This window comes from Vitis riparia, chromosome 5, assembly GCF_004353265.1.
Source record: "Vitis riparia cultivar Riparia Gloire de Montpellier isolate 1030 chromosome 5, EGFV_Vit.rip_1.0, whole genome shotgun sequence".
NCBI lineage: Eukaryota > Viridiplantae > Streptophyta > Magnoliopsida > Vitales > Vitaceae > Vitis > Vitis riparia.
The window spans coordinates 2108044-2329804 of NC_048435.1; the positions used below are offsets into that span (position 1 = coordinate 2108044).

The window sequence follows — 221761 nt, forward strand, 5'->3', positions numbered from 1 at the left end:
TACCATATTCTTCTTGAATCATCTTTTGTGTCAAATATAGAGGCTAATTTCAATTTTTTTAGGTCAATGATAGAAAGTGAAAAGGTAAATTGTTTTCATTGTTATTTGATAAAATTATAACGGATGTTTTCATCTCACATGGTTCCTCCTTCAATCCTTTTCAAAATATAATAAGCTTCACATTTTCCTCACCCATTCCATAATCACCATTTTACCAACTCCAATAGCATGCCTTGATGGCATGCAAATATAAAAACATCATAAAGTATACTTTTGACATTACCTTGTATGTCCTATACTACATCACATGCCCTAACTCTACTTCTAATTTCCAAATTAGGGTTCATGCTCCAACCATATTACCATCATTTTTTCTTGCAATTGGCATAACTTTTCTGCAATTTTTTTATGTGGGGTTAAATATGAAAGTGCAAATTAGGTGAAATTTAGCTCAAATTTCAGTGGGGACAAAATAGTAGAACATGAGAGTGGGTGCTCAAAAGTTTATGGCTAAACCCCCCTTTGTGTCTCTGCTATTCTTTTGTAAATAACCGCTCAAATTTCCATTGACATCTCTCACATGCATCACATGCAATTATGTTAGTGGTTTGTAAATATTAAATCCCACTACTTTATTATCAAATCTCTTATTCTATGAGCTAAATTCAAGCAAAAAAAACTAGTCATGTGTGGAGATTTAATAGTTAAGAAAGGCTCTGGAAGTAATTGACTTTGCCCAACTTGCTCCTGGTTCCATATGAAAAGCAGTTAAATATGTTGGAAAATTCCCTGTACTCTGTTAGGAAAATTCCCTCTACTCCTGTTTGGAAAATGTTGGGGGGAAAAAAAATTTTCCAAAATGGCCAAACACCTTGTCGGTGGGCTTCCAAAGTCCAATCAGTGGATTGCAGGATTAGGGTAGTCAAAGTTTTGTATTTTTAAAAGGTGCCATTAATAATTAGTTGGGACTTAAGAGATTAGCTGGTTGAGATGTTTCTGATTTTTGTCTCTATTAATACAAAAATTAAAATAGAAATAATTACTTGATTTTATGTCTGAAATTAAAAGGGAAAGATAATCTTCATAAGTTGTATTTTTCTTTTATTTTTTATAATATAAATTAATTATTATTTTAAAGTCTTTGAAATTAGTTGAAACCCATTTTATTCTTATTAATTTGGAAAATGTTGAAGCCTGACCATACCTTAAATTTGAGCCATGTCAAATGTGGATTATTAAATAAAAGTATAAAATAAATAAAATTTTAGTATAAAAAAAGGACTCAGATTAAAATATAAACAAATTTTGAATATGATTGATGGTGATTTTTTTAACCTAAAAAGTATTTTTTTTTTTTTTAAGTAGGTGTTTAGTAAAATTTAGAAAATAAATTTAAAATTTTGAAAAATTATTTTTAACATTAACAAATTATTTGATACGTAATTATCTTAAAAACATTTTAATAAGTTTTCTGTAAATATTCAATTATAAGAACCAAATAAACCCTACATTAGCTCTTATACCATTTTGTGACGACTTACGCCTAATCTTATAGATATTATCCATTTTGGGCTCAAAAGATCCTCATAGCTTTAAACACGTCTATATGATTAATGACTCATACTTTTATATAGTATTAGAAACTTTTTCTTATATCCGAAATGAGACATCATACTTTCACTAAAAATACTGTCAAACATATTTCAAATAATTGGTATTCTACCGCTATTTCTAGCCCAAACACTTTCAAAGAAAATATTTTCACTAAAACCTCCAATAAAAACACAGTAAAACCCAAAACACTATTATTTTGCCACCGTTTATAATCCAGCACCATTTTTTTTTTTTTTTTGGGGGGGATATACAAGGACTTCATTAATTTTTACCTTATTATTATTTTTAATTTTCACGTTGACCATGGTTGTCTTTATTTGTGAGGTACTTTTTACTGGGCTGGGCCAGGTCACTCAGTGCTTTGAGCAATCATTTCATCCATTAGAGAAAACCCAGAGAGGGCCCAGCCAAAGAAGAAATAGAAAAGAAAGGGAGGAAAATGGAACAAGACAAGAGAGCTTTAATGGAGATTACCTGTCTATTAACCATACTTTAAAGATTAAAAAAAGTGGAGATTTGCTATCTAAGTAAGGTGGATAGCATCGAATCCGATGGAGTTTTAAGCAAAAACTTGAGGAAATGTCCATGAATTTAATATTGAAAGATGGGTCCTAAAGAAGCAAACAGTTAAAAAAAATCCTCTTCCTTTAAGGGCATGTATCTCATCAGCCTAGTTTTCCAAAATGTGATGGATAGATAGATGGTGGGTTTGGATTATGCTTTATTAAGTGCTTAACAAGCAAGGAATTATTGTAGAAAAGTATCTCAATGTCTTGCTTTGTATTTAATAGAAAAGCTAATAGCATAATCCCTTTTTCATGAAGAAGAAGCACTTTCTTTTTTGGGGTTGATGCTTTCATGGGATTTATTTGGAGTATAAGAAGATTGTATAAACACTTGCCGAATATTTTATATAAGTCTGGATTTTAATTATTTTTTAAAACATTTTTTAATTTAAAAATAAATAAAAACTATTTTTTTAAAAAAAAATAAAAAGGTATTTAAAGAACTTTTTTTTTTAGTTATTATTGATTGTTTTTATTTGTTTTGGCTAATTTTAAAAATAATTATATAAATATGGTGAATAATAAAAAATAAACCGTTACTTGTAAAAAATATTTTTATAAATTATTTTAAAATATAAAAAATAGATTATGAATATTTTAGAGAGTGTTTGAGAAATGTTTTTTGTTATCCAGAACAAAAAACATAGAAAATATGTTTAATAATAAATAAAAAATTATTTTTTATTTTTTATTATTAAAAACATAAAATATGGTGTTTTTAGAAAATATTTTTTAATTGTTTTATATTATTTTTACTTATTTTTTTAGAATTACTTTAAGATATAGTTATAAAAACATGTAAAATAATTAAAAATAAAAAACTAGATGTAAAAATTATTTTTAAAACATATTTAAGAATATTAAAAATATGTTAAAAACAATTTAAGTTTTCAAATAGACCTTTATTTTATAAAAATTATAAAACAATTTTAAAAAATTATTCTTAAAAACTATTTTTCAGAATTATTTTTTAAAACAGTTGTCAAACAAGCTCTTAAGTTTTTAAAAGTAATTTTTTTTTCAAAAAATTTATCTTCTATGAATTCAATATCATAAAAATAAATTTTCATGTCAATCACCCCAATCTACCTAATCGATTTTGAACAACTCCTTCAAACCATTAAATCATCATCTACTACGCATTGTTAGTATTATTTAAACAATGTCAAAGACAATATATATTCCTTATTAATAATTTATTTTTTTAAAAAAATTATTATATTTTCAGAATGTTTGAAGCTTTCTAACTAATGTATCATTAAACTAATGGCTTTAGGTAACCAAACCAAAAGCAACTTACAAACTTCTCAAATGTGGCACGTTTTTCAAACTTGAAGCCTCGGGGGGTTGTTGTTGTTTTGTTTTCTCAAGATTGGATAAATCTTCACTTATTTTGTAAATTTAAAACTCTTTTCACACACGTAATCTCTTAGAGACCATGCACCGACACAAGAAGTCCAATGCTTATGCTTAAAGAAAATTGTTCACGTTTCTCCCAAAAAGCAACTCTTCTTGACTTGGATGTAAATCTTTTCTCATTGCATTAAGGGTCGGTTTGGAAGTCATTCTAAAGTGTTGAATGCGCTTTTATTAGTAATGCACTTTGATTAAAAATTTGAACGGGGCTTATTATCTGACTCTCAACTAAAAATAATTTATCGATGTTAAGTTATATTGGTTGATATCAAGATGATAATTTTAACTGAATTAAAAAAAATTAAAATTTTGATTTTTTCTATTCAATCAACTACAAATACCACCTTAGTTAAATATCTTTTATCAAAAAGCGTTATGGTTAAAATTTCTTTCGAAATTATTCTCGGGTTTTAAATCGTTTTCAATTTTGGTTTATGAATCAAGTTATTTTGAATATCATCGACTTGACAACAATTATGCAACCACCTTTTTTTTTCAATCTCTAAACAAACATTGAAGAAGTATAAGGGAAAGAAAAAATGAATAAATGAAAGCGATTTATATATATGCAATACATTTATCAACAACTTGATTTCCTTGTCCTCGATAAAAAATTTTATAGCCTTTTCTTATCTTTTTATTTTTCTCTAAAAAGGTGAAAAATTAGGGTTGACCATATTTTTGAAACTTGTTTTTAAAAATTGTTTTTAAGTTAAAAAATAAAAAATAATTTTTAGAAACATGTTTTAGAAAACATGATTAAACAGATTCATGTTTTCTTTTTGTGTTTTAAAAACAGAAAAAAATAATTCTTATTTATTATCTAAAAATTGTTTTATATTTCACTTTGTTTTTTGATAATAACGGTTAAATAATGTTAAGAATTTTAAAAGACGGTTTCCTATTTTTAAAAACAAAAAATTATTTTTATATCATACTACCAAACAAACTCTTAGTTTTGAATCGAAAAAACAATTAAAATGATTTTGAAACAAACTATTGGTCATCTAAAAAACCATCCAATAATTTAGCATAACTTGCTATTAAAGATTGAAAAACAAGACAAGGTAATACTAATACCCACAAAAATTGAAAAAGCCACAAGATAATAGTGAATAAAGGGTTACATACTATTTGTATGCAAAGAAGTAACAGTTATAGTTTTGTGATTCTTAAAGAGATGGGTGCAATAATACAAAGGAAAAAGTCATCTTAAAAGTCATATAAAGCTAAGCAGTACTGTGTTGTCTTCAAGCAGCTGAAAGGAAATTTCAACTTACAATTAAGAAAGGGCCATATCATGATGCTCACATCCCTTTTATTCACTCTCCCCACAAATTGTTCAATGACATGAGCCTCTGTTGAGATTCTTAGATCATGAATCATAGCTGACTCCTACCAAGAACACTTAAACAAAGTCATTTAGAGTCGGTTTGGGAATGATTTTGGTTAATTTTTGGAAGAATTACCTATTGAATAATCGGATTATTTAGAACCCATTGAAAAAAAAAAGGAAGCAAGAGATTCTCTGGATTTTGTTTTTTTGTAAAAAGGCTTTGTCAAACACTAAAAGCATTTTTAGTTGCTTTTAAAATCACTCCAAACGGCTTTTAGATTCCCAGCCCACCTTTCATGGCTTCACCCTCTGCAAGGGGGCCTCAATGTTGTGTGTCTGTAGGACAAAGACATAAAAGGGCCCTGGGTTTTCAATTATGAAGGACTCCAGGAACTAATATTATAGGGAACATGATGAGAAATCTGTATAGTATGCATTAATCAAAGGCAGAAGAATACAAAATTGGAAGTGGATGTCATGCAACTGGAATAGATTTTCTTTCACATTATATTATCAGCCAACTGTTAATAATTGAAGTCAGATGCCAGGGTTACTGAACAGGAATCTCCATTGTTGGAAGTTAGGCATAGGGGAAGCTCTGGCAGAGAAGCCATTGGTCTCCTTCTGAACCCAATTCTATCCTCTTGGTTTGAAGCTTCTTGGGAGATACCATGAGGAATGTTTTTATGGCTGTGTACAATGTCTGGGCAGTCCAGCCAGTTGAAGAGGTATCCTGTAGTTAATTTTAGGGGTGGTTGGACTGTAGCATCAGGTCATCAGGTTGTCTCATTGAGATGACTTATGTGGCAATAAGGTCTTGATACAGGTGTTTAAGGCATTTAATTGTGTGGTTTGGTCTCCTTTCTCAAGTGATAATGGAACCATTTTTTTTTGGGGGGGTTACAAAGATTTTGTACCTAACCCTGATTGCAAATCAATTGCACAACAGATTAGATCCAGACAAGGTATAAATTATAGTGTACCACTTGTTTCAATTCTTTTTCTAATTACCAAAGGTTTAGTCTAAGCCAAGCTGTTGGTATGTCTCCTGGGAACTGAACATAGCATCCATGGCTTCTATACCCTTTATTCTATTCTTTTTCCTATGAGGTTATGTTTGGTTCTAGAAAATTTGAGAAAAAATATTATGAAAAGAAAAAAATAAATTTAAACACGATAAATTATTTTTCATCAAACTCATTTTACTTATTTTTTGCAACCACGTAAAAATTAAATAATTTTAAAATATATAAATTTTAATTATAATCGATTTTCTTTGATATTTTTCATGGTCTTTCCGAGATCAACTAACAATTTTTCTAAAGACCTCTCATATATCAAGTTTATTCCTATAAAATACCTTACACCATTCATTTTTATGGTTTGTCCATCATAAAGATCATGTCCATTAAATTTTATGGGGCATCCATGTTAAAATTTGTATAACAAAAAACCCGTACTTTATACATACATTTTAAGGTTGTGGAAACATGTTTTAAAGTCGTAAAAACCCATTAAATCAAAATCAAAGCAGACAAATATCTAAGCAATGGGTCATTACGAATCGATCCAGTGAATCTATGTAATTTGTGATCGAATTTAATATAAGAACACTGAAAATTAGTGGTTAGTCAAGGAGTCCTCATGGTCTAAATCAATGGACTAAGGCTGCACCTAGATGGAAAGCCCAGAAGCCAGCCAGGGACTCCAGCCCAGAAGCCCAGAAGGCCTCCATTCACTGTGGGAAAAAAAAAGTAGATATAGACCCAACTCAGAAAAGCTGAATTCAGTACAGGGGTCGCTGGCAAACGGAAAACAACAAGACAGATAAGATATCCAGACTCGAACTGGTACAAATTGTGAGACATGAGGCTGTGCATTTCTTCACGTGTATGAAGCCGGTGAGAAGATAGCGTTAAATCGATGGGCCTATCCTTGTGAAAATCCTTGATTTTCACACAAGACGGTGTCCTTGTAGAAAATGTATGCAGCCAATGCACTGGACTTACATTCTTCTTCTGAAGATCATGATCTACCGTTATGATATCCCACATCGGTTTCCAATGGGGCAGTGAAATGTGAGTGATAATAATTGCATGTTGAGTGTAAGTTTGACCAAGTGTGGACCCATATTTTAAAAACGTTACGAGAAAATGTCGGATGGTCATTACTTTGCATTTTTGATATGATAAAAGAAAAATGATGATTTTTTTTTTTTTTATCATATAAATTCTAGATTATTTTTATAACTATGCTCTTATTTGGTAACTGTTTTTTAAAATATTTTTTTATATTTTACAAAATTAAAATTTGTACTGAAACTTGAAGAACTTGTTTAGTAATAATTTTAGAAAACGCTTTCGTATTTATTTTTAATACTTAAAAAATTTTATTATTCAAATGTTAAAAACGCTAAAAACATTTTATAGAATCACTCCTAAAGCACTTAATGTTTTTAACCTATATTTTTTAAAAATAAATTTTATGCGTGCAATTTTATTTTTAATTATTATATGTGTTTGTATAATTATTTTTTAAAACAAATCTAAAATAATTAATAAAAATATTATTTGAAAATGTTTTATTTTTTTAAAGCAATTTTTGGTTATCAAAACTGTTTTATAATATTTTTTTATTTTAAAAAATACAAAACTGTTCTCGAAAATAATTGTCAAACAAATCTTACATATTTTTTCTTTCTAACAAATACATAGAAATAAAAAATATAAATTCCCAACTTCAAAGGGAAGTAATAAAACTTGAAAATGTAGATTGCCCTGTCTCAGTAATGCTAGGGAGCAGTAAATGAAAGTAACTCCCAATAAAGAAAAGAAAAGAAAAAAACAACCTTTTTCACGTGAGATTCAGTTACGAACTTATGGTAAACGAAAAAAAGGAATAATTAGATCGACCGACAAAAAACAAAATACATAAATCCAAAATCTTGGCCAATATTCCTCATTGAGGTGATAATGATAGCGAGATTAGAGTTGTTAATGGTCCATGGCCCATGTGTGTAAACCAGAAAACGTGCTTTGCTTATTGAGAAGCTGCCGAGCTGACTACGGCGAGGGTCTCGCCTCTGTTTTCTATCGATTTGATTTCTTCTTCAATTCAGGAAAATTCTCACGTTTTCCGCTAATTTATTTTTATGTCTCTCCAAACGCACCACGCTTTATTTTATTTTTTTTCAAGATTCGGCTGAGTCCACTCCACTACGGTTGAGTTGAGAATTGAGGTAATTTTTTTTGAGGTCTTTTGCTCTTATCGTATCACAGATCTGATCGGGATCCAATTCTAATGTTAGGTTAACTTCGTTTCTTGCTGCTACTATATGCATATGTCTTTCTGTTAGATTTTTTTGGAATTTGATGTGATTTCGGATGTTATTTTGGGTAATCGATTGACAATGAGTGATTTCTCATGAGATTTGTTGGTATTAGGGGTTTGGAGTGATGAGTTTGTTGTGTAAATGGATAATGGTTTGCAGAGTGATGTTTAGGGTTCAGAATTGCTTGTGAACTGAGGAATCGAGCATGGTTAAGTGAATGACGGTTTGATGTGGATGATGGAAGTAGGAACTACTTACTTTTTGTGGATCGGTATCGATGCTGTTAGTTGGATTTCTAGTTTCGGAGGGATTCTCAAGCTTTTTTGATAGCTGCTGCTTTCTTGTACTCACTTCCATAATAATGCCTCATGTTTATTGGTTTAATGGAACTTTTTTTTGGTTTGATGCTGGGGTTGTGTTTCTTTTGGCCGTAAACAAACATAAGGCTTCATTTCAACAAGTGGAGATTTGTTATTAGCAGGCATCTCTACTTCAAACTGATCATTCAGCATGTCCTGGATTCTTATCTAAATACGATTCAGTAATGTGATATTCTTTTCTTTTGGAGTTATTTTGCCCAAAATGCATCCTTCTTTATTCAGCAATGCAAAATTCATACATGCGAAGTCCTGTGATTTTCACTTGATTCCCTTAGCAAATATTTACTTTTGTGCAGCGGAGTTCCAAATTTCATCATGCTCATAATAATGACATCTAGGTAATCACACAATAGGAATTTGGTTTTGGGGGCACGGATTGGGAAGTTTATTTCAATGGGCAAAAAACAAACAAAAGGCACTCATTTTTTTTTTTTTTTTCTTTTTTGATAAGCATATAAAGCAAATATATTAAAAAGTGCCAAAAGATTACGCATCAAAGTGCATGGGATGTATGCTTTTAGAATGGAACAAGGGCGAGGTGGAGGGGGGCACAGGCGGGGGCAGGGGTGGGCCGTAAGTACCCTTCACGGGCCTTGAGCAGCTCTACCCCTGCACCTAGGTGATTTTCAAGCATACTGTTTTCATGTGTTTCTTAAAATTTGTTAGACACTAATACCTTTGGTAGTGGGATTTGTTGACATCTCCTTCAAGGGCATGAGTCTGACTTGAAGGCAGTTTTTTGGCTGGTTCTTTCTGTCTTTTGATGTCATTCTCAGATTCAGTTGTAGCTTCACTTCAAAGCCTATTTGCTACTTGCTACTTTCTCTTTATTTTTGTATTGTTATTTACTGCACTTTACTAGGTCCATATATAAGATGGTTTTGCTCACATTCTCTTCACTTTCAGGTTTTAATCACTGTGGATAACTGAACAACAGCAGTAGTTGCATGATTGATTTATTTACATTGTTGATGGTTATGGAGATCAGTTTCCCCACTTGATTTAGACAATTGCTCCAGATTTATACATAGACGTACCAGGAACGATCCAATTCATTGATTTGGGTTTAAGGGTCATTCTTTTAGATGGTCTGCAGGCCAGAAAGTGATGTAGTTTCATTTTCTTCAAGAAAATAGCAGACATGATGATCAACAAACCACTTGTATTGACCTACCTTTACCTACTGATATACATTGTGCTTTCATCGGGGGTCATATTGTACAACAAGGTAAGGCATCTTCATGTTCGACTTGTACATTGTTTTAACATCTTTTACTGACTAATCTGCATATAAAAATATTTTTCTATCTAGTTAATTAATATTTTTCATTTTTTAACCTTGAAGTGGATGATTTCTTATTGTGGGCCTTGGTGTTCTTTGGTTTTGGAATTCTATGCATATACTTGTTGATATATGCATATTTATTATGCTAATGCATGTCTTCATATAAATTTTCTTGTAAATTGATGTCTGGTTAACCATTGTAGATATAAAGATAACTCTATAGTTGTTGACTCTTTTTTTTTTGGTCTTAATATGTTTATGTTGTACTCAAGATATCTGACATATTTAGGATCAAACAAGGAAGGAATTATAAGGATGGAGGTGTTAAATTCAAGTATTAAGATTATATACTACAAAAAGAAAAAGAAAATAACGAGGGAGTTTTTGTTGGACAGGAAAAACATATGATAGGATTCCTAAGGAGATAGTTCGGTGGGTTTTGGGGAAAATGGATATTAATCATCAGGCCTTTCCTTTTGTGTCGGTTATGAAATAACTTATTAGGTACATTTAGGTCTTCGTCTTGCAGTGCATGTTGTCTGCTGATGATATTCTTTTAATTGATGAAACTAGTGAGTGATTAAATCTAAATAAGAAATATTGAGAAATATTTCAAATCTGAAAGTAATAAGTATGAATAAGATAAAACTCAGAATGTCATTCTGTAAAATTGGGAGTGGAAATGAGAGCGTAGTGGATTTGGATGGCTAGGAGACCAGGCATCAGCACAATTCCTGATCTCTTAGGGGATAGCGTGATCAAGGATCATTTGGCTACTCCACTGACAAGGCCCAAGAAAGTGCCTAATTTCCTAGACTATAATCTTTAACATTTTTTTTTTTCTAATAGGTAATAAGGAGTGTATTAAACAGAAAAGGAGTATAGACAACATATACAAAGTGAACAAAAGATAAAAAAAAAAAGGCGTGAAGACACAAAAACCAACAACTACACCCTACAAAGAGCCTAATTAATCCACAAAGTCTAACAATGACAAAGAGCCATCCCCAATATACAATCTAACCTCAGTTTTTTTTATTAGCTAGGTGCTAGTTGAGGGCTGGTGATTTTTTGTATCCCCTCTTCTTTTGTTTGTGCCTTTTGGCGCCTCTTGTATACCCTGTATGCTTTTGGGTCAGCCTCAAGGTGCCCTTTTCTAATATATTTCTTTCTATGTGTTTGCCTATCAAAAAAAATATACAATCTAACCTAGTCCCAAAGAATTTTTAATTATTTGGTCTATGCTTTTACAATTATCAAAAGCTTTCTTATTTCTTTCCTTTTCTAAGGTCCAAAACAAACACAGTGGAGCAACCACAAGCCTTTTTTTATCTCTTCTTACCAACAAAGGGCCCGTGAAAACCCTTCTAATCGAAGAGTGCATCTCCCACTAGACATCAAAAAGTGCAAAAATCAATTTCCACAAAATGTGAGCTTTTGAACAATGAATGAGAATATGATTGCTCATTTCTTCTTCTTCCTTACACAAGTAGCATCTATTAGAAATCCTCCAACCCCTTCTTTTGAGTTGATTTAGAGTCAAAATCTAGGCTCAAGTTGCTTCCCAAACAAAGAAGCTAATTTTCGATAGCACCCAAGAATTCTATACTATGTCGTAAGGGAATGACTCCACTCTCCTATTTGCTAGAGAGGAATAGAAAGGCTTAACTAAAAAAGCACCATTCTTTGTAGGCAACCATACCATAGGTCCAAAACATCACCGGTCTTTGAAGTAATGGGGTGTGTATACAATCTCCTAAAAAAGGCTTGTACCTCCTCTAGTTTCCAATCATGCAACTACCTTGTAAATTGAGGAATCCAACTACCATCATCCCAAAGGTCACCCAACCAAGCATTTTTTGAAGTAGCTATAGAATAGAGCTCTGAAAACAATTCCCTTAAGGACATGTCCCATACCACTTATCATTCCAAAACTTCACTTTGTTCCCAAACTTAGCCTTAAAACTTGTTTTATTCTTGAAAATCTCTCAACTGCCTTTGATTGCCTTCCACACCACCATACCAAACACTTTTCTTATTTCTTTAGTGCACCACTCCTCTTCATCTTACCTATAATTTCCTATAATTACCCGTTTCCATAGAAGATTCCTTTCATTTACAAATCTCCACCCAAAAGAGCCTTATTAAAGATGGATAAATTTTTGATACCTAAGCTCCCTTCTTATTTCTCTAAGCAAACAATATGTCAATTCACCAAATATGACTTTTGTTCCAAAGCCCCCCTCCCCACAAAAAGTCCCTTTGAATTTTTTCCAATCTAATGGCTACACTCTTTGGGATGATAAACAAAGAAATGAAATAAATTGGCAAACTAGAGAAAGTGCTTTTCACTAAAGTAAACTTTCCACCTTTTAAAAGATATTGTTTCTTTCACAAAGTTAGCCTTTTTTGGAATCTTTCTTCCACTCCTTCCCAAACTTTAGAGGACTTATAAAGGGATCCCAATGCAAGCCTTAAAGAACTGGTTGGGAGAGCACCCACCTTGCAACCTAAAACCCTAAAAAAATCCTCTAGATTTAAGACCTCCTCGATAGAGATCAACTCACTTTTGTCCTAGTTGATCTTTAACCCTAATAAAGCCTCAAACCACATAAAAACCCAATTCAAGTACTCAAGGTTCTCCTTCCTAGCCTAAAAAAATGAGGGTATCATCCACAAATAACAAATGAGAAACCTTCATCCCCTCTCCATCTCTTCCACTTACCAGAAAGTCATCAATAAGCCTTCCTTCGTTTGACCTTATAAGAATGCAAGAGAGTCTCCATTGCCAAGATAAACAAATAAGGGGACTAAGGATCTCCTTGTCTTAAACCCCTGAGCTTTGAAAGAAACATAAAGGAGACCCATTGACCAAGACAAAGAAAGGAATTGTAGAGATGTACCATCTAATCCAACTAATCCACTTAGTGTCAAAACCTATTTTTGCCATAACTACAAGAACCAAACTCCAATTTTCATGGTCACAAGCCTTTTCAATATCAAGCTTACAAAAGATCCCTCTTGAGTTGCCCTTAAGTCTAGAATCAATGACCTCATTTGCTATCAAAACAACATCCAAAATTTATCTCTCTCCCACAAAAGCATGCTGAAAATCTGAGACTAAGTTACCCACCACTTTCTTACGTCGGCTGGCTAGGACCTTTGCTAGAAGCTTGTATAAGTCTTATACCAAGCTAATTGGTCTAAAGTCCTTAAGGTCTTTTGCCCCCTTTACTATGGAACCAAGACTATAAATGTGGCATTTAAACTCCTTTGAAAGGTCCCAAAATCATGGAATTCCGCAAAAAAAAAACCTATCACCTCCTTTTTCACAACAACCCAACAAAACTGCCAAAGGCCATGGAGAAGCCATTCGGACCGGGAGTTTCATCCCCGCTTAAGCTTGATAAAGTAGCAAGGATCTCCTCCTCAGAGAAGGGGATCTCCATAGCTTTTGAATCAACTAACGTATGGCCTTATGATAATTATGGCAAGAGGCTTCAATAATTCTGCTAGAACATAGACATTGTAGTATGTCTTGTTTGAAGCTAGGGGAAATATTCAATCAATGTCTATAATAGGCCTTGTCGATTGGCTGTAGTTGAAGTAAGGAGAGGAAGGTTATTTTTTGTTTTCTCTTTCCTTGTTTGGCCTTTTGGCACATATTGTATACATTGTGTACTTTGTTATGACCTTTCCAAGGCTTTGTCTAATATATTCTCTTTTATTGCCTATCAAATAAGAAAGCTAGGACCTTGCTGACTCCAAAATGTGTTGAACCTTACATTCTTCTTGCTGTCAGCCCATGTGCTTGTTGGTGCACCCCATGCTTGGCCCCTTGCATGTCTTGTGTATGACATTGTTTTGGTACTAAATGTTGTGTCTCTTTTAGGAGTGTGTCTCATATTGTTGTTCAATTTCTTGTATGGTTAAACTGAAATCTATGCCACACTGTCTAGTATGTTTTCTGAATAAAGTATTTATTTAAGTATGACTTTGAATTTTGTTGCAGTGGGTTCTCTCTCCAAAATACTTCAATTTTCCCTTTCCTATAACACTTACCATGATTCATATGGGATTTTCTGGAGCAGTAGCATTTTTTCTTGTTCGAGTTCTAAAGGTATGCTTCCTTTGGGATTTCAACACCCTCACTCCTGACATGCTTTTTCTGTTCCATGATCACTGACTCAACTGCTAATAGATATTTCTGTGAAATTAGTTGTACACCTACAACAGGCTAGCTACTAATAACTAACTCTTTCTTATGCTCATTTACCAAGTAATATGCTATATTAATTAAATAAAATATCTGGTTAGTGTCCAAAACTTGCTATTACTTAGGGTAAATAAGTCAATTAGAGCATGTTTGTTAACTATTCTCCAAAACAGTTTTCTAGAAAGCAGAAAATAGTTTTATGCTTTTAAAAACAAAAAATTCAAACTTAAAAACATAATAATATATATATATATATAACTCTACTGTGTTCTTGCTACTTCTTTCTTTGGATTCTTTCACTTTCATGTTAACATCTTGGGATCACATTGAATTAGCTAAACATGGTGGAAGATTTCTCCTCACAACCAACTTTTGGTTGCCAAGAAAGTAAAATAGAAAAGAATGGAAATGAAAGGAAGAGAAAAACTAAATTTTTATTAAAGAATTCAAGAAGAAGAGTTCAATCTCTCCCCATGACACCTTCTAATTGGCCACTTATTTAAAAAATGATATAAAATATCTTAAAATAATTATAAAAAAAATGATGATTTTTGAATGATCCAGGCCTATCTTGGGTTGTGGAGTGCCAAATATGTCGAATTCAAAGTAGAGGAGGTTTGGGCTTGAATTGGTTGTGGATGAATTCGAAATGGAATGCAAATTTGAATTGGATTCAAATTAGAGGTTGGTTTCTTCCCTTGGGCAGTGGATGAATTCAACAAAATTCGAATTGGAAAATATGGTGTTTTTTGGAAACATATTTTAGTTGTTTTCACTTCTTTACTAAAGGTTGTGTCAAAAGCTAATGAAGCAAATATGAAGAATAATTAACTACATTATAAAATTATTTTTTAAAAAATATTTGAAAACATAGAAAATAAATTGAAAATATTTCGAGTTTCCAAATAAACTTTTGCTCTAGAAAACATTAGAGAACTGTTTTTGAAAATTGTTCTCAAAAACTATTTTTTGACTTTGAGAATAGTTTTAAAAAAGGTTAGAAACAAACCCTTTGATTTCTCTTCTTGTAAGGTAGTTAGCTATTGCATATCATAGTCTCAGCATTCATATTGCATATTCATGTTGAGAGTGAATTTCAATGATAAACTATACTTAGAGAGAAGGTGAATAGGTGTTTTTAAACAAATTCAAGAGATCCTCCAACACATATATTATCTTTCCTTAGTCTTTAGTTGATTTTATTGATTGGTTGGGGTCGAATTGAGGAAGGGAGTATTTTCGTTTTCCCTATCCTTTTTGGCGCTATTTAGCGGCCATTGTATACACCGTGTGTACTTTGGTGCACTTTTTTTGGTGTTTTAATACTATTTGCATTTACCTATAAAAAAAAATATTATCTTTCTTTAGGATTTCTCATAGCTTATTCTTTTCTTCCAACAACTTTTCTACAAAGATGAAAAATCATATGCAACAACACTCTTCCAAAAATTTATATATTCAAGTCGCATGCAAATGTTTTAACAATCCCCAACACAAATTTTTAATAACAAATTCTTCCTCAACACATTTCCAATTACTACTTCATATCTTCTTTTTTTTTTCTTTTTTTTTATAGGTTACTGCTTGATATCTTTATCAAATTGAATAGAAAATCATTCAAGATATCCAAAGGATAATTTCACCTATTTCAATTTTTTTTTCATTCATCCAACAGATAAGCTCAAGTAACAAATGATCTCAATAATTGGAAATAACCAAAAGAGTAGAATAAGAAAGAAAGAGACGATGAAACTAGTTTTTTACATGAAAAGACTCCAAAGAGATAAAAAACCATGAGCTTACAAGTGATCGAAAACATCCACTAAAACAAACAAAAACTGAATACAAGGTTTTACCTAACTCAAATCTACCAATTCTATTCAGACCACTTGACTAGCACCTTTCGACTTTCAGTTTCACACCTTCTTTCGGAGCACAATTAGAGTTCACACCAAGCTCAATCTTGGCCTCTTCTTGAGTTCTCATAAAAAGAAAATGGGTTTTCACCCAAACTTAAACAAGTGAGAAAACAAGAGATGAATAAAATAGAAGAATCAACCAATTTTTTTTAAAAAAATTCCAATGGAAAAGTGATTTGGAAATCAAGGTGAAAGAGGATTTTCTTGGCAACCAAACACTCCTAATTTGGTATGAAAAGAGAGAACTCAAGAAAGAAAAAAATGGTTGCTAGTGTCTCCCCTAATCTAAACTTGAAGCATTTTGGTATAAAAAGAAAGGGAACCCGTGATCCAATGGCTAAGAAAAGATCTAACAAAAGATGGATCAATCTTATCTAAATCTAGATCAATCATGGAACAAGGCACATAAAGACTTAGTTAAAAAACTATTGCCCTGACTTCCTTAACTCTTTTTTTAAAAAAAAAACTAGTTCAAGAAAAATACCAATTTGAAAAAAACTGGTTGATTCAATTTCTCATCCATTGACAACCTCAACTACATACCTTAGCCTCTGACCAACTTTTACATCTTGCTCTTCGTTAGGTAAGTAGTTTGAGAAAGGATTTGGAAAATCAAGTTACGCGACATTTAGGAATTTTTGTCCGGAATTGTCAAATATTCACACATGTTCACTTTCATTCTTTTATAGTGCTTCTTTTAAAAGTGGGAGCAGTCTTTTTAAGTTTTCCACAAGATGTATAATCACAAACCGATCAAGTTTTTAAAGTTGCAAATGCCTGATTTTTTCCTTAGCATTTCAAATGAGAAGCAGTAGGCAGCATAAGTATCTAATCTAATATTAAGTGAGATGTCTGTCTCATGTTTCATTGTAACCAGGTAGTGTATGAGCATGCCTCAACAATGATATATATGAGGTGGATTGGAAATGTTTATATGATATTTTCCAATATCTTTGTGTTTCTATGTCTCCTTTTGTTTTAATTTTCAATAATGAACTCCCTGAACCATAGAATAAGCATAACTGAAATATTCATAGCAAGTTTTAGAAGCTGGGAGCCAAGAACCACCAACCTATAAAGGGCAGAATCACCATGCTTAACTGAAAAGTTTACCAAGTGATGGAAATAACTGCTACTAATGTTGAGATAGATTATAGCAAGACTTTATGAAATGAATCGTTTGTTTCCGATCAGGAAAAGAAAAAAGAAAAAGACAGGTGTTTTAGCAAGCCAATAAAGGATTGAATCTTAGGAAGTTAGTATTAATATCCATTGTTGTAGTTAAGGCTACAAAAGGTTGAAATAGTTTTTCATGTTCAACAAACACTAGGGACATAGTGAGTGAGCAAATATGGTAAAAATAAAAATTAGTCAGTTGAGGATTCTAAAAGCTTAAAATGACAATTACCAAAAAGGACATGGGCTAAGGTACTTACACTGAGCAAAAATATGATAGACTATGATTAATTTGAAAACATGGCCCTGGATAGAGCATAATGGTGAAAAAAGAATTGTTAAGCCACCTCCAAATGGTTAAGATAAACAATTTTGAAGCGAAGTTCTCTAAACTAATTTTCTGAGAGTCAATTTTTTCTTTTATGTCATACATGCCAGTTTTATTGACTTGCAAACCACAAAACTTGTTATGATGTCTCTTTGTCTATATGGAGTTTTCAATAGTGAGGGAGGTTGACCACATTGGTTGTGAGGTGTGCAAGCTTGAAGGAAGAGTGGAGCAGACTTGGGGTTGGTGGGTGATGAGTCTATGGTAATAGCCCCATAAAGGATCTTCAAGGTGGGGATTTCTTGTAGAATTTCGAGTGTGCTTCAGAATCTTAAGTTCTTAATTGATTCAAAGTCCTTTTAATTGAGACCCTCCCTGCAAATTTATAGGGGTTTTTGGAATGTAAGTCAGCTAGGTTACAAATCCATGAGCCAACAAGGCTTGCCCTGCGTTGGTGATCAATTAGATGGTGGTCTCTTCTTCCTTTCACTTCATTTGTGATGAGGTTGCCAATCTTAGAACTACCCTTGTCTTAGCAGGTCTCAACGCTAACCATCAAATTAAGATCTTTGAAACATCTAGTATACTCGATGGAAGGGTGGGTTGAACCCACCATCGAGGTGCATCAACCTATGTTAGGCTTCCTAATCCTTGCTCTTAGCTTGATTGATGTCGAGTGTCAGGTTACTGTGCTACTATTTACTTTAAGGGCAAGCATCCTCAAGTGAGCCCTCTCTTGGAGTTGGTCATGAGAGTAAGTACACCCTCTTGATAGGGTTAGAAGGGTTTAAGTTGAGCTAATATGTAAAGGTGGAGAACTAAACATCTGTCATAGTAAGTGAAGCATGACTAGGTTGGCCTTTTCATTCATGTTATGAGGTGACTTCTCCAATTCTAAGGTAAATAGGAGAATTTCCTTCAGCATCTACTATTAGTGGGCATCCTCATTTTGTGTACATCCAAGGAGGTTAGGTATTTGACCATGGGGCAGGCTCCCATTCTAGGTTGGAGAGCTTACCTTCTATAAATGTATTAATTTCTGTATGCATGAATAGAATATGATACTGATACTTTCCTTTTTATATATATACTTTTGTTGTCAACTATTGTTATAAATGTAAATACGGTGAGACAGTTTGATTTTTTGTTTTTTATTGTTTTTCTTTTCGACATGCAGGTTGCATCTCCTGTCAAAATGACAATTGAGATGTACGTGAGAGTTTGACTGTTCAACTATTCATGCTTTTTTTTTTTTCTTCATTTGCCAATTTCTTTTTATTTTATCTCATTCTATCTTTTTTGGGGTAATGGCAGATATTCGACATGTGTGATTCCCATAAGTGCATTCTTTGCCTCAAGTCTCTGGTAAGAGCCCAAATATAGCAGAATTGATTTGCTGTTTTTGTTTAGTGGAATTTCCTTAATTGTGGAGGTGTTAGTTGTTACATATTACATCTCTATGTGTTTCTATATTTTGTTCAATCATAAATGAACAGTGAATGAAAGTCGTGAGGATTTCATTTGTAGATATGAACCATTGATCACAACTAGCAAGAATATCAGGTTCATTTGAATTTGTTGAGCACTAATTTGTAATCATTTTGTGGTCAAAATTGGGATATCTCCTTGGACCCCTGTAGACCATGGGGATTTCAGCAGAATCTCATCAGTTATAGGTGTTAATTGGAGCTGTTTGGACTGTAGAATGTTACAACTTTCTCTTTGTGAAATTCTTGGGCAGTTGCTTTTTCTCATTTAACTTTTTTTTCTTTTCCAACTAGGTTGTAGCATATGTGTCTGTTTTCCCTTTGGCCTTAAAGCAGTTTTGGAATGTAAACTTTTACCACTTGTTTAGATTTGTACGAATCGTGACTGTAGGACAGATTTTGTGTCTGAGCCACTTAATATTGATGCTTGTTTCCATTATATTTTGTCTATCTGCTAAATTGCTAAGGTTTCAGAGGTGTAAGTGGGTTCTTTTTAGTGTTGATCCATTAAGGTTCAAAGTGATCAGGAATCTGACAGAATCTGAATTGGTCTACAGATGTCTTACATGGATTTAGGGATGAAAGCTATCCAAACAAAGTTGATTATTAGGTTTTCAAGCTCAGCTTGGTTATACTTGTGTCATGCTCTAACTAAGGTCAAGATTCGTAGAACCAAGCTGACATGCCTTGTTTAAGTTTGGTTTATGAAGGCTTAGGTGATTTACTTCACATCTGATTTTAAAACTGAGGTTGGTTTATAAAGGCTTTGGATATTCTGGCACAACTATCATTGGACTTCGATTTTTCTTATTAGAATGGTTTCATCAATATTTCTGCTGTACAGTAAACTGCTTGAAAATATTAAGGATATGTACTGTTGTATAAATACTTCATAAGTTTAGCAAGACATAGTTACTTCCATCCTTCAGACCCTTTCTTTCAACTTTTTGCATATGATGCTGCTATGTTTTTTGAGGGATGACATCTGTGGTCTTTTTGTTGTTGTTACAGGTTTGGTAACACTGCTTACTTGCACATATCTGTGGCCTTCATCCAGATGCTCAAAGCTCTAAGTATGTGGAAATAAAGTGCAGATCATTTTTCTTAATTTTATGCTGCTCCTTAACTCTACTGAATGGATACTTTCTTTCTTTCTTTTTTTAATTCCTGTTTTTTGAATATTGCAGTGCCAGTGGCAACATTTCTGATGGCTGTCATCTGTGGCACTGACAAATTAAGGTGTGACGTGTTCTTGAACATGCTGCTGGTCAGTGTTGGAGTTGTAATTTCCTCGTACGGGGAAATTCATTTTAATGTAATTGGTACAGTTTACCAGGTTACTGGCATCTTTGCAGAAGCTCTTAGGCTGGTCTTAACTCAAGTTCTTCTCCAAAAGAAGGGCTTGACTCTAAATCCTATCACCAGCCTATATTACATTGCTCCATGCAGGTACCAAATCTGATGCTTTATTAACCCTATTTTTTAAGTAAGTCTCCCCGCTCAATTTATGGCTAGCTTTGTAAAAGTAGAAAAAATCAACTGTTCTTGAGGTGATTGAAACCCTTTGATATCGATAAATCTTTGATTTTGGACATTGGAACTTGATTTTTCGTGGATACTGGTGCAAGAATGAAGCTTCTATCTTTGCTGAGCATGTGAAATTTATTACTGAATAGTTGTCTAACTTCTTACTAGATAGCCCTATCTTCATGACTTCCATGTGTCTGTTCTTATCCTGAGAGTTTGCTTTCCTTTTTATCCTTTCCACGGATGTTCACATTGCACTCACACTTCTCTACCTTGCTGCTGTGATGCTTATTTTGGTTGTTGGGGAGTTACGGGTAATGCTATTATCAAAATTGGTTACATTTTTTCATACTTTGTCATGTGCAGTTTTGTCTTTCTATTTGTACCCTGGTATTTTTTGGAGAAGCCACAGATGGAAATTTCACAGATTCAGTTCAATTTCTGGATCTTTTTCTCTAATGCTCTTTGTGCATTAGCCTTGAACTTCTCAATTTTCTTGGTAATTGGTCGAACTGGAGCAGTTACCATCCGGGTTGCTGGTGTTCTGAAGGACTGGATACTTATAGCCCTTTCAACTGTTATATTTCCAGAGTCTACAATTACTGGGCTGAATATTATCGGCTATGCAATTGGTATGTTTCCATTCACATGAAGTGCAGAAGTTCTCAATCATAGCCACATCTTTTTTCTCTCAAACTTTTAACGGTCATCTAAATTGTATGGTTTTCTTATAATGCAGCATTATGTGGTGTTGTGATGTACAACTACTTGAAAGTTAAGGATGTCCGTGCAGCCCAACTCTCTTCCGAAAGTCTTCCAGAAAGAATTGTAAAGGTCAATCTTATCAATAATTGTTGATTTGGTTAGGATGATTGATGGATAAATATTCTAGGTTTGTTTTTAACAAACTTTGCAGAGGTATCACCCAATGGTGTTCACTTTTTTGGCTTGAAGGAGGCGTGGATGTCGGTTTTGAGAGGATGATTTCCATTTTTTCCATTTTGTTTAGCGTGTGATCAAAATGATTTGCTGTCTATATAGGGCCTATAAATATTTGTTCTAACAATGCGTCGTCATTTTGGGAAATGCAGGATTGGAAGTTGGAGAAGAAGTCATCTGATATTTTCGTACCCGACAGTAGCAATGACAACAACATTCGAGGTAGCGGCGGAGGAAATAGCCCGGCCTCGGATTTGAATGTGGCTGAAGCCACACCTCTACTTCCATCGGCTAGACTCTCTCATATCGGACGTTCACAGCTTACCATTCATACGGCATGATTCATGAGAACCCAGATATAGATCAGTGTCAGAAAGCCTATCTATCCAAGTGTGACGTAACAAGAAAAACGAAAATCATTCTTTTTTAGCCTTGTTACACTGAAGGCTAAGGGCAATCATTGATGGAGATCTATAGATCATGTCTTTGTATTTATATTCATGGTCTTTCAGTGTTCAAGCGGTCCTTGCTATAATTGAGGCTCTTGATTTGGACACCCCATTATTTTCCTTCTGCAAACGACATGATTTTGATTGATGTTGAGTGTCCGATTAATGATGAGAACCAGGAATTTCCACGGCAGTGGCATATAATCGATTGTAGATGTCAAAATGATTCTCCTCTTATATAGAAATTTTATTGATTACTATTTTCATTTCATTTTTTCATAGCTTAGCCGTGTAAAAACTATATAATAGTATGGCCATGAATTTAGCGGCAACATGAAATCTCGCCACTGGCTTCAGATCAGTAAAGAAAACTCTCCAAAAAGAACGGATTGATGCCTAAGACATGTAGAAACATGGGATTCATAGCAGAATTGATCGAGTATTATTTCTGTCCTAGCTCTACAACAATTTCAGAATGTATACAGAAGAACCGTAAGGTTCAAAACAAAGCAAGAAGGGCAAAGGTAAAATAGCCACCTCAGATATGATTTACACATAGAATCACAAACATGATATACACATCTCAGGCAAGAATAGATATAGACCGAAACGATTAAAAGGGGAAAAAAACAGAAGGCGCACAATCCTCACCTCTCTGTGTTCCACCCACACATCGAACCATATAATAATCAAAAGGAAACCACTCACAATCTGGACACAAATGGGACCTACTCCAAATAATCCGAAGCCTTCAGATACAACAACCTCCTTGAAGGGGCTGGAGGTGCCAATCCAGGGACGTCTCTGATGCTCTTGTTGTTGGGGTTCACAATCTAAAATTTTAGAAAATATAAGTTAGAATGGAGAAACGCACACAATCAATGCAGCCAAAGGCTAGTATGATGAAAATTGTTAGGTAATGCTGCAAGACAGAATAGAAACACTAGGGTGAGATCCTATCAACTTGGTGTAACTAATAAGCATAGGTTTGCAGTCCAGGCTATGAAGATGGATACTGCTAGACCCCATGCTCTAGCTCCACCAAGCTACACAGACAATGGCCCTTCTGAACCTAAAATTCTGGAGTATTTTGCCTATTAAATTTCTAGCATCTTGGCATTCACATTTCACATTTTATGGTTTCCATGGGCTTTGTATTGTCTACCAATGGAAGTTCTACCACTAAAACCAAATACAACAGAGCTTTTCAATTTTCCTGTAAAATTTTCCTATGCCAAAACTCCAATGATGCAGCTTAAGAAGACACTATGTGCTTGGTGGGACTGCAGATTCAGATCCATTTCTTTTTTTTTGGATTTTTTTATCTATAGCCCAAAATCTATCCCAATAGCTAGGCATTTGTCCCAACTGCAGGCGAAGCAAAACCTGGTGGACCAGTAGCTCTACCCTTACCACTTAAATACAAGGGAGGATCCAACTCAAGACCTCTAGTAAAGAGCACCTACCGCTGAGCTACACCTCAGGGGGCAGGTTTGGGGTTCATTTCACCTTTAAGTTCAATTAAAGCAGGTGAGTTAAGCACGTTGCAAAAGTTCAAGGTCATAAATGATAAATGCGAGAGAATACATACCTTCACAATGATAATGGCTATTACACCACAGACAATAAGAAATAGGAAAAGCATTATGCATTTATCTGTAGCCACCTGGAAAATGTTTGGGGTTTAGTTATAAACGAGAAATAAATGGAATGTAAATTGAGCATGGAATCAGATAAAATACACACCTGCCTACCAATCTCCTTCACCAGCTGAGAGGCCTTCTTGATTGAGAATTGAATTGTATCCAGCTCATTAACAATGCGGCCCATTTGGTCAGTCTGCAGAATATTAAGATCAGGAATAAAGGTACCAAACCTTAAGAACAGCAACAAGAAGAATAAGTAGATGATCAGCAATGTTTACTTACTTGGCCTTTTAAGGTAACAGCGGTTCCTGTTCCCACTTCAATTGTTTGTGCAACAACCTGAAGTTAATCTTAAAGTTCAGAACACAAGTGAAAGCAACATTTGCAAAGAAAATTACAACTGTTCACCTGTTTAGAGCGTTCAATGGTCTGATCAGTCTCATCCATCGTCTTGTTCCCAGCTTGTATAAGCTCTTGATTGGACATTGCTACACGGCAAACCATGTCAATAAGACAATGAGGCTAACTAGATCTATTTTTATATTCAGGTGTGAAATAAGAACAAATAAATAAATGAATTGAAATAAAAATTAGAAATAGTTTTGTCCTCAATATTGAGAGGAAAGGGAATCAGTGCTCCTCCCACTGTGTCATACTTAGAGATTGTTAGTTAACCATAATAAGTAGTTACAATTAAAAACACCATAATAAGAGGTTAAAATTTTATTTCATAAAAATTTTAAAAAAAAGAAAAAAAAGAAAAAGGACCCATAGTAAGTGGTTAAAATAAAAAGAAGCAAGTTCTAGTCCTGCAATTTTAAAGTTCAACTAGATGTTTAATATGAAAATTTTCCAACTAGATGTTTAATATGAATCTCCTGCCTAGGAATTCTGGATGCAATTGGACAAAGAAAAAAAGAAGTTCAACCTAGGAATGAGAATAATAAGATTCTAAATCTGAATAGGAGTTGAACAATAGGCATAATTATAGTAACTAAGTGGAAGAAGAACAAATAGTAAAAAGGGATATGCATGTCTTCTTTAAAATTACAAAATACGTATCATTCTTTTTTATCAAAGGTCCAAGTCTATGCAAGATTCCACCATCCGTATAGGAATTGAACAAACAGTATAGTCAATATGCAGAAGATGAACTAATAGTAAAAAAGGAATATGCCAATTCTAACGGAAGGCATCAGTCTGCAAAATTTGGCAAACCAAATCAGGAGTTGGACAGTGTTCATAATTATGGTAATGTTTTTCTCTCTCTTTGGGGTGCATAAGGTGCTGCCAGCCACAGTTAAAGCAGCACTTTTGGGCTGGGACGGGTCCCTTGTGAGAAAAAAGAGAAAGGAAGTTTGGAGAGCCCCTTATGTATTTTTTGAACGGTTTGGAAGGCAAGGAACAAAATTGTGTTTGAAGATGATGTACTGTCCATCCAAAGACTTAAGAGTTCTTTTGTTTTCTTTTGGTTGAAAGATGGTCTTTCAACTTTAGTTGGTTCATTGATTGGGTAGGTTCTCGTTGAGGGTGGGGTTTTTCTTGCTCCTCCGTGTTTGACAGATGTTTGTTCCAACTGGGGAAGGGGGAGGTGTTTCTACTTTGTATACTTTGAGTCGCTGTTTTGGCGACTCTTTTCAATACAATTTTATCTCTTTTATTTATAAAAAAAAATGGTAAATAGTATTCAGAAGATGAGCTTATGGTAAAGGGTACATGTAAATTTCTTTTAGAAAAAACAAAAGGTGTGCATCTGTGAATGTGTCTTTAAAATAAATGATGCTCAAGGAGTTCACAGAGCCTGAGGGCAAAGGCAAGAAATTAATAGCAGGAATAAGTTCATCATCTTAACCTACATACATACACATATAAAATAGTAGAGCAACATGTAGCTATAAAGAAAGATCAGATCTCACATGATGCCACTTGAACATTGTCATCTGCTGTAGGGTCACTAGCTCCTGCTCCCATGTCAAAGAGTTCAAGTCTCTTATTACCAAGGCTACTCATAAACCTGCCATGACACCAAAAAGAGCAACATGTTTATTTAGAGAGAAACCATAGGATGGAGCAAAAGGATTTAACGAACCATGAAAAGCACATTAGTCATAGCTTCATAGATGTGATGCGTCTCTTTATGGTTTATTCATGAGAAGAAAAAGAAATGAAGAATTGCTAGGTTGACTCATTTAAGGATATTCATGTAATTTTGCATTATTGGGTTGTTTTAGTGGGTTGCAAGGTTAGTAGTAATTGGATATGTTAGTAATATTCAGAATATGAAAAGACACTTTGTCAGAATTTTCTTATTTTAACAAGAAATGACTCATTATAAAAAGTTTTTATGCCATCAAAGTTTTTGTTTTGAATTTTTTTTATTAGAGTCCTATAGAAATTTTGGGAAGTTTGTCAGAATTTTCTTATTTATAACTAAGTCCCTATGATTTTGAACTTTCTTTTAGTATTTTTTTTTTTTTATTTAGTAATTTGATCATTAGAATTTATATTTATGTTTTAATTTCATCACTTGAAATGTTTAGGATTCTAAGGAAAAGATTTAGAAACAAATTTAGGTTTTAGTTTATGATTTTGCTGTGTTTTTAGGAGTTCTAGAACCCATAAATATGACTAATTTCCATTTTAGTCATATTTATATCTCGTGTTTATTTATCAAAAAATAAAATAAATATGACTAATTTCCATAAAACGAAATCACACTCTACAACTGTTTCCAAAGACTTTTAGAAGGCTTCCTTCTTCTTGATTTCATTTTCTTCATTGTTTGGCTATAGGTACATTTTTTTTTTTTTTTTGATAACTGTGGATGTCCTGGTCAGCTTACGCACACCTCGACTAATCCCACAGGGCCTTGAAGTTAATGACCGAATAAACCTCCAGTGGCCCTGAGGGGACTCGAATTGGTGACCATTGGGGAGCAAACCCAAGGCCGGACCAACTGAACTACCCCTCAAGGTTAAGTTTGGTTGTAGGTACATTAGAATTTTCATTTTCTTCATTGTTTGGCTGCAGTACATTAGAATTGTGTCTACTAAAGTGTGTTTCTTTGCTTGGGAAGCTTTTTGGGGTAAAGTCCTAACTTTGGATCAACTCAAAAAGAGGGGTCGGTGTTTAGCTAACAGATGCTTTCTTTGCTGTGAGGAAAAAGAGTCTATTGATCATATTCTTATTCAGCGCTCCAAGGCAAGAGTGTTATGGGAATTACTGTTTGCTCTTTTTGGTGTTACTTGGGTCCTGCCTTATTCGGTTAGAGATACCCTTAGTGGGTGGAGTGGCTTTAATATGGGCAAGAAGCGCAGAAAGGTGTGGAAGGCAGCCCCTTCGTGTATCTTTTAGGGAAGGAAAGATATAGGATTACTTTTGATAATGAGGAGCTATCGATGAATAGGTTGAAAAATTCTTTTGTTTGTAATCTTTGGGTGTGGTCTAAATCGGTTGTAAATGAAGGTCCTCTCTCTTTACTCGGTTTTTTTTATTGGTTAGGTGCTAGGTGAGGGCTGGTATTGTATTTCTGCTTATTTTTGTGCCCTTGGGCGTCTCTTGTATACTCTCTGTATGCTTTTGGGCCTGCTTTATGGGGCTCCTTTCTAATATATGCTTATTGTGTGTTTGCCAATCAAAAAAAAAAAGTACATTAGAATTGTGCTACATCACTCACGCCTACTGCAAAACCATTTTTTTATAACCAAATTTTTGTCTCCACTGGGACTTGAACCTAAAACCTCCCACAAACCCTCCCCAACCCTTTGCTACTTGAGCCAACCCTCAAGGGCTTAAACCTCAACCACTACATGGGGTACTCAAGGAAACAACCACTGTCTGGTCCTTGTATGCATCCTGTGTACATGTGGTGCACCTCCTTTTTGGTGGTTATTGTATAAAATTTTACTTATCAAGAGAAATAAGAAAAAAAATGCTTTGTCTAACTAGCTCTATATCTTAATTCTTGTACCTTTTCTGTCTCTCCTTTTTTTTTTCTTTTTCTTTTTTTGACAGGTGTACCTTTTCTGTCTTTATTATTATTACTATTATTATTATTTAATTTTTGGGGGGAAAGAGGGGAAGGAGGAGTTGGTAATGGCATCTTGTGTTAGTAGCCTCACTTATTTAACAGACTATTTTTAATAACAAAATATTCTGACCTTTATTCCCATAAATCACAGATGACAAAGTGGAATACACAAAATTCCCACACATAACCCCTTAAGTAATAAAAAAAACACATAACAGAAACAATAAATCAATTTGCAGTACTTTCACATACTGGATCCACTTATCCAAAAAATATAAGGGCTGCTTTATGAAGAAAGACCTAATTTGTTCCTAAGTCTTCATGTAACAACCCATAGCATCATTTAAAAAACATAAGAACAATAAAATCCAATAGACTCCAGATAGCAAAAACTTTGAACCTGGAATATCTAAGAAGTGAATAAAACAGTGCAGCTTACGTTTTTCTCAAAGCCACATATGAATTCAGCTCCTTGACCTGTGAAAATATAGTTCAATGGAAGAAATAAGTTATATGAACAAAAAATATGTGAATTTTTTTAGAGAAGCATTTTCTGTTTCTGGGAATTTTTGTTTGTAGGGATCATTAGCCACTGCTCCCATGCAGTGGCAAAGAAGGAAAAGTAGATATCTGGAAGAGAATTATAAACATAATTAATTTCCTAGAAACCATTTTTTTTTTTTTTTGATAGATTAATTTCCTTGAAACCATAATAGACACCTCATAATGAAAAGATAGCAGTGTGTGTATCAGAAACGCATAATTCACCAAAACTTCTAATTCAATCTAATCAAAACTAGCAACATATCCTAGTTTTGACTCAAAAAGCACTTAAATAATCTTAAAACAATCCACTATATGTCTAACCTTCAAGGCAGGAACATCCTTCTAATAATATAGGGATCATAAGAGCAATCTAAAATACGTATCATATGAACAAACTGCATTGAACTAGATATCATTAGAAAAAGATCAGAGTCAAATATTTGAAGTATGATCGAAGTGCATATGCTCCACTCCATTAAGGTCTACTCCAACATTCCACTAGTCCAAATTATTCATAAAACAAGGTGGATATTTCATGGTTCCATATGAGCAGCAAAATAAGTTCTACATTGAAATTCCAGCATTAATCCTAGAGTTGTTTTAAGATAATGCAGAAGGTATTTCTGCATTTTTTTTAATACATGTTTTTCCCATTTGCCTATCACCAAAAAAAAAATGCAAAAATACCTTTCGCATTATCTTAAAACAACTCTAGGAATCTATACAGAAAATAGATGAAAAAATTAGCTGTAAATACAGATTTATAGCAGTTTGTGTATGTATATCTTTATTTTGCATCTGACCTATCCAAAAAAAAAAAAAGTAAATCTTTATTTTGCATCTGTGCACAGCACCATATAACTTAAAAGGTCGAGCATTCGAAAGAACTAACCATAGATTGTTTTTCATCATTGAGCTGCTTATTAACCTCAGGAGGATTTCCACGCTCCTCATCTTTCATTTCACGATCAAACTCCTTGATTAATCTGAAACATATGATTTTCACATGAGCTTTAATAGTGTATGGATCCTCAAAATGCACTAAAACCATAAATCTCACAGCTGTCATCCCTTTTTTTCTTTTTTTTTTTGATCAATAAGCAAAAAAATGTATTGCAAAGAGGCGCTAAAATAGCGACCCTCATAATTACAGTATAGAGACACTCACCCCCTTACAAAAGGGCCCAAAACAAGGAAAAAACAAAAAAAAACTTCTCCCTCATCGTGAACCCACCCAAACTACAAAATCTATTAAGGTCGAAGGACCATCTTTTATCCACAATTTGGTTTCTGACCAAAGTAAAGAAGCTTTCAGCCTTTGGAATAATTTTCAGGCAAATAACTAGCAGTCCCAAACTGACATCTTTCAGTGCAAAGATTTACCCATGACAAGCAAGATCCATCTATTTTACATGGTCAAAGGTGTCATTAGTTTATTGTACCAATTCCTAAAATCTCAATTTTGATGGACGTCTGATTCCCAAAGTGACAAAGCTGATGACATTGCATAGTGGGATTCATTATGGATTCTAAATAATTTAGACTTTGATGTGTCATTTTCCTGCATCTCTGTATTTTCATTCTCTTACACTCAACCAGCATTTGTTGCTAACAGAACAGTTCCATGCAACTATAAATGAAAAGAGAGAAATAATAAAATAAAAGAGCAGTGTATGGCACCTTTTACACTCCCTCATTCTCCCTGTAAGTTCCTCCAGCTGTTTACTTTGTCTATTGGGATCTTTAATCTTATCCAGCTTCTGGAAGCCATTTCTGAACACAGATAAAAGTCATCATAAATATAACACAATAATCCTTGCAGTATATCTGGCTAATTTAACATAAATATATAAATATACATATAAGGCTAATTGAAAACACGCATACACACACACACACTAATATTAAAGAATGAAATGCTCAAAAGAATGGAAGAAAAAGAATAAAGAATGAGACAACCTTTTGACATTAAGAAACTGAAACAGGATAGATTCCAGTGCAAATAAAAGAACACCAGGCAACCAGAATGTGGAAGTAGAACCAGAACATTTATGTCATAAAAGAAAAAAAAAGAAGGAAAACACGATTGTCTGTCATTGCAAAGATAAATGAAGCACCATAGCATCTATTATATTCATATTTTCCACAAAAATATCATATTTGCAATTGCTTGTTCAACATCAAGAAAGATCATACTACATTGCGATTTGTATGGGTGGGAGTCATTTTGCAAGACAAAGGAAAAGCATGCTAAAACAAACTTTATGCTTTGACAGATGCCAAAAACAGAAAAGATACTAAACTGCACCTTACATTTTGGTAAAAGGACAGCAGCCCCAGTGTGTCATATGACGTGATCAGCATTATTGAATTCTCTAATACTTTCATGCTATTTCCATTTTTCCTTTTTATGAATTCAATTTATGAAATCTTTTTTTTTCCCCATTAGTTTATGATATACTAGTACCTGACCCAGTATAGTTAAATTAAGGTTTGATTGAGTTGAATTGTAGGGTTCTGATTGGAACCTCAGAGGTATGCCCTATAGAAGAATATTAGGTCCTTAACAAAAAATGCCCCATATGAATGTAAATTCAAAACATGTGAAATTAGATCCTCTTAACCCATATTTTCCTTTCCATAATTATTGGATTATTATCCATTTCTCCAATATTAAGACACACAGATTGGGATGGACCCTTTAAGGTTTACTCATTAAAGAAAGAGAAGTTAATCAAGGAAATTGTAACTCTTAAGCTACTCCATCAAGAGTATTTGGGTAATTTTCTAGAGCTAGATTGTCAGGGAGTCAATTTAATGGTAGTTATTTGTTGAAGTCTTGTACAAAACTTAAAGTGCTCTTTGTTTTAATTACTTATTTTAATAATTTTATGGTTTTAAACTTTTCAAATCTTCTATTTTCAAAATGCATTTATTTTTCAGAAGGTTTCTATTTCTTTTAATTCAATTATTTGGAATTTAAGAGTTCAATAGAAGAATTTGGAACTCCAATGAATTACTACATAGATCAGGTTTCATATTTGATAGGTTGATAAGGTTTTTGTGTGTGTGTGTGGTGGGGGGTTTGTTTCTAAAGCCTATAACAAAGTTATTCGATGTTAAGGACAATAAATGATGAATGATAATAATTTTTTAAACCATTGCACCCTTTAACAGTGAGCAGCAACCTAAGTATGAAAAATCCTCACACGATTTGGTATCAGGTGGGTGGTGCACCTCACGCCATGCTGTTGCACAAGATAATTGGAATACTTTGACATTAACTCCATGAGATTTTTTTTTCTTCGTTTTTTAATTTCCCCCCTTTGTTGGGTGACAAAACTGGCATGCGGCACATGTTTTGTGGCTTCAGACCCTCCATTGGATGAATCCCACTCAACATAGTGATGATGCTAAAAATAATCATGATCTCACTAGGGAATATAAAGATTGAAATCTATCGCAGTCAAATCTGCATTTTGATTACGCCCAACAATCATACAAAATTAATCTCTCACTTGGCATGAACCAAAGGTACACCTCCACTAGTCAATCATAATACTGCCAAGCCTCAAAACCTGCTAACACTCTTTTTCTTCCTTCACATGGAGGCTGTAGCATTTTCCCCTCCTATGAAATAATCAATAAACAATAAATTGAGTTTATCCTAGTAAGAAAATGCTCTACTGGATAGTTTTAATTTAGCCTTTCAAATTCTAAGAACCAAAAGTACTTTTGGAGTTTCAATTCTCTAAATTTTGAAACTCAGTTATGTGTTATCTACATAAATAAGTGGCCATTATCTAATACAATCATTAGTAGTCTATTTCAAGTAATGTCAAAACCTTCTCCAAAACACACACCATAAGTTTCACAGTCGGAAGCCACATATCCCACTAAATTGAAAGATTAATGGAAATAATAAAGTCCCTACTGCATGTAAACCAAATTGTCACCATTCTTTTTCTTTAGAATTCGTAAATCTCAATCAGAGTCATGCACCCTTCAGTGATTATCAGCACTAGTTTGCCATGATGAAATGAGAGCTCCCAATTCTGATTATTAACAACCAATAGCTAAACATTGTAGGAGTATAGTAATGACTGAACTGTGGTAAAGTGCTCTTAATCCACATTTTTGAGTATAATTATATCCAGAATAGCACAACACACAGGGCACCAGTTGGAAAACCATTTTAGTCTCACAAGCCGTAAGGAGGTAAACTTTGTGAAAGACAAACCTAAAATTACATAATCACTGAAAGTGTATTTCTCTATTTCCCCTTGGCTAAGCCTGTATACAAAAACCAAAAGTTTTTCTACACCGGCCTCTAAAGAAAGCTACTAACCACCCCCACCCCCCCAAACGCCAGAGAGAGGAGCTTATGAGTTCTATAAAGTATATAAACAAACCAAAATTAGTACTACTCATCTATTCTTTTGATAGGTGAGTAAAAAATTTATTTCTGCAAGATTTATAGTGTGAATATAGCATTCCTGGTTCTCAGTTGTCAGAACTAAGAATTTCATCAGCAGAAGTAATGCCCTGGGTTAAATGGCAATGAACGAAACAAAACCTACTGGAAAAATCAGGGGAACACAGTATCCACGTTCCAAATCCAATCATCGAAACATACGGCATGATTCGAGATCGCCAGATTCACAAATTACAATAATCGACAAAGTCGATAAACAACAACAACCAAATCAAAGAAAGTGTAGAACAGAAACATTACAGTTGATAAACAAAACGAAAAGAAAAGGCAAAAGAAGGAAATGGAGAGAGAGAAAAGAGGAGAAACATACGCGAGAGCGCGAAAATTATCGCGAATTTCACCATGGATCTGCTCCAACTGAGGCGTCATCTGCAAGTCGGTGGCCATTTTCAGAGCCGGAACGACTACTCTTCACGCCACCTACTTCACAGCATTACAATCGATGCAGTTGCCGCAGAAGCCCTAACCGCACCTCCGATTTCAAAATCAAAAACACAATTGAAAAAATCGAAAAAGAAAATCAAAAAGGTAAAGAGTTGGTTGTGAAAAAGAAAGAATTTCAGATTTGTAAGGATGACAAAAAAAGCCTGGATTGATGCGATTCGAGGAGAGAGAATCGCTGTCTCCTAACAGACTGTTTTTCCAAACCTCGCCTTATGTTTATTTTTTCTCATATATTCTTTATGATTAAGTTATTTAACTAATAGATATTATAATATTGCTAAATATGGAAGAAAAATTCTCCGCGCAGTATAACGCACCAGATTCTAACGTGAGCCGGCCCCGATCTCGCGATAAATAGCAAATGTTTTGAAGAGTGGCGAGCAAACAGTTGAAACTGTACCACGTAATACATCTGTCATTCAGTACACGTGGCGAGCAAATGACGAGGTGGAGAGGGATTGGATACCAGTCGAGTTGTTGAAAATAGGGAGGGGAGACGGCGTATGTTAGCAAGAGATATAAAAATAATTGGAAAATTTTTTATTATTTTTTTGAATTAGGAACGGGGAGGTGGAATGCGCTGTCTAACGGCCAATGTGGGTGCGGTGGGGTGGTGGCCCACCTACCATTTTCATTGGGGGCAGAGCTATCCTGTGGGCGTTCCTTGTGTCCACCAGTATCAACAATAAGAAGACCAATCATGTCATCACACGTGGTGGAGCCCTCATTGAACCTCGGCCACTTCACCCACTTCGGCATAGGCTGTCTGATTTAAAAATTTAAATATATGGTACTTTTGTTTTCATGATACCAATTTTATAATTTTTATTTTCATTCTAGTTTTGTCATTTCATTTTTTTTAAATGTTATATATTGAACTATTTATTTTATTTTATAACATGGTACATATATTAGGAGTAGAAAATTAATCTAATATTGTATATTAGAATTGAAGGTTAGTGTCACAATTGAGAATATAGATATTTTGTTAAAAAGACCTTGAATGATTTTGAAATGGAAATAATAACCTCTCATTTATTCTTTTAAAAAATGATATACTTTGGACAATATTGCCCTTTTTATTTTCTCAAAAATAACAATTTCCGACCATTTTCCTCTCATTTATAAGACTAGTTCTCTTCATGCTTTCTTCCTTTTTAGGAAAACTCATAACAAAGATCAATAGATCAAATCAATCATAATTTTCTCATCTTTCTTTCTATTCATCTTTTTTTTTTTTTTTTTTTGTTAGAGTTTTTGTGGTTGTTTTTTACAATGAATTTTTTTTTGGAATTTTTGTAATTTTTTTGTTGAGATTCTTGTGGTTGTTTTTTTGTTGTTGTTTTCTATTGTGATTTTTCTTATATGTTTTTTTGTAGAGATTTTGGTTGAGGGGTGTTTTTTTTTTTTTTTTTGTGGTGGGATTTTGGTTAGTGTTTTTTTTTTTTTTTTTTGTCATTATTTTTTGTAGGGTTTTTTTGTAAATGTTTTATGATGAGATTTTGGTTGAGATATTTTTGTGGCAATATTTTGGTCGAAGTTTTTTTGTGGTTAAAGTTTTTTTTGTGGCTACTATTGCAGGTTTTTTTTTTTTTTGGATTTTTTGTTGTTATTTAAACTTTTAAAACGTGAAGATGATTATGGAGTCATGCGATCTAGTATTTAAGTTCATACCGAACATTTTAATTAAGAATGTAATCAAGTTTATAGGTTTCCAACCTAAAACACCAAAAAATGCACTAGTAGGCCTTTCTTGATCAATCAATTGACTAATCATTCAGTATTTAATGTTTGACATATTACCATTAGGGATTTGACAAGACATCGACTTAGAAGAGGTACCTCTCTACTAGAAAATGATTTCTTTTAATAGAACAAACATCAAAAGAGAGGGTTTTGTGCACCCTCAATTAGGAAAGGGTAGCCGATCAACCAATTCCTGAATCAATTGGACCCTCCCAATCCATCATCCCTTGATAGATTAGACAAGTTTGGCTCAAAAACCATTTTTTATTTTTTTTCATCCAATCTTTTCTAACACTTCGGTAATGTCTTTGGGCACTCATATAAAACACATTTGATTATTTTATACCATGGTACATATATTAGGAGTAGAAAATTAATCCAACATTGTAGATTATAGAATTAAAGATTGGTGTCATAATTGAGAATATAGATATTTGATTAAAAGACCTTGAATGGTTTTAAAATATAAATAATAACCTCTCTCCTTTATTCTTTTAAAAAAGGACATACTTTGGACATTATTGCCCTTTCTATTTTCTCAAAAATAACAAATTTCGACCATTTTCCTCTCATTTATAAAACTAGTTCTCTTCATGCTCTCTTTCTTTTTAGGAAAACTTGATCAATCCACAAATCAGTCATAATTTTCTCATCTTTCTTTCTATTCATCTTGTTTTTCATTTTTTTATTTTTTGTTAGAGTTTTTGTGGTTGTTTTTTGCAATGAATATTTTGTTGGAATTTTTGTAATTTTTTTGTTGAGATTCTTGTGGTTGTTTTTTTGTTGTTTTCTAATGTGATTTTTCTTATATGTTTTTTTGTAGAGATTTTGGTTGGGGTTTTTGGTAGTGAGATTTTGGTTGAGGGGTTTTTTTTTTTTTTGGTGGTGGGATTTTGGTTAGTGTTTTTTTACGGTTGTTTTTAATTGGGTTTTTTGTCATTATTTTTTTGTAGGGTTTTTTTGTAAATGTTTTATGATGGGATTTTGGTTGAGATTTTGTGGCAATATTTTGGTCGAAGTTTTTTTGTGGTTGTTATTGCGGGTTTTTTTTTTTTTTGGATTTTTTTGTTGTTATTTAAACTTCTAAAACATGAAGATGGTTGTGGATTCGTGCAATCTAATATTTAAGTTCATAACGAACATTTTAATTAAGAATGTAATCTTAATCAAGTTTATAGGTTTCCAACCTAAAACACCAAAAAATGCACTAGTAGGCATTTCTTGATCGATCAGTTGACTAATCATTCAGCATTTAATGTTTGACATATTACTATTATGGATTTGATAAGACATCGACTTAGAAAAGATACCTCTCTACCAAAAAATGATTTATTTTGACAGAACAAACATCCTTTATAGAAGAAAGAGAGAGTTTTATGCACCCCTCAATTAGGAAAGGTTAACCGATCGACCAATTCCTTAATCAGTTGGACCCTCCCAGTCCATGCTCCCTTGATAGATTGGACAATTTTGGCTCAAAAACTATATATATATTTTTTTCATCCAATATTTTCTAATACTTCGGCATTGTCTTTGGGCACTCATATAAAACACATTTGATTAGTTTTGGCTAAGGTATTGGATTAAGACTCAACCTTATAAAGATATGATCTTTTAAAGTTTAAAACAAGTATGAAAAAAAAATGTATTAATAAGTTAAAAATCCTAAGTACACCCAAATATTATCTTACAATAAATTTCTACGCTCACATGGTTTTCAAACCCTCTTAATGTTGTACTTTTTAAATCAACTTCTTAGATCATTTAATGATGGACTTGATTCCTCATTTGATTTTTTCGATAAAACCTAAAGTTTCTCTTGGTTTTAAAAACGTTAGTACACTAACCATGATTTATTATCATCAAAATGTTATTAGGACAACCTTAAGAAGAATAATAGTATATATTAGAGAAATATAAAAAGAAAAAATTTAGAAAAATATATCAATCAAAGAATAAGTAAATAAATAAAATTTATACTTTTTATAAAACATAAATAATAAAGAAATATGAAAAAAAAAACCTATGGAATATAATAGTAATTTTTAGTAAATACATTACTTATTTTTTAATAAAAGGTATGAAAATATATATTAAAGAACAAAAAATATAGAAAAACAAAACGTGAAAAATAAATTATTTATTTTAAAAAAAAATAAAGATATGGAAAAATAATAGAAATTTTAGTAAATAACTTTTTTCACAAAAAAAGAATAATATATATTAAAAATAAAGAAATAAGGAAAAAGGATACATGGAATATAATCGAAATCTTTAGTAAATAAATTATTTAAATATAGTAAGGAATAAAGAATTATGGGAAAAAAAGGTTTAGTAAATAAATTATAGAAATGAAGAAATTGGAGATTCAGAGAAATATGGAAATAGAAGAATAAGTAAATGAATAAATTATTTTTAATTTATGGAAGGGTATTTTAGATAATTTTTTTACAAACATCGATAATTTTCTTCATATTTTTATAAAAAAATTGCTTGTTTTTAAATTCATTTTAATTATTTTTGTTAACAATTATTCATTTTTAAATATTATTATTCAATAAAGATTTTTTAATGAAATTTATATTTTAAATCATGCAACAAGGTATTTCATGTTTAATAGAATCACAAATGGATTGAAGAGCATTTGGATGTTGGTTTTAGAAAATAATTTATTGTGGATGTGAGTGTAATATTTTTTAATAAAAATATATATTTAATTAAATTTAAATAAAAAATAATTTTATATTTAATAAAAAAATTTACACCTAAGTATTATTCATTTTGAAACTAAAATGTGAGTTTTGAAAATAAACATTTCATGACATTTTAAATTTATTTTGAAAATAAACACTACAATTTTCAATGCACGAAAAATATCTACAATAACTGATCTCAAATATTTGATTCATAAATAGTAAAATTAAAACATAAAAAAATGTATTTTAATAACATTTTTATTAAAAATAAGAAATATACATATTTTAGTTTCTAAAATTTTAATTAAATATATATATTTAACATTTTTAAGAAAATATATGAGTATTTTAATTTTTTTAAATATCAATAAATCACGTTAAAAAATGTGAAACTCGTATTTGGGAGTTATATTTAAATACTTAAAAGGAAATTTGAAATTTGAAGAAACTGAGGTAAGGAGGGGTGAGCGTCACTACTTGGGCTTTGGATTCAGTGGGCTCTGCCTGGGAGATTGGGCCTGGCCCAAACGAGAAAATCGAAATGGTGTCCCCGAAGTATACGATTCAAACTCATTCAATCACCACATCTTCAGGACAAGTGTCAACAGTACAGCCTATAAATTTACAGAAGCCTCTAAACCAGGGTACCAAAAAGATTAGAAGCGGGTTGTCTTTTTCACCGCCATCTCTGGTTAAAACTAACCAGAGTTTACGCCTTTCAGAGGCGTCCTCCACTTGTCTGTCTCCCTCTTCTTCTCTCTCCGTTTTGAGTGTCAGTTCTGGCTTTGTAGACTCCGCTTGCATGTTGGGTCTTTGCTCTCTTGTCCATACTCGCTTCTGGGCGGTGTTGTTCAGCCATGGCGGTTAAGAAACTGTGCGAGTCCTACTCAAAGAGTTTCAGAGGGGAGGTACAGAGATGGGGTTGTATGAAGCAGACTGGTGTGAGTTTGAGGTACATGATGGAGTTTGGGTCCAGACCCACTGAGAAAAACCTGCTCATCTCTGCTCAATTTCTTCACAAAGAACTCCCCATAAGAATCGCCAGGAGAGCCATTGAGCTCGAGAGCCTACCCTATGGCTTATCTGAAAAGCCTGCTGTTTTGGAGGTACTAGTCTCATTCCTTGCCATTGATTCTGGGTTTTGGATTTTAGATTTGGTTTTTTAATTTTATTTATTTAATTTTTAGGGATAGGGAGTGAGATGATGGGTATGGGATTCTGTTCCGCGAGCGTTTTGTGGGGATTGCCGATGCGGATATGACTTGAATTTCCTTTAGATTGTTGATAGAACAGGATCTTTTAAGTATGGGAAGAGAGGAATCAAGAAAAGTTATTTGACACTTTGGATTACTTTGTTTTAAAAGCGATTCTGTACTGTGTTCATTTATTTTATATTATAATATGAACTAAGATTCCTGCTTGGTGGGTCTTAACTTTTTTAGACAACCCTGTTAGAAGGTCTCAATTGATTGTCAATGTCAGTATATGTGGATTCATCTGCTTCAATCAGATGGAGATTTCATTTTCTTTAGTGAAGATCTTTGGAATTATGCTGAAATCTTTGTGTAGTGGCAAACATTATTTATCTGTTTTGTAACATGGGTTTTATTTGTCTTCCTTTACTTGTTGAAAATTTAGTTATAATCTTTGAATTTAGCTTGTATGCTAATTTGCTCGTGTTTAATGGGAAATGATCCTGTGGATAAGCTGGTTTAGGGACTATTTAGTCTGTTATGGGGAAAGCTATGGTTGTCTTAGATTGATAATTGCTGTGTTAAATAGTAATTTTTGGGTTAAGTTTCAAGTCTTCTGGAACAGGTGCTTATTTCATATTGTTTATAGGTGAGGGACTGGTATTTGGACTCTTTCCGTGACCTTCGGGCCTTTCCGGAGATCAAGGATAAAAATGATGAATTGGAATTCACGCAAATGATTAAGATGATTAAAGTGAGGCACAACAATGTGGTTCCCACAATGGCTTTGGGTGTTCAACAGTTGAAGAAAGGCATGAATGCGAAGATTGTTTATGAGGATCTGGATGAGATTCATCAATTTTTAGATCGTTTTTACATGTCAAGGATTGGGATTCGCATGCTTATTGGTTAGTCCTATTTTCCACTTGCCTGTTTATCATACTTCTGCCATTTTTCTCTTCATGATTTTGCTATCCTTGTCGAAAAGGGGTTCTCATTCTATGTGCTTTTGATTGTGGTGATACACAGGGCAGCACGTAGAGCTGCATAATCCAAACCCAGCTCCTGATTGTGTGGGTTATATACACACAAAAATGTCTCCTGTGGAGGTAGCACGAAGTGCCAGTGAGGATGCCCGCTCTATTTGCTTACGAGAGTATGGCAGTGCACCGGATATTAGTATATATGGGGATCCCAATTTTACATTCCCGTAAGTTATTTTTTTGAGCATTTGATTGGATTAGTTTCCTGAAAAATTTCTGTTTTCTTCTCTTTCCAGTTATCCCCTCTTCCTTTTTCTGGTAACATTTCCATATCTGAGCTTCTTGTTCCTTAAACTAAGTGTATGCCTTCTCTTTCCGGTTATCCCCTCTTCCTTTTTCTGGTAACATACGATTTTGTCCTGTATTCATTTTCTATAATTAGCAACATGATTGGTATTAAGCAGATACAACATTATGTTTTATTTTCAAGTCATGAATTATTTTATTTTATGAAAGAGCTATTGTATATATGTTGTTTTCTTTAAAGATTGTTTGCCTTTGTTACAGTTATGTTCCAACACACTTGCATCTCATGGTATTTGAGTTGGTTAAAAACTCCTTGCGTGCTGTCCAAGAGCGGTCTATGGACTCTGACAAAGTTGCACTTCCTGTTCGAATAATAGTTGCTGATGGAATAGAGGATGTTACTATTAAGGTACAGTATTGTAATTCCGATCAATAGAGGTCTTAGTTCTTGGTTGCATGAAGCTTTTTGATCTCCATGGTGATTAACGGATTGTTCTTTTTGGCATAGGTCTCAGACGAAGGGGGTGGAATTCCAAGAAGCGGCCTCTCCAAAATCTTTACATATCTTTATAGTACTGCAAAGAACCCTCTGGATGAGCAGTCAGATATTGGGTCATCTGGTGGGTTAACAATGGCTGGATATGGATATGGGCTTCCAATCAGTCGCTTATATGCGCGATATTTTGGCGGGGATCTGCAAATTATCTCCATGGAGGGATATGGTGAGTTGATTTTCTGACCTGTATCTCATTGAGAATCAATTGATTGATACCAAGTTTTATAAATCACAACTGTACTGATAAATTTCCCTGATTACTAGGAGTGTTTTTTAAAGAATATAAAATAGAGGGATAATTAGAAGAAAGAGAAGATACCAACCATATAAGAGCTTATATGATGGATGCATCATAACAGCAAATTTGACCTTAGTAGGAGCTATATTGAATCTTCAGTGTCCAGACAGTAGTTCTACTGTAAATCATACAATATTCATAATCTTAAATCTCATCTACAGCCATCTTGAGCCAACTCTCTGGTGTACCCTCACTGGGCTCTATTGCGATAGCTAAGGGTCAGAAGATGCCCGATGCTATTCTCTGTTTTTTTTTTTTTGTGTATACTTCTTGTATACATAGGGTGCACCCCCTTTCATTGGTGCTCTTTCAATAGATTCTATGTTTGCTTATCAAAAAACAAATCCCTGTGGCCTTTCATGTGAAAGCAACCCATTCTAAATTCTCCTTTTTTTAACCTTGGGGGTATGCCCATTGCTAACCTTGAAGGAAGTCCTCTTTTTGCAATAGAAACTTGTATTTTTGTAATCAAGGCACTGATTCTTGGATACTCAAACTTAAAAAGCTTTAATTCCTGACTCTTGGGTGTTGGCTAAACTTCTTGGTTAACCTTTTATAATTCAATCTCATGGTTATATTTTGTTCATCCATCAAAAATCTTCCCCAAACGTGTTGATTTCTGTTGTGTTTATTCACAGGGACTGACGCATATCTGCATCTGTCTCGATTGGGGGATTCACAAGAACCCCTCCCATGAACTAGGTTGTAGCATCAAGCTTAACATGCTGAAGTTCATTCAAGAAGGGATTTGACATGGGAAAGTTCTACAGATTCATTGTCAAAGAAACACATTGCTCCCCCCCAAATTTCTCATATATTCCATGGAATTGTTGTTCATGTATATTCTTCAGCTGGTATAAGAATCTAAGATGATAATTAAAGGTTGCAGGTTTTTACTTGGAACCGTTTAATGTTCTGTTTTCCATCTTCATTTAGTTCTTCATTTACTTGCTCTTTGAAATTTTGTGGCTCCTTAGAAATCAGGTTCATGTATGCGTGTCTTGTGTGGCTTCTTGTGAATGTTAATAACAGCATCAGTCGACATCTATCTCTTGCTTTCTGGAGGAACAGCTAGGGGATAGAGGATGTGAGCCCATCTATGGAGGGTTACTCAAAGGTGTCCAAATTCAGGGTTTCAGGTAAGCCATTTGCTGAGAGCCATACTCATATCAGAAATGAAATGAAAAACATGAGGGGGCCGTATCTAAAGTCAAAGGTGAGCTAAGATCCTTGTACTTATGATTGACTTGTAAGAAAGGCACTAGTTGTAATGATCTTAAACCCTTTTAAATTACCCACTAAACAATGAAGAATGAATCATCTCTTAAATTCCTTAAAATTTAACAAAAAAAAAAAACAGGAGTTGGGTTTGCAGTCGATGAAGAAAAATTAGGCAGTGGATGCATTTGATGACAGGTACCTTACCCCAAACCTAATTGGTTTCTCCTTCACATGAATGGCTTATTTACCCAATAGTGATCTTGAAAATCTTAAAGTGGAAATATAGCAATATAAGGGAAATAAAAAGAAAAAGAATTCTGGACTTTGATGTGCTGCATTTTGTGGGCAAATCTGAAAAAGAATGATGGATTCGTGAATGCCTTCTCTCCTCCATTTGGTCCATTTTGTTCTTCAATCTCTCGAACCTTGCGCTTCCTGCAAAAGAAGGGAGTCACAAATGATAAACGCAACAATCATTTGGGCCACCAGAAAGGAAAATGCACTACACAGAAGGTGAAAACTGAAAAACACTATTGATGTAGTTAAGAATAACAGCTTTGCTCTTCACATGGGAAAAAAGAAGAAAAATAAGTGCCACACATACTTAGCACTAGAGTATCCCTCTGGAATACTTAGTAGACTATAAAATTGAAATGCAGCATATGCTTATATGCTTAAAATAGTTCTTAATTTTGTATTTCCATTCTCATCTTAAAAATCAGTATAAATGTCTTATTGTATTGGAACTTTTTCCTCTATGCAGACACATTCAATAAAACTAGGCAACAAACAGCATCGGTCAATATCAATACCAACCAAATACCTGGATGAAAAGATTTAGTTTTGGACAAGATAGATTAGTAATGTTTCTTCTTATCTCATCTGTAGTCTGCAAGTGAACAATTAGAAAGCAACTCATCAGCGAGAGTAGGTAGGTTGTTGTGTCTGAAGGCTTCGAATTACTTCGCATAGGTCCCATATGTCCAGATTGTGAAGAAGCTGAGGATTATGCTTTGGTTTTTTTTTTTTCCTTTAATCTTTCCGGTCTATACCTATTATTGCCAGAGATGTGTATATCATGTTTGTGATTCTATGTGAATCATATCTGCGGCGGTTTCTTACCCTTGCCCTTTCTGCTTTGCTTTAAACCCCACGGCTCTTCTCTATACATTCTGAAATTGTTGTAGAGCTAGGACGGAAATAATATATGTCGCAGGCACCAATCCTTTCTTCTTGGAGAGTTTTTCTCTACTGATCCGAAGCCAGAGGCAAAATTTTGTTTGATAGTTTTATTTACCCCATTAGTGATCTTGAAATTGTAAACACATAATCATATTAATAATAGCAATTTACTTCTCATCAACTATGATGTTTAACACTCAAGAGCTATTTACTTCTACAGAACCAATGTCATTACGAGCTTGAAACTCACATACCACCCCTGCTCCCACCCCACAAAAGAAATAAGAAAAAAAAAAAGGAATACAAAACAAAATTCTGGACTTTGATGTGCTGCATGTTGTTAGCAAATCTGAATAAAAGTGACGGAATCATCAATGCCTTCTCTGCTTTTTACGTTTCCATGATTGGCGGCCCTTTATCTTCCATTTGTCAACCCCAGCTGGTCGATTTTGTTCTTCAATCTCTCGAACCTTGCGCTTCCTGCAAAACGAGAGAATCACAAATGATAAGTCATTTGGACCACCAAGAAGGAAAATGCACTCGACAGAAAAATTGAAAGGTGAAAAACACTATGATGTAGTTAAGAATAACAGCTTTGCTCTTCACATGGGAGAAAAAAAAAGAGACACCACACTCTGCACTAGAGTATCCCTCTGGAATACTTGGTAGACCACAAAATTGAAATGCAGCATATTCTTAGAGTGCATTTGATAGTGATTCTAGGAAGTGTTTCTAACCTCTGGAACACTTGAAAATTTTCATCCTTCAAGTATTAAAAATGTTAGAAACATTTCCCATAATCGTTGCCAAATGCACTCTTAAATGTTTAAAATAGTTCTTAATTTCGTATTTTGATTTTTATCTTAATATTGTATTGGTTTTTTTTTCTTCCTTGCGGACATATTCAATAAAACTAGACAACAAACAGCATTGGTCAAAACATCACTACCAGCCAAGTACTCGAATGAAAAGATTTAATTTTGGACAAAATAGATTAATAGTGTTTCTTCCTATCTCACCTGTAGTCTGCAAAGGAACTATTAGAAAGCAGCTCATCAGCCAGGGATGCCTTCCTCTCCTTCTTTGTGAGTCTACCAGAGAAGAAGTCTGATGCGGACTCTATCACTGTGCCCACCTGATTATTGGTCACGAACGAAAATGTTCTACTGATTAAAACAGAACTAATATATGTAGGCAATACAAAGGATATGAATATAATGAAATGTGCTTATATCCTTCCAAATGAAATCATGGATACAAGTACTTTCGCATAAGACGTAGACTTGCCTGAAAATATTTGGGCAATGTCTTCGATTTTGAATCACTCTTCTTGTAGTGCCTCTTTGGATCAATTGCACTTCTCAGCTGTAACCATCAAGACATTTCAAATGCAAATAGTCAAGATCCCTCTTAGAAAAATGAAAAGGTAAAGGGACATCCTAGGAATAAAATTCTAACCAATCCAAATAAATGGATGAACGATACAAACACAACTATAATCCAGATAAGTCCATTAACCAGTGAATTGCATGCCTATCAATCATTGTGCTCAAATTTCTTTCATGCATATATCACCACTCTTAACTTTATCAATGTGTTTTCATACTTGGTAGAAACAAAAAGGAGTTGCTTAAAATCTATAAGGAACCCATCTAACCTTTGAATGGTTGGAAAAATAATTGCCTCCACAAAACTAGATCCCTCAAACTACGGTTGAAACTTCAGCTAGTTGGGCCCAACCAAATGCAATGATAAGCAAACTTGGTTTGACAATTCCCAAACTAATCTAATATCGGGTTGGGCTCAGGTTGAGGCCCCAATAACCCAAAAATCAACTTTTAATACACACATGTTATCATTTTATATGTCCTATGTCATATTGCTATGTCATACTGCTATGCTTTAAGAATTCTGATGCCAAAGTTTTATACCCACACAATAAAAAATATGTTTGACATCTTTGAAAATAGTGGTCTATATTATCTTTGTGCCACATTCAACACATGGAAAACAGGAGCTAAAGATAATTTTGATAAAATCGAGAATCCTTTTCATTAGTCATAGACTCATAAACATGATAAGCATTATTATCATAAAAAATCAAATTGCATATACAAGATCAGAAAACACGTTAAAAATTAAGCTGCATATATAAGATGAAAAAACACTGCACCTTCAGTAACTGGAGATCTTTTTTCAACTCTGGAGTGATAGTTGGTGCAGGCATGTCAAACCTGTTCATATTCCATAACAAATAAACATCATCTATTCGAAAAGCCTTCATTAAGCAGCCAAGACAGAATATGACAAAAGACAAACTCATTTTTTTTTTTCAATGTTTTGTAAACCAAAAATAAATAAGTCTTTAGGAATTCCTACTATTTCTCTTAATGACTTATTTCCAATCTGAGTCACTTGATTGACATATACACCTAGCGATGCGTAAGATGTGTTTTCTTCAGGGTTTTTCCCACAAATTTTGAAAAACAGCTGTAAACCCATAAACAAAATTCAATGATTTTGTTTCATGAATTATTTTGATTATTTTTTATAGTTGTGAATTCTTTTGATTATAATAACTATGGCATTAAAAATCCTTTATTTTTCATCTAACAAAGTGCTAATGTGCTCTAAAGTTATATAGACCTAATTGCCTACCAAAAAAAGAAGTTATATAGGCTTAATCATCATTAAATTCTGTATTTCTTAACAAGATTCATCTTTACCAAAATACTTCAAATCCCAAGTTATGACTTAATCAATCATCATCAAATTCTGGCTTTCTTAAAATCAAGATTCATCTTTACCAAAATACTCCAAATCCCAACCCATAAGTTAAACGAGAAAGAGAAGGAAATGGAAAGAAAAATACTTCCAAGGGAATGCACATACCACTTGGTGCCGGTTGTGTCTTTAACTTGTTTTCTGAGCAGTTTGTTCAACTTCCTAGGGTTGTTAGGAGGAACAAACAGTCCATCAACAAGCTCGCTATCAGGTTTCCATAGGCCTGCACCCCTGTTTTCAGCCACATTTTGAGATTTGTCAGACCCATTTTTGGGTGCTGATGAGAGGAGAGACAGCTTTGGCTCCCATGAGAGACCAATCACTGCCTTGCTTTCAGACATTCTGATTGATTTGATTCTGATAACGAATCAAATTAAAATAAATAAATAAAAATTGGGATTAGGGCTTCTAGTTATGAAAAGAAACATGGTGGAAACAATAACATCAAAACTCCAATCTGTTCAAATCACCAAAACATACTCAAAACAAAATCCACCAAAGTTAGAAAAAAAAAAAAAACCAAAAACTCTCCATGTCCTCTGACGCCACGTCACCGGAATTCTCCCTCCCAGCCAGAACCACTGCTCTTCCATCCGCCAAAACCATTTTCAGTGGGCCCCACTCTGGATCGCCAGGAGAAAAACCTCCCCCCAGATTCAGCCGCCACAGCCTTCCCCTCAAAGGTCTCAGAATCCACCCCATTCCCATAAGAAGAAGGAGAAGAAGAAGCCCTTGACCCCACAGAAAAAGCGAGAGAACAAGTACCTGGGAGTCTTGACGCTTCGGCTAGGATAGCTTCACTCGCGTCTTCTAAGAGCATAGAAAATGCTATTTCTATTATATTATTAATTATATATCTGGAAAATTATTTATGCTTCTAAGTTTTTAGTTAAATAAAAATTTTCTCAGCATCCAAACGATTGTATTTAACCTATAAGTATCTTCTCAGCAACCAAACGATTGCATCTAACCTATAACTCGATTCATTGAACAGGGAACAGAGATTGAACCAGTACCTTGAACCCAAAAATCGATCGAAACGAAGACTTTGAAGAAGAAATTGAAGGCTATTGTGTACATAGACACCGGACTTCTGGTACTGCAACCAAACCCTAGAACGGTGTTCAACGGGAATTTAGTAGGTCAGGTGGTAATGGCTGATCTAGTGCCGGCCCATTTTGGAATTAATGGGCTGATTCTGTGCCAGCCCATTTTTTGGAACTAATGAGCTGATCCTGTGGCGGCCCATTTTTCAACTAATGGGCTGAATATGTGGGCTGATTTCTAATACGAGGCTTAAACCCAATCTCACTTTTAAGGAAAATTCCATGGTGCCTCCTTCGTACCGTACCGAAAAGTTTTTAAGCCATTGGATGCCCAAGATTACATCTTGGCCATCCATTTTAAATCTGAAATAAAAATTCCACTTAACGGCCGTCCACTCTCGTCTCCTTTAATTTATTCCTCCATTCTCAATAATTTTGGGTTTAAATAAAATAAATATTAGATAAAAATGGAATTGAAAAAAAAATGAAATTGATATAAAATTTGAAACCATATTTATTAACAAAAAAAATCATCATACATCATAATTACATTATTTTATTTTTAACAAATTATTAAATATTTAAATTGGAGGTAAAAATGAATATAGTAATATTTTAATATAAAAAAAGTATTTGCATTAAAATTCAACATTTTGATAATTATATGTAAAACTTAGATAATTAGATCATCCTAATTTTATTTGTACTCTCCAAATTTTATATTTTTTGAATTTAAGATTTTTAAATTAAAATTATAATAAAGTAAATTACTAATACTTTTTTTGAATTACTAATGATAGCATTTTTGAAAATAAATTTATAATTTCAAAAAATTTAAAACTAAAAATCGAAATGAAAAATATGATGAAGATATCAAACATGTATTTATCGCAATTTTCCTACCGTTCTCATTTTTTTTTGGTACCCTTCCACAAATTTTTAACATGTATTTAAGAAAGGCACTTTTGGGTACCATAGAATGACCATCAAATCAATTTTGTCTTTCACAAATTTTTGTGTAGCTTAAGTTAATTAATATATCAATCTTATTTTGATATTTAATCATTTTATTTTCTGGAATCATACGTTTATTCACCTAAAAATGTCATGAACCTGTCAAATAGTTACTTATAAATTAATCAAAATGGGTAATAATTTACAGACTTGAGATGACACCCAAAATTACTCAGAAGCACTTGAGCAGATTTTCATTCAACCCAGCATACTTGTGGACATTTCCAGATTAACTACCAGGTCCCGTGTCACTTGAATCATGTAACCAAGACTAGTCACTCAAATCATCACCAAGAAAATTGAGATCGGTGTCATCATCAGTAGCAACACCAGCAGAGGCAGGATTGACGATATCCAAAGGCTCTACACTGGACAGAGTCACCATCTCCAGCGACGCCTTTCTACCATCTGCGGTTCCGTCTTCATACTCCATCAAATCGTTCTCGTATGCATCAGTGTGATCCATTTCATTATAAGGTATCTCCTGCAAAAGACCCACCAGGACTTCCAGTCAAAATTCACCATCAGTAAGCATAAAGATTTAGAGGAGAGTTGGACTCATGTCTGGGGTACACCTCCCAGACTATGAAAATGAAACTAGCAGTCATCGACAAGAGAGAACAGTACAAAGGTATGGTAATGTTGAAGTGCTATCAACACTATCATGAACTTTAGAAGGGAATTCAATTATATAAACAAATGAAAACTGGTTATAGGGTTCTGAAATGGAAAGCCGCTGGATAAGAAACAATTCAAGTTGAAAAAAGGAACTGCATATTCCCGAGTGAGAGAGTTTTTTTCCCCTCTTCATCATGAATTCTGGGAGGGTGTTGAAGAAGACTTGCCCATTTCCCAGAAACCTTGTTCACTAGATTTACAACACCTTTCTAATTAGAGAGACTAGATATGCTAAGTAATGCAGAGTATATATGTGCATGACATCCTTCAGTTAGCCAACTCAACTACCTCGTCCAGCTATCGACTGATTAAACTCTTAACTGTTGAATTAAACATTGTCCTATCACTAGGACTTCAAAGACTTTTGCCGGTAACGGGAAAGTAAGCTTGAAAGATACCTCGTCCTCTTGCACGGTGGGGTTCTCTGCCTCTACAATCCAGTCATCTAATAAACTTTCAAGCAGAATACTGTCAAGGGACATCACGTCATTAGACCTTTTGCTCAATTGACGTTCTCTTAGTCTCAAGTTGTAGTGCACATAGATGAGGTCGTTTAATCTTTTCTGAGCCAGACGATTGTGACTTTCACGGTGGATCTGATCATATGTACTCCAGTTGTGCTCACAACCGAAGGATGAGCATGTCTGACTCAATATGCGTACAGCTATTCGTTGCAGTTCTAAGCAATTTATCCCATGTTGTTGCCACCATGCAGCTAGGAAGGATGAAAAAGCACTCATCAAATTCAAATTTATAACTGGTAAACAGTGAAGGTTGAGTTTGTTCAACATTCTATCGCCATCACCTGGATCCAGCTCTGTTCTTGTACTAATTGCCAATTCCGTTCCAAAATCAGCTTTTGCAGAATTAAAATCAGAAATCTGAAACAGTATAAAGTGGCATTGGAGAAAAAAAAAGAGATTATTCCTATTGGAGTGAAACATTTATGCCACTGATAATCTCATAAGGAAAGCTTTACCTGCATGGATGCAGAAATCCTTCGCATATTGTCAGGCTCCAGTCGAACAATGCACTCATTCAGTCCTCGCACCACCTCTGGATGCTACAATTACAAAAATTAAAATATATATCCATTAGGATTGTACAATATAAAATTCCAATCCACATATCATCACTGTTTCTCCTACCACTAAGAAATCGGAACGATATCGGTATGATGGATTCAAGAAGTAGGCAGCCATATATAGAGGGTGGTGGAACAATGAGCTCCAATGATTGTCTATCACGGCCCAGAAAGGTCCATATTTACGAGCATCATCACCATGAGTGGATCTGATAGCAAGCTTCGCCCTGTACATGTCGTTATATATAGATGGCATTGATAGACTTTCAACACTATCTACTTTTTGAAGCACTTGCACTAATGGGTCCACTGATTTCCTAACATACTGCACCTTCTTCCAAAATGTGGCATTTAATACAATTTTTTCCACCTCTTTACCTTTGTCAGACTTCGAGAACCGAGATGAAAGCCATTTATTTGACTGGAACAGCCTTTTAAGGCCTATCCTGTGGTCCAGCAAGCTTTGCAAAGTAGCAAAGCTAGAGGCACATCGACTAATGGCTGGCCTCAGAAGTTCCTGTCCCTGGGTAAATTCCTTTTTCATAAGATTCAACAACCAAATTCGGTTGTAAATGAACTTAGTGATTTTTTGGCCTTTCTCCATGCATTCTCCTACCAATTTTATCCCGATGAAATCTTCAAGCATCTGGTCAATACAATAGGCTGCGCAAGGGGTCCAGAATAAACTCCGCCTCTTCTCTTCAAGCATCTTTCCAGCAGCCTTATAACTGGGAGTGTTCTCAGTGATTACCTACAACAGAAAGTTGGGGAAGAACATGTTATTCAGAAGGCATTAAGTCATATTTAAGAATTAGAAACAAGTTGAAATTTAAGACAACACAAAATAGTTAAGTACCTGAACTACATTTTCCTCGCCCATCTCTTCCACCACTTTGTCCAGCAACTTGAATAAATTTGCAGCATCATCTACTATATCTGTGGCATCAACTGAAGAAACAAAATATATACCATGTGGACAGGAAACCAAAATATTGATCAGTGTCCTACCCTGTGCATCTCTCCAACTATCTGCCTTAATAGAGCAACCAGTAATTGCCCAGGATGCCTTATACTCGGCTAGATAGTTCTTAATGGTCGCAATTTCTTCCTGTAGAAAACGACCAGATATGAGTTGGGTTGGAGGGCCTACCAAACCCTGTCCATACTGACCAACCAACTCCAGCATTTTATGGAAGTATGGGGAATTTGCTGCATGTAGAGGAACTCCAGCATGATAGAAAAACTTGCAAATGGCAGAAATAACTTCCTTGCGGGTTTTCTTACTGGATCCTGTTTTTACTTTTACTTGCTTGTAAGAAAGTGCCTTCTGACTCTTTGGTGTCTTTGGCACAACAGAATCCAATCTTGATCTTCTTAGTGATGGTTCAGAACCACTACCGGGGGAAATACCCCTAAAAGTCTTCCTCAGGTCTTTGCTCAATCTTTTCTCACCAATTATCAGATTTTCTTTGTTCATGCGATGTAGGGCATCTTCATCTTGCTCATCCTCTTCATCGTCATTATCTGAATTCATATAAAAAGCTGATATCTCCTTAGCATCAGGTCGCCTGTGCCTCCTCCCAGTACGATGCCATTTCATATTCTCTTTTATTTTAAGATACACTTCCTCAGGAGCATTTTTACAAGGTGCTACTTCACCAGGTATTCTAGCTAGATGTTGCTTAAACCGATTAATGCCTCCACTGACTATTTTCTCACAATAATTGCATTTTACCTTTTTCTTCCTCTCATCCTGGGCAACACCATGTTCCCAACCGGGGTCAACATATCCTAATGACCGAAGAGGGGCCAAATTTATAACCAAATTCCTGTCACTCATCAATTGCTTTCCCTTGCTTCTGTAGCCAGCATGCTCTTCCTCCTCCTCCTCATCATCATTTTGGTGGAAATTCAAATATGTATGTCCATCATCTTCAGATTGCCTTGGTTTCTTATTGGAACGGCATCCTTCCAGATTTTCTCTCATTTTCAGAAACACTTCCTCTGGAGCCTTGTCACAATATGTAACTTCTCCAGAAACCCGAGCCAAGTGTTGCTTTAATCTGTATATCCCACCACTAACTATCTTCCCACAATAATTGCATTTGACCTTCTTCTTCCTCTCATCTTGTGCAATGCCGTGCTCCCATCCAGGGTCAGAATATCCAGGGGAGCGAAGTGAGGTCATCTCTTCAACCATGCAGCAACTTGTACTATATTGGTTCAACCCTTAGCTGATCCAGCTGCTGGGCAACAGGCACAGGGAATATAATGCATAAGATGATATAACAACTGCTCTAATATTTATAGCAGCTTAAAGAACTTCACATTTCTGGAATGCATGGAATTCAGAAGAAAATAAAGGTTAAATAAATTCAGTAGATTACAAATATTTTTTATTGATATGACCTCATAAACCGAATTGCCTCTTCAGCTTTGATGAAAACCAACACGAGCAACCAACTGGAGTGCTCTTCTGGAATTTCACTTAGCTCATCAAGACCGTGTGATGGAATCCAGTTTCAATATTCACTACACGCCATGATCTCTCCTCAGCTCTATCATTCAATTCACTGCTAGTGAACTCAAAACACCTCTCAAATACCACAAAATTAAGCCAACTTTGAGAAACAAGCTTATCTGCAGGCGCACTATACACTGCAAGTAAGCATCCAGAAGCTCATTCCTCAATCAATTCAAGATCTCCAGATTCTACATCTTGAATTAATCTCGAACTCACGACTCCACTCTCCCAATTCCCAAATATAACGAAAACATAAACCTACTAATAAAGAATACAGTATAATGCCCAAAATAAACTGCAATAAAATTAGTAGAATTTACAATCGATTTTCTTCAGAAGATGATATTTTTATGATCGAAATGAAATCCAACTGCGGAAAAAAAGAAGGAAAATTCACAACCAAAATTTGAAATTGAATACAAGAGATTAGCAGACCTGAAAGGTTGCGGCTAAGCGATTGCATCCGCCACGGTGGTCGCTGTGAAATCTCTGAATTTCGTACCAATCAGTCTCCAGCATTTGATTTTGAGCATCATTCTTCTATGTATTTGAAATGAAATTCAATAACTGAATTGATATTGCGATGTTGTCAGAGCAAAGCCTGATGAAGAGACATTCAGAAATCGCCTCAGAGAAGAAGAACGGGTTGAGATCGTTGGAATCGCGAGTCGCGAGTGGAAAAGCTGGTGGGTTCACAACTCGACTCGCCGTGTTTTAGGGTTTCTGTACACAGCGTAACTTTTCGGATTTATTATTTTATTTTTATTTTTTACCGCATTAAAAAAAATAAAAATTAGGCTTACGGCTTACCAACCCCTTTCCTCAGCGTCGCGCGTGGTGAAATGTAATCAATCGTCATAATTTCTTACGTATATTCTTCATTATTTTTTTTATAGAAAATTTGTCTTTATTCGAGAATTTTTAAAATATATATTTAAAACAGAAAAAAAATATTTTCACTTAAAAAATCATTTTCAAATAAATTCTATTTTTTAATTGAATAAAGTCTTCTATATCTATTTAAATAAAAATGAATTATTTTATTTTAATAAAAAGGATTCATTGCCTATATCTTTGGCTGGATCGGGGCCGTCAATTCACGTGAGAGTCACAGTATGATCTGCTCCACAGAGCGTGCATACCTGAAAATTCAAAATTGTTAATTTGTTAACCCAGTGAATTGACTCGGTGAGTTTTGAAGCAAAAGCAACCGGCACCTCTGGGCTGTGTTGGGTTGGGTGTTGGCCATGACGGATGATACAGTTGGTTGTTGGGCTTGCCCTTTGCTCGACTTGGCTTACTTGTAATGGGCTCACTACTTAGCTTTGGGCCCTATAATAGTGGACGCAACTTGGACTTACGTGGTACTCAGTGATATTTGAATAGAACTTTTAAATATGAATTTCATGCTTTCGAATATAATTTACTTATATTTTGAAAAAGTTGGTAGAAAATCAAGCTTATTCCAAACAAACCCTTATGTTATATATATTTACGTTATTGACCTATTACCTAAAAAGTTGAACTTGAAATCAAATACTACATTATGATAATGTATACAGAAATCAGGTCAACTGTGATCAAAGGCAAATACCAAGTGGTTGACCCTTAGAAATGGAAATGAGTTGATTTCGGAGAATCAGTGGAAAGGATATAGAGAAGCAACTGCATCTCTAACGACCATTTTAACCACCTCTAATCCTACAACAGTTCCCAACCTCTGTTGGGGGGTATGGATGCCCTAAACTTGAGGTCCATTTCCTCGAGCACAAGTCTCAAGCTACCCAAATATGGAACACCCTTGTGTGTTTATATACGTTGGCCTAGCTTCTCCAGCTTCAAACTAGAGAAAAAAAAGAAAGAAGGTGAAAATCAGGATGCAAGGAGGCAAGGTTGCTGTAGGAGGGATATCCATTATCCTTGTGGTGGGTGTGGCCATTGGCCTTATTGCTGGTTTACACGGCAGAGGTGGCCACAAGTCAACTGATGGGGACGACGAGAAGGTCCTCTCCACCACTACTAAGGCAGTGGCCGCAATCTGCTCGCCCACGGATTACAAGCAGCAATGTATTAGTAGTTTTCAGACGCTGGCCAATAACCATAGCGCCACCCCGAAGGATTTCCTCATGGCGGCCATTGATATCACCATGAAAGAGGTGAAAGAAGCCATTGGAAAGTCGGAATCAATCGGGCTGGCTGGGAACAGTTCTGGTAGGCAGAAGATGGCTACAGAAGATTGCCAGGATTTGTTGCAATTAGCCATTGGTGAGCTTCAAGCCTCCTTTTCAATGGTGGGTGATGCAGCAATGCATACCATCAATGACAGAGCGCAAGATCTCAAGAACTGGTTGAGTGCTGTTATTTCATATCAGCAGTCATGCATTGACGGGTTCGATGAGACACCGGAGGTGAAAAGCGCAATTCAGAACGGGCTTCTGAATGCCACTCAGCTCACCAGCAATGCCCTGGCCATTGTTTCTGAGATTTCTGCAATCCTCACCTCATTCAACATCCCCTTGAACTTCACTTCAAGCTTCAGGCGACTCCAGGAAGCCACTGAGGAAAGTGATCAGTACCCGTCATGGTTTTCGGCTGCAGACAGGAAACTATTGGGGCGTGTTGACAACGGCAAAGTGACGCCTAATGCAGTGGTGGCATTGGATGGGAGTGGACAATATAAATCCATTGGTGCAGCTCTTGCTGCCTATCCTAAGAACCTCAATGGGAGATATGTGATATACGTGAAGGCCGGGATTTACGACGAGTATATAACTATTGAGAAGAACCTGGTCAATATTTTCATGTATGGAGATGGACCCAGAAAGACCATGGTGACAGGGAAAAAGAGCTTCCTCGATGGCATAACCACCTACAAGACTTCCAGCTTCTGTGAGTTTCAGTCTCTTTTTCTAACTAGCTAATAACTCAGTAACCTAATCGAATCTGTTTTGGATGGACTGTGGATGTTGCAGCGGTCATTGGAAACGGGTTTATATGCAAGTCCATGGGATTCCGGAACACGGCAGGGCCAGAGGGGCACCAGGCGGTGGCTCTGCGAGTGCAGTCGGACTATTCAGCCTTCTTCAACTGCAGAATGGATGGGTACCAGGACACCTTGTACGTGCAGGCGCATCGCCAGTTCTACCGCAACTGTGTCATCTCCGGGACTGTGGACTTCATCTTTGGCGATTCTACTACACTCATCCAGAACTCGTTGATCATAGTGAGGAAGCCGCTGGACAACCAGCAGAACACAATCACTGCACATGGAAGAGCAGAGAAGCGTGAGACCACAGGGCTGGTGATCCAGAACTGCAGAATTGTCCCAGAAGAGAAACTTTTTCCTACAAGATTTAAAACCCCATCATACCTGGGCCGCCCGTGGAAGGCATACTCAAGGACTGTGGTCATGGAATCCACCATTGGAGACTTCATCCACCCAGCAGGATGGCTACCATGGATGGGCAACTTTGCACTTGACACATTGTATTATGCCGAGTATGCTAACAAAGGACCCGGTGCCAACACGGCTCAGAGGGTTAAATGGAAGGGTTATAAGGTGATCACCAACAGAAATGAGGCTCTTCAATTCACTGCCGGCCCTTTTATCCAAGGTAACGAGTGGTTGAGACTCACCGGTGCACCTTACTTCCTCGGTTTCAGGACCATGTAGAATGAACACCCATTTCTGTAAGGAAGAATTGTAGGATGAGAGGATGGATGCTGCACATTCCCATTCCCATTCCCATCTATTCTTATATCTAGTACTGTTAAGCTGTGAATCACTTCACACTTTTCTTTACCTTTTTGTCATTACTCGATTACCAATTTGTTGTAAGCGTCCTCTTTTTTCTCAAATAAAGTTGTTATTATATGAAAGAGTAGTACTTTGATATGCATTCTGACCTCACTATCTGGCTGTAAAACCAGTCTGCCTTATGCATGCATGTCTTCTTATGCTGGTTTATGCTTTTACCGGTTTCTCCCCCATTGCACCTTTCTTTCAAGTGCTTCATGGAGGAATTGCATGCATGGCCATCACTCCCTTTCTCTTAATTGCATCAAATGTAACACTGATCCAAGCATGCATCAAAAAATGATTTAGGGTTTTCAAGGAGTGTATGGTGGAGATGAACCAAACCCTAAACTGCAGTCAATATTGTAGTGATAATCCACAGCACTGTAGTAAGCATTCCCCTGTTGATAACTAGTCACATCCTATAATACCAAGCACTACAAATAAAAGGGGACTTTATAAAGAAAGGGACCAACACACTGCTTACATTAAGGTTTGCTTTGTACATTCATTAATTCATATCCGAACCTTAGTCAAGCCAAGATTCAAAGGGCTTAACAGCAAAAAGAAACGAAAAGAAAAGAAAAAACACATTTGGGAAGGTTCGGTCAAATGACAAGCACCTAGGCAACAGAAGTTCCCGACATCATGCATCTTGGATGTTGCCGGATATCTATGAGGCGATGGACTCAATATCAACTATATATAACAAAAAGGTTTACCAAAAATGTCCAATTTACAAATTTGAAAATTTGTCAATAAAAGAATTAGGAAGTTATTGCACAAGTGAAAAACTAAGAAATTCACTAATTCATACGAATAAAATTCTAAAAAGAAGAAACATGAATCCACTAGTGCCAAGTAATTGTTGTTTTTCATTGAACTGCAAGCATGCCATTCACCAAAGAGCTTGCAAAAATTACCAACAAAAAAAAATGAAGAGAGAAGGCTAACAGAATAAATGTTGCTCATTAAACTTCAGATCTTAAAAAGTTACAAACATAAAAGAAATATTAGTCTTACTATGCATGTTTGTTAATGAAAACTTTGAGCAGCCCAACAAATTGCATTTACGCACTTCCGTCAAAACAAATCAAGCAGGATGCAGAACCAATTATGACTTCCTAACAAGCATTCCTCTCCAACAATGCATCTTCAAACAGAAAATCAAACTTTCAATCTTGAAGTTGGACATTAGAGCATTGTCCTTTGAGCTATAAGCTAAAAAATCCTCATGAAGTACCTGCCATGTGACCTCATGATTTAGAAAAAAATGAAGTTTGGTATACTGTGAATTGAGATTCCAACATATCTTCCTATTCAAATTACTCACAATTATGGATGATAAAGCTTTTAATATCAACATATTTTTTGCAGCCCCTATCACTACATGTAATTCATGACTAAGCAGGGAATTTTTCAAGAACGAATTTAAATTAAGTAGATGAGTGAATGTTACAGAGAAATTAAGATATATGGTCATCCAAGAACAGCACCCATCAAAATAATAGGAAAAACAATCAGGAGGTTCCTGATAATTTATGAGTCATCAAGCAATACACAACTCACAAAGCCTTATCCTAGCCAATTGGATACAGCTACACTAATCCATTTTGCTCTAGCTACTGCTTCAAAGTAAATTGCTTATAGCCAGATAAGCTGATACAAATGCAGACTAACAAAGATATTAAAGAAAACTCAAAAGATTAAGAGATGCAAACAGACACAGAAGCAAGCACATAAGCAGCCATCCAATCATCAAAAACCAAAACCTAACCGATCCTTTGTTTGGTACATGCCTAAGTTAGTCACAAGATTTCACATCTCGATCAACAACTGCATGACACGATAAAAGTAAATGATAATGGATAACCAAATTCAAGCATGGGGTTTTCTGATTTATTGAAAAGAAATTCAATAGAATTGGAAAATTATTAAATGATCACCAACAAAATTAAGCTACATTTGGGAAACTTCTGAATAGCATAAAATGTTAGATTCACAAATGCAGCACTAGATTAATATCTTCTTAGATGTAATGGTTCTAAGAGCTTATACAGAACAATAATTGGATTTCCATTTGGAGATCGTTAATAATCTGAAGTGATTCTCCTGGTTTTGAACGTTTTCCAAGCTGATGAAGTAAGTTTGGGAGCAAGGAGTAGCAAGGAGGAAAGCAAGTTCCTTATTGGCAAAAAGGCCAATATTTAGAGAAAATGGAGATGATGGAAACCAGGACATACAGAGCACAGTAAAAGAAATCAGCTTCTTCATAACGTACAAAATGGGGCCAGAGAATAACATTGAATATGGCCGAGATAAAATTGAGAAGTTGAGTACAGAACAACCTATTCTAAATAATTTCTACAAGATTCTTCAGGGCATCCACCAAAATGAAGGGTAACAACTCAGAAAATTCACAGCAGCTAGTTGGCCTTACCCAATAAATCCCCCAATTCCAATATTCCCCCCTTGCTAGCCTTCATTGCCATTGTTGCTTTGTGGATGTTGCAACTGTTTTGAAACAGGGCGAACCGAAAATACCCCATTGCTCCCAAAATTCTCCTCTTTTAATCGTTTTTGGGAAGAAACAGCAGCAGAAGCATCAGGTATGGATTTTATCCTGTGATCTGCTGCCACAGAAGCAGCAACTCCTTTAGAATCCTTGTCCTTGGAGACGAGATAAGCCAGCCGCTCCAACGCCTCTCTGGCTCGCTTCCTGGCGAGCGAAGCCTCTTTCACTCTCCTCTCGGCTTCGACTCTAGCCACAGCAGCAGCTTTTTTCATGGAGGCGGAAGCAATCCGAGAAGCAGCAACAAGGGCGAGAGCAGTGTCGCGGTTGATGGCTGAATTGGAATTGGAGTGGGCATTGGAAAAGAAAGAGAAGTTAGGGCTGGAACAGGGAGGACATTGGTAGCGAGCACCGGGGTAGGCATTGGCGGGGCCTCCGGCGCAGGCCAAGTGAGAAATGGAAGGACACTTGAAGCACGTGAGGAGCTGGTGAGAGGGAGGCGGAGAGTCGGAGTAAACCTCGAAGCAGACTGGGCAAAAGGAACCCGGATGATTCTTGAGGACGCAGGAAGGGCAGAGACGACGGTAGGTGCCGCGGTGGCGGACGTTGCAGAGGAAGAATGGGTGCTGGGAGCCGCAGCCACCGCATTCGGAGAGATGGTCTCGCTTCATCGGAGGTGGAGGAAGAAGAGCATCGGAATTTGTAAACTTTTAGGGTTTGTCAGTTGGAATTAGGGATTTAAATAGCAGGTTTGAAGGGAGAAGATATTGAACGGGTCATTACTCGTATCATATAGACACAAAGCTAGATACAGTATTCACAAGAGAAAAAAAGAGCAGAACAGAGAGAAATGAGGAACAGGCAAACAGGCAGCAGGGTGAGGTCAACTTCCCAATGCCCAAAACTCTGAGAGAACACTGCTCTTCTCTGCTATCATGCTATTCTCTCTTTTCTCTCTCTCTCTCTCTGTCTGCAATTTAATTCAAGTGGTTTGTCATTATTATTATTATTATCAATGATAACCTCATTTCCCAAATTTTCTCCCTCCATTTTTTGTATTTCATTGTCTATTTCACATGAGAGATATTTATGTTTTCATCTTTTTGTAAATTGTTATAGCATACCTAGAATTCAATTGAAAAGAATGAAGAATGAACTCTAGCGTAAGTTCAAAAACCCTGATGAGATCTGCTTCAGTGGGCAGGCTATGGTGTCTCTCATTGAACACTCACCTGCATTCATCTCCTTGTAAGCCCCATTACACAATTCTCCATTTTAACAATTTCCTGATGAAAAATTCCAGACTCTGCATCTCAACATCAAATGCAAGGCTTCAATCAGTAGCAATGTATTCTATGATATCCCACAATCTGGAATCATCCGAAACAGTCACATTGGCAACAATTCTGAAACTCTTTTAACATTACCCACATACCAACAGACCAAAATTCCATGTTTTACAGATTTATTTGAAAACCCTAGGGTAGGATGGTTAGCCTGTTTCCAATTTGGAGATTGAATCAACTCAATATTTGGAATTACAGTCTTCTAATAAAATTGATAGAAAAAGAGGAGACATAAATCAAATTCTAACAGCCTCAGCTGGTTCTCAAATCACTAACTGCCGTTTTCTGTATTGGTCCAAAGTACAAAAAAGAATCGCTGAAATGCAGGATGACCCAGCTTCTCTAGGGATTTGAAACTTAGCCACTGATTAATCTGCCACCATAAATGGATCTATATCTCCAAGATCAGCAACAATAGGTTCCAATACTGTTGGATCCTCATCTTCTGCAGGAAAATATGTTGGGAATGGAAGTATTGAAGCATCAGGTTTCTTGTAAACAGCATCTTTTATAAACACAAAGTTCCCTTCAGCACCTGGGACCTGTAAAATATAGGACTTCAATGAAGATATACAAATTAAAGGAACTAAAGGGGTAAGAAATTTGAATGTAAAAATGTCTTATGTCCCCATGACAAGCTCCTCTCCCATCACCAACTTGCCTCCCAGGAATTTGGCTTAATTCATCAACGGTTGACGTTAAGTTGGGAAATAACATTAGAAACCTTTGATGGACCATACTTCTGAATGGTCTGGCTGAGACTAGTTGGTTTTCATCCATCCATCTAAAGACATATTCCTCTACCAATCACTAAGCAAACCAACATGGAGTTACCCTAAACCACCAGATACAAGTGTTTCACATGGGCGAAGGACAGCCTTGGGCCCTTTCATTCAAATTCAGATAGATAAAGAAGAAAATCATACCTGGCCTCTAACCCACATCAAGTTCCTTGTAGGATCTATTTTGTAGACCCATACGTTTTTAACTGTTCGCTGCTTCCCTCCCATACGACCAGGCATCTTTTTGCCTTTAAACACCTGTTCAGGAAAAAAACAGAAATGTTAAAACTGCAACCCAGTGGCAGTCCCAACATTGCAAAAAAAATTTGTTAACTAGTTAGAGAACCGTATTGAGAGCATAGCTAGAGCAACCCTAAACTAAAAGATCTCCCTACTTCCTTGCTCCAACAATTTGTGCTACATTATTAACAAACAGTTCATAGGCGCACACATGCACACAGAGTATTAAAAAGATGGTAACACCAATACGATTCAAACCTTCGAGCACATTCCAGAAAATCCAATGAGCTACAATCCTGCAATTAAGTTTGCCAACTGCAATTCCTTCCAGACAATAAAATATGTTGACATAAGGAGGAATGTATTTGCTAGTTTTCTCAATCAACATAAAAACTCATATCTTTCAAGAGTTCGTAAAAAATATAATAATATCTATATAAATACATCATAAAAACAATAATACATTGTTAGCACATTACCTAATAAGTTAAACTTTTAGGTCAAATTTATAACTTTACATTGAATTTGATTTAAAGGAGGTTATGAGTTAAAACCTAACTGATGTTTTATTTCCTCCACCTATTAAACTCATGTGCAAACCCAAAGAAGGTTGACCATGAGACATTGAAGCAGTGTGCTAGGGCTTTAGCCCAAGTCAGCTTAATATACCTTGTTACCCATTGCCTACCAGTTTACACTTTTTAGGTCAAATTGGTAGCTTTGTAATAAACAACCTAAATTTTACCTATTAAGAAATGAAAAAATGGAAATTTAATTTATATGTCTAAAATAAGAAAGCTCAAATTTTGAGAAAAAAATGACAGGCTTGAAAAACTACTAAGAAAATAAGTTTGCAATGTTTGCATGCCCAATCAATGACCATAAATTACACAAATTCTCAAATCATTTGACCTACTCAAGCTATGAAAAACAAATATGATGCATGTCTTAATTTGAAATCATTAGTCTTATGATAGAGTGCTGTCTAACATAGTTTATTAATCTAACTTTTTATTGTGGAATTTTTTTGCATTGAACAGCTCATTACATAAACAATCCATTACAATCAAGTTCTCTTCAAGGAAAAAATGAGCGTTAAATTCGAAGCAACAGTTCAAACATCAACCACTACTTTCAAGTATCATAAATGAGTTCTAAGGTTCAGCAAGCTAAGGAGTCATACAGACCTTCCCAGGAGCATCCCTCTGACCAGTAGAACCAATACTCCGATGTGATAACGATGCACCATGAGATGCTGGCATTCCTTTAAATCCCCATCTTTTCATCCCACCCTGGTGGCAGAAAACAGAAACAAGTTGTATAATGGATGATATCACAAATGGACGCAACTTTTTCTCACTGAATTAATGAGGATTTGAAACAGCAAAGTTCATAAAATTCCTTGATTATTCTCACACATGCCAGGTTTCGGCAAACATTATCAAGCAGCATGATGGTGTGGACACAACAATATTACCCTATGTTTGATGCATTTGCAATTCAAAATTATTGTGAAGTATAAAAATAGGATAGCAACCAATAAATAGCAAGGAAGAAAAGAAAACAGATAATATGACAAACAATTTGTTCTGAAAATGACTAAGCCACTTAGCTAACCATAAATCAAATTGATTTCTCTGCTACAAATACAACTTGAAGCAAAATATCCACTACGGAAATAACAATAAAAAGAAGATCACCTTATTTTTAACCACAAGAATTAGGATGTCTATCCACTGTACTCAAAATAGGAGTTGTGAGTGATCTGATATTAGATCTACATAGAAGTGATCCCTATTGATAAATGGCACATTTACATTGATTACCAAATCCAGGTAAAATTGGAGAACTTCCTGAGATGCTTATTAAAATGATACTCAAATGTTTGAAAATTTGTATGCACGGTATGGGATACTTTTTAGCAAAGAGGAAAGGAAAACAATAACAAGTAACAATAGCAGGAAGATAATTGAGTCTCAAGAGCAATTAGTCACCTGAAAACCTTTCCCTCTTGTGATTCCTGTTACATCAACATATTGGCCCGGAACAAAATGGCGTACACCAATTGTTGTACCAACTGGGAGGAGTGCATCCTCGGTTACCGGAAACTCCCTTAATTTTCTCTTCAGGGGAACACCTTGAGCTCTAAAATGTCCCACTTCGGGTTTTGTCAAATGCTTGGCCTTTTTCTGCCCGCAACCAACCTAGCTACCACCAAGATAGAACACAACTATACAGTTTAGTTCTTGCCCATCAAAATTTCCAAGAAAAATCCCTGAAATCCCCTTTTGAATGTGAAAATTTTAATGAAGAAATGAAGCAGAATCTTCTCAAGCAGCATTCTTTCTTCGTCTTTGTTTTATTCCAACGTTGCAGACATATAAGATTCAAAATACGGCTTTCATTTATTTTTCTTCGTTTTCTCATCAACCAAATCGGATTTAATATTCTCGAAATAAACAGCAGGCAGCTCAAAACTGACATTGATCGAAACAGAGGTATAAAGTGATCGATCATACCTGTAACGCATTGAGTCCCTCTTTCTCAAAGGTCTTGACTTGAGAAACGATATTATCATCCAGCCAAAGCACAGTGATGGGAACCCTAGCACCCCATTTGTCCCAGAGAGCACTCATCCCACACTTGACAGCGATAGCCCCAGTCCTCTTGGAATTGGGAGACATCACTCCAGGCTTAGGTACGATTATCCGAGGCTCTTCATCGATCAGAGACTCAGACCCGAATCTCCTGAACTGATACGAAGCTACTATTGCGGATGTTCTCGGACCAATAGAGAGAAATCTGAAACCAGAAATGAGGCCTCTGGATGCGGCCGACATGTTGGATAATCAAATCAACGGGGTTTCGGATCGAAGCATAACGCTGATGGGTTTGAAGAGAAGTTGCAGAGAGAAGCCGGAGAAGGGGCTTTAGTGTAGGGTTTTAGGACAGGAAATGATGCAGTGTGCCGTGGTCTAGATTGTTTCTGTGCAGACCTATCTCGTCGCTGACACGTGTGATTCGTCCAACAAAATTATAACTAATTTTTCCACAGTGGCATGTACCCACAAAGTCGGGTCGAACCGTTAGCATATAAAAAATATATATTTTTATTAAAATACTTCGAATAAAAATATTATTAAACATAATTGATGTTACGAAACACAATCAATGTTACGGGAAAAAATAATGGAAACAAGGGTTGGAATAAAAAAATGACAAGTGATTTTTTGAAAGCATTGTGTTTTTAGAAACATTTATTATGAGTGTTAATGTTACTTTTATCTTTACAATGACATTTTTCAAAAGCAAAAGTATTTTTTAAATTTTATAAAATATTAAATTTAATTTTTAAAAATATTTTTTAATAATAAAAATATTTCATAAAATTACAATCAAACTAACTTTTAATTATGAAATAAGAAGTTAGGAGAAAACTCTCAGGGATTCTCAAAGTTTAGAATCTATTGAAAATCTATATTGTTTTAATCAAATATGACATATTTGAAATAACTCTAATTATCTCGACTCAAAAAAAAAAAAACTCTAATTTAATTTGCCTTTCTTCGCAAAAGAAAAAAGAAAAAAATATCTTTAAACTTTTTTTACTTTTTATAAAAATATATGAAAAAATCAACAAAATATTACTAATATTTCAATGATAAGTTGTTTTTGCGGTGAAAATATCAAGAATGTTTCAGGCGGGGGAGGCCAAGCATTAAAAATCTTCTATTTTGGACAATTTTTTAACCACTTAAAAAAAAAATCATTTTTAATATATTTATCTTGTTTTTATTTTTAAATAATTTTGTTTCAAATTTATCTTTTATTTTAAATTTATATTACCATTTTATTTTATATTATCCTTTTATTATTAACTACTTTTCATATTTATCTCATTAATCCTATTTTTAAAAATTACAATCATTTCAATTTTTAAATTTTGTTATATTTATCTTTTTATTTTATTTTAAATATTTTATTTTAAAATATTAAAATATAATTTTATTTAAAAATTGCTAAAATATAAAAAATTAAAGAAATTCTAATATTTTATAAATTAAAATTAATTTGATAAGATACATTTTTAATAATTTTAATTATTTAAATAAATTAAGTTGATAGGAAAAAAACTATCATCACAGATTTATAATAAAATTTTAAAAATTAAATCTCAAGTAAAATATTTTATATAAATTGATTTATATTTTATTTAAAATATAATAAAATATATTTTAATAAAAATAGTTTTTAATTTTTAAAATAAATGAATATAAATATATCAAAGAAATTTAAATTATTTTTTAAAAAATTAATAAATATTACCTTTAATCATATTTATATAAATTATATTTATAAAACAATTTTAATATATGTATTATTATTTTTAAAAATTAAAAATTATTAATAATTTTATGAATTTTATCAATAAAATTTAAATACCAATATACCTATAAAGTATAGCGTGTAACAGAAGATTATAACTTAAAAAGGAGTGAATGGGATAAAATATTGACAAAGGAATAGATTGATGACACGTGGTCTACAAATAAACCAATAAAATGAAAGAAATATTTTTGAAAAAAAGGGAAAAACTAAAAGACAAGAGGCATCACTCGCAGTCCCACCCATTATCAACTGGGCAAAAATCGAAAATCGTAAGAATTGGTGAATGGAATCCTGATACTGTGATTTAATTCATGGAGCTCAATATCCCAACCATCGATTTTCCTCTCCATTCCTTTTCCAAGATTAGGGTTTCCACGCTCCCCAAGTTTCCTTCCAATCTTATTTTCCTCCAGCGACACCGTTCCTGGAATGCATTCTCCACCCTCCGTCTGTCGGCCACGGCGGCAGTGGGCGCGGCGGCGCTGGAACAACCAGGAGGGAAGATGGTGGTGGAATTGGTCGGAGCATTCAACGAGCTAACGGAGAGAATGAAGGTGGTGTCGAGCAGTTCTAGTAGTATACTGTTCAAGTGTCTCAAGCTTTCCATCCCTCTTCTTCAGGCCTTGCCTCTTTGCCCCGATGGCGATCGCCCCTCTCCAAGGCCTTGTCCGTTGCTCTTATTCTCGCCGATCTTCAGGTACTCATCGCTCTTAGAAAGAAACGGTTTTGGTTTTTCTTTTGATTCAGTTTGCGTTTGGAAACTACTCTTTCGCTTGTGCTCATGGGTGGAGATTTTGCTGTCTAGGGCCTAGGGAATGCATTTAAATTACTAATCCAACTCTATGTATACATATGACATTACTCTGTGAAGGTATGTGGAAAAAAGAGGAGACTTTTCGATTACTTTCCAGTCAAACTAATGTTTTGCATGTTGTTGACATGGAGAATTTGATTCTCATCTGCATAATCTATTTTTTTTGTGCAGTGAAGGTCAAAATATTTTGAAAAAGGTTCAATCTTTGAAATATGTTAGAATTGAGACGAAATTGTCAATGTTTTACATATTATATTGAATTTTTCTAAGCCCTAATTATACTCATTCACATGGATACGGAAGTCCGAGGATAAAATTGCAATTGGGTGTATGCGTAATTCCCAGACGAGTTGTCTAAGCCCTAATTATACTCATTCACATGGTTATGGAAGTCCCAATGTAAAATTGTAATTGGGAGCATGTCTAATTTTGGGACAAGTTGTAGGAGGGTTATCTCTTATTCCGAGATTCGTTCCCAAAGAGTGAAAGAAGCACCTCTCAGTGCCAGAGGTTAATGAGAAAATTTGCAATGTTATTGTTATGTTGACAGCAATATCTTCTAGTTCCTTGATATTGACATTTGCAGTCTCTCATTTGAGATAATTATTGTTGTTAATAATAATTATAATAATAATCCATTGTCTTCACTCTTCACTACTGCATTGGGGAATGTTTTCTTAGTTGTTTACCCTTGTATCTGAAGTATTTATAATTAATGCAATCACAGATGGATGCAGAAGTTATTTCAGCTGGTATATTGAGAGAAGTTTTGGAGGCGGGTGCTGTTACCATATATGAAGTTAGAGATCGAATTGGAACTGGTACTGCTCATCTATTGCATGAAAGCTTGCGAGTGAAGCAAATTCCTTCAAAAGTGGAAGTCTTGGATGATGATAGTACTGCCGCATTAAGGAAATTCTGCTTGACTTATTATGATGTCAGAGCTGTGATTCTAGATCTTGCTATTAGACTTGATATGATGAAACATCTAGATTACCTGCCAAGATATCAACAACAAATGCTTTCCCTCGAGGTTATGAAGATACATGTTCCCTTAGCTCATGCTGTAGGAACCAACTTCCTATCACTGGAGCTGGAGGATCTCTCCTTCCGATACTTGTTTCCCTATTCATACCTTTATGTTGATACATGGTTAAGAAGCCATGAGACAGGAAGTAAACCTCTAATAGATGTGTACAGGGAACATCTGCTTCAATCCTTGAAAGCTGACCATTTGTTAGCAGAGATGGTGGATGATATCTCAGTCAAAGGTCGCTATAAAAGTCGCTATAGCACCATGAAGAAGCTTTTAAAAGATGGCCGAAAACCGGAAGAAATAAATGATATTTTAGGATTGCGAGTCATATTGAAGCCTAGATCTGGAGTAAATACGTCAAAATTAGGTGAGAAGGCTTGCTATAGAACACGTGAAATTATCCAATCTTTATGGAAAGAAATGCCACACAGGACAAAAGATTACATTGCCAAGCCCAAAGCAAATGGATATAAGAGTTTACATATGGCAGTTGATGTGAGTGAAGGAGGCAGGACTAAACCACCAATGGAAATACAAATACGGACTACAGAGATGGACATGATGGCATCTGGTGGAACAGCATCCCATTCATTGTACAAGGGTGGTGTTACTGATCCAGAAGAGGTAAGGACTTCTATTTGATTCATTCTTCATGTTGGTAAGAGTTATGCATAAACTATTTGTTAATCAATAATTATGCTTTGACTTGTATAGGATAGGTTTGCCTGAACGAGTCTATGACACAGTCCAAATATTTATTTATTTTGCTCTAGAAAACCATGTTTTTTCCTAAAATTTAGGGGGTATAATTTACTTGTTCAATTCATAGTTTCTTCAATCAAGTTCATGGTTTATTGCTCATCACATTAGGGTGCCTAGGGCACAAGGGGCAGAGTTGTTTAATGATTATTTATGACTTTATCTCTGCAAATTATGGCAAATGGCACATGAATGAAGCTTGTAACTGAACATTATATTTGGTAAAGCCTTCTAGATACAAGAATGTGTTTTAGAACTAGATTAAAAAAATTTCATTGTTTGTCAATGCTCAGGCCAAACAGCTTAAGGCAATTATGATGGCTGCAGCTGAATTAGCTGCACTGCGTCTCAAAGACCTTCCTTCCACAAATCCTAAAGGTACTGAGATTAACCAGAGAGATCAAGCATTTTGCCTTCTTGACAAGAATGGAGATGGTAGGATCAGCATTGAAGAACTCATGGAAGTAATGGAAGAACTTGGTGCCCAGGGGGAAGATGCTCGGGAGATGATGCAGCTTCTTGATTCAAACAGTGATGGTTCTCTGAGTTCTGATGAATTTGATTTGTTTCAAAAGCAGGTAAATATCATGTCTGTTACAATAGGTATAATAATGAAACCTAAGGTCAGAAATAAAGTTGATTTTCTTGTCATGAAGTAGATCAGGTCTTTGATGTGTTTCATGCATGTGAATTCTATAAGTTTGTTAGTATTTTGATCCAGCAATGCCATAGCCAGCCAGATTACGCATTAAATATAAGTGAGGATAACATGTGTCATCACGCTTTGATGACCTCAAGGTTCTTCTATAGATGTGGTGGATTTGTTTGGTGTTTTGGTGATTGTGTTGTATGCATGTTTGTGTGTCTATGTGCATATGTGTGAAGTAAGGGAAATTAAATGCATGCTCATGAATTTCCTGGATTATCTTGTTGATAGCATGCAATCGCCTGTAAAAGGTACTGAACTAGGCTTAAATAGTTACATTTGATCTTCTGAAAATGCTTATAATTTTTGTCCTTTTTCTGTTCAAAGTTTTGTTGTTTTGATAAGACTAGAAATATCAGTTGCTTTTTGGTTTTGAAACCAATGTCTAGAAGCTTGTTTGAATTTTTCATAATATATTGCTAAATGGTTAGTCTACTTTTAATTTTCTGATTAAAAAGATTGGAGCCTATGCCACCATCAAGTCTGTAGTTTAATTAATGGTTCACTTTTTAAATGCATGCTCATGAATTACATGGATTATCTTGTTGATAGCATGCAAATGCAGGTAAAAGGTACTGAACTAGGCTTAAATATCTACATTTGATCTTCTGAAAATGCTTATAATTTTTATCCTTTTTCTGTTCGAAGTTTTGTTGTTTTGGTAAGAATAGAAATATCAGTTGCTTTTTCGTTTTGAAACCAATGTCTACAAGATTGTTTGAATTTTTCATAATATATTGCTAAATGGTTAGTCTACTTTTAATTTACTCATTAAAAAGATTGGAGCCTATGCCACTATCAAGTCTGTAGTTTAATTAATGGTTCACTCTTGTATTATGTGAATTTATGATGTCTTTGTTTTATGTAGGTTGAAATTATGCGTAATTTAGAGGATAGAGATGACCAATACAGAACCATGTTGAATGAAAAGCTACACATGGCAGAAAGTAATGGCCAGATCCAGGTATACAGGAAAGAGATTGATGACAGGCTTGCAGTAAGTTAGTAAGTTCAGTGGAAATATGCTCTTTAGAGGGTTATTTTATTACCCTTTTTCATCATGTATAGAATTTACCTGTAATATATATAGTTAACCTGAACTAAAGATAGAGCAGACTGATTTCATCGAACTTGTGTAAGTTCATCAGCAGCTAGCTTGTAAATGAGAACTCCTCTTTCTTCCCTGAAAATATTGTATAGTTATCATCAATAAACTTAAGAGGACATTTTTTGTTTGGAAATTTTCACTTAGAATCAATAGAATTCATTTGATTCTCAAGTAGGGCGGCTGATGATCTTTATCTGGAAACTGAAACTGATCAAATTTTGAAATGAAAAATGGCATTGTGTCTCAGGTGCCATCTGGCAATGAAATGCTTGGGGACGGAAGCGATACAGCTTTTTAGGGAAGTTCTATTTAAAACATTAGCAATATCTTTTTGGTGGCATGCTAGTAAACAACTCATTACTTATGAACTACTTACTTAGCATGAGTTGCATGAATCAGACTTCAATTTGTTGTCCTGAAACAGTTGGATGATTTTTATGGTTTATTTGTGAGACTGAATTGCTAAAGCACGTTGCAATAGCTCTGCAACATGAGCTAAGGTATTTACTTTTATTTTGAATATGGGCTAGTGCTTCTACTACTTGATTCTGACTATTTGACTAACAGTAATAAACTAATAATTACATATTGTATGATATGGATTTGCTTTCTCGTTTTGATCTCTGTGGCTTGCTTGTATCCTATAGTCAAACTTTCAATAGCTCTTGGCTGGTAGGAACACCCAGATCACTTGATAGCTTTTTACACAACTGCACATACAATGGAACTAGAATTAGCCCTAGTTGTAGGAAGAGGGAAGATGGAGAAGAGTGATAGAGATATGAGTGAGTCGATACCTGTCTATAAACAGAAGAATCCCCATAAGATTTTCTCAACTCGACTACATACAAGGATGGGCTTATTTCAAACACCTCTGCTGCCATAGCCAAAAGAGAAAGATAAGCTAAAAAGAAACTTCCTAAGATTACTGAATGGTGAAAATGCAGGAACAAACTGCCAAAAACTTAAAAACTGCTTACCTCTGCTGCCAGGGAAAGACTCCCAAAGCTTTTCTGACACTTATGTTCTTGCATCACTTTAAGCTACAAAGATGAATGCATATATACAAAAATTCAGTAAAATTGCTAGAACTGTACATGAGTTTCATGATCATAATAGGTGATGATTCAAAGAGGCAGTCAAATGATAGTACTAACCCTTCCATTTTTCTTCTCTACTCGAAATCCCATCTCTGTGACAATATCCTCAATCTTCTCAAGTAAATCTTTTGGGCAATGATTTGAGGTAAATCTGATTTTCCTCTCTGACACATCCTACAGTCACTCAAAACAATATTTGCATATTTAGCAATCAGAATTCCCAGAAAAACTGTGAACTTCAAAGATAAATAGTTCTAGTCTGTAATGCTGCTGGTTTGGTTCTTTAGATGTTTACCTCTTTCTCAAAGAAACCAGAGAGATCAAGGCATGAGGACATTCCAATCAGCTGGAAGGCATTGATGAGGTTGGGTGAGCCTGGACTCTTCTTTGCTTCCATTGGCTACATCAGAGAAATCCTCAGTTTAGCACAGAATTACTTGCTGTCATATCTAAAAAGAACACAAATCTAATGACATTCAAGCTCAAACCACCTCATGTATTGAGAAAGCTTCATCATCCACATGAATATCTTCTTCTTCCTCTTCGGGATAAGCTGGTGTATACTGTTGCTTGAACCATTCATCAGCTTTGATCCCTGCCATTGTTATTCGGGTTTCAGGTTTGGGGTCAAGAATTCTCTTTATAATGTTCTTGGCACCTGGTGACAGCCATTTGGGCATCTGAGCATCCCCCTTGAAAATCTGAAATCCATTAAAAAGAAGTATGAAACTTAGAGGTGCCAAAGCTTAGGTAGAAGGCCACCTGGCGGAGAAAAAAGACAGCAAAATGAAAGGCAACTCTTCTATACCTTCTGATAGAGAACAGCAAGATTTCTATCATCAAAAGGGAGATACCCTGTAAGAATCACGTATAAGATGACACCACATGACCAAACGTCAGAAGTTGAACCGTCGTACCCTCTATTTGCAAGAATCTCCGGTGCAACGTAGTTTGGACTTCCACAGGTTGTATGCAACAACCCATCATCCTGATTTGTGTTGAACAAATAAATAAGTTAAGCAATGGAACAAAAATGTATTCCATGAAGAAATCTTTTATGTTTTATAGGGATGGAAATGTACCCTAAAATGCTGTGGTAAGGCACTGAGGCCAAAATCAGAGATCTTTATGTTTCCTTTTGAATCAACAAGAACATTCTCTAGCTGTCAATCGAAACACACAATATTCATATAAGAACAACGAAATTCCTGAGGGGATGCCTTTCAGAAGATCTTTCATAAGAAGCAAGAAATAAGTAACCTTGAGATCCCTATGGAAAACACCTTTGTTGTGGCAATAGTTCACAGCATCAATCAACTGTTGGAAGAGTTTCCTGCCTTCAGCTTCTGAAAGTTTCCCATTGGATGCCTGTGTGTTATGCATGCAAATCACAGCTCAGTTCAGTTATGTAAAATTGAGAAATAGCATGAGAGGAGATGGAATAGGCCATCAATTTGCTTACAATTCTGTCAAACAATTCGCCGCCAGTCACATACTCAAGGACCATGTAAATCTTGGTTTTGCTTGCCAAGACCTGCAGGGTTCATTAACAAAAAGTCCTCAGACTCATTCCAAAACCATTTATTAATATATATATATAGCCTAAATTCAGAATCTGAGACATGATTCGTGAGAGAGGGATTCCTTAGGCTATTTTGGTCTTGTTTGAATGTCAATGCTTTTTTCTTTTTAAATTTAATGAAAGCTTTTATGTCTGTTTAACTAATTTTATTTAAAGAGCTATGGTTTAAAAAAGAACTTAATATAGAAGCCTAAAAAATATTTCTTATTAAAGCTTTATTTTGACTTATGTAAGAAGTTCTTTCACGTGCTAATAGAATTCCTATAATATCATTATTGTTTTTTAAAAAATTGCGATTTTGGCTTCGGGCTAAAACCAAAAATAAAAAACCATCCCAAATGAGGTCTTCATGGGGTGGGAACATTACAATAGGTTCTCTTGTTGCTTTTTGGTGTTCTCAACAGGGTTGGCCCATTTATCTCTTGCTGTTTTGGCATTGATCAGGATGGTTCTGGTGGTGGGCGTGGGAGTGGCATTGCCGGAAGGGGAACTTGTCATTCCCAGCAGTCAATGTCTTTTACAGAAGACGACAAATCAAGGACCCCCATTCAAAAGTAAGGGTTATCGTTTTTGGCCTTTTCTATGGTATGGTTCCTACCAACCATGACCCATCTCCAAAACAACCAAACCAACTTGGGGTCCAATAATTTATTGCCCTTCTTACACTTGCCCTCCTAAGATTGGCCAGCCGGTCATTATCTATGTATATGATCCATGGCATAAAGAGAATAGAGACCCTGGTGGTTTGCCTTCCTTAAATACTGATTCATTTTTTTATGATGCCGTATCTTTCTGGCGTTCATTTTCACATGGCATGGGCCCTGTGACACCTCCACCTCTATCATTTTTCACTTTCTTAACTAATCTTATTTGGTGAAATAGAATAGTAACTGACCCATGAATTAGATTGAAGCTTTGGGAATGGGTCAACGGTCCTGATCAATGACAATGACTCATTTCTCATTCCTCCGTGTCCACCCAATAATAGCAATAGTTCACAAGGACTCCTGCTGCTTCTACTCTATGGCCCATTTTTTCAAACCAGCCATATATTCTAGTCCCAATTCACTATTTACCTGAGTCTTAGTCACATGGTGGGTAAGATAGGCCCCCACCTGTCAGTTGGTTTTTATCATTTTTTTTCAAAATTAAGGAAAACGATGAGCAGTAAAGGGAGCAAGCATATGGAGCATGATTAATGATCCATTTATTCAAAAGATGATGAGTGTGTCTAATTCAATTACTACGACCCTGACCCCTGACCCCTGGTCCCTGACCCCGACCCCTGACCCCTGACCCCTGAGCAGTAAAGGGGGCAAGCATATGGAGCATGATTAATGATCCATTTATTCAAAAGATGACGAGTGTGTCTAATTCAATTACTACGACCCTGACCCCTGATCCCTGACCCTGACCCCTAATCCCCCAGATGGTTAGTTTGGCAAGATGGCAGAAATTTTGAGATTAAGGACGAAATAATTCTGAACCAAATTGAATTTTTCAAAGTAAGAAAAAATATGATGATGGGCATACCTCATGTAATCTGACCACGTTTGGATGTTTGAGGAGTTTCAAGGTGGCAATCTCCCTCTTTATCTGCAATTTCGTTCAAACTTCAAATTCAAATTTGAATAGGGAAGCATAGAATCTTGGGAAGTGGTTAAAAAGAAAAACAAGACCGTTCCAGATCATCAGAATCAACAAAATGGCTGTTCAACGTTCATCCCTAACCCCAGAAAGGTTTCAGAAATAGGCGGCCATTAAAGGAAGCATATACACATACAGAGATACAGAGATGAAACAGAGGGAGATATGAATATAAGTTGATTAAACAGAAGTTGCACATAAACAAAGCGAGGATATACTGGGGGAGAAAGAAAGAGGGCTGCGCAGGAAAATTGCAAGGAGTCTAATACCCCATGCATGGAGGAAATGGAAAAATCAGAAATGAAAAAGGGAGGGGGGAGCGGAGATAATCACCTGGTCTGCGATCTTGAGATCAAGAATCCTCTTCTTCTCTAAGATCTTAACAGCAAAACCCTGCCCAGATTCAATATCCTTGGCGTACTTAACCTTTCCGAAATTGCCTTCTCCAAGAGTCCTTCCCAACTCGTACTTTCCCAGTTGCATTCCCTTCTTCTTCCTCTTCTCCTCCTTTCTCCACATGTACTGCCTTTTCCCGCCACCCAAACACCCCCACCACCCCACCCCCTCTTTCTCTCCCTATCCCTCTCAAAAACCCGTTGCGGCTGTAACAACAAATAACACAGAAAACCAGCAAAAACCCAGACTCTTTGTTATATTCCTTCTCAAGCCTCTCTCTCTCTTCCTCGTTGGCTTTCTCCTTTATTTTCGTCCTCTTATAATAAGCCCACAAGGAAGAATCCGTGAAGGCCAACGTGGCAACATTGACTTACCCATTATCCATTCATTTCCCTAATATATACCTTTTCACCATTTGAATATCACCCCACCACCCTCCCCCCCTTCATTGTATAATCTCTCCATTTCTCTCCCACTTATCACGTGTACGTTTCCTTCCCATTTCCCCCTTTTTAATTTAGCAATTTGCATCATATTTGGAAGGAGCTGAGGCAGGCTCTAGTGTCGCGTTTCCTATGGCCGGTGTTACTCCACCGTCCTTTCAATATTTTTTCACTCAATCGTATCATAAATGTCAAGTTCTTATTCAAGGGTGAACCATGATTTTTAAAATATTTCAAAAAAGGTATTTTATTTATTTATTTTTGTAAAAATGTGAGTATGAAGACATGACATACTCTCTTTTTTTGTTGTTTATGTGGCAATTCAATGTCCAATCCATTGCCCAAATGACTTCCATGAAAGGGGCTATGGCCATTTCCTTTTCAGAATTGACCTCATTTAGATGGGTTCAAGATTTTTTTCTAAGGCTTCAGCCGGACGGTATGGCTCTTGAGGCTTATAATTCACAGCTCCAAGTAGATGAAAGCGAGACAAGACAAAGACATGGGGGTCTTTCCGGTCTTGCACTACCAAAATTGTGTTAATGCCTTCGTCCAACACCCTGATCCACCTGCATCATGTCCTGTCCTCTGATTGTTACGCCATTCTTATCCCACAATCCTAAATCCCATCCACCTCAATTTTTTTTTTACATGTATAAATTTGGTATTGTAGCAAGACCATATCTTGTAACACCCGTGATTGAAACTCTAGGAAAATTGATGACACCCTTAACCCACCACCACCACCACACTTGCAAACTAAGCTGATGAGCTCATCCTCGTTTGTCGTTGTTCCTTTTCATATACACATCATGTGCCGTGTGTGGTGGGTTGTCTCTTCTATTAAACGTGTAAAATGGCATCTTTTTGTATGGTTTGTTCACTCTTTCTAACCTTTAGATTTGGTCATTGGGATAAGTGGATAACCATTGTCTAACCCAAAAAAATCCATGCCTTGGAATGCCTATATAAATATAATAAAATGGTCACAAAAAAAAAAAACCCCCAAAACCCAAAACTCATTTGTACCAATTTTGAATAATTCATTGATGTTATTCAATGGATTGAAGGTGTCAAAATTATTTGGCTTGTGCCCATATTTGAAACTTCTTGACTCAATCTCCCTCTGGCTTTGCCTAATCGTACAAGGCAAATGGGTTGTTTAATGCTTAGTTTATAGGTTGTGCCATGTGTGTAGAACATGATCCAAATGATGAAAGCATCCACACCCCTTTGAGAATCAAAGGTCAATGCCTTTTGTATATACACACAGCATCATATTTGACCATATCCCCTGCTTTTACTCTCTGATCCCAAAGTGGGACATCCTGATAAAGAAAGTTCTGATAATCTACCTGGAGATCCACTAGCCCTTATACCCATCTGAAAATACACACAACCCATAAACAAATAGTTCAGAAAAGAAGAGAAAAAATGGTGGTAGGCAATAAAGAATACTTACTCGGATTAGAAATGTCAAAAATTTGGTTTGAAGACGTTTGGAAAATTTCCTTTGGTAGATGGAGAAGTGGCTTCTAGGAAGATGACAGGTCTCCCAATTAATGGTCTTTCTACAAGAAATTCATAAATTATGTTGTCTATGTCAAATTTTTTGGTCCAATTAGTTGCACTAAATGCTCATTGGTTTTGAAAAGGAAAAAAAGAATTGCTTGAAGAAGAAGATATAGAATGATATAAGGTCATTTTCTTGCTATTCTTTATTTTATAGATGTTCAATAAAGATTGATAAGAGTATATTCCTTATGATACCTAAACCTGCTATTCAAAATATGTATGATGATTTGATTGCCTAAAAGACACTATTTAAAAAGACATGATGATATTAAAATGGAATTAGAAGATAAGATGGAATCAAAGCCCTTATTCTTCTATTTAAATTGACTTAGAAGTCGTCATAAAAGTTATTATGTATATTTAGTTAATTTTATTTCGGATGTGACCAAATATTTTTATTATTTCATTTGAATTTGGGTTTTAAGTTTTTTTAATCTAAACTTAATTTAGATTGAGTTGAGATAAAAATTGGAATAATTTGTATCTAATCTGAACTTGATTTAATATTTTTATAATATGTATAATTTTTTTTTTATAATCTTGTGTAATAATATTCTTTTTCTTTTTATGTTTTAAAGAAAAAAAAATCAAAGTATAATTATATCATTTACTTTTCTATTTTTAGAAATATAAATAAGTTTATTTTTATAATTTTATTATTATTATTTTGAAATTTTGTTTTATTTATTAATTAAATTTGGATATAGATATATTGAAAAATAAATTTTTTTAAAACCATTATAGATAGATTTTGAATCATGCAATCCAATTAAGACAAGTCTAACCCTGATTAACTCGACTTTAACTTGATTAATCCGAATTTAATTTAACGAATCTGAATTTGACCCGAGTTTAGAAAAATGAGGTTGAGTTGAATTTAGTTTAAATATCTTGGGTTAAAGGTCGGGTTGTGTTGAGGTTGGATTAATTATTTCTTAATTTAGGTTGAGCTGAATTTGGATTGATTGTTTCTTAATTTATATTGGATTTGAGTTAGCCATTAACCTGTCTAACTTGCAACACTAATTTTATTTAATAAACTTATAATTTAAAATATATATATTTTTTAAAATAATATTGGTTAAATAAACTCTAATATGGTTTATGTAATGATTTTTTCATAACTAATAAAAAAATTTAATACCAATATTCCTTCCTAAAAATTGTAACTTTAATTTCAAGTTCAGCTTTCAATTAAAATTGAAAAAAAAAAAAAGGTAAGTTAAGCCAAACAAGCCCTGATTCTTAACCGGCTCCAAGGGAATAATGTTAACAATTGTTAAATCAAAACGCAGCCGTTTTGGAGAGCCCCAACCGACACATGGCTTACAAGTCTAAAAAGCTAAAAGCTAAAAACAATGGTAGAGGAATGGAAGGTGGAGTGAATGATTATGAGTATCTGACCTACTACTTATGGGGCTGCCTGCCAACCATTCCCTGATTCCAACTTTCCTTGTCGCCATGCCCCTACAAATCTCGTGTGTCTCGTGGTCCTCGGTTTGGAAGATTTTTGTATTTTATATTTTATTTTTTTAATGTTATTTTAAAATATATAATTATTTAAAAAGTAAATATAAAAATACAAAATTTTTCATTACTTTTTTTTTTTTGTTTTTATACTATTTTACTCATCTTTTGAAAAATAAATTTATTTTTTATAATGAATTCATTTTCTTAAAGATGATTTCCTGTTTTTACTTTAATTTTTTTTATATTAAACATGCCCTTTTAGAGGGCGAATTTAATATTCATTATTTGGGTTCTACTTAATATTTAAAAATAACGATAATTTTATTATTATTTTTTATGTTACCATTTTAAAAAATACATTAATCAGGTTAGGCTTAGGTTGAATACCTCATATTAGAGTTCAAGTTGGGTTGTGATTGGATTGATTATTTCTTAATTCGGGTTGGATTCGGGTTAATCATCACTGATTGCCTAAGTTACAACCCTAGGAAAAATATAACTAAAACCATATTTGAATCAATTTCGAAAAAGTCAAATAATAATAATAAAAAAAGCACTCAATCAAGAGTTTATTTAATTAATTTCCTTGAAGGAAATTATAATTTGAAAAAATAATCTGTGGTGTTTGTTTTTTGTCTAAATAGAAAAAACCAAAATATTTTGTTTTTTCTTTTCGGTTAAAAATAACTTATTGACATCATGCAATATAAATAAAGTGAACTTGTTATCAATAGGTTCAATTTAGTTATGTTAAATGATGTTGATAAAACAAAGACTATGAATAATTAAGGAAAATACCCAAAAGGGGAGGGTGAATTGGGTTTTTCAAAATCTTTTTCCACACACTAATATATGCACAAAATAAATAAAGGAAAGAGATAAAGTTAGAAAATTCAAACTCGGGTTTATAGTGGTTCGGCCCTTCCTTGCCTACGTCCACTCTCCTCAATCTCCTAATCGAGTGAGGGTTCCACTAACTTGAAGCTTCAATCAAGCTTTCAATCAAGCTTTCAATCGTCTTACACTTGGATTCCGGCTCCAATGGGCTCTCACACAATCTCTTCAAGATTTGAACCACTTGAAGGCTTTCACACTCAGTTTACACAAGGATGAAACTCTCAACCTAGCTTAAGGATGGCTCAAGTACAAGAGAAAGCTAGGATGAATTGTAAGAGTGCACTAAGAATATGCAAGTGATGGTTTGATGCACTTAGAAAGAAGATGAGAGCTTTTTGATCAAGAACAGGTAAGTGGGCTTTGAATGCAATTGTTTTCTTGCTCATAAATGAAGAGGAGCTCTTTATTTATAGGTTTCTAAGCTCGGGAGACAAAAACAGTAGAAAAGTAGCCTCGACCGGACAAGCAAAGGGTCGACCGGATCACTAGCCGTTGGTGCATTTAATGCATGGCAGGTTACCGTTGTCTCGACCGGACAAGGGTGAGGCTCGACCGGGAAGAGAAAGCTACTGGGAGAGAGAGAAAATTTTGTGTCTCCCTCGATCGGACCTCGACCGGACAAGGGCAACCGGTCGACCGGTTCCCCAACCGGTTGAGCCGGTTGGCCATAGCCACGACCGGTTGAGCCTTTTGGCCCCGAAAACCTATTCTTTTTTATTTCTTTCTTTTCCAATACTTAGGCAAAGTCTTTAGGTGAGTTAATATGTCAATTTTGAATCAATTTGCCTAAGGTATATTTGATAAAACTCGGGTTTTTAAAGAAAATCAAGTTTTAGAGAATTAACCGAGTTTTCTAAGATGCATGAAAATGTATGAACATCCTAAGTGCACTCATGCTATCATCTTACATTCATTTCCTATGATCACAAGTCTTCCAAATGATCTCGATCCCGTATTCGTTTGGTCCTTGATGAATTTTTGAGATTAAGCCTAAGATTCTTAATAGTTTAAAACAATTAATCACTTAACCATGGTTTGTTATCATCAAAACTTGATTAGGAGAACCCTTGGGCTAACAGATATCAACAAGTTATTTTTAACTTAATAAAAAAACCAAATTTTTTGACTTTTTTTATTTAGCCAAAAAATAAACACCATCTTAATATAAAAATTAGAAAAATATTTTTTTAATATATAAAATATTAGTAATGTCTTTTCGATGCTTATTAAAAAAAAGTACACTTTGTAGATAGACCTTAAAATAAAAAAATGGCCAGATTCTAAGTGAAATCATTTGTCATATAGTTTTAAATATGTTTTTATTTTATTTTATTTTTTCTTTATATTTTTCCTTAAAATCTTCCGAACCAAACATAACCTAGGGTTTTATAATATTTTGATAATTAATATCTTAATAATACAATGCTTTAAAGTAAACCTCATTCACTCATTTTCCCACTATAATTCATTAAAAGAACTTTGTCAACTTCTAGGAGACAAAATCAAAAACCAAATTTAAGAAGAAATAAATGTTAAATTTATACCATCCCCTTTAAATTTTATTATGAATTTAAGGTTTTATTTTAAAATTATTTTATAAGATTTTTTTTTTAATTTAATTATCATCTTTAAATATTATCATAAATCATGTTTAATATATTGTATCATTTAATTTTTCATTACTTTTTTAATGTTTAACAATTAAATATTATAGATCATGAAAAATGGCTAATTTGGTTAAATAAATCACCCAAGATGGGGTGATTCGAGTGTTAAATTTTTTTTCAAAAACAATAAATTAATAGCAAGATGAGAAAACAAGAAGTTAGGCAAATGAGATTGAGAAAAGAAATTTACAAAATTTTTTATAGTGGTTCAACAATTCGCTTATGTCATCTTTTTCATGTTCTTAGCCAAATGAAAGTTCCATTATCTAAATTAATAGTAAGATAAGAAAATGAGAAGTTAGACAACCATAAATTAAAGAGATTGAGAAAAGAAATATGCAAAATCTTTTATGGTGGTTCAACAATTCACATATGTCCGCTTTTCTTATGTTTCTAATCGAGTGAAGTTCCACTGTTGAGACTTCAAATCCAAATCTTCAAGTTTTATGATTAGATTTATAAGTTTCAATGAACACTCACGATTCCTTCAAAATCTCCACCTACTTAGAAGTTTTTTCTCTCACAATTACTAGATAAGAAAGATTTTAATAATAGAAAGGGAAATTATGATGAATTTGAAAGATGTACAATTGTTTTTAAAATTAAAAAATAGTATTCATTTCTATACAAGATATAAGAATTTTTATAAAATTACATAAAAATAATAATGATTTAAAAAAATTGATTATTTCAAAATTTTGAAGATGATTTATAAAGTTAAAAAACAAATTTATATTTATATACAAAATATTATACTTTTGTGATATACCATATTGGATAGGAGAAGAAAGTTTCTTACATTATATAAATAGATGTGTTCAAAAATTGTAAGGGTTGTATTGGATTTAAAGTAGACAATATTTACATGATTGAGTGCAGACAATTACAAAATGGTATTAGAACCGATCTCTGATTTGATGTGAGAGTTTGTTTAGTCTCATAAGAAATATTTGTCTCTAACCTTGTAAACAACTCGAAGTGATAATTGTTAGTTTTTTTCCTATAATGTGTGACCATATATAATTATATTTATATGAATATTATTTAAGGGTATCAATTGATAAGTAGGTGAATCAATTGATTGGGCATCCAAGAGTCTTATGTATGGAAGACTCAAATTACAAATGGGGAGTTAGAAAAATTAACTCATATGAATGTGGTGTTACAATTTTTGTAACCTCATCTTTGTGAAATTTATTTGTACATTATGTTTACGAGTAATGGAAGAAAATGGAAAGGTATAACCTATGCAATTATATAGATGCATTCAAGTTCATAACTCACCATTACCCATTAATTTGTACATAATGGGTTTAAATAATGAGTATAACTCTCATATAGTATTTGATAGGAAGACTAAGAGATATACAACTTATTATAAATTGAGGTCCCGAGTCACACTCTCATTCTTATGTCTTTTTTCTTTCTTGTTGTTTATTTTTTAACAACATACACCACACAAGTGACTCATCCACTATATGAGAGTAGTGAATTGAAAACCTTGACAATACAATTCACAAGATGACTCAATCTCACTTCATGGATCAAGGTAAGAATATGATCATTATTTTAGTATTTCCATTTATTTGTTTTATGTATCCAAAATTGTTTTCAAAAATAATTATTTCCGCATAAAATTTATGAAAGTTTGGTTAACAATAATATCGTTGGATACAAGTTTTATATAAAAATATAAAATAACTATATGTAGATTGTAAATATGCAGTATTTACAGACAAAAGTATTCGGTTATTGGGGAAAAATCAATATACTTCTAATTTTTTATCACTGTGCACATGGACGGTTGCCCAATTTCAAGAGTGCTTGTGGATAAAGGTGTTGCCCTTAATGTGATGCCCATCACCCTGTTCTTTTGATCGCTGTTGTTGAATCAGGTTGCTGAAGATGTCCCCTCATCCTCTTCTGAGGCCATTATCTCCAGTTTCGGAGAGATTTGGCCTCTCTAACAGTTAGTGAATAAAAACTCTTGAAAGCAGTGCTTTTTAGGCCCGAATCATGCTAACTCTTTTCTTTAGAGTTCGGCTACTTGATTGATCCACTTAACACTAAAATAGAACAAAACTAATATTCAAATTTTTCTTCGATTGCTCATGGTTATTTTGGTCGATTGATCTTCCAATATGATAGATCACCCAGGTTTGGGTTCATAAGCAGTGACAATTGCCCTATGAAGACTCGCTTTCGCTACGGCTCCGGTGGGTTCCCTTAACCAAGCCACTGCCCGAGATCAGAGCGGGTCTTACCAGAAGGGTGTTGCGCGATTTCTATTTTAACGCCGTACATCCCAATCTGGAAATTCATAGGATTCCCCCAATTATTTATAAAAATAAGAATAATAAGTCAATTTTAAAAGATAAGGTATTAGTTAGCGTTCCCAAAGTCCCATATTTATAAGATTAAGATTCTGGGGATATCTACCCAAGAAAGAAAGGGGTCCTCAAGAAGAAAAACACCATCATTATGGGAATGTACACGCGGTAGAAAAATCACGCCAATCCATTGAGATCTGGTGTGCTACAAGTGAATATTTGTGATCTGCTAATACACGACCAATTAATGTTTGAGTAAAAATTCTTTCCAGTATCATCCCATTTCGAGGATCGTCTCGGGTTCAAATCTCTTGGGTGAAAACATTGACGTTGGATTGTGATGGACTTGAGTTTGTGAAGAAATTTCGCATTCACGACAGAGAGTTATCTCCTTTGTCGTTGAAAATGATTCGGTCCACTCAATTCAGCGTGGCTTTTATGCCTGTGTTGAAATCAATTGGATGTTCTTCCCTTCAAGTCTCTTGTATATTGGTGGCCAAGCCAAGTTGGTTTTCCTGTTTGTCAAGTCGGTACTCTGCCGAAGGTTGTTACAACAATAGCTAATCATATAATCCTAAGTCAAACGTTTTATCATTTTGTCTCTTAAGTCAATAAGTCCTATATATTTTATACCTTAATTGCCCAAGTCTTTTTAAAATTTAATCATACTTCAAAAGAATTTATATTTAATTTCACGAGTCCAAAACTCTACGACATTTTTTGTAAAATTATTATTACCAAATTCGAATGAAAACACAGTCAAATAAATATACTTTATGTTTTTAAAATAAAAATAATAGTAGTAGCTTTTATAGAAGGTATAAAAATTCTTGTAATTTACATTAAAAAATATTTAAAAGATTTTGATTTCAAAAATAAAAATATATTTAAATAAAAACTTTTTTAATTACAAATTATTAAAAATAATAAGGTTTTTTAATTTTTGTAAAACAAAATCTTGGTTGAAAACTTAAAATATTTTTATCATATATTTTACTTTTAATCATTCCTTAAAACAAATTTTAAAAAACAAGAAAACAACTAAAAAAATGTTTTCTAAAAATATTATACTTTCTATTATTAAGAACTCGAAACAAAAAATAATTTTTATTTGTCAAACATATTTTCTAAATTTTTCGTTTCAGATAATAAAATTCTCAAAAATAATTTCTAAACATATCGTAAATTTTGTTACATTTGATCTCTATTGGTTGCATTTAATCTCTATGCATAACCCCAATAGTTTTCTTCAGTTGTGCTACTAATGGCTGCCACGTTGGACATCCCCCAAGTTGGTTTTCCAATTTGCCAAGTCGGTAATTGTGCTAAAGGTGATTATCACAATACTTAATCATAAGTCAAAGCTTTTATCATTTTGAGTCTTAAAGTCCTATTTTTTATGTCTTAATTACCAAAAGTCCTTTTAAATTCAATCATTCTTCAGAAACATTTATATTTAATTTAAGAGTCCACAACTCCATATCATTTCCAAGTTGTTATCGACGGTTAGGTTTGACATGACATCTGCCAATGAATGAATTGAAATTTAAAAACCCCTTGGGCCTATTCCACGTATGGAGGAGCATGGGCTTGAGATGGATCCAGTGGTACAAGGCCCATACTAGTCTTACCTTTCATATTCCATTGGGCCATGGATTGGGCCTGCTTCAATTTTAAATTAAAAACTTGTTATGGAAAAAGAAAATATGACAGCATTCTCATTAATGATGATAGAAATTTATATGTAAATATATTTGAGTTCTACCATAATTCAAATTCTATCTCTTATTCTAATTCAAATTTTGTATTATATTTTAATTCAAACTAATATATATAATAAATAGATAAATATCAATATTTAAATTAAGGATAACATATGTCCCCTTAAGATGGTAAGAAAATAGAATGTATAGTATTCGATAGAATAGTCGGGTTTATGTGACTCCCTGTGAAGGGTGGTCTCCCAGGTTCTTGGGAAGACAGTCTCCTTGTGGAGGGTGATTTCCTTGGTTCTATGAAGAGTGATCTTCCAGGTGTTTCCCTGGGTCTAGGGGATTAGTGGATTTGACTTGGTGGCTGAAATATTAGGAAGCTTGTAGAAAGAAAGAAGAAAGTTTGTTGAAAGAAGAATAGGATTAAAAGCTTTATTTTACATCAAACTAGATAATATTTTAAAAGCTAATGCAGTAAATGATATAAAAAGTCAAAAAAAGAACAAGAGCATAAAATAGATATTAAGATCTGGAAAATTCTAGGTACTTCTTCGGTACCTACCGAAAAAGTTTTTCAAGCCATTGGATGTTTAAGATTATATCTTGGCTATTCATTTTAAATTTGAAATAAAAATTCCACTTAACCAGTTAAGGGAAGAATCGGTTGTTGCATTCTTTCTTCCTCCATTCTCAATAATTTTAGGTTTAAATAAAATAAATATTAGATAAAAATAAAATTGGAAAAAAAATAAAAATAAAAATGATATAAAATTTGAAAACATATTTATTAACAAAAAAATCATTATATATCATAATTATATTATATTATTTTTAATAAATTATTAAATATTTAAATTCAACATAAAAATGAATACGATAATATTTTAATAAGATATTAAGCAGAGGTAGAGGAGCATAAGGATGTTTGTTTTCCGACATACAAAAAAGTAATGGAATCTCTAAGAAAGCTTTTAAAGAGAGAGAGAAGGGTTGAATTAAAGGTAATAAAAAAGTATATATTAAATTAAGGAACCAATACTTGAAGGAAGCAAAGTGAAGAAAATTCTGATATGTTTAAACCAAAGCATTGACAATACTCATTTGCGATAAGGATAAGGATAGGAACCCGCCGGGGGTGGGTGAGAGAGATGCAGAATGATAAAGAGGCAGACAGTTCAAAGCTCCTCGTCTCCACCTCGCCCTCCTATATTTTCTTTAGCAGCTTCAATTCTCTCCTTGGCTTTCTCCAGCGTCTCCCCTGCTTTGGCTTTGCCTGCATCGAAACTCTCCTTCGCTTTCTCCTTAGCCCAGCTCACACTCTCCTCGGCCTTTGCTCCCTTCTCCTTGGCTGCTTCCTTGGCTTCTTCTGTCTTGTGATACGCCTTCTCCTTTGCCTCCTCCGCCTTCTGAGCCGCCTTCTCTTTTGCCTCTGCCGCCTTCTCTGTCACGCCACCCGCCTTCTCCTTTGCTTCGCCCACTTTCTGGGAGGCAGTTTCCTTGGCCTCTGCAGCCTTCTCCTTTGCTTCACACGCCTTCTGGGAGGCAGTTTCCTTGGCCCCTGCAGCCTTCTCCTTTGCTTCACACGCCTTCTGGGAGGCTGCTCCCTTGGTCTCTTCGGTCTTCTCTTTCAATACCTTCTTCACCTCATCTGCCTTCTCTGCACTGTATTGCCCAGCTCCTGCATAACCACCAATTAACTTAACTGCAATTATAATCAATTTTATTGGATACAATGCAGGGCATAATCCATTAGAAAGCAAGTCAATGAATTGTATGATATACTAGTATTACTAACCAGAAGCGGCTTCCTCAGCAGTGTCTTGGCTTTTGTCGGCAGTCTCTGTTGCGGAATCAGAAGCTTGCTTTTCTTGCTTGAGTCGCAAGTTTTGTGAGATTTTGTCTTTAGCCCACTCCGTCCACGACTCTGAGGCTTCTTTGGCCTCCTCCTCTGCCTCTGCCGCCTTCTCCTGATCCTTCTCCACCTGGCCCTTGACCTCCTCTGTAACATAGGAGCAACTGCAGCCCTTGGTAAGCACCACTACAGCCATCACCACCAGAACAAGGGCCATCACCCATCTGGAGGAGGACCCACAAGGTTTCCGTGAGCTGAAGGAAGCCATGAAAATCCAATAATATGAGCTCCTCGGATCAAAACTATATCAAGAGAGAAGGATTCTTTCCTTCAAACTATCACAGCAAACAAGAAGTAACCACGCAGTCCAGGAATGATGTTCCCAGCTGTTTGAAGCAATGCACACAGACATGTGTTTGTATGTATATATATATATAGAGACAAAGAGAGAGTGGGAAGATTCGGAAGAAAATGGCAGGTGTCAGGCGACGTGGCGACTGTAGGAAGGTAGTGGATACATGAGGTGGCCATGTGTCTTCTTAGGATGTCCAAAGTGTCAACTTCGTAGTAATGCCACGCATGCTTTGGTGTTTGACTGATGTGGCACGTGTCACGTCCACACTCATGCACCAACCCAACCCAATCTATTGAAGTTCGTAATTTACATACCAATATTCTTAATTAATTCACCTTCACCAAAACTGCACTCTGCTCCGCCGCTCCTCAGGTGAATCATTTTAACACACTGATTTAATGAGCATCAGGAGCAAAAGGACAAATCTGTATGCGTTGGGTACAATTGGTGTCAGTCGACCATAGGCCAGTCTTTTTGATATCCACTGCCCTCGTTGATGGTTGAAAGTTTGGGTAACAAGTAACAGCCATAATACAACCTTAGCAAAAAAAAAAAAAGGCAATATATTCAACAGAAAGTGGGTACCAAATTTCATTTAAAACTGTTACATTGAATTAATAATCATAGTAATAAGAATAAATTGCACTCATTACATTTGGGAGTTCTTTGCAGCTCATGGACTTCATATTCAAGTACATCATAGTAATAAGAATAAATTGTACACTGCCCAGCAGTAAGCCAGCAGGCAGCAGCTAGAAAATTTAGGGGTTGCTGAAAGACAGACTGGTAATAGAAGTCTTCATTGGATCCAGTTTCCGGGCTGTTGATTGACTTTGATGATCAGAAACAAAAGACTGGACAATGAATTAAAGAAATTGTGAGAAATAAGAGGCATACATAATTGTGTTTCCCAAGTATGCTTAGTTCATTAATTACGGTTTTGTGGAATTTAACTTTTATATAATCATCTTACTCAATATTTCAGCTCTCATGTATACTCTCAAATGTTAGATCAGTTCAAAAGGTTTGTCAAAATGGTTTCCACCCTAAACAGATGCCTTGCAACTATTTCAAACTTGTTGGTTGTAAAAAATTCTCCCCTTCAACAAGCCTGAGATATTCAACAACCAGTCTTGCTTGCCGTAAAGCAGAGAACAGGGAAAAGATACCACAGCTTCTCAAGACAATATTCAAGTATAGCATCTACCTGTAGGCATTGCCACAACCAGAGTATCTTCTCCTATTATGAAACTAAACTCCAAATTTATCCATCTGCTTGGAGGAAGTTCAAATAAGCATTGGTCATTACCTTAGCAGAGTCCACATAACTTCTTCCAACCATATTATGAGTAGAAAAAGTGAATGCAAAACCAAACTGAACATGTTGAATCCCTAAACAATAGGAGATGAAGGTAACAAGAGGTTTGACTGAGATTTTGAAAAGTAGGGTGGGGGGCTTCCCCTCTTTCTATCTTGGCATGCAGTTCTGATCCTTGTCCAAAGCTAAGGAGATTAAGAATTTGGTGGGGAGGAAACCTGAGAGGAGATTAGCAGTTGGAAAAAGCAATGACTTATACAAGAGGAAACTAACTCTCATTTTATTTTCCTTCTGATGTTTTATACAAAGAATGAGACAAACTCCCTCTAAAGATACAACATTGAACATCCCTGCATATTTCATGTAGTTTTTTCACCATTCATCCTTGGTGAGGGAGGGAGTGCTTGGGGAGGAAGAAAATATGGTTTAGTCATTCCCCATTAAGTGCAGGACCGCAGGTTAGTTGGAAATCAAGATGTTGGGTTTGTCTACTGGGTCTTGTCAGGAAAATGGCCGTGAAGGCTCACTGTTGAGAAAGGATCAGCCTATGGAGACAGATAGTGGCCGAGACATGTACGAAGAAAAGACTTGACAGTTGGTCCACTAGGAGAATGTGAATTTTCATGGTGTGAGATTATGGATGGTATTTAAGGAACAAGGGAAATTCTAACATGTGACTATTGAAAGAGAAAATGGTCTAAAGATACATTTTTCTGGAAAATTCTGTGGAGTGGAAGGGGTGGACATTGAGAATGAGATAGAAGGACTAGGATCCATTGATGGCAAGTTGCGTAAGGTGCAACGACGAGGGATGACAGTTGGCATTTTCCAGCCTATGAGGAATTTTTCAAGATCAGGAGCTAGCAATGATGACAGCTTTCTTGGAAAAGATTTATGGGGTTTGAGGGAAGGAGGGTTTTCATTAGGGGAACCGTGGGAGGTTTCCAGAAGAGGAGTTCTTGGTTAATTCTTGTACGGGACTTTTCTCAGGGTGAAGACAAACAATTTCCAAGGAAATTGGGGTTATCAAGAACTTACAGAAGTGGATACTTTAAGCAGACAACCATGAAGGAAACCATATTAACTATGGATAAGTCAGTAAAGAGGGGAAACATCTCCCAAATTGGTTCGCATGCGTAAGGTTGAAAGAGGATGGGGAAAGTTCTCATTCATTAAAACATTGCAACAGAGCTTGATGACCTTGATGTTTCATTTGTTTGGGGCATGCTGGGAGATATCCTAATTCAGGAAAAGGGCTTCTCCTATGATGAAGGGGACACATTCCAGATGATAATGGTGATAAACTAAAAAAAAAAAACATGAAACACCACTTCCGCTCTTGTAAATTAGTGAGCACAAGACAAATTTATACATGCACATACATGCTTCTGCACGCTACCTCATTAACAAATATATCAACTATAAAAGGAAATTTCACAGCAAAATTACAAGGCAGAGCTAACTAAATACCGTTGCATTTACTTGCATCTGGACTGGATAGCTTATACGAGCAAAGGGGATAATCTGAAGCGTCTTAGGCTCCCAAGCACAAACCTACACTGGCCAAAATTGCCTAAAAAAGATGAGGCGGAGAGCGATGCTGAGTATACCACTTACAATATCCTAAAATATGCACTAGAAATCTTTGCATGTCTTCTTATTGTGGCCAAGGCCCTTGCACTTGCTGCATTGGAGTTGGCGTTTAATTGTTTCTATTGATCCAGCCTGCTTCATCTTTGGCCGGCCTGGTGGGCGTTTAGTAGGTGGAGGAGTCACAATAACTCCCACCTGAGTAGACTCAGTCTTCACTGGTCTGTCTACATTTGGAACAGGGTGAATTGATTCTGCATACGTTAAGCGGTAACTCTCAACTGTGAAGTATCTTGAGCAATAGTCATATGGGTTCCTACCAATCCATTCAAAGACAGCAATAGCATGGCAGCAAGGCAACCCACTGAGCTGCCAATCTTTGCAGGAACAGTCCCAATGATCAATATCAACAATATCAATAGATTCCCCACGAACCTCAAATGTGCTACCATGCGAGAGTAACACTTGAAGCGATCGTGCTGTGGAAGTATCCTTTAGGAGTTTTTCCTCCTTAGATGGTGTTAGCTTTGTTATCCATTGACTGGAATCCACCCGACGTTTATAGATCAATTCCATCATCTTACCTCGTAACACATCAACCATCTGTGTTATGGGCAAGTCATTTGCCTCAGATACCCAATTGTAGAACAGTTGTCCAAAGTTTGATGCCATGTGGCTATACCTTGCTCCTCCAAAGAATGCATTAGACCAATGGTCTGGCTCGCTCTGTATGACCCAATTGTAAGCTTCAGGTGAAATGCCTTTTATGTTTTCTGTACAACGCTGGAAAGTTTCAAGTCTGGAAGCATAAGCAGCAGCATAAAAATCATTAATCATGAAACGTCTTGCTTCATGAGAAAACTGCCCCTTCAAGTCTTTGTTTAATTTCTCAGTTAAATAGCGAAGACAATAGCTATGGTAGCCATTGTCAAATATCTCAGCCAAAGACTTCTTTAAACCCTTTTGAAAATCTGCAACAAAGGTAATTGGTCGAGCTATTGACACTGCAGATTTCAGTTCCAGTAGAAACCAACTCCAGTTGTCATCAGTCTCAGCATCAACTACGGCAAATGCCACTGGAAATACACCATCATCCCCATCTGCAGCTGTTGCAGTCAACAACATCCCTTGGTATTTTGAGTTTAAAGGAGTGCTATCAAGGAAAAGGAGAGGGCGGCAACCCTGCTGGAAACCAGATATTGCAGCATGGAAAGAGATAAAGAGACGATGGAAGCTTGAATCCTCCTTGGTCTCAAATGTAGCAAAACTACCGGGATTAGTCTCCTTTATCTTCTCACAGAAAAAGGGTAATTGACTATAAGCCTCTTTATATGAGCCCTGAAGCTGCTCCCTAGCAATCTCTTTTGCACGCCATGCTTGTGAATAGTTCAGTTGAATCCCATACTCTCGTTTGATATCATCTGCAATATCTTTTGGCTTGTAATTTGGGGAGACTTTCAACTTCTCCTTTATGATAGTTCCCACCCAACCCCTTGTAGCCCGATACCCAGCTTTCACAATGGCACCTTCACATGTGTGTGTTGTATGCATTTTCTTAATACAAATTAACTGGGTTGTGGACAATCTAGATGCATATATCCTCCATGGGCAACCTTGCGATTTGCATTTTACAGTCACACGATGACTGTCATTTTTCTTATATTTGTAAGCGAAACCATGTGCAATTGAGTATTTATGCAATGCTTCTCGAAATTCATTAAAACTATTAAACCTTTGGTCTACGCCAGTGATAGTGTTCTCCCACTGTTGAGCAGCTTTTTGATGCTTGTCATCATTGGAAATAACAGGAGCATTATCTGAATGGGTATAATTAGCCATGTCCATATCAACCTTATCGATGGCATGGGTCATGTCGACAACAGCATCCACAGGGGCAACTGCAGGAACCACTGCTTCAGATACAGTTGTCCTGCTTGACCTGCATGATCAAGCATACACAATATTTTAACCAACATACAAACAGCAACTCATCCTCCCCAATAACAGTTTTGAAGTTCAATTTGTTCCCCAAATCACCGTGCATCACACCAGGATCCAGACAGAAACCTCACCATTGTGCTAAAAAATCAGGGGATTCTAGTCTGAAAAATGATGTGAGCACAATCCTTGGTGCCCACATTGCAACTTACTGCAACTGGGCACCAAACTGAACCCTGAAAGTAAGCATCCTGAACAACATGAGCCTGAGAAGAATTAAACAAAATTAAAAATGGACACACCAATAACTACCTACTAGCAGGCATGATGGATTGGTTCCGAGGAACAGCTTCCTCTGTCATGATGAATATATCAACCGTGACAGAATCCCCCAGGAATTTCACCATGCGCTTTAGGTCCTTATCTTTAGAGATTGTGATGAGCGTCTTCTTGTTATCAGGAAGGAAGTACTTGATGGACATGGTATCAATACTACAATTAAACATTTCCGCCACTTCCAGCTTAAAATCACTCAACTGCGTTTGCTGATCAACATCAATTGCATATGCCTCTCCCCCATTATACGATAATGAACCATCCTTGTTCGTCACAAACTCTCCTCCTGACTGACATATAGCTATAACTTTCTTTGCGGCCATGCCCTACCCAATGAAAACCAGTATAAATAAAATCGCAAAACACAAATTCATATGAAACGAATTCTACAAAAATCCTCCGGCGCCAACACTCCAACATCTTAAAGTCTAAACCTTTTCGCAAATCGAAAAAGAAAGAATTCTAAAATCGAATCATATCAACAAATTACGAAGGTCGACAATGAAATAAATCGGGAACCCTAATTTGTGAGGGAAGAAGAAACAAAGCCATACCTTTTCAAATCCAAGACCGGGGAGAGACCTTCTCTCTGTGGTCGACGGTGTCCGCCGGTGGCCGGAGGGATAGGGAGAGCGAGAGGTGCTTCCGCACGCACGCACAGACCAGATCAAACCCAACCGTCTCTGTTGTTATGCGTTCCGATTCTTATCCAGTCTCTCCCGATGTAACTTAGTTAAATTATGTCCTTGTCTCTAAGCCGTTGATACTGTCGATAACCTACTTGATGAGGATTTGACCCCACTTGATTAATCAGGTGCTCTAAGGTTCATGTAGACGATTCCTGTCAGCTTCCAATTAAAATCATGCCATCCGTGATCTAAAAAAAACTATAAAATAAAAAAAAAAATCTCCTAAGATGATGCTATAGGCTTTGTTTAGATTTGGGGATGGATTATTTATTTAATTAATTATGAAAAAAATCATATTTAAAATAATACTTACTTTTGATTTTTTGACTTTTTGGTCTGCCAAAAATTCTATTTTAATTTCCATAAAAAAATTTTCAACTTTAATGAAGGTTATTGCCTTGAAAAAGGGTTATTGATTAAAAGGTCCGTGAAAGCCCAATTTTTTAAATTTTACCCTCTATTATTTTTTTTGTCTTATTTGGATAAAAATACTTTTATTATCTTATTGTAAAAATAACATTTTCTTTAAAACCTACTAGTAAATGCTTGAAATGATAAGGGATATTTATATATATAAAAAAGGTTATTTTTTAAGTAAAAATATGGGAAGAGTTAAATTCATAATTGCCTTCCGCCCGTTGACAAAGATATAAATTGGTTTGCACTTGAATTTTGGTGATGCGGTTGGTAGTAGATCTTAAGTAAACTGAACAATAATCTTAATGGATGTAAAGAGGGGAAGTAGGGCTATCAAATGTTTTAAAAAAAAGTGGCTTCCTCGTAGGTTTTAATATCTAACAAAAGGCTAAAATAGAGATATTTCATGAATTCTTGATAACTAATTTTAGTTAAAGTTTCAATGCATTATATTTCTTGTCGTAGTATTAAATTAATATTTTTATTAAAAATATCAAAATCCTTCGTTGGAGTTAAAATCATGGTGGTTAGTCGCATCCTTTTAAGTCGTTAAAAAATTCATTGTGAATAAAGACAATTGCTAAAGTCATATATCCAAAATTTTAGAATTTGTATGACACTAATTGAACATCAGATGATTTAGAGAGATATCGTAATTTGTAATTTTTTTTTTCCAAGTATTAGAAAGGTTATGTGATTATTATTTAATCACAAAATTATCAAAGAAAAAATTATTAATAAGCTAGATTAATTAATTAATGTTGATAATTTTGTTTTAAATATTAATAGTTCATTTTATGTACTTCTTTACATTATTAAAAAAACACACATACCCTAAATTACTATTTAATTGTTTTTTCGAATGTTATTAATAATTTCAATATCCAAATTTATTATTCAAGATAGAGTCGTAGTGGTTGATCACATCTCCTCAAGCAATTGAGAAATTCATAAAGAAGCTCTTGATGTTGTATGGTTGAAGTAAGGAAATATTAATGAATTTATTCAATAATCAATTAGGTCAATTCGTTTTTTTACATTTACGGAGTTTATGGTAAATCTTATAAGTGGTTTTTCATATACACCATATGTCTTGTGTGGTATTGGATATTTATAATTTTTTTTAATTTATTAAGAAATGTATTTTTTTGAAAACTTTGTTTAGTTTTTATCTAATAAATAAATAAATAAATAGCAAAATATTTTATTATTTTCTTTGATATTCTTTTCATATATTTTTTCCCTTGACGTTCAAATATTTAAAAAAAATATTAATAATTTTCATATTTCTTGAATACTTTTCAAGAATCAAATATTTACTTAAGAAAATACTCCTGAAGATTACACATGTAAGGTGTAATGGTAACAATAACTAATAAAAATTTTAGTTATTTTATTCTTAACATGAAAAAGTTAGCATAATATTTCATAAAATTATTTATATGTGTTAGGGTGCAATAATATCGCTCTTAAATCTGAGGATGGATCACCTAAACGATGACTCTTAGAATAGGTTTGTGGGGTTTAATGTCGAATGTCATCAAAGGTTTGACCTACCCTCACTAACTTCCAATTGGTTTTTAAATGAAATGATCAAAAACTCGATCCAAGAATTAGTATCAGAGTCAAAGTCGAGGTTAGGGTTTGATATTATTATTTTCTCTATTATTTTCTTTGGTATTCTTTTCATATATTTTTTTTTCCTTGACGTTCAAATATTAAAAAAAATAATAATAATTTTCATATTTCTTTAATACTTTTCAAGAATCAAATATTTACTTAAGAAAAGACTCCTAAAGATTACACATGTAATATGTAATGCTAAAAGTAACTACTTATAAAAAATTTAGTTATTTTATTCTTAACATGAAAAAGTTAGCTTAATATTTCATAAAACTATTTATGTGTTAGGGTGCTATAATATCGCTTTTAAATATGAGGATGGGTCACTTGAATAATGACTCTTAGAATAGGCTTACTATTGAATGTCATAAAAGACTTGACTTACCCTCACTAACCACCAATTGGTTTTTAAATGAAATTATCAAAACCTAATCCAAGAATTAGTATCAGAGTCAGACTCGGGTTAGGGTTTTGAGTCATAGGAGCGTCATGTTGAGGTGCAATAATGCCACTCTTAAGTCCAGGGATGGGTTACCCAATTGATGGGTTTTAAAATAAGCATTTGAGAAGTGATGTTGAATGTGATAAAAGATTTGACTCACCCTTAGTAACTACCAATTGGTTTTCAAATAAGATGGTCAAAACCCGATCAAGAACATTCAATCAAACTTACATGTGAAAATAATATGTTTCATACGTTATTTTCATGTAGTATAATAATAGGAATAAAACACATTTGATAATTTGATTATCAATTTTTCCTTTTGAAGAATAGGAGTATGAAAACTTGACCAAAAAGAAATTTAATACCGAAGTAGTTATATTCCCCAAAATCATTATAATGAATTTTCATACTAATAAAAATCAATTTGTTTTCGGATTGAACTAGATTATATTATAATAAATTTTTATAGATGGTCAATTTTGATATAATAATAAATTTGAATTTTTCGAAAGATCAAGTGGAATAATTCTAATTGTAAAGTAATTTAATAAGAAAGTAGTTATGTTCAACAAAATTATGATAATGAAATATCAATGAAAAAAAAAATACTAGTAGATGTGTGATGGAAAAAGCTATATTAAAAAACTCTTAGTAATTTCTAGACTTTTTTTATTTGCGAAAATTATACAATTTTAGGAAAATTATAAGGCGTCAATTCCATACCTTATAATTATATTTATTTATTAATTACTTACTTGATTTAATGGTATAAATATAATTATTTATTTAATTATTAATTTTGTTTTATCACTAAAATATTGAGAGATACTCAAAACGCAGCGTTTTGGGGATCTGCAGTCTGAACCAAAACGCAGCGTTTTGGGGAGTGTTATCCCCAAAAGGCGGAAAACAGAAGCGAGGGAAACAGAGAAATGAGTTACGGCGTGGTGGGAGGCCTCGCTGCTCCTCCTCTGAATGTAAATGCAAATTCATCTCTCTCTTCCTGCGTATGCTTCTGGGTTGTCTCTCCTTTCTCTTTCTATGTCTTTCTCTCTCTCTAATGATAATGATAGCGATGTTGTTGCGGCTGATTTTTGTAATTTTTAGCAGAGTCTGAATGATGGGGGTGGTGGAAGTGGGGGTGGCGGCGGCGGCGGCGGCGGCGATTCCATCCACTTGGGTAAGACCAGTGCTAGTGGTTATAAATGGCGTTTGGTTATAGCGTATGAGGGCACCCGTTATTCAGGTTGGGTCTTTAGCTTTAGATTTTTTCACATTTTCGTTGAAGTGAAGATCTTTTATTCATGATCATATATACGTAATATCATGTTTGGGAACTCTGTGATTCTGATTTCTGTTTGTTTCCATTAGTCTATGCTCATATATTTAGTCTTTAGTTCAAGACAACTCCCTAAACCAGAGAAGCAAGTGGCATCCTTTTTTTGGGGGGGCAATCTCAATCTCACCATTCTCAGGCATTGCACTTTGAACCTTAATATCTGATGCTACCTGCATCCTTGGGTAACCGATTTGTTATTCTTTGTGTGTGAATTTTGGGGAAGTGGGTCTAAAACACCAATCTGTGTTTAGTATTATGCAAGGAAATGTAAATTTCAGAATTGGTCCAAGGGAATTGGGTATTTCTTGTGTTTGAAACCCCCAATGAACTTAAAAAATCATCCTCATGGTACCAAAGTTGCTTTGTTTTTTGCGGGAGAACAGACTGGTTGTGTTCATGCCTTGGGTTCCAGTTTGGATTCTGCACAACTCCGTTGTTATTGTGACCTCTGTTAAGGTTCTTCTGTTGCCATTTCTCAAGTATCTGGGCATAATGTGGGTGAGCAACCTGAGTATTTTTGCATCCTTTGTGTTCTCTTTTCTTGTTTAGTTGTTCATCCATTTTTTATTCAAGCTTCACTTTTATCCAGCAATGATGCAATTCACTTTTCCATCTCTGCTTTCAATATGTAAATTTCTATTGGGAAAAATACTTACTTTTAATGCTTTATTTTTAATAATTGATTGGCAAGGAAGTTTAGTTGTAAGCAAGGTGCAGAAGTAATTTTTTTTTTCTTTTTTTATAGAAAATTGGACTTAGTTGTAACTAAGGTACAGGACTTAGTTAATTGAACATCTCTCAGATTGCAACATGTCAATTTTGGAAATTTAGTCAATATGTGGTGCGGTAGAGCATAAAATGGCATGCAGTGGCAGTGACAGTGAAGGAGGTGGTGGTGGTGGTGGTGGTGGCGGCTAATTATGTCATGGTGGCGTCCGCATTTTTAGTGATGGCTGCAGGGGCTGTAGAATTTTGGAGGAGGTATGGTTTGATGGTCAGGGTGATGATAGCAACGACATTAGGGGTGGTGGAACTGGTGGCAATGGCGGTGATAGCAGTGGTGGTATTGTTGCCAAGGTGGCAGAAGTTGTGGCAGCATTGGCAATTGAAGCAATAGCAACCGCTTTCGATTGTGGTGGTGAGAGTAGCAGTGGCCAGGTTGGAAGTAGAGGTGAAGGTCACATTGCTAGAAGAGGTGATGAAAAGCAAAGATCGAAACCACGTCACATGGGATTTACAAGTCTCAACTAGAAGGAATAATTTTGGACATCCTCAATTTGTATGGATCTCAAAGTCAGAGAATGAGAAACCCTGTGGTTTTAGCAGGAAGAACAGTAGATCTTGATAAACTCTCAGGATTTCAAAATCCACACCTTCTTGTAAATAAATAGGCTCTCCAAAAAGTCAGGGAATTTTGTAGCACAGCATAGCCATTGCTTCCTTCATGCCGTTTATCTTTTGGCAAGCCAACTTTCTTAGGTCTTCATGTTTCAAATATGGGCATAATTTTTAAGATCTCCCAAGACTTTAAGCTTATTTTGTCATCACGGTCATTGTCTTAACCTCATGATACTATTTGTTCCAGGTTGGCAATATCAGCAGTCACCCCCAACCATACAGTGCATTGTGGAAAAAGCATTAACTAGAGCGACAAAGCTAGATAGGGAGGACCTGTACTTGGTAGGTGCAAGTAGAACAGATACAGGAGTCCATGCCTGGGGTCAGGTCTGATTTTCTTACTCTTGTGAGGATTGAGAAAGGATATCCTCCAACGACCAAACAAACTTACCAGTTACAATCAGTTAAGCTTTCAGGTGGCACACTTTCTTACTCCTTTCAACTATGATGGCTTGGAAAGCATCCATGCAGCCCTAAATGGTCTTCTTCCTCCTGATATCCGAGTTAGAGAGATTAGCCCAGCAGTACCTGAATTCCATGCCCGTTTTTCAGCGAAGAGCAAGATTTATCATTATAAGATATATAATGACGCTGTCATGGATCCTTTTCTGCATCATTATGCATACCATAGTGTATATAAACTCAATACTCTTGCCATGAGGGAGGCCGCAAAGCATTTCATTGGAAAGCATGATTTCTCTGCTTTTGTCAATGCATCACATAATGATCGGTCACCAAACCCAGTTAAGAATATTTTCCGGTTCGATGTCAATGAAATGGTAATTGCAAGCTTCAGAAGAATGGCACTTTAAAAGAACTGTTATTTCGTATGGTAGTCTGTGAGAGATTCAGTTGTATCTGTTTTAACCTTCTCTCATTCTATGTAGATGTTTTTGGAACTGATGGTTAATTGTATCATTGCCCAGGGAGCTCTTTTGCAGCTTGAAGTTGAAGGTTCGGGTTTCTTGTATCGACAAGTGAGAAATATGGTAAATCATTCTGTTCTTTCTGTATATGATCCATATCCAAAACCTTCGTCTATTTCACCAGTTTATAGCCAATCACATTTGCTTCATGGTGGTTACTGTCTTCACAATGGATCTTTGACAGGAAAAAGCATTTGTCTGATTTCATCTTTGCAGGTTGCTCTGTTGCTTCAAATAGGAAGGGAAGCAATTCCTCCTAATATTGTTCCCTGGATTTTGGCCACTCGAGATCGAAAGGAGCTTGCTAAATACGCATTGTCTGCACCACCCCATGGACTCTGCCTCATGAGTGTCCAGTATAACGAAGAGCACCTACAGCTTCCTTCAGGTTGTCCAGCCACTAGTCATGGCAGGCATCATACTGTACGCAAATGTAAGCTTCCATTCTATTGAGAAAATTTGAATTGTACCAGAAAGAAGAGGAAATTCAAGAAATTTATATCAAATCATTCAAGTTCAATATTCTTGGCACTTGTGTAGAAAGTCTCAACCAGGCTCCCCAACACTCAAGGGCATGGAGTTCTCAGATCAGTTTAGGGAAAAATTCTATGAACATGAACCAAAATTTTTAGTTGATGCATTTAATTGTAATTCCCTGTTGTACTTAACATACATGCATTTAATCACCGTTCAATCAACTTGCAGTCTAAGAGTGTTTACTTCTGCAATGCCCGAGCAAATTACAACTTTAAGAGTTTAAAGCCAGTTTACCAAGCAGAGTAGTTTTTGACATTTCTCGCAGTGATGGATCTTCCTAAAATAGTCATGTAAAGAAGATAATACAGGGGAAAAAGATTTATGTCTCAAAAAATCTAAGCTCTACCATGAACTCCTCATGCTTAGGGGAATACCAGGCAATGGCTTTTGCTGAACCGAGGACTTGCAATGCATATTCAATGGCAAATACTGGTTCATCCACATCTATATGCCACTCTCTATTTCTCAAATTGACAGCAACTCCTGAATCAATTCTGAAGCTGAAAGGTCCAACAATCTGCAATAAGTATATGGTAAAGGTTACAACTGGTTCCTCAGCAAAATGATTATATAGGTGAACAAAGAATTGAAGATTTCCCAAATTTCCTTCTGAACTTGGGCAAAAGAAGGCAAACAAAAAATTGTCAAAATCTTAGAACATCAAATGCTGCCCAATCAGAAAAATTTGGTCAAATTTTTTGAGAAAGATACACCTGACACTAGTTAATTCCTCTTTTCTAAATTCTTGAAAACTATTGAGAAATATTGTTCAAACATAATTAATTCTAAAATTTAGTCCCACATTAACCCTAGAGGGAATGCATGGTGTCTGATCTGAAGGCCAGATGCCTGCAATCCTAATATGAATATAATCAAACACCAACAAGAGTAACCCTAAATACTCACAATCTGGAACCTAAAAGAGCCCTGAATTGGGAAATTTCAGAAAGGCAAACCAGCAGAAATCCAATGTTGACATCCAACTTCAAGGCTGTGCCTTTACTTTCTTTATCAGCAAAATTTCAAGTCAATTTTGACAGCAATACGGTTCAACGCACAGATAAGAACTATTGTCACCAAAATAAGTTTGTTTAACAACATGATTCTATCAGCTGATAATTCTCTTTCTTGTTATTACATTAGTCTAGTCATGATTCGCAAAGCATTTTGCAAATATACAAATATCAGAACTCATGAGAGATAAAGCACAAACCTGTTGCTGAAGCGAAAGGGTGGCAGTAGGGCAAATGGCCTGGAATGCTTCCAGACTTGGCTGTTGAGAGTTGTAGAGATCTTGGGTCAGACGTGTAGTGCCTGCTAGAAATTTTGAACCAGAAGGAAAATCCAAGCGTGCATAAAATTGGGTAAGATCCAGGAATGGCCTTTGAAAATTTCCATGCTGCGCTGTAAATGCCACGGATGCGAATATATCTGCTAAAAGAGCAGACTTTACCCCAGGAAGATGAAGCTTGAAACCTTTAAAACCATGCGATTCATCTTCGACTTGCACCCTGACTGAATTATCTCCGAGACAAGCAGTCCCCGCAGCACCTATAGGTGTGAAAAGATGGACCCAATTTGTAAAGTATAAACAAATAAGAATTGGAATATCATGGAAGTGATGAATATATTTGAAATCTGACAACGGAGAATGGTGGTAATGATGGTCAGTCTCAGAGTTCAGAATGCTATAACAGCTGACAAAATGGTCAGGAGCAAATGATTGTAACAACTAGCAAACCCCAAGCTGATTGATGATTTGATTACCAAGCAGTCACACAAGTTCAACCCACATACTAAACACTCTGCTATTACAAGACAAAGGTTACAAATTGGCATATTCCAAAGAAAAAACTGGGATCACAAGTGCTGTGCAAAGGCAACACAAGAAATATAGGACCCTCAATCATGAAAACTTTTAAGCCACCTAAGTAAATGAGTGGTTCATTGCTTGATGACCACTTGCATGATATAGTCTACAGACAAGTACTGAGGGTCGTAGTCCCTTAATATTGCACAAAGCTCAAAAGCATTTCCAGTGGTTTCGAATTACAAAACAAATGACCATGCACCTAGAGTAAATAGTTCCACCTTGATCCATTTAGAGATAAAGTTGGGAAAGCGAGGAGGCTATATCTCACCAATAATTCCTGAAAATGAAATGTGAGGATTAGACAGGAATATGTCAAATGGTTGCACCATCTTCAACTTCTTCGCTTTACTTCTCCACAGATCAATATTCTTCTTAAGTGCAAAAGCACCTTTGGCACACAAGCCCGGAAGCAGGGTAGCAGGTACTTCATGGGTCTGATTGCCATCAAACTGCTTGGGTGTCCCCGTGTTATGGTGCACAGACAAATGATAACTAGCACCAGAGTCAGAAGCTACAGAAGCTAGATCAATTGCCATTGACAATGGCACATCCCAATAAGTACCAAATTTGTCAACAAAAAGGCCTGGCCAAACTGCCTCCACCATTAAATTGTGATTGGGAAACTGCAAGCACAATCAAATAGATGCCAAACAAGCTATTCTTAAAGGCATATATCCTCATCAAGACTATGAAAATGATACAATTGGAGCAGTTATGCACACTTACCTTGTGAAGAAAGACGGCTTTCTTTCGAGGAACCTTCTTATCACCATATGCTTCTAAGCTAACAAGAAGGGTATCATCAGGTGTTATCAGGAGCTCCGAGGACAAACCAAGGGCATACAATGATTTATCTGAGAAACGCCTTCCAATGCCTTGCAGCCAGGATGATTCAGAGGGTTGCAGCAATCTACCCTCTTTAACAGAAGACACAAACTTCTGAAATTTGAACTGACCCAGCACAGAGGCAAACCTGCATGACTTCAAACCCAACTATGTTGATCTTGTGGCGGGTGCGAGGTTTACAATGGAGTACAAAAATTAAGAGGCGAATTGAAAGAAAATACATACCAATTCTCAGTGAAGGGGAAGGTGAAAACGCGTTGAAGGGAGAAGCCGTGAGTGGAAATGGAGGAAGAGGGGACAAAAGGCATGGACATGAAGCGCTGGAAGAAATCAATCTGCATGGGTCTGGAAAGCCTGGTGCCTCTAGACAACCCTAAAGGAAGAGGGTCATCTGGAACAGCTCTGGCCACTCCATCGAGAGTGGTGGCCGTCGACATATCCAATTCCCAAAACCCACCGTCCATTGCCCATCTCAACTTCTTCATTTTCCCACAACTCTAACCATCAACAGTTGCAGGCTTCGGAGAGTGCCATGCCTTTTGCTGAAAGAAATCACATTCTGGAATTACGACAAGAGCAAGAAGTAGAAGTGCCGGGGGTTTCAGGGTTAGGATTTACCTGGCTGTGGATAAAACTGCCGTCTTTCTTCCTTTCTTCCAAAGCAAAGCATCAGAGGAGCCCTATTTTTAACTTATTTTTATCCACATTTTATTTGATTAAATTTAAACTTATTTTTATTTTTCTTCTGCTGGTTTTTTTTTTTCCTTTTATCTTTTTTTGTCCCAACTTCATTTCAAACCTTTCAACATCAAAACCGAGGGATTATGAATGTGTTTAACAGTAAATAAAAATTTTCAAATATTATAAATATTAGAAACGCTTTATAAAATCACTATCAAACGGGTTCTAAATTTAAAAATCAATAATTTAGAATCAATTCATTTTTTTTATTAATATTTTAAAATTATTTTTAACAAGAACATAAAATAAAAATGTATCAATACGAGATTTTGATTTCTTTCCTTTCTATCATCTCATCTTTATTAGGGTTTTAACTACTTTCTTGATTATATTTTCATTCCTATTCCTACGTACCAAACAGAGTCTATTTCTATTCCCACTCCAAGTTGATTGAATGAGAAATGATGTTGATGAGTGAGGCAGCTTCCTGTTGCCTGTTAAGGTTGAAATGTTGTTGCAGAATGCAAATCCTTTATTGAAGAGTTTGGAATGTACACCAGAATTGAATCTCACTCCAGTCCCACCGAAGGTTGCTCATTACTAGTTCATGTTTATCTTCCTCGCTTTGTATGAAGCAGCAGAGCTTCTGGGTGAGGTAAGTTAATATACAGTAGTGTTCCAAAATCATTAGCAGCAACAGCATTTAGGAAACACTCAGATACTTTATTAATCATATACTTTAGAGAACATATACATGATGTTATTTCCATGTAACAGGAACTTTTCCATCACATTGATCAAGAACAAAATCCATACCCCATATGCTCACTCTTTTATTCCCTCAAACTTTTTTTTTTGGGCATTTTACAGATCAATGTCTTAAAATCCCATGCCCGCTGTAATGTCAATGACCATCATTGCTATCAGTAAATTTAACAGGAAGATCTTCTGGTTTAACTCTGGTCTTTAACATCAGTCCATTAAATTGTGACTGGTACCAAGAGTATGAATCATGAGCGAGAGTCTACACCAGGAAACAAAATATAAAGTATAAGTTAGAATGAGAAGAGGATGTAGTTAAAGAGACAGAAACAGCAGATGATGCAGAGAAGGGAAACTATGGAGTGCTGCTTTGCTGCCTACATGAGAGCAAGACATTACTTTTGAATGATTATTCAAATAGTATACTCTACTTTTGAATGATTATTCGAATGATATAATCACGCCCTTTGTCCTTGTCGTGTCCTACCTATTTATGCAATATAATGGGGGTAAAAACAAGGCAGAAAATATGATGCAGAAAGCCATAATACTCTGAATACCTGTTCCTGTGAGTGAAAATACATAAAGGGTGTATAATGTAGGAAATTTGAGACCCTAGAGGTGTAAATATCAGCATACCTGCAATTGGAAGATATTGTAAGGATCATATGAAAGTAGAACCCTTAGTTTATGAAGTTTAGTTACTCCTACATAAGAAAAGAAGAAAGCATAATGAAGGCAAAGCACATACTTTTCAATTTGTCTCATCAAGTGACTTTTATCCCAAAGACCCGCACGTGAAAGAAAGCCCCACCTAACATGAGAGGGTTTCATCAGGTCAATTTCATGAATTCATATGCAGGGAACATAAGACATTCACACACATAACTAACCCAAACACCTCAAATTATAAAAACTTCATTTAGGCAATAGCAAATGATGTAAAAGTTTCACTTCTTTTCCTCTTTTGGAGAATCTCTGAGTATTTTTAGGTTGTCCGTGTATAGCCACAGGCTTTTAGGTTACTAAACATATAGAGTTTGGAAATGGATATATTTAAGAGGAACAAATTGTTGTCAACTATTTCCTGGCTCTATTTGCTTCGAAGGAAAAACTTTTCCAGGGATAATTTTTGCTGCAAAAGAAAATTTAAAAAGAACTGTAAAGAGATATTTTCAACAAATTAAAATTTTTTTTCCTGCAACTAACCTTCTCTTACCTTTTGCTAAAGTGCTCTCCATCAGCTTCTAACATTGGTGCAATTTTTTCGTCTAGTCTTTGCATAACAAGAAGTAGCTTCTGCATGGTCTCAGTGAGTCCTTGATTATCCATATTAGTTGCAGCAAGAGTCTGAAAAATAGCAAAAGGCCATAAATCACCTAAAAAAGAACTACATCACTTGTTGGAATGGGTACTGACAAAACCAAGACCCATCTGGGCAGTGGGTACAGGTATTACAACTCAAAACAATTACAAGGGCTTCAATTGTCTCTGTTTTCTACTTCTTTACTCATTTTTAGCCATTTTGGTGAATCTACCAATCAGAAGTACAGTTTAAAAAAGAGAAATATAATTCATCATCTCATTATCTTGACTAAGTTTTCCCTGAGTTGAGTAAAATTGAGAAAATTTTTGGATCATTCTATTGGGAGGAGAATCACATGTACATGCTATTTCCTATAGACTACGTAAGTGGTAAGTTCAAACTATGGAGAGGAGCTTTAAATCATTAAGGTTTAGAATGGTACAAAGAATATATGAATTGCAATCATTTATTAAACTGTGTAGAAACAGGGGATGGCAAATATTGATTGCCAAAGGATACAAGAAAGACCATTTTCAGTGTCTAGGTACAACTGAACCATAAGGGTAAGATTGAAGTTGGCATTTCCAATAGAGAAATTGCAGATGAAACAAGTGGACCAATGCTCCGGGACTGTTGTATCAAGAGAAACAACTATATTTTACAAAAGATTAGGCAGTTAAAAAAAGTAAAAAAAGAAAAGATTTCATAAAATGAGCATGGCTCAAAAGAGGCTGCTAAGATGGATGAATGGAACAAACTAGCTAGAATGAAAAAAGATGCATAAACCAATTTTTACACTGAGTAGTGATGTGGATTAAGTGGAGGCACTACAGAAAAGAGTAAGGACAAAAAGATGATGGGTTATGGTTCAAAAAGGATGCAATAGCAAGTGATTTATCAGAAGATATGATCTTATATAGAGCACAGTGGAAAAGGATGACTTGAATGGTTAATCCTAAATTCTGGTAAAAGGCTTCACAGAGTTGAGTTAAACTGAGCTACCATCTCAGGCTAATGCATTGTTAATTGGAATGATTCTAGCAACGTAGTGAATATGGTCCACTAAGCATGGAATCATATGTGAGCCTAACTAAAATATGGTAAAAAGTAGAGTTCATATGAAGAAGCAGGAGAAATTCTCTATAAAGTGAAATCGCCTTCAAAATCAAATGGTAGTTTCACAAAAAAAAAAAAAGGTAAGGAGAACTTTATAAGTTCCAATTGGAGAATGCAAAATCATATATAATAAAAATTACAGGGACAAGTTATTTGTGTGGAGGGAAGGGAAGAGGGAGGGTAAAATCACATACAAGTTTATCTGTAAAGAAGTATAATTGATTAAAATTCAGAGGATAGCTATATGAAAGGAAAGTAAATGATAACTTTGCAGATTCCAACTTGGGAGTACAAAATCATATGCTATAAACATTACAGGAACAATTTACTGGTATGAAAAGATGGCAATTCATTAACAGGATGTATATTAGATGAACAAGATGACTATCTGAAGTGGGAGCAAAATGAAACGTCATAAGAGTGAACTGTGTGACTGGACCCAACAAAAACAATGTGATACAACCCAATAAAACTTACTTGAGCAGGCCGCCCCTTGGTTCGCCTTTGCAAAGCAAGTCGAAGTTGGTTAAATAGATCTCCTACAACTTCCTTCTGATTTATAAGGTCTATCACTGTGGCCCGATGACTGCTACTACGAATCAATGCATTATACTGCATTTCCAAATTAATAACACATGAAAAGGGACCATTTTCAGCATTTAATCAGTTGAGAATGTTAAAAATATGAAAGAAAATATCATTTTCAAATATATGGTTTAAGATTATCCTGTTAATTTTTTGGATAGGCAATAGAAATATACACACACACAAAACACAAAAAACAACTCTCTCTATCAAGATCCCGCCCAATCAATAAAATCAATTAAAGGCATTAAGCTTTCTTTAATGTACAGCCCACCCCAAGCTATAGGTTACTTAGGAACAAACATTTCAACTTTTGATCAGACTGCTCCTGTTTATAAAACTATAACGACAGTATACACAAATTTTGTGCATTATTATTTGAGGTCAGAAAATTTCTTTTTCGTTCTCTGTTTCTAGTTTCAGTTCTAATTGTCATTAGTATGTCATTGATAATGATAACTGTCGGAATTAATTGTCATTAGTATATCATTGATTATGATAACTGTTGTAAGTAATTCTTCAGTAGTCAAACTCTGGATTTCCAAAAAATATATTGTAACCCTTGCTTTGATCAAAGAGATAGAATAAAAAGTAAAATATAAAATCTAACCTCTTCTTCAAGTTCTCGACAAATCAAAGCCGTCCGCCAACGCAGATGTACTTTTGATTGGCTTACATCTGTATGAATGTGGTCACCGACATACAAAATCTCATCTCCATGGATTTTAAGGGAATTTTCAATCATCTGAGCACTCCCTCCTGAGTATAAGCCCCCTGCAAAGAATATAAAAAGGATGAATACACAAAATAGTTGAACCATGACAGTTTACAATTTTATTTAACATTTTGCAGATTAAGTGATCTCTGGAAAACAGAATTCTTCAAAACTTGCACAAGACATTCATATGTTATGTGCATGGAGAGTGGAGAAATGGTTGATCGTCCATTTTTACGTTGTCTAATGGCTTTGGGGCTATGGTATAGACAATTCAGACAACCTAGTTTGGATTGAGCTCCACCAAGGAGCATATGCAACATAATGACCATCTCATATAGGGGTTTGGGGAACACCACTAGAGGCATGGTTCTTTAGCAAATCACTAGTCTCACATTAATTTGGTTTGTGTGGGTGCTACCTTCTTTAGTTAGAGAGACTCTCCTTAGTTGACATGGTTCTTTGTGGGCAAAAAGCGTAAGAAGGTGTGGAGAGCAGCTCCTCTATACATCTTTTGGACAGTTTGGAAGACAAGAAATAGATTGACCTTCAATGATGATGTGCTTTTGATCCAGACACTCAAATACCATTTTGTTTTTTTCCTTTGGTCAGAGGCAAAGTTGTTTATAGCCGATCGCCCTCAAACATTAGTTAGTTTTATTGATTGGTTGAGTTCTAGTTAAGGTTGTTTTTTGATTCGACTAGGCGCTTATTTTCTTGTTCTTTTTGGCCGGTTTGGTAGTGGGTGTATAGATATTGTATAACTTGAGCCGCTCTTTTGGCGGCTCTTTTCAATAGATCTTTTCTTTACCTATATAAAAAAAAATATTAATTTGGTTTGTGTGGTAGGAAAGAAACACCAGGATTTTTTAGGACAACTGGAGATGTCAAAGACTCTTTGAGATCTAATTTACTTCTATTTCTCTTTTTGGGCTTCTAGCACCAATGCTTTTAAAGACATTCCTCTCAATATTGTTCAACTCAATTGGTATTCGGTGTGTATAACAAATGGGTTTGGATAGAAATGAGAGGAGCTTTATTTAGGTTGCTTTTGGAAGGAAATGTGTTCGTCCTTAAGGAGTGATGAGATGCTTATATTATAAATTCTCATGTGGCACTAAACCAATGTATAAGTCTCCTTGTATAGTGGATCAATTTTTGTAATTTTGTGGAGAATTTCTCAGCCTCCTCATGTATTTTTTATCCATCTTTAATACCTATTTTGTTTCCGATAAAAAAAAAAAAAAAAAAAAAAAAAGTCATACAGCCTGGCAGGCACATTCCCAAGATTCATCAGTGAAAAAAGGTTTAGGGAGATCAGATAATAGTGGATGTTTTCCAAGCGATTCAAAGAAATGGTTATCCTTGTAACCTTTATAGGAAATGCTCTAGACCAATGATCGAATACTCATTTTTTTTTTTTTTTCGTATATCTACTAAGAAGGGCACAAATATCTTCAAAAATATTCATCTGCTTTATTTCTTAATTAATAGTGACTAATAAATTCCTGAGGACAAACTCAATCCAGAGAACAATTTTTATTTTTATTTTTTGGAAAAAAGAAGAAGAAGAAAGGATAAGGACAAGAGCCTTATAATAAAAGAGATTATCTGCCTCAACATGCCAGGTTACACATAACCTGGCATGTTGAGGCAAATAATCTCTTTAATAGTATAGAAACTCAAAAATTCTTTTGTATGTAACTTGTGGAGTTGGGCTAGATTGTATACAACATGCCAGGTTTCACTTATAGGTTTTTTGGAGTGGTTGGCATCCACTTAAGGGCTGGTGAGGTTTTTTGTTTCAAATCTTGCTCTTAGAGGTTTAGGCTTCCTTGTATACATCCTGTATGCTTTGTGGTTGTTTGCCTTTTGATAATATACTTCTTGTTATTTATCAAAAAAAAAAAAAAAAAATGCCAGGTTACACATGCGCCTCTTATTGACAACCAAAACTGACAGATCAAACAAGTGACCACAAGAAAGTAATCATTTTGACTTATCTGCCTCATAATCAGGATATAAAGTGCAACAATTTAGGAAGAACAAGGTACAGTGATGACAAATCACCTGTACAAGCCTTGAAGCATGGACGCATTAGACCCTCATCTGTCACCACCTCATACAATGGGTGTGACATTTGGAAGAACTCTGGCTTCCTCGCAGAGACTATAACCTACACAAGAACAACGTGAATACATGAAGGCAACAAAACTGCCAGAAGTGCAAAGCACATGTGACTCCTACATTGTTTAGGCATTCTTTATAATTTAGCCAGAAAAAAAAAAAGGGAAAAGAAAAGAAGAGAAGAGAATCGTTTCATTGTGTATCAAGGAAAATGTTCGGATTCTTTCTTGTCACAAACATCAGGACGATAACATCTTGTTCTCAGTTTTCGTGGACAAGAAAGCATCTTAAGCCCAAGCTTATTCTACAGGGACTTGAGTCACTTGGATGAAGGAGCAAACGAATGCTAATCAATTAAACAGTGTGGAATACAGTAAAAAGGATGAGTTGAGGTCTAGTCACCATGTCAAATAGATCTCGCCAGCCCATATCATTGGGAAGGAATTTGTTAAAGGAATGCTGCATCATTTTGTCTGTATAATGATAATCTGAGTTGGTAATAAGCAAAAGCTTTTTGCCAGCCTGATAGAAAAGAATATCCAAGTGAATAAGGAGATCTTACAACAATTTCACATGTCACAAAGACTAGAAGAGTTATAAGCATACCTCTTTTTGATCCAAGAGTGCCAAAGGCATCTCCGGATCAGGCTCAACAAACAATTCAGGCTTGGACATTATCTCATGCTGTATGGATGCCATCAATCAGTTGATTCTTGTGAACCGCAACATTTAACAATAGAAAAGAAAATTACTCAATGGCAATATTTACCTTAAGCTGGCCTTCTACATGTGCCTTGAAGAGGGCCTTTCCAACAGCCTGAAAACCATATCAAGAATTAAAATAAGGAAGAAATTCGCATATACCTAAGCGACCATTTCAAATGATAGCCTTGTAAAGTCTGCAGCATATTAAGAATTAAAAAAGGAAAAAATCTGCAACATATTGCCTTGTAAAGTCCTTTATAATGAAGTGGAACAATTTCTGCAGATATAGCTCCTTCATCTAATCTGTCCACCATCTGAAAGTGAAATATAAGGCATTAATGAACATAAATTTTCCATTGTTTACACAAGGAAAATACAAAAACATGATAGACAGTTAGAACCACAATTCAATATGCCTCTAATGGAGATGTAAAAATATAAAAAGTTTTATGATACACACATGATATATTTATAGTTTGAAAGGAGGTAGGGATCTAAGCAGAGATATATTAGTATCTGTCATTCTGTAAAGTTATAGTTTGTCATTTTGAGAGAGATAAACTTTCTAGAATGATGTTTGGAATCTAAAGGCTTCTGGATAAGCATGATCGAGACAAATAGTTGGAATGACAGCTAGCTAAAAACTAGAAGAATGAGGCCAGGATAAACCCAAAAAGTGACTCTTTCCCCAATTTAGATTGATTATCCATGATGAGTGGGAGAGAGAAATGATGTAGCCTATAGTGTTAGTGCAGGATAAATGAAGTAGGGTTAACAGTCAAACTAAGAGAACTGATATGTGCTTTATGGTGTAGAATCCTAGGCAGTAAAGAAAAACATCCATAAGATGCTCAACTTGAATGAGAGTGTTGAGATGATTGGATGACCCAAAAAATAGTAAGAAACAAATTCAAATGCAGGAATTCAGAGGCGCTACTGACTTGACAAGGTGAGAGAAGACATCTAAGATGGTTAAGCCTATTTGGTCATGTGTGATGAAGACCAGTTGCTGCACTATTAAGGAGTGATTTAATTCAGATTGAAGGTGTTACAAGGAGAAAAGGTAAGGAAGAATATAGGTCAAGGCTATAGAAAAGTCACAATACTCCATGATTTTACATGGTATATAGCTTAGATAGAGCTAAATGCACATTTGACATATTTCCAAATTTTGACAGTGTTTCAAGATCTTTCCTCCTAGTTTCCTCTCAGGAACTCTTGTAGGGACCAGTTGTTCACTTTCTTCTTCGTGTGGCAGCTTTTCTTTTCTCTTTCACTTTGAAGGACTCCCCATCCTCCTTGGTTGTATTTCTTTCTTGTAATATTTTTTTATGCAGCTTCTTATCAATAAAAAATGACAAGAAATAAGTAATTTTTTTTTTTTTTTTCAAATGCAGAACTAAGACTTGTACTTATATATCTTCAAGATGGATTAAAGTATGATGTTACATGAGTTATATGTTCAAATAGTGGCTTAGAATAAAACAAAAACCTACCTGCATAAAAGCCACTGCTTCTGAAACAGAGAATAGTGTATTGAGGAATACCCATCGACTTTCGTTTCGCAGATCCACCAGTTCCCTCCCATACATCTCACTGCCATGCATAGAAAGTTAACAGGCACTCTAGAAAATATTACCCTAGTCTTGCTACAATTAGCAAATCAAATTACAAACATCGGGAAAATCTAGGGTACACATTAACCAGGTGGTACAGGCAAGTCTATCAGGTCAAAGCAGGAAATATGTTGCACATACAGGAAAGTATATCATATATGCAACATTTGGCTGCATCGCCTTATTAACACATTGGGCTAAAATAAAACCCAAATGGATGATTTCTTGGCCTTTTTCTTTGTGGCCAAAGCATTTGGATCATTCTTTCATGCCTGCCTTTTTCTGAGGACATCATACAGCTAGCATCCTTATCAAAGGAGTGATTTTCGCTTTGCATGTCCGCTATGTGACACACTACTGTTCTTGTCTTTGACAGAATGGACAACTCAGATATATGAATAATCACAATGATAAAGCTTAAAACATACGTTACAGCTCGAGTACTTAGCATTGTTGTACCATGCATAGCCCTTTTTACATAGCCAAATCTGTCAGGCTTAACCAAGTTTCCTTTCTCTTTGTCTATTACAAGGCCTCTAATAACCTACACAAAACAATCAAACAGAATGCACTCAAAAACATGAAAGAGAATACAAATTCAATAAATTTAAGAATGGTGTCACAATTTAAAGTTCTCTAGTTGCACAGATAAAGATTTCACCAAGTTTGGGTCAAATGCAAGTCCATCCACAGGAAACCCCATGTTCCTTAGGTTGTCCATACAATATTCATACGCCCGTCCTTCCCAAGCCTGCACCAGGGGCATAAACCCATGTCAATAATCTCACCAGTTCAAATGGACAAAGGAACTCCTTTTTCAATTATCCATGAAGCTAGACCAAGCAGATAGGAGATACAAATGCATGAGGGAGTATAATTTTATTCGGTAGGCGCCATCCTATTACTATATGTTCTATTTGCCAAAAAAAAAATGCATGGAGGAGAATAATGTTATTAAAATTAAAAATTACCAGCCAGTAGCCAGAAACATGTTTTTTTTTTATAAAAAAACTAGGCAGCCAGAAACCTGTAAGCTTCATGATACTGCTTTAACATATAGACACTTGATGCACACAACAAGGAAAGAAGGATATCAGAAACAAAGGTTTAAAATAAATAGACATACTGAGAAAAATTAGAACTGAGTGGTCCGACCTAGATTATTTTTTGATAGGCAAAATTGATATTATTGAAAAGTGCCTAACAAAAGGGGACACATTCTTTGTACACAGGAAAGTGGTCCAACCTAGATTTCTTGTGCTGTTTTAACAATAATTTGCCAAAAAACTTTATTTGGAAAAATCAAAACGCAGTTCCTACAGAATGTTGTCAATATAATATAATGGCAGAAAAGATGCCCAAGATATTCATCAACTAAGCTGTAGATATTTTTTCCAATGAAACATAGACATGAAAAATATGCAGAATACAGACCAACAACCGAAAAAGTTATATATTCACTTCAGAAATCCTCAACATTACAATATTGATCCAGCTAGACAATCCAAAATTCCAATCAATGTTTTTATGAAACTGCTAGTTTCTTGTCAATTTAAAAAAAAAAAAAAGTGATAAACTGAGAGTGACCAACTTGACTTTGAGAACTTAGGTGGAACCCAATAAAGAGGGTGAAAAGACTGCTCCATAATAAGAACATGGACAACAGATGCCTATACTTCCTCAAGAGTTGGTTCAACTTGGCATTTGCATGTTTCAGATGTTATCCTGCTCACTCCAAGGGGTTTTATGTTATTTTAGTTTTAGTTTCTTTTGCTTCTTTTTTCTTTCTTCTTCTTCTTTATATTTTCCCATCGTATAGGCAGAAAACAAAAAAATTGCAAGTTATGTGCATAATCTACCCCCTTCATATCTACTTATGCAACTAATGCACAGTGGCAACAACTAGACACAAACTGAAGCCCTAGAAAAAATGCTAAAACCTCAAAGTTAAATCAGGGTTCGCAACTAGCACCATGTCTGGTATTATAGGAAGACGTTTTTTGGCAAGAAATTAGGCCCAGTTGGTCAGATCTGTCTCTTGGATAAGTAGTCATGTATTCAAACAGTTATTGATCCATTAGATTTTTAATTGTTCATTGGTTCACAAAATAGGCTTAACAGAAACTAAGGAGCTTTGCAGCCTATCTGCACCTAGCATATACCATACTTCACTCTAAAGCCACAAGCCTCCTCATGACATACAATTGCAGGTTCAGACCAATTTTGCCAACAATCCCTGAACATATATAATGTAATTTGTGGCATAGCATATGCCTTGGACAAGTGTCTTTACAAGGTTCTAGAGTAACTCTCCTGCTGGTCTATAAACAGATCATGCCCCCTGGGTGGAGTCAGGATATGCACCTTGGTGAGATTTTCCCTTATGGTATTTGTGATGTTTGCTAAATATTGTATACTTTTTAGTTTGGGTTTGAGTTATCTCTAAAAATCCAAAGCTCCTCTTAACATAATACAAAAACAAGTTGACGTTACCATCACATTATAGTGCATCAAGGTGTAGTCCATGTCATATCCAATGGCACTGATTGACCGAAGATTCAATGTACGGCTACAAAATATGCCACGCGGTGAATATCTTGATGAAAAAGGACCCTGCATATCAGAAAATGCTGTGAGGTTGATGGAAAGCAATTATGCACAATAAGATAACTCTGCAGCCCCTGTTACCATTGAATGGTTGTGCTCCAAGTCCTAAACTAGGGTTGTAGCTACAGTAGCTAGTTTTTATTCTTCACTTGTACACTTCTAGAATACGGTGTTCACCACATTAGTTTGGCAATTTTTTTCTATATATAGACACATCCTTATTTGCCTATCAAAAATAAACACTGCTACATATTTTTTTAACTTTTTTGCTTTACCTTACCATTTTTAACCTTTTTTCCTTTCATGACCTTTTAAACTCTCTATAGCTAGACTCAAATTTAAACCTAATCATACTCTTGTCCGTTCCAGAAGTCCTTGATCAAACAAGCATTTTACAGAGAGCCAACAAGGAATTCCATTAAAAACTGGCTGTTAGTTGTTGAATCTCTCTTTGGCTGATCAATGTGTGATATTTCAAATCCTCATTACGGAAAGGCAGTGACTTACAACCCACTGCTATCTAGAGTAGCTAGGTGGAGAAGTAAAATTAATCCTTGTTCCTGCATGGGCTTCTTGAAATTGGAAGAATCGGAAGAGAAGGCAGTGACTTACAACCCACTGCTATCTTCCATACTCCTCCAATGTGGATATAGATTGTGACCTTTTGATCCAAATTCAAGTTGATGAAAGCGTTTGTCATTTTCATTCTTCTCTTATTCATTTCCAATAGTTTGCTCTTCCTAAGACACAACATATTTGAATTTTATGTTGGTGACATGTTTTATAAATTTGTAACAAATATTCTACTTAGCTTATGCAAGTAAATATGATGCATGACACCAACATAAAATTCAAATAGCTGTGCCATTGGCTATGGTTGACATGGTGACGTTGGCTGTGGAGATACATCTGCAGAGGCGGTGTGGTGTAAGGAAAAGCAAACATTTTGCTTCCTAATTAAGAAATGTCTTGCTTCAATTCATTTTTCTTACTTACAATTTCTAGCTTCTGTTAAAGAATAAAGATCTTTTTTTTTTTTTTCATTTTTTGCTTCCAAAATGTCTTTCTATTGGTGACAATGCCAACTAGCTGTGCCACTGGCTGGGGTTGACATAGTAGCACTGGCTGTGGAGAAATATCAGCAGAGGTGGTATGATGTAGGGAAAAGCAAATGTTTTGGTTCCTAAGTAATGTCTTACTCTAATTTTTTTTTTCTTACTTACAATTTCTAGCTTTTGTTAAAGAAAAAAGTTCTTTTTTTTTTTTTTTTCCTTTTTTGCTTCCAAAATGTCTTTCCAAATACCATTAAAAAGGAAAAAAAATGCCTTCTTCTGATTAGTTGCTTCCAAAGACGAGAATTATTTCCAAGATGCCATCCAAATTGTTCTTTGCACATTCCTTTTGACAACAACATTAAGACTTTTCTTTTTATGCTATGGTAGCCTTTGCATTACTCTAGTCATTTTTCTGATGAGCAAGCAAAAAAGACATATTATTAGCACCTATCAAAAAAGCATGCAAACCTACTGCATTGCTCTACTCATGTAATGAAGCATTTGTTGTCAGGCAATGATCCCATTAAGAAATCAAGAATCTGAAAAGTATATGGTTAGGTTTTGATGTTATTTTTGTCTCATAACTGAAAAACCTCTTCAAGAAATTCCACATCATGAATTTATTTTATACTTTATTTCTAGACTCTACTTTTTCTTAAATAGATGGATTCACAAGAAAATTTGAATCAGAAATATGGATATGCAACTATGTCACCTGTTTTGCTTTTCTATCCTTTTTAATGAATCAAAAGATGTTGGATTTGCTTTGTTTTGTTTGTTTGCTTAATAGGTCCTATGCTAGTATGTCTACTGCAGTTTCTTCGTGTGACATACTTATTTTCCTATTTTGTTTTTCAAGAGTTAGTGTCCTATTGCTTCTAAGGTACATTTACACAAGACAAGCCTAATCTTTAATTATGCTTTAAAACTTCCAACAAATTTGAGGATATGCAATGGAATAGAATGTAGAATATAGAGTAATAAAGCTTCATATAAAAGAAAATAGTATCATCTTCACACGATAGGATTTTTTATTTGTAGGATTTTCAAATTTTCTTTTGATTTGTAGCAATTTATTTGCAAAAAGTTTTAGTATTTTTTATGCATGAAACTGTTAAATTTTCCTAATCACATTGAAGTCCTTCATCTAGATTGATTACATTTTGAATGAATTTGTCTTGTTTTATGTGAAGCAAATCGTTTTCGCTCAAAACAATAAAACTACTTCCAAACTATAACTAAGGCATGCTTTATTAATTGGGCCAATGTCACTAGTCGGTGCGTTGTTCAATGATGAATCCGAGCAAGCTATTGATTGCATACGCGCTGTCAAAAACATGGAAGCAATTAAAGATGACTGGCAGCATCAACACCCTATTAATTATAAATCTGTTTTTAGCTTTAAGCTGTGGGCTTCAAACTAGTGCACTCATACCAAATGCAGTAAGACAAAAGGATTTGCGTTGCAAAACAGGAACCGGTGAAACAAAAAGGAAACTTGATTAAACTAATAGATTAGCTAATTTAATCCAAAATGAAAAATGATGAAATTTGTAGTCAAGATAATCAGCAGTGGAGGGGTTTAAGAAAATTTTCCAAGCCCCCAAAAACATGTACAGACTGCCGAAATTCAAGAAAAATTCAAGCAGAAAAAGAAAGCCCATCAATAATTGAAATTGGATAATCAGAGATAATGATAATAATTGAGTTGGGGTTGCAGAATAGAGCATATGGATGTGCGGGAGGAGTATGAGTGTACCGGGATACCCAAGTGGCGAAGCAAATCCTCAGCCTCTCCAGCTTCCGCCCTGGCAACTTCCTCAATTGGACCCTCCAAGGCTGATCGACCCCCAAGGCCTACAAGTGAAGAGAAGTGGGAAGCTTTCCGGGGAAGAGAGAGGGAAACGATACCAAAAGGCAGAAAGAGTGAAGTTACCAAAAGAGTCGAGATGGTCGGATTTGACATTCAAATCACCTTTGGTGCTCTGCCCAAGATAATCGACGTCGAACTGAGTGGCGGATGTGACCGAAAACACATCGTCTCCGGCGAGAGCACAAAAACAGGAAAAGGAAGGTTTGGCGCGGACGAGAGAAACGCGATCAAGAAGAGGGTTCCGGCGATAGAACGACGTCGTTTTAGCCATGGGCGCCGCTGCCATTGGAAGCTCCCTGTACACACCCCATCTGCTCAAACCCTCCGCCGCCGAAGCTGCTACGTACATTTTCTCTATCAATAAAATATCTGAGAGATTGATCCCTCTGACACGACCACATCGACTCCCTTTTATGGTACGCTGGCTGCTGCTTCTGTTCCTGCTCTCCCGACCGTCCGATTAAAGAACAGAATGTATACGTCTATATTTTGTGTACAAATAGATCATATCCATATCTAGCCTGCCGAAAGCATATATCAGTGTATCACTCAGATTTTTTTTTATTAATAATTTAATACCGGCTCCACATCCCAATTCAAATTTCAACCCTATTGGACTGGGCCTCGCCCCCAACATGTACATGTTTCCCCCCGATTGGGTCCGACCCAACCCCAAACTGCTCAGGGCCCCATTCGCAGTGCTTGTCTATTGGCTTGGACTCCTTACTGCGGCCCAGCCCAGTGTAGGGCGCCTTTTCCGACCAGGGTAACCTTTGAAAATTGCTTGTTCAAAAAGCCGCTACTGCTTTGAAGCGCTCTTTTATGAGGCCTATGACGTGCCATGCACGTGATTAAAATTAATTATTTTATATATTATTAATAAAAATATATAGGAGATAGATGAAAGTCATATACAAATAAGAATAAAAGTTGTTATTATTTTATAAAGGTGAAAACAAATAAGGAATTAAAATCACAAAAGCAATCTTATGAAATATTTGATATAAAAGGAATTAAAAAAAATAATATATATATATATATATATAAATATTGATATGAATAAATATAATGTCATATATATTTAAGATTAAATATCATTTTACAAGTATAGCATGAGTATTTTATTTATTTATTAGACTTCAAAATTCCTTTATATTAGAAAATAAATTATTTTAGTTTATTAGTCATATGCATATTATGATATTTGAAATTAAAAATATAGTAAATAAAAAAATATAATATATGTATAATAATAATATTATTATTCTTATTATTTTTGGGAACAAAACATAACTATGGGTACCATAGTGAGCTACTCGAGTGAACCTACTTGGATGAACTTTCCAAGTGGTTTAGCATCCAAGTTAAAGGAAAAATCATGGATTTTTCTCAATAGTACGGTAATTTAAAAAAGTTATGCTTAAATTACTGTAGTAGAATAAGTTATTACAAATATACGGTAGTTTTTGCCACTTAGAAAAGAGGATTTGCCACTTAGGAGAGAGAAGAGAGGTTCAGCGGATAATTTTTTTTTTAAACCAAAATCATCTTTTCAAATTTCAAAAGTCAAAGGGAAATCGTCTTTTCAAAAGACGAGTTCCATGAAAAAAAAATAGTATTTAAAAAAATTCCCCATTTACAAGGGAACTCGTTTCTTGAAGAGACGAGTTCCTTGAAAAAAAATATATATATTTTTTAAAAAAAATCCCAAATTATTATTTAAAAAAAAAACAACAATTCCTCGAGGGAACTCGTCTCTTGAAGAGACGAGTTCCCATGGGAAAAAAAAAAAAAAATTTTAAAATATTTTTTTTTATAAAAAAGTTCCCAAATTAAAAAAAAAAAAAAAAAAACAATTCCACAAGGGAACTCGTCTTTTCAAGAGACGAGTTCCCATGGGAATTTTTTTTTTTTTAAATACCCAAATTAAAAAAAAAAATTCTTCAAGAGACGAGTTCCCATGGGAAAAATTTTTTTTATTTTTTTTTATAAAAAAAATACCCAAATTTAAAAAAAAAAAAAAAAAACAATTCCTCAAGGGAACTCGTCTCTTGATGGGAAATTTTTTTTTTTTAAATATTTTTTTTATAAAAAAAATTCCCAAATTAAAAATAATAATAATAATAATAATAAAAACAATTCCACAAGGGAACTCGTCTCTTCAAGAGACGAGTTCCCATGGAAAAAAAAAAAAAAAACAATTCTTCAAGGGAACTCGTCTCTTGAAGAGACGAGTTCCATGGGGAATTTTTTTTTTTTTTTAAATATTTTTTTATAAAAAAATTCCCAAATTAAAAAATAAAAAATAAAAAAACAATTCTTCAAGGGAACACGTCTCTTTTTAAGAGACGAGTTCCCTTGAGGAATTTTTTTTTTTTTTTTAATTTTGGAACTTTTTTAAAAATATATATATATTTTTTCCGTGGGAACTCGTCTATTAAAGAGACGAGTTCCCTTGAGGAATTGTTTTTTTTTTTTAATTTAATTTGGAAATATTTTTTTAAAAAAAATATTTAAAAAATAAAATAAAATTTTCCCATGGGAAACTCGTCTCTTTAAGAGATGAGTTCCCCTTGTGGAATTGTTTGTTTGTTTGTTTTTTTTTTTTTTTTTTTTTTAATTTAGGAATTTTAAAAAAAAATATTTAAAAAAAAAAAATTTCGAGAGACGAGTTCCCCTTGTGGAATTTTTCTTTTCTTTTTTTTTTTTTTTTTTTTAAATTTGGGAATTTTTTTTTTTAAATATTTAAAAAAAAAAAAATTTTCCCATGGGAAACTCGTCTCTTCAAGAGACAAGTTCCCCTTGTGGAATTTTTTTTTTTTTTTTTAATTTGGGAATTTTTTAAAAAAAATATATTTAAAAAAAAAAAAATTTCCCATGGGAAACTCGTCTCTTGAAGAGACGAGTTCCCCTCGTGGAATTGTTTTTTTTTTTTTTTCTTTTTTTTTTAATTTGGGAATTTAAAAAAAAAATATTTTAAAAAAAAAAAATTTCCCATGGGAAACTCGTCTCTTGAATTTCCCTTGTGGAAATTTTTTTTTTTTTTAAGGAATTTTTTTAAAAATATATACCTTGAGGAATTTTCTTTTTTTTATATATATATTTTTTCATGTAACTCGTCTCTTCAAGAGACGAGTTTCCTTGTAAATGGGGAATTTTTTTAAATACTATTTTTTTTTTTCATGGAACTCGTCTCTTCAAGAGACGATTTCCCTTTGACGAAATTTGAAAAGATGATTTTAGTTTAAAAAAAAAATTATCCGCTGAACCTCTCTCCTCTCTCCTAAGTGGCAAATCCTCTTTCCTAGGTGGCAAAAACTACCGTATATTTGTAATAACTTCTTCTACTACAGTAATTTAAGCATAACTTTTTTAAATTACCGTACTATTGAGAAAAATCCGTAAAATCATCCCAAAGTAGTCAACTATCATAAAAGCTTCAATAATTATCTTCTATTGAACAACCAAATAACTATTATGCCAAATAAATGCATGACCATTTTTGATAGTCAATGATTGAACAATATGCATTAAAATCATAATAAAGGGTAATCATGAAGATAAGAGCAACATTACGAACCACCTACTATAAAAACCCACTAAATAACCCAAAGAATGAGAAAATATACATTCGTAAGAAAACTTTATAAAAAATTCCTCTAAGTTAACTTAGTCATCAGAGGGGCTTGTTCAGACAAAGATTCGGACATGCCTTTTTGTAGGTCCGTCCAATGCATAAGGAATGAAAAGCTCCCCGAAGGAAGTACTGTTCACTACGCTTCAACAGTAACCTTATAAAAAGTGTAAATATTTATACAAAAAGTGTAAACTTTAAAAAATAATTTTCCATAATTTTAAAATGTAAGGTAATAGATTTTTTTTTGAATACTTCAATTTTTAAAAATTTTTACATTTTAAAAATAAATTTAAAAAAATTCTCATATTTTATATAGAATTTATTATTAAAAAAAAAAGAAAGAGAAAAAAAAAATCTGAACTCATTGCCACACCTAAACCTTGACTGAACTTATGACTAGGGAAGCTAAATAGCTTGGAGACGACGAAACAGCTACCTTTTAACTTGATAATGTTGGTGGGTAACAGGAAAATTAGGTCTTGAAGGGACAATGAAATATCCGGTTTGACTTGATGCAAATAATGGCCTCATACATTATTTTAACATGAAAAACAAGGCATTGACCTTCTAGAAATAGAAGTTGAAAACTCCCTCTTCCAAGTGGAAAAAGAATTTAAGCATACAGAGTTTGAAAAATGTGACTTAATCTATAAGGAAACAGACAGAGACGGGGCCAACTTTTGAAATTTTCCACGCACCGACTCGGTGGATGTTTGGAGATTCTTGGGAGCCAAGGAAATCATTAAGTAGTGCTATGATCTTATGATTATTTCTCTTCCATTATTTTAAACATCATCACTATCAGAACCCATAGAAATAAAATTAAGAGGCTTTTCATAAATTTGTGTTCATCATTTTGCCCTTTTTATATGCTTTCATTTGGAGCCTTTTACCTAGTCTTTTAGCCATTTTCTTCCATCTTTTTCGACCCAACTCCTTGCCTGTCTCTTGGTGACATGGGAAGTTTAGTGTACCCCACAAGATGTAAGGACCACTGCTAATTACGCAGGTATGTATGGACTATTCCTTATTAAGTAGGTTTGTAAGGACCACTCCTAATTATGTAGGTATTGTCCGTTTTTATGAATCGATTCTTATAATTTTCAAAAGGAATCTATATGATTAAGAAGTGTTCGTCACAAATATAACATTAAGAACTTTTTTTCTATTCAGCGTGGGATCTTACATCATCCTTTAAGCAAAAACAACATTTTCTTTGTGTCTTACGGGATTGAGATGTCACTCAAATAGAAAAACACCTTTTAAATCTTATATCCAGATCATGGATTGATTTTAATATCATTTATAACGATTCCATTTTTCATATATTGATGCGTTTTAAAGCGTGAGGGTGCATTATCCTTCATGCGTATACAATCTTGTCATTGTGTCTCACAAGACTGTGAGGTCACTTAGACAAAAAAAACATCTTTATGAGACCAATTGATAGAATCCCATATTGGATCAAGAATTGACTTTTGTATCCTTTGTAGCGAATCCCTCTCTTCCACGTAGATGCATTTTAGAGCATGAGGCCGCACTAGGTCCACAATGAAGAAAACATTTTACATCAAAAGGGTCCAAAAATCTAACACAATCAATTGAAAAGTTTTGCTTACATTAATGCAGGGTGTGTCACTCTCAATTATTAAGATAATGAACCATACCTAAACCAATACCACTCTTTTTTTCTGCTAGTAATAATGAAGACAGCATTAGAAACAAATTTGGTGGCCCATATGCAGTAGAAGAGAGGATTGTTTTTGGATTGACTGATACAGTTGGATTCCTTATGTGCAAATGAAAACCAGCCTTGGTTAGTGAATTTGAATCATTCCACCGTCCATACATTCTTACTTGAAAACATTATGAAAAGTCTCTTTACTGTGCAAGGGATCCAAGTATTGTATATAGAAGTCAAAGGAATCAAATATTTGGAAAGATTCTATATACAAGTTTATGCTTAATTGTTTATAGTATATATTCAGATTTTGAAAATGATTTGGGCATGAGCAGCATCATCCCCTGATTTAATTAAGCCTTCTTGGCTCCTCCTCAATCTTGCTATCATAGCTCATTGCTTGCGCATTACTTCAAAATTTGACTACTTGTCGTATTCTATGGCAAATGCACTCTGCCAATGTAGATGCCAAAGACTTAAGATTGTAATCCAACCTACTCCTATGCATATAATCAATAAACAAACTCCAAATCAAGCATTTAATTTAGAACCCAGATGAGTAATCAGCTGTGATGATGGGAGGTGAACAATAGGAAACATATTTTAATTAGTCAACATCACAGTAGACTCCATGGCAGCAGGCAGATGGATTGAAAAGGGTTCTGCAAAACGATGAACTATAAGTGATTGCATTTACAGGAAGTTATTCAGTGATGGATCAGTAAAGAATGTAGGGGTTGTCCCAAGTTGAAAGCCTGATTCCCAGGTGCTGACTTGCGGCCATCCTTTTCTTTTTATTTTGGAATATGGCATGGCTACATCAAGACAGAATCATTAGCCATATTTAAAGATAAAAAGTCATAATGAATGATAACAGTAGATCATTGACTAAGTTTTCAATCTGCATTTGTGCTGGCTGACAGTGGTTACATAACAAGCCATGGTGGTTGGAAGCATGTAGGGTGGGAGGGTTAGATCCTGGAGATTCCACAAATTGGAATATTGATTAGACTTTTTATTTCTTTCTTTCTTGTTTGTTTCCCAAGAATTAGTTTTCCTTGTGCCATATAGGAGAAGGTGCCACAGGTCTGTGTTGAGGAAGGTGTCTTTCTTGTTTTTGTTTGTTCACTTTGTGCTATAGGAAAATGGCCTGAATTATGGGTGTACTTCCTGGTCAAGGAGTGATTCACTTGCTTTGATGGTTCAAGGGCTAGATGGGATTGTTTATATGAATTCAGATTCAGATTCAGAGAACATGAATCGATGGTAATTGGGAATGAAAACCATTTCGAAAGGATTTTAAGGGTAACCATTTTCCTTCTTTTTCCTTTTCCCATTTCCTTTTCCCCTTTTTTTGTTTCAGGATTTCTTGTTTTCTTGCCTTATATTCTTCAAAATTTTATGAATTTCCAGACAGAATATGCTATTTGATTTCTTTTCATAATCACACAACCTCTTTGTAGGAATAACCGATCTCTCTTGCAGCAGTGATCCAAGTTCTTCAAGATACTGGTAGAAAACAATAGGAAAACAGAAACTGCAGTTCTCAATATGGCTGGGGAGAATGGTTGGAGAGGAGGCATAAACACAGAGCAGGCCACAGCTTCAACAAGTCATTCATCAGTGATGGAGATAGAGAAAGTCCCAAACAATACAGATAGTAAACAGGAGACAGACACAAACAGGGAAAAAGAAGAAAGTACTCGAACAGTTCCATTCTGCAAGCTGTTCTCATTTGCTGACTCCTGGGATTATCTATTGATGTTTGTGGGCGCAGTCGGTGCTGCTGCAAATGGGGTATCCGCGCCTCTAATGACCATACTCTTTGGAGATGTAATCAATTCTTTTGGAAAAGACTCGAACTCCAAAGATATGGTTCATGAAGTTTCCAAGGTAGATGCATTTAAGGCCAGGCCGGATACTTGGTCATCCATATCAATTCAGCATCTGTACTGAAGCTTCCCATATTTGAGCCTAGTCCAGATATACCACACTTGAAAACAAAATCTTAATTGAAACTATTTGAAACCATTTTCTTGATTTGGTTTTTTTTTTTTGGTATGTAATTGGACTTAATCAGCAAGAAACTGATCATATTCATTTTTATCTTCAGGTTTCTCTGAAGTTTGTGTACTTAGCAATTGGGACTGGAGTTGCATCATTTCTTCGTAAGTACATTGGACTTTTTTCTTTAGGATAGAATTCAGGGTAGAGAACAGTTTGGATTATTGGAAACTGAGACTACCATGTTTGCTATGTGCTAGAGGTGACTTGCTGGATGCTCACAGGTGAGAGACAGGCGGCACGAATAAGAAGTTTGTACTTGAAAACTATATTGAGGCAAGATGTTGGCTTCTTTGATAAGTTCACTAATGCTGGAGAAGTTGTTGGGAGGATGTCTGGTGACACGGTTTTTATCCAAGATGCCATGGGTGAGAAGGTACTGCTGCTATCATGAAAAAGCCAGAAAGAAGAGCCATTTTACACCATTGGTCTTAAACTGGGGTTTAAGTTACTCTTATTTCAATGATTCAAATATTGCAGGTTGGAAAGTTTATACAGTTGATGGCAACGTTCTTGGGAGGCTTTATTGTAGCTTTCTGCAAGGGGTGGCTTCTCACCCTTGTCATGTTATCATGTTTTCCACCTCTCGTCATCGTCGGTGCTTTCACGACCATCTTTATAACCAAGATGGCATCCCGCGGACAAGCTGCATATTCAGTTGCAGCAGTTGTAGTAGAACAGACAATTGGCTCAATCAGAACTGTATGCAAATTGGTGTAAAGAAGGTTTAGTTTTCACTTTGCCCATTAATTTAGGTAATGACCATGAAAGATATTTCTATGCAGGTTGCTTCTTTTACTGGGGAAAAGCAAGCCATAGCCAAATACAACCAGTCTTTGTCCAAAGCCTACACATCCGGTGTGCAAGAGTCCGTGATTTCAGGGCTAGGTTTTGGATTGTTTATGTTTGTCTTATTCGCAAGTTATGCTTTGGCCATGTGGTTTGGTTCCAAAATGATAATTGATAAAGGATACACAGGAGGGGCTGTCATGAATATACTTTTTTCTGTGGTGGCTGGCTCCATGTAAGTTGCTCTCTGACTCTTTTCTCATCTTCCTAGAGATTGATTCATTATCCCCAAAACTAGTTCTACATTTATTTATTTATTCAGGTCAGCCTCATTGGGATTTTTTAGGTCTCTAGGGCAGGCATCTCCATGCTTGAGTGCATTTGGCTCTGGACAAGCTGCAGCATTTAAGATGTTTGAGACAATAGAAAGAAAGCCAGAAATAGATGCCTACAGCAGTGATGGACAGAAATTGGATGATGTTCAGGGAGATGTGGAACTAAGGGACGTTTATTTCAGTTATCCAACAAGGCCAGATGAACAAGTATTTAAAGGATTCTCACTTTCAATACCTAGTGGTACAACTGCAGCCTTGGTTGGAGAGAGTGGAAGTGGGAAATCGACTGTGATCAGTTTGATAGAGAGGTTTTATGACCCGCAAGCTGGTGAAGTTCTTATAGATGGTATCAATCTCAAGGAATTTCAGCTGAGATGGATCAGAGGTAAAATAGGCCTTGTCAGCCAGGAACCGGTTCTGTTCACTTCTAGCATTAGAGATAACATCGCCTATGGGAAGGATGGAGCTACTATAGAAGAAATAAGGGCTGCTGCTGAGCTTGCCAATGCTTCTAAATTCATAGATAAACTCCCTCAGGTTTAAATTTGTGACTCTTTGGTTGGTTTTAGAAGAAATTTTCTGTTTTTAAGTTATGTTTTCTTTTGAAATTTAGCTATTTTCTAATTCAGAAATTATGGATTCAGGGACTAGACACACTGGTTGGTGAACATGGAACTCAGCTGTCCGGGGGCCAAAAGCAGAGAGTTGCTATAGCCAGAGCAATTCTCAAGGACCCGAGAATTCTACTTCTAGATGAAGCTACAAGTGCCCTTGATGCAGAATCTGAAAGGGTTGTGCAAGAGGCATTGGACAGAGTTATGATCAACCGAACTACCGTCATCGTAGCCCATCGTTTGAGTACAGTGAGGAATGCAGACATGATTGCTGTTATTCATCAAGGAAAAATTGTTGAAAAAGGTTGAATATCTTAGCATCTGAGTTCAGCTACAAGTTTCCCAACTTCACTTCATATTATCTTTAAGATTGTTTTTGGATTCTACATCAGTAATCCTAATTGCTTTCAATGAATCAGGAGCACACTCTGAGCTAATCAAGGATCCTGATGGGGCATACAGTCTGCTTATAAGGTTGCAAGAAATTAGCTCAGAACAGAATGCTTCACATGATCAGGAAAAACCAGAGATCTCTGTGGATTCAGGAAGACGTTCAAGTAAGCGGATGTCTTTGTTACGATCTATAAGCCGATCATCCAGCATTGGACAAAGCAGCCGCCACTCTTTCTCTATGTCATTTGGTGTACCCCCTGACATCAGCATCATAGAAACAGCACCTGATGGACAAGATCCAGCACCATTGGAGCATCCCCCTAAAGTCCCGCTTGGTCGCTTGGCCTATCTTAACAAGCCAGAAATTCCATTTCTTCTACTTGGTACCATAGCTGCAGTTGTCAATGGTGCAGTATTTCCAGTTTTTGGGATACTGATCTCAAGCATAATAAAATCTTTCTTCAAGCCCCCACATGAACTCAGGAAGGATGCTAGATTTTGGGCACTGATGTTTGTTGTTCTTGGTCTGGTGTCCTTTTCTTCTTTGTCATTAAGGTCTTACCTATTTTCAACGGCGGGGTTTAAGTTAATAAGAAGGATAAGAGCAATGTGCTTTGAGAAAGTAGTTTACATGGAAGTAAGTTGGTTCGATGAAGCTGATCACTCGAGCGGTTCAATTGGCGCAAGGCTTTCTGCAGATGCGGCCATGGTGAGAAGTCTGGTTGGAGATGCCCTCTCTTTGCTTGTACAGAACAGTGCAGCAATGATTGCTGGCTTGGTTCTTGCCTTTGTAGCAAACTGGAAAATGTCTTTTATCATCCTTGTGTTGCTACCTCTATTTGGAGCTAATGGATACGTTCAAGTGAAGTTCCTGAAAGGTTTTACTGCAGATGCAAAGGTTTGGCCCAAACTTCACTGACAAAAAATGGAATTCAACTTGTAGCTAGTGATGCAGTGTAGTCCCCTTCAATCTAATTTGTATAATACAGTCCTGTTTAATCAAGAAAATTTTGGATTGTTGCAGAAAAAGTATGAGGAAGCAAGTCAAGTAGCCAATGATGCAGTTGGGAGTATAAGAACAGTCGCTTCTTTCTGTGCTGAAGAGAAAGTGATGCAGCTATACCAGCAGAAATGTGAAGGCCCCATGAATGCAGGGGTAAGGGAAGGGTTAGTTGGTGGGGTTGGTTATGGGGTATCCTTCTTCTTGCTGTTTGCTGTCTATGCAACTGCCTTTTATGCTGGCGCTCGACTGGTTGATGTTGGGCAGGCAACATTCGCTGAGGTTTTTCAGGTAAGTTTTCCTTCTGCCATGTCTACTAACTCAGTCACTCAAAGTTCTGTTTCAGAGTTTGCTGATTCAGCTCCATTGTTAATCTTTTGTCTCTTTCTCATTGTTTGCAGGTTTTCTTTGTTCTCACCCTGGCAGCTGTTGGAGTCTCTCAATCAAGCTCCCTCGCTCCTGATACAGGCAAAGCCAAGAATGCAGCTGCTTCAATATTTGCGATTCTTGACCGTGAATCAAAAATAGACTCTAGTGATGAATCAGGAACAACATTAGAAAATGTTAAAGGAGAAATTGAGTTTCACCATGTCAGTTTCAGATATCCCACTAGACCAGACATACAGATTTTCCGTGATCTTTGCTTGGCAATTCACTCTGGCAAGGTAACTTTCTCATGACACAAACACATCCTTTCTTTCAGTTTCAGCTTCTATTCTTTGTTCTGCATAATTGTAAGTTGTACATACATAACAATCTGAATCTTACTTCTCAGACAGTTGCTCTGGTCGGAGAAAGTGGGAGTGGTAAATCAACAGCAATCTCACTGTTGCAGAGATTTTATGACCCGGATTCAGGTCATATCACTCTGGATGGAGTAGAGATCCAAAAGCTACAGTTGAAGTGGTTCAGGCAGCAAATGGGTCTAGTTAGCCAGGAGCCTGTGTTATTCAATGAGACCATCCGAGCCAACATAGCATATGGTAAAGAAGGGAATGCAACAGAAGCAGAAATTTCAGCTGCAGCAGAATTAGCAAATGCCCACAAATTCATCAGTGGTTTACAACAGGTTAGATCAGAAAACAGTACTCCTTCAGTGTTTGTCATTGCTTTTTTCTGCGAGGGACTTTGACATCCACGGTAGATAGGAAAAAATTTTACAACGCTATATATATATATATATATATATATATATATATATATATATATATATATATAAAAGTTCCTTTTAATCATATAGATATGTTTTAAAACTATGAGACCCCCTTAGATATAAAACGAATAATATCTATATAATTAGGAATGAGTTGTTATAAATGGTACCAAAGCTAATCATTCAATCCTGTGGGACACAAAGTCCTTATTGTGTTTGCATGGAGAGCTTTTGACACTAATATATATATATTAAGAACGAGTTGTTATAAATGGTACCAAAGCTAATCATGAAATCCTGTGGGACACAAAGTTCTTATTGTGTTTGCATGGAGAGCTTCTGACACTATATATATATATATGTGTGTGTGTGAGTTCCTCCTAGATTGGGAGCAGTGTTACTTCAGTGACTCATTCATATAAACTTGGTGGGATAAATTAGAATCTAATTATAGAGTTTGAAAATGGCAGGGCTATGATACAACTGTTGGAGAGAGAGGAATTCAGTTGTCTGGAGGACAGAAACAAAGAGTGGCAATTGCTCGGGCTATAGTGAAGGATCCAAAGATACTACTCTTAGATGAAGCTACCAGTGCTCTTGATGCTGAATCTGAAAGGGTGGTTCAGGATGCACTGGACCGAGTTATGGTGAACAGAACCACACTAGTTGTGGCTCATCGGTTGTCCACGATCAAGGGTGCAGACTTAATTGCTGTGGTTAAAAATGGAGCCATTGCAGAGAAAGGAAAGCATGAGACTTTGATTAACATTAAGGATGGAATTTATGCCTCATTGGTAGCACTGCATATGAGTGCTTCATCTTAGTGAGCTTATTGTATTCTTTTTGTTTTTCTCTTTCTTCCTATAATATGTATCTCCTCTTTTCTTAAATTTCATCCCAATGGAATACTAAAGTCTTAAAAAGAAAGGAATGAAATATGTTTTTTTTTCAATTTATAAATAAATTATATAGAATATTTCTTCCCATAGTATTATAATATTATATTTTCTTATATAATAAAATAAATTATTAAGGATATCTTTATGAATATTTTAAGTCTCGGGGAGACAGAATTATGATTGGGTGATGGGTTTGTGAAGACTACACTTGATAGATAGAAATATATGAATACATAGAAAATACCCGATGGAGTGATATCTTATGATTCACGTTATAAATATAAGGAAAAGGGAAATATGAAATGTTTTAGGGTTCAATAATTGTATCTATTTTTTCTATCTTCTATGATTTTTTTTGACATATATGTAGATATGGTTGGCCAAATCATGTGTGTTAAGATCTTATGTACTATTAAGAGTGCGTTTAATAATGTTTTTCTTTGAAGTATTTTTAGTGGAATCATTTCTTCCGTTACTATGTATTAAAGCTTTCGATTGTATAACAAACAGGATCAGAGCTTTCTTATGCACAACAAATAGCGTCAAAGCTCAAGTAAAGATTTTTAGAAGAGTAAGAAATAAAATACAACACATAAGAGGATTACAAAAGGAATTTAGATTGAAAATGGAGTTAGCTATTTCCACTTCTATTTCCATCCACCAAACACACCGTAATCTACATCCTAATCTGGCATCTTCTATTTTGATAATACACCAATTGTTTTGGGCAACAGCAAGGAATTTTATCATGAAAGCTTTCACCCCCACCAAAAAGGTTTTGAGAACTTCTTGAACTGAAAATCTTCTCTTAAGAAATCATTGATTTGCTTTCTTTAAGGGTGACAATGAGCAATTTATTTTCAAGAGAGGTTCCCTTGATGCCAGCATGATTTTAAATTAAATGACAAAAAGAAGGGAATGTCTCTTCTCTTCATGGTGGTTGCTTATCAAGCAAGGATTACTTGAAGGGCTGGATGAGGACAAATTGAGGTCAGAGTATGAGGAATGGCATTGGATTCATCGGTCAGAGAGGGATATGACAGATTATCTATTATCTCTGATTTCATAGGTGGGCATCATAAATAAACTGCTGGATATGCTTCAGCCTCCTAGGCTGTCTCATGTCAGTTTTCTTTTGTTTTTTCTTTAATGCAATCCTTTGATGTTTTCGCCATCTTCTTTATTTTTTCTCCCACATGTAGTCCGCACTTCTGATTGTGAAGTTGCATTGTTTCTAACACTGATATCCATTGCCTGGGAAGTAGTTCATGATTGTATTTATCTTCTGTTCTTGTCCTTTTTTCATTTTCCATGTTTGATACTTCTTCCTTATCCTAGTTGGCACCTTGGTTTCTTCCTTTACTTTTCATCCTTGATTTCCAGAAAGGCTCCTGTGTGATTCTCTGTGGAAGTGGGAATCACTAATGCTCGCCCTGCAGTACAACAGCTGTCCTGAGCTCTATTCTCTCTGTTTTTTAACATCTTCTTTCTGTCATAACTATTGCTTATTGCAACTTGGGATCCTCTGTGAGTGGCTCTTCCATTTGAGTTTTATTTAACTGCTTGGTTTCCATCTTTTTGTGGGAATTCCATGGAATAAAGACTGCAGCGTCAATGTATTTTTGGGAGCAGGATCTACTGGTTTCAACAAAAGGGTAACTAATTTTTCTTGATCACACATCATTATATTTCAATTACCTCAAATCAGTGCTTGTAGTTTTCCACTGAACCAATCTTTCAATCTTTTATCATTCCTTACTGATTCAACAACTGATTTCTCTTTCAGCTATGATCCAAGTTCTCAAAGGAACAGATACTAAAACAACAGGAAAATAGGAATTGCAGTGGGCAACATGGCTGTGGAGAATAGTTTGGATGGAGATATAAACACACAGCAGACTAGAGCATCAAGAAGGCAAACACCAGCCGTGAAGACAGTAAAAATCCCCGAAAATACTGGCAACCGACAAGATTCAGAAAAGAGGAAGGCAACACAGGGAATCAGTACTAGTACAGTACCATATTACAAGCTATTCTCCTTTGCTGACTCGTGGGATTATCTACTAATGCTAGTGGGCACAGTCACTGCTGTTGGAAATGGTATGTGCTTGCCTGCAGTGGCCATACTCTTTGGTGAATTAATGGACACATTCGGAAAAACTGTCTACACCAATAATATGTTGCATGAAGTTTCCAAGGTACTCTGCAAAATAGATCAGTTCAACACCTATAGCTGACTGTTTTCAGTAATTGGATTTAATCAGTACTAACTTGATAAAATACAACTACAGCTCTGTCTGAAGTTTGTGTATTTGTCCTCAGGAGCAGCTGTTGCCTCATTTTTCCGTAAGCACACTAGCCTCTTATCTAATAGAAGTTCATTTTTCCAACCATGCAAATTAAGGAAAAAAAAAAGCCTACTTGAATTATTATCAGAAACTGAGATATTCGCATTTGCTATATGCTAGAGGTGACTTGCTGGATGGTAACAGGAGAGAGACAGGCCACAAGAATAAGAAGTTTGTACTTGAAAACGATATTGAGGCAAGATATTGCCTTCTTTGATAAAGAAACCAACACTGGAGAAGTCGTTGGGAGGATGTCAGGTGACACTGTTCTTATTCAAGATGCCATGGGTGAGAAGGTATTCTATTTTCTGCCATCACTGAAAACAATTAATCTCTAATTGGGTCCTAGGAGTTTCTCTTATCTTCTATGACCAACACATTACAGGTTGGGATGGTTATTCAGCTGGCAGCTACATTTATAGGAGGCTTCTTTGTAGCTTTTTTCAAGGGGTGGATTCTTGTCCTTGTCCTGTTATCTTGTATTCCACCTCTTGTTGCATCTAGTGCTGTCATGACCATTCTTTTAGCGAAGCTGGCCTCCCAGGAACAAACTTCTTATTCAGTAGCAGCAAGTGTAGTAGAGCAGACTATTGGATCAATAAGAACTGTATGAAAATTTTTGTGTATTAGTGACTCAGTCTTTCTTTTTTAGTTTTTCTGCAAAATTATGATGATCATGATTGCTTGAATCCAACTCCCTATGCAGGTTATCTCCTTTACAGGGGAGAAGCAAGCTATAGCTAAATACAAGAAGTCTCTAACCAAAGCTTATGATTCTGCAGTGAGGGAGGGCTTGGCTACTGGGTTAGGTCTTGGTTCTGTTATGTTTATTGTATTTTGCATTTTCGCTTTAGCTGTATGGTTTGGCGCGAAGCTGATAATCAACAAAGGATACTCAGGAGGGAATGTCGTTGGGGTGATTGTTGCTGTGTTGACTGCTTCCATGTAAGCTGCACAACCCTTATTTTCCAATCCTCCAACAGCATCAGCTCAATTTGATGCCTTGGAATACTAGGATTTTTGGATGTAATTTGGATAATTTTCCAGGTCTCTAGGGCAGACATCTCCATGCATTAAAGCATTTGCAGCAGGACAAGCTGCAGCATTTAAGATGTTTGAGACAATCAATAGGAAGCCAGAGATAGATGCTTATGACACCAAGGGACTGAAATTGGATGATATTAGTGGAGATATCGAATTAAGGGATGTTTATTTCAGTTATCCAGCAAGACCAGATGAACAAATTTTCAGTGGATTCTCTATCTCAATACCTAGTGGTACAACAACAGCTTTGGTTGGTCAGAGTGGAAGTGGGAAATCAACAGTCGTCAGTTTAGTAGAGAGATTCTATGATCCTCAAGCTGGTGAAGTTCTTATAGATGGGATTAATCTCAAGGATTTTCAACTGAGATGGATCAGGCAGAAAATAGGCCTTGTCAACCAGGAACCTGTATTGTTTGCTTCTAGCATTAAAGATAATATTGCCTATGGGAAGGATGATGCCACCATTGAAGAAATTAGAGCTGCTGCTGAGCTCGCCAATGCTGCTAAATTTATTCATAAACTGCCTCAGGTTATAAAATTTCAGTTCATCGATAAACTAGTTTTCTAGTACTTCATTGTTTGTGATTGATTTACTAGCTGATATCCAACTTCTGACCTTATGTTTTATGTATTCAGGGCTTAGACACAATGGTTGGCGAGCATGGAATGCATCTATCTGGAGGCCAAAAGCAGCGCGTTGCTATAGCCAGAGCAATCCTGAAAGACCCGAGAATTCTCCTGCTGGATGAAGCTACAAGTGCTCTTGATTTGGGATCTGAGAGGATTGTGCAAGAGGCATTGGACAGGGTCATGATGGACAGAACTACTATCATTGTTGCCCATCGCTTGAGTACAGTGAGGAATGCAGATATGATTGCAGTCATTCATCAAGGAAAGATTGTTGAAAAAGGTGAAGGATTTGCTGATGTTATTCATTGATATTGTAAATTGTCTGATTGTGGTTACATATTGCTGGATTCTAATCCCTTTTGATTGATCAGGTTCACACACTGAGCTACTCAGGGATCCTCATGGGGCATATCACCAGCTTGTACAGTTGCAAGAAATTAGCAGTGAGTCAGAACAACATGATGAAAGTTGGGAATCATTTGGCGCTAGACACCATAACCGTTTCCCATTCCCATTTTCATTTGGTGTATCTCCTGGAATCAATATGCTGGAAACAGCACCTGCAAAGCCCAACTCAGAACCATTAAAACATCCAACAGAAGGTCTAGTTTGGCGCTTGGCCTGTCTTAACAAGCCAGAAATCCCAGTCTTACTGCTAGGTATTGTAGCTGCAATTGTCAACGGCTTAATATTACCCGCGTTTGCAGTACTATTTTCCACTATAATCGACAATTTCTATGATTCAGCCGATAAACTCCGGAAGGAGTCTAAGTTTTGGGCGTTAATGTTTTTCATTCTTGGTGTGGCATCCTTGTTGATAACCCCGACAAGGACCTACCTCTTTGCTGTTGCTGGGTGTAAGTTAATTAAAAGGATCCGATCCATGTGCTTTGAGAAAGTTGTTCACATGGAGGTAGGCTGGTTCGACAAAGCCGAGAACTCGAGCGGTGCCATTGGAGGGAGGCTGTCTGCAGATGCAGCTTCAGTACGAAGTCTGGTTGGAGATGCGCTTGCTTTGGTGGTTCAGAACATTGCAACAGTAATTGCTGGCTTGGCTGCTGCTTTTGAAGCAAACTGGCAGTTGGCTCTCATTATCCTTGTTTTCCTACCCCTAATAGGAATTAATGGATTTATTCAGCTGCAATTCACAAAGGGTTTCAGCGGAGATGCCAAGGTTTGCTCTAACTCAATAGGAAGAATTGTAGACCTTTTGTTTGATGCATCAGAAACAAGATGGAAATTTGAGAAATTTTCCAAGGATAGGAAAATTCTCTCCTTAAACAAACAGTACTTATAACAATTTTTTTTGTTGGTTTCAGAAAAGGTATGAGGAAGCAAGTCAAGTAGCCAACGAGGCAGTTGGGAATATTAGAACAGTAGCTTCTTTCTGTGCTGAAGAGAAGGTGATGCAGCTGTACCAGAAGAAATGTGAAGGCCCAGCAAAGACAGGGATGACACGAGGCTTGATCAGTGGGTTAGGCTTTGGGCTATCATTCTTCTTTGTTTATTTTATCTATGCAGTCACTTTTTATGCTGGAGCCCGTCTTTTTCGAGACGGGAAGACAACATTCTCAAAGATCTTAAGAGTAAGTTCTTCTTCCATGTCCAGTAAGCCAGTATTTCAAAATTTTGCCTCTCATCCCTTATGTTGATCTTCTGTTCTCCTGTTTTTTCAGGTGTTCTTTGCTCTCAGTATGGTGGGCCTAGGCGTCTCTCAGTCTGGCTCTTATGCCCCTGATGCCAGTAAAGCTAAAAGTTGTGCTGCTTCAATATTTGCAATTCTTGACCAGATATCAGAAATAGACTCTAGTGGCAGGTCTGGAAAGAGACTAAAAAATGTAAAGGGAGACATCAAGTTTCGGCATGTCAGTTTCAGGTATCCCACTAGGCCTGAAATCCAAATTTTCCGGGATCTTTGCCTGACTATTCGCTCTGGCAAGGTAACTGTAACACTTCCAGCAACTCTGTTTCTTGTTCTATTCTTTTCCCCAGATGCCTAATTGAAAGCCATATATATATATATACATCTGAGAATCTGTATCCTGTTTCTCAGACAGTTGCCTTGGTTGGAGAAAGTGGGTGTGGAAAATCCACTGTGATCTCATTACTGCAGAGATTTTATGATCCTGATTCAGGTCGTATAACACTGGATGGGGCCGACATCCAAAAGCTGCAGCTGAGATGGCTGAGGCAGCAGATGGGTTTGGTGAGCCAGGAACCAATGTTATTCAATGACACCATCCGAGCCAATATTGGATATGGAAAAGAAGGAAATGCAACAGAGGCAGAAATCATAGCTGCAGCAGAATTAGCCAATGCCCACCACTTCATTAGTAGTTTACAACAGGTATTATTTTCTCTGCTACTAAACACTATAAAGAAGTAGCAGTCAAAATTTTCTGATCATCAGCAGTACTAAATGCAGGGGTATGATACAGCAGTAGGTGAACGTGGGGTGCAGTTGTCAGGAGGACAGAAGCAAAGAGTGGCCATTGCCAGGGCTGTGGTAAAGGGCCCAAAGATACTGCTACTAGATGAAGCCACCAGTGCCCTTGACGCTGAATCTGAACGGGTGGTTCAAGATGCCCTGGACAGAATCATGGTGGGGAAAACCACATTGGTGGTAGCCCACCGGCTGTCCACGATCAAGGGAGCTGATTTGATTGCAGTGGTCAAGAATGGGTTGATTGCAGAAAAAGGAAATCATGAAAGTTTGATGAATATTAAGAATGGTCGTTATGCCTCCTTGGTTGCACTACATGCCACTGCTTCATCTCAGTGAGTTGGAACTTGAAAGTTGTTTCCTCAATCCAGAATGAAGAAGCAGCAGGTGGGGTGGCAATTTGGAAAGGGAACAGTAAGATCAGGATTTGTTCCCATCCATGGTTTTGAGAGAGTTGTGATCTTAGGCTGTTTGTTTGGTGGGAATCCCACCAGTGAAATTTCATTCCATTTCTGTGTGTTGAATTGCGAATAATAGGAAAGAAAATATAGGATGATATAAAAAGCAACATAAAAATATACTAATGAGAAATAAAAATGTTCATTTTTATTAAATTCTATTTGACGGAGATTAGGGAGAAAGTTCCTCGTACTACCAACTCCAACTTTCTAGTTTGACACGAGTTAGGCAGGTTGCAATGCCAAATTAGGTTTCCATTTCTGTTTTGATTGATTATAGAATTAATTTTTTTTTAGGGAAAATGATGATTTAATGAAGTTTTTGTCTGTTATTTGTTGAAAAAGAGGAAGGAGAGAATAAAAAAATAAAATTTTTATTTTTAAGTTCATGCTTTGTCTTGATAATAAAAAAGTGAATTATTTTAACTACTTTCGAATTTCATTTTTAGTAAAAATAAAATATATTTGAGTTATATTATAATTCAAATTCTATCTCTTATTTTAATTCAAACTAATAATAAACATTTACTCTAATTTAAATTACTAATAAATAAATATTACTAGTTAAATTAAGGATAAATATTTAAATTATTTATTTTCTTTATTATGCTTGGACTTGAGGAGAAGAGTTCAATCGTGGGAGAGTTCAATCATAGCTTGAGAAGTGAGAAATCATGCACGCTAAACAAATTTGAAAGTATTTATATTTAAATATTCATAATTATCAATTAGAATGCAACGACATAATTTTTAAAATTTTATCTCATATTCTAATTCAAATTAATAATGAACTTTTATTCTAATTCAAACTCTATATTATAACTCTAATTCAAACTAAATTAAAAATAAATATTTAAATTATTTATTTTCTCCATTATTGAGAATAGCTTTTGAAAAAATTATTACTTGTTTGGGAATTTAAAATATTCTTAATATATTTTCTATATTTTTAAAAATCAAATTAGATATAATTAAAATTAATTATAATTTTATATATTTTTAAATTATTTAATCCTTATCAAATAGAGGAAATTAAGTTAAATAAATTTGAAAAAACATATAAAAATGATTTATTAACTTTGAATTTATTTTTTTATTTTTCTCTATATTTTTTTTTCTCACATTTTCATTTAAATTTTATAGTAACCAAACTTAACCTAAAAAAACTTTCATGAATATATATGTCTAATTAAGCTTCTATTCCTAATTTTTTGCTTAAAAATTCCAAAAATAAAAATAAAAATAAATAAATTTAAATCATATATAATATTTATCTCTTTTTAAATTTGGACAGATAGAGAATTAGAAACTGCCTAATTCAATCTTGGGAAGCGGCCGTTCAAAGGGATATATATATATATATATATATTTTTAAGAAAGGTCGAAGTTGCCAAAAAGATTACATTCTCAGGAAAGGAAACGATTGTTCTACACCCACTAGGATACGCCTACTTCTTCTTTTGATCGTACACGGGTTGGATTTTGATTTTCTTGGTAAGTTGGTTTTCACTTATCTCTCTTTCATTCTTATTACTATTTGATGTCTTGTTTCGATGTTCAACCAACTGTAAGCAACCGGGGTTTATCTCTCTGCATTAACACTACGTGTTAATGTTGTAAGCCCAGATGTTAGATCAAGAAAAATCTCAAGAAAAGATATTCTAGAGTTTCTGCATTTCAAAATTCATCATCTGGGTGTAAATAAAGGCAAAGCTTCATTAAATTTAAACTGGGTTTTTCCCTTAACTTGACTACCACTGAAAACCCACTAGTTGCCGTGGAGTAATGGTATTGTCCTTTCTCCAACAACTGGGATTTGTTCTTCAAACGGCAGATGTTAAAATAATTTCTCCTACTTTTCCTCTTTATTTTCTTGCCCTTGTATTTTTTTTCAAATTTTCTGGGAATCAAGCATAGCCTGGAGGAAAGCATATGTGTATGCGTGTATTGATTGCATGTAACCAGCAGCTTAACTGACACTTTTATTGGCAATCAGGTGGGTTTAGGGGATTCTTTACAGACAATTTGAAGGGAAACAGAATGGGTCGACGGGGTTGCAAGGCTGCCAAACTGGTGGTAAGAATCAACTCACATGGGTTTTCTTCATCGATGATTTGGTTTTATGTTAGAACAGTATAATGTTAATTCCTGGATAATATAGTCTGGTGACAATTTTACTGACCTTGTAGGGAGGGGAGGGTTGGCTCGTTGAACTACCAGATGATATTCTTTCTACAATAATCTCTTTGCTGCCGTTGAAAGAGGCTGTAAGGACCGGCATCTTGTCAAAAAGATGGAGATCAATTTGGACTTGTCACTCTGAGCTCTGGTTTGATGCTGCTAGTGTACTTGGGATTGGCGATTGCTCCGCTTCCATGTCTGGGAATCAACCTGAATTGAACAGTCAAATGCAGAGTTCCAAGTTTGTGGAACAGGTCGATCAATTCATGTATCGCCGTTCCCAAGGGCCCAAAATAAACTCATTTTCCATCCATTTTCCTTTAGGCAAGGAATTTATGTCTCACATTGATCAGTGGATAACTTGTGCAGTTACGAAGGGAGTTGAAAATATTGATCTCGACTTGTCAGAGTACTTTAGCTTTAACCTTAAGAGGGATGACACATCTTCAACTGCATTTCAAATTTATGAATTTCCCTGTCGGCTTTTTTCTGTCCCAGGGGGAAGATGCACTCTGAAGCATTTGAGATTGGCTTCATGCCATCTCAGTGCTCTTCCAAGTTCCAATACTCTCACCTCTCTGATCACTGTTGATCTCCAAAGAGTAAATATCAGTGATCAACAGCTACAGGATCTCTTATCTACTTGTTCTCATCTGGAACGGCTGAGTCTGTGTGTATGCAATGGACTTGTCAATTTGAGTTTTTCCGCTCTGAACCTCCAGTTGAAGTTCTTAAGTATAAAGAACTGTTTCAGATTGGAGACAATTGAAATCCATGCTGCAGATCTTGTTACATTTAAATATGGAGGTCATTTACCAAGTTTCTCATTCAAAAATGTCCCAAAGCTGGCTAAGGCTTCTCTGGAATTCTTTATCAAGAGTAGTAGGACGGAAGGTGTGATGTATGCGCTTACAAGATTTCCTCAAGATCTACCACAATTGGAGACTCTAAAATTGTTGTCAGTTTTGACTCTGAAGGTAAGAAGGAGCTAAATTTGAATAAAATGAACCTCCTAGTATTTAGACAATGATTAGAGAAAAGGTTAATGATAATATTTCTCCCTGTTAAGACTGGAGTTTCCATTTGTATGCTTACCAAGAACATATTCCTTTTTGTCTTTAAGTTTTTTTTTTTTTTTTCTATTTCAGAAGCTGCAGCTCCCAGAAAATGGACCTACATTCACCAATATCAAGCAATTTGAGCTGACTGTTTTTCCATTTGATGATGATGACGATCTCAGTTGGATTGGCTACATCCTGAAGGCTTTCCCGTTGTTGCAGAAGCTAGAACTGAATGTAAGTATAACTTTTATCTTGTTATGAAAGAAACTTGACATAAGTTTATTGAGTTGAACATACTTCAGAATGTTGCATGCCTTCTTTTTCTGATATATCTGGCAATTTCTCCCTTAAGAAATTTCCTTGATGGGTCATCATTCGGTTCTGATGTTATATCAAATTGAGAAAATTGAGATCTCTTTCCATTTTCAGCTGCCCTGAATTGGGTGCCCATATTACATAATCTATCAATTAATCAAATACCAAATGTGATGATGCATCCTTTTGTTTCCTCTCCTTTTCTTTTGCTTGGGGAAGGAGGAGGACATGTGAAAGAATGCCATAAAGATGAGAGGGGCAATCTGTAGGACTCCACTGCTCCATCGATCAAATTCACAATCTTGGTGAGGGAGCAGGAGGATTGGCAAATCTGTGTTGGAAAATTATCTTCACAAGCCTTACCAGCAAGCAAACCTGTATTAGAATCATACTTCCTTTCCCATCAAAGGGACTTTAATACTTGACCATAATATTCAACTATAACAAGGAAAAGAAAGAAAGAAAGAAAGAAAATTGCAACAATTCCCATCTAACTTTCCTCATTCTTTTTTCCCTTGCAGTTGTTCTCCCCAAGCTTTACCAAACAACCAAAAGAGATAGAAAGGTTTCTTCCTGAATGCCCCCATAGGCATCTCTCCATATTACAGATAAATGGGTTTTACGGTAATCGGCATGAAGTTGACCTGCTGAAGTATTTGCTTCATAATTTAGTTGCACTTGAACTCCTGGTGGTTGCTCCAAGCAAGAAGGGCGGAGAATATATTTCATGGCGTTCTCAAGCAGAACACTTATGGTGCAGGGCAAGACTGCAGGGTGCCTATGAGTGGCTTCTTGCGGTACTCCCCCGCACTGTCCGTCTAGAAATTTGGTGATTTTTTCTGTTTTTAATCTTGTTATGTATTTAGAAGGCTTCGTTGTTATTGTTCCATTTGAAAATGATTGTAACAACTCAGGTGACTTGCAATGCCAAGATGCAGAGAGGTCCAAAGAAAACTATTCATTGTATCATTGCATAAAATGGTGAAAATTGTTGTTCTTCTTGTTCTACAAGATCACATGGAAAATCTTCTTATGCAACAACTGTGGTATCATTCTGCCATTTTTAGAGGTTTTTAAATACTTTTCACCTATGAAAGTTGCAGTTGGGAATTCCAGTCAACTTAGGGTTCCATCAACAAACTAGTTCCTCATAGGAATTCCAAGAGTGAATATGATCTGAGTAGCTATAACAGTTGAGCAATCTTATTTTGTGAGCATGGAAAAGAAATGTGATGCTGGGAGTAGAAAATTTTGAGAGTAGAAAATTTTCAACTAGTCTGCTGATAGAAATTTGATGAAAGGCTCCCACAATGTCCATGCTTTGGGCATAATAAAAATATCCTAAGTGGTTGTGCCTTAACATCTGAAATGTTCCCTCCAACAACCACGCTTTTTCGATGCGAAAAACAACAAAACAGGATTGCATATCACTCCAGATATGCATACAATTGAAGCCAACTTCCTTATTTTACAAAACCCATCTGATTTCTATATCAGAACATTGCCCATTTCATCCTCATTTTTCATAATCCTTTGAGCAGCCGCATATAGAATTCGCCTTGATTGACTGGGCTGGTGATGGAGACCGCCACTGCCATCAGAGTTCTGTTCTGCCAACCCTGCACTTGACCCACAACCAATTACAGGTTCCCAAAAGATGTATTCCAAATCCTAGCTTTTCCTTCAGGTATCCAAGAATGGGGCCACTGCCCCCTCCTTTATCAACACCCTTCCAGGGTCAAAAACCCCACAAAAAGGAAGAAAAGGGAATGGATCTTAGAAGAAAAGAGGTGTGATTCCAGTACATAAAAGTGTGAACAGCCAGACATTCCCCTGCCGCCGCTACCATCACCACCACCTACACTTCTACTCAACCACCTTTGGATTCATTGATCCCACCATAAGATATATGTTTGTCATTTTCCTGAGTAGAATGTACTCGTTGTACCATCATAGTTGATTATGAATGGGGTAAACCTTGTAGTGTTAGAAATCAAATGGTTTCTAGTGGTGCAATGTTCCAACTTGCTTATCAGTACTTTTAATCCGCGCTCGTGTCCAAACATAACATCATCTTTTGGTTTTTCCCCCATTTGAGCTATAAAAAGCTAATTATCGGCCGACACACAGCTGCACCCAATCATTATGGAACTCCAAAACTGTGAATCCATCATCAACCTCTTCCCTGGATTGGCTAAAATTGATCACACATTTATGATATCAAGCTGATTTATAACATGGCATTTAAATCAAGGCCCAGATGCCCAAGGGGGAACCAATTTGATTTGTGGAGGTCCAAGCCTGGAGTCACTTACACATCTACAAGTCATCAAATCCAATTATGAATTTGAGTGAAGCAAAATTCTTGGAGATGGAAAGTAGTAAAGTTGCAAAATGGTTTTATTTTAAGTGGAGAAGATGAGACATTAGAGAATGACTAGAGAAGCTCTCTCATTCTGTCTCTTACACAGAGAGACAACAACAACTGATAATGTGAGTCACATGATGCGAAGTTGCAACTGTTCAGGACAGCAACTCCCCACCTTTTTTCTATTTCTGGTATTCCTTCACAAGGATCCCATCCTTCTTTTTCTTTTTCTTTCTTCTCACCAGTTACCACCCTTTTGTGACACACCAATCTCTCTCTCTCTCTCTCTTTCTCTCTCTCCCTCTCCCTCTCCCTCTCCCTCTCCCTCTCATATTTGTAGAAAAGAAGAAGAAAACAGAAACCATCCCTTTTGTGACACACCAATCTCTCTCTCTCTCTCTCTCTCTCTCTCTCTCTCCCTCTCCCTCTCCCTCTCCCTCTCATATTTGAAGAAAAGAAGAAGAAAACAGAAACCATGGAGTGATATTTTTCCCTGTTAAACAACAGCTCCACATGAAGCCTTTCTGTTCATCCAAGTCCTGAAATTTTAAGGTACTCTTCTCTGTCTGTCTGGAACTACACCATGTTACTGTGATTTTTATGAAAAGGCTCATTAAGCCTTAGCTGTTTCTTCACATTGAGATATATATCATCTCAGAAAAATTGGATTCTGGGTTGTGATTTATATCCTCATCTTTCTGGATCACCTGGTTTACCACCCAAGTACATGGGACAAAGGATCTTAAGCACATTTTATTGTCCATGTTTCTTGGAGATGCCATTGCAATATTCTTTCATTTGATTAAAAAAAGATAATAACGGTGTGTTAATTCTTTGCCAACAGAAGGGATCAACAAATTAAGTACTGAAAACTTGAGGTATTATCTTTTCTATCCCAATAGATTGATTCATTTTTCCACTATTTCGAGCAAAGAAAGAGAAGAAATGATCAAGTAAGGTCCCTCCTGAGTAATTTCCAGGCTAGAGTCAATGTTAATGCAACTCCAAATTCAATTGCTTGAAGCCACTGAGAGGATTCATTTGTCTGAAGAGAGAATGGAGCTTCATGGGATGCTTTTTTAGGATAATTGTTATGATAGAACATTTGAGTATGATCATGGGCCATCCCTCAGCTGGACTGTCCTTGAACTTTTTGTGGAAAAAAAAGTTCATGATGTCGTGTCAGGAAGGTCACACGAGACAAAACTATCCTAATTGCCGGGGACATGTGGCCTCTTGGTTATTGAAGTGATGTAGCATGGCATTGTGATGGTGGTGGCTCTCTCAGCCAGTGCCAATTGTCTGTCACATGGGTTTCTAAGGTCATAAATGGTCCTTCATCTGTTAACATCTATCCTTCATCCTCAATCCCCTATATGAATCGGAGGAAAAACATCTTCAATTACATTAATGGGGAAAGGAAATTAGGAAAAGGCCCCTTCAAACCCACCCAAGATTGGCCACCACCCCACTCATCTTATTTTTTTTTCTTCTCTCTCTTTTGTGAGTTAAAGTTGGGATGCACAAGGAAGAAGTGCTGAGTCCCTTCACAGAGCATTGATGTAGGAGCCCGAGGTATGATGATGACTCAGTCTTTAGCTTTTTGGGTCTTTTCATGCAGTCTAGGATTTTTAAGACCATACTTGGTGGGTAGTGTTTGTTTTGATTTGATAAAAAAGGGATCTTATCTCACAATCTGTGGTCCGCATTGGTGTTACAATCCTTTTCTTGAGCTTCAAAACAAATACACTACCTACAAATAGTGTAGGCATTAATTCTAACTTTTCCCAATGGCTGTGGTTGCAACTAAGTTCCCTCTCTTTGTTTTCCCCCTAATTTGTTGTTTTGTTACGAGGATAAAAGAAACCATTATGTGGGGAATTTTTATTTTCTCCATTTATATTTATCTTCATATTTTTTCTGCCAAAAGAATGTCTACTTCTGCTCAACCCACCAAAAAAAATGTCTACTTCCTCCTTACTTTATCTTCTGCTTTTGGGTTTTATTTTTTTAGATTTTTATATTGATATTTGAGCCTATCAGGGGATTTTTTTAATCAGATTTATTTGGAAGATTCCATAGCAGATGCCTTAACTTAAAAGCCTGAGGCCAATCCAACTGGACAATGACCTTCAGAAGTATTAGGGAATATGGAACAGGGTCATCCCTTGACCCCTGTTAACTACTTGATTCCTGTAAATTAGTCATGATTCCAATAAAACCATGACAAAAGATGACATTTTAACATATAGATAATTAAAGAAACATAAAAAAATAGGGTGATTATGAACTCGTTTGAAAAGACTTCTAAAGATGGAAGGGCTAAATGGAATGTGATGATATAAGGAAATGTTAAGTGGAATATCACTGTCAATGGTGAGTGAGCCACCAATTCACATAGGTCTAAACCACATGAAAAAGAAAGATTAGGAGTGGGCCTTGGCATTAGGGAGCTTAGCATAGCGTGACTTTGAACCAAACCTTTGGAGAATGACGAACCCACCTTAGATAATGGTGGGTGGAAGTTGGAAGGTTGCAAGTCTTCATTTTTGTAATGATTCTCATCTGAAATGCGCTTGCGTTGGGTTTGATCTACCGCCTAATGAGGAGAACAAAAGGGATGGTTAATTGGGGATTAGAACACATGTTAGTTCAGGAATAGAAATGGGCATGGGTTGTAAATGATGTGGGCCTGTGGATATAGGTAGATAGAATGTATTATAGAATTCTGAAACAGAATGTGAATGGAGATTTGGGAATAGATATGGCAAAACTTAATAGCACTTGGGATTGCTGAACGAGATGGGCAGGTGGTTTGTCTGATTAGAGTTGGGGAAAGTTGTCCGAGTGATGGGGGAAGAGGTTGGTCAACGCAGAGAGGAGAGACCGAGTGAGTTGGCCATCCATAGTCTTTATAAGCATGGCATGGTGCTTTTTGCCTGCAAGCCTACAAAATCACACAGCCCCACGCTTTTCCACTTTCTTGAATGTGTTGGAACCCAAAGTCAAAAAAATGTCATGATATCCAAAGGGTCTAAACCCAATTTGCTTTTCTTGGCTTTTGTAACTCTGTTGATTCATGTGTTGCAGTTGACGCCTTGTCTCAAGAAGCCATGAAGCAAAACCCTCCTACGCCATGCAAGACCACCACCCCTTCTCACCTTAGGAGACCCTCCTCCTCCTCCTCCTCCTCTTCCTCTTCCTCTTCCTCTAAAGTGAAGGCAGTAGGTGTTTTGAATGGGGTCTCATCGCCATCACCAGCCCCAAGGCCACGGGCGAGGTCGGGTCCTCTAGAGATGAATAACAGCCATAAGGCTAGGAGGTCCCTTCTTCTCAACAAACCCAAATCTGGAGACCATGCACTAGGATCTCAAAAGCCTAGGGATGCAGAGGAGGTTAAGGTCATGGGTCGCTCCAGGAACCGCCTTGTTGTGGACCAACTTGCTCCGCGGCGGCCCTCTGAAGGGCCCGAACCAGATGACAAGACCAAGGAATTGCAGGGGAAGCTTGACCTCAGGCAGAATTTGATCAACAATTTACAGTCTGAGGTATTGGGTTTGAAGGCAGAGTTGGACAAAGCCCAGAGCTTCAACCTGGAACTGCAATCACTCAACGCTAAGCTCACTGAGGACCTTGCTGCTGCTCTAGCAAAGATAACTGCCCTTACTAGTCGTCAACAGGTAACAAATTATTAGCATATACCCAATTAAGCCTCTTTCCTCCTTTTTGTGTTAAAACTTAAAAGAACTTACTTTCTGTTTGGTTGCCCGGAAAACCCAGGAAAACAACTTTCAGGATTTGCATTTTTGCTGTTTATTTCTTAGGGAAACAATCCAAACAGTTAATTAAATTGGCATTGGGCTTTCTTCTCCCCCTCCCCCCCCTTTTTTTTTTCGTAATACCAACCAGTAAAAAGTACTAGGTATCATTTTCCCCTTTTTCTGTTTCCTTCTTTTTACTGGCAAACAAACAAAGCTTGATGTGTTGTGCTATGATGGTTTTCAATCATTAGTTTAATTACTTGTTTGCTTTTATACTTCAGTTTCAAGGTAAAACTTGAACATTTTTTTTTATTTATGAAAAAGACCTTGTATCTGTTTCTATTGGAAGAGAAATTTCTAATGTCTTGACTCTTAGTACCATAGTTGGACCTTGATTTTTTATTCTTATGTTGAATGAAGGAGGAGTCGGTTACAGAGTACCAGAGCCCTAAATTTAAAGACATTCAAAAACTCATTGCCAACAAGTTGGAACACTCAAAAATTAAGCAGGAGGCAAGCAATGAAGCAAGTACTGTTCAGGCACCATCAGCAGCATCAGTACCACGGGTTCCCAGGGCTATGGATTCCCAAAGAAAGGTTCCACCATGTCCCGCACCACCACCTCCTCCTCTGCCCCCACCTCGGCCTCCAGCTAGAGCAGCTGCTACTCGGAAGGCTCCAACACTCGTAGAATTTTATCACTCATTGACAAAGGGTGTGGGGAAGAGAGATTTTGCACAATCCGGGAATCACAATAAACTAGTGGTTAGCAGTGCACATAGTAGTATAGTTGGAGAAATTCAAAATCGTTCAGCACATCAGTTAGCTGTAAGCATTTATAATTGGGACATAATTATTGGTTTGTTGTTGCTGTTTCTACTCGTGTATAAACTAATATCATCTAACAATGATAGATAAAAGTGGACATTGAAACAAAAGGAGACTTCATCAATGGTCTTATCCAGAGAGTGCTGGCTGCAGCTTATTCGGATATGGAAGACATTGTGAAATTTGTGGATTGGCTTGATAATGAGCTCTCAACCTTGGTAATTTCTAATGCCTCAGGATTGATAATTTTATTAAGATATCTATTTTATCCATATTGCTGTGTCACTTGTATAGAGAACAGGTTTTGTAGAAAATATTGTCACATCAAATGGAAACATTAAACAGTCAAAATATAATAGGGCAGAGTAAATATTGGTTAGCTGTTGACCTGTTGACCATCCTTACTTCTAATCACTGTCAAGGGTAGTAGTGCCTATACCCCTTGTATTATTCTTGGTCATTTTAGTGTTGGGTGCATCTTCATCGATTAACATCAGGACATTAGGAAATGTTTTTTGACAGTTTCCTGACTTCAGCTGTGACGTAATATACAGTTTGGAACAATAATCCAGACATTTTAGAATAGTTACTAGTAGCAGTTTTGGTGTCATGTTACAATGGCAGATTTTTGTAGCAGTTGTATATGCACTGCCATTATTATTTTTGCATCTGCAATGAAACACCAAGCTGAATTGTTACCTTACTAGTATCATACATGTCCTTCAACTAACATATGAATGGTATATCCAACCAGTTCTGGATCATGTTAGTTTCTTAGTGGGTAAAGGTTTTTTCTTTCTTTGGTACATAAAATCACACTGGAATCTCCCCATCCCACCTCAAACCCTGGCCTTTTGTGATTTATTTAGTCTTTCTTAAAGTTTCCATTTCCGAAGTAGCAATACTTGACCCATTTCATGGTGATCATGCTTCTTGCAACAAGAGACAGACATGATGGGGCAGCACCCGCAAATAAATAGATGGTGACAGCCCTTTAGCATTAGGTGAGACTTGAGCTCAAGACCTCAGCCCATTAGTATTAGGGAAGACTCGAACTCGAGACCTCTAGCTCTTATCCTATGATAAATTACCAATTTTCCTAAAAGTTTAAGCAATTAGGAGATGAACCTACAATCTACATTAGGCTAAAAATTATAATGAATAAACGGAAGTTATGTAGCTTCTCCTTGTGTCTTTAATTTCTTTTTTCCCTTTTTTTTTCCTCCCATTATTAATATGGTTACTTTGAATTTACTTCATTTCCTGTTGCGCTGGTTAGTTCAAATTCTTTACAATGAAAAGCTTTTATGGAATAAATTAGGTCAGGGTGCTTGTCTAGTTTTATTAAGGTTGTCCAAAGTACTTTTAATCATCTGAACTTTTGAATGCTAGTTTCTATTGGATAGTAGACTCAAGTTTGTGATAGAGAAGATGCTTTATCTCAATTGGTGAGAAATTAGTCCATAACTGATAGGGAGACAACTTAATTAGTTTTCTGGTTATGTTGGAGTAAAAGAATTATAATGATGCATATCACTCTACTACTCTCTCTCTCTCTCTCTCTCTGATTATTTACTACCTTTAATAGGCTGATGAGAGGGCTGTGCTAAAGCATTTCAAGTGGCCTGAGAAGAAAGCTGATGCCATGAGAGAAGCTGCTATTGAATATCGTGACCTTAAACTTTTAGAAAGTGAAGTTTCCTGCTATAAGGATAATGCTAATGTTCCATGTGGAGTTGCCTTGAAGAAGATGGCTGGTTTACTAGACAAGTATGAACTATGAGAAAACAAAATTTTATTTGTCTTCTTAGTCCAGAGGCATGCCGTTTTTAGTAGTCAGAAATTTGATTTTGCCTTTCATTCATCTGTTGTTGCAAGGTCTGAAAGAAGCATACAAAGGTTGATTAAGCTGCGGAACTCTGTTGTGCGGTCTTATCAGGAATGTGGAATTCCAACTGGTTGGATGCTTGATTCAGGAATAGTTAGTAAGGTATGTTCATGAATTTTATCTTCTTTTTAGGGTTCAGTTATGAGTGTTAGGTATCTATGCTTAATGTGTAAGGTTTTAGTGATGAGATGTGAAAGGTAAATAGTCAAGAAGCTTGGATATACATTTATTCAATGTAAGTGTACAGTTACTGTGTGAGCGTCCCTATCTACCATCTCTTCATTACCATTGTCTCATTGATCAATTTCCCTTGGCAGTGGCCATAAGCCTCCACATCAAACTTTCTTAATTCCTTGTACGGTTTACCATAGCTAAGTTTAACCAGAGAACCAGAGTCTAATTGCTGGCAGAAAAAAGAATGAAAAATATTGTAGTACGTAGCTCTATGTAGGGCAATGTCTTCTGTTACATCATGGGCTTCGCATTTTTTCTCATTTCTTTGACCAACACATTTTCTATTCACCTTCTCTCGACCTTTTAGCAGCCTCCACTGAAAACCAAATGAATGTGGTTATGGTGACCTGAACCGTTATTTGCAATATTGTACAGATAAAGCAGGCTTCTATAAATCTAGCCAAGATGTACATGCAAAGAGTGGCAATGGAGCTCGAGTCGGTTCGGAATTCAGAAAGGGAATCCTCACAAGAAGCTCTACTGCTTCAGGGAGTGCATTTTGCATACAGGGCTCACCAGGTAATCCTAGAGTTGGCAGTTTTTATCATCTTATATATGAAATCATCTAAAAGCGGAAAATCATTGATTGAAATATACTGTTAGCATTGAAGATGGTGGTGCCCCCCATATCCACTGCAATTAAGTATGGGAAATGTTCAAAAAGGAATTCCTGTATTTTCTGCACTAGATTGCAGGATATGAGTTCATGGTGGTTGTTAAAAGTACCATCATTTCATGGGTTCAGGGGCATCTGACTTCCAATTTATGGCAGCTCTTTTGGGTGGGTGGGGAAAATTTGGCACGGTTTCTGTGCAACAATGAATAAATCTCATCTTGTTTGAGTTTTGCCCTAGGCATGTAGATGAAGTTTTAATTCACCAAGGACATCAATCATCAATCTAGGTGGAAACCATTGAATGTGCCTTAATGGTTGACGTAATGGGAGTTTTAGTTTCCGCATTTTTTGACCAAATTTCTTGCCTGGGCCAAATGGCAAAGCGACATCAGCAAGAAAGTGTGGACCCAGATTAGGAAAAAATCAAAACTTTCAGTTCTGAAAGAAATGTGGAATAGTTCAACATTGTCTCTCATGCAATGATTGTCAGCAATGAATAGTTCAACATAATTAGTATGACTCTTGATTACCTGCTTGCATTTTCCCCCGGTTTCAACAAATTTAGCGTGTATTTGTTGACTGTTAGAGAACAAAATACTTTCATAATCAGAAAACAGAAAAACATGATGTTTTCTGAAAAGATATTTTAGTTGTTTTTTATTGATTTCATTTGTCTTTCAGGGTTTTTTTTTTTAAATAATGAAATAAACGTGAGGAATAATTGAAAATAAAGCGTAACATTCATTTTTAAAAAATATTTGGAAACATAGAAAATAAATCGAAAACATTCCAATTCTCAAACAAGCTTTTGTTGTAGGAAACACCATAGAACTGTTTTTGAGAACAATTTTAAAAAACCTTCCCAAACACATCCTCACTTGCCCTCTTGCTAAAGCTTGTTTGAAAACATTTCACAACCTCCATCACTCATACCAGGCTTGTCCATGATCATCATGCATGCAGCAATGCAAGTGCTTTCCTAACTCAGTTTGTTCTCTGCTGCATATGCAGTTTGCTGGGGGCCTAGATTCTGAAACACTATGCGCATTCGAAGAGATAAGGCAGCGGGTTCCTGAACACCTGGGAGGGTCTCGAGAATTGCTGGCCGGCATACCATCATCATAGCAAGTTTAACACCGCTGTGTCTGGTGGGGAAGTTCAGTAGTAATTAGTAAAGCTGTAGGTTATCTTTTGTTTTAATCCCTGTTCCCTTCAATGTGTAGTTAAAGATGTGATGAAAGCATTTTAAAGAACAAGCTGGAAAGCAAAGCAAAACATGGGTTATGAAGCTGGAAAAAGAGATGAAAATCCAGCAATATAAAAGGCTTTTGAGTGGTGGGTGAAGCTCCAGCCATGGAAATCCTTTTGGTTGGGTGAATGTTGTTTTCCCCGTCCTGTCATGGTGTCCTCACTCTTACCTCACCTAACCCAGCTACTTGTTGACTACGCCGCGTCGCCCCCACATTGGAATAAGCTCCAAGCAATAATAGCACGAGAAAAACGTCATTTGTAAGTTAAAACAAAGCTTTGATGGAAAGTATTTTGACTTTGATAAACCAATCCAAACAGACTTCCATGGCCGAGGTCATGTAATTGTTCAATATAGAATGCTATGATGCCCTTGAAATAATAATTCTTTTATGTGAGCCAAAGTAGAAACTTCAAATCTAGATTCATGTATGTAATTTTGGTTACTTCGAATGCCTTTCCCACAAGTTTTGTATCAATCACTATCTACATGATTCTTCATCTCTCCAATGCAATATATTCCCTTTTTTGGGATCACCTCAAAATTTCAAAATTTTACCAAGGGCTTAACCACTTGAATTCTTAATCAGAAGAAAGGACTTGCAAAATATATCAGACTTCATCTTTTTTTTTTTTGGAGTTTTGGAAATAGGCCAATGGCCTATATAGATTTTCCTAGGGTTATTCAATTTCACAAATCCTAAATGATTTGTTTTTTAACTTAATCCTTAGTATTTTAGAGCCAGTGATTTTAGGAGATATTTTTTATTTGAAAAAAAATAAAAAATTTAAGAAGTATTTTTAATATTTCTTATACTTGAAAATTTTTTTCTTTCAAGTATTAAAAATGTTAAAAATACTTTCTTGAATAATTGTCAAACACATTTTAGGTCTTGATAAAATTTAGAAAACATTTTAAAAATTTTAAAAGTTTACTTGTAGCGTTGAAAGAATATTTATATTGTTTTATGAAGAAAGATCTAATAGGTAATTTTTCTAAAAACATTTCGGGATAAAACATTTTAATTAAAAACACTTCTATTAAAAACATTATTAAATCTACTCTTAATAGAACTTATTTTGAAAAATATGAATCTTTAGTAAGTTTTAATGCATTAGGAAAACCTATTTTAGCAAAATAGGAATTTTTAATAATTTTTAGCTTTTAAAAAAATCACATAAAAATACCCACAACAATTTAAGTTATTAGGGTGATTATTTCTTCCTTTTAAAAAAAATAAAAATGAAAATAATTTATATATAAAATGTAAGTTGAAATTTATTTAATGTAATAATTTTTAAAAATTGTATAAAAAAATAAAAATATTTCTTATTTTTAAAATAGAAAATAAAAAATGTAATTTTTAAATATTTTTTCCCCAAAAAATTATTAATATTCAAGATTTATCTGTTTATTTTTGGAAAAAAAAAATAGTATTGACAAGAGCCATAGGAGAAAGTAAATATTTTTTTATTTTTTTATTTTTTTATTTTTTTATTTTTTTATTTTTTAAAAAGAAAAGGCGAAATGGAAAATGTTAAAATAAATGTTTTGACTGATGGAAGCGAAATGACACAGCAGTCAAAGTTGAAAGAAGAGAAAACGACCGCCATATCCCTGGACATCTACGTGGCAGTCAAGGGCGGCCAAAATGCTTACATGGCAACAGACGTGGCGCGACTTGGCATAATCTGGACCGTTGAATGAGGCAAATAAATATCCAAGGGGGGAGATTGAAGAAAGAAGCATGGCGGGAGGTGGAATAAGTGTGGTTAACCGAAAACGCTCACAAGTTCGCGAGCGCTGAGCAAACATCAGCCTCCACATCAGCTCCAACAGACAGGCAATCAATCAGAATGAGACACGTGGCAAAGGCGGTTTCCCAACGTATCTATGAATATGAGGATTGCGCATCGGCATTGCCAACCCAAATCTCATTCCAAGTCCAATTCAAACCAACAGCAAATAAAAAAAAGGCAGGCAGAAGTTGGGTAGAAGTTTCAACGTCGAATCCGAGCAATGGAGGTCTCCGGTGTCGTTTTCCGGCAGGTTCCGTTCTTCTCCGGCGCTGGAATTGATACTCAGTCTTCAAAGTCCTCCTTTTCCGGCGTCTCTGTTGATTCCGGCAACCGGATTTCCGCTTTCTCTGAACTTCGTCTTCTGGGATCTCGAGACTCCAGGGTTGCAGTAAGACCTAGAAAGCCTTCTGGGTTTCGCGACGAAAGTCATTTGAAGTATTATTATGAATCGCCCAGGTGCGGTGCAAAGAAGGATAAGGACAAGGTTACAACCAAGAAGAAGTCGAAATTGCTCAAGGCCTTGTCGAAGGACTTGTCCCTGTTTTCTGATTTGGGGTTTGGAGTGGATTCTGATGAAGGCCTGTTCGGCGAGGTTAAGGGGAAGATGATATCGGTAAGTTTCAGATTCGTTTACTTTCCTTTCCGTTTCGTTTCTGTTCTTTCTTTATTTTATTTTTCTATGGCAGTTATCTATTTAATGATTGTTGGATTTAGATGATCTACCCCAATTCTTTCTTTACTTGCAAGATTCTTAATTTGTATGCATCAGATTTGCAATACTGAATCAAATTTCATTATGGGGTTATTGAATTGAATCTTAGGGAAACTGCTAATTCTTTCAGCTGGGATTTGAGTTTAAAATTGATGGTACTGTGCAGGAAGCAGCAGAGGTTTTACTGAAGCAATTGCAACAGATGAGAGCAGAGGAGAAGGAATTGAAAAGGAGGAGAAAAGAGGAGAAGGCCAAGCTGAAGGCCACCAGGATGGAAACCATGGTTGTTTGTGAATCTTCTTCCTCCGAATCCAGCGACAGCGAATGTGGGGAGGTGGTTGACATGACCCACCTGAGAAGTGGAGCTGTTGTGGAGCCAATTAAAGATGAATCACAACCAGTCATTCAAGAAGCCAAAGGCTTGGAAGAGCCCAGTTTACTGCAACCAGTCATTCAAGAAGCCAAAGGCTTGGAAGAGCCCGGTTTACTGCAACCAGTCACAACCACTCTTAAAGGAGAGTGCTGCACAGCAGTCAATACTGCAACAAGTGTTGCTGTTGACCAGAATGAAAAGACCCAAGTGATGGGAGCAGGGGCAAAGAGGATTGAGGTGTGTATGGGTGGGAAGTGTAAGAAATCAGGAGCTGAGGCACTGTTGGAGGAGTTTGAGAGGGTGGTTGGTGTGGAAGGTGCTGTGGTTGGGTGCAAATGCATGGGGAAGTGCAGAGTGGGTCCTAACGTGAGGGTTTTGAATTCCATTGATGGGGTTGAGGCTGAGGGAATGGATGATTCTGTGAGGACACCCAGTAATCCCCTGTGTGTTGGGGTTGGTCTGCAGGATGTTGGGATAATTGTGAGCAACTTCTTTGGAGAAACCCATGAAGATATTGGACTGCCTGCACCAGCTTAGAAGGCCTTTCTTCTTTTTCTTCTTCTGTGGATACACAAAATCAAACGGGTGTTATGTGCCGTGCCTTTTCCTTTATTTATTTATTTTATTTTTACTTTTTAGGGTTTGGGCTTTTGTTGCGCATGTTGAAGGGTAATAATCCCTTTGTAAATGTAAATATCCGGTTTGGTCAATTGCCATACTCAGAATATATCCTTCTTTTCACTAAAATGATTCTTTCTTCAAATTGAAGCACTTGGCCCTTGGCCTAGAAATGGGCTTCTCCATTCCATGATTTGGGAATTTAATTCAGTGGCCCATAATTCCTCATCTGTTCAGAAAATTAACAGGTTGTCTTTTAGAACCTGAGATGACTTGCAAGTGTGGCCTTGCTATATTCGTATGATGGCGAAAAAGGGCTAAAGTAGTCAGGTCAAGTTGACATATAGAAAGAAGAAAAAAATTGTGAAAGTGACCAAAATTATTTTCATATTTATCATGTCACGTATAAATCTCAAATGGAAAAGTTGGATCCAAACAGAGATATATTACAGTCCTGATGTTCACAATGCTACCCACTGATTCATAGATGGAGTAATCCAATTTACACAAAGTACTAAAGCCAAATCCGAGCTCCACCAAGATGCCCATAACCCAAAAAGATGCACACTACTACTGCAGGGGGCAGATTGTTTGTAGCCCATTTGAAGCACATAGATATGTGCCAGTGCATGCATATTTACTTACATATGTGCATTAGGGCACAAAGAAAACATTATCATTTTAGTTGGGTATGTTCAGTTTCTGGGGTGTTTGAGATTGGGCTGATGCTCTGGGTTGTCCACATTGTTACAGCGCTTCATGAAAGAGTCTATTGTTCTCTGCTTTGAAGGGCTACTTCTTGGCTGGCTGACTGAAACTTCCAAGGTATTTTCGTGGCCATCAAGCATCTAATAATTATCAATGGAACACTATTCAGTTGAACATCTAAAGGTTTAAAAAATAAAAATAAAAAAAGTTTTTTTTTAAAAAAAAGCACCACAACCTGTACCTGGACCAACGCCAAACATAAATCATTACCAAAACATAAAAAATAAAAATAAAAATCTTTCAGCACATCATCTATAGGAAAATGAAATCAATGGGTTGCACATAAATGGTGGCATGGTGCAATGCTATATCAATTCATGTGTGAATATGCATGCAGCCATGAAAATGCTGTAATATGATCTTTTCTTGATGAAAACTAACTTCAGAGCAGCTCAAGAAATTCATATGAACAATAAAAGCAGAAAAGGGAGGGGTGGGAAGAACAGGGGCAAAGTCATTTGGGGGATGACCCCCACCGTGAAAAATGGAAATAAAACAATGAAAATTCAAAAGAAAAACAAAAGCTGGGAGGAAGAGAGGGAGAGAGAGAGAGAGAGAGAGAGAGAGAGAGAAACCTGTCCCAGATTTTCCAACTTGCTCTGGACAACATCCCTGGAAAGGGAAATAACAGATTGTCATTCATCAAAACACTAAATTTTCCTTGACAAAATACTGTACAATCCATGATAGCATCATCCAAGTATAGCAAATTGGATATGGATTATGAACATACCATATTATGTCATCGACTGTGTCATTTGCTAGCAGGTAGTGTATATTAACCGATGACACCTAAAAATATGAACCAAAGTTTGAAACAGGATCAGAACTTTCAGCAGCTATTTCATTGTAAGATAGATAAAAAGTATTTAAAATCAATGCTATAGCAGATTATCAACACAGACAAAAATCCTTTTTCAGTCTACAGGGTATGTGAATCTCCATCATTTACCTGTTTGCCATTAATCAACACCTGAATTTTATCAACAGCAGAAAATAGTAACAGCCCCAAAGTGGATTTGTAATCAGGAGAAAATGACCACTTTTTAAAAATATCCAATTATCACTGAGCACAAACCGAAGGAAGCATCTCAACACCTATTCAGATCTCAACAAGAAAGTAATTTATTGGTATAAACCATTTTTCCTGTGGCAAACCCCATGGTGCAAGGCCAGAAATATGGTGATTTAGTCAACCAACTTACCCATGAGAAAAGAAGAGTAGCATATCAGGAGTAAATCAACCAAGCTGATCCATACCTCACTGCTAGAACTTGAGGTTTTACATCCTGAGATTCAACTTAAACCATCCCATTTGCGAGCCTGAATTAGGATCAGGTTCATCTTATGAGCCAAGCTGACCAAAACTCACTGTTAATGGACTTGGGGGTTCTTATCCTGGGGTAAAGCTTTAAGTTCATTCTCCATTCAGGATATCAGATCAGGTTCATATCATATGCCTTGATACAAGGCTCAATAAACACATATCAAGCAACACGTTCTAACCTCATAAATTAATGCAATTAATTAACTCAAGCATTCATGAAGAATGATTTGAACTGCAAAGCCCATAAACATTTCTCCAGATTACCTGGCCAATCCTATGGACGCGGTCTTCTGCTTGAATTAAGTCGCCTGGAGTCCAAGACAATTCTGCAAAAATAACTGTGCTTGCAGCTGTCAAAGTTAACCCAACACCTCCAGCTTTGATAGATAGCTGCAGAATAACATTTAAAAAGATAAATCTTACTTAGGTGATAATCCTTGTATTAGAGTGTGAGAATTTCAACTAACACTAATATAAAACAATCAATAAAAAAATGAAAAACAATGTATAGAAATTAATGTTGTAACTCCCATACCACTGCTGCCTTAATAGTATCTTTTTCCTGAAAATCTGTAACAAAAGCCTGCCTTGATGATGAAGGAGTACTGCCATCAATTCGAATGCAACCAACCTTTTTCTTCTGGGAATTTAATAGTGCTGATAAGAATGGAACAACCTTGAGGAAAGCTACTGAAAACTAAGTGGTCTTACCACAAGAAACTGGAAGATTGAATCAATCATCGGCTGATGGTGTGCAAATATTAGAAACTTGCAGCCTGCCTGCAAGAATTAGCATAAGACTGTGCTGAAATACAGAGAAGCACAATGTAGAAACTAAAATCTATAAGCAAAATTTAGAAAATAAATTATGAACGACATTATAAATTTCAGTGTGTTATTAACTTATGATAGCAACGCAAGCACACTAAAAACATAAAATGTTGGCTAGAAATAAATTAGCTGTTACTTGTTAGGGAATGTTCATGGATCAGGGATCTTAGCCCCTGATTGACCCTTTTCACTTGACATGAGATAATTTGTACATGTCTTATAATTTAATATGTACATTATTGAATGTTTTATCATTGCTCAAAGTTTCATCTAAAATTTCCATGTTTTGAGGTCAATTTCAGTAAAATTGACTACCAATATTTCCATCAATATCAGCATTTTCATCTTTGGAGGTAACCAACCTAATAACTGATAGAATTTATATCATCCTTCTTATGAGCATGACAACGTCTTAGATGCCCCAAGATGGAATTCAATCTAAAGCTTCCAGCATATGCCCAGGCATCATATTGCTAACGAAAAATGGTCAGTCCACCACCATCAGTAATCCACAGGAATAAAATAAAGAAACTCTGTAGTGTCCTATAAGCAGTAGTTAACAAAATTTAACAAAGGATTTAATACCATATATGTCAATTTGAGAAACATAAGAAAGTAGATCGAAAGATGTCTAACAAAAGATGGAGTGCAATCTGCGTACACAGGAAATTCACAGAGCATTTCAAAAGGCATGAAAAAAGATGTGAAAAAAGAACATGTCCTTAAAAGTCTAAAAACATGCTTTTTGTTGGTGTTAAACTTGAGCATTTTTGTAAAGGCTTTGTAAGTAATTAAGAGAGAGAGAGAGCGAGAGCGAGAGAGAGAGAGAGAGAGATTTGATCAATTGAGCACTAGCTGTGGTTCAATCAAGATTTTCCGTTTTTGAAAGACAAATTTGAAGTTGTTTCATTGATTGAGCTAGGCTCGTGGATGAAGTAGATATATTAAGGATTGAAATTAAAATCTTCCAAGGCATTAAGTTTCAATATATAGGAATGTTAAGATCTACCCATAGCTGACTCTTCCAAGGCATTGGAATGTTCAAATCTTGCCATATCCGACTCTTCTAAGGTATTGCTCAATAAATACATAATTAATCCCTTTGTTCTTAAAAAGATTTTCAGAAGCTTTGTGCAACTTGAAAATCATATGGCTCTTATCCTTGTTTTACAAAGAATTTGAATATCATCTGTATTTTTGTGTTCTTGAAAATCCAAACTTCTTTTCTCTCAAATCAACTACTTTTTTGTGAGTTCCTTATGATCCCAGTGGGATCTCATGGCCTTTGAAAAAACTTTAAGGAGGCCTTTTGTGTATGTTTTGGAGGTGTCTGAAGTTTTATGTCATAAAGATGGAATGAAGGTTCGTAATATCATTAAGTTGTTCGAGGCATGTGGAGTTTCAAACTGTGAAGATGTAAAGGTTCGTAGGACTAGATTGGGAGTATCATTGTTTGGTAAATCTCTATAACCCATTGTTAATCTTCAGTGAAGCTCTAGCAATCTCACAGCTGAGAGTTTTTTTTCCCTTGGGAGTTTTCCACATATCTAGTGTTCAATTTCTCGCTCATGTGATTGAATTTTTTTGTGCACTATAATTGGGATCATTTCAAATTAATTAAGACTAAATTGAAAATTTTGTTAAATTATAAATTTGGGAGACTTGCCCATCTATACCCTCTCTAAATCAATCCACAATATCTAAGTAATATTTTTCACCCTTCATTTTGAGCTACATATTTTCAAATCTAAAGGGGCATTTGACCCTTCTTACTCTGCCATGGTCAAGAAGGATGGAAGAAGTGATCCAACATTGACTTTTGGGCAGAATAGACAGAACCATGTTTAAGGAAGTGATCCTCCCAATCCCCTGGACTGAGAAAGTGATCCAACCGAGACATGGAAAGCCCATTCTGACCCCCACATGAGGTAAGAGCTTCTCCAGAAAATACAATCTCCAAAAGCTCAAGCTGTTTCATAAATTCTAAGAAACCTCTTATAGCTGGGGCCAGCCAGCTGCTGTTCTCTGCAGGGAACATTGCCACATTTAAACCCCTATTGATGCCCCAAAGCTCATTCCATAACCCTCTGATGCACCCCCACCCCCACGCACAAACACCCTCCCACAAATTCTAAGAAACCTCTTATAGCTGGGGCCAGCCAGCTGCTGTTCTCTGCAGGGAACATTGCCACATTTAAACCCCTATTGATACCCCAAAGCTCATTCCATAACCCTCTGATGCACCCCCACCCCCACGCACAAACACCCTCCCACAACCTGTAGACCTAACAAAAAAACCAGGCCATAGACCCCTGAGAAACTCACACATAACCATCCTCACAGTTTTTTGAATAGCATGAGATAAAAAATGCCCTCACCTCTATCCCCAAGCATTCGAAAGATTTCTTATCCCAAAAGGCAAGAATGCTACCAGCAAACCCCTTGAACCCAAGGTCACTCCAAAACTCTTTAAAAGTATTGGTAGAACCAGTTAAATACTATGAGTGAGGCTTACAGGCAAGTAATTCTTACAATACAAGTGAAAAAACTTGCACCAACATCCTCCCACATCAGCACATTGATGTGTATCATGTTACAATTACTTGTTACATGCACCAAACATACATGCCAGTAAATAATAATTACCTTTCCTTTTAACACACACTGTGCAAACACGTATCTTGCAGAATCATGGAAACTAATGACATCCTAGTTTGTTCAACCAGAATCAGATCCAGAATACATCATTTGGATGTTTTCACATGGATTAGTTAGTAGTTTTTCCCTAGATTCACATGATGTTCTAGCATAAAAAGGAGAGAGAAACACACACACACACACACACACAGAACAAAGAAGAAGCAGCACAGGAAAAAGGGAATACCTCAACAACAGTTCCCAGGTAATCTAGGACTGCTGGAATCTTGGCTTGTGCAGAGTCAGTATATATCTGTAGTCCAACAAGGAGAAGGAGAGAAAGGGAAGAGAAGAAGGGGCAGGACAGGATTTTCAAAGTTTAGATCCATTACATAATGAAAAAACTAAAAAGGAGTAATGGCACAATGTTCTGAGCAAACCGAATGAACATGGTGAATCTATGAATATATAAGAGAAGTCATGAATGTTCTCAAATACGCTACAAATCCAAATATATAAGAACCAACTACTAAAATAAAATGAATTAAAAAATAAATGGAATATATATATATGACAACAATAAGCCAAAATGAATAAAAAGCCCAATTTATAACAAAAGTATTGAACAAATAAATTTGGGTTTTCTCTAGGAAACACCTACAAATTATAACTAAATAATTTAACAGGTAAACCAAAATGTTTAACAATAAGCTATATGTTGGAATAATAAATTGGATTTTCTATATTTACTAGAGTTGTAACTCTCAACATAGCCTGCAATCACAACTCAAAGATGACATTAAATTAACAAATTGGGTTGACTTGGACCCACCTAACCTATGTATTAAATAGGTTGTGTTTCATCATGTATACTTTGGGTTGCTTTTAATACAATCACTTTTATCTATCCCAAAAAAAAGGTCATGTTTGGATTGGGATTTCACCATGTTTTTGTCCTGTTTAATTGTGGTGTCATGTTAAGAAAGGATTACAGCTCGTCTATTTTTAAAGTGTAAAAAAAATGAGAACTTTTATCAATAATTTATATTATTTTGTTTTATTTTTTATAATCATTTGAAAAAACAAGTTAGATTGTAATTTTTGTAATTTTAAATAGGTTAAGTGGATCATAGAGATGCCAGATTAATGCTTAACTTAGTGAGTTATGCAAGTCAACTTGAATACAACTTAACTCTACCTGTGTATTAAATATTTCACATGGCTCTTGACTAGTTTCTCTTCTGATGCTCATGATAAACTCAGGCAATCCAAATGCAGAACTTCTAAATGTGGAAACAAAGCTGCTTAACAGGGAATGAAATATATTGCCCACTTCAGTAACATCATCTTTCAACCAAGGAAATTAGATATGGTTTAGACACACATGGTAGGCAGGTAACGTATTGTGGACAATTTGGACTAATAGTTCCTCCTTGCGCCCCCTCAATTATACAACACTATAATGTTTAAGTTCTGGAACCAATGATTTAGTAAATACTTTTTCTTAACCACCTACCACAGTAATATTGTTGAGTGATGCAGACAAGCTTAATCATAGAGTGCACCAAAACAGATGTTTCTGCAAGTATGATAAATGGACCATAACTATCTTAAATGGTTCTTTTCAACAACTACTACCGTCATCAGGAGTAGTTGGTAGGCATTTTAATTTGAGAGTGATTACAGAATTGTAAAAAACATGGGAGTAGACTTCAATTGAATTCAACTAGCCCCTTTATCTCCAGCATCATATTAAAATAAATAAATAAATAAATGCCCTTGGAACAGAATTTTAAATAGAGTCCTACAGTGAACAACCAAATGCAGCCTTATAGCATTTGAGGTGCAGCAAACAGGTCTTTTTCTTTTTCCTAAAAAATTCTATGAGATGTCACAAGATATAAACAACATCTCCAGCAAGCACACATCATATAGAATATAAATATATAAATAATCACACACACATATGAAAAGTTATGGATGAAGGTTATGTATATACCTTATTAATAAGATTTTTCTCAGAAAATTTTAGTGATTCAGCCTCCTCTTTGGATTTGCTGGCCTTGATTTTGCTTTTTACCACCTCCAACTACAAATCCAGATGATAATATTACTAAATTTTTCTTTTTCAAGAAAACAAATTACAATCTCAAGAAATCTTCAGCCTATGGTGCAAATACTAATCAAATTCTACCAATACAAAGTGAGAATAAAAAGAAGATAATACAACAACCAAGATGATAGTATCGTGCTTTTAAGCATTTGTTGTATGCCCCCTGTGTACTTCAGAGCACTGTTTTGGCGCTTTTTGTTTGTAATGCACTGTCGCTTTACTCATAAAAAAAAAATGACCAAGATGATAGTAAAGGGCATCTGCATGCAGTTGTACCAGACATGAGGTAAAAGCAAGAAAAATAGAACCTTTATAAGAGATATAGGCTAAATAGGTTGGAATAAACTAAATCGATAATTATCTGGTGATGAAAAGTGATATTCATTCTTAGCATCCACATAAAATCTATCATGTGGCATGTAAAAGATCAGTATGGAACAAATTTCACAAGCAGATCCACTCTTCATATACAAGCACACTAGTTACACCACAAATTTATCTAAGAGAATATAAAAAATCACTATTCCATAGTTGAATATTAAGCTAAATTTATTTGGAGAAAAAATTCCATTAACCACTAGCAACAAGTTCCACTTTTGTTTGACCCACAATGCTTCAGGATGTTACTGTAATTTTATATACTCTCTCATAAAGCAATCCCAGGAAAAATCCAAATTTGCAAAAACTAGCTACAAGCCTACAAATCCAAAGCACTCAAAAGGCATTACACATCACCTGTTCTCAACTTTCCCAAAGTTTAATCACCTTTCTCATTGAAGTTCAGATTATAATTATTATCAATAATAATAATAACAACAACAACAACAGTAACAATAATAAGAATAGGAAAAAGAGGTAGACAAACAAGAAGAACAATAATGATAATAGTAATATCAATAGTAGTAGCAGTAATCTAGTAATAATAGTAGTAAAAATAACAACAGTAGTACTAGTAACAACAATAGCAGCAATAATAATATTATTAATAGTGCTGGTAATAATAATAACAAAGAGTTGGTTTACCTCACGAAATAAAGCGTTGATTTGTTTCATGTCCTTTTCATCCAAATCTAGGAAGACCTGAGAATCAGTAACAAAAGCTACAAATTTAAGCAAAGGCTGTGCTACACAACATACACGTATACAGGGAGATGCAGACAAACTGACATAATGCTACCTGTTGCCTGCGTTTCACAGGAAGCTCAGACAGTACATCTTTTTTAAGCCTGCGGATCAACACAGTTGCTTTCATCAGGTTGTGCAATTCTTCATGGTTACTTGCACCTTGATACATTCCAAATACACCCTGGAGTATTATAGAAAACAGAACGATGTATAAAAGGTACAGGATAAGATAATATACTAACATAGTTATTTACAGGATGTGAATTTTGACTTACACCCTTGCAATATCGATTACCATATTCGTGAACATTCCTATATACATCCGGATACAAGGCTTCAAGCTGTTAAATGATAAGTATGAACAGAATCACAGAGACTTAATAATAGGATTCCAAACATCTGAAGGACAGGCCAGAAATAAATGCTTAACTAATATTCATAATACCTGCTTGAATAGCTCAATCGGCCGTGATAAAGCAGGAGTTCCACTGAGCAAAATTGTGTATTGAGCTTTCTAAAACATACACAATATGAGTTTCATGATAATAGAAAATGCATTACATGTGCGCATATGAGAGAGAGGGGGGGGATAGAGATGCTGCACTCTCTTGATTGAAAATCAAACTGCATAGTTGTCTATCAAAACAGCATAAAAAGAAAATGAATTGGAATGTGCAGCATATGTAGACCATTTTGTGTGCTTTTTACCAGTGTAAAAAGTATCACTATGGCTATTTACAAAAACATGATCATAAATTAGTGCCAATACCCATCCTGTTTTTCATCTATTAATTTCATAACCTGCCTATTGGAGTCATTTGTTATGCATAGATGTTACAGTTGGAGAACAACTTGACAAGTGCTTTGAAAAATCAAGGGTAGCTCAATGTTATGAGAAAAGCCAAAATAAAAGAGGAAACAAGACTGTATTCTTGTTTAAGCTTGGACTAGAATGTACCTTCGCATTTTCTATTCCTTCTTGTGGTGCTCTCTATGTACTCCCAAGGGACATAGATGGCACCCATGTTTTCCATTACACTCTTGTTTAATATATTTCTATTTGCCCATCCAAAACAAATAGAAGAAAACATAAAGTTCAGTTGATGCATGTTGGGATGCAAGGGGTGTCAATTTTGTTTGCATAAGGGTTGTCACTAAGCTTTTAAAGTGGAACTTTGGTCTCTATTTGAAGCAACCCAACATATGAAAGGAAAATCCATTAAAGCTAACAATGCAATTCACTAGGAGATTATGCAGTGTTTAGTTTGCAAATTCTTGGAGATCAGTTAATTAACCCTAATAAAAGTAGACAACATGTACTCTTTGGATGTTGAAAGAGAAGTTTCTAATGAAAAATTACATGGCAAAGCATGACATTTCCACCTCCCTTTCTTCCTTGAGAAGAAGAAAGTTACTCTAGGAGACATTAGACCTCTGGTTACATAAAGTATTATTAGGAGAAAAGCTCAATCATGCAAATCGTGAGTTGACAATGTTTAAATGAAGAGTATAACAAAGTGAAAGCAAAGGGAGGGTGGAGAAAGTTGATAGCAGTTGCAAAGGGATTGGAGCTCTTAGGGAAGATCTCAAAACTGCATAAGGAATATCAAGATAAGCTAAAAATCTCCAATAGATGAAATTTCTTCTCCCTTCACAATGAGCCTTCCAAGCACTTTATATAGAACCACTAGGAGTTAGCTTAACCAACAAGAAAAGACATGACCAATAGAAAGTCTCTAAGGCATGATGAATTAAGTAGCATTGGGATCAGGGCACCTGTTGACACACATCATGCACAACTCATCGGTTTTCTTTCAATGCAACTGAAACAAGTTCAATTTAAGTTAGCCATATGCATTATTGAGAGTCCAAACATATCCACCGAACTAAGATCTTTGAACCATTCAAACTACTCAATGGTGATAAGGCTAAGCCCACCACCAAATTGTACCAAGGCCAAGTTGGAAGTTTGAGCATAACCCTCAACTTGGACATACAGGACCTCCACCAATTGGGATGGACTCTCCTCATCAAAAAAAGCAAAGGAAGCACTTTTGCTTTGACAATCGTAAGGATTAAAGGTCCCACCCCTAAACTTTAAGGAAGTGGTCCTTCTGCCTCAAGCATCAAGAGAAAATATCATCCCACTTAAAGGTAAGCGAAACGAACTCCCTCAGCATGTACTACAGGCAATTAGCAATGCTGTGCTAAGCATCCACCCAAAGGGTAGACATACTGTACAAAGTATCACTTTATCCCAACACAAAAAGCACATCAGACACTTAACCAATGTACACAGGTGGCAACAAAAGACATTTGGCATTGTATCAGTGGAGAATCATTACAATTATGGCATATGATCATTGGCTATGAGGTGATACATTATATAGGTTAATCAGCAAAAACTCCAGCATGTTGTATTAGAACACATGGGATAAGTCACAACTAGTTGTCGATACACATCAGACAAGAATAAATAAAATTGTGTATCCTTTTAAATACACCATCTTCCTTATAGGCTATGACGCATAGTGTGCTGATAAAACATTGATGCTTAAGAAGAGCAAAAAACTTCAGCTAACTGCAGAATTTTTAATTTCATTTATGCAAACAGTATCTGAATACCTCACAAATGAAAGCATAAAGTCATCATTTATCAAGAGAGACTAGAACCTGTAAAACTGGAAGGGAAGCACTTGTTCTCTTTGCTTGAGCATTCTTCAAGAAGTGTGACTCATCTGCAATCACAACCTGTTAAAAATATAACCATTTCTAGAAGCATAAGGAGATAGAAGACACAGAACCAAGTGCCATTAGAATTGATTAAATAGGCAGATAACTGGACTGTCATCATCTTCTCATTCTAGTTTCTATATTTCTCACAATAAAAACCCAACCTTCAACATTGATTCAGAACTAAAATAATACAAAATTACAAGCCCTTACTGTTAGCTGCACTTACCTTAAACTCTGATTCTGCTAGTATTTTCTGTAACTTAAGGACAACATCGTAGGAGATAATGTTGAACACACCATCCAGATGAATAGTGCCCTTCGTGTTTGAGGGTACAATTCTGAATCCACCCCTGTTAGATCCACTCCACTGAGATAAAACCACCTGTTGACAATTCTCTTTTAGTTGTCAGAACCAAAACAAAAATTACAATAACAATAATAATAATAACAATAATTTCAGTCCTCATGCATGCTCCAACAAATATATAAATGTCATTCCCAAAACTAATCCTCATGACAATTCTTGACTATATGTTCATTTTGGAATTTTTTTTATTTTTTTTGCAAAGTTTCTATCAAGTTTGCATTTCAAGACTACATTTGTTTCTCTCAAGACCAAAACTATCTTTTTTTCTATGTTTGGGGATTGGGGTGATTCAGATCAAAGTGGAAGTGTTACCAAACTGTTAACTAAACAATCTTAAGACAATAACAAATTTTACAAGAGGCATGATAACCTACAAAACTCTGTCCCACACCATGTCTTGCAGTGCCTATGAGTAGAGCTTGTATCTCAGCAATCTTAAAATTACAGAGACACCCAACACCAGGAGCTTTAGCAGAGAAAGTGTTTAAAATAGATTAAGAATTCCTAATTCATACAATTATTCAGCATTGCTACAGGAAAATGAATTAGAAATATGCATTGGATCAAACTGAAATATTGAAATAGCATTGAGGTGTTAGAGATGTGTGTTTCCATGGAGCTAGGTTTGGGAATCAGATACAAATCAGAGTCCATTTGGCTCTTTCTTTTTTCTTTTTCTTTTTTTAATATGTAAACAAAGCATATATATTAGAAGAGTTTGGAAACGGCACACAAAGTGCACGCAAAGTATACAAGAAGCAATCAAATACAATCAAAAGGACAAGGGAAAAGAAACAACAAACCAGAACCGAAACATCAAACAAGGACAATGACCCTTCACTTAAGCACATGCTAACCCAAACCAAAAGATTACAAAGGGACAAAACATTTATCAAAAGGGCATTCTATTCTTTAACTTGAAAAGTTCTTCCTTTAAGCAAACCACATCCGCTCTTTAAGAAAAACACCGTCAAATACACTCATAGTGATTCTGAAAGAGCTCATATAACAGAGGCAGTATTTAAGGGACAAACAAATAAAAAGTTATGAACACTAAACATGCACCAATCAATTTACATTCTCAAGTACAACAAAAACCAGACTTTTACGTGAGAATCACTAGCACCACAATCAGCCTCATGACAGACAAGATATATGAATAATATAGTGCCTAGAACTCGTGTTGTTTTTTATACTGAACATTAAAGGAAAACATCATATCAAAACAAACATCAAGGTTAATTGATGGTTCTAACATTATAAAAAGCTCACTAACAGGCAGCAGCATTAAGAAAGACACGAACATTTTGGAATTTAAGAAATGAACCATTCACTAACAAATCAATCTCCATATAAATCCCTACCAACAGATAAACAAAATTGTACTCAGAAAATGTCTAAAGTTGGAAAACATCCATAACCAGCATAATAATAATATACGATTTTCTAGGCAGCAAACCCACACAAACAATGAAAGAAATCACCAAGTTTCGAGCTGCAGCTAAAAAGAAAGAGAAAATAACCAGCAGAACTTCAAAAGGAGCCAGAAATAACATACAAGGATATCTGATGATGGGATATTCAACCATTGTTGGATCATCTGTAAGGAAGCAAAAGAGAAACAACATTTTGGGCATAATTTTCAAGTTAATACAGAGAAATAGAGAAATTAAGCCAATCTAACACTTACAGAAGCCCAATGCAAACGTAAAGAAGAAGGGGTAAGAACAAGAACAGGCCATGAGTCACGAACACAAGTTGTTACAGCAATGGCCTGCAAACAACCAGAGGAATTCAATGAATGTCTTTGTATAGAGGATTTTGTAGTTGTTAGAATGATTTCCCATCCTTCTTTGTATTTACTATTTCAATGCAATGAAATGGTTGTTTCTGAGGAAAAGAGGGAAAAACAAAAAAAAAAAAGACAGGAGGAATTCAACATGGATGTTTTTAAATAAAATAAAATAAAATAAAATGAACTATGTACCATCTCTAAACTTTAGAATAATATTTGCTCCATTATTTATCTGGAGACATGAATTTGCAAGATCAGAAATCCAATTGCACCCTGGACAAATTTTCCTAGGTCAAATGTCAATTTTTTTTTGTTTTTCTGAACATGGAACATCTTGTGCTAGGCACTAAGATTTCGCTGGGTAAAACCACAGTATTGTGCACCAAGATTTCTGTTTAAAGGAAAATTCAATATTAAAATACATGAACAGACAGCATGAAAGTCAGAAAGCTAAAATAAACCTTTTTATTTAGCAATTAGATCCATTAATGGAAAGCAAAACAGTGGTGCAGCAATATGAGCATAATTTTATGGGATTCCAAAGAAAACAATATAGACAGGTAGAAGGTTCTATTTCATTCAACTAGGTATTGGAGAAAATGGTAGCAAATGCACAATAACAAATGGAAATTATTTAAATAGAAGTGAATGCTTAAAGATGCCAAGGTGAAACTTAGGAAAGAGGACAAGAAGAAGTTTGAATGAACATCCATAAAAAGAAAAATTCCATCTAAAGATTTTGTGTGCTTGACAAGCCACCAGCATTTGTAGCATACAAGAAGGATCAATGATGCTTTCATTTATGAGATATACAAAATCAGGGATCAAAACTAGTGAACTCTAATTTGATAAAATGATAGAAATGGCCTTTATTTAAAAGAAACTTGCTTTGTTGATCTTCCATTGAGGCTGGATATCAAAGAGGCTTCCTAAGATGATCCATTCTGAATATTTGGGACACACTACAGGTTTCATACTATAAGCAGATAACAAACTGTGTGATTTGTGCCCAAATCTGGACTAACAAAGATGTTAATGAATGTGTTTTGACACAAGAAATGAAACAAATCACTGCCCAAGGCTTAGATTTGTCCTAGGGGAGGACCAATGCATTATTTTTGAGTAAAAAGGCAGAAAATGGAGAAAATGTGAAAGGTTTGGCACAATCCTAACTTGTGAGAGGGAAAGGAGGAACGAGTACGCTTGAGAGGAGACCTAGGTAGAAGCTACTTTTACTGAAGAAGAGAAAATGCAGGAAAATCAGCCAAGGCATGTGAAATCAGTTTGGACCAGAGCAAATCGGTTTCAGCATAATAAAACAGATTTCAAGGATGGAATTTCAAGCAAGGTAGCATGTGAAATCAGTTTTCCGATTTGAAACTGATACGGAGACAGCATGTGGAGGGCAACCAGTGTGTCACATTGATTCCAACTTGTGGAGACCTCAAACCGATTTAGGAGTTCAAGCCTTCAGGAGAAATCAGTTCCACATCAGAATTCTAATTTCAGAGATGTTGAAATCCATTTGGCGAAGTTCCTTGCATTTTTCAAACCAAGAATTCTGATTTCAGAGATTGTGAATTAGGGTTTTTAAACCACAGTTTAGTTTAAGCAGCTAATAAGAATGAGCCAAATGTTATTTTAGGGCTAAGATATAAATACATTTCATTATTAGGAGTAAAAGAGAGGATGATTCCCTAGATACCGTAGTTATCCCATCCTTCTTTTTTTTTATTGACCAGGATTTCTAAAACCATAAGGATTTTATTATTAAAACAGATACCATTGCGGTCACTATGTAATAAAAAATGGCATCCCAAGAGGAATCATATATATATATATAGGTAAAGAGAAGTAGTATATATAAAAAAAGAAAAGACACCAAAAACAGCGCCCTCAAAGTCTACAGTAAAAGCCTAAAGGCTCAACCCAGAGGGAAAGGGAAAGAAGCAAAAAACATCACCTGCCCTTATATGATTTCCGAGAGGAAATCATATATTCCAATCATTTAAGAGGAAAACCATGAATAATATAGTTCTACAGCAGTTATAGAGGGAGATTTCTTTTGAAAATGATGATGGTGATGGTGGAAATATAAGAGAGCAACAGTGACAAGCCATTGTATCAAGAGTGGTAGTCTGAACAACTGTCATGATTCTGGCAGTGGAAGAGGAAACAGTTTCCCTAATGGTGTTAGTACCTATGGCTGCAGAAGTGAAAATGATCCGAAATAATGGTGGTGGAGGGGCTACAACAATACTGCTGGCTTTGGTAACAAAAGATGGTTTTGCAGAGAGGATAGGATGGTGCTGGTGGCTATGGCAACAGCAGTAGTGGTGGGACATTCCAGTGAAGGGGGCAAGAGGCAGCATTGGTAACAATGATGGTGGTGGATGTGACAGTGGCAGCAGTTTCCTAATCAAGAGTTAAAACACTTCACCTAGGTCTGATTTGTAGAGTCTTCACTTCAACAATGAGAAATGACCTTCAAAAGTCTTTGTTACAATTTCTACAAGCAAAATTATTATTTTTAAATGTTATGAATACATTAGGAATTGGAGAACTCCAGCCTGAATAATGCATTCTTGGTCTGACTACCAGCCAGGTAAACACTATTTTTCACTCACAGCCTGAATAATGCATTCTTGGTCCAACTACCAGCTGGGTAGACACTATTTTTCGCTCACAGCCTGAATAACACTTTCTTGGTCCAACCACCAGCTGAGTAAACACTATTTTTTGCTTACAATGCATCATGGACCATAGTGAGTTTCCATGGTGCCAAAATACTACACCCTAAAGGAACTCATAAAATCAAAACACTAACAAGTAACACAAAAGATGTTTGCCTATCAAAAACACAAGAACACCCCATAGACAAACAAAAATCCATCCACCACTTAAGTGACAGTCACTTGAGATAACACCAAAACAAAAAAACAACTAGCCAAAGTTCAACCATAGATAATACCGATTACTTGTGCCATAAAACCCCTTAAACACGATTCTGTGTGCACACTAGATGTATCCCACTTTACTCCAATTCAGTATTTTAATCCAATTTCAAGTGTATACATGCAAAATAAGGATGATTAAATGTTTCGTGTTGACTAGCAAGACCCCAAAAAATTATCATGCATTTCAAATAATTCCTGTGCATTTGATAGCCACTCAACTTATATGAAGTTATTATAAAGAGAACAAAACAAATAGGATACTCAAGAAGACAGATTGATAGCTTCAGAAATGAGGTATTAAAGATGTAGAACAACTTCAAATAAAGGATCCATTACCTGTAGGGTCTTTCCTAGTCCCATCTCATCTGCTAGAAGGACACGACCTCCATGCTGCAATACAAACCTAAAGAAGAACAAAAAATAAAATTCCATGATAGAAATAGACAAGTCTCATGGTTGGTCAGAAACCAAGCAGCAAATTGGTATTTTAGGGAAACAAATTATCAATATAGGTCAACTTAAAGTTATCTAGTAACGGAAAATCTCCACATCACTCAAAATAATTTACTACATACCTAATACCATCACGCTGGAATGGCAGAAGCTTTGTTTCGATGTAACTTGGGATCCTATCATATCGATCTGGTGAAAAGAAAAAGAGATATACTCACTTCACTAAACAGGATGTACGTTAAATTTCTCTACTGGTTTATGTCTACTTAGGTGTTTACCTGTATACTGTAAACCTGTGTGTGTGTGCGTGTACTTTGGATGACCCCTTAATCCCAAATTCTCCATTTTATGGACTCACCTATGCCAGAGCTCTAATAAACCTTTCCCTTTTTGTAAAATGTTCACCAGACTTATTGATGCTGGATTTATTGATGAAAGTTCTCTTCTTCTTTTTTTAACACATCTAATTGTAGAATTTAATATCAAAAATAAGCATTTAACATTTACCTCGAAGATCTGGAACAGCTGTAGCAGCATCAATCGCTCGCCGCACCAAGGGATCTATGTTCTCTATCTGGAAATATAAGGACAACCAAACATCATAGGATGAAAATAACTAACAGAGAAAGCACAATCTCTAAAATATCAAAGTAGTTTAAAATAAACAATAGTAGCCCATCTTTACAGTATTGTAACAAGTAGTAAAATTGTAAGGGAAATGAACAGGTAATCACCTCAACATTGATACCGGTTATTTCATGGAGAACCTTTTCAGCTGACGACAAAGAAGACAAAGGGAACATCCATAATCTGCAGGTTCAGCAATCATCATCAAAGATTGCACTTGTCAGAGACAGTGCAAATACAACAAACCAGAACTTAGAAATCCATTGAAATAGAACATTTTTCTTATTTTTTTATGAGAAACAACATTACATTGAAATAGAACATTTACGAATGATAAAAAGAAAAACCTTTCTTTTGCATTCCAACTGGCTTTGGATATCTTTCGGAACGCACCCACAACTACCTGATGCAAGAAGAAGTACATGTATAAGCAAGAGAATAGCCATAAAATAACACAATGCAAGCAAGATTAACAAATGTACCGGGTCGTATGAAAATTTTGCAGCAATATTTCCACTAGCATGAAGAAAAAACTTGACAGAGAGCTTGTGGAGTTCCTTTGAGCAGTTACCTCCTTGGACACAAAGCCACGATATATATAAATAAGAGGAAATAGAAAGCCAAATAGTACTTCGAAAGAGTATAATAATGAAAATAAAAGCAGCAGCAGCAGTAGGTAAGCTTGATATGTGAGTGTAGAGAAGGAACCTTGGACATCCAGCTGTTCCTTATACTAAAATTATGAACTAGCTCCAGAAGGGATAATAAAAGAAGAAGAAGTACAAAATGTGAAACAATCAGAATTCAGACAAAACAAAAATGCATATAAGAACAATAGGAAGAAACTCACTGACTACTGTAGATGGGGGTGGTATTCTGGACCCAGGGGGCAAATCATCTACCTGATTACAGAAGAGAGATTAGGCAATAAGCATGCTGAAAGAACCTTGATATCCATAACGCTACAGGTATCCTTATGATAATTTAAAAGGATTATGGAACAGCGTTTCCATGAGTGAGAATAATTCACTTCTCAAAAACAAAAAAAGCATTTCCATGAGAGAGGGAATGCATGAAAAAAAAAAAAAAAAAAAATCAGCTTTCTCCGCGTTCTTTTTGTGTCACTAGAAGAGACGAATTTCCGCTAGAAACCAAATACACCCTTTGAGAAAAGTTACAAGAAAATCTGGGAAAACCCTAGGAAATGAGAATTATTTTTTACGAAAAGGACAAGAAGGGAAAAGGCTAACCTTGCGGGGAAGAGAAGGAATGATGGGGTTGGGGTTGGGGTTGGGGTTAGAGGAGTGAATGGAGTTATTGGAAACGGAAGCGGTGGAAGAAGAAGAATTGCGGAGAGCAATCTGTCTGAAAGCGTCTCGTTCGAGTGAATCAAGTTCCTCCGCACTCAAATCCCAATCTTCCGTTTCCATTCCGACTCTCGCCCTTTCGACCACCTTTCCCTCTTCTTCTCCTTCTTCCTCCTCTTCCTTTTCTTCTTCAGGTGAACTGTGGGCGGTTTGCTCTAGTAACGGTTTCTTTATCGACGACGATGATGTTTGAATTAGGAAGGTTTTATCAAGCTCCCTCCGCCTTTACCATTCCTCAACTTTCGGGTATTAATACTTATTTTAATGTTATTTTATTAAAAGAAAGTTCCAAAAATGAAATATTTTGAATTAAAGGGGAGATAAATGAAAATAAAAAAAATCAAAATTATAAAAAGGATATTCCATGAAATTTGAAATTAATAATGAGGAGGGGTATTTAGTTCAATCTTAAAAATAAAAAAAATAATAATAGTGAGTAAATTACTAGTCACTCCTTCAAGACTTGGAGAGCAATAGTTTAGACATATAGTTCATATGGGTACTTGAGTATGGGCAATTCTAGTCAAAAGATGAAAATACTAACGACATTTTTGATACCTTTATCAAAATATTCATAATGTGAGAGTGTTAATATGTAAATTATTTTACTATCCTTCTCTACAAATATCATATACTATTTCAAATATAGGATCAAAAAAATCCAAAAAAATTCTTGCATGTTTCAATAGTTTCAACGAGACTATCAATCAAATCGAAGTGGTAAATTACGTCTCCTATAACTTTTCTAACAGCATTAAGTATTTATACTTTGCTATTTGCAACAAATATAGTTTCTTTTATATATTTATTAAGTCATTAAAGATAAAATTTGTGAAGTGTTTGAAAGCATAGCTTCTTTATGGATAACAAGTGGTATTGGACCACATATGGGTATTTCTATAAAAGCTAAAGAGAATGGAATACGGAAGAAGATGCAAAGTTTTTAGTATCTTATCGGAATGTAATATATAAAGCATATATTTTTTGATATTTGGAATAAATAATATTGTCTCTTATACACTTATTGGATCTTAAAAAATAGAAACGGTAAAGCGATTAAACAATTTGAATTTGCTATTGAAAGGGTCTATGGCATACAAGGAGACTCTGATGAATAAGAAAACAATGATGCATGGTAAGGATTTGGTTAAGTTTCCAAGTAGAGTATATTAAGTGATAATCTTAATTTTAATTAAGTTCATCTTTAGGAGTATCGTGTACAAAAAGGCATGATGCAACAATAGTATGTATCATCAAAAAATGAAAATTGATTTGATGGAATTCAAATTTGAATATTACAATTTCATTGACTTAACAATCAATATTAATGTGTATATTTATTTACGAGTTATTATGAAAATTTTAAATTAGTTTAAATCATTACATATGTTTGAATCCTCCTCATTAAAACTTTTCTCTTCAACCCATTTATGAGCATAACTTCTCTATTTTGTTCTCACGTTTAAAAGAAAGAACATTTTTTAAATTTGTCTTTCTTCCATCATTCTCCTTATATTTATTATTATTATTATTTCTTTTTCATCCTTGTGAAATTGAGTTTCATAGTAGAGGGTCTAAAATAAATAATATTTACACAATAGAGAACAAATCATTATAAATGATATTAGAATCGATTTTCAACTTTGGTATGATTCTCTATTTGTTTGGTCTTTTAATGAGTGTTTATCTACGTGAGAAGCCCTGCAATCCTATGGGACATAGTGAGAACATTGGATTTATATCGAGGGTTATTATGATATTTCATATATATATATATATATATATATATGAATTTCTCTTAATTATGTACACTCATCGTAAAACTATGAAAAACTCATTAAATATTGAACAGACAATATCTATGTAAGATAGACGAGTTATTATATGCATCCTCATCTAAGAATAGGTTACCGAATCCTAGAGATCAAACACTACCACCCTATGCACTAGCTTATATACCCAAGAGGGCAAAATGGGTTTTAGGGTACGATAGATCACCGTGCTTCAACCAATTCATTTTTTTTTTCTTTTTATTGCTTGTCAACCGATTTTCATATTTAATTAATGTTATAATCCAAACACCTTTCCAACTACTCTCTCACCATTCTTGCCTTATGTTAGTAGCAAATTGTTGCTATTCTTCTAAATGCATATTTTCCATAAGTACAACATTTCATAAAAAGAAGAAAAAAAAACTGATCTCCCAAAAATATTTTTAAAACTACCTTAACTTATGTCAAGTGAAATCCATATAAAAAATTTAGTGCAAGAAATAGTTGTTGTCTTTTTAAAACATAAGTTCCATGTAAACAAGTCAATTTGCTTTTTACGCTAAACCTGTTGAAAAGATGATTATATATTCCTAGTGACAAGATGTATCCTTTTATTTATTTTTTATAAAAAGCCTTAATATTAAGGTTTTATTTGGAAACTGTTTTTTAAAACTATTATCCAAAATTTTATAGAACAAAAGTTTGTTTGAGAATCTGAAATATTTTAAACCTATTTTTAATATTTTTAAATATATTTTAAAAATAATTTTAATATCTATCACTTAATTTTTAATCATTCCACATATTTGTAAAATTATTTTCTAAAACAATTCTAAAAAAATAAGTGAAAAAAAAACAATTAAAATATGTTATCTGAAAATACCCTGTTTTATATTCTTAATAATAAAAAACAAATAACAATTTCTTATTACTATATATATATATATATATATATATATATATATATATATATATATTTTTTTTTTTGTTAAACTATTCTTCAAAACAGTTGTTAAATAGTTCCTAAAATTTTCTTTGGAAAAATAAATTAAAAGTCTCCACTATTTTTTTTTTTGGAAAAATAAGTTGCCCTTTACAGGAAGTTCTCAATATTTTCAAAGTTAGGGTATTTTAATAATACCTTATTAAAATAATATTTAAACATTTAAGGTTAGGCTTTGTCCAGCTTGTGACAAAATTGGTAGGCAGACTAAACTTGGTACATGTGTCGTACCACTAGTATGCCAAATCAATGTGCTTTGATTCACTCGTCTAATTTAGGTAAATCAAAACGGACTAGACCCAACAGAAATTGTTGGCAATCAAAGGAAACTAGCATACCAACAAATCAAATAATCCATTAATTATTCTATTAAATAACAAATAATTCCAAATAAATTAAATCATAATTGTATCGTGGGGGATGTTTCCCCTCCTTCCCTTTTATTAAGTAAAGATGGTGTAGCTACTAAATATTAAGAGTTGTGGGACAATGCTTTTAAAAATAATTTTTAATTGAAAAAATGTTTTCGATCATAAAAAATAAAATAAAATTAAGCATGTGATAAATTTTTTAAAATATTTGTAAAAATTGACAAATCAGTTCTTATGTGTTTTGGGGAAGTACAGGATAGGTTATTTTTTTCTTTTTAAAAAAACACTTCTTAAAAAATATATCAATTAAAAATACTTCAAATAGAAATATGACTAAATGTACTTTAAAAGCGATTCTTGTTAAATAATCTTTAATTTATAACACTTTTATTAAAGTGCGTTTTTACAATATAAAAGTGTTTTTTCTGGAGGTGTTTTTAAGAAATTCATTTATGAAGTGTTTTTCTAAAAAAAATATTATAAGTGAATTTTCAAATTTTATAAAACTTTTTTTAAATTTTGTTAAATACCTCATATATATATATATATTTTTTTTTTCTTTAAATACTTTTTACATTAAAAATGATTCATAAAATCACTATCAAACGAACTTTTATAATATGTTTGATAGTGATTTAAAAAAATTGTGTTTGATATATGATTTTAAAAAACATATCTAATTCTTTTAATACTTGAACGATAAAATTTTTCAAATATTAAAAATATTAGAAATATTTCTTAAAATTAATGTAAAATGAGCTTTTAGTAGCATTGTCATTAAAAACGTTTTTAAGAATATATACATAAAAAAAACTGATACTATTTTTAATAATATGAAATATAACAAAAAGTGATTTTTTTTTTATTATCTAAGAATAATGAGTGTGTCAAACACCCTTTTTCATCATAGAAAACGCTTTTAAACACTAGAAAGCGTTTTTAACTCTCTCAAAATGACTTCCAAACGAACTCTAATTCCGAGAGGGTGCGTTGGTTATTTGTTGATGATATCTTAGCCTGCCGTGGGGCAGCCAGTGACCAATTTTTGGCTCAAACATCTTCAAGTGCATACAACATGATTGATGACAGGCACCCTCGAACGGAAGTTGAATCTGCCTTCTAAATTGGACGGACGTACAGTACAAAGAAAGGAGTCTCTCACACTACTCTTATAATTTTGGAGTGTTTCATACCTCTCTAACTTCCCAGAAATTACGTGGTAGCTTCGCCAACACGAGGGTAGCCTTGTCACTCAGTTGCATGGAACCGGCGCAGCCACAATCATAAGCAGCCCATCTTCCACATCAAAAACTGTGTTACATAAATCAAGGTATCTGATATCGATACTCCCAGTCCGTGTCTCGCAACTTCTCCCTCTACCCTGAACTCGAGTAAGAGGTACGTTTGAATTCTCTCTTCACTGCCCATCATCATCAACTATATATGTTTTCTTGTATCCGGATCATGTGCTTAAATGCAAAAAACCCAGTTTCGTTTTGATAATTAGGAAGTAATGGAAGTAGTCTTCGTCGAAAAAACCGGGCATTTGCGGGGATAATTAAGCTGCTATTCCTTTTTTATTTCGTGATTGTGCTTGCTTTTCTGTTTCAACCAGTGATCCAACTGTGTGGTCATGAGACTGAAGTATATTCTGGTAGCCAACTGTTTGTTATGGGCTTGGGCGTGCTGCTTAGCTCTGGATGATTCCTCTGATGGGTTGGTGAGGATTGGTCTGAAGAAGAAGCCATTGGACCTTGCCAGGCTTCATGCTGCAAGAATCACAAGAGGGAATGGTTTTCATGCCCAAGGCCTGGGTAAAGTCGACGATAATTATCCGAAAGCGAATACAGTATACTTAAAGAACTATATGGATGCTCAATACTATGGAGAGATTGGCATTGGTTCTCCTCCACAAACCTTCTCGGTTGTCTTCGATACAGGCAGCTCCAATCTCTGGGTCCCCTCCTCAAAATGCTATTTTTCTGTAAGTACGAGCTACAGTGAATAGAAAGTGTTTGATGCTCCTTTGGCTCAATTGAATTTCTCTGTAAAACGTTACTCCATGCAGATTGCTTGCTATTTCCATGCTAGGTACAGAGCTGTGCTGTCCAGGACATATTCCAAGAATGGTAATTTATTTCCAAGAATTTCTTCATCTTATGTATACATAATAAGCTTCTGATCAATATATTTGTTGCTTCTGATATAGGAAGACATTGCAAAATCAATTATGGCTCTGGGTCCATTTCTGGCTTCTTCAGCCAAGACCATGTGCAGATTGGGGAAATTGTGATAAAAAATCAGGTGGGTTATTGAGTGTGGCTTCATAATCTACATTTGTTTATGCTTTGGTAGCTTCATTTTTGACATTTACAGTTGTTCAGGTGTTCACTGAGGCCACAAAAGAAGGGCTTTTTGCATTCTCGCTTGCTCAGTTTGATGGCATACTTGGGCTTGGATTTCAGAACGCATCTGTTGGAAAAATTCCACCAATTTGGTACTGTTTTTTCTCTATTAGACTGTAACTTTGCTTCTTATTAGGTATAATTTGATTATCCTCCTTTACTTTTGAATTGATGTGGGGTTACAGGTACAATATGGTGCAACAAAGCCTTGTGAGCATGGAAATCGTCTCCTTTTGGCTCAATCGAGATCCAAAGGCAAAGATAGGAGGTGAAGTTATTTTTGGTGGCGTTGATTGGAGGCACTTTATGGGTGATCATACTTTTGTCCCAATTACCAGGAAGGATTACTGGCAGGTATGACTGTTTTAAAATTTGCTACACTCCCATGAAGATTATTTAGTTTCTTCTTCTACCAATTCGGTTAATGGGGCTGATACCTGATACCTGATACCTGATCATCTATCTTTCCAGATTGAGGTGGGAGATATTTTGATTGCAGGCTCTTCAACAGGTGACTCCATCTCATCCTAAAGTCACATGGTGTTTATTGTCTTATTTCATTTTTTAGTCTGACTTGTTTATATGATTCATGAGGTTAAGGGAATTAGTATAGCCCTAAGAAAACTTTTGTTTATTTCCTTCTCTTTTTGGCTTTCACAATTACAACAAACTTTCACCAATTATTCAAGTTCAAAATCTTCAGGTTTTTGTGAGGGAGGCTGTGCTGCCATTGTGGATACAGGAACATCCATGATTGCTGGTCCAACAGTATGTTTTCATGCCTTGAAACTTCTTCAAGCTTGATATAATTGCTTTCTATTCTACTTTAGGTTACATGTTTATAAACCATCCTGACAAGGTCTTTGATTTCAGACTGTTGTGACACAAATCAACCATGCCATTGGAGCAGAAGGAATTGTGAGCTTCAATTGTAAAAATGTTGTCAATAAGTATGGGCGATTGATATGGCAGTTCTTGGTCTCAGGGGTTAGTATCTTCTCCTGATTCTTTAAGCCATTGTAATGATCAGCCATCTTCTTTTTAAGCTGATGAAGGACCATCCTCATCCAATTCCCTTCTATTGTCTGCAGTTCCAACCCGAAAATGTATGCTCAGATATTGGACTGTGTGCATATAATGGAACTAAGAATGCAAGGCAAGGGTTTTTATTCTAAGAGCATTTTAATCGGATATATTTGTTTATCCTCAATCCTCCAAATGAAACCAATTTGAATCCATTCATGCAGTGCTGGTATGGAAACAGTGATTGGAAATGGGGACAATGCTGCATGTACTTTCTGTGAGATGATTGCTTTCTGGATCCAAGTACAACTTAAAGAACATAAAGCCAAGGAAAAAGTGTTTCAATATGTGAATGAGGTGATTTCCTTCAAACACCATCAACTCTGTTCTTCAGGGACATGAGCATATCAGGGCTAACAATTTAATTCTTCAATGTTAAAGCTGTGTGAGAACCTCCCAAATCCGGGCGGAAAGGACTTCGTCAACTGCGATGCACTTGCAACCATGCCAGTCATTTCATTCGCTATAGGAGATAAATACTTTCCCCTCACTGCAGAACAGGTGAAGTTTTAGTAATCACTTGCTAGCTCCTTCAGCTTTGAACAAAACAAACACAAACCCCCAATTTGACAAATTTTCATATTGTTTGAATGGTTTTTTTCAGTATACTCTTAAAGTTGAAGTAAACTGTACCACTGTCTGCCTTAGTGGGTTTACTGCTTTGGATGTGCCTCGCCCTGATGGTCCCCTTTGGTATGTCTTTATGGTTATGCATTGATGCAGCTATAGGAATGCAGGCACATATAACTCTAGATTTCTAAATTCAGTTCATGTATTTACAAATCCATATTGCATGGCGTGCCTGCAGGGTTCTGGGAGATGTGTTCTTGGGAGCATACCACACAATCTTTGATTTTGGCAATCTGCAAGTAGGCTTTGCGAAATCTATTCTTTAATCATTCAAGTTCTCCGCTTCTTCAATATTGTGGTAGTCAGGATAATGGTTTGAGTGAGGTGAAAGGCATAATGGGTGGGTGTTACTCAAATGACAAGTATGTCCATGTAAATTCATATATTTGTGAATCAGTTTGCATGCTCTCTCCCATGCATGGTGGTAGCAGTCTTCAGCTTTGTTGGTTTCAGGTTGTAAGTTCAGGTTACTGTATTTAAGTTCTTATATGTAACAACCCAAAAGAAAATTATAGAAATTTGATCATTCTCAATTTTTCAATCTGGTTCAATGATGGAAGATGACAATGTTCTTTGATCATTCAACCCTTTCATTCACAGTGAAACACAAAACTCAGGGCCAGGATGACTGGTGAGACACAGAGGATATATGCACAGCAATACTCACTGTTGATGAACCCCCAATTCAAACAAAGAAGGAATGTCATTTTTCACCAATTCTTCAATATAGGACACCCTCCGGCAAAAACATCAAGCAACAACAGTATGTCTTCTATCCATGAAGAAAACAAAAGCAGCAATACCTTTTTTTCCCCATGGACCACCACTGGTCTGAAAGAATGAAGTTGAGTCAATGCTTGCAACCCAAGGAAGAGATTCATGGCGAGATAGTTTAAATTTCTACACTTACTGATTGCATCCCATTCTTCTTTTTGGAAAAGGAAAAAGTCTAACTACATATCAAACAGGTACGGGTTTTCTCCCTTGAAACTAAGCCAAGGCAACATTCTTTTGATGCTTATTCAAATTAAGATGAACATAAAGCATCTTCTAATTTATAGTTCGACCATGTGGGATTGTGGTGACAAAGTTTGATACTATTTGTCAACAGACTTGAATTGCGAGTTTAAGTTGAGGATAATTGAATTTGGGTTAAATTTGTGTTGAGCCGCATAACTTGTTTAATAAATAAGTCATTTTTGGGTTAACTTATATGATATGATTTTGACTCGAATTGATTCACTTGATTAATCTAATTATAAATTTGAACTATTTAACCCATATTTGATTTATTTTTAAATAAATAAGTCAATTTAAGTCATAAATATGTTTCGTTGAGATATTAATCGCATAAATTTATATAATACTTATCTTAACTTGATTATTAAATAAAAAAACCTAATTATTAAATTGATTAAATATATTAAATAATGTATTACCAATTTAATAATTAAATAATATTTGACTTCATATTTTTGATACAATTATTATTTGTATCAGTTTGAATTTACTTATGTAGTAGAATGCTTAAACTTTGATATAACAAAAATACTATCAAATGGATATGAATTGCCACCCTATTCCTAGGAAAAGTGATACACACATAATTGCAGTCATGGTGGAAATAGGTGCAGGTAGTGCCGCTGAGAAATTAGGGTCAGTAGCAATGGCTGCAGAAGTATTCTCCATCATGGAATAGGGCTCATGTTAATACTACCATGGTGGTTGGGGGTGTGTGAAATCTTAAATAAACTCGTTCATAATCATACATGTACACTGTTTTTGGAAAGAAAGGGGGAGAAAAGAAAAAAAATGGAAGGGAAGAGAAAAGGAAAAGGCAGTAATGATTTGAGGCATCAGCATCATCACATGGTTCCAGTAACCCCACAAGAGAAGATGGCAAAGGAGCCAAGAGGATCCCACCATGCCAATGAAAAGTAAATCTGAAGCGCAAGGAAAGTGGCTCATGGTGCAAGGGGGTGGCTAAAGACAAAAACGATTTACTCAAGGGGCAATGGGCAATGGTCATCCACTCTGGCTCTTTCCCACCATACCCTCAACTTTGAACCGTATGGCTCTGGAACAGACCAGATATCCACACACCAGCCTACCTCGCCGACCCAAAAGAGTAGGGCGTAGAAAAAGAAAACAGGCTTTGAATAAACAAAAAAAACAGGCGTACACATGTTGCTGCTGTGCTCATCCTCTCTGCTTCTATCCAATCCAGTGAAGCCCCACAGAGCTGCCTCTTTGGTTACTGAGAGTGTAAATTTGCAAGCCCACAAACCAAAGTCAGTTCCTACTACCACTCCCACCAGGCAATCCTGGGTGTCCTTCTGTTCTCCCACTTACCTGGGGAAAGGCCTGGTGTTTCCACCTCATCCTATCCCTGAATTGGGTCTCCTTTCTCTCTGGTTCGTCCTCTCCCTGGTAACTCCCATCTCTAAAAATACTTATTTATCACTTTTGTACCACTTGATTGATTGATTATGCAAGCATATGCATTCAGGCCTTTGCTGCAGTTTTCTCCTTGGCCGTTATTTCCATCCCAACTATGAGCGTAGGTGTCCTCTTCTTTCATCCAATCCACATAGATTCAGACATATCTATAAGTACACATGTATGAGAGTGTGGTGTGTGGTATGGTATCCCTCAGGCTTTTAGAAGACTGGCAGTTTCTATGGATGGGTTGCTCAGAGTAGTCAAAGAAGAGGTTCCTGGAACCTTGTTTTCCCTAAGACTGTCAGCACTCGAGATTAACGATTTGACCCACCAGCTTACCAATCTCAGGTATTCACTTTCTCCATCTCCCTTTGCTTCCTTATCTCTATCGACTAGTAGGTAGTTCCTCAAACTTCTAAATTTTCTGTCTTGCATTTCATTTTTCAAGGCAAAAGTTATCTGGAAACAAGGGCAGAAACAATTAGCCTACTTCCTTCCACAGCTTGACTTGTTGAAATGGTTTCACTATATTGTAATTTGCAATTGGTTCCATATGACGCTTTCACTTCCAACCTCATTTGTAAATCCCCATTATATGCCATATCCACCTCTACATAACTTCTTACTGGTTCATGTCCAACACCTTGAATCACAAAGTTTGGGTGAGTTTTCTTTGTTGCTGGTGCCAAGATACATATTTAGTGTTGGATTAGACTTTAACCATCTCATATGAAGTATTTAGTGTTGTATCAAACTTTAATCACTGTATTTGAAAACCAATTAGTATTTAGTGAAGGTAACCAAACCTTCTATAAAATTGATATTATACTCTACAATCGTGTTTTAAAAGTTATGTTATAATGGAGTGTTTGGTAAATTATACTTCAATTATTGACTAAAAACTTATTAGTTAATTCTTACTTTTAAGTATTAAAGTTTTTTTATAAAATTAACTTAAACTTTATTTTAAATCATCAAATTGATATATTTATTATCATAAATTATAATTAGAGTAAAAAATACCGAGTAATAATAAAGATTGTAAGGTAATAAAGGAGAGCGTGAAAGTAATTAGGACAAATATAAATAAAAAGATAAAATAAAAATGTCTAATTATTTTTCCTTATTACTTAAAGTTATTTTTTAATTTTAAATTATTAAATTGATTTACCAAACACTTATTTAATCTACAAGAGTGTAAATCTAGTTTGGTTAAGCCATTGGGTTGCCCACCTCAAGTTTAAGTGCCATACCTAGACATTAATTCATAAGAAAATGGGAAAATGCAGGTAGGTGGGTTTGTTTGATCCGGCAATTCAAGCCAGCCAAAAGAGTCTAAATGGGTATGTTTATGAAACAAAATTGATTTTGACGACTGACCCTCCTGCTAAGTGGTTGAAACTTGAATGTGGAGAATACTGAACAGATCATATTTTGTAATTACATACATGGGTCCATTCATGAAAGCATCTTTAGCTTAGCACCATGGACAGTTTGCAGAGATTATTCAGGGTCTGACCATAGATAACAACTCATAAAAGATCGAATACAACTACACTTCAACTGAAACCATCATTTAGCACAAGATGCTCATAATTTTGCAAACTTCTTGAGAGTTTCACCGGCAGCTTTAGCATGCTCCGGCACCGGCATGTTGCATACAAGAGTAACTCTAGATGATGAAATCAGGGTCTTGATTTCTGAGTTTGAAGGATCAATCTTCCAGAGCTGGACGCCCCATACCTGCTCAAGGATTAGCCTCTCCATATGTCATCAAATGGAACCACACAACTAGAAACAAATGAAAACATAGCATTCCAGCTAATACCATCTGGGGAAGGCAAAAGCTCCATCATAAGACATTTCAACACCAGGGTGATCTCAGAAAATAAAGAAATGATCAATATGGTCAACATAATTACATATTGACCCTCTGAAGTCATTCTCTTTCATCAGATTCAAAATAATTCACCAAAAAGGCGCATGATGATTCCAAGTATTGACTTGATAACAAAAGCATCTTACATATACATAGTATGTATTCAATCAATATCATATTTTGGTGACATCTAGAACCATTTCCCAGACAAAATTAGAATTTCTAATTTACTGCCAAGTGATTGAAAATTAAATAAATTGCAGAAAAAAAACATGGGAAAAAAAGGATGGATGGAATAAGAATAAGACACTAACTGATAAGGTTGGACATTGTATAGAGTGACAGGACAATGGGGTGGTTCGGGCATTGAAAAAAGCAAAAGTAAAGGTGAGAAAGTCAGCAGTCAGCAGAGAAAAAAATTAAGGCAACGAAGGTTTGATTGGTCTGTGTGGTGGAAAAGGAGTTGCCGACTAGGTGGGAAATGTTGGTTGTAAATTTGTAATAATTAAAGGGAAGAAACTAAAAAGGCGAGCTTTCAGATTGGGCATTGAATAATCACCAAAATCATTCATTCGTTGAGTGGGGTTTGTGTGTGGTACAGAAGAATTGATCGATAATCATGGTAGCACTGGTACCTGGATGGTGTTGCCGATGTTAACGGGGGTGGCTTCTGCATAGACGAGGTCCCCCAGGTCCGCACGCTTCAAGTGGTTGATGCTGAGGTGAATCCCAGCCACCCTTCTGTATCCTGAAGCCATGTGTGCTCCTATGCTGGCCAGCGCCTCTGCTATCAGCGCCGATACCCCTCCGTGTAGCACCTTAAATGGCTGCCCATTTGTTTTTCTCAGAAAAATCAGAGTAGAAAGAAAGATGGACATACAGACTAGTAGTAGGAGGAGGAGGAGGAGGAGGGGGAAGGAGGAGTGGAGGAAGAACCTGGCAAGCCTTGGAGGTAACAGGAAGGCGACCGGAGACCTTGGTTGGGGATATTTCCTCAAGCTGGAAACCCATGGCGTGTAGGGGAGCATCCAGAATAGCTGTCTTATTGGAGGGGTTCTGGCTCTGGCTCTGGCTCAGGCTCTGACTCTGACTCTGACTCTCCATCGTTCTCCCCTTCTCTTGGATGACTATGATCACCGGATTCACCACCACTCTTCTCTCCAAAACCAAGACATTTTTTTTCTCTCGTGGGGAGGATGATGATAACCACGCTCTTATTTCAGAAATGATAAGGGTTAGTTCTGTACATTTTCTGTATATGGTGGGCCTAGTGCAGGGGTTAGGTGCACTGGTAGAATTCTATGCACACAAAAAAAACAAAACAACGCGGTAGTTGGCCTCTCTCCACGCCTCTTCTCTCTCTGCCACAATTGGGCAAACCCGTCCCTCCTTCAATTCTTCTTTATTTACATTCTCGATAGTCATCGGACTCATCACCATTAAATATTTAATATTTTTTGCAAGAAAAAGAAAAGATCATCTGACATCTGCCCACGTTTCTGATATTAATACTGACTAAACAGACATTAAAATACTGTCTATTATTACTGTATGTGAGAGAACTGTGTTTTGACCCAATTGATCCAAAAATTAATATTTGTGATATTGTTTTTCATTCATTCTTAAAATATTATTTATTATTAAATGAAAAAACTAATCAATCATCTCACCTTTCTTATTTTTTTTTTTTGACTCTTTTATCCTTATATCATATATTTAATAGTGGAATCAACTTAATAATTTTTCTTCATCAAATTAAATATAAAAATGGTTACAAATTATTATTGCTAAATATATTTTTGAAGTGAATAACTTTTAAATACCTCATCAAATATATTTTTTTTAAACTTATATAATATATAATAAACATTTTTTAAATATATTGAAAACTTACATGATATATAATAAATATTATTCTTTATTTCAAACTTATATTATTTCTCATATATATTAAATAATTTTTAAACATCTCATAAAATATTAGTATGGAGAGGCTGGTTGCGGAGAAGAAAAGGGAGAGGCTAGTTACGGAGGAGAAGCTAGAGAGAAGATTTTTTTTAGAGGGAAGATCGATTAGCTGGAGTTGCAGGTAGTTCGAGGGGGAAAAAGGTAAATGTACCCATTAATACTTGGTTTTTCTTCTATTGGTAAATAGTATTTTTTTTTTCCTCTCTTTTCTCAAGATTTTATGTGGATTGCTTGACTTGTGTTTAGCTTGATGGGTTTATTGCTGTTATCTCGTTTATCTTTCTTGGGAATAATTTGAGGGTAATACAACTCTGTTTTATCTTTACTATACATCATGTGGGAGTTTTGTTTGCCTTCATTTCCATGAGATGCATTATACTTCACTCATCTTCATCTGAGCTCGTGGATTGACACATGAAACGAGGTTTGCAGGAGTTCATTTGGTTCCCATTATTTTGTGCTCTGTTTGTTGTTTTCCCATGTTCTCGGTGCCCTGCCATGGCAAATATCATAGTTCTCATCTCTACCTGAACGAGTAAGGTATTGTCGGAGGAAATCTGGTTTGGTTTGGGGTGCTTTTGAAGGAGCTCAACATCAAAATCTCTGGTACATATCTGGGTAAGTTTCTGCAGGCACAGGCGCAGGTGGAGGCGCGGGCGCAGGCGCGGTGCCGATGCCACCAGTGACGATGCCGGTGCCACCCCAGACGGCTCATCCCACGCCGACAGCCTTCCTCCATCCTCCACTCAGTCACCACTGCCTTTTCTGTCAATGCCTATTCCCCAAGTGGTCCTGCCTGCACGATTGCAATTGGCTCTCATACCCATGAAACTCACCTAACCTACCCCACCTCATACCTAACATGGCAGTAAGTCAATGAAAGATTTTTTTTGGTGGGCATCTTGGAATGTACATGCCCATTCCCCTTTTGGTATTACACGTTTTCATTCTAACTTCCAAGTTTTACTTTAGTTTATCTTATTATTATTATTATTATTATTATTATTTTTTAAATTTCATCTTCAAATAAATTTTTTAAAAAATCTAGTTACTAAATTTAATTTTTAAAATATCATCTAAAAATAAATCTTTAAGAAATAATAACAATAATTATAAATTCCGATTTTCAAATTCTAATCCTCAATCCCTATAATTCTAATTTTTCACACTTATTTATTTAATCATTATTATTTTCGTTATTATTATCATTATTCCATTTATCCATTTATTTATTTCCTTTAAAAATCTCAATCATTAAAGTTCAATTTTTCAAAAATATAATATCAAAATTTAATTTTCAATCTAAAAAAATTCACTATTCACTTTCACTCATTTAAATATCATTTTTGTTAATCATCATTATTATTTCATATTTATTTATTTATTTCTTTCAAAAATTCCAAGCATCAAAGTTCAAATTTTCAAAAATCTAATTTCCGAATTTAATTTTCAATATAAAAAATTCCAGTATTCACGTTCACTCGTTTAAATATTATTTTGTTATTATTATCATTATTTCATTTATTTATTTGTTTATTTCCTTTAAAAATTCCAATCATTAAAGTTTAATTTTTCAAAATTCCAATTTCTTTCAAATTTAATTTCTAAAGTTCTCATTCTTACATTTAATTTCTAAAAATCCGATTTTCAAATAATCTCTAAAACTCCAATTTTTCAATTAAATTTCAAAAATCGAATTTTCTCTCAAATAGTTTTAATTCTACTCTAGTTTTCAAACAATCTTCTGTTCATCTTGATTTTAATAGGCATGAATGAATTTTTCATAATTTCGCAATGATGGAATCTGTGATATTAATTCATGCAAAATAAATGGGTTTTGGTGGGAGCCCGATATATATGATTTTATGATTGATTGATTCGATGGTCATACTTTATTGATTTATTCTGTTCTACGACATACATGAGATTATTTCTTAATTGTGTACTAACCCGCTCTCTTGATAGCACATTGATCGTTTGATGCCAAGGTATGCCCCGCTCCCACTTCGATCGTTCTTTATTGAGTGTCTTGATTCTCATATGTGCATGATCGATTTGAGTATCCATTGATTTTCTTATTAATTGCCATGCCAGCTTTATTTTATTAGTAGAGACCTGACTTTAGGGACTTAGAGGGGTGCTACGGTCTTTACCGTACCTTCCCGATAAGTAACCTGACCTCCGAGCCCGATCCAGTTTTTCACAGACCATCTTTTCCAAAATAAGGAGTCACACTTAGGGTTTTCTTTCTTATTTTGTTTACCCTTTTAAAAATAAAACAAAAATAAGTAGCGACTCCAAGTCATTTTCTTAATAAATAAAAATAATAATTTTTCAAAATAAAAATCGAGTTAGCCATCGAGTGGGAAACGCATGAGCCGAAATGTGAGGTCCACAACAATATTTTAATATTAATTTACCAACCTTTCAATAATTTTGAAAGTGTAAATAAGGTAATTGGCCGAATTAAAGTCTTCAAAATATTCAAAATTTCTCAATTCCAAAATTACCTAATTCATTTCCATACTATTCCTAAATATTTTTTTAATAAATATTTAAAATCATTAAAATAAATATTTTCTTATTAAAACAATTTTTTCAAAGTAATAAGATAAAAATCATGAAATATTCAAAACTATAATTACAACAAATATTTTTAATTTTAAAACTAATTTCATAATTTAAATTAATGATTTAAAAAATGAAAATAATTTTTGTTTATTTTTAATTCAATTTAAATATGATTTTTTTAATCTCTATTGATAACAATGAAATTATGTTTATAAAGGCAAAATAGTAAAAATATATATTCCATTTATTTTACTTATAATGAACAATTCAAACATGATTGATTTTAATTTTATTCCTTATGTGTTAATTTTTGTAGGGAATATCTTAATGACATAGTTTGGTAAAAAAAAAAAGAAAAAAAAACTATCGTCTTAATGTTAAATTCAAGTTGTTTAAAAAATGTACAAAACCTATTAAGAGCCTTGTACACCCTTGTACATTTAGCACATTTCCCTTGTACAGTTAGTGTAATACCTTTATATAATGACACAAATTTCATATTTTTCATAAGTTATATGTTCATGTAGGTGTATTAATCATATTTTCAATGGTTTGGTTAAGAAAATGGTAGATGACTTAGGATCATTTTTTTTCCCCAAATATCATTATTAGGGAAAATAATAGAATTTCCATGTGAGAGTTAAATAAAATGCATGACATAGGTATACAATCATTGGGTGACTAGGAAAATAAAAAAAGTGGTTTAGAATTGATTAAAATAATTTACAAAAGGTAATATTGTACACCTTTGTACAATTAGTACATTTCCCTTGTATAGATAGTGTAATACTCTTGTACAATGACACAAATTTCATATCCCTCATAAGTTATGTGTCCATGTCCATATAGGAGTGTTTAACCATATTTCCAATAGTTTAGTTGAGAAGATGGTGGATGACTTAACGTCAATTTTTTTTTCCCAAATATAATTATTGGAGAAAGTATTGGAATTTTCATGAGGGAATTAAATAAAGTGCATGACATATATGCACAATTCGTGAGTGATAAGAAAAATAAAGGAATGACTCATAATCTATTATAATATTTCACAAATGGTACCCTTGTATGCCTTTGTACACTTAGTACATTTTCCTTGTATAGTTAGTGTAATACAATTATATAGTGGCGCAATAAATGAATAAATAATTTTTTTTCATATAAAAAAATAGTATTAAACAAGGTTTTCATTTTTCATTTTTAAAAATAGTTTTCATTTTTTAATTAAACTTATTTTCAAAAAGAGACAATATAGAAAATAAAATTTATTTTTAAAAATAAAAAATAAAAAATAAAAAAAATAAAAAAATAAAAAAATAAAAAAATAAAAAATAAAAACTAGAAAAATATTTTAAAACCAAACTCAAATATAATCTATATAATTTTTAGTTACTTTTTTTTCATCTAAAATAAGTAAATATACCTTTCAACTATTTTATATAAGAAAAATTCAATCTCTATTATGTATTTATATAATCCACTTTTAAAATTAGGTCATATGAAAACATTTTAATTGAGTATTTAAAATAAAAACTCTCCATCCATCCTCTTTATTTCTTTTTCTTTTTCTTATTTTAATAAATTTTCAATTAATTCAAATCATTAAAAAAATCCTTAACAAACAAATTTGTAACATTTCATATAACTTATTACTAAAAATCATGTTCAAAAAATGATTAAAATAAGGAAGGAAGAAGATTTAAAAAAAAAATTAAACTTTTTATTTTATAATAGTAAAAAAAAACTTTAAAATACTTTTTAGTATAAAAAAATAAAATAGTGAATATATTTATTTTAAATGGTATTTTAATCATTAAATTATTTACTTTTAAAATGTAAAAGATAAAAACAAATGTAAAAGATAATTTTTATTTATTTAAATTAATATTTTTTTTAGAAAGTATTTTCCAAAATAGTCTTTTGAATCATTAATATAATTTTTGTTTATTTATAATTTAAAAATAAAAAATAATGTTAAATTTTCAATTATTTATAAAAGAGTTTAAAAAAATAATGAAAAATCCAAAAATGGTTAAATAAGAAAGAATAGTGACAAGTAGTAGAATAGACAAAAATGAGTCAAATAAGTATTTTTGTTGATTACTATCTCATATCCTTATCATTAATTATGGGTGGTTGGAGGACCTTATCTTAATTATCAACCCTATATGGGTTGAAAACATAATTGTCCCTTACTATTTTCAAATGCAGATGCCCATTTCATCTGGTTCTTTATGCAAATCTTCTTATTGTCGGTCAAATGCCAAATAAACTACTTTCCTTAGGAAAATGGCAATTAGCTATGAGAATAAATGGGGTAGTGTGATGTGGGAACACATGATCTTCCCGTATAGGAGGGAGCATATCATAGGATTTTTTGCTATCTGATTGATATAGGTAGTCAGGCTTGGGCTTGAATCTTTAATTGGACAGCCAACCTTTTTGCTGGATCTGGGCGGCGTCCATACTGATCTAAATGCTTTAGAACCAAAGAGGTTGGCCCATTGGAAACCGGCAACATGTTCACTGTAATAACAAGCATGAGATGGGCTGATGGGGCATGAGATGACTACCACAGAGAGTGAAAAAGGTTTGCTTCAGAAAACGGCTGAAGCACAAAATTTTGCCCATGCTATTTTGGCAGTAGTGGCTCAGCTTGGTGTTTAGGTTTAACTTGCCTATTAAGATCATACTGCTTGGACTAAGGCCCTGATCCAAACTCAACGCTGAACCACATTTGGTTGAGTCAGTGTGAAACAAACCTCTCTAGAGAATCAGTGAAGGAAGACCACCAATAATGTGAGCTTAGATTATGGAGGATTACCTAATTAACTAGGCAGTTTGGAATATTATGGATCGTCACGTGTTAGATAGCATTGTCAATAACATTGCCTTGGTGCCCCGGACCGCTTTAATCAACCTAACACTTCCAGGCTTTTAAGTTATTATATTCTCATTCTAATAAAATAGCAGTAAGAATACTAATACAACTAATACCATTACAAGAAGAAAGCATTAACTAATGACTAAAGAAACATGCTAAAGGCAAAAGAGACTAAGAGAGATCATGCTTGGCATGCCAAACTCTGCCTCCAGTTTGGGTTTCCTTTAGATGCCTGAAAGGTAGACAGCTTGAATGCACTGCTGGGAGAACAGGTGTGGGGACTTTCGTTGAAAATTCTTGCCCTTACCAGCCAATGCCTTCAAGCAAAAGCTCATATAGAGAGGGGGAAAAGAAAAGAAAAAATAAGAAAAGAGAACAGCACTCACAAAATTTTTATCTTTGTATCTTCAAGGACCCTTCCTTTGTTCTCTTTCCAAGAGGGAACTCATTCATATATATATATATATATATATATATATATATATATATATATATATAGTATGGAACTTTTCCCAGTAAATGAAGTACAAATTGTAAAAAACTTGCTTCAGGATGATGACTTGGTCAAGGAATCTGAAGGAAGTGGTTAAGTAATAGAAGTAACTTGCTGGTCTTTTGCCTTCATATAATACCAATATCTCCATAATTTAACACTTTAACAAGATATGGTCTAAAAAGATTAATCAAATAATGCCTAAACATAGACAGGTGCCATCTTCCAAGTTTTATTACAATCATCTGGCCCTCGGGTGCGTACGATCGTTACAGCTAGCAGTATGCTAGAGTTGGTAGCCAGACTAAATTGCTAGGCATTTTGATTGAACCCACCCCACCCGGGGCTATCATGACAATGGTGTTTGTAGTTTTTGACCAGATCGACGTAGGAAATCTTTGATGGCATAATCAAATATACGGTAGTCTAAGGCGTCAAAACTCCCTTAATTTAAATTATCTTACTTAAATGTGTTAATGAGAAGGCAATCAATTCAATGCATTTGTTTTATTTTTTATCTTCAAATAGCTTATTACATGAAAATAAAATAATGAAAAGATTCATTATTATCAGGAGGATTAAGCAATCTAGTTTTCATGGGAAGGAAAGTGAAGGGAACCCTGACAAAGTTGGGGGATGAAGCACCAGAGGGTACTGGCGTGGTCAAGTACAAAAGTAGAGGACAATAATATTTATGCCTTGTCCAAGTTTTACCACCATGATATCCCCGGCAGACAAGTCATTTCAGTCCATTTCGACCATCCATTTTAATGGAGTAGTCAAGAATCTTGGTGGGGTCAGCATTCTATGGCTCCTGTGCCTATAAATTCAAGATTTCATGGCATGGTGAGCATACAACATAGAAAAAGAGCCATGGCAGGGAACAACAGGCAGAAGAAGTCGTCTTTCTTCTCCATATTCAGCATTTTCAAGGCCTGCTGTTCACCCGGCTGGGACGACACATGGGACGAATCAGGCAATTATGGGAGAAGAATATGTCCTAGTGATGAAGACAGACACGGTTGGGTAGCTGAACCCGGCATTGACAGGAAAGCCTCAGAATTCATTGCCAAATTCCATGCAACTCGGGTCTCTGATCCTCAAACTCTTGTAGTTTAAATATGCAGCGCAGCATCTCAAACTCTGTTGCATGAACCAGCTTATTCTTCTATTATTTGTGATCTTCTATTTTCCCTCACTTTTCTCTGTAGTGATTTACTTGATGCGTGCTCCTCCATTTGTGAACTACAATAATGTAAAGACAGTTTTTTGTTCAGGCCTCCTCATCTATCTTTCTTCTTTCCATTGGCTGTTTCTCTTTTTCCACTTCTAATCATAAATTAAGATATCATGATTGTCGAATCTATATTTTTAATTTTGGACTGAGTTTCAAGGTTCTTACCAGGATTAAAGCAACAGTTAGACAAATGTCAAGTTCTTCCTTCCATGCCTGTCCTTCATGATTTGCGCGCAGCTAACTAAGCGCCATCCTTGAAGAGCCAAAAATCCAAGGGCCAACACTTGACCATTGAATTCTACCAGATAGATCTAAAAGGTGAATATCTCCATAATATTGTACTATACCTAGAGGGGTGAATAGGTGTTCTTGAAAAAAGAAAAAAAATCCCATAAAGATTACCAAACCTTAAAATTTCTCATTATCAATAAACTTCTCTTCCAACAATTTTTCAACAAAGCTTGTATACACTAATACTCTCCTAACAATTTATAAATGCAATTCACATGCAAATGTAAAGAGTAGAGTGAGAAAAAGAGACAATTAACATAGGATTTGAACGTGAAAAACCTCCGAAAATATCAAAAACCACGGGCCTACAACCGATAAGAAAACATCCCTTATGAAGAATAAAAATTGAATACAAAATTTTACATAATTCAAGCTTACCAATTCTTCCCAAACCACTTGACTGATACCTTTTACTTTTAGTTTCTCACCTTCTCACCTTCTCACCTCCTTTTTCTGGAGCACACTTGAAGTCCACATCAAACTCGATCTCGACTTTTTTTTTAATCCACACAAGAAGAAATTGAGTAATTTTTACCCAAACCCAAATAGATTAGAAATTGAGAGATGAATGAAGGAAATAATCAACCCATTTTTTTTCTCAAGAATATCCATTGAAAACAGTTTGAAAAACAATAAGAGAGTTGGATTTTCTTGGCAACTAAACACCCCAAAAGAGGAAAGGAGAGAAGAACCAAACGTGATGGCTACTGTTGTGTCTCTCTCTTGAAGAGGAAACAAGTTTTGAGTTTTTAAATGAAGCCTTTGATCAAACAGATGAGATTTCATAAAAAAAGTAAGCTGGATTGATCTTGAAATATGACATTTTGAATACATAGTAAAAAAAATTACTTCCCAAACCTTCTTAATTCTTTAAAAATATTTTAAGTAAAACAACATTTAAATAAAATGGTTGATTCAATTTCATCCAACTCAAACCTCAACTACAAATCTTAGTTTTTGACAAGTTTAACAAAGTGATCTCTATTAGCCAAACAGTCCATAGAAGGATTGAAAAATTCGAGTTAGAAGACAATTAAAAATTTTGTCAGGAACTACCAATTTAATTAGCTAAACACTAGTAATATCCTTATTTTTTGTTTGAAAAGAATCTCACATTATATATATACACATGTTGATGGTGATGGAGAGAGGAGAAAAGCATGCCTATCACATAATTTGGTTGTGATTTACTTAATGGTTTGGCCAAATTCACAACTGTTGGTTGAAATTGATAGCAAGCACTGCCTCTGATCTCAGAATCTTTAAGGGGCTTTAGCTCCTTTCAAAACTATTGCAGTGCACCTTACTGAACAACCCTAGTTCTTTATCATTCCTTTCAATCATGTCCTGTGACCCCATTCTCTCCTTGCTTTTGGCATTTTATTCCTTGTTCCTATTCTCAATCCCCAAAAGCATTAGGTTTTGTGCTCTAAAGAGGACAAAACAGGAGTCTAAATTTTGACAGTCAGAAATAGTACAGCAACAAAAATGCCCAAGGGTTACAGTTGAACCATATTGTAGTTCTTGCCTTTCCTTGAGCTACTTTTGGTAATTGGATGCCAGGCGACCTATGTTAAAACTTCCTGTGCTCTATCCAATTTTGTTCTTCCATACTTGCTATAGCCTATAGTACATGTTGGTAAGCCTAGCACTTCATTTTCAATAGGTTTAGACAAAGTGCTTATGAGGCATGATTTTAACCACTGAAAATCTGAGGAGGAAGTCGTATCGCCTGCTGTATATGGACACTGAAAACCAGGTTCTTTATAATGGTGAGGGAACCTAATGCTTATGGCCTCCAACTCATGGCTAGCCTTAACAAAGCAGACACCATAAAGCAAGCCTTAAACCTAGGGGGAAAGGATTTTGTGCTTAAGCACGACAGCCCAGATGCTAGTTGTACTAACTCAATGAGGATTCCATTTCTACACATACCACCTCTGCCATTTTCTGTTAGGTGAAACAATGAATATACGCCAAGCTTGGCTAAAATTAACCATCAATTGTGGTTGTGTTTCTTTTTGTTTACCCACATGCAAATGGAAGAAGGGCCATCTACTTTTTGCGTATTGGGGAGTCACCTTTTTAGACTAGAGATCCCTTTTGAGATCCTTTTTGCTGCTCTACCATGTGCAGCCTTAAACGACTGGTATTAAGCCCCCACCATCTTCCACCTTTTCATTCCCACTATTTCACGAGTCTGTTATGGACTATGGTACTCCTACTAGCAATTCTTAGCTATAGGCGCTCCCCCGACCCCGACCCCGACCCCCACCCCACCCCTCTCTCTCTCTCTCTCTCTCTCTCTCTCTCTCTCTCTCCTTCCTTTTGAAATCTCACTCCAATCCCTTCCCCAACAACCCCATTGCTTACATTTCCTTTTCACCCTTTATGTTGTCAAGAGCTACATATCATTATGCCTTCTCAAAAAAAAAAAAAAAAATATCCCCATACCAACCAACGAACCTTTGGTATTTTATACCTATTCCCTCATTGGTTCCTTCTCCATGCATGTACCCTTTCAATGATTTTTACATCCTTATATTCTTTTTCAAACTCTCTCTCTCTCTCTCTCTCTTTTCTTTTAGTTGTTTAGTAGTTTATCTAGATATTATGCTTCTCTAATCTGTAGTAATCTCATAATGTGGCCATATTAAATGAGCAAAAGGCTTATTTGAAAGGGACACTTGAAAGATCAAGATTGCATATCACTTATTATTAATTTGTAGACTAGTTGAGAGATTTAATCATGTATACAGTATACTTTTCAGTGGAATAGGTACGAGTTTTATCAAACACTTGAGCAAGAAAAACAGGAGACCCAGTTAAATTTAGTCTCACTTTATCATCTACTCTTATGTCCTATGTAATTGAACACAAGAGCAAACCCTTAAAAAAGAAAAGAAAAGAAAATGTGTATGGGCCTACAATGGGTGTGGGGCATCTAAAGCAGTCCAAAACTCTTTAGAATAATTGGATACCCCAAACTCTTTTTTCTTTTCTGAGTTCTTTTGGGTACTTGGCCGTAGCACTATTTTCTTGGCACTTTCCATCTACAGTGATGAGAGATGGTTCCTTCTCAATCCATCAATAATGTTCTTTTTACTGAATTCTGCATTCAATTATATAGTTGAGAATATCTAAATTGATTCTAATAACAACAATGGTCGTCTTTCTAACTTGGAGCTTCAAGCCATAATATGACATACTTGATGCTCATTTTACAATAAATCCCATTCTATTAAAGTAGCAATAGGAATACTTTAGGGTAGGGCTGTAACTTGGGTGGGTTGATCAGGTTGATGACTAATTTGAACCTAAACCGATTAAGAAACAATTAATCCAAGTTCAACCAAACTCAACCTTTAATATGAGGTATTCAATCCAAACTCAATTCAACCTCATTTTTCTAAGCTCAGGTTGAGTTCGGATTGTTTAATTTAGACTTGGGTTGATTGGATTGAGTTGGAGTTGGTTGGATTGCATAATTTAAAATCTATTTATAATATTTTTTAAAAACTTTTTTTTAATGTATTTATATGAAAATTTAATTAGTAAATAAGACAAAATTTAATGACAACAAAAAAATAAAAATAAATATAGCATAATATTTGATATATATATATATATATATATATATATATATATATATATATATATATATATATATTTTTTTTATTAAAAAAGAAAATGAATATTATTATATAATATAATATGTATTATAAATATTATAAAAATATTAAATCGGGTTAAGTTAGATTCGAGTTGTACGAACCTTAACTCAAGCCAACCCAAATCAAGTAAAAAGATAAGTATGAAACTTTTCCCCCGGACAAATGGTAAGAAACTTGCTTCAGGTGATGACTTAGTCAAGGAATCTGAAGGAAATGGTTAAGTAATACAAGTAACTTGCTGGTCTTTTGTCTTCATATGATACCAATATCTCCATAATTGAACGGTTTAACAAGATACGGTCTAAAAGTGCCATCTTCCAAGTTTAACTATAATCATCTGGCCCTCGAGCGCTTACGACAGTTACAGCTAGCAGCATGCTAGAGTTGCAAGATGCAGATGTTTGCTAGACATTTTGATCAAGTGTTTGTAGTTTTTGAACAGATATATGAAATCTTCGATGGCATAATCAAATATAAATTCTAAGGAGTCAAACTCCCTTAATTTAAATTATCTAACTTACATGTGTTCATGAAATGGCAATCAATTCAATGTATTTCTTTTAATTTTTATCATCAAATAACTTATCACATGCAAATAAAATAATGAAAGGATTCTGTAAACGTATTTGTGTATTGGTAATTTCGGGTCAAAATTCCCATTACATCTCTTAGCTCATACTCTTCAAATATTCCCATGGACACTTACCTTTTCCAAATTGTTCGTATTTGAAGATGACTAGTGGAGTTGGCAAGTCCATTTGAGGTGATGGATGATGACAAACATTGATCAATCGTATTTTAAATTTTTATCCTTTTATGGAAAATGAAATTAAAACTTAAAATCATAAAACATTGTGTTTAAAATATTTTGATTGATTTCTGATCGATCAACTAAAGGTGGGTTTATGTTGAATCCAAAGTTTTTTCAGTCTTGTTCGATTGATTAGACTTCGATTACACCTACAAATTTTCATGATTTTCCAAATAAATCTCAACTGTTGGATGAGTTTCAAAACCCTAATACTTGAGCCCTCTTTCCAGATGTGGTGAGGGCTATTATGAGAGAAAACTTGGGGTTTTTGAGTTTCAAGTTTCTCTTACTATATTGGGAAGTGTTTGCCTTGTGAGAAAATTATTGGATTTGAATTGAAAATAAGTTTTCAAGTGAAAAATCTTTGTTCAAAGGGTTGATTCACTGTGTTCTTCATCCCAACTCTCATATTGCTCTCATATTTAACTTATTGGGATAAAACCCAAGATTCTTCTTATGTGGACTCAAGAAGAGGTTGAGATCAAAACTTGGAGTGGATTTCAAGTGTTTTCATGAAAAAGAAAGGAGGTAGCTGAAGCTTGAAGGTTCTAGACAAGTGGTCTGAGAGAGGATGAAAGATTTGAATTAGGTAAAACCTTGTACTCAACTAATTCTTCTTCATAGTGGATTATTTGATTGCTTGAGGCTCGTGGTTTTTTTATCTCTTTAGAGGTTTTCCGAGTTAAAAAATTGGTATCATTGTCTCTCCTTTCTATCTTGTCTTTTGATTAGTATTTCATAAACTTATGATATTTTTCATTGTATTATGTTGACTGAATTAATTAGAGCATGAGCTGAAATATGACTATTGAATCTTTGAAAGAACAAAATATATTTTAGTTTTTGTTGATTGATGACAAGGGGCATGTGAAAAGAGTTTTTATATTGATACAATGTCTTATATATCATGTTTGGGGAATGTTGTCTCATTTGCATGTGACTTGTGTTGAATAACTTGTTTGGAAGAGTGTTGGTACATCTATTGTTGCTTATGATTTGCGTGTTTGTTTGTTGGGTTGAAAAAGAAGATCAATTCATAAAGGAAAAACAGGGGATTTGTGAGATACCATCTCTAATTAATTTAAAAAATACCTATTCACACCCAGCCTCCCCCCTCCTCTAGGTGTTATCTATAGGTGAGATTCATTTTCAGATTCATTAGGATATTAAGCAATCTAGCTTTCAAGGGAAGGAAAGTGAAGGGAACCATGAGCAAGTTGGGGGATAAAGCACCATAGGATACTGGTGTGGTCAAGTACAGAAGTAGAGGACAATAAGTTTATGCCTTGTCCAAGTCTTACCACCATGTTATCCTGGCTGAACAAGTCATGCCAGTAAATTTCGACCATCCATTTCTATGGAGCAGTCAAGAATCTTGGTGGGTCAGCATCCTATGGTTCCTGTGCCTATAAATTCAAGACTTCATGGCATAGAAAACAAAGAGAGTGTGGCCTTCTGTGAGCATACAAGAGAGAAAGAGAGACATGGCAGGGAACAACAGGCAGAAGAAGTCATCTTTCTTCTCCATATTCAACATATTCAAGGCCTGCTTTTCACCTGGTGCGGACGACACTGAGGATGAAGCAAGCACTCATGAGGGTAGTGAAGAAAACAGAAGAGGTTGGGTAGGTGACTGTGGCATTGACAAGAGATTCTCAGACTACATTGTCAAATTCCATGCAACTAAGGTCTCTGACACACAAACTCATGCAGTTTAAATGGGCAGCTCAGCATCTCAAACTTTGTTGCATGCAGGCCAGCTTATTCCTCTATTATTTGTGATCTCTTCTTTTTTCCTTTTTTCTCTCTAGTGATTTACTTGATGTGTGCTCCCTATTTTGTGAACTGCAGTAATGTAAAGACAGTTTTTGTTCAAGCCTCCTCATCTCTCTCTCTTTCCATTAGCCTTTTCTCTTTTTCCACTTCTATCATAAATTTAGATGCCATCATTGTTGATAAATTTAGAGATTATCATTGTTGAATCTATGTTGGTAATTTTGGACTGAGTTACAGGGTTCTTATGAGGATTAAAAATTTAAAGAAACAGTTTTAAGGATAAGTGTCATGTTCTTCCTTACATGCCTGTCCTCCATGATTTGCAGTTAAACCTAAGCACCATCCTTTGAACAGGATTATTAGTACAACATGGACCCTTGGAGTATGTGGCAATAGATCCTTACTTTTGTCCAAAAAGAATCTAAACCGACTTGTTTCATAATATATATACATATACACACATGTTGATGGTGATGAAGACACAGGAAAAGCATGGCCAATCTCATATTTTGGCTGTGAATTACTTAATGGTTTGGCCAAATTCACAACTGTTGGTTGAAATTGGTAGCAAGCACTGCCTCTGATCTGGGAATCTTTAAGGGACTTTAGTTCCTTTCAAAACTATTGCAGCACACCTTACTAAACCTTGTTCTTTATCATCCCTTTCAATCTTGTCTTGTGACACCCTTCTCTCCTTGCTTTTGGCATTTTATTCCATTGTTCTTATTCTGAATCCCCAAAAGAACTAGGTTATGTGCTCTAACACAGTAATCAAATTTTGCTGTGTATAAATGACGAACTGCAGCTCAAGATAAAGGAAAGGAAAAACAGAAGAACGCTGAACGCCTTAACCAAAAATGCCCTCAATCACATATCATTACAGCTAGCAGTATGCTGGAGTTGCAATCCACCTTTGAATTACAAAACAATTGAAAACTGTATCTATCATGCATATGTTTGCTTGGAATTTTGATTAAAAAATGTAGTTGTCATGCAGATGTATCATGACAGATAAAGATTTTGACTATCACAGAGTGAAGAAGTTTTGCCCATTAGTGGCTCAGCTTGGTGTTTAGGTTTAACTTGCCTATTTAGATCATACTGCTTGGCCTAAGGCCCTAATTCAAGCTCACACTACACCTTAGGTTGAGTCAGTGTGAAACAAACCTCTCTTGAGAATCAGTGAAGGAAGACCACCAATAAATTAATTATGTGAGCTTAGCTTATGGAGTTTGGATTACTACGGATTGATGCGTGTTAGAAAGCATTCTCTATAGCATTGCCTTGGTGCCCCTGACCACTTTAATCGACCTAACACTGTCAGGTTTTTAAGTTATTAGATTCTTATTCTAATAAAATAGCAATAAGAATGCTAATACAACTAATACCATTACAAGAAGAAAACATAATTTAATGACTAAAGAAACATGCTAAAGGAAAAAGAGACTCAGAGAGATATCATGCTTGGTTAAAGTTCAAGGTGTGCATGCCAAACTCTGGCTCCAGTTAGGGTTTCCTTAGATGCCTGAAAGGTAGACAGCTTGAATGCACTGCTGGGAGAACAGGTGTGGGGATTTTCTTTGAAAATCCTGGCCGTGACCAGCCAATGCTTTGAAGCAAAAGCTCATGTAGAAAAGGGAAAAAAAAATTTGAATAAAAAAGAAGAAAAGAGAACAGCACTCACAAAGTTTCAATCTTTGTAACTTCATGGGCCCTTCCTTTTTGCTCTTTTCAAAGTGAACTCAAGTAAAAATATACATATGGTAGGGAATTTTTCACTGTAAATCAAGGACAAACTGAAAGGAACTTGCTTCAGGCTGATGACTTAGTCAAGGAATCTGAGGGAAGTGGATGGGTAATATAAGTAACTTGGTAGCCTTTTATCTTCACATAATATCAGTATCTCCACATATTAACAGTTTAACATGATCTAGTCTGAAATTAAGGAAGTAATGCCTAATGACATAAACAAGTATCATCTTCCAAGTTTTACTATCATTATTTACTCCTCACGCTCATACGATCATCAGAGCTAGCAGTACGCTAGAGTAGCAAGACATACTTTAATTACAAAAGAAATAAAAAATGTAGTTATATACAGATGTTTGCTTGGCATTTTGATTGACCCCCTGCTTAACTTGTTAATTAATTCAATGTATTTGTTTTATTTTTTATCATCAAATAAAATTTTTAGGGGCACACCAAACTCATCACATGGAGATGAAACAATGAAAGGATTCATCATAATCAGCAGAATTAAGCAATCTAGTTTTCAAGGGAAGTAAAGTGAAAGGAACCATGAGCAAGTTGGAGGATGAAGCACCAAAGGATATTGGTGTGGTCAAGTACAAAAGTAGAGGACAATAACATTTGTGCCTTGTCCAAGTTTTACCACCATGGTATCCTCGCTGAACAAGTCATTTCAGTCAATTTCGACCATCCATTTTAATGGAGCAGTCAAGAATCTTGGTGGGGTCAGCATCGTATGGCTCCTGTGCCTATAAATTCAAGATTTCATTGCATGGAGAGCAAAGAGAGTGCAGTCTTGTGTGAGCATACAAGAGAGAAAAAGAGCCATGGCAGGGAACAACAGGCAGAAGAAGTCATCTTTCTTCTCCATATTCAGCATTTTCAAGGCCTGCTGTTCACCTGGCTGGGACGACACATGGGACGAAGCAGGCAATTATGGGAGAAGAATATGTCCTAGTGATGAAGACAGACACGGTTGGGTAGCTGAACCCGGCATTGACAGGAAAGCCTCAGAATTCATTGACAAATTCTATGCAACTCGGGTCTCTGATCCTCAAACTCTTGCAGTTTAAATATGCAGGACAGCATCTCAAACTCAGTTGCATGAACCAGCTTATTCTTCTATTATTTGTGATCTTCTATTTTCCCCCACTTTTCTCTGTAGTGATTTACTTGAGGCGTGCTCCTCCATGTGTGAACTTCAATAATGTAAAGAAAGTTTTTTGTTCAGGCCTCCTCATCTGTCTTTCTTCTTTCCATTAGCTTTTTCTCTTTTTCCACTTCTAATTATAAATTAAGATATTATGATTGTTGAATCTATATTTTTAATTTTGGACTGAGTTTCAAGGTTCTTACCAGGATTAAAGCAACAGTTAGACAAATGTCATGTTCTTCCTTCCATGCCTGTCCTTCATGATTTGCAGTTAAAACTAAGCACCATCCTTGAACAGGATTATTAGTACAATATGAACCCTTGGATCATCTGGTGCATATATTTGTGAAGGACTGCACTTGACCCTTGAATTTTACCAGATAGATCCTTATTTTTGTTTGAAAAGCATCGAGGCTGACTTGTTTCACAATACATATAAACATATATACACATGTTGATGGTGATGAAGACAGAGAGGAAAAGCATGGCCACTCTCATAATTTGGCTGTGAATCACTTAATGGTATGTCCAAAATTTAGCAGTATTGCTAGTGGGGTGGGGTGGTACACTGAGCCACAACTATTGGTTGAAATTGATAGCAAGCACAGCCTCTGATCTCAGAATCTTTAAGGGGTTTTAGTTCCTTCCAAAACTATTGCAGTACACCTTAGTGAACAAACCTTGTTCTTTATCATTCCTTTCAATCATGTCTTGAGACCCCTTTCTTTCCTTGCTTTTGGCATTTTATTCCTTGTTCCTATTCTCAATCCCCAAATATACTAGGTTTTGCTCTGTAGAGAAAACAAACCAGGAGTCTAAATTTTGCTTTGCATATATATCATACCATATTACAAGAGGCTGACAATCAGAATTAGTATAGCAACAAAAACAACTAAGCTACTAATATGATCAGAATTTTGCTTTGCATGTATATCATACCATATTACAAGAGGCTGACAATCAGAATTAGTATAGCAACAAAAACAACTAAGCTGCAAATATGAATTAAATTAATGCCCCTCCAGGCTGCCTGCAGTGCCTTTGTTTTATCAAAATTACAGTGCATGTTCACAATGTGCATATCACTAATCAACCCTGAAGCCAAAGAGCTCTGTGGGACTTTATATTGTAACCTCCAATGATGGGGTCTTGGAAGAACAATTGGACTGAAATATTTCCTTAGGAACAGCTTGAATACATTAAGACAGGGTTAACTACGTGGTTGTGCTTTTTCACTAGCCACCTCTATGGGTGGACGGGATGAAATTGTTGGAGCGGAGTTAAAAATTGGTAGTTCGTTTGAGAAATTGAAATTAAATTTCACTACCAGTGTGAGCTACACATGGAAATTTATTCACCATGCATCTCAATGACTCTGGCAGAGTCTCTTGGTGTGATCAATTTGAGAAGGTATACTGGCAGAGAGTTCACAAGTTCCTCACCACTCAGCAACAAGACAAAATGCCCAAGGGCGACAGTTGAACCAAATTGTAGCTTGTCTGTTCTTGAGCTACTTTTGGCAATTGGATGCCAGGTGAACTATATTAAAACTTACCATGCTCTACCCAATTTTGTTCTTCCCTAGTTGCTATAGCCTATACTACAAGTTGGTAAGCCTTTGCACTTCATTTTTAAAAGGTTTAGAAAGTGCTTATGAGGCATAATTTTTTTAACCACTGAAAATCTGAGGAAGTCCTATTGTCTGCTGTATGTGGACACTGAAAACGAGGTTCTTTATAATGGTGAAGGAACCTAATGCTTATGGTCTCCAACTCATGGCTAGCCTTAACAAAGCAGACACCATAAAGCAAGCCTTAAACCTAGGGGGCAAGGATTTTGATGCTAGTTTTGTCAACTCAATGAGGATTCTGCTTCTACACTTACCACCTCTGCCTTTTTCTGTAAGATGAAACAATGAATATCCACCAAGCCAGGCTAAAGTTCACCATCAATTGTGGTTGTGTTTCTTTTTGTTTACTCACATGGAAATGGAAGAAGGACCATCTATATTTTGTGTACTGGGGCCTCACCCTTTTAGACTAGAGATCCCTTTTGAGACCCTTTTGGGTGTCTCTTCCATGTGCAGCCTTAAACGACTGTCTTAAGCCCCCACCATCTTCCATTTTTCCTTTCCCACTACTTCACGTGTCTGTTATGGACTATGGTACTTCTACTAGCAATCCTAACCACACCCCCCCCACAGAAATCCCACCCTCTCCCTCCCTCCTATTGAAATCTCACCCCAACCCTACCCCAACAACCCTATTGCTTACATTTCCTTTTCACCCCTTATGTTGCCAAGAGCTACATTTCATTATGCCTTTCCAAAAAAAGATCTTCCCTTACCAACCAACCAACCTTTTGTATTTTATACCAGTACTTCTGATTGGTTCCTTCTCCATGCATGTACCCATCAATGATTTTTACATCTTTATATTCTTTTTCAGCCTTCTCTGTCTCTCTTTTTATTTCTTTTAGTTGTTTAGTAGTTTATCTTGGTATTATGCTTCTCTAAGCTATATTAATCTCATAATGTGGGCATATTAAATAATAAAAAGGCCTATTTGGAAGGGGCACTTGAAAGATCAAGATTGCATATCACTTATTATTAATTTGTAGACTAGTTGAGAGATTTAATCATGCATACTTTTCACTGGAATCAGTACTGAGTTTTATCAAACACTAGAGAAAAAAAACAGGGGACCCAGTTAAATTTAATCCCATTTCATCATCTACTGTTAAGTCCTATGTAATTGAACCCAAGAGCAAACGCTTTAAGAAAAAATGGAAAAGAAAATGTGTATGGCCCCATGGGGTCAATTCCTACACTTTAAGAGACAATGAGTGTGTGGGGGCAGCTAAAACACTCCAAAACTGTTGAATAATTGGATACGCTAAACCCTTCTTTCCTTTTGTGAGTTGTGTTGGGTACTTGGCAGTAGTATGTATTTTCTTTGCACTTTCCATCTGCAGTGATGAGTGATGAGTCCTAATTCCTTCAATAATGAATTCTGCATTCAATTATTTAGTTGAGAATATGTTAATTGATTCTAACAACAAAAATGGATGTCTTCCTAACTTCTTAATTACCATCTTGGCTCTTGACAACAGAGGGTGGATGGGGATTGATATGGATTATAGGTAGTTGAAATAAAAGTTATGCATTATAATCAATTTCAAAACCAAAAATAGATAATCTCTCCACATGAGAAAAGGATCCATCTATCATCTTCTTCATCATTATAGAATTTATTGTGTGTCCATTTCTTGCTGGTAGACTGTTTGGTTTTCAGCATGTGAAAAGGAATAAATAAGTTAGACATTAAAAGAGTAACAAATGATTTGAAAATGTGGGATATAATGAACCATGCTTCTATGAAAGCTTAATCATAGGTCAATAGGCTTTGCTTTGGAGCTAGGCCGTATTTACAGGCAAGTTACCATAAAAGTTGGGGCTATGTTTTCAAGGAAATTAAAGCCATTCCTTGACAATAAATCCTATTCTAATACAATAGTAATAAGAATACTATAGGCAACATAAATTAGTGTCTTTAATAAACATGCTAAAGGCAAAAGAGAGAGATATTAAAAGCGCGTAAGGGGAGAAATAGTACAATGCACATGAAGTATACAAAAAACGCTTAGTATAAGCGAAAATGGTAAAAAACAAAAAAATTATATTCTTGCTTTTAAGCTCGATCAATTTACAAAATTTAACATAGACATTGTGTGATCCTCTATATACATTCTAGCCCAATATATAAAAGTATATATCAAGACGGATTTGATTGCTTGGTTGAACTACTTAACATTATTAAAAGCCCTTCTATTTCTTTCTTTTCAAAGAGTCAACAACAAGTGCAAGGGAGCGACCCTCTATGCCATTTTTTTTTTCTGAGGAAAGAGTTATACTAGCCCAATAAATTCTTTCTAACTAAAGAATGCATTATCCACTCTACTCGAAAAAAAGAATAAATCAGGTGTCACGGTTCTTATTTTGCAATAATGCAAAAGCAAGTGGTTTGTAATTTCCTCCTCACCTTTCCACAAGTAAACTTATTCAAGAGAGTCCAACCCCAGGTCAAGAGTTAAAATTCCACCCTAAGATGCTCCTTAGACAAAGAAATTGACCTTCATTGGTGTCTAAGTGCTCCACACTATACTAACTGGAAAACGCTCTCTATATCCCCTAGAAAAGGAAGAATAAAGAGATCTAACTGAAAAATAGCTGGTCTTGGATTCATTCCAACTCAATTTGTTCTCCACTTCCATTTTAATTGCTAACAATTGTTATTTCCAAAAGATTGCCTTAACCAAAAGTGTCCTCAAGCGCATAGGATCATTACAACACTAGCTAGCAGTATGCTAGAGTTGCAAGCCATACTATAATTACAAAACAATTGAAAAATGTAGTTATCATGCAGATGTTTGCTTGGTATTTCAATTGAAAAATGTTGTTGTCATGCAGACGTATCATGACAGTTAAAGATTTTGACTATTACAGAGAGTGAAGAAGGTTTTGCCCATGCTGTCTTAGCAATAGTGGCTCAGCTTGGTATTTAGGTTTGACGGCCTATTAAGATCATACTGCTTGGCCTAAGGCCCTTATCCAAACTCAGACTAAACCACCTTAAGTTGAGTCAGTGTGAAACAAACCTCTCTAGAGAATCACGGAAGGAAGACCACCAATAATGTGAGCTTAGCTTATGGAGGATTACCTAATTAACTAGGCAGTTTGGATTACTATGTATTGACACGTGTTAGATTGCATTCTCTATTACATTGCCTTGGTTCCCCTGACAGCTTTAATCGACCTAACACTGTCAGGCTTTTAAGTTATTAGATTCTTCTTCTAATAAAATAGCAATCCGAGTATTGATACAACTAATACCATTACAAGAAGAAAACATAAATTAGTGACTAAAGAAACATGCTAAAGGCAAAAGAGACTCAGAGAGATATCATGCCTGGCATGCCTAACTCTGGCTCCAGTTAGGGTTTCCTTAGATTCCTAATAGATAGACAGCTTGAATGCACTGCTAGGAGATCAGGTGTGGGGATTTTCTTTGAAAATCCTGGTCCTTAGCAGCCAATGCTTTGAAGCAAAAGCTCATATAGAAAAGGGAAAAAAAAATTGAATAAAAAAGAAGAAAACAGAACACCACTCACAAAGTTTCAATCTTTGTATCTTCATGGACCCTTCATCTTTGCTCTTTTCAAAGTGAACTCAAGTAAAAGATATATAAGGTAGGGAACTTTTCTCAGTAAATCAAGGACAAATTTGTAAAGAACTTGCTTCAAGTTGATGACTTAGTCAAGGAATCTGAAGGGAGTGGCTGGGTAATAAGTAACTTGCTGGCCTTTTGTCTTCACATATCTCCATATGTTAACAGTCTGAACTAAAGTTAAGCAAGTAATGCCTAACAAAGTGTCATCTCCCAAGTTTTACTATCATTATTTACTCCTCATGCTCTTACGATCATCACAGCTAGCAGTGTGCTAGAGTAGCAAGCCATACTTTAATTACAAAAGAGGTAAAAAATGTAGTTATATGCAGATGTTTGCTTGGCGTTTTGATTGACCCCCTGCTTAACTTGTTAATTAATTCAATGTATTTGTTTTATTTTTTATCATCAAATAAAATTTTTAGGGGCACACCAAACTCATCACATGGAGATGAAACAATGAAAGGAATCATCATAATCAGGAGAATTAAGCAATCTAGTTTTCAAGGGAAGTAAAGTGAAAGGAACCATGAGCAAGTTGGAGGATGAAGCACCAAAGGATATTGGTGTGGTCAAGTACAAAAGTAGAGGACAATAACATTTGTACCTAGTCCAAGTTTTACCACCATGGTATCCTCGCTGAACAAGTCATTTCAGTCAATTTCGACCATCCATTTTAATGGAGCAGTCAAGAATCTTGGTGGGGTCAGCATCCTATGGCTCCTGTGCCTATAAATTCAAGATTTCATTGCATGGAGAGCAAAGAGAGTGCATTCTTGTGTGAGCATACAAGAGAGAAAAAGATCCATGGCAGGGAACAACAGGCAGAAGAAGTCGTCTTTCTTCTCCATATTCAGCATTTTCAAGGCCTGCTGTTCACCCGGCTGGGACGACACATGGGATGAAACAGGCAATTATGGGAGAAGAATATGTCCTAGTGATGAAGACAGACACGGTTGGGTAGCTGAACCCGGCATTGACAGGAAAGCCTCAGAATTCATTGCCAAATTCTATGCAACTCGGGTCTCTGATCCTCAAACTCTTGCAGTTTAAATATGCAGCACAGCATCTCAAACTCTGTTGCATGAACCAGCTTATTCTTCTATTAGTTGTGATCTTCTATTTTCCCCCACTCTTCTCTGTAGTGATTTACTTGAGGCGTGCTCCTCCATTTGTGAACTACAATAATGTAAAGAAAGTTTTTTGTTCAGGCCTCCTCATCTGTCTTCTTTCCATTAGCTTTTTCTCTTTTTCCATTTCTAATTATAAATTAAGATATTATGATTGTTGAATCTATATTTTTAATTTTGGGCTGAGTTTCAAGGTTCTTACCAGGATTAAAGCAACAGTTAGACAAATGTCATGTTCTTCTTTCCATGCCTGTCCTTCATGATTTGCAGTTAAAACTAAGCACCATCCTTGAACAGGATTATTAGTACAATATGAACCCTTGGATCATCTGGTGCATATATTTGTGAAAGGACCCATGAGCAAGTTGGAGGATGAAGCACCAAAGGATATTGGTGTGGTCAAGTACAAAAGTATAGGACAATAACATTTTTGCTTTGTCCAAGTTTTACTACCATGGTATCCTTGCTGAACAAGCCATTTCAGTCAATTTCGACCATCCATTGTAATGGAGCAGTCAAGAATCTTTGTGCGGCCAGCATCCTGTGGCTCCAGCGCCTATAAATTCAAGATTTCATGGTATGGAGAGCAAAGAGAGGGAAGACTTGTGTGAGCATACAAGAGAGAAAGAGAGCCATGGCAGGGAACAACAGGCAGAAGAAGTCATTTTTCTTCTCCATATTCAGCATTTTCAAGGCGTGCTGTTCACCTGGTGGGGACGACTCATGGGAAGAAGCAGGCAATTATAGAAGAAGAATATGTCCTAGTGATGAAGACAGACATGGTTGGGTAGCTGAACCCGGCATTGACAGGAAAGCCTCAGATTTCATTGCCAAATTCTATGCAACTCGGGTCTCTGACCCCCAAACTCTTTCAGTTTAACTGTGCAGCTCAGCATCTCAATCTCTGTTGTATGCACCAGCTCATTCTTCTATTATTTGTGATTTTCCCCCCTTTTTTCTCTCTAGTGATTCACTTGATGTGTGCTCCTTATTTTGTGAAGTACAATAATGTAAAGACAGTTTTTTGTTCCGGCCTCCTCATCTCTCTTACTTCTTTCCAGTAGCCTTTCTCTTTTTCTTCTTCTATCATAAGTTTAGATATTATCATGGTTGAATCTGAATTTATAATCTTGGACTGAATTCAAGGTTCTTACCAGGATTAAAGCAAAAGTTCAAGGATAAATGTCATGTTCTTCCTTCCATGTCTGTCCTTCATGATTTGCAGTTAAAAATAAGCATCATCCTTTAACAGGATTATTTGTACAATATGAACACTTGAATCATCTGGTGCAAATATTTGGGAAGGACTGCACTTGGCCCTTGATAGATCCTTATTTTTGTTTGAAAAAAATTTAGATTGACTTATTTCACAATATATATATATATATATATACAGATGTTGATGGTGATGAAGACAGAAGAAAAGCATGGGCAATCTCATATTTGGCTGTGAATCAATTAATGGTTTGGCCAAATTCAGCAGTATTGCTAGTGGGGGTTGGGGAGGGGGGTACTGAGCCACAACTGCTTGATAGAAAGCACTGCCTCTGATCTCATAATCTTTAGGGGGCTTTACTTCCTTTCAAAACTATTATTGGAATGCACTTCACTTAACCTTGCTCTTCATCATTCCTTTGATTCATGTCTTGTGAGTTGTGACACCCCTTTCTCTCCTTGCTTTTGGCATTTTATTCCTTGTTCCTATTCTCAATCCCCAAAAGTACTTGGTTTTGTGCTCAAAAGAAGACAAAACAGGAGTCTAAATTTTTCTGTATACATGTACCCTATTAAAGGAGAATTACAGCCGGTAAAAGTACAGCAACAAAAACAATTAAGCTGCTAATATGAATTACATTAATGGCCCCCCCAGGCTGTCTGTAGTGCCCCTGTTTTATCAAAATTACAGTGAATGTTTTCAATGGGCATATAACCAATCAACTCTGAAGTGAAAGTGCTCCAATTGACTTTATATTGTAACCTCCAACCATGGGGTGTAGGAAGGACAATTGGACTGAAAGATTGCCTTAGGAACAGCTTGAATATATTAACTTGTGTGATGCACTGTAAGAGAGGGTTGGCTACAAGGTTGTGCTTTGTCACTAGCTACCTCTATGGGTGCATGAGATGAAATTGTTGGGCGGCTTTAGGGATTGGCAGTTGGTTAGAGAAATAGAATTTAAACTGCACTACTATAGTGAGCTACACATGGAATGATGGAAATTTATTCTCTATGCATCTCCATGAGTCTGGCAGAGTCTCTTGGTGTGATCAATTTGAGAAGGTATACTGGCAAGCGTTCACACGTTCCTCACCACTTAGCAACAAGACAAAAGGCTGAAGGGTTACAGTTGAACCATATTGTAGCTCTTGCCTTTTCTTGAGCTACTTTTGACAACTGGGTGCCAGGTGAACTATATTAAAACTTTCCAGTTGAACCATACATGTTGGTAAGCCTTTGCACTTAATTTTTTGGAAGGTTCAGACAAAATGCTTATGAGGGATAAACTCTGAGAAGGAAGTCCTATTGCCTGCTGTATGTGGACACTGAAAACCAGGTTCTTTATAATGGTGAAGGAACCTAATGCTTATGGTGTCCAACTCATGGTTAGCCTTAACAAAGCGGACACCATAAAGCAAGACCTAACCCAAGGGGGAAAGGATTTTGTGCTTAAGAAAGACAGCCCAAATGCTAGTTTTATTAACTCAATGAGATTCTATTTCTACACAGACCACCTCTCTGCCTTTTTCTGTTGGGTAAAACAATGAATATCACCATGTGTGTGTGTGTGTGTATTTTCAAGAAAACGTGTGGAATAAAGAAACAGAGGAAACTCTCTTCTTTAAGATATCTCTATAACACTCTCAAATAAGTGGTAGATCTCTGCATTTTATCTGGACCATCTATGTTTTGTGTATTGGGGCGTCACCTTTTTAGAGTCTTAGACTAGAGATCTCGTTTGACACCCTTTTTGGTGTCTCCTCTAAGTGCAGCATTAAATGACTAGTCTTAAGCCCCCACCAGCTTCCATCTTTCCTTTCCCACTATTTCACGAGTCTGTTATGAACTATGGTACTTCTACTAGCAATTCTAACCCATAGGCCGCCCCCAGAACTCCACCATCTCTCCCTCCCTTCCCTATCCCAACAACCTCATTGCTTAAATTTCCCTTTCACCCCTTAAGTTGCCAAGAGCTACATTTCATTACGCCTTCAAAAAAAAAAAAAAAATCCTCACAATCCCATACCATCCAACCAACCTTTGGTATTTTATACCTGTACTTTTGATTTGTTCCTTCTCCATGCATGCACCCAATCAATGATTTTTACATCTTTATTTTCTTTTTCAGACTGTCTCTCTCTTCTTTTAATTGTTTAGTAGTTTGTATTGATATTATGCTTCTTTAATGTATAGTATTCTCATAATGTGGGCATAAAAAGAGTGAAAGGCCTCTTTGAAAGGGACTAGAAAGATAAAGATTGCATGTAACTTACTATTCATATGTAGATTTAGTTGAGGGATTTAATCATGTTTACAGTATACTTTGCAGTGGAATCAGCGACAAGTTTGATCAAATACTTAAGCAAAAAAACAGGGGACCTAGTTAAATTTAATGCCACTTTAGTAGGTCATCTTAAAATATAAGACTCTGGGTTGTGCTTTGGGCTTGGGTTTGGCCTTTATCATCTACTCCTAAGTCCTAGGTAATTGAATCCAAGAGCAAACCCTTAAGGAAAAAAAAAGAAAGAAGGGAAAAGAAAATGTGTATGGGGCCAGTTCCTTCTCTTTAAGAGAGAAATGGTGTGGGGGCAGCTAACAGTCAAGATTCTTGGTGGGGTCTGCATCCCTTGGATCCTGTGCCCTATAAATTCAAGATGATTTCATAGCATGAAGAGCAAAGAGAATGCGGTCTTCTGTGAGCATACAAGAGAGAAGAGAGCCATGGCAGGGAACAACAGGCAGAAGAAGTCATCTTTCTTCTCTATATTCAACATTTTCAAGGCCAGCTTTTCACCCGGCAGGGATGATACGGAGGATGAAGCAAGCACTCATTTTTTTTTTGTTTGTTTTTTATTGGTAGATGAAGCAAGCACTCATAAGGGAAGAATCCTTATTTTGTGAATTTTGATAGTGTAAAGACAGCTTTTTGTTCAGGCCTTCCACTTCCATCATAAATTTAGATGTTGTCATTGTTGACAAATTTAGATAGATCCTTACTTTTGTCCAAAAAGAATCTAAACTGACTTGTTTCATAATATACATACATATATACACATGGTGGTGATGGAGACGGGAATAACAAGGCCAATCTCATAGTTTAGCTGTGAATCACTTGATGGTTTGGCTAAATTCAGCTGTATTACTAGTGGGGGAGTGGTACTGAGTCACAACTGTTGTTGAAATTGATAGATCTGGGAATCTTTAAGGGACTTCAGTTCCTTTCAAAACTATTGCAGTACACCTTACCGAACCTTGCTCTTTATCATTCCTTTCGATCATGTCTTGTGGCACCCCTCTCTCTCGTTGCTTTGGGAATTTTATTCCTTTGTTCCCATTCTGAATCCCCAAAAGTTCTAGGTTATGTGCTCTAAAGAAGACAACACAGGAATCTAAATTTTTCTGTGTATTCATGACGAACTGCAACTCAAGAGAAGGAAAGGAAAAACAGAAGAATGCCTTAACCAAAAATGCCCTCAAGCGTATATGATCATTACAGATAGCAGGATATACTAGAGTTGCAAGCCATTCTCTAATTACAAAACATTGAAAAATGTAGTTATCATGCAGATGTTTGCTTGGCATTTTGATTGAAAAATGTAGTTGTCATGCAGATGTATCACGATAGTCAAAGATTTTGACTATTACAAAGAGTGAAGAAGGTTTTGCCCATGCCATCTTAGCAATAGTGGCTCAGCTTGGTGTTTATGTTTAACTTGCCTGTTTAGATCATACGGCTTGGTCTAAGGCTCTGATCCAAACTCACACTAAACCACCTTAGGTTGAGTCAGTGTGAAACAAACCTCTCTTGAGAATCAGTAAAGGAAGACAACCAATGGATTAATAATGTGAGCTTTGCTTATGGAGGATCACCTAATTAACTAGGCAGTTTGGATTACTATGGATTGACGGGTGTTAGATAGCATTCCCTACAACATTGCCTTGGTACCCCTGACCACTCTAATCGACCTAAAGCTATCAGGCTTTAAAGTTATTAGATTCTTATTCTAATAAAATAGCAATAAGAGTACTGATACAAATAATACCATTACACGAAGAAAACATAAATTAATGACTAAAGAAACATACTAAAGGCAAAGAGACTTAGAGAGATATCATGATTGGTTAAAGTACAAGGTGTGCATGCCAAATTCTGGTTCCATTTAGGGTTTCCTTAGATGCCTAAAAGGTAGACAGCTTGAATGCACTCCCAGGATAAGAGGTGGGGATTTTCTTTGAAAACCATGGGCCTTATCAGCCAATGCCTTGAAGCAAAAGCTCATATAGAAAAGGGGAAAAAAATTGAAAAAAAAAAAAAAGACGGGAAGAAAAGAGAACATCACTCATAAAGCTCCTATCTTTATATCTCCATGGACCCTTCCATTTCTCTCTTTTCAAAGTGTACTCAAGTGTAAAGATATATATGATATGGATCTTTTCTCCATAAATCAAAGACAAATTGTAAGGAACTTGCTTCAGGCTGATGAGTTAGTCAAGGAATCTGAAGGAAGTGGTTGGGTACTATAAGCAACTTGCTAGCCGTTTGTCTTCAAATGATATTAGTATCTCCATATGTTAACAGTTTAACATGATACAGTGTCAAATTAAGCGGGTAATGCCTAACAACCTAAACAAGTATCATCGTCCAAGTTTTACTATCTTTATCTAGCTCCCATGCTCATGCGATCATCACAGCTAGCAGTATGCTAGATTAGCAAGCCATACTTTAATTACAAAACAATAAAAAAATGTAGTTATAGGCAGATGTTTGCTTAGCATTCTGATATTTGACAACCCAGTTAACTCGGCAATTAATTCAATGTATTGGTTTTATTTTTTATCTTCAAATAAGATTTGTAAGGGCACACCAAACTCATCAAATGCTAATGAAACAATGAAAGGGTTCATCATAATCAGGAGAATTAAGCAATCTAGTTTTCAAAGGGAAGTAAAGTGAAAGGAACCATGAGCAAGTTGGGTGATGAAGCACCAAAGGATACCGGTGTGGTCAAGTACAAAAGTAAAGGACAATAGCATTTGTGCCTTGTCCAAGTTTTACCACCATGGTATCCGAGCTGAACCAAGTCATTTCAGTCAATTTCGACCATCCATTTTAATGGAGCAGTCAAGAATCTTGGTGGGGTCAGCATCCTTTGGCTCCTGTGCCTATAAATTCAAGATTTCATGGCATGGACAGCAAAGAGAGTGCAGTCTTCTGTGAGCATACAAGAGAGAAAGAGAGCCATGGCAGGGAACAACAGGCAGAAGAAGTCATCTTTCTCCTTTATATTCAGCATTTTCAAGGCCTGCTGTTCACCTGGGGGGGACGACTCATGGGATGAAGCAGGCAATTATGGGAGAAGAATATGTCCTAGTGATGAAGACAGACACGGTTGGGTAGCTGAACCCGGCATTGACAGGAAAGCCTCAGACTTCATTAACAAATTCTATGCAACTCGGGTCTCTGACCCTCAAATTCGTGCAGTTTAAATGTGCTGCTCAGTGTCTCAAACTCTGTTGTATGCACCAGCTTATTCTTCTATTATTTGTGATCTTTTATTTTTTTTTCACCTTTTTCTCTCAGTGATTTACTTGATGTGTGCTCCTATATTTGTGAACTACAATAATGTAAAGAGAGTTTTTTGTTCAGTCCTCATCTCTCTTTCTTCTTTCCATTAGTTTTTTTTTTTTTCTCTTTTTCCACTTCTATCATAAATTTAGATATTTTTATTGTTGAATCTATATATATAATTCTTGGACTGAGTGTCAAGGTTCTTAACAAGTTTAAAGCAACAGTTGAAGGATAAATGTCATGTTCTTCCTTCCATGCCTGTCCTTCATGATTTGCAGTTAAAACTAATCAACATCCTTGAACATGATTATTAGTACAATATGGACTCTTGGATCATCTTGTAATAGATCCTTATTTTTGTCTAAAAAGAATCTAAACTGACTTATTTCACAATATATATACATATATACACATGTTGATGGTGATGAAGACAAAGAGGAAAAGCATGGCCGATCTCATATTTCAGCTGTGATTCATTTCATGGTTTGGCCAATTCACTAATTCAGCAGTATTGCTAGTGGGGGTACTGAGCAAACACCTGTTGGTTGAAATTGACAGCAACCACTGCCTCTGATCTGGGCATCTTTAAGGGGCTTTAGTTTCTTTCAAAACTATTCCAGTACACTTAACCCTGTTCTACATCATTCCTTTCAGTCATGTCTTCTGACCCCTTCCTCTCCTTGCTTTGGGCATTTTATTCCTTGTTCCTATTCTCAATCCCCAAAAGTACTTGGTTTTGTGCTCAAAAGAAGACAAAACAGGAGTCTAAATTTTTCTGTATACATGTATCATACCCTATTAAAGGAGACTTACAGCCGGTAATAGTACAGCAACAAAAACAATTAAGCTGCTAATATGAATTACATTAATGGCTCCCCCACGCTGTCTGTAGTGCCCCTGTTTTATCAAAATTACAGTGAATGTTTTCAATGGGCATATAACCAATCAACTCTGAAGTGAAGTGCTCCAATTGACTCTATATTGTAACCTCCAACCATGGGGTGTAGGAAGGACAATTGGACTGGAAGATTGCCTTAGGAACAACTTGAATATATTAACTTGGGTGATGCAGTGTAAGAGAGGGTTAACTACAAGGTTGTGCTTTGTCACTATCTACCTCTATGGGTGCATGAGATGAAATTGTTGGGCGGCTTTAGGGATTGGTAGTTGGTTAGAGATATAGAATTTAAACTGCACTACTATAGTGAGCTACACATGGAATGATGGAAATTTATTCTCCATGCATCTCAATGACTCTGACAGAGTGCTGGTGTGATCAATTTGAGAAGGTATATTGGCAAGTTTTCACAATTTCCTCACCACTTAGCAAGAAGACATAATGCCCAATGGTTTCAGGAGAACCATAGTGTAGTTCTTGCCTTTCCTTGAGCTACTTTTGGCAATTGACTGCCAGGTGAACTGTATTTAAACTTTCCATGCTCTACCCAATTTTGTTCTTCCATACTTGCTATAGCCTATAGAACATGTTGGTAAGCCTTTGCGCTTCATTTTTAATAGGTTTAGACATTGTGCTTATGAGGCACAATAATAACCACTGAAACTCTGGGAAGCAAGTGCTATGCCTGCTGTTTGTGGGCACAACCATGTTCTTTATATCGGTGAAGGAACCTAATGCTTATGGTGTCCAACTCATGGCTAGCCTGAATAAAGCATACACCATAAAGCAAGCCCCAACCCTAGGGGGAAAGGATTTTGTACTGAAGCAAGGGAGCCCAGATGCTAGTTTTATTAACTCAATGAGGATTCTATTTCTACACAGACCACCTCTGTCCTTTTCCGTTGGGTGAAACAATGAATATCACCAAGCCCAGCTAAACTAAAAGTAACCATCAATTGTGGTTGAGTTTCCTTTTTGCTTACCCACATGGAAATGGAAGGAGGACTATCTATGTTGTGTATTTGGGCTTCACCTTTTTAGATTAGAGATCCCTTTTGAGACCCTTTTTGGTGTCTCCACCATGTGCAGCCTTAAACGACTGGTCTTCAGCCCCCACCATCTTCCACTTTCTCATTCCCACTACTATCTGTTATGGACTAAGGATCTACTGGCAATTCTAACCCATAGGCCCCCACAGAAATCCCACCCACCCTCCCTCCCCCTTTTGAAATCTCACCACAACCCCACTGCTTAAATTTCCTTTTCACTCATTATGTTGCCAATAGCAGTCCGAAAAGACCCCAATCTCTTGAGACCCTTTCAAAGTAAAGAAGAGGCAGATAGTCCACACCACCCCTTTCCTTTTTCCCACACTGTGTGGTATTTTCATATTAAATATTTCTCTAGCTTTAAGTGAAAATATCTCCCTTACAATATTCTCTCTGCCTCTGATTTTAACTTTGGCCTTTCTTTCTAGATTTAAAATATTAATACATCTCTGAAGAAAGAGGATTGGCAGATCACAGAACACAACACCCCATGTATATGCAAAATGCCACCGCCCCTAACACTCTTGTCTTGAGGACCATGTAAAATGCCGTTGAATTTTCTGATTAGAATTTGGTCAAACTCAGACCATTGAAAAAACTCTTCCCCCAATGGAAGCCAAGTCTTGGATTCACCCAAACTTGGTAATTGATTATCATTAATTCCTTGGGTTGGCTGCCCAATGAAAGATTCTGCTTTTTGGGTAAAACAAGTACTGATCATTGGTTGAGGTTTTCCTTAAATCGTCCATGTAAAAGGAGAATCACGTTGAGGAATGTATTGTTCATTGATTTGGGTTAGTGCCGACCTAAAAGAGGCTTCATATAATCTAGTCAAGAGCTATGTTTCATTATGCCTTTTGAAAAAAAAGAACCTCCCATCCCAACCAACCAACCTTTTGGTATTTTATACCTCCGCCTATGATTCTTTCCTTCTAATGTACCCCTTCAATGATTTTTACATCTTTATATTCTTTTTCAGACTTGTTCTCTTTCTCTCTCTCTCTTTTTTTTCTTCTAATTGTTTAGTTGTCTATCTTGATATTGTGCTTCTCTAATCTATAGTATTCTCGTGATATAGAGATATTAAATGAGCAAAAGGCCTTTTTGAGAGGGACCCTAGAAATATCAAGATTGCATATCACTTATTATTAATTTGCAGATTTGTTGAGAGATTTAATCATGTATACTTTTCAGTGGAATTAGAGCTTGTTTTATCAAACACTTGAGCAAAAAAACAGGGGACCCAGTTCCAATCTGCTCATGTAGAAAAATACTAAGGCCCAACTTCAAATTTAATCCCACTTCAGTTGATCATATCTTAATTTGGAGTCTGGACTTCATCATCTACTCCTATATAATTGAACCCAAGAGCAAACCCTTAAGAAAAAGAAAGGAAAAGAAAATGTGTTTGGGGACCAGTTCCTTCACTTTAAGAGACAATGGGTGTGGGGGCAGCTAAATACTCCAAAACTGTTGAATAATTGGATACCCTAAGCCCTTTTTCCTTTTCTGAGTTGCTTTGGGTACTTGGCCGTAGTACCTATTTCCGTTGGACTTTCCATCAGCAGTGATGAGTGATGGGTCCTTCTCACTCCATCAATAATATCCTTGTTACTGAATTCTGCCTTCAATTATATAGTTGAGGATATCTAAATTGATTCTAACAACAAAGATGGCTGTCTTTCTAACTTCTTCATTACCATCTTGGCTCTTGACAGCAGATGGTGGATGGGGATTGATATAGATGATAGATAGTGAAAGCAAATGTTATGCATCATGATCAATTTCAAAAACCCAAAATGGATAATCTCCCCACCCACATGTGAAAAGGGATCCCATCTATCATCTTCTTCATCATTATAAAATTTCATTATATGTCCATTTCATACTGATGGACTGTTAGGTTTTCAGCATGTGATAAGGAATAAACAAGGTAGACATTAGAAGAGGAACAAATGATTTGAAAATATGGGATACTCAATCATAGGTCAATAGACTTTGCTTTGGAGTTAAGCCATAATTACTCACAAATTACCATGAAAGTTGGGACCATATATTCAAGGAACTTAAAGCCATTCCTTGCTGTAATGGCAATATGGCCATGCTTGATGCCCACTTTACAATAAATCACACACAAGATGCAAAGAAGATAGTCATATCAAGCCATATGATAAATATCCAGAGCACCATATATAGAGTTTTTGTTGAATTATTACATAATGTCGGTAATCTTTCTCTAGTTCTCTTCCTCAATAATATTATAACATAGAACATGCTGACCCCACAGGGTTTGGGGTGTCTTTAGTCGGTTTTTGCATTAAAACATGTCTGGAATCACATGTGCCATGCCTGATAGAGAATGGGTCCTGTCAAAAATGTCAATGGATCCACTACTGAGGACTTAAATTTGAGGAGGAAATAATTAAAGGGGGCAAAAAAAAAAAAAAAAGGAAGCCTAGAAATTAACAGAGATTGTTTGATGATGGGGTATAATGAAGGGGATGAGATGT

The 221761-nt window shown here is 35.5% G+C and overlaps 24 protein-coding genes across 45 annotated transcripts; 12 read left to right on the forward strand and 12 right to left on the reverse strand.

The window, feature by feature from the left end:
* The first annotated feature begins 7916 nt into the window (after positions 1-7916).
* Positions 7917-22240, forward strand: LOC117913917 (probable sugar phosphate/phosphate translocator At1g48230). 3 transcript variants are annotated; one of them, XM_034829040.1, is made up of 10 exons: positions 7917-8170; positions 9550-9871; positions 13941-14048; positions 18745-18776; positions 18882-18932; positions 20066-20127; positions 20242-20503; positions 20948-21213; positions 21321-21409; positions 21673-22240. In XM_034829040.1, exons 2-10 carry the CDS (start codon positions 9785-9787, stop codon positions 21859-21861), a joined length of 1146 nt encoding a protein of 381 aa, XP_034684931.1. In that variant the 5' UTR covers positions 7917-8170; positions 9550-9784; the 3' UTR covers positions 21862-22240. The 3 variants fall into 3 exon arrangements, with proteins under 3 accessions (XP_034684931.1, XP_034684928.1, XP_034684930.1); XM_034829037.1 differs by having other exon boundaries at positions 7923-8170; positions 21321-21415; XM_034829039.1 differs by lacking the exon at positions 7917-8170 and adding an exon at positions 8709-8804 and having other exon boundaries at positions 21321-21415.
* Positions 22241-22373: 133 nt separating this feature from the next.
* On the reverse strand, positions 22374-33353 carry LOC117913918 (novel plant SNARE 13). Its single transcript, XM_034829041.1, has 10 exons — positions 32997-33353; positions 29872-29964; positions 29084-29177; positions 28085-28122; positions 25532-25629; positions 24024-24103; positions 23898-23954; positions 23716-23808; positions 23561-23635; positions 22374-22802 (listed from the first exon to the last, which is right to left on the reverse strand). Exons 1-10 carry the CDS (start codon positions 33071-33073, stop codon positions 22698-22700), a joined length of 810 nt encoding a protein of 269 aa, XP_034684932.1. The 5' UTR covers positions 33074-33353; the 3' UTR covers positions 22374-22697.
* Positions 33354-38246: 4893 nt separating this feature from the next.
* LOC117914444 (pyruvate dehydrogenase (acetyl-transferring) kinase, mitochondrial) lies at positions 38247-41839 on the forward strand. Its single transcript, XM_034829791.1, has 6 exons — positions 38247-38678; positions 39415-39673; positions 39795-39975; positions 40316-40463; positions 40563-40776; positions 41547-41839. The coding sequence occupies exons 1-6, from the start codon at positions 38430-38432 to the stop codon at positions 41603-41605; spliced, it is 1110 nt and encodes a 369-aa protein (XP_034685682.1). The 5' UTR covers positions 38247-38429; the 3' UTR covers positions 41606-41839.
* Positions 41840-43434: 1595 nt separating this feature from the next.
* Positions 43435-47217, reverse strand: LOC117914445 (rRNA-processing protein fcf2). 3 transcript variants are annotated; one of them, XM_034829794.1, is made up of 7 exons: positions 47112-47170; positions 46861-46905; positions 46204-46452; positions 45485-45545; positions 44599-44676; positions 44331-44446; positions 43435-43791 (listed from the first exon to the last, which is right to left on the reverse strand). In XM_034829794.1, exons 3-7 carry the CDS (start codon positions 46434-46436, stop codon positions 43683-43685), a joined length of 597 nt encoding a protein of 198 aa, XP_034685685.1. In that variant the 5' UTR covers positions 46437-46452; positions 46861-46905; positions 47112-47170; the 3' UTR covers positions 43435-43682. The 3 variants fall into 3 exon arrangements, with proteins under 3 accessions (XP_034685685.1, XP_034685683.1, XP_034685684.1); XM_034829792.1 differs by lacking the exon at positions 46861-46905 and having other exon boundaries at positions 47112-47217; XM_034829793.1 differs by having other exon boundaries at positions 46861-47196.
* Positions 47218-48244: 1027 nt separating this feature from the next.
* Positions 48245-53157, reverse strand: LOC117914769. 3 transcript variants are annotated; one of them, XM_034830229.1, is made up of 7 exons: positions 52877-53157; positions 50774-52160; positions 49982-50668; positions 49813-49896; positions 49639-49714; positions 49232-49548; positions 48245-48639 (listed from the first exon to the last, which is right to left on the reverse strand). In XM_034830229.1, the coding sequence occupies exons 2-7, from the start codon at positions 52115-52117 to the stop codon at positions 48427-48429; spliced, it is 2721 nt and encodes a 906-aa protein (XP_034686120.1). In that variant the 5' UTR covers positions 52118-52160; positions 52877-53157; the 3' UTR covers positions 48245-48426. The 3 variants fall into 3 exon arrangements, with proteins under 3 accessions (XP_034686120.1, XP_034686121.1, XP_034686122.1); XM_034830230.1 differs by having other exon boundaries at positions 50774-52163; XM_034830231.1 differs by lacking the exon at positions 52877-53157 and having other exon boundaries at positions 50774-52302.
* A 1123-nt stretch (positions 53158-54280) lies between these two features.
* LOC117914256 (pectinesterase-like) lies at positions 54281-56330 on the forward strand. Its single transcript, XM_034829507.1, has 2 exons — positions 54281-55330; positions 55414-56330. The coding sequence occupies exons 1-2, from the start codon at positions 54319-54321 to the stop codon at positions 56112-56114; spliced, it is 1713 nt and encodes a 570-aa protein (XP_034685398.1). The 5' UTR covers positions 54281-54318; the 3' UTR covers positions 56115-56330.
* Positions 56331-58489: 2159 nt separating this feature from the next.
* Positions 58490-60052, reverse strand: LOC117915041. Its single transcript, XM_034830590.1, has one exon. The coding sequence runs from the start codon at positions 59418-59420 to the stop codon at positions 58713-58715; it is 708 nt and encodes a 235-aa protein (XP_034686481.1). The 5' UTR covers positions 59421-60052; the 3' UTR covers positions 58490-58712.
* A 101-nt stretch (positions 60053-60153) lies between these two features.
* LOC117915040 (50S ribosomal protein L3-2, mitochondrial) lies at positions 60154-64053 on the reverse strand. Its single transcript, XM_034830589.1, has 5 exons — positions 63637-64053; positions 63112-63321; positions 62305-62409; positions 61022-61135; positions 60154-60637 (listed from the first exon to the last, which is right to left on the reverse strand). Exons 1-5 carry the CDS (start codon positions 63955-63957, stop codon positions 60464-60466), a joined length of 924 nt encoding a protein of 307 aa, XP_034686480.1. The 5' UTR covers positions 63958-64053; the 3' UTR covers positions 60154-60463.
* A 1688-nt stretch (positions 64054-65741) lies between these two features.
* Positions 65742-70062, forward strand: LOC117914525 (probable GTP diphosphokinase CRSH, chloroplastic). Its single transcript, XM_034829875.1, is given in 5 exon segments — positions 65742-66148; positions 66151-66203; positions 67048-67980; positions 68409-68693; positions 69690-70062. Coding segments are annotated over 5 exon segments (1740 nt in total). The 5' UTR covers positions 65742-65817; the 3' UTR covers positions 69828-70062.
* Positions 70063-70315: 253 nt separating this feature from the next.
* On the reverse strand, positions 70316-74799 carry LOC117914526 (CBL-interacting serine/threonine-protein kinase 1). Its single transcript, XM_034829876.1, has 12 exons — positions 74592-74799; positions 74145-74207; positions 72492-72563; positions 72290-72397; positions 72112-72192; positions 71838-72017; positions 71521-71730; positions 71325-71429; positions 71087-71203; positions 70910-70972; positions 70727-70801; positions 70316-70639 (listed from the first exon to the last, which is right to left on the reverse strand). The coding sequence occupies exons 1-12, from the start codon at positions 74775-74777 to the stop codon at positions 70577-70579; spliced, it is 1323 nt and encodes a 440-aa protein (XP_034685767.1). The 5' UTR covers positions 74778-74799; the 3' UTR covers positions 70316-70576.
* Positions 74800-85743: 10944 nt separating this feature from the next.
* Positions 85744-87011, reverse strand: LOC117914408 (late embryogenesis abundant protein D-29). 2 transcript variants are annotated; one of them, XM_034829754.1, is made up of 3 exons: positions 86544-87011; positions 86335-86426; positions 85744-86280 (listed from the first exon to the last, which is right to left on the reverse strand). In XM_034829754.1, exons 1-3 carry the CDS (start codon positions 86866-86868, stop codon positions 85924-85926), a joined length of 774 nt encoding a protein of 257 aa, XP_034685645.1. In that variant the 5' UTR covers positions 86869-87011; the 3' UTR covers positions 85744-85923. The 2 variants fall into 2 exon arrangements, with proteins under 2 accessions (XP_034685645.1, XP_034685644.1); XM_034829753.1 differs by having other exon boundaries at positions 85744-86426; positions 86544-87010.
* A 2570-nt stretch (positions 87012-89581) lies between these two features.
* On the reverse strand, positions 89582-92814 carry LOC117914406. 3 transcript variants are annotated; one of them, XM_034829750.1, is made up of 3 exons: positions 92692-92814; positions 92114-92463; positions 89582-91802 (listed from the first exon to the last, which is right to left on the reverse strand). In XM_034829750.1, exons 2-3 carry the CDS (start codon positions 92458-92460, stop codon positions 89909-89911), a joined length of 2241 nt encoding a protein of 746 aa, XP_034685641.1. In that variant the 5' UTR covers positions 92461-92463; positions 92692-92814; the 3' UTR covers positions 89582-89908. The 3 variants fall into 3 exon arrangements, with proteins under 3 accessions (XP_034685641.1, XP_034685643.1, XP_034685642.1); XM_034829752.1 differs by lacking the exon at positions 92692-92814 and having other exon boundaries at positions 92118-92209; XM_034829751.1 differs by lacking the exons at positions 92114-92463; positions 92692-92814 and adding an exon at positions 91936-92042.
* A 3418-nt stretch (positions 92815-96232) lies between these two features.
* LOC117914805 (tRNA pseudouridine synthase A 1) lies at positions 96233-99507 on the forward strand. 4 transcript variants are annotated; one of them, XM_034830281.1, is made up of 6 exons: positions 96233-96288; positions 96422-96557; positions 98236-98375; positions 98453-98827; positions 98975-99037; positions 99191-99507. In XM_034830281.1, exons 1-6 carry the CDS (start codon positions 96244-96246, stop codon positions 99425-99427), a joined length of 996 nt encoding a protein of 331 aa, XP_034686172.1. In that variant the 5' UTR covers positions 96233-96243; the 3' UTR covers positions 99428-99507. The 4 variants fall into 4 exon arrangements, with proteins under 4 accessions (XP_034686172.1, XP_034686170.1, XP_034686173.1 ...); XM_034830279.1 differs by having other exon boundaries at positions 96237-96318; XM_034830282.1 differs by having other exon boundaries at positions 96237-96318; positions 98453-98791.
* Positions 99508-99673: 166 nt separating this feature from the next.
* LOC117914803 (protein TRIGALACTOSYLDIACYLGLYCEROL 4, chloroplastic) lies at positions 99674-102936 on the reverse strand. Its single transcript, XM_034830278.1, has 6 exons — positions 102849-102936; positions 102456-102772; positions 102111-102357; positions 101653-102007; positions 100725-101062; positions 99674-100028 (listed from the first exon to the last, which is right to left on the reverse strand). Exons 2-6 carry the CDS (start codon positions 102713-102715, stop codon positions 99831-99833), a joined length of 1398 nt encoding a protein of 465 aa, XP_034686169.1. The 5' UTR covers positions 102716-102772; positions 102849-102936; the 3' UTR covers positions 99674-99830.
* A 662-nt stretch (positions 102937-103598) lies between these two features.
* LOC117914666 (5'-nucleotidase domain-containing protein 4) lies at positions 103599-117856 on the reverse strand. 3 transcript variants are annotated; one of them, XM_034830094.1, is made up of 17 exons: positions 117442-117853; positions 117265-117362; positions 114337-114456; positions 112505-112594; positions 112272-112387; positions 111724-111823; positions 110470-110541; positions 110292-110339; positions 110129-110206; positions 109925-110044; positions 109466-109571; positions 107291-107454; positions 106573-106707; positions 104893-105023; positions 104425-104487; positions 104234-104312; positions 103599-103935 (listed from the first exon to the last, which is right to left on the reverse strand). In XM_034830094.1, exons 1-17 carry the CDS (start codon positions 117725-117727, stop codon positions 103816-103818), a joined length of 1926 nt encoding a protein of 641 aa, XP_034685985.1. In that variant the 5' UTR covers positions 117728-117853; the 3' UTR covers positions 103599-103815. The 3 variants fall into 3 exon arrangements, with proteins under 3 accessions (XP_034685985.1, XP_034685986.1, XP_034685987.1); XM_034830095.1 differs by lacking the exon at positions 114337-114456 and having other exon boundaries at positions 117442-117854; XM_034830096.1 differs by lacking the exons at positions 103599-103935; positions 104234-104312 and having other exon boundaries at positions 104883-105023; positions 117442-117856.
* Positions 117857-123420: 5564 nt separating this feature from the next.
* Positions 123421-129996, forward strand: LOC117913834 (ABC transporter B family member 11-like). Of its 3 annotated transcripts, none has more exons than XM_034828887.1 (13): positions 123425-124001; positions 124160-124589; positions 124810-124864; positions 124961-125136; positions 125241-125462; positions 125546-125784; positions 125896-126421; positions 126529-126802; positions 126918-127789; positions 127916-128182; positions 128293-128556; positions 128667-128960; positions 129515-129996. In XM_034828887.1, exons 2-13 carry the CDS (start codon positions 124248-124250, stop codon positions 129866-129868), a joined length of 3885 nt encoding a protein of 1294 aa, XP_034684778.1. In that variant the 5' UTR covers positions 123425-124001; positions 124160-124247; the 3' UTR covers positions 129869-129996. The 3 variants fall into 3 exon arrangements, with proteins under 3 accessions (XP_034684779.1, XP_034684778.1, XP_034684777.1); XM_034828886.1 differs by having other exon boundaries at positions 124185-124589; XM_034828888.1 differs by lacking the exon at positions 129515-129996 and having other exon boundaries at positions 123421-124001; positions 124185-124589; positions 128671-128863.
* A 1998-nt stretch (positions 129997-131994) lies between these two features.
* Positions 131995-136876, forward strand: LOC117914983 (ABC transporter B family member 11-like). The gene is made up of 12 exons (XM_034830523.1): positions 131995-132141; positions 132235-132289; positions 132412-132587; positions 132677-132898; positions 132998-133236; positions 133339-133864; positions 133972-134245; positions 134337-135139; positions 135285-135551; positions 135642-135905; positions 136019-136312; positions 136391-136876. The coding sequence occupies exons 1-12, from the start codon at positions 132010-132012 to the stop codon at positions 136745-136747; spliced, it is 3609 nt and encodes a 1202-aa protein (XP_034686414.1). The 5' UTR covers positions 131995-132009; the 3' UTR covers positions 136748-136876.
* On the forward strand, positions 136781-141363 carry LOC117914450 (F-box/FBD/LRR-repeat protein At1g13570-like). Its single transcript, XM_034829799.1, has 5 exons — positions 136781-136877; positions 138863-138942; positions 139056-140024; positions 140196-140342; positions 140945-141363. Exons 1-5 carry the CDS (start codon positions 136781-136783, stop codon positions 141254-141256), a joined length of 1605 nt encoding a protein of 534 aa, XP_034685690.1. The 3' UTR covers positions 141257-141363.
* Positions 141364-143119: 1756 nt separating this feature from the next.
* On the forward strand, positions 143120-151770 carry LOC117914727 (protein CHUP1, chloroplastic). Of its 2 annotated transcripts, none has more exons than XM_034830183.1 (8): positions 143120-143343; positions 145882-146471; positions 146973-147380; positions 147467-147598; positions 148969-149150; positions 149259-149370; positions 149878-150021; positions 151130-151770. In XM_034830183.1, exons 2-8 carry the CDS (start codon positions 145905-145907, stop codon positions 151241-151243), a joined length of 1659 nt encoding a protein of 552 aa, XP_034686074.1. In that variant the 5' UTR covers positions 143120-143343; positions 145882-145904; the 3' UTR covers positions 151244-151770. The 2 variants fall into 2 exon arrangements, with proteins under 2 accessions (XP_034686074.1, XP_034686073.1); XM_034830182.1 differs by lacking the exon at positions 143120-143343 and adding an exon at positions 145324-145681.
* Positions 151771-153289: 1519 nt separating this feature from the next.
* Positions 153290-154998, forward strand: LOC117915410 (diacylglycerol O-acyltransferase 3). Its single transcript, XM_034830992.1, has 2 exons — positions 153290-153779; positions 154045-154998. Exons 1-2 carry the CDS (start codon positions 153387-153389, stop codon positions 154786-154788), a joined length of 1137 nt encoding a protein of 378 aa, XP_034686883.1. The 5' UTR covers positions 153290-153386; the 3' UTR covers positions 154789-154998.
* Positions 154999-155233: 235 nt separating this feature from the next.
* LOC117914684 (SWI/SNF-related matrix-associated actin-dependent regulator of chromatin subfamily A-like protein 1) lies at positions 155234-174184 on the reverse strand. 3 transcript variants are annotated; one of them, XM_034830125.1, is made up of 24 exons: positions 173856-174184; positions 173456-173507; positions 173088-173176; positions 172953-173008; positions 172713-172788; positions 172486-172552; positions 172101-172167; positions 171862-171928; positions 168464-168547; positions 168332-168373; positions 166633-166788; positions 166344-166421; positions 164116-164184; positions 163946-164011; positions 163723-163851; positions 163569-163625; positions 162432-162521; positions 160680-160745; positions 157676-157744; positions 157500-157604; positions 157229-157354; positions 156371-156429; positions 156213-156249; positions 155234-155717 (listed from the first exon to the last, which is right to left on the reverse strand). In XM_034830125.1, the coding sequence occupies exons 1-24, from the start codon at positions 174033-174035 to the stop codon at positions 155565-155567; spliced, it is 2040 nt and encodes a 679-aa protein (XP_034686016.1). In that variant the 5' UTR covers positions 174036-174184; the 3' UTR covers positions 155234-155564. The 3 variants fall into 3 exon arrangements, with proteins under 3 accessions (XP_034686016.1, XP_034686015.1, XP_034686017.1); XM_034830124.1 differs by having other exon boundaries at positions 173088-173179; XM_034830126.1 differs by lacking the exons at positions 168332-168373; positions 168464-168547 and having other exon boundaries at positions 173088-173179.
* A 4253-nt stretch (positions 174185-178437) lies between these two features.
* LOC117914024 (aspartic proteinase-like) lies at positions 178438-181777 on the forward strand. 2 transcript variants are annotated; one of them, XM_034829179.1, is made up of 14 exons: positions 178438-178516; positions 178724-179102; positions 179187-179247; positions 179328-179422; positions 179503-179615; positions 179709-179877; positions 179995-180034; positions 180227-180291; positions 180397-180510; positions 180615-180679; positions 180771-180903; positions 180988-181107; positions 181211-181299; positions 181415-181777. In XM_034829179.1, the coding sequence occupies exons 2-14, from the start codon at positions 178752-178754 to the stop codon at positions 181500-181502; spliced, it is 1503 nt and encodes a 500-aa protein (XP_034685070.1). In that variant the 5' UTR covers positions 178438-178516; positions 178724-178751; the 3' UTR covers positions 181503-181777. The 2 variants fall into 2 exon arrangements, with proteins under 2 accessions (XP_034685070.1, XP_034685071.1); XM_034829180.1 differs by having other exon boundaries at positions 178445-178516; positions 178734-179102.
* Positions 181778-183240: 1463 nt separating this feature from the next.
* LOC117914112 lies at positions 183241-184352 on the forward strand. Of its 2 annotated transcripts, XM_034829308.1 has the most exons (5): positions 183243-183369; positions 183413-183666; positions 183746-183796; positions 183893-184026; positions 184127-184352. In XM_034829308.1, the coding sequence occupies exons 2-5, from the start codon at positions 183421-183423 to the stop codon at positions 184161-184163; spliced, it is 468 nt and encodes a 155-aa protein (XP_034685199.1). In that variant the 5' UTR covers positions 183243-183369; positions 183413-183420; the 3' UTR covers positions 184164-184352. The 2 variants fall into 2 exon arrangements, with proteins under 2 accessions (XP_034685198.1, XP_034685199.1); XM_034829307.1 differs by having other exon boundaries at positions 183241-183369; positions 183893-184352.
* A 708-nt stretch (positions 184353-185060) lies between these two features.
* LOC117915470 (1,4-dihydroxy-2-naphthoyl-CoA thioesterase 1) lies at positions 185061-186779 on the reverse strand. Its single transcript, XM_034831073.1, has 3 exons — positions 186494-186779; positions 186193-186384; positions 185061-185421 (listed from the first exon to the last, which is right to left on the reverse strand). Exons 1-3 carry the CDS (start codon positions 186659-186661, stop codon positions 185269-185271), a joined length of 513 nt encoding a protein of 170 aa, XP_034686964.1. The 5' UTR covers positions 186662-186779; the 3' UTR covers positions 185061-185268.
* Between the last annotated feature and the right edge of the window lie 34982 nt (positions 186780-221761).

Coding starts and splice junctions, on each gene's coding strand:
- LOC117914803 (XM_034830278.1), bottom strand. CDS start 102,715: ATGAAGAAGTTGAGATGGGCAATGGACGGTGGGTTTTGGGAATTGGAT. Junction 102,008..102,110: donor AAGCCGTCTTTCTTCACAAG/GTAAGTGTGCAT, acceptor TTGTGCTTGCAG/TTTCCCAATCACAATTTAAT. Junction 101,063..101,652: donor TTCATTTTCAGGAATTATTG/GTGAGATATAGC, acceptor TCACACCTATAG/GTGCTGCGGGGACTGCTTGT.
- LOC117914406 (XM_034829750.1), bottom strand. CDS start 92,460: ATGGCCGCAAAGAAAGTTATAGCTATATGTCAGTCAGGAGGAGAGTTT. Junction 91,803..92,113: donor TCCATCATGCCTGCTAGTAG/GTAGTTATTGGT, acceptor TTGATCATGCAG/GTCAAGCAGGACAACTGTAT.
- LOC117915041 (XM_034830590.1), bottom strand. CDS start 59,420: ATGAAGCGAGACCATCTCTCCGAATGCGGTGGCTGCGGCTCCCAGCAC.
- LOC117914445 (XM_034829792.1), bottom strand. CDS start 46,436: ATGTCTGAAAGCAAGGCAGTGATTGGTCTCTCATGGGAGCCAAAGCTG. Junction 44,447..44,598: donor CATTGCCCAAATATTTTCAG/GCAAGTCTACGT, acceptor ACCAATAATCAG/GTGGGCACAGTGATAGAGTC. Junction 43,792..44,330: donor AGTTCCTTTGCAGACTACAG/GTGAGATAGGAA, acceptor CTCGTTTTGCAG/GAAGCGCAAGGTTCGAGAGA.
- LOC117914684 (XM_034830124.1), bottom strand. CDS start 174,035: ATGGAAACGGAAGATTGGGATTTGAGTGCGGAGGAACTTGATTCACTC. Junction 166,422..166,632: donor TAGCAGAATCAGAGTTTAAG/GTAAGTGCAGCT, acceptor TATTTTTAACAG/GTTGTGATTGCAGATGAGTC. Junction 156,430..157,228: donor GCGTCCATAGGATTGGCCAG/GTAATCTGGAGA, acceptor TCATATTTTTAG/GTGTCATCGGTTAATATACA.
- LOC117914526 (XM_034829876.1), bottom strand. CDS start 74,777: ATGTGGAGAAAGGAGGAGAAGAGGAAGAAGAAGGGAATGCAACTGGGA. Junction 72,398..72,491: donor GCGAATTGTTTGACAGAATT/GTAAGCAAATTG, acceptor CATAACACACAG/GCATCCAATGGGAAACTTTC. Junction 72,193..72,289: donor TTTTCCATAGGGATCTCAAG/GTTACTTATTTC, acceptor TTCGATTGACAG/CTAGAGAATGTTCTTGTTGA.
- LOC117913917 (XM_034829037.1), top strand. CDS start 9,785: ATGATGATCAACAAACCACTTGTATTGACCTACCTTTACCTACTGATA. Junction 9,872..13,940: donor GGGTCATATTGTACAACAAG/GTAAGGCATCTT, acceptor ATTTTGTTGCAG/TGGGTTCTCTCTCCAAAATA. Junction 20,128..20,241: donor CCAGATGCTCAAAGCTCTAA/GTATGTGGAAAT, acceptor TGAATATTGCAG/TGCCAGTGGCAACATTTCTG.
- LOC117915470 (XM_034831073.1), bottom strand. CDS start 186,661: ATGGAGAGTCAGAGTCAGAGTCAGAGCCTGAGCCAGAGCCAGAGCCAG. Junction 186,385..186,493: donor TTACCTCCAAGGCTTGCCAG/GTTCTTCCTCCA, acceptor ACAAATGGGCAG/CCATTTAAGGTGCTACACGG. Junction 185,422..186,192: donor ACATCGGCAACACCATCCAG/GTACCAGTGCTA, acceptor ATCCTTGAGCAG/GTATGGGGCGTCCAGCTCTG.
- LOC117913918 (XM_034829041.1), bottom strand. CDS start 33,073: ATGGCCACCGACTTGCAGATGACGCCTCAGTTGGAGCAGATCCATGGT. Junction 29,178..29,871: donor AGAATGAGGGAGTGTAAAAG/GTGCCATACACT, acceptor CATATGTTTCAG/ATTAATCAAGGAGTTTGATC. Junction 23,955..24,023: donor CCATTGAACGCTCTAAACAG/GTGAACAGTTGT, acceptor GATTAACTTCAG/GTTGTTGCACAAACAATTGA.
- LOC117914112 (XM_034829307.1), top strand. CDS start 183,421: ATGTTGCTGCTGTGCTCATCCTCTCTGCTTCTATCCAATCCAGTGAAG. Junction 183,667..183,745: donor TCTGGTTCGTCCTCTCCCTG/GTAACTCCCATC, acceptor ATATGCATTCAG/GCCTTTGCTGCAGTTTTCTC. Junction 183,797..183,892: donor TTTCCATCCCAACTATGAGC/GTAGGTGTCCTC, acceptor GGTATCCCTCAG/GCTTTTAGAAGACTGGCAGT.
- LOC117914256 (XM_034829507.1), top strand. CDS start 54,319: ATGCAAGGAGGCAAGGTTGCTGTAGGAGGGATATCCATTATCCTTGTG. Junction 55,331..55,413: donor CTACAAGACTTCCAGCTTCT/GTGAGTTTCAGT, acceptor TGGATGTTGCAG/CGGTCATTGGAAACGGGTTT.
- LOC117914727 (XM_034830182.1), top strand. CDS start 145,642: ATGGGGGAAGAGGTTGGTCAACGCAGAGAGGAGAGACCGA. Junction 147,381..147,466: donor GTTCAGCACATCAGTTAGCT/GTAAGCATTTAT, acceptor TAACAATGATAG/ATAAAAGTGGACATTGAAAC. Junction 147,599..148,968: donor ATAATGAGCTCTCAACCTTG/GTAATTTCTAAT, acceptor TACCTTTAATAG/GCTGATGAGAGGGCTGTGCT.
- LOC117915040 (XM_034830589.1), bottom strand. CDS start 63,957: ATGTCGGCCGCATCCAGAGGCCTCATTTCTGGTTTCAGATTTCTCTCT. Junction 63,322..63,636: donor AGGGACTCAATGCGTTACAG/GTATGATCGATC, acceptor GGTGGTAGCTAG/GTTGGTTGCGGGCAGAAAAA. Junction 60,638..61,021: donor TGATGTGGGTTAGAGGCCAG/GTATGATTTTCT, acceptor TATATTTTACAG/GTCCCAGGTGCTGAAGGGAA.
- LOC117914450 (XM_034829799.1), top strand. CDS start 136,781: ATGAAGAAGCAGCAGGTGGGGTGGCAATTTGGAAAGGGAACAGTAAGA. Junction 136,878..138,862: donor GAGAGTTGTGATCTTAGGCT/GTTTGTTTGGTG, acceptor ATTGGCAATCAG/GTGGGTTTAGGGGATTCTTT. Junction 140,025..140,195: donor TGTCAGTTTTGACTCTGAAG/GTAAGAAGGAGC, acceptor TTTCTATTTCAG/AAGCTGCAGCTCCCAGAAAA.
- LOC117914805 (XM_034830279.1), top strand. CDS start 96,244: ATGAGTTACGGCGTGGTGGGAGGCCTCGCTGCTCCTCCTCTGAATGTA. Junction 96,319..96,421: donor ATTCATCTCTCTCTTCCTGC/GTATGCTTCTGG, acceptor AATTTTTAGCAG/AGTCTGAATGATGGGGGTGG. Junction 98,828..98,974: donor GGTTCGATGTCAATGAAATG/GTAATTGCAAGC, acceptor ATCATTGCCCAG/GGAGCTCTTTTGCAGCTTGA.
- LOC117914983 (XM_034830523.1), top strand. CDS start 132,010: ATGCTAGTGGGCACAGTCACTGCTGTTGGAAATGGTATGTGCTTGCCT. Junction 132,290..132,411: donor AGCTGTTGCCTCATTTTTCC/GTAAGCACACTA, acceptor GCTATATGCTAG/AGGTGACTTGCTGGATGGTA. Junction 135,906..136,018: donor TGACTATTCGCTCTGGCAAG/GTAACTGTAACA, acceptor CCTGTTTCTCAG/ACAGTTGCCTTGGTTGGAGA.
- LOC117913834 (XM_034828887.1), top strand. CDS start 124,248: ATGGCTGGGGAGAATGGTTGGAGAGGAGGCATAAACACAGAGCAGGCC. Junction 124,590..124,809: donor TGGTTCATGAAGTTTCCAAG/GTAGATGCATTT, acceptor TTTTATCTTCAG/GTTTCTCTGAAGTTTGTGTA. Junction 125,137..125,240: donor AAGATGCCATGGGTGAGAAG/GTACTGCTGCTA, acceptor CAAATATTGCAG/GTTGGAAAGTTTATACAGTT.
- LOC117914666 (XM_034830094.1), bottom strand. CDS start 117,727: ATGTACGTAGCAGCTTCGGCGGCGGAGGGTTTGAGCAGATGGGGTGTG. Junction 110,542..111,723: donor AAGCAGTGGCTTTTATGCAG/GTAGGTTTTTGT, acceptor TTTCACTTTCAG/ATGGTGGACAGATTAGATGA. Junction 106,708..107,290: donor GTCGAGAACTTGAAGAAGAG/GTTAGATTTTAT, acceptor TTGGAAATGCAG/TATAATGCATTGATTCGTAG.
- LOC117915410 (XM_034830992.1), top strand. CDS start 153,387: ATGGAGGTCTCCGGTGTCGTTTTCCGGCAGGTTCCGTTCTTCTCCGGC. Junction 153,780..154,044: donor TTAAGGGGAAGATGATATCG/GTAAGTTTCAGA, acceptor GGTACTGTGCAG/GAAGCAGCAGAGGTTTTACT.
- LOC117914769 (XM_034830229.1), bottom strand. CDS start 52,117: ATGGTTGAAGAGATGACCTCACTTCGCTCCCCTGGATATTCTGACCCT. Junction 50,669..50,773: donor GCGAGGAAAATGTAGTTCAG/GTACTTAACTAT, acceptor TTTCTGTTGTAG/GTAATCACTGAGAACACTCC. Junction 48,640..49,231: donor CCACCGTGCAAGAGGACGAG/GTATCTTTCAAG, acceptor GGTCTTTTGCAG/GAGATACCTTATAATGAAAT.
- LOC117914024 (XM_034829179.1), top strand. CDS start 178,752: ATGAGACTGAAGTATATTCTGGTAGCCAACTGTTTGTTATGGGCTTGG. Junction 179,103..179,186: donor CCTCAAAATGCTATTTTTCT/GTAAGTACGAGC, acceptor TACTCCATGCAG/ATTGCTTGCTATTTCCATGC. Junction 181,300..181,414: donor CGCCCTGATGGTCCCCTTTG/GTATGTCTTTAT, acceptor GCGTGCCTGCAG/GGTTCTGGGAGATGTGTTCT.
- LOC117914444 (XM_034829791.1), top strand. CDS start 38,430: ATGGCGGTTAAGAAACTGTGCGAGTCCTACTCAAAGAGTTTCAGAGGG. Junction 39,674..39,794: donor TGGGATTCGCATGCTTATTG/GTTAGTCCTATT, acceptor GGTGATACACAG/GGCAGCACGTAGAGCTGCAT. Junction 40,464..40,562: donor TAGAGGATGTTACTATTAAG/GTACAGTATTGT, acceptor TTTTTGGCATAG/GTCTCAGACGAAGGGGGTGG.
- LOC117914408 (XM_034829753.1), bottom strand. CDS start 86,868: ATGGCTTCCTTCAGCTCACGGAAACCTTGTGGGTCCTCCTCCAGATGG. Junction 86,427..86,543: donor TGCTGAGGAAGCCGCTTCTG/GTTAGTAATACT, acceptor GTGGTTATGCAG/GAGCTGGGCAATACAGTGCA.